The sequence below is a fragment of the Neomonachus schauinslandi genome, chromosome 12 (genome assembly GCF_002201575.2).
Source record: "Neomonachus schauinslandi chromosome 12, ASM220157v2, whole genome shotgun sequence".
In the NCBI taxonomy this organism is placed as follows: Eukaryota; Metazoa; Chordata; class Mammalia; order Carnivora; family Phocidae; genus Neomonachus; species Neomonachus schauinslandi.
This window is the reverse complement of record NC_058414.1, coordinates 98,325,282-98,593,806: the sequence shown is the minus strand read 5'-3', so window position 1 is coordinate 98,593,806 and position 268,525 is coordinate 98,325,282. Positions and strand designations below refer to the sequence as shown.

General features: G+C 43.0%; 2 protein-coding genes across 11 annotated transcripts; one reads left to right on the top strand and one right to left on the bottom strand.

Moving 5' to 3' along the window:
* Positions 1-26,653: 26,653 nt before the first annotated feature.
* On the top strand, positions 26,654-66,319 carry EZH2 (enhancer of zeste 2 polycomb repressive complex 2 subunit). Of its 5 annotated transcripts, none has more exons than XM_044920280.1 (19): positions 26,654-26,789; positions 27,395-27,496; positions 39,889-40,005; positions 42,841-42,961; positions 43,817-43,954; positions 44,913-45,015; positions 45,520-45,683; positions 54,564-54,655; positions 56,040-56,280; positions 57,113-57,282; positions 57,656-57,750; positions 58,898-58,938; positions 59,279-59,404; positions 60,044-60,222; positions 61,454-61,549; positions 62,216-62,297; positions 62,982-63,062; positions 63,215-63,299; positions 65,990-66,319. In XM_044920280.1, the coding sequence occupies exons 1-19, from the start codon at positions 26,673-26,675 to the stop codon at positions 66,048-66,050; spliced, it is 2,211 nt and encodes a 736-aa protein (XP_044776215.1). In that variant the 5' UTR covers positions 26,654-26,672; the 3' UTR covers positions 66,051-66,319. The 5 variants fall into 5 exon arrangements, with proteins under 5 accessions (XP_044776215.1, XP_021548725.2, XP_021548724.2 ...); XM_021693050.2 differs by having other exon boundaries at positions 27,395-27,523; XM_021693049.2 differs by having other exon boundaries at positions 27,395-27,523; positions 45,520-45,698.
* A 3,925-nt stretch (positions 66,320-70,244) lies between these two features.
* On the bottom strand, positions 70,245-172,902 carry CUL1 (cullin 1). 6 transcript variants are annotated; one of them, XM_021693024.1, is made up of 22 exons: positions 172,118-172,275; positions 136,345-136,645; positions 112,664-112,838; positions 109,953-110,120; positions 105,579-105,629; positions 105,281-105,371; positions 104,170-104,333; positions 99,073-99,235; positions 98,045-98,175; positions 83,662-83,769; positions 83,480-83,586; positions 81,024-81,072; positions 80,524-80,655; positions 79,286-79,403; positions 78,059-78,135; positions 77,549-77,680; positions 76,600-76,692; positions 73,041-73,088; positions 72,879-72,961; positions 72,313-72,418; positions 71,784-71,897; positions 70,245-70,778 (listed from the first exon to the last, which is right to left on the bottom strand). In XM_021693024.1, the coding sequence occupies exons 2-22, from the start codon at positions 136,482-136,484 to the stop codon at positions 70,698-70,700; spliced, it is 2,331 nt and encodes a 776-aa protein (XP_021548699.1). In that variant the 5' UTR covers positions 136,485-136,645; positions 172,118-172,275; the 3' UTR covers positions 70,245-70,697. The 6 variants fall into 6 exon arrangements, with proteins under 6 accessions (XP_021548699.1, XP_044776173.1, XP_021548697.1 ...); XM_044920238.1 differs by lacking the exon at positions 172,118-172,275 and adding an exon at positions 159,077-159,177; XM_021693022.2 differs by lacking the exon at positions 172,118-172,275 and adding an exon at positions 172,857-172,902 and having other exon boundaries at positions 83,480-83,769.
* Positions 172,903-268,525: the final 95,623 nt, after the last annotated feature.

The following is a 268,525-nucleotide window of genomic DNA, read 5'->3' as shown; positions in this document are numbered from 1 at the left end:
CGCCGCTGTCGGGCCGGCCGGCCGGCGGGGCTTTGGAGCCCGGCGAGGGGCGGCGGCGGCGGAGGCGGCGCCGGGACATCCCCGCCGCCGCGTTGCCCGTCCGGGTGTCGCCCAGAGCGGGCGCTCCCGGGCGCCGCTTTTGCAGGCGGGGTGAGAGGAGACCCCTCGGCAGGGGGCCGTGGGTCGCGGCTGACCCGCGCGCCCCCGCGGGCGGGCAGTGCCGGATCCCCAGACACCCGAGGCGGGAGCAGGGGCGGGTACCCGCGGGGGGCTTGCGGAGGGGTCCTCTCGCGTGCCCGCCCCTCCAGAGGCGCCGGGGCTGGGCTGGGGACGCTCCGGTGCCCGGGGCGGGCTGGCCGCCCGAACCCAAGTCTCCTTTGTGTAGAGCGCCGCGGCGGGAGCGCCCGGGTGGGACGGGACGCACACAAGTTGGTGGGACCTCGCCGCCGAGTGCGCACTCAGACAAAGGACGGACTGTGTCTCGGGGGAGCTCGGCGCGAGGAAGGGGCAGTGACACCGGGCCTGACAACAGGCGGGAGAGGGGCGTGGGGAGCCCGGGCTGCGGGCGCGGGTGGGCGGGCTCGGCCCCACGCCCCCTCCCCGCGCGCGCGCAGGCTCGGCGGGGCCGCGGCGGCCGGGACGGCGTGCGGAGACGGGACTCCGAGTGGCCGCACATCTGACGTTTCCCCCTCAGCAGTCGGGAACCTCGCGGCTCTAGCCGCTCGGACGAGGCAGTGCCGGGCTGCCTTCGCCTTGTCGTCCTCCTTTCTGTTAAGTTTTCGGGCAGGGTCGAGCTGTTCTCCCCCTTCTTGGTTTTGTTCGTTTGGAAGGCTTTCCGTCGAGTTCCCGCGTCATTGTGTACCCCCTTCCAACCACCAAAAAGTCTGTGCCACGGGGTCGCTTTTGGAAAATGGGAGGAATTGAGCACGGTATTTTGGAAAACTTGGTGAACTCGCGCCTAGTGAGTTCCCACTTTCCAAAGAATCAAAATCTTAACAAAAATTACAAGCTGTTTTGGCCAACTTGTGTGATGCGTCTGAGAATGGCGACAGGTGCTAACGAAATCAACTGTCATTTAGTAAGCGATCACTCCCCCAAATCCCTAGCGGGTTGAATGAGGATGAGATGGTAGAAATAGTTGACCAAAATAAAGTGCTTATGAAAAATGTGTGTTTAGATTATATGGTCAACTATTGCTTATTGATTGGTCTTAATTTTCCGTGAACCATAGTTTTGGGGAGTCAGAAAAGACTGGATGCAGAAATGTTTGTTGCCTAAGAAATTGAATGTGTGCTGTCCACAGTTAAGCTAAACTTTATTACACAGGATCTGTAAAACTTAAAATTCATTTGGAAATAAAAATCTGCCTTTGGAATTTAAATATATTTTATTACAAGGTTTACTTTCTTGGTTTCGAAGCTCATCAGTTTAATTTTACGGCGTTTTAAATTTACATAAAACATTTGAAAAAACCTTTAAAAAACTCTGTTTGTACGGTTGAATATAATCTATACTTTTATGGTAAGTTTTAGAGTTTATTTTCCATTACTCTTCGTTCATGAGCTTTGGGAACTACTTCACATTTAGGAATAAAGTGAACAAGTCTTCAAAACCTGACCAGTTTATCGATAATTTTACTTGCAAGAAAATGGAAATGCTTAAGATACATTTTAATTTTCATAGTCTCTGAGTTGGGGATAGATGGGATTCTAGTCCTAGATACAAAGATTCCTGTCTTTCTGGAGGTGGATTAGGGTATGTAATGTTTAAACTCTTGGAAACACTTAGGAAAATTGCATCTTCAGTTTTAATTTTTGTGGAAAGTGAATATATTCAAAGAAAAGGAATTTAGAAACACATAGGCACTCTTCTGATTTGCGTTCTGATAAAGAGCTAATGGGCATCTACTGTCTTATGGTTTCATAAAAATGGGGACAAATCCAGTGTAAAAGTCTTTATTACGTGTATTTTGCAGAGTGTTAGACACTATTGAACGGACATCCCAGGTGCTGCCCTAAGGGTTTGGATTCTTCAATAACGCTTACATTTAGTTACTGATAGCTGTATATTAAAAAGTCCTGGTAGTTCTTGCCCACTGTTAGGAGATGAGTTATGTAAATTTTGGCAGAAATTTGGATCTTTTAGAAATTCTGGTTTTTCCCTTGTGGATTTTGTGATTGATAATTACTGTTCCTACATTTGCCACAAGATTTTCTAAGAAGCCTTTTGGGGAGTTGGCTTAAAATTTCTGTTTTAATTTTTTTCTGGTTGAATTCTGAGTATATACAAGTCAGTTTTAAGTAGTGATTAAAAAAACACTTGTTGATTTAGGCAAAAAAAAAAGTTCTAATACTTTTATACCACTTTTGCCTTGCATACCTATGTATTAGTAATTGTATTGGCCATTTAAAAATTTTAAGCGGATTTCTCCAGGTCACAGTGAGGTGAGCTGGCATGCTCAAGGAGTGTGAATTAATTTCTGTTTTGGCCTAAATAGTGATTAAGAAAGTTGATCTGCTTTTTTAAAAGCTGACAGGGAAAGTTACCCCAGTGGTGTAATGAATTCACGGGTCAATTAGAAATGATTTATGGGTTTGCCTTGAAGTGTTTCTGTCAGTACAAAGGAGGAAAACATTTCCTGTGCATTATGGAGGGTTCTGTATACAGGTGAAATTTTTAGTTTGGAGGAGGGCATGTGAGTGGAGATGAACAGCTCATTAAATTCAGAGAAAGGTTCACAATCAATGATACCTTTACCTTCTAGAGGCCTGCCCTGAATTCCCAGGCACTCTTATGTTCCACAGGGCTTTGTTCATACTTTTATTATAGCATGTATCAAATTGTATTGTAATCACTTGTTTATGCATCTGGTTCCTTCACTACACTCTTAAGTGCTTTGAGGCAGAGGCTCTGTCTTGTTTTCTTTGTATACTTAGTAGTTGCTAGAGAATAGAGGGATTAATAGTTGAATGAAGGAAATATGAAAAATGTAGGGAGATAATTTGACAAAGGAACTTTGCAAAGCGTACCAGGGTATATTAATATTTATGTTGTGAGGAACTTTGGAAGGTGTTTTTCTCCTTTGAGAGGCGATCCTAAAGAAAAATAATCGTTAAGGTGGTTAACTTCCAAGGTTTCTCCTAGTATTATAACTAGTGAAAATTGTATATCCTTCAGGTATTCCATTGGTACTCATGTTTGGTATTAAGGCAGCTAGAGAGAAGCCTGATGAATCATCTGGATGCCTTGCATATAGTATCTGCTTAATTTGATTTGATGTCAGTATTGATGGTCCTTGTCCAAAAATAAAAGGAGGGGAAAGTGTTGGAGACAGTAGTAAATCTTTTAATTGAAAGGTGTCTAGTTAAAATTGATGAGTTCTTTATTGGAATAATTTGAGGTAGGTTTTGAAGCTAAAACTGAAGGAAGTAGTGCCAGTGTAATTATAGATCATTTATTGGGATGCTCTTCATTCTTTCAAAATACGATAAGTGTAGATTAGCAAGTCCAGTAACATCTCAAAAGGCATAGCTGATAAATTTCTAAGATGGTTCCGTATCTTGCCACTGTACTATGTGGTACAAAAATATGACAAAAACAAATAAAAAAAAGACAGTAAAGCACCTATTTGCCAGATGCTTTATTCATTTGTTTGGTTTGTTTCTTATTGTGGTAATATTTACATCAGATGTTTTATTTATTTTTTTAAGGTTTTATTTATTTATTTATTTGAGAGAGAGAGAACATGAGCAGAGGGAGGGGCAGACTCCCCACTGAGAGGGAGCCTGATACGCAGGGCTCGATCCCAGGATTCTGAGATCATGACCTGAGCCGAAGGCAGATGCTTAACCGACTGAGCCACCCAGGCGCCCCAGATGCTTTATTTCTAATTATTGTTAAAACCATCCTTCATCCATCAACAGGTGAATGGATGAACAAAGCATGGTGTACACATACAATGGAGTATTATTCAGCCATTAAAAGAATGAAATTCTGATATGTGCTATAATATGGATGAACCTTGAAAACATTATGCTAAGTGAAATAAGCCAGACACAAAAGGAGAAAATTGTATGATTCCATTTATAGGAGATTATGAGAGTAGGCAAACTCACAGAGATAGTAGAATGGATGTTTCCAGGGGCTGAGGGGAGTGGGGAATTAGTGTTTAATGGGTATACAGAGTTTCTGTTTGGGTTGATGACAAAATTCTGGGCATGGGTGGTGGTGATGGCTGAGCCACATTTTGAATGTGCTTAATGCTACTGAATTATATCCTTAAAATTGTTACAGTGTTACATTTTATGTATATTTTACAATAAAAAAAACTTCATGCCATATGATCACACTCTGCAAACCTTTACAGATTAAGGAAACCTTGGTCTAAAGGGTTAAGGGTTTAAGAATTTGTCTAGGATTATCCAGCTAGGAATTTGTAGTCAGTATCCAAATTTGAATTGTTTGGCTCCATATTATCTATTCCTTGTTCTCTGCTGGTTGGTTGATTAATGGCATGTTGGTCCCAAGAAGAGTTTATGTGACTCAATCAGAAAGTTATATTTAAAAGTAGGTAATTTGTAGTTTTATGGGAGGGATGGTCTGATGCCCTAGGCAAACTAAAAGATGTCTTTGCAGATTTCATTCTCAGCCGGAGCTGTAATGGTTGTGTCCTCTAAGGAGGAATACAGTTGAGTTTTAAGTGTGGTCTTTCGAGTCACTTTGCTTGGGTTCCAGTTCCTGAGCTGCCAGGTTGTACCCTGGGCAAATTATTCTTGATGCCTAAGTCCTCTATTTGTAACTTGGTGATCATAATGACAGTATTCATACCATAAGGTTCTTGAGGATTGAATGAATTAATACATGTGAAACGCTTAGAACTATACTTGGCACAAATTGTTTAATGAAAGATTTTTAGTTACTGTGCCAGTATTGTTTTCCAGAATTAATAATATACTTTCTCATGAATGGAACTAAACACTTCTAAGGTTTAAGTGTGTGCTTAGGACCTGTAAATAAAGAAAATCATGCTACATATGCTTTATGTTAGAAATGTCTATTGATTAAATACAAGTAATTCGTGTTCAGTTTAAAATACTGAAACAATTCAGACTTACAAAGTGAAAGCTTTTTTGATCTGTGTAATCTCATTCCCTACCCTTAACAGTTTGGTGTATATTTTTCTCAAACTTTTCAGTGTATTTATATGAATATGCATTTATACATACATTTTATAAAAATGAGATCAAGTTATTTTGTTCTAGAACAGTTTTTTTAGGTCACTACAGAGACATCTTTGTATTAAAAAACAACTGATACTTTTTTAGTGCTTGCTATGTCCTTGGCACTGTGCTCATTGCTTTCATTTATTTTATATAGATACTGCAATGACAAGAGATGGAGAGAGCGGGTAACAGCCAGGTAGTGGTAGAGTAAGGGTTTGGATTTGTGCACTGTTTTCAAAGCTATGGTCTCTCACTCTCAGCCTGGGTTTTGTTTTGTTTGTTTTGGTAGGGCCCACGAACTGCCAATGATTTCAGTATTTCTTAGAGTTGTAAAACAACAACAAAACTCCCAAAAAAGAATATGCAAGGAGAGTGGTTGTAGCCTGCCAAGCCTAAAATACTTAAAGATGTGGCCCTTTATAAAAACAATTTGCTGCTCCCAGCTCTGAGCTATTAGGCTGTTTTGTTAAGTAGAATACATAGTATTTCAGTTCATGAATGTGTCATCACACCGTAAACCAACTCTCTGTGATGGACGTTGTGTTCTCAAAAGAATAGAACATCCTTACATATCTTTGAACGGTTGTGGGACAACTTTCCATAAGGAGACATTGCTGCTTCAAGATTATGCACATTTCAAGTTTTAGTAGACATTGTCAAATTGCTTTCTAGAAACTAGGTATCAATTCTTCAGTTTAAAAATAACTTTATTGAAATATAACTTATATACAGTAGGATGCTCACATTTGAAGAGTTTGGTCTGAAGAGTTTTGCCACATGTATGTATCGGTGTCCCCACCACCTCGGTCAAGGTGTAACATTGCTGTCCTCAGAGTTCTTTTATGCTCTTTACAGTCATTCCCTCTCTACTGCTGATCAGATTGTTCTTGTTCGAGAATGTCCTATAAATGGAATTACACAGTATATACTCTTCCGTGACTGGTTTCTTTCACCCAGTGTGTTTTTGAGATTTATCTGTGTTGCTTGTTTCAGTAATTTCTTCTTATTTCTGAGTAGTAGTCCATTGTATGAATATACTATTTTTTTATTCATTTACCTGTTGATGGACACATGGGCTGTTTCCAGTTTTTGGCTATTAATAAAGCTGTTATGCGCCTTTGTCTAAGTCTTTTGTGGACATATCTTTTAATTTCTCTTGGGTGGGTAAATACCTTGTAGTTGGATTGCTGGGTCATAGGGTACATGATGATTGAACTTTATAAGAAACTGCCAGACTGTTTTCCCTTGTCCTTGCGCCATTTCAGTTCCTGCTCCCATCTCCTCTCACACTTGGTGCTGCCAGGCTTTTAAGTTTGGGCCGGCTCATGAGTGTTCAGTATCTCATTGTGGTTGTTCCCAGGTGATCAGTGATGTTGAATATCTTTTCGTGTGCTTCATTGGCCATTTGTATACATTTTTTTGATCAAATCCTTTATCCATTTAAAAAATTGGGTTTTTTGTCTAAATCAGTTGTAAGAGGTCTTTCTGTGTTCTTGGTACACATTCTCTGTCATATATTGCAAATGTTTTCCTTTAATTTTGTGTATTAATGACAGTGTATAGGTCAAGTTAAGTAATGTTAGGGTGGGAGGGACAGTTGCTTCAATTCAGTTAAATTGTGTGAAAATGAGTTTATTAATCCACGAGCCATTTAGTTCTTAGTATAACAAAGTGTCATGTGTTTACAGAAGCATGGAAGTGAAAAAGATAGTATTTATACAAATAGTATTAGGTGTGTGGCCTGGGAATTTTTATTTTATTTTATTTTATTATTATTTAAAGATTTCATTTATTTATTTGGAAGAGAGAGAGTGAGAGAGAGCATGAGAGGGGAGAGGGTCAGAGGGAGAAGCAGACTCCCCACTGAGCTGGGAGCCCAGTGTGGGACTCGATCCTGGAACTCCAGGATCATGGCCTGAGCTGAAGGCAGTCGCTTAACCAAATGAGCCACCCAGGTGCCCTGATTTTTTTTAATTTAAAGTTTTTATGAAGTTTTTTTGGAATTTATTTTTGTTTTTTAAAGATTTATTAGAGAGGGAGAGAGCATGACTAGGGGGAGGGGCACAAGAAGGGGATAAGTAGACTCCCTGCTGAGCACCCCCCCCCCCAGCAGGGAGCCCGATGTGGGACTCGATCCCAGGACCCCATGATCATGATCTGAGCCGAAGGCAGATGCTTAACTGACTGAGCCACCCCGGGACACCTGTTTTTTTTTTTTTTGAATTTTTAAATTAAGCTGTTTTCAAAGTAATAATATTAGTAATTCTTTAAATTTTCAGTTTTGGGTAATTCAGACCTTTTCATTTATTAGAGTTAAAGGATAAGTGAGAATATTAAAAGTAATCAAAAGTAACCTTGATCTTAGAATCTGGTATATAAAAGTGGTGAGATTGCAAGCTTGGTCTATCTATTTTACAGTTAAGTAAATTCTTTGTTATACAAACAGATGGTTTTTAAGAGGTTATATACTTGATTTCTTCATCCTGTTATTTTATTTCTGCAGTTATGGTTCTTTCTTTGCTTAGTACCCAATTTATCCTCACAATAACTTTTAGTTTTTCTTCATTATACAAGTAATACATGACTCTTCCTCCTCCTTAAGGGGGTGGAGAAAGCAAGCCTCTGGGTTTCTGTTGGGTGTGAGACACCTCACCTGTGATCATGCTGTTTCCCAACTCAGTCTTCCTCTGGCTGTCAGTTCAAGAAACTCGTGAAGCCAGGCCATCTACAGAGAACTCTAATTAGTCTGATCTCTGATCGTTTTCTTATACCTTTCCCCTATTGAACTCGATTGGTCTTTTTACTAGTTTCCAGGAAGTTTCACATGGCAAGTCTGTGCTCGGTCCTCTTTCTGGAATGTCTTCCCTACCACTTTAGCATCTCAAGATACTGGTTAGCTTGTTCGGCTCAAAACACCCTTGCCCTCTCCGAACCCAACTAGACAGCTTATCTCCTGCATAGAAAGAAATACCTCAGCATATCTCTTGTGTTTTTCTCTCCCCTTCATTTTAAGCTTTATTTTACTTATCTACATGGTGAAGGTAGAAAAGGGTTTTGTACACAGTGGATAGAAATAAAATTTTTGTGAAGTGGATTTAGGACCACAGCCGTGAAAACTTGGGAGATCACTTTTTTAGGAACAACTCAATACAGAATTATTTAAATAGCACCCTTGCCCCTAAAGCAGAGCCTTCGAGGTTCTACCCAAGTGAGTTTTGCATGGCTATATTGTGTATCACCCAGTGAGCTTTGCTACCTATTGTCAGGTACTATTGTAAAATTTTAATTTATACCCCTTATATACTGTTGGTTAAGGTCAAAAAGGTTGAGAAACTGTGGGAAAAAAGTGAGGAGTGTAAAATTGTAATTATGCAAATTTATCTCAGGATGATCTTTATCCCTCACTTGCATTCATGTGAGCTAAATTCATATATCAAAATGTCTAATAAGTTTTAAAATCATGTCAGAAGGACAAAACATCATGTCTGTTTTGTCTGTTTTAGTGCCTTGGTTTTTGATACTAAAGACCATCTCAGAAGTGCTTTGTAAGCAAACCCCCCAAATTTAAGAAATTAGATGATTTTTCTTTAAACAGTTGAAAGTTTCAACCATTAAAGGAGCTTTGTTTGTTTTCAGTGCCAAAGCCTAATAGTGAAATGTCATTGTATTTTATTTGTAGATGCATGAGTGCTACCCCGTGCCTGCAAATAATAGAGCTGACAATTCTTTATTGAGAAACCTGCCCTGTGCTTGATAAACATGGAGTCTCTAAACCAAACATTTTATTTTTGAAACGTTGAAAATCATGCATATTAATTATTTAAAAATAAGCACCATATATTATTTGCTAAATGGGAAAAATATCTGTCTTGTGAATATTTTAAAGATTCTTTTGAGATGAACTTTAATTTTTTTTACCATTATACTGATCTATCATATTATTAGATGGAAAAAGCTGCAATGTGAGTATCCTTATTTATAAAATCTTGATCTGAAATGATTCCATATTCAGATTCTTTAATAGTACAAACAAAATTTGCAAAATTGTTACAAAAAAAAAAAAAACACCTGGTGGGTACTGTGAGATGTTACCATGCGAAGTGTTTTTGGGTCAGAAAAGGTTGGGAAGTGCCCTTCTAGAGTAATCAAGAAGGACTTTCAAATGGTAGAAATGTTGCTTGAACAGGCTAGGAAGGAAATGAGTTGCTGTCCTACTTTGGCCTGTAAGTAATTTTGCCTTTGGAGGCTATTTGCCTGAAATAGAGCGCTCAAGTTAGGCGCTAAAGAAGATATTCTTTTTATTTTTTAAAAGATTTTATTTACTTATTCGATAGACACACAGCGAGAGAGGGAACACAAGCAGGGGGAGTGGGAGAGGGAGAAGCAGGCTTCCTGCTGAGCAGGGAGCCGGATGCAGGGCTTGATCCCAGGACCCTGGGACGCTTAACGACTGAGCCACCCAGGCCCCCCTAAAGAAGATATTCTTAAAGGGCACCTTCCACTGGCAGCTGGGTATCCTGCAAAGAGCCTAGGCTCTAGGCTAAACTCTGCCACTAAACTAATTGTATTTTCTTTCTTTTTTTTTTTTTAAAGATTTTATTTATTTATTTGAGAGAGAGAATGAGCTAGAGAGAGAGAGCACATGAGAGGGGGGAGGGTCAGAGGGAGAAGCAGACTCCCTGCCGAGCAGGGAGCCCGACGCGGGACTCGATCCCAGGACTCCAGGATCATGACCTGAGCCGAAGGCAGTCGCCCAACCACCTGAGCCACCCAGGCGCCCCACTAATTGTATTTTCATAGCAAGTAGCTTTTGTGGATTTCATCTTCATTGCAAAATGAATGATATGAACAAGTACACAACTTGTGATTATTGAGCATTTACCATGTGCCTTCAAAGAGATCTCTGTTCTGCAGATAAAGAAATAGGAACTTGATGAAGGTAATTAACTTGCCTAGGTTCACACAGCCAGTAGGACCCAAGTCCCTTAGAGGCTTTTGCTGCCTCTAGGGTCCTTTTTAGCTCAAATACTGGGATTCAGGGTGCTTGGTTTCTGTTACCCACTTAGAGCTATTCCTCTGGAGAGTTTGAGAAATATTGGACTGGAGTTCACATCACCACCACAGGTAATTGTGATCTCCCCTAGCTGGCATTTAATTGAGTTGTTACATTATATGCATTTCTCTGAAATTCTTTTTATCAATTAATCCATAAAACCTCTAATGCTGATTAAAAGCCTATTTTTTTTTTTCTTTTATGTCTCTGCATTATAGGCATAATAGCACCTAAAAGCTTTTTAGGACTATTGTGTATCTGACTAACTTTGTAAACAATTAGATTGGGATATTGTGATTTATAATAAGTTTATCCTGTTTCTGGCACAGAACCCCCAAAACCCTTGGACTTTCCTAAGTGATGAGTGATAAAGGTGTCTTGATATTCATAACACACCCCTTTGAACAGTACCTGAGTTTGTGCAAATGAGATGACTTGTGGAAAGCACCTAAAGATGGGACTGGTTGCCGGGGGAGCTAACCATGTGGTTAGAAAGATTGAAACGTTTAGACCCCCCCCTTTTTCCCACCCCTGGAGGGAGGGAGTGGGGCTGGAGGTTGAGTTCAGTCACCCAATAGCCAAAGATTGAATCATGCTTACGTGATGGAGCCTCCATAGAAACCCAAAGAGACAGGGCTGGGAGAGCTGGGTTGGTGGAGCTGTGGGGCTGCTGGGAAAGGTCCCGCCACTGAGAGTACCCTTTCCACGTACCTCACCCTGGGCATCTCTTCCATCTGGCTGCTCCCCAGTTAACGCCTTTTCTAACGGACTGCATGTTTAGTAAAGAAACTGTTTTCCTGAGTCCTGTGAGCTGTTCTAGCAAATTAATTGAACCCAAGAAGGGGCTCATGGGAACCTAATCTGGAGTTGGCTGGGAAGGAGCTCGACAACCTGGACTTGTAGTTGGCATCCAAAGCAGGGTGAGACAAGTCTTGTGGGACTGAGCCCTTAACCTGTGGAATCTGATGCTCTGTCCAGGTACATAGTGTCAGAAGTGAGTTAAATTGTAGGACACTTAGTTGGTGTTGCCACACATTTGGTGGCCAGAAGTATCAGAAGTGGAGTACTATTCAGAGAGTATTGTGTGTAATGTAAATGAAAATAGTTTCTCTTTACATGTATCTGCTTGGCAAGTTCAAAGTTACTTTAGATTTTTCTTATAGAATTTAGTCTTGTATTTAAAGAAATAAAATTGTTTTCTTTACCATTTATCACTTGTTACAGCTAACAGCATGCAACCAGCCAGCTAGCTGTAGCTAACGTTCACCTTGTCTGGAAAAGAAAGTGTTTTCAGACTGTTGGTTGCCTCAGTCTTCACCCATTAGGACTATTCAGAGAAAGGGTGAGATGTTCTTACCCTCTATAAGGAGACATTCTACACTAGAGAAAGTATCAGTGTTTTTAAAGCCGGACTATCAAACAAAGAGCCCTGTCTTTCCTAGCCCCAGAGTCTAAGAGTCCCAAATGCTGGGCACTCATCCTAGCCTTCTCATTCTCCTTTCCCACATGGAGGTGCTGGTATGAAGGCTTCTTTCCTGCCTAAAAGCCTTCATATTAGTGTGGAAATTTCAGAGCGATAACTGCAGGGATTATATAACTGGTTTCCCTGTGGTTGGTGAATGCTTTATAGCATTTCCATAGGTATTTGGAGGCTGAAAAGAGATTTTCCCAGGGCTTTATTTTTTATTTTTTTTAAAGATTTTATTTATTTATTTGACAGAGAGAGACATAGTGAGAGAGGGAACACAAGCAGGGAGAGTGGGAGAGGGAGAAGCAGGCTTCCCGCTGAGCAGGGATCCCGATGTGGGGCTCGATCCCAGGACTCTGAGATCATGACCTGAGCCGAAGGCAGAAGCTTAACGCCTGAGCCACCTAGGTGCCCTTCCCCGGGCTTTAACTATTAGTGATAAGTGATGTTATACTAATAAAAAATTCAGTAGACAATATATTCGGTAAAACAAATACTGAAAAGTATCATTGATTGTAAATAATACTGAAAGGTTTGAAGTTTTCCAGTACCTCAGCAGTGTATTTATAATCTTGATGAACCTTACGAATAGGAAAATCATGAAAACGCTTGCAGCTCATAACTGTCCCTACCTCCTTTACTTCATCTTGTCCCCAAACTATTATTATTTTTAGCAAGAAAATGAACTTTAGGGCCGAGATGAGCCAGAGGAGTTTTGAAGGGTCTCACTAGTGAAGGGTTCTGTTGGTGTCCATGGATTATAGAAATGGCCCTTGCAGACATGTTTACCCCCCTGTTGTGTACACTAAACTCAAATGCTGAAACTAGCTGATAACGGTCACTTGTAGAATGTCTGGAAATTCTGAGAGGTTCTATAAATGCTGTGGGTTTAGTAGTTTGAACTACCTAGTCCTTTAAAAAATTTATTTATTTTTTATTTTTTTAATTTCTGTCTTCAGAATACAGAGGGAACATCTTATTTGGGGGCTGACATAAGGACAGTGTGCAAGGCAACAATAGTATGTCAGCAGGATTACCCATGAAAAGTCTAGGAAGATTCCATATCATAAATATTTCTCTTCAGGCCCAAACCAGTCCATCTCTCCTCTAGTATGAGGAATACATCATTAGTTTTGTTTTGTTTTGTTTTGTTTTGTTTTTGAGTACAGAGTTGTTGGTTTGCACTTTAGGGCCAATGCTATCCGAAAAATACTTACCCTTGGGCACTAGATTCACTGAGCGGCCAAACACGTGGAGCGGGCTGTGGGAACAGCAGATTCCTATCACCTGTCTCCTGTACTTGTTGGCTGCAACGGTGGAATAAGGATCCCTTGCATTTACCTGAATTGAGTTTCTCTTAAAATTTTGCACAGTGTGTGTTATTAAATTTGTGTTAGATGTTGGCTTATCAGAGGTTTAAGATTTAGAATTGACTTCCTGGAGGGAAGAGCATCTGACATCAGATTTACCTCCATTTTTGCTTGTATTAACTAGTGGTGAAAAATATGTATCTTGTTGTCTTTGAATCATGAGTTGTGTATCATAGTTTTAGTTTCTGAGCTGTAATTTTGCCTTTCATTTCCCTCCAGCAGTATTTCAGTAAACTGAGTACATACATACCTGACGAAAGGAGAGGATTTAGCTCATAAAATAGATTTAGTATATTTTCAAAGAAAAATTTTATTTCTTTTTTTTTTTAAGATTTTGTTTATTTGACAGAGAGAGATACAGCGAGAGTGAACACAAGCAGGGGGAGTGGGAGAGGGAGAAGCAGGGAGCCTGATCCCAGGACCCTGGGATCATGACCTGAGCCGAAGGCAGACACTTAACGACTGAGCCACCCAGGCGCCCCAAAAACTTTTATTTCTAAATGCCAATTTAACCTGTTTTGTCTATTGCTGAAGCAATTTTTTATCTTTTTTAAAGATTTATTTATTTTAGAGAGAGAGAGCATGAGCAGGAGGGGGAGAGGGAGAGAGAATCTCAAGCCCAGCCTGGAGCCCCATGTGGGGCTGGATCTCACGACCCTGAGATCATGACCTGAGCCAAACCAAGAGTCAGAGGCTCAACCACCTGCGCCACCCAGGTACCCCTGTTGAAGCAAATTCTTGACAACATTTATGATAGTTTAATTCTCTAGTTGGTTTAAATTTGTGAAACTTTTTTTTAAAGATTTTATTTATTTTTTGTCAGAGAGAGACACAGCGAGAGAGGGAACACAAGCGGGGGAGTGGGAGAGGGAGAAGCAGGCTCCCCGTGGAGCAGGGAGCCCGATGCGGGGCTCGATCCCAGGACCCTGAGATCATGACCTGAGCCAAAGGCAGATGCTTAACGACTGAGCCACCCAAGTGCCCCTAAATTTGTGAAACTTTTTAAAAAGTAATCTCTACACCCAGCATGGGGCTCGAACTCAGGACTCCGAGATCAAGAGTTGCACACTCCATCAACGCAGCTAGCCAGGCGCCCCCTCCAATTGGTTTAAATTTAGATGGCCATTTCTTCTCTAAGACATGTCTTTGTAAACTGATAGTGTTTCAGATAAATACAGGAATGCTGGTCTGTAGACTCCATGTTGAACTTAGAGTTTAGTTTACTCTTCTGCTGGAAGGAGGAGAGTGATCTGATTTTTGTGGGAAATGTATTAGTGCAGAGTCTACTCACTTTCTCTGTGACAATCAAGTCAGTGTTTTCTGTTCAACTAAGATTGCCATGTCACTGTAATTTTCCTGTGCCTTTTAGTACTATTCAACTCAGGGCTACAAATAAGATCTGTATTTTCCCCCTTATTTCTTCCGATCACTAGTCACTGGCTCATCTGTTTCCTAAAGATTCTTTAGCACAGGGTGCCTGGGTGGCTCAGTTGGTTAAGCGACTGCCTTCGGCTCAGGTCATGATCCCAGGGTCCTGGGATCGAGTCCCACATCGGGCTCCCGGCTCAGTGGGGAGCCTGCTTCTCCCTCTGACCCTCTCCTCTCTCATGCTGTTTCTCTCTCGCTCGCTCTCTAATAAATAAATAAATAAAATCTTTAAAAAAAAAATTCTTTAGCACAAATGCTGTTCATGACACCTGTCAGCTGTAGTTGCACGTACAAGTGGTCTGCTAAAGTTTAGGCACCAAGATGCCTGTTGCATTACAGGATTTAGCATTTTCAGAATGCCCCATAAATTCTGGTTGATAATTACTCTCCTTTCTGGCTTTCCTATGTCCTTCAAACCAGAATTTCAGAAGTTTCTTCTACTAGCGTTTTGCAGGTTGTTAGGGTGGAATGCTTGGGTCTAGCAGTAGTGAGCTGGTCTATTTTTGTCCTTTTCCTCCTTTTTAAATACAAATAGAGGCATTCTAGAAATTGAAAAGGTCCCTAGAACAAGATTTTTATTTTATCTTTTTTTTAAAGATTTTTTATTGATTTGTTTGACAGAGAGAGAGAGAGTGCACAAGTAGGCAGAGCGGCAGGCAGAGGGAGAGGGAGAAGCAGGCTCCCTGCCGAGCAGGCAGCCGGATGCGGGGCTTGATTCCAGGACCCTGGGATCATGACCTGAGCCGAAGGCAGACGCTTAACCGACTGGGCCACCCAGGTGCCCGTATTTTGTCTTTCCTTTAAGGGGGTAGGGGTAAGTCTGAGTAAATGGGGCATTGGTTGGTAGGATGAGGTGGTTTTAGGTAGCTGGGGAGTCAGAGGAGTGACCATGACCACTGATGATACCTTCTTACAGTGGTGAAGGGTAGGACAGATGGGTGGAAACAAGCAATTTGTTTAAAATGCATTTTGTTAGACATTAGTTTCTTTTAATTTGGCATAGATGTATGGCATACTACCATTTAGATTCTATAGTTTGGCAGGGCAGAGTATTCCTCATTAAATATTCTTCACATGGATTTTTGGGTTTTTTGTTTTAGTTGCAGGAATGATGATTTCTAGGACTTCATTCTTATAAACATGTCTTTTAGAAGTATATTAGAAGTATATACTTTGAATATATTGCCCATTCTAGGTACTTTGCGAGGCAAATGATAAGGAGGGATTGTTAACCATTTGATTTATAAGGTGTCTGGATATACTGTGGTGGCTCTTCTCAAAGCCTGGTCTGTGGACCTCAGAGGGTCTGTGAGGTTATCTTTGTCATAATACTAAAATGTCATTTGCCACTTTCTTTTCTTCCTCGTGTCGACATATGCACCAGTGGTGGAAAAACAGCGGTAGGTAAAAACTATTGACACCTTAGCACTTGGAGTAAAAAAACAACAACAAAAAACAGAACACCAAGAACCACTTCTAGAGAATATCCTTGATGAAGTAATAAATATTGTTAATTTTATTTACTCGTGATCCTGAGTACACACTATTGAAATGTTCTGTGTGGCGAGATGGAACCGTGTAAAAATTGCTTCTGGGTACCAAAGCCCAAAGGATGCCTCTAGGAACGGCACTTACTTAGGTGATTGAGTTGCAAGCTGCCCTAGCTGCTTTTTTCATGGAGAACATTTTTACTTGAAAGAAGGGTTGACAGACAAACGAAGATTATTCAGACAGGTATTTTTTTCAGTGAAGGGAGCCTGTCCTTCAAGGAAAACCAACTGTATTTGTTGCTGATGAGAATGTTTGCGCTTACAAGCAAAAATTAGAATTTTTGGAAAACTTGTATCTGTCACTGTGAGCTTGACAGCTTCCCAGTAAATACTTAAAAGACTTTTCTGATGAGATCAGTGGATTTACCAAATATGAATTTTGGAAATATGTCAGTTTCTGGAAAATCTGCATAACCCAGTGGACCAATGTTTTTCAGATGAGGAATGGTGATGTTATAAAGTCATGCACAGGTTAAAGATCCATTTGAAATGAATAGACCAATGAATTTTAATGTAGCAGAGTTCAAAAAGTTTATTGATATAATTTCAGATTCTACATTGCAACTAATCTTAAGAAACCACCACTGCTTACTGAAGAATAGTGTTGTCTTGAGGAAAAGCAGGTTGAATTGCAACCTCAACTAGTCACTTTTTCATAGAACAGTTTTGGTTTAATATCAAAGCATGAGATCCACAATTACCTCAAAAGGCTGTTCAAATACTCTTCCATTTTCTAGCTAAATGCCTGTTTGGAAATGGATTTTCTTCATATTCTTTAACCAAAACAACATATTGGAACAGATTGAATGCAGAAGCAGATAAGATCCAGCTGTCTTCTATTAAGACATATTTTTAAAAAATTGGCAAAAATGTAAAACAATACCACTCACTAATTTTTTTTTTTAGAAAGGAAAATAGTTTTTAAATTAAAATGTGTTATTTCTATTAACATGTAAAGGTTTGCTATTACTATTTTTAAATGAGTTATGTTTTAAAAATTTCTCAGGTTGTAATTTCTAAGATGCTAAATACCCGTAGTTACAGCCCAGAGAAACTAAAGAGGTCCTGAGACCAGATGCTTGAGAAGAATGGTGTGTTTCCTCTAACTGCCCATCATTCTGCTTGTCTGTGCTAGGAATGGCCATGTGAGGAATTAACATCTCCGTTTGCATCCTAAGGTCCAAATTCTTCCTCTTTTGATCTTTTTTTTTTTTTCTCTTCGTATAAGTGCATCTGGATTCTTAATTTAGTTATTTATTTTTTTGGATTTAATTTTGGGGTTTTTAATTTTAGAGTGTCTCTTGGTATCTTTTTTCTTCATTCATATTGCTGTCAACCCAGTCAGAGCCCATCTCACTTTATTCCTGAATTACTTCAGTGCTCCAGTTTTTCCTAATATGTTTTTCAAATTTGAGTGTTAAATCTAATCTGAGGGTTGACTTGACTTTATATATTCCTTGAAAATGTACAGATAAAATCTTCTTATGGTAAAACCAAAGTGGAGTTGCTACAAATTAAACACTAGTCATATCAGCAGCACATATTTAATGATGCTATTTGGTTAAAGCTGAATAGCCAACAGGAGAGCTTGTAACAGAATGCCATAGCCTCAGGACCAGTTTTATAATAAATCTGTTTATTTAATTTGGCTTAATAATACTAACACAGCTCATGGCTGTTTGCATAAATATATTTTATAAAATGGCAAGTTAACTTTCAGGATAATCAGACCTAGTAGTTAACCTGAATGGTGGCACCTAGCAGTCCTTGAATGCCAGTTTTAATGCCAGTTGATATCCTGTGAAGCTGTGTTGATCACTGGAGCATTGTGGAGTGGTGAGATCTATAGTGAATCAATATTTAATCCAATTATTTTGGAATCCTTACTGGAAAATACTGTGCTGCATATTTCACTACTGGGTTTGCTGGTTGGTGGGATCTCTGTATCCCCTTGGCTTTGCAAAGGCGTAGGGTGCTGAGTGCCCTTGGCACAGGTTCGTTTGTTTGTCAACTTACCATACCTGCCTTCCCGTACTTACCTGTTTGGTGTCTTTCATAGCATTCAGCACTGTCTGTCTTGCATACTAACCGTTTTACTTTGTTTTTGATCATTTCCATCCAAGTAGGTTTTAAGTTCTCTGGGGTTACAGATTTTTGTCTGTTTTATTTACTGCTAAGTGTTCAGTTTCTTTAATAGTACCTGGTATGTGTGGGATGTTCACTAAATAGGTGTTGAATGAGTGAATGTATATTAACACTTCTCTCTATTCAGACTCTAAACTCAGAGGCTCTTTTCTGTGTAATGTGCTTGATGCTCTCTTGCCAGCTGGGGCAGAGACGTCTGACCATCTTAAGCACAGCTAAACTAGACTTGAATTGCGTGGAATCCTTTTGGTTCTTCTGATCAGTGCATGTGAAATCAGGGCATGATTACTTTCCTTGGTTCAGATTCTGTATTTCTATTAGTGTAGCCAAAATGTGCATTATCTTAAGTAGACACCATCTTAAAGCTTTTATGGAGTTTTTTTCCCTCTTTTTAAATTGTTCAAGTATAATGTTATCTGAGTTTTAAAATAGTACAATTATACGTGGGAATTTTCCCTCAATTTTGTTTGAAGTTAAGGTTTATAAAAGTACCAACTGCCTTAATTACTACCTGCTTTTAACCTTTTTTTTTTTTTTTTAAGATTTATTTATTTATTTTAGAGAGAGCAAGTACAGTGCTGGGACGGGGAGGGGCAGGGGGAGAGGGAGTCTTAAGCAGACTCTAGGCTGAGTGTGGAGCCCGACTTGGGGCTCAGTCTCACGACCCTGAGGTCACGACCTGAGCGGAAACCAAGAACTGCTTAACCAACTGTTCCAACTTAACCAACTGTTTTTAAATAGTTCTAATCATTGGTGCATTTTTTTTGTTTTTTTTTCCTCCTGTTTAACATTTTATATCACATTTTTTATGTGGTTTTGTTCTGTTGATAATTTTTAAAAGTGGATGTCATTTTTAAAATTTAAATGTATTTATTTATTTAAATGTATTTATTTATTTAAATGTATTTATTTAAATTAAAGATTTTGTTTTTAAGTAATCTCTACACTCAACTTGGGGCCCAAACTTATAACCCTGAGATTGGGAGTCACATGCTTCCACCAGTGGAACCAGCCAGGTGCCCCAAAAGTGGATGTCATTTTATATGTGCTGCCGAAGCGAGCACAGTGGATGTCATTTTAAAAGTGAATGTTTTTACATTGGGTTGTTGTATAATTTAATTCCCTCTCTGTTTTTTCTTTCAAACTTTATTTTGGAATAAGTTTAGATTTCTGTAACCCTGGTACATTTATCAAACGTAGAAACCAACGTCAATATGTTACTATTAATTAAACTGGAGACTTTATTTGGATTTTACCAGTTTTTCCACTGATATCCTTTTTCTGTCCCGGGATCCTGGCCAGGGCACCACACAGCATTTAGTTATCTCCTTAGGCCTTCAGATCTGTGATGGTTCTTCAGGCCTCTCATTGTTTTCATGATCTCTTGATAGTTTTGAGGAATACTGGTCAGGTATTTTGTAGAAATGTCCTTCAGTTTGGGTTTATCTGATGTTTTTGTGCGCTAAGACTGAGGTTATGGGTTATGAGGTTTTGGGGAAGAATACCACAAAGGTGAAATGTCCTTCTTATCACATCACGTTGAGGGGGTACACGATGGCAACATGGCTTGTCCCTGATCTTTTATCCATAATCGTTTGGGGTGAGGGTGGTGCCTTCCAGGCTTCTCTGCTGGGATATTACTGTTTCCCACACCACACTCTGCTGTGGAAGTGAGTGACTGAGTCCAGCCCCTGCTCACGGGGAAGGGACCTGAGTTCGACCTCCCAGGTTAGAGAAGGATACATGTGTTATTACTATTTGGAATTCCCTGTAAGGAAGATTTGTCCCTTCTTCCCCCATTTACTTGTTAATCACTTATTCATATCATGGACTCATGGATACTTATTTTGGTAATCGGTTATAACACAATAACATTGCGACTTTGCTACTCAAATTGTTCCAGCTTTGGCTGAGCTAGAACATAGCCCGGCCTCAGAATCCATACAGACCTAACACTTGATTGATGGCCTGAGGCGACCCCTAGCGCAGTGCCGAAGGGCTGGGCCACTGGACCCCTCACTCTCTGTCTTCCTTTTCACAGGCCACGTTGTCTTTATTTCCCCTTCGGCATAAGATCTGCTTCTCAGGTAATTAATTTTTAAAAATTTTTTTTATTGTTATGTTAATCCCCATACATTACATCATTAGATTTAGATGTAGTGTTCCATGAAGGTAATTAATTTTTATCTTTTACCAAGGGTAACATTTATATGTCTCTCTAAATTCTCTTTATATTTTTTCTTCCTTACCTACAAATCTTAATTACTGTTAATTTATTTTTTGTTTTTTTTAAAGCAGTGGATTTTAACTTAAAAAATAAATGAGGGGCGCCTGGGTGGCTCAGTTGTTTAAGGGACCAGCTCTTGATTTTGGCTCAGGTCATGATCTCAGGGTCCTGGGATTGAGCCCTGCCGCCATCGGGCTCCGTGCTCAGGGTTCAGTGGGTAGTCTGCTTGAGGATTCTTTTTCTCTCTCCCTCTCTCTCTAAAATAAATAAATTTTTAAAGAATTGGGGTGCCTGGCTGGCTGAGTCGGTAGAGCATGAGATTTGATCTAGGGGTCATGAGTTTGAGCCCCGTGTTGGGCACAGAGCTCAACTTAAAAAAAAATAAAAAAATGCAATTATTAAATGAGACGAACAGCTACCGTCAAAGCATTTGAAACAAACACTGTTGAAGACTGGCAGTTTTTCAGAGTCGGCAATTTGATGGCAGTCTCACTGGGAAGTAAAAAGACGTCTTAGTTAGGGAAGGACATCAAGAATATTGCAGTCGTATTACTTAAATTTTGGTAGGTTTGGATTTGACCTTACTGAGTCTGATAGTAAAGAGTCAGAGGTAATGCTATTAATTTAGTTAGGGAGGCTGAGTAGTACATCTAGTTTATTATTTAGTTTTCTTAAGTAGAAGCAGAACCCAGCAAGACTAAAAAAATGGCCAGTGCCTTGATTCAGCAAATCATTTAGGAATGAAGAACCTTTAAAGAAAGGCATCAGAGGAACTGAAAATGCCTAGGGAACTTTTTTTTTTTTTTAATTTTTTGTCATTGGTCACTCAGTAGGGAGGGGCAAGGATGCCACCTCAGGTAAAGGCCCTTCACCGGTTGGACCTGCGAGAGAAGAAAGCTGATTCTTGGGCTTTGTGTCCTGGTCCCTTAAGGGGTGGAGACTTGTGTCCTGGCACAAGACTGGGGCTGTCGAAACCCGAGAGGGCGGGGCTCCTTACCAGGTGTGCAGGAAGCAGAGCCACCCTATTGTAACTGGTCCCTCTGAGGAGGTGGTCACCAGAGCACATCTCTCTTACTTCAGGCATTGTTGTACATGTAATCCCAATACCAAGAATGTATCTCAGACCCCTCTGTATTTCACGTGGCAAGAACACCTAATCCAGACTGGTTTAAGAAAAAAAAAAAAAAAAGGATTTTCTTGGCTCGTAACTGAAGTTCTGGAGTTGGGTTTGGCAAAGCATGCCTGGTTCAGGGCTCGGGAGGTGATTAGAGTCCATTTCTTGGCTTTGGGTGTTTTTTCTTTTGCTGTTATTGACTGGTTTTTGCAGGCTCTTCTCATGTTTGTGAGTTGGATTCCAGCAGTTGTTTGGGCAATGTATATCCAGGTTTGAATCTAAGTGGAAAAGAGTGAGCATTCTTGTCCTCACTTTGCAGGGAGCCTCCTGAGATTTTCCCTGTGACCAGACCAGTCTGGTCCTGTATCCAGTGTGTACTGGTGACTGTCGGCAGGGAGCGGTGGCCCTGGTGCCATGTAGGTGGTAGTCCTCAGAGGAGGGTTGGTGGGAAGTTTCCAGAGAAGGTGAGCTGATGCGGGGTGGCACAGACGACACCATGTCTGCTCTGGTGGGGCAAAGCTGGCTTACAAGGGCATGGTGTGCAGGCTGTTAGAGCTTGGTTTGATTCATAAAATAGACTGTAGACTATGTAATTTTCCTTAATTTTATGTAAACTATATTTATGTTATTCTGTAAGGTTTTACTGCATTGTATGAAGGTTTTGATGGTTTCCTGCCATAATCTGGTTTGTCTTTTGAATTAAAACCTGTTGTTTTAGTTTTACTGTATGTGGGTAGAGTCTTGTTTTAGCGACTAGAGCTGTACTCTGTTTTGAATAAAAGAAGTCCTTTCCATATCCGGGACAAAAATCCTGCTAGTGCCATTTTACTTATGAAACTAAACAAGTCTTTTGAACGAGAAATCTGAAAATTGGACGTATTTACAGATCCTCATCCATTTTTAAAATTTATTTATTTATTTTTAAGTATTTTATTTATTTATTTGATAGAGAGAGCAGGACAGAGAGGGAGAGAGAATCTGAAGCTGGCTCCACACTCAGAGCCAGACGCGGGGCTCGATCCCATGATGATGAGATCGTGACCTGCGCCAAAACCAAGAGTCTGACGTTTAACTGATTAAGCCACCCAGCGCCCTAGTCCTCATCCATTTAATGGCACGTTATTTTATTTTTAAAGATTTTATTTATTTGATAGAGACACAGTGAGAGAAGGAACACAAGCAGGGGGAGTGGGAGAGGGAGAAGCAGGCTTCCCGCGGAGCAGGGAGCCCGATGCGGGGCTCGATCCCAGGACCCTGGGATCATGACCTGAGCCGAAGGCAGACGCTTAACGACTGAGCCACCCAGGCACCCCTGGCACGTTATTTTAATACGGGTTTCTTTCTGCCAGTATATGAATGTTTGGAACTTAATCCTTACTGGGCTGTGGTATGGTGGAAAGCAGAATCAGAAGACCTCGTTCGAGGCTGTCATTCATTGGGAAGGGTGAGGGGCTGGCTGACGTTTGGAGGCTTACTGCATGCTTAGAACTAGGTGATTCTGTGTTTGGTGTTTGCAACCAACTTGGAGGTATTGATGTCATCCCTGTAGTACTTCCTTAGTAAAAAGAAATTCCAGAAGCTCCAGGTTTTATATTCAGGATCTCTTGACCGTGGGGTCTGAATTGTCCTGAGACTCATCTCCTTGGCGGTTTCTTGGTGGTGGGGTACATTTCCCTCATTTTCCTTGCCCACGCCTGGGAGTCCCCACCCTTCCTTTTCATACCTTGTGGCACACCTAGACTTTGTGAGCAGTTCACCATTGGTATATGTTAGTAGACGTGTTTTGTTTTTGTTTGTTTTAAAATGTATTTGCCAGGGGCGCCTGGGTGGCTCCGTTGGTTAAGCCTTTGGCTCAGGTCCTGATCTCAGGGTCCTGAGATCCTGCTCAGTGGGGAGCCTATTTCTCCCTCTCTCTCTGCCCCTCCCCCCCGCTTGTGTGCGCACGCGCGAGCGCGCTCTCTTTTTCTCTCTCTCAAAAAAATAATGTATTTGCCAGGCACACAGCCAGGCTCTGAGATTTTAAAATGAATAAGAACGGTTCTTGCTACTGAAGAACTTCCAGTGCGGATGAACTGGAGTGAAAAACATGAAAATATGATTTTAATATGTTGTAAATGCTATGATAGTGGGAGGGGATTTATTGTAAAACATTCTTCTAAATGGTACCTTAAATTTCATTACTTTTTTAGTTGACTAGCCTGTTTATCCCTATGGGTTCAAAGAACAGTCTGCACACTTTTAGATTTATTTCTTAGATTGTTATTCAGAGGTCATGATCCTTGTATTTGGATAATTCCCATAGGTGAATTACCATAATTTTTCTTTTCTTTTTAAAAGATTTTTATTTGAGAGAGAGAGAAAGAGAGTATGAGAAGGGGGAGGGTCAGAGGGAGAAGCAGACTCTCCGCCAAGCAGGAGCCCGATATGGGACTCGATCCCCGGACTCCAGGATCATGACTTGAGCCAAAGGCAGCTGCTTAACCAACTGAGCCACCCAGGCGCCCCTACCGTAATTTTTTTTATTTCTCTCTATTGTGCATAGTTACCAGATCATCCTGTAGCGTAACACCTTCACTTATATACTTCTTTATTTGGAAGAGCTGTGTGAAATTTCTAAACATGGAAATCTTGCCATACATGCCATCTTACAGAGAGGTTGGTTCCAGAATCAATTTTGAAATGTTGTGTTCTTATCTTGCAACTTGTACAATTAATACTTTTGGTCAGAGAGACTTTTGTTGTGACATACTTCATCAGAGACGTTGTTACTAATGGTAGGAACACCATGGAAGGGACTCCACACTCTTCCACAGGGAGGTTCTATTATGAGAACACCGAATGCTAACTGATGTAACGCTATCTCTTCACCAGCGCAGATGTGCACCTTAAATGAACTGTGGTACCCCCGGGTACCGCATGCTGGGGGCAAGGTAGTGCCAGGACCCTGCTCCCAAGTTCCGTCAGGTGCAGGGGTATCACCTGCACAGGACCGAGAATTTGTCAAGGCTGCGGATGGACTAGTTGTGGGTTAGTCTGGGAGCTAATGAAGCAGGATAATCCCTTTTTATCTGATGGCTTTCCCTTCTAGTTCCTAGGCCTTTGAAGTGCTACAGGTCTGAAAATAATTTGTATAGACTTACTTGAGCTCATCTCTTAACTAGCAGATATGAAAGCATATGATTACCACAGTTATTTCTTAAATAAAGCCCATTTTTTTCCTGACTTCGGTGTCTTTTTGGCCTACCTCACCATCTTCTGTCATCCTCACTTGTACTTTGCCTCAAAGATGGGGTCATCTTCCTGAGTCCAGTCTTACTGGGTCTGCCTTTGCTCCCAAAGGCAAGGTCACGCTTGGAACCTTCTCAGTTATCTCTGTGGCCTCATCCAACTGACTTAGCTCAAGTTCTGAAATCTCTTCATTCTTCTCATTCCCTCAGTGCTTGTAATTTGGGGTCTTCAGCTGGTTTGGTGTCCGTCTTTGTTATCTTGGCAGAGCCCCACCAGCTGTTCCCTGCTCATACCTTAGGGTCCCTTCTGTTCTTTCTTGGCCTTTGGAAATCCAGCTCAACTTTGAAGGTTGAGTTGTCACCTTTCCTGCCACTCCCTCCCCTGGACTTTTTCCTGTATGTCTCATACTGTATTTTCTTCTCTTCAGCTTGTTGGGTGGGACCTAAGCTCCACGAGGGCAAGTTCTGTGTCATTTATCTTTGTATATTCAGGGCCGGGTTCCTAGTAGTCGGTTATCCTGTGCTTATCTCGCCCCTCTTTCAGCCTGAGTAATCCACGAGGCTGCTTTCTTTGTCATTGGTGGGTGGGTATTCTGACAGAAAGTTAGCCACTGACCTCCGGCCTGTTTTCTCTAAATCTTGTCTCCTTAGGTGATTTCTCTGTGCCCAAGGGTTTTATGTGGACAGGTAAATGAAGCCCTGCTTAGTTACTGGCTATTCAAGCCAGAACACCATCCACTCCCATATTTAAGTCATCACCAAGTTTTCTCTTAAGTGACTCTTGAATTCCTTTACTTTCCTCATCACCAGTGTGGTGGGAGGTGGGAGAAGCTACCCTCCTCTCTTGTGGGAAGACTACTTCAGCCCTGTCTAACCCCCTCTGCTGCTCAGCGGCTCTTTCCAGAATGTCAGTCTCCCCCTTCCCTTTTATTTAAAAAATTCTGGCTTCCCTTTGTTCCTAGATAAATGAAAGCAAACATCCCTAATGTGGCACCACCTTTGCACCGTCTGACAGAGAAATGTCCTAATCTTTTGAAGGCACAAGTGTGATTTTAATACTTTGAGAAGCAGATGTTCTAGAAGAGGACACTTGTTTAGACTTAAAATGGGGACTACTCTGTCGGTTGACTTAGGCATCTGGGGGACTATAGGCTGTCCCCACATTTAAACATAATTGGTTCCTAGAGCCTGCAACTGAAGATAAGGCTGAAGAATTTACTTGGCACTTGCTGCATTTCTGGTTTGCTAGCCGAGAAACCCCTCATGTGAGTAAAGGTGTACAAGAGGCAGAAATACAGACTTCTCAGTGTTGACGGCGAGAAGCACGGTTAAAAGTGTGTTCCGGGGGACCGCTTTCATTTGTACATTTGTTGTACGTTGTACTATATATTTTTTACTTTATTGCTGCGTGTACATTTTTCTTTTTCACATTTCTCTTTTTCAGTTATGTTATTCATTTATGCCTGTACCTGCTGACTTAATGATGAAAAACTTAGAGTAACGTGTCTACATTTTTTTTTCCTCCAGAAGTGTGGATCTCATAGACTAAAAACTAGCTTGTTGTAGTATGCTTCCTTTCTGTAATGGGATCACATTTCCGTAAGACGGCTGCTTTTTAGGAGTGGAGAGCCTTTGTCAATAAAAATATCTTTTAAAAGTTGTATTCAATCAAAACTTAGACGGTGAACGAACTGTTTTACGGATGTAACCCTGCAGCCTGAGTGAGCACTCTTCTCGCACGTGTCACCGGCATCATGTACTGTTTCTTTTGTTGACTGTTAGTTTGCTGGGGATGAAAGCACAAGTGATCATATTCAGGCTGGTTAGATTAGTGATTTTAATATGAAACCATTGCTTTTAGAATAATCATGGGCCAGACTGGGAAGAAATCTGAGAAGGGACCGGTTTGTTGGCGCAAGCGTGTAAAATCAGAGTACATGCGACTGCGGCAGCTCAAGCGGTTCAGGCGGGCTGACGAAGTGAAGGTACAGCTTTTATCTTCTGTGGAGCGCACCCATGGTTAAGGTTAAGGATCGTCCCCCCCCTCCCCCCAAGATAAGTTTCAATTTGCAAGATAAGTCCATTTTCAGCCAAGATCATATTTGTAGTAAGATAAATGAAGGCTGGGAAACCCAGGGCCTTGATCTGTCTTAATTAACCTAAAGATGGTCCCAGGCACGGTATCGAGAATGGAAAGATTGTAATCTAATGGCTAGTCACTCTGCTTTGAAATCACTATCTTTTTAGTGTATCCTTTGTGTTGCACATGCAGATTGGGGACCCAAATATAAAGGGATGTGTTTCAGGGTTTTATGTTTCTAAAGTCATTGTGATTTTGTTTTTATATGATGTTAACAAAGAAAGGATGGAATGATTTTCTGGTCCCCGCCCACTCTTAATAAAATAATCCGTGTGGTGCTTTTGTGTTATTCGAATGTGGGAAACTACAGTTTAGTTTAAAATCTGTATGTGTTTGAAGGAATGCTCCTGTTATTTTTGAGAAATCACTAGATTTTAACCTGCGTTAGAGATACTATGAATTTTCTAACAATGAACAATTTCTCTTCTCCTCTCCTTCATTTTTTTAAAGAGTATGTTTAGTTCCAATCGTCAGAAAATTTTGGAAAGAACGGAAATCTTAAACCAAGAATGGAAGCAGCGAAGGATACAGCCTGTGCACATCCTGACTTCTGTGAGCTCATTGCGCGGGACCAGGGAGGTTGGTTAACTCACGCACTGTAGTAATTATCAGTGCATTCTGGTTTTTGCTGTTGCAATGTTGGTTGGTTATTGATAGGAAGTCATTTACCTCAGGATGTCCATCTTTTTATTGTTCTTTCTTTTTCATGTGCAACTATGAGTGGCTGCCTTAGGTAACCTACTAGTTACTCCTATACGAGAGCTGTAGTGTTTAGCATATATTTTCACTGTTACCAGGTAGGTGTGTAGATTTTTATAGGATTGTTGATTAAAAAAAACTGTTAAGTTAAATGCTCTTTAACGGCCTCATCAGATCACTGTTTAGAGCAAGGCTTTCTGACTCACAGTTTTTTTTCCTGCCCCTTAATATAAATTAGCTATGCTATAAGAAATGTTTCCTTTTCATTCATGTTCATGGACTATGAAAGTTTTTTATTATTTGAACGTTTTGTTCAAATTCTAAGGCTCTAAGAATTTTTAAATTCAATGTTGAGAGATCAGAAGTCCTTTTCTATAGCATTTTCTGAAGGAAGGTGATAGATCTTAATCCTATTTTCAAAAGAAGGCAATAAATGTATGGCAGGTTTTATAATTAAAAGACACATAAAACACAGTGGCAGTAAAATGAAAAGAAAATGGCAGAAGCCTGGGGCACCTGGATGGCTCAGTTGGTTAAGTGTCTGAGTCTTGATCTCAGCTCAGGTCTTGATCTCAGGGTTGTGAGTTCAAGCCCCTGCCCCCCCCCCCCCCCCCCGTGGGGGGCCTGTTAAAAAAAAAAAAAGAAAGAAAAGAAAGAAAATGGCAGAATCTGAAAAACGTATCGAACTGATCAGTAGGGTTTTGGGTAAAGCACTGCAGTGTAAGTACCTGTCTATACAGGAAAACACGACATAGGAGGTGGGATGCTGGTGGAAAGGGCACCCAAACAAGAACAAGGAAGGAAGTGATTCGGAGTGTACATCATACCACACAGTGGATGGTTGTTTCTTTGAGTGTCTAAACACAGGAAGCATCTAGACAGTGGGATCTATTCTAAAATAAGTTTTCAGTGAGGATGTGATACTTAACAAAAAATTGTAATAAGCAGTAATTGGCTAGCACATGAGACACGCTGGCCTTGGACTTGTCAGTCCTGTCACAGTAGCTTGGTCCTGTGATGACTGTGATCATGCTCTGGTGGTCTTGGTGGTGACACATGACTTGGAATGATTCTTAGTCATTTATTCATTTTGTCAGGTGACAGCTCTTTAAAGCTTGGGCTTGCAGTTGTGTAAATATGTATTCTATGCTGCTGACACCTTCTGCATCGTCTGGGACAGGTCAGGCCTACCTGGTAGAGGTAAATGACATTTCTACGCAAGTCAGAATGTTCTCAAAAGGGAGAAGGATGGGGCTTCTAAGTAATTCTTTGGAAAGTTTTGTCTGGTGACCTTTTGGAAATTTTGAGGGTAAAGGAAAAAGAAACCTTGTTTGTTCTCCCCGGAAGGATAGATCTTAGGGATGTGGAGAAGTAAGTAGGCACCCATGGAATACTTACTTTTTGCCCCCCATTTCGACTCTCAAAATGCTACTGAAAGCCCATCTTATAAGTAAAAGTTCACAGCAATAATGATTTCTGGCAATGTGCTGGGTACTCTGCACACATGAACCTCCTTTAATCTTTGTGATAGTTGTATTAGGCCTTTTTCTCCCCCTGGACGAGGACACTGGGCCTTGGAAGACTAGTCAGTTTGCTTGCTCCAGTGATCTGATGCGGGCCCAGAAGAGCACACTTTGCTCAGACACATTAGGGAATGAGTACAGTTCATTGTTGATGTACATAAACTTGAGTTGTTCATAATACAATTTTAAGGACAGTTCATTCAAATGAGTACTACTTGAATTTTGCTTTTAGTTTTGTCAAATGGAGATAAATGTAAAGATATCTAACTTTTTAACGTGACTTTATATGAGAAATAGTAAGAAGAAATGAGCATTGTAATAAAACAGAATTGTTTTCTAAACTTAGTACCCCATACAGATTGAGAAAAATCATTTTCACAAAATAGGAGGAAAGGACGGCAATCACCCCCTGCCTCAGGAACTCAGTTTTTGTTGCATGGAACTCTGACCTGGTCAAGGCTGTTAGTTTTTGAGCTACTCTTGATAGCTGATTCTGCTTCAAATGATTCATCTTTTACTTCCCCCACCCCCAACCCCCTTTAAAACCATTATCACTGACTTTTGGAAGCTGAGCGTTTATGCAGTTTGTGATAAGCTTTTTGGTGTTCTCACAATAAAAATAATAAAATTTGAGGACTGAAAAGGACTTTAATGATCTCTGTCTAATCTCCTTATTTTGTAGATGAGACTGTATCCCGTTTTATTTTTCTTCAGTTTGAGCATTCCCAGCTGTATGTCAGTTTCTTTTATATGCTTTAAAAGTTGGAGTCTGAAGTAGGTCAGAAGCAGGAGGATAAATAAAAGTTAGTGTGTTTTTGCAAAGACTTTCCTAGTAGTAGGCTTGGCAGAAGTTCAGACTGCAGTGTTGGTCCAAACACCTAAAGTCTGTGGCTTTCAACATTGGGAAGTGCTGTTATAACATTGTTTTAATTAACTGCTTATTTTTATAAGCCGATCCTTTGTAAGTGCTGTCTTCAGTTTAAATCCTTTGCGGCATGAGGACCGTTCAACGACAATTTTCAGTTTTTCACTCAGGTCTTCTACTTTAATCCCTTCTGTGCGTGTAAAGTAGATGTGCTCAGTTTTAAAATGACTGGTTTTTATCTAGGTTATTTTAGTGAAGAACGTCTGACAAAGGTCACACTCCCTGATCTAACGAAGTGGCCGCTGTAGACGCTGACTTCAGATCAAGGAGCCCTGCACTTGAACTTAGAGACCCCGTCTTCAGTATAGTGTTTTCTTAATATGTATTTCTAAGATACTTGTGGGTACTTATTTTTTGGTGTTGAGGTTACAGAACCTAATCAGTGTTGCTCATATAATTTTTATACAGAATGTGTCAATATTTTTCTTTTTAAAAATACTCCTGAATTCTTGAAGACAGTGGTGGTATGTTTTACATTTATTTCCTTTGCTCTTTAATCTCTTTAAGGAGGAGTCACCTTAAAAATGTCACTAAATGATGAGCACAGACCAAGGGATGCATACCTTATTGATAGAGTATGTGGCTGTTTTTAAAAACCATTGCTTCAAAACAAAACAAAACAAAACCCCAAAAAACCGTTGCTTCTAGTTGACTTTTGTTACTTTGTCTTACCAGTAAAAAACTTGATCTTCTCTAAGGCTTCGCATCGGTAGTCCTGTTCTTCAATGTGTCTGTTTTTCCAGTTTTAATGAAGAAACTGGTTTAGGAGTTAACTCTTGTAGTTCTTATGAGTGCATTTCTTTTTGTACATTTGTTCATTTCTTGCTAAAAACCAAATGGCACTTATTTTCATTGATCTTCATACCAAGATTTTTATTACCTGTGTGTATTATGACTGAAAGAGAGGCTTGCTCAAATTATGTCTGTCTTCTGGGCAAGTGGTATGATTGGTTTAGTAATTTAAAAATATCCTGCCAGTATGCATTTGTAGATTCCCAGGAGAATTTATGTTCTTGTAGGAATTTTGTGTCTTGTTTACTAATGAAAATAGAATTTTTAGTGTATATTTACATGTGGGGCTTCTTCAGGATGCCTAACACAGCAGGATCATTAGAAAGACATCATAGTCCTCGCATTTATGAAGAAGTAAAACATTTTTAATACATACAGGTTTGATCCTCCTAGTAATACTTGAAATGACTATGAGTTCATGATCTATCGTTTGATATTTGCAAATTTTTTGTGGGGGTGGTGGAGAGTCTTCTATCAAAATAACAATGTAAGTTACATGTTTGCAGTTTGGACTTACTATTTTTATTGAAGGAGAAGGCTAACATTGTCTCATTTACATGTAAACACTTGATTGCATTATTTATTGACTGGTAATGCACTTTCCTCAGTTAATTGTAAATAGAAATTTTTGTTACTATTTACAAAGAAAAAATGATACACTAGTGTACCCAGTATATAATTTAGTGCTCTTAAGTACACTCTCAACTTTCAATATAGTAACATGCTTTCTTTCCTTTGTAAATTTCAGGATTGTAGAACCAGTAGGTCTAGGTTCTCATGAGCCATTTGAGCAAATACGGCAGGGAGCAAGGTCATTTTTCTCATGTCTTAGAAATAGATGGATGGTTCTTAGTCTGAACACAGCCATCCTTTTTTTTTTTTTTTTTTAAAGATTTTATTTATTTATTCATGAGAGACAGAGAGAGAGAGACAGAGGCAGAGGGAGAAGCAGGCTCCCCGCGAAGCAGGGAGCCCAATGCGGGACTCGATCCCAGGACCCCAGGATCATGACCTGAGCCGAAGGCAGACACTTAACCGACTGAGCCACCCAGGCGTCCCCACAACCATCCTTTCTTGGTGCCTCAAGGAACTAGTTTCCATGTTGCTTACTGTAGCTCTTTGCCTTTCTTTAGCCTTTTATTGGTATTTATTTGGAGAGTTGAGTCCTGTGATAACTCTGCCCGTCCTTCCCACCCATACAACTTTTCTGATCACTGTAGCCTTAGCTTCCTCTCTGGCTTTCCTTAGGCTGAAATAGATGGAACGATTCTTACATGACCATAAAGGAGGACTTCCTTTTTTTTTTTTTTTTTTGAAAGGAACTAATGTAAATGATTTATGCTATTCCAAGAGGTCATTTAAAAAAAAGAAAGGTCACTTATGATGTTTGCATTTATATATCACTATCATATTAAATATATATCATATACTTAATGTCTGAGTTTAACTTAAGATTCTGTATCTGACATTCGGAAGGTGAATTTTTCACAGATGTCAGGTGTTTATTTTGTACACCTAATAAACCAGCAGAAGTTGCTTTCAATTTGCTGTTTTTCTTCTAGAACATTGTGTATATAGTTGGTGTTTTATATACACACATAGTCAGCTGTTTAACTGACTACAAAGATTAAGATCATTGATCAAGATCAAAGATCACTGATCTACAAAGATCAGTTCTTTTCCCAAAATGCAAAACCAAATTTTGACAGCTACTTTTAAGAACAGATTGAAGCATGAGAAATGCTTGTCTAGCCTGCTTTGTTAAATTGTTTATTGCTCTGAAGAAATAAAATTTTACTAGACCTAGAACTTCTGGGATAACATGGATTGACTTAAATTTACTGCTTAGGATTCTGCTTTATCTTAATAGATTTCATAAAAGAATATTATTGGAGTACCATTTTGGGAGGGTTGGACAGATTTCATGAGCTACCTTGTATTGATTGAGGCAGTTTTATACCAGGTCATGTGAATATCTGTCGGGTTAATGAAACTTCAGTCGTTCTCTCTGACGAAAGGCCACTGCAGAATGACTCTTGAGAATTCAGATTACACTGAAATACATGAAACAGAAGGCAGAAGTTCCTGTAGTCCAACCTCTGTGATTTTTAATCTTCCTCATCTCTTTTTCTACATATAACGTATTAGTAATAATAAAATATATTGTATTTGAAAAGGTTACTGCCCAGATAAAATGTGCCTGCCAATTTGGGCCATCACTTAAAAAAAAATTTTTTTTTAAAGATTTCATTTATTTATTTGAGAGAGAGAGCACATTCGAGAGGGGGGGAGGGTCACAGGGAGAAGCAGACGTCCCTGCTGAGCAGGGAGCCGGATGCAGAACTCGATCCCGGGACTCCAGGATCATGACCTGAGCCGAAGGCAGTCGCTCAACCAACTGAGCCATCCAGGTGTCCCCCCCAATTTTTTTTTTTTTTTTTTTTGAGTATAGTTTACACACCCTGTTACATTAGTTTCAGGTGTAGGACATAGTGATTCAACTTCTCTGCACCTCATGCTGTGCTCACCACCAGTGTGGCCACCATCTGTCACCGTACACTGTACCCGTACAATTGGTAATGTTCCCTAGGCTGTGCCTTTTATTTTTTTTTAATTAGTTTATTTATTAGAGAGCACGTTGGGAGCAAGAGAGCGTGTGGGGGGAGGGGCAGAGAGAATCTCAAGAATATTCCCTGTTGAGTGCAGAGGTCAAAGGGGCTTGAGCCCTCGACCCTGAGATCATGACCCTAAGATCATGACCTGAGCCGAAACCAAGCGTCGGCTGCTCAACCAACTGAGCCACCCAGGTGCCCCTGCTGTGCCTTCTATTCCTGTGACTTAGTCATTCCCTAACTGGAAACTGTCTCACTGTCCTCCCCCATTTTGCCCATCTCCCCACCCTCTGCATTTTGGGCCATCACTCTACAATGTCTTTCCAGGTCCTCAGTCTCTAAGAATGCAGTGTTTGATACTGTGAATATACTACTGCCCTGTTCTTAATAGATGAACATTTAGGTTTTTATTTTTTTACTTTTGCAATTAGTATTTTGGTCAGTACCCTTCATCTACATCTTTGTATCTTTGAGTAATTTTGTAGGAGGAGTTCCTAGAAATAAAATAACTTGGTCAAGAGGATATGCATATTTAAATTTCTATGGCTGTCACCACGGTGTTGCCTGAAAAGATTTTCCATCTATACCCCACCACCTGTTTATAGTAGTGTCTGTCTGTCTCTGTTCCCAACGCATAATATCAGTCTTCTGGATCTTTGTCAGTGTGATAGGTAAAAAGTTATTAGTTTGTTTGCTTTTTATTACTTATTCAATGAGGTTAAGTTTCTGTTGTTTGTTTATATTTCATAATTGGCTGTTAGGGTGTTGGATCTGTTAAAATTAAGTTGGACTGTTTCTTAGGGTTTTTAAGGACTTTTGTATATTTATTAAATACTCCTTTTTAAATCATGTTTTACAGATTTCCCCCGCCTCCCCCCCCAACATTTTGATGTTATTTCTGGTATATTTTGATTTATAGAAGTTTTAAATGTTTATATAGTCAAATTAGAATTTCTTTTGATTTCTGTGTTTCTAAAGGCTTAAAATGTAAAGATTATATAAATTACCTCTCCATCTTTCCGTTTAGTTGTTTTCACTTACCAGGAATTTCCTTTGGTATAAACAATGAGTGGGGATTTGGTTTTTAGTATTTTTCTATTTAGCTTTCCATTGTTGCAACACTACTTAGTAGATAGTCCGTGAACAATCAAAAAGCAGTTATAAATCTTTATTGCAAAAATCAGCAGGCTTGGCTGACCTGATTGGTGGTCCCCGATCTACCCTCTGAGCAGATCTAGCCCCTGAGCCCGGACTTCGTGCTTCTCAGCGGCCATGGCCTGGTGCCAGTGTTGGCCCTCTCCACGGTAATTTGCTGCTGCCCCGTAGCTTTCAGCCCCACACCCACTCCTGGAAGCTTCAGAACGAGCGTGCTGCCGTGATTTATGGAAACCAGGGGCTTCAGTAGTACTCGGTCTGCCATTTCTTAGTGTGTGGTTTTTTTTTTTTAAGGGACAGAAATGATCTTATTTCCCACTCATAGGACTGTTCTTGAATTCGGTATTTGAGTTTGCACAGCTCCAGTTAGCTGCTTCATGTGCCTTTTGGGTGTTCTGTAGTTTTACCAAAACGTACGTATTGGCTATTGTTCAGTTTCTGGTTTCCAGTTACTTCAGCAAAACTGGAGTTTGTAGCAAAACTGCAGATTATGGGGAGTGATTTAATACAGCCCCTTCTGACCCCAGACTGCGTTGGGTTTTCCCTGTGCATTGGGTTTTAATAGGATTAACTAGGTTGATATATTTATGGTTGCTTTCATTCGGGATTAGGCTTTTCAAATTAGGATTCAGGGAAGAGTTTTAAGGGTCTAAACTTCCTGAAATTGCATTGCAAATGTTCTGTGTTCTATGTTAAATGCGTGTGAGCGCGCATTTCTTCTGAAAAGAGATGTAAGAACTGACACTTAGAGGATGCTATCTTTCTGTAATGCTTAAGTGAACTCAGAAGCAAGAGCCCTATGTTGCAGGTAGAGAGGTTCTTCCGCCAATCCGGGATGGCTCTATAACATATTTGACAACAAAAGTGGACATAATTTACAATCTGGTTATGAGCCACTCTTTGATTCCTTAGCCCCAGCACCCTTGATTAGCTGCTTGTAGGAATATGTCTGTGTCAAGATTGAGGAATTTTTCTTCCCGCTGCTTATTTCTGACCCTCTGCCACTGGAACCTCTCGTGTCTTGTACTCCCCCCTCCTCCCGATCAGCCTCCGAGACCTGGTTGGGGACTCATTCTGTCTAGCTTCTCTTGATCCAAAGTTGGTATTTACTCATCCCAGTTTTTTTCTTTAGGACTTCTTTGCATAAAAGCAGTCTGAAATTAAATTATACACACTATCATTTTCACCAGAAGGGCTAGCTTAAGATTTGGGTGTGTTATCTTTTCTGTGCTGTGATTTTGAAGAATAGAGGCAGTTTCAGAAATGATCCTCTGCTTTTCTCTAGAGTCCGGGTGGCAGTTGATGCCTTACCCCCTTAGATGTCAGATGGTTCCTTACTGTTTTTACTTGGAAAGGCTGAAGGATGTTAGACAATATCAACAGTTCATTGTGTCTCTGGCATGAATTAAATGGATCAACTAGTATCCAAGAATATTTTTAACTTGGCTAACTGACTGTATTTTTTTCCCCCCACTATACGGAAGTTGGACTTCACGCTTCTGATGTTTAAAGATTGTTCAGAGACCAGATAGCCATGGCTATTTTCCTTTGGGATGTCCCACTGTAAAATGGGGAGTCATATCGACCTCATAGGGTAGTGGTGGATTTTAAAGAAGTTAACTTTGGTAAAATCTCTAGCACAGTGCTTGGCACATAGTAGGGTGTCTTAATTTCTTTCCCTTCCCTGCAGGCCATTCACCTGCTCTTCCCTCTACGATTTTCCATAACACAGTTTTTACTTGGAACCAGCCTTCTGCCAAGAGTCTCAGTTTGGTTGTGTACTCCTCCAACTACTATTTTTGGCTTGACTTCCCTCTCCAGCTCCCAGTGGTCCAGCCACACAGTCGCCTATTGTACCAGCTGGTTGATGTAAGTCTATCCATCCTCAGAGGAACCTGGTCACTTACCAGTAAGCTGTGTTTCTCTGAAAATGTAGCATCCTTGATAACTAATAGTTTTTTTTTTTCCCTTCTTTACCATTGATGATGAATCACCTATGATAACTTCCTTGTGTGATCCTCAAGTAGGAACGAGAATTGGAGAATTCTGTTTGTTGATGTAGGTCTCCTAGTGAGTTCCTGAGTCCAGGACACTTGACCGATCAGGTAAAATGCTTTGGAGACCCATGAGGTCAAAACCCTTTTCAATATTCTGAATGATATGAGACTTAATTACATAAACTGTCAAGGATGATACATTTTCAAAGAAAAAAAAGTTACTGGTAAGTAACTGGAATTTTTTGAGTAATTTTCCTGTTAAGTCAATAAATAAGAATTCCCAAACTTGTTTTACCAACAAATGCTTTTGCATTTGAATATTATTTCATAAATGAAAGGAATATGGTTATTAGTTAAGGTTAATAGTTAAGGAATGGGTTAGGTTTCTAGAGATACTATATAGATAATGAGGTGGGTATAGGCCTGCGATTTTCTAAGTAGGTGCTCTCTTAGCTTAAAGAGAAATTGGAGTGAAATCTCCATTAGGCAAAATCAGCAAATGCAGTCTGTTCATTCCAGAAACATTTTTTGAGTGCCTACTCTTTTTTGAGACACTGTGCTGAGTATAATTGTGAGACAGAGAAAAACCACACTGTCTCAGCTGCTTTTGCCCTCAGAGAGCTGATTTCTGGCCCCTTGGTGACTCTCATAGGCTCAGGGTTGAGATGATGGGATCTGACGGAGGTGCCGGGTTGGGAGGTGGTACCTAGTGCTGCAGCCTTTGCTATCTTATTTTTGTGCTTCTCTAAGTTCTTTCTGTTGAGGGGAAAAATCAGCGGACCTCATTCAGTAGATTCAGAGCATTTTCTACATCCTTAGAGCAAACAGATGAAGCAAAGTCCCTCCTGTTTGGTAGTTGAATGGAATATTAAGCTGTCTAGCCTTAAGTATGACCTTGGGTTCAGATGTTAAGTAAAGCAGGTGGGTAAGTTAGAGTTGGAGAGGCAACATGCTGCCCTCACCCCCTCAAGCTCTAAAGGAGGCTAATCTTCAGAATTAAAGCCACAGTATTAATTTACTTCCCTCCAACTGTAAAACAAAACCCCAAAACTCTAATTTTTTTGGTAAGAAATTACAATTACTTTGAACTTAAAATTCCTGGACAGTGTATAATACTTGATTCAGTAATTAGGAGCACTCCTGGCCCCACAGTGAGGCAGTTAGGTAGGGAGGAGCAGAGGTGCCTTGGTAGTAGGAGGACTAAGAGGGGGCCTGGGGGAGAGGGCGTCTCCGGCAGGCGGCAGCCCGGGCCCGCTTGTGCTTGGTCTCTGACCCTGCGAGCATCTCGAGGGCAGGAGGGCAGCACAGAGAGGAGGCGCGTGGGTGCCGGAGTCAGACTTAGGCTTCCATCCTGGCTTGGTAACTTTCTACCTTTCTGACTAGGCAAGTTATTTAACTTCCGTGAGCCTCAGTCTCCTCCTCATTTGTGAGGTTGTGACGCTGGAGGCCGAGAGGAGCAGTGGCTAAGATGACGTATCCAAAGCACTTAGCACAGTGCCTGCAACATAGTACGTGCTCAATAAATGTTAACTGCTATTATGATTGGGTTATTGGACGGATGGATGAAGAACTGTATCAGAGACCAGAGCGCCGAATAGGGAGGGATGGTGGCTCTGGAGTATTAGTGAACTGTTCATACCTTCTCGTTTACTTGAGCTATGAGCTTTCTAGTAGTAGTATCTTTATCTCGACCCTTCTGGAAAGCAAATTAATGGATTAATCACTGTCACAGTTCTTTCTAACAACTCTTACCTTTAAACCTTCACTTCCACCAGGAAGGAACTATTTTGTGCTGCAGTGACTGTGACCATTGCAAGATTATCCCCCTGGCCTGATGAGACACTGAGGGCCAGGTGTGGCCTGTAAGCCAGAGATTCTTACTGTAATTTCACCAAATCTAGTCCTGCTATTTTTGAGACCTCTCAAATAAAAATTAAACATTTAATAAATATGCGTGTGTCTATATATGATTTTTTGTTTCATTTTACTCCTTCAATTCTTCTTTTTGCTCTATTTTCACTGATTGTAGATTAGGAATATATGTCCAAGGGTATTTTTGAGAAGGTTCTTGGAAGCCTGATAATTAGGTAATGGTCCTCTTTAAGAAAAGCTGGATTCCTAGATAAGATAGAAAGTGCTGTGGTCATTTGGGCACAGATTTTTACCGTATTTCATAGAATCAAAGATGCAAAATTTTGAACATTTTAACATCTGAAGCTGGAATGCATCTTTAGAATTGCTGTGATAAGAACACATTATGTTACAGTTTAACTGGCAACATTATTTTCTCACTGATACAGAAAGTAATGGAATGCCTTGAAATTGAGGTCATCACGGGTTGGATGAAATACGGTATTTCAAGAGAGTAGATGCACTTAAACATTCTAGAGATACGGTATCGTGGCCGTTTGTGTAGTGGGCAAGAGCAGAGGCTCCAGAGTCAGACTTTCTTTCTGGGTTTAAATTCTAGCCCTGTCTAATGTGTGACTTTGGGCCAGTTACTTACCTTTTTTTCACCTGAGTTTTTCTCACCTGTAAAATGGGGGCTAAGAATTAGTCCTCATCTTACAAGTGTTGTCATGGGGACAAAATATGGTAAGACATGTAATGTGTTTAAAATAGTGCCTCGCACATAGAAAGTGCTTAATAATATTAGCTATTATTATTAATTTAGAGATTATACTTTTGCAGAGTGGATATGAACTTCTTTTGTTGTGATTGAAACTCAGATCTGTTATTACCCTTCATCTTTGTTTATCATCTGGTAATATCAGCAAATGATGCTTGGGTTTTTTAAAAGGAAAGATAAAGATAAGAAAGTTGAACCTAACAGTTTCCATATTCTTACTAAGCGAGATTTAAGAGGCATATTTGTTATATATAATATTATTACATGTGGTTGAGATATAAAAAAATTAAGCATCGAGCTAGGAAATTTATAGTGAGTTAACCCGAGACTAGCAAATGCTGTTTTTGATTCTGATTGATACTGGTAAGTATGGGAAGGGTTCTTGGAAGCTTTTGAAAATTTGCAAAATCTGAAGCATTTTTTTCACCCTACTAAGTAAAAGAAAGTAAGAAGGAGAGAATCCCTCATGGTTTTTAGGTACCTTGTTGTGTCATTAGGTTAAGGAATTTCCTTTTCAAAATTATCTAAGTGGGCAGTGTCCCTTTATAATATGTTGACAGCTTAAGGTTGTCCTTTAATTCTTATGAGTCAATTTTATTTTTTCTGTTCTAGTGTTCAGTGACCAGTGACTTGGATTTTCCAACACAAGTCATCCCATTAAAGACTCTGAATGCTGTTGCTTCAGTACCCATAATGTATTCTTGGTCTCCCCTACAGCAGAATTTTATGGTATGTAACTCATGTGTCATCTGCTTACTTGATAATCACTTATTTTAAATAAAACACAATTTTCTTTTCAAGGTGAATCAAGAATAATATAAGTAAAAAACGTTACCAAAATGATAACACTCAGTGATTTTTTTTTTTTTTAACCGATATATATTTTTTCATAAGCCTTTGTGGTGTTGCTCTTTTTCTATTCTTTCCTAGTTAAAGTATTCTCTAAAGGAAAAGTGTTAAGCAGAAATCCTACCTGGGATTAAAAATATGTTTAAAAGATGAAACGTATAGTTCTTATGCTTGAAAAAGTCGGTCAGTATTCTGTAATTTCAGTTGATTTAGAGGTTTTGTTAATTGAGAACTTTTTACTGAAACGGTTTTAGGCAGCATGTTATTAAATGATAATGTACATTATGAAATATTCTAAGGGCTTATAAAACACAAACTTCATCATATTTCCACAGATAACACTAGCCCAATAGCTTTTGTAATGAAATGCTGGTATTTAATTCTTTATAGAGGTAGGATGAAGGAAGATAAAACGAGAGAAATTTGAGTGTGCATTCTTGGCCTGTGTTAAGTAAAAAATACACAGTTTTATTATTGATATGTAAAATAAGTAAAAATGTTGATAGAAGTCCTTGGTGAGTGTACTTTAGAGAATTGCTTACTAGATTTTTTTTTTTTTTTTTAAGTAGGCTCCATGCCCAGCATGGGGCTTGAACTCACAACCCTGAGATCAATAGTCATGTGCTCGACCAACTTGAGCCAGCCTAGGGTTTGTTTTTTTTTTTTTTTTAAGATTTTATTTACTTATTTGACAGAGAGAGAGATAGCGAGAGCAGGAACACAAGCAGGGGGAGTGGGAGGGAGCCCGATGCGGGACTCGATCCCAGGACCCTGGAATCATGACCTGAGCCGAAGGCAGACGCTTAACGACTGAGACACCCAGGTGCCCCCTAGATTTTTTTTTTTAAAGATGTTTCTTTCTTAAAAGATTTTATTTATTTGAGAGAGAGAGAGAGAGAGAGAGACCACGAGTGGGGAGGTTCAGGCGGAGAGGGAGAAACTGACTCCCTGCTGAGCAGGGAGCCCAACACAGGATTCGATCCCAACACCCTGAGATCATGACCTGAGCCGAAGACAGACAGACGTTTTACCTACTGAGCCACCCAGGCGCCCCTTAAAAGATGTTTCTAATGTCTTTAGTAACTTAAAGATTTTACAGTGGGAGATTAAAGATAAACTTCAGATGCTCTTCTGTAATTGCCTCGTGTATTTACGACTTCGTGCAAAAACATTTAGTTTAAGAATTATATTGCAAGAGCTTATGGGAGATTTCATTATTTTTGTAGACTAAAATTCTGAAAGGATATAGTGTTTAAAGTTGTCAGTATTATTTAGAATTACCCATGGGTTTTGCTGGTCACTGTCTTTATTATGGTTAGGATATGTTTTGGGGAGCAAAGCTTACATGATATAGTTAGGAAGACAGAGTAGCCAATTGTGACTTAATTTTGGCTTTTATCCAAAAAAATTAACACTCCTAGTTTAAATGGTATTAATGAAAGTGAGATGTGGTGCAAACTGGACTCTTTAGTTGTATGTAAGTTTGGTTCTGGATAGATCAGTGCATTAAAATTTTAATTTATATCCCTTATGTACTTTCTCTCCCAGTTTCCCTTTTCCCTGTTTGTCTGAGATTTTGTTGTCTTTCTGAACTTTGCAGTTGTCCTAAATTTGTTATCTGGGGATTAGTTGAGATTTTCTCCTTGTCTTCGTTTTTCCCGCCTGCTCTTATGTGGTGGTCCCCTGTGTGTCTCGTGGCCTTTTCCTGGTGTATTCTTCGCTGTTGCGCGTGCTTCCCACCTGAGGCTCCTACACTGGCTGCAGCTGCCATGTCCTCTCCTCTTAGCCAGGCCACTCTGTTTATCAGAATTATCCTTCTAAAATTCTCTCTTTAACCCAAAGGCAGACCTGTCCTCACTTTATTCTCTTTAAATATGGGCTTCAGAACTCTCTAGTCTTGATCTAGCATTCCTGTCTTTTTTATCCTTCGTTGAAGAGTCTCTCCCTCCCATGCGTGTCTGCTTCCAGTCCCTTGTGTTCTTAGGTTCTCCCTTCTCCTGAACTTTTCTTGGATTGGCTCTCCTTGCTAAGTTAGCGCCTTCTTTTTCCCCTATTGTCTTCCAAACCTTCATAAACTCATATCTCATCTTGCTTAGCGTGATCAATTTGGATAGGCATCTTGTTCCTCTCAGCATTGAAATACTGTATGTAATTGTAGAATGTTCTTATTTTATGTATAAGAGCAGATCTGTTTGGCATAAGCTTTACAATACTCTGTTTTACAACCCCTAGATTTTTATTAGATTGAAGGTCTCTGAAGAGCTAGACCATCAGGTGAAGTTTAGAAATCCTTATATTTATTATATTCTATTGTACGGCTGTTTTAAGTGGTTTCGATAAACCATATTTCATCAATTCTAAGACACTGGGTGTGTCTTAAAATTGATTGGTTCATGTGGTAATACGCAATACTTTTTCCTTTCTTGAGGTGCATAAAATAATGGTAAGTTTAAATGATTGATGACATGTTAGATTAGGTGAATAGGGTATTTTTTCTTAATTTTTTCCCCCTAGAAACAGTTTGATTTCTGAGATAATTCTTATTGGTGGGAGGGGTCTTTATATTTTAGAGTTTGCTGTCTATTTAGTTTAGATCTGGAGAACTGGGTAGAGACATCTACCTAGGAAAAAAATAGTATTTTATATTACATTGATTTAAAAAATATTTTGATATTTAGGATAAGCCTGCTTTTAAAATGTATTTTTTATTTTTAGGTGGAAGATGAAACTGTTTTACATAACATTCCTTACATGGGGGATGAAGTTTTAGACCAGGATGGGACTTTCATTGAAGAACTAATAAAAAATTATGATGGAAAAGTACATGGGGATAGAGGTGAGCCCTGTATTTATTCGCTTGGAAAAAAGTGCCAAAGAATTGAGAGATACTTTGAATTTTTTAAGCATAGGTATGAAAAAGATTTTTTTTTTTTAACATCAAAAGTAAGTTTTTTGCTGGACTGGCCTGGGCCTGTTTTCAAGCCTAAACATTTTAATGTTTTCCGTAACTACTTTTAAATTGAAGAATTCATTTTTGCTATTTGAAAATGATGCATAGTTGGTTATAACACATTATAATGCCAGTAACATGTAAATTAAATAGAGTTGTTTGGGTGTTTGTAGATTTTAAGATTCCTTCACAGTAAGATTAGGGTCAGGGCCCTGCCCTGTGATGCATGGGCCCCAGAAGGCCCTGTGCTCAGAAGGGCGCCCCACTTAGCTGCCAGAAGGCCCTGTGCTCAGAAGGACGCCCTACTTAGCTGCCACAGGACCTGCACTTCAGCCACTGCATCTGTGGCTTCTGTGTTTCCTGTCCCAGAGACCCCGACAAGGTGTCCGGCAGCACAGTGGCTTGTGTAACATCATCACTGTCCCTTCTCTTGGGAAGCGCTGTTGGGAGGAGGCTGAGGCCACAGTTAGTTTCTAGTGAATTAGGTTCGAGCAGTGGGCACTGGAAACTTATGGGCGAGGCTGTAATTAAAGAGAAAGTGACAGGTGTTGAAGATAAAGTCTTTCTAACTTTGCCTCAGGCCAGTCTTGAAAATGATCTCCCGCCTCATTTTAACCTTGATGTTCTAGTGCTCATTAATAGGCCCTGGCTGTTTCTTCCAGGTTAGAAAAGGCATATGTAAACTTTTGTCATCACCACTTCCCTCTGTGTATTTCTGATATTTGACTTGATGAATTTCAGAATGTGGGTTTATAAATGATGAAATTTTTGTGGAGTTGGTGAATGCTCTTGGTCAGTACAATGATGATGATGATGATGATGGAGATGATCCTGATGAAAGAGAAGAAAAACAGAAAGATCTAGAGGAGAACAGAGATGGTATGTCTGTTTATTAGGTTTGTGTGTAGTCACGACAGCATTTTTCAAAAACTAATAAAGTACAAACAGATATTAATTCCTCCTTTCTCTTTTCTTTTCTGAAATATCATATCGATAGTAATAGAATCAAAAATGAGAATATCTTTTGTAACATTTCATCCTCACTTGGGCGTCTTTATTTCCTTTGGCTTACAAAAGAACTGGTTCTGTTTTTGGGATTTTGCTGGGTAATCATCATAATCATCATAATATAACCTGTTGATCATTGACTACGTATAAGTGAATGGGCCCGTCACCCTCTGTGCTCCACAAGGTTTCTGTTAGCATCAGTCAGATCTATTTTATAGTTGAAGAGGCTGGCTTAGTGCAGTTAAGGAACTTAGGGTTACACTCTTGGGAAGAAACAGAACCCAGAACACTAGGATGGTAACCCTTCTGACTGACTTGAGAGCCCATGCTTTTAACCCCTTCGCTAGTGGTGGCTTATCGGAAAAGTAGAGGACCCCAAGCCAGAGCCCGTAGCTGGTGGAGACTTGGCAGAGCACATTATTAAACAGCATAGAAGAATGTGGGGAAAAACCTCAATCTGAAAGAAGTGTAATGGTTATGTAACAGGCCGTGATCACGTGCTTTCTCTCCTTGGTTTTACAGTGAAGAAACAGACCCCAGTGGATAGTGGCCAGTCAAGGTCACAGACCCAGTCAGTAGCAGATCCGGGATTAGAACCTGGGTCTTCTGCCTCCGGGTGGGCCTAAGACTTTCCATATTTGATTTTGAGTTTTTTGTTTGGCTCACCAGCACTCCATGGATACATGTGATGTACGTCAGAAATAAGTGAAACACAGAGTTGATAATTTCTTAGGAAATCGGCTGTGTTAGATGTAGTTGTGTGGAGAGAAGGAAGGATTGAAAACTTGTTTACTTTCATCTTTTTTCCCTTTCATATTTTCCCATTTAGATAAAGAAAGCCACCCACCTCGGAAATTTCCTTCTGATAAAATTTTTGAAGCCATTTCCTCAATGTTTCCAGATAAGGGCACAGCAGAAGAACTAAAGGAAAAGTAAGATTTTTCTTTTGAGGCAGTCTTGCATGTATGGTATGCAGCTCAGCATTTTGGTTTATCAGAAACAGAACTGATGTAGCTGATGAGCCCCTAGGCCTCCTCTGTTGACTGCGGCAGGGTTCTCAACCCTGTGTCTGGGGCGCTCTGCTCAGGACAGTTACCGTAGGCGCTGTGAACACACGACGTCATTGACGGTCGTACGTGGAGAGGAGAATTTCTCTGGACACTTGCAGAGACGTTAGTGTCATTGAAGTTTATTTTAATTAATATAGTAACATTTTTCATGATCTGAATCCTGCCCGTGAACTTGATTTTTGATATACCATGCATAATTTTTAATTGGCTCTTCATCTAAATAAAGATTGTCATGGGTTAGAGCTTTCCTTGTGTGTTTGGGCAAGATGAACATCACAAAGAATACACGGCACCGTTTAGAAACTGTATTTTCAGAGAGGAAGTTTTTGCTCTAGCTTCACTTGCGTTTTTCTTGGTTAATGTTAGGTATAAAGAGCTCACCGAACAGCAGCTCCCGGGCGCCCTTCCTCCTGAATGTACCCCGAACATAGACGGACCAAATGCTAAATCTGTTCAGAGGGAGCAAAGCCTGCATTCATTTCATACGCTTTTCTGTAGGCGATGTTTTAAATATGACTGCTTCCTACATCGTAAGTGCAGTTATTGTACGTTTTCATTTTCTATCTTTGTTGTGGAGTTATGTCTTAAAGCAACTTGGAAAGTGTTGTCACTTATTATAACTAGGATTTATCATTTAATCTGGCAGTTATGATTGAAAAATATGTTAGGATCAGAGTATCGTTCTTTTGTACTTTGTTGCTTGAGGGTTGCTGTGAAGTCATTTGCACGTATTTAATTTGAACCACCTGTCTTCCACTAATTTGGAATAGAGGTCAGTGGTTTTTCCATAAATGCTAACCAAGCAGTTACTTTGTAATAAAGCTATTACTGTGAATTAGCTGATAGCCTAGAGCAACACTGCGATATTGATGAACAGATTTTGTTGAATAAGAAATTGGCTGAAAAGATGCTTATATATGTTCTTGTCTATTTAGTGGGTTTTTGTTTTGTTTTGTTTTGGGTGCTCTGAGGAAATTACTTTTAAAAATATCTGCATTTGGGGGGCAGCCTGGGTGTCTCAGTTGGTTATGCATCTGACTCTTGATTTTGGCTCAGGTCATGGTCTCAGGGTCGTGAAATCCAGCCCTGAGTTGGGAATCTACACTCAGCGGGGAGTCTGCTGGAGATTCTCTCTCTCCCTCGGTCTGTGTCCCGTTCCTCGCCCTCCCCTCCCCCCACTCCGTGCAACTCACTCTCGCTCGCTCTCTCAAAAAAAAAAAAAAAAAAAAAAAAATCTGCATTTGGGTACAGGGAAAGCATAAAAATAAAATGTTGTTAATGAAATTTAAGTAGGTCCCGTATACTACTACTTTATTTTTCTGACGTTGCTGGGGAATGAGGTTTTGTAGGAAATTTTCCAGGTAACAGGAACATTTAAAACACAATTTAAAAATCACCAACTACTTTTGAGGCGCATATTTTGAAAACATATTTGATATCTCCTTGGTTTCCTAAGCAGAGTTTATTTAATAAAGGTTAGCTTCTTCCATATTCATTTTAGTGCAACCGTCTGTAGCCTGGTCACACCGTTAGGGGCTTCTGACCTGTGTGAAGGCGTTCTCCCCTTTGCTAAGTGGCCCTTTTGAGTTCCTCTGGCTGTCTTTTTACAGCAGTTTTCCCCTCATTATCCGGTGGTACCTCTTAATGTTAATTAGCCTGTCCAAGCGGCTATATCTTGTCTCATTTTGAGTTTTTGCTCTGTCTACTTACTTTTGCTGCATCTCATAATTTGTTGTGTGGTACGTATCTTGACCTGGAAATGATTTAAGAGTGTGTGTGTGTGTGTGGTATTAGTGGTGTAGTTACCTTCAATTAGAAAAATTTGAAGTAGATTTTTAGAATTATTATATTTTCCATGTCCTTGCTGTTGTTAACCACCTTCCTAATCTTGATGATTTCGTAGTTTTAGTAATCTCTGGTATGCCGGCCATGGTTTTTTTCAGCCATTGGACAAAGATCAAATATCCGGGCTTGGCAGTTGTTGTCTTCCTACAGCCCTTGACATAGTTGCCTTGAATTGCATTTAATTCACCTTTACACACAGTCATTAAACTATGTATAATTTTCATTAAAAATATTAGAAGTTGCCTTCAGATACCACTATAGCAAAACCAGTTAGGTGGGAGCTCTGAGAAATGGTCCCTCCAGTTTGTTCGTAGATGCAGCATTTCTTGAACCTTTTGTGTTGTACAAATGAATCAAAGGAAGTAAGATACTACTTTTAAACATTATTACATGAGTTATTTTATTGTGATCTTTAGATTTGAGTAATTTTGATGAACCTTGAACCTGATAATTATCTCCTTATTCAGGCTGGGAAGAAGATAGATAATTATTTCACTTTAGTGACGTTTGCTTCTGTGGAATGGCAGGCTGCTCGCTTGTAGCACTTGGGAGCAGTGGGTCCAGCAGCTGCTGTACCCCCCCTTTTCCTTCTTTGGACACTAGAGCCAATCTCTTCATAATTCATCCTTGATAGATTCCCTAGGTATTCATTGCTTTCCATTAATTTTGACAAAATATCACACACCAAAGGTTTTTCATAGGTAAAATGAGCCAGTAAAGACATTATTAAACAACCGTATTTAATTTTATTTTTGTGCTTTAATTTTGTTTTTGTCTATGTGAGAGGAGAATAACATAGTACTTCATAAGCTGTTGGTTGTGAGGATTAAATTTGTTACTCTGTGTAATTTACACAGTAAAATACTTAAAACAGTGCCTGGCTTGTTTTTAGTCATCATTGTTTAAACAGATCATCATTCACATGATACACATTTCAAAAATGTATTAAAAGGTGTCCAGTGAATTCTCCCTTCTACTTCTTCCCTCATCCATAGAGTTTGTACCTCATTCTTTACACCACTCATGTCAGTTTTTTCTGGCAAAATGCAAAGATACTCTTTTTCTGGCTGTCCTATTCAAAAGGTATCATACTCTTCAGGCTTTTCCCTGTTTTGACTTAGTGAATATTGGTAGGTATTATTCCTGTCTGGAGAGCCGCGTAGTCTTCCCACTGTGGGAGACGGGAGAACTTACTGACAGGTTCCTAGGGATTAGCATTTGGATTGTTTGTGACTCCTGCACTAACCGCGCACAGCGAACCACCTTGGCTGGACCTGTGCGTCATTTCCCACAAGTGCAAGTGAACCCGATCCACCGTGCTCAGATTAAGGCTTCGTTCTTTTGCATCTAACATTGAGTCACTGGAATTTATTCTCTTAGAATTTTGGGTCCACCCCTCCCCTCCACCTCCAAGGCCATCGAGTTACTTCCATACCATACCATTTCCCGGGAAGTTCCCGTTCGCCGCTGCACCCGCCGCCTTCATTTCCCGTCACCACGTGCCCTTGGGTCTCTTTCCTTTGCGTTTGTTCCTTGAGTCTTTCTGTCCAGGAGGCTTTATTCCGAGATCTTCTGGCTATTCTTGCTTGTTTTTTAATGTAACTTTTAGAATCTTTAGTTTGTCTAATTAAAAAAAAAAAGTCTAGGTAGTATGTTTATTGGAATCCCATTACATTTATTAATTACCTAAGGGAAAACTGACATTTTAAAATGAGGATTAAGTGTAACCATATGATCAAGTTTCCTTTTGTGTCCTTTAATAAACTCAAATTTTCTTCATGTAGCTCTTGTACGTTCTTTCTTAAAATGATTTCTAGGTATTAATGGGTTGTTGCCTGGCTTTTTCTCTTTAAATCCTGTGTGTTTTATACCTTGATACCTTATCAATTGTCCCTGTTTATATTAGTTTCTCAGTGGATTCTTATTAGAGCTTTTGAGCTATGTAAGTAAACTGTCTGCAGTTATTTCTGTCTTTCCAGTCTTTATGATTTTATTTTCTTGTCTAATTTCATTGGCTTGTATCTTCAGTACAGTGTTAAGTAATATTAGTACTAGTAGATACTTTTTTTTTTTGGCTTCTGGATCACTTTTGAAATATTATTTCAGGTTTTGAAATTTATTTGTATAAAGTTGATCTAAGTGTTCTAATTCTTTTCTTCTTAAATGTTTCATTCTCTCATTTTTCTTGATGAGCTTAAACGGTGGTTTATTTTGAGAATCTGTTTTGTGTATTTTCCCCTCAGAGAATCAGCTACTGTATTAGATTTACTATTTTTCTCTTTATGAATGTGATTTTTGCATTGTTTCCATTCTTCTCTCTTTTTTTTTGGATATATGCTTTTAACATGAAATGAATTGTCTCTAGAGTACTGTTTCAACCTCTCTTAGGTTCTTATGTTTGGTATTACTATTATTTATAAGGAATTTTAAGGAATATTTTATGTCTTCTTTTTAACTCACTGTTTAAGGGAGAATTTTTTAAACTTCTGGGTGAAAGGGCCTTTTTTGGTTGTTATATATTTCTTATTATTTCTGTGTGGTTGCCTTACTGATACTAGGTTATTTAGATGTTGGGTGTGTCTACCATTTTTATCTATAAAGAAGATGCTTTGATGGTAGGGGTTTGGCAGTTCATCTTAGCGAGAGCTCAGTATCTGACCATGGATCTTTTCCATTAGAGGGACCTGTGCGTTCTAATGAACCTTGAAGGATGAATGGCTTTAGTTTGGGAATGAATCCCACTTTGTATTCCAAATAAATTTTAGACCTTGATCCATTCTGTAAATTGGAAACGGGTTGTTCTGCAAACTTGGAATCATATAATTTCTTTATAAAAGCCTCAGCCTAAAATGGGCGGCCTGGTCTGTCTTTCACACTTGTTAGAGGAACCAGGGTCGGCTCCTGAATTGACTGTGGGTGGGTATAAAGAGGTAACACATTTCTGATAGGAAGGGAAGGAAGGCAGGCTGGGAAATTGAGGTTGGGAAATTTTATATGCTTAAATAGGATCAAAAGTAGAACCTTGGAATAAATGTTTTGCTAGGTTTCCTATTACCTGTATGCCCTACAGAGGAATCCATTTTAAGCATAAACCCCTGTTCTGTCTGTCATTTCTGGTATTATGTAAAAAAGTCTGTTCTTTTTGGAATTTGTATTAATGCTTATTGTAGAGCTTTTAACATTTAATGGTTAGAATTTCAGAAACAGTATTCCATAGTTTGTAGTTGATGGTTGACTTTTTTTTAGTATTTCAGATGTGTAATGATTAAAATTCAGACATACAGAGTTCATAGTTGCCATGTAATTAGAGTGACTTAAACCTCGGATTTTAAGTCACCCGGAGTGATTCCCTAAATCTCGGTTTTTCTCATCTGTAAAATGGGGATGAGAATCCTCATACTTGGGGGATTTTGTGGGGATTAAATGAGGTAATGCCTAAAGCCTCTTACTGTGTGCTTTGAAGACAGGAGCCTTGACCGGTAGCTGCCGGTGCGACCTGCTGTTACTACCGGCCCATGCTCCGAACATAGACCCAGTCATTTTGTAAGTGCTTAGTATTACAAGTCTGCCATCTGTGATACGCACAAGAATTTATGTGATTCCAACTATAAGTAGAGCAGTAAGAAGTTTGTTTTAAAGATTTATTTGTGAGGAGAGCATGCATGAGTGGGGAAACGGTCAGGGGGAAGAGTATCTTCAAGCAGACTTCCCTCTAAGCGGGGAGCCCCATATGGGGCTCGATCCCACTACCCTGAGATCATGACCTGAGCCAAAACCAAGTCGGACCCTCAACCGACTGAGCACCCAGGTGCCCCTCTTCAATAAGAATTTTTTTTTTTTTTTAAAGATTTAATTATTTATTTGACAGACACAGTGAGAGAGGGAACACAGCAGGCAGAGGGAGAGGGAGAAGCAGGCTTCCTGCTGAGCATGGAGCCCCATGTGGGACTCGATCCCAGGAGCCCAGGATCATGACCTGAGCCGAAGGCAGATGCTTAAGGACTGAGCTGCCCAGGCGCCCCTTCAATAAGAATTCTTAATACCAAGTTCTAATCAGAGCAGACAGGATCAGTACTTTGAGCAGAAGCTAATGTATAAAACTGACACTTTGTACTGATCTGTGTTCATTGATTCTGTCATATTTATCACTTGACAACCAGCTGAAGAAGTATTTAAGGGAAGTGTTGTATTACGGAGAGGGGCGGTTTCTCTTGCTCCATGGGCAAGCTTGCCGGATGAGGGTCTCGGCACACCTGCCATCTAACTAGCCACACAAACTATTCTCTTTGGTCCTGTTTCCTAACTTGTAAAATCACCACTGGAAATAGGTGATTGCTGAGGTTGTCCCAACTCTGAAATTCTCTGATTCCCCAGTTCGGTGTTTGAGGTGTCATTACTTGGTGAAACATTAGAAGGTCCTGAGGGTCTACTCTGTATTTTGGAGCCATTTTTTAGAATTGCCAGTTGACTCACTTACAGGGATAGGGAAGAGCTGGGACTGTCTATCCCAACGGTCTTTCTGCCTTTGAAAACCTTCACATTTTTCATCAAGGTTTTATAGGTTGCTTTTGAAATTACAAAAAAAAAAAAAAAACCACCCCAAAACCAAAAGCCAACATTCCATGTTCTCTCCTTTTTGTAAAGTTTTAAAGAAAGCAGCTTGCTTCAATTTTCTAATAATTTTCTTGATCAGGGAATTTTTTTTTTTTTTTAAAGATTTTATTTATTTATTTGAGAGAGAGAATGAGAGAGAGCACATGAGAGGGGGGAGGGGCAGAGGGAGAAGCAGACTCCCTGCCGAGCAGGGAGCCCGATGCGGGACTCGATCCCGGGACTCCAGGATCATGACCTGAGCCGAAGGCAGTCGCTTAACCAACTGAGCCACCCAGGCGCCCTTGATCAGGGAATTTTATATAATCTCCGCCCATATTATATTTAGCTTGAAAAATATTTTAATAACTTATTTGAAATACTAGCATTTCAAGATGCCTATGTGAAAATATTAAGTATTTTGAAATAGTCAAGACATTTCTAGAAGAGGGAATTCTTTATAATAAAGAACTAGTTTTCTTAATTGAAGTTTGAAATTCTGAGGGAAGCCTAGTAAGGAGAATAGTTCTCTTTCTTGAGCTAAATGCTATGTGAAATTAAGAATGTTTTTTACCTTTGATAATAAAGTACCTTTGATCATTTATTTATTTTTTTTTTAAAGATTTTATTTATTTATTTGAGACAGAGAGAATGAGAGACAGAGAGCATGAGAGGGAGGAGGGTCAGAGGGAGAAGCAGACTCCCTGCTGAGCAGGGAGCCCGATGCGGGACTCGATCCCGGGACTCCAGGATCATGACCTGAGCCGAAGGCAGTCGCTTAACCAACTGAGCCACCCAGGCGCCCAGTACCTTTGATTATTAGTGTGTTAACTTTTCCTTCATGGCCAGACCTTGGCTGCTGAGTGCTGTGTGACTGATGTCTCTGTGGCGTCTCCCCGCCCAGGACTGGTGGGGGCTGCCCCCTCCTCTGTGCATGTGTGTGCCTTCGTATGTCACTGGATCAGGTGAAATCGAGAACATCAGTCTTTATATAAATAGGGGAGACATCCACACTAAAAACAAATTTTACCAAAAATAGATCACTCCGTTTGTGCTGCTAACTGGTTAAGGAAGATCTTGTTTTTTGGATCAATGTAATTCCTTGCTGCTGCTGTGACTTTAACTTTTTATAGGCTCAGACTTTGTATTTTAGGGGTCCTCACCTGTTCAAAATGTAATCCAGTGCTAAATTAGTTGTGGTATCAGTCTGTCATTTCACAGGGAAATCTAACACACACTTGAAACAGAATTTGAACCTTGAATTTCTACTTCAAAAACATACCTTTGTCTTTTTTCCCTTATTTCCCTCATCAGTCTGTCTTTCCCATTTAAGTTCTGTGGATAGGAGTATGGCTTTTTAGAGACTTTTTTTTTTTTGTATTTGTTTTTGGGGGGAGAGAGCATGTGCTTGAGTTGGGGGAGGGGCAGAGGCAGAGGGAGAGAATCTCAAAACAGACTCCACGTTGAGTGCAGAGCCTGACTTGGGGCTCAATCCCATGACTCATGAGATCAGGACCTAAGCTGAAATCACAAGTTGGGCGCTTAACCGACTGAGCCACCCAGGTGCCCCTACAGATGTTTTTAAAATCGTTTGTTTCATGAATGTGTCACTTTTATCCAAATTAAGATAATTTTCATCTTGTGTAATTCTAAACAGGGCATTTCTAGCATTTGCCTTAATAACTGGAAGTAGGCTTTCTCAAGGGTTTCTGCAAGTTTTCACTGCTGTGTGTTCATGTTTAGTTTGCCCTTGTACTAGAATTTGAATCTTTGTTATCACATTTTTTGGGGATTTCAAGTTTCAAACACTTCTTTCTAGAACCTGTTTTATGTGACCATGTGTTTCCTGGAGAAGGGTGCTGACTACAAGCTCTCACTAGATTCCTGAATTGTGTCTGATCTGAAGAAACTGAATTTCAGTAGTCTGAGGCTGTCCTTTTATTTAAAAGTTTATTTATTTAATCCCTACACCTAACATGGGGTTTGAACGCTGCATGCTCTTCCAACTGAGCTAGCCAGACGCCCTTGTCCTCTTTATTTTTAAAGATTTATTTATTTTAGAGAGACAGCGTGCACAAGCAGGGGGGAAGGCAGAGGGCGAGGGAGGGAAGCAGACTCTCCGCTGAGCAGGGAGCCCGATGCGGGGCTCGATCTTATGACCCGGAGATCATGACCTGAGCCAAAACCAAGAGTCGGCTGCTTTATTATTTTTTAAATTTTATTTATTATTATTATTTTTAAAGATTTTATTTATTTATTTGACAGAGATAGAGAGAGCACAAGTAGGCAGAGAGGCAGGCAGAGGGAGAGGGAGAAGCAAGCTTCCTGCGGAGCAGGGAGCCCGATGCGGGGCCCGATCCCAGGACCCCGGGATCATGACCTGAGCCGAAGGCAGCCGCTTAACCAACTGAGCCACCCAGGCGCCCCAAGAGTCGGCTGCTTTAACCGACTGAGCCACCCAGGCATCCCATCCTCTTTATTTTAAAAAACTAGTTATTTAACAAGTGCTGTCCTATTTTTCTCCATTTTGACAAGCCGATTGTTGAACTTCATTTGGAAATCAAGAAATTGTAGATGTTGGAATTCTTTTGGTAAAAATAGGAAATCTGATTTCCTTGTAGAGGGGATGTATCAGTTTCTCTGGAAATATTAAAGACTAAATAAATGTTCATAATCAGACTTTAGAGTTATGTGCATCAATTATACTTGTAAGAAGAAAAATAGGGAATCACAAATTATTTCAGAATTTACTGTTTCCTCCCTGGTTAGGGGTTGGTGGGGAGGAGTGGCAGTGTTCCAGGGGAGAGTCGAGGAGAATATGTGGAGATGATTCAGTAAGAGCTTGAAGGAAAGTTCTGTCATGGAAATAATATTTTGGCAAGTTTGTAATGTATTAAGTGACTTTTTCCATTTGAAACGGTGGAAATGAAAAAGTAAATATAGTTATATTTGGATATTTTATGTTTATTTTGCAGCTTTTCATGCAACACCCAATACTTACAAGCGGAAGAACACAGAGACGGCTCTAGACAACAAACCGTGTGGCCCGCAGTGTTACCAGCACTTGGTAAGCTCACGCGCTGCCTGATCAGAGGGCACTGGAGGAGTCTTGCTGGCGGACTGAAGGCAGCGTGGTACTGTTGCTCCCGTACTTGGCTGTGTACTGGGCAGGGATGCTCACCCGTGCGGGTTCCTTCCCAGCCGCTACGTACTGCACGTTCTAGTCCTTCGTGAATCTCGTATTACTCTATGCCTGTCTGTGTTAATCCCTTCGGCAACCTTCTGAGGCCTTTAGGATCAAGGACTCTTACACCTGCCCCCACGTTTATGAGCGTGAGAAGCACAGGTAGCCCCCTAAGCCCCAGCAGCTCAGTGAGCCTTCCTTAGCGTAGCCCTTCTCAAGTCTTAGACCCATGGTAGTTTGAGTCAGGTGGTCGGTCCCACAGGTTTTGTTTTTTTAAATGATGGAGAAAAGGTAAGGGTTTAGGAGAATATGAGGTAGGAAAGTTGTTTTTTACGGGTACTATCTTATTTTTACCATTTCCCCTCTTTGAACCAAGCCACTCCTACCTAGGAACTAAATGGGTATATATTGCCTGTTGGATTTTGGACAGAAGATTCATTGAATGGCACCTGCAGAAGGTATCCTATTTTTAAGCAATTTGGTTTTTATAGAATGAAGTGTAAAACTGTTGGCTGCTCTCAAACTTCTCCCTTCTACTGCCACTAAAGATGGAATTCTTGAGCACTATTTTATAATACTCTGTAAAGGCAGAATTTTATTTGGCTCATCTAAGATGTTTCTGTGGTCTCTCTATAATCCATGATCTTACTGTTGTTTCATACTCTCTAAGACTGGATTATTGGACTTGCTGATGCAGAATGTAATGCTCACAGCCTTGCTCCTCAGGCTCCTTTCACATCTTCTGGGGGCTGTGCATCCCTCACTGGAAAAAAATGGGATGTTTTAATAGTAAGGCAGGAAGTGACAGAGTCTGGCATGTTTCTGTTTTATATTCTTCTTGTGTACTTTAAATATTATTGGAGAGAGGTATCTTAAGAAAGCCTGAAATAGGAAAGTATGACTCTGGATGCACATTAGGTATGATTCTTCGCATAAAAGTTCATACTTAAAGAGATTTATTTTTTATATTATTATTATATTATGTTTTAACTTATTACAATCACTTTATATAGTTCACAAGCTCATAGAATTGTCTTGTCTAATTTCATCCCCTGTAGCACAAAGAGAACATATATGTACCTTTCTGAAAGTTTTGAACTATCAAAAGCCGATAGAAAGCCAAGAGCATCTAGATATGGAAATGATTTGTAAAAATGGATATTGTGATATATTTATTGACTAACTTGCTTTATGCAATCCTTTTTTTCTCATCTAACAAAACGAGTTGTAGAACTTGACCTTGATGTGTACATTTTTCACTTTGTAGGAGGGAGCAAAGGAGTTTGCTGCCGCCCTCACCGCGGAGCGGATCAAGACCCCGCCGAAGCGGCCCGGCGGCCGCAGGAGAGGCAGGCTCCCCACCAACAGCAGCCGGCCCAGCACCCCCACCATCAACGTGCTGGAGTCCAAGGACACAGACAGTGACAGGGAAGCAGGGACCGAGACGGGCGGGGAGAACAACGATAAAGAGGAGGAGGAGAAAAAGGACGAGACTTCCAGCTCCTCCGGTAAGACCTGGGTGAAGGGTGTGGGATGGGTCGTGCGCTTTGCTCAGTGGGTTCGTTCTCGGCGTAAGGACAAATCTGAGAGAACGGAATTTCTGCCCGCACCCCAACCCGGGCCTGTGAGGACTGCCTGCCCGATTGTTGGAAGGTTGACGATCCCATGTGTTGTCAGGTGGGGTGTCGCTGTCCTTTCTCCATCCTTCTTGGACAGGACATCGTTTGCTTTAATCCGGTGGCTCTTCTGGGGGTCGTTTTGATTAGGAGAGCCCATGGGCACTCCCGACCAGTGTTCTACTGCTGGGCTTGTCCTTGTCCTTTCAGCCTGTGACTTACACCATGAGTAACAGCGGTAGACCCCCTCAATTTACATTGTTTTAAAGTAAGCTTACACCCAATGCGGGGCATGAACTCAAGACCCTGAGATGGAGAGCCACGTGCTTCTCTGAGCCAGGCTGCCACCCCTCAGCTTGTACTTTGGAAGGTTGTGTTAAAGGCAACCCAACCTTGTGTTCCATGGGAGGCTTGATTGTTTATTCTCAAGATGGTTCACTTCCTGCTTTTTTCTTAAGCACAACCTGAGTTTTACTTTCTTTTATTTTATTCATTTATTTGAGAAAGAAAGAGCATAAGTGGAGGGCAGGGACAGAGGGACAAGCAGACTCCCCACAGAGCAGGGAGCCCGACGCAGGGCTCGATCCAGGGACTCTGGGATCATGACCTGAGCTGAAGGCAGACATTCAACCGACTGAGCTACCCAGGCCCCGTGGTTTTACTTCTTAATACTGTTTTCCAATTGTCATTTTTTGACCAGTGCTTATTAACTTTGGTTTTCTAGAAGCAAATTCTCGGTGTCAAACGCCAATTAAGATGAAGCCTAACATTGAGCCTCCGGAGAACGTGGAGTGGAGTGGTGCTGAGGCCTCGATGTTCAGGGTCCTCATTGGCACATATTATGACAATTTCTGTGCCATTGCTAGGCTCATTGGGACCAAAACTTGTCGACAGGTAAGCACGTCTGATAAAATACTGTTCAGGAACTTGAGATAGAGGGAAACCAAGTCGTCACTGTCCAAACAGAAGACCATTCGTGGTTATCCTCCAGCTCCTGTTCATCTCGTTTTTCACTGAGAAAAACGATCCTTCCGACTTCAGGTATTTCGGGGAGTGGATCTACCAAGCCAGGAAGACTGGAGGCTAGCCTTGCGCCTCTTATCCAGAGCGTGGTGGCGGCCGCTCTCCCCGCACGAGGGTCGGGTCAGCGTGCGCTTCCCGCTGTGTCCCTGGCCCGTGGCAGCGCCTGCGCCGAGCCGGAGAGGTTTCTGGTGCGGGCGAGTCTCACGCATGGCGCTCAGGGCCCTGTGACTCTGCCTCTTGTCAGGTGTATGAGTTTCGCGTCAAAGAATCGAGTATCATAGCTCCGGCCCCGGCCGAGGATGTGGACACCCCGCCGAGGAAGAAGAAGAGGAAACACCGGTAAGCCTGTGTGCGGCCGGCCGAGGGTCACCGGGGCGCTTCTGCGGCGGGGTCGGGTCGGCGTAGGCGCTCGCTCAGCTTTCTCTCTTAAGAGCACAGCAGCGTGCAGTCGACTCAGGGTGTGGGGGGGGTCTTAAAAGTGACGGGCACCAGTGCTGCGTTTTCATTAAGGAAACCTAGTTAGTGGCTTCTGCAGGAAAGGCTCCCCTGCTCGGAGATGGACCGAGGATGTGGCGCTGGGCAGGAATCTCGACGGCTGACGGCGCGGAGCCGGCTTTAGTCTAGCAGCCTGACGGGTGTCCATGTGCAGGGGTGCTTGCGGCCTGGTGAAGGTCACCTTCCACAGAGGCTCGTGCCAGGGAGGAGCGCAGGGAGGGTTTTCAGGCGGACTGCCTTCGGAAGTGCAGAGCCCGAAACCGTGCGGGTCCGCTCTTTCCTCCTGCCCCCATGGTCTCGGGAGAGCAGCATAGTTGGGTAAGGGGTAGAGGACTACACTTCGACCGTGCACATGCTCACGTTCCCTTTATGAAAGGTGGGACTGACTTCATTTAGAACTGGAAGAAAGAACTTAGTTTTTGCCATAGGAATTTAGGCTTTAGTAGATGCAGCTGAGTTTCTTGGTTGAGTTCTGATCATCCAGCTCCGTGGAATGGCTACAGATGCCTGAAATTAGAGAAACGATACGACTGCAGGCTGAGCCCAGGTAGACGTGGGCCGCCACAGAAAGCCAGGGCCAGAGGGGAGGCGGCCGTGCTCCTGCGTGGTGACAGCTGACCCTCAGACGACATGGGGCCACCTCCATGTGTTTTCTGGCCCTGTAAATAGAGTTTCCCCATATTTTCTTCTCTCTAGCTTACTTTATTGTAAGAACACAGTATATAATATGGATGACATAGAAAATCTGTACTAATTAATCACTTACCAGTAAGGCTTTTGGTCCACAGGCTGAGTTTTTGGAGAGTCAGAACTTACATGCAGATTTTGGATGGTGTGGGATGTTTGCACCCCAAACCCCACGTTGTTCAAGGGTCATCTGTCCTTGGATTCAGAGCGCTGTCAGGTTCGGGGCACACGCAGACCCGTCTGAGTAGCTTCCGTTGATCTGCCCCTGGCTTCACAAACGTGACTTACGTCTTGTGTCTTGCAGGTTGTGGGCTGCCCACTGCAGAAAGATACAGCTGAAAAAGGGTTAGCATCTCTCTGTTCAACTTCATCATTAACTTAAAAATGTCTACTCATTTGTTTAAGAATAGTAATTGGATTAGTGTTTGGGATATTCGGATATAATTGACTTCTGTACATTAAAGTCCTGGAGACGGAGGATGTCTGCTGATTCACTTCCAGTCAGTCCTCTGGGATCGGGGGGACAGTGCTCGGGGCTCGCCAAGCACGTGGGGGGTGGGAGGTAGTATCTGCCGTCACTCTGTAAACAAGTACAGCGCGGAAGAGCTGCTGCATGCCAGGTGTAACGGGGAGAATATAGTCTTGGCCGTTGTGTTTGATCGCCTCTGGATCTGTCCTTACGCAGACGGCTCCTCCAACCACGTTTACAACTACCAGCCCTGTGACCATCCACGGCAGCCTTGTGACAGTTCGTGCCCTTGTGTGATAGCACAAAATTTTTGTGAAAAGTTTTGTCAATGTAGTTCAGAGTGTAAGTATTTGTTTTGTTTTGATGAATTGCATGAGAATTACAGAGGCTTTTGGTCAGCGGTTTAAACTAGTAAGCCAAAGAAGATTTTAGGAAATACATTTATCCTACAAAGATTTATGGGGCGCCGTAACGGGCTCTGCGCTAGTGGCCAGTGCGTCTGTGGGCAGGTTAGGCGGAATTGGATTGTTTAAATCATAGTAGAGTTGGCATAGAGTAAAGGGCATCTAGAAATGGCTGCCCAGGTCCTCTGGCTACTGGAAATGGTCGGTGCGCTGGGCTCAGAATTCAGCCTAACGGTGACTGGAGACGTTGAACGAAACAACGCAGGCCGCTTGGAAAGCAAGGAAGCGTCTAGAACTCTGGACCCTCAGAAGGGTCACGAACCATGGCTCTTATAAAATGGGTGTGAAGGAAGGGCTTAGACTAAATAAAACAGCTCTGAAGTACACGTACCACCTACCAAATACGAAGGGAAAGCCCGAAGCTCAGTGGTGACCGTTCTCAGAAGGGACAGCTCTCACTTCCTGTCCCTCCACGGGTTTCCTCTCAGTCTGGGCGGGCGGGGGTGGGGGGACGCGGTGGGCACCGGTGGTGAGGGTTCCGCAGGGTTTCCACGTGACGAGCAATGTCCTTCCGAAGGTCAGAACCGCTTCCCCGGTTGCCGCTGCAAAGCTCAGTGCAACACGAAGCAGTGTCCATGCTACCTGGCCGTGCGCGAGTGCGACCCCGACCTGTGCCTCACGTGTGGCGCCGCCGACCACTGGGACAGCAAGAACGTGTCCTGCAAGAACTGCAGCATCCAGCGCGGCTCCAAGAAGGTTACCCCCCCCCCCCCACCGGGGCTGCGCGCCGCTGCCCTTAGTGAAAGCCACGGGGCTTCCTGATGGGACGGCGGGAGGTGGGGGCGTTATGGGCCCTTAGGCAGTCTTCCATTTGCTACGGGACACCTTCCCCTGGTGTAAGGTGAACCAGCCCCAAATGGCACCAGGTTCTGGAGAGGGATTTTTCTAGCATGTAGAAGTCGTTCTCTAGTCTCCATGTGAGGACATGGTGTGCCCGTCAGAACACAGAGACCCGGTTTTTGCACACTTCTTTCCGTTTCTTTAATGACCTTGAGGACACAGCCGGGACCACCACGGAGCTGTGGCCTGCGAGGTACAGGCAGGGGACGGTAACTGGAGCCCCGGGAAGGTGATGACCGAGCAGAAGAACCTGCCAGCATCGTTTGGGGGAAGCTCACAGTCTGATTTTAGGGTAGACCCAGGGTTTCTTCTTCGGTTACTAAATGTTAGCTGTTAGAACAGGGCCTGCCCTGTATGACATCGTCCTTTCTCTAAGTGCTGTGTGTGTCCGCTTGCTAGTCCTCCTAACTATAACCATGAACCCCAACCCAGGCCTTCTGGCCCTGAACCCCCTGCTGCTGAGGTCATGGCCTGTGTTGCCCATGGGCTGGGGGGGAGATGGACGACGGACACACGGACGACATTCACATCTTAGGTTCCTGAGCCATCATAGGACGCAGCTGGGATCTCGTGCGGGGCAGTCGTGCCCTCCACCAGAAACTCTGGTCCTGGCAGCAGCTGTGTGTTGGCTGTGATGGGTTCAGGGGTCAGGTGGTTTTCTTATTCTAGGTTGTTAATTTCGCTCTCACGTCCTAGTGATGCTGGGACAGTCCCCGGGGCCCCCCCCCGCTCAGTCCTCACCATCCCCTTTCTCCCTCACCCCATACTTGTCCTTACACCATAAACTCCTCTCTGTTCAGAAACTGTTCATGTTGACACACCTTCTCCTGAAACAGAAGATAACATACTTTTTTACCAACTGGGTTTCATTTGTTTAACGGTAGGGTCAGATATTGCTTTAAAGCAAACCGTGGTTTTCCAATACCTGGGAGGCTGGCCCCTCGGTCAGGGTGCTCAGGGCTCTCCTGCCGACAGCGTCTGGTTGAATGGCTGCTTTCGAATGGGGCTGAGGCTGGACAGTGGGTCACCCTGCAGTTAACGTGTCAGCACGCCTTGCCGATGCGATTGAGTGCGCTTTCTTCTCTAGCATTTATTGCTGGCACCATCTGATGTGGCAGGCTGGGGGATTTTCATCAAAGATCCTGTACAGAAAAATGAATTCATCTCGGAGTACTGTGGAGAGGTAAGGCAAGAGTAACCGGTTTCAGGCAGTTTAGTGTATACTGGTCTCATGTATTCGTGTGGGATCGTAGGTAACTTTTGTTTTGGGTTGATGTCATTGGACGAGTCTATTGGGTTTGATTAGAAGTGAATTAATAAAAAATGCCTTTTCAGCTTGGACTTAACTCCTGCTTATGGGTTTGGCTTGCTTGGTAAATAGACTGCTTCAGTCCTTGTCACATTTGGCATTTATCATCTAGGGACAAAGTGGGGAACAAGAGCTTTGTGCTGTGGAGTCTGCCCTACTTAATCCACAGCCTAATTGATAAGGATCTAGAAATGACAGCATCATTAATCATATGCCTTTTTACTTGTAGAGTTAGGGAAAAACTATCAGGCTGGCTTCATTTTGCAATTAACCCAACCAGTTTGTATTTTTTCTTCAGTGAAAAGACTTTTTGTTAATCACTTTCTGCATCCTTTTGATGTGGAAATGTTATTTCAGTGAGTTGAAGTCCTTAAAAGATCCTGGTTCTAAATACCAGCACGCAGCCTGAGACCAGCTGCAGGGACGGTGGTTGGGGTTCCTCATGAAGGTCTCAGATTCTCCTGAGGAGCTTGTGTGTGTGCGCCTGCCGCTCTCGATCACCTAATCCAAAACAATCATATCCTCTGCCTTCCTTTTTAGATTATTTCTCAAGATGAAGCAGACAGAAGAGGGAAAGTGTATGATAAATACATGTGCAGCTTTCTGTTCAACTTAAACAATGGTATGTTTGACCTGAGGCCATCCGGGAGCCCTCCGCTGGTTGGAGTCTGGACGTGAAGGTGGCGGGGGAGGGGGGCTCCATCTTCACCTTACGGGCGCCGGGGATCCCTTACGCCTTGCCACAGGCTTCGGAACGGGCTGTGTGTTCGCAAGTCCACCAGGCTGGACCAGACGGCTCGGAGCTTGCTGCAGGTTTGCTGCCGACGACCTGGGCCTGGGGTCCGCTTGGCCCCCGCCTCTGTCATGAGTGCTCCAACTGACCGGGGAAGGGGCTGGAGCGCTGAATTGGGCAGCCTTTCCTGGACTTCCCTGGGTGTTCTCGAAGGCTGTGAGAGTAAGGAAGCGGGTTTTTAGATGATGTTCTCGGCTAGAGGACATCAGGTTGCAGTAGGTGTTGCTACGGGGGGAGGGTGTTGTGCTTGACCCCCAGCCTCAGAGTAACTCAGCTGGGACATGGAGCAGAAGGTCTTTTTGTGAATGTGTTCCACAGAGAGAAGAATGAAAAAAAAATAATTTTAAACGTGAAATGCTTACTCTTGAAGTTAGGAATTTCGATTCCGTGTTTTGTAAAGGCAAGCCCTGAAGAACGAGAGCCAGGAGCGTCTCCGGAACTGTAATGACTTCATGTGTGCAGAACTAGGCCTGAAACGGTTCACTTAATGATGCTTATTTTCTCTCTCTTTAGATTTTGTGGTGGATGCAACCCGCAAGGGTAACAAAATCCGTTTTGCAAATCATTCAGTAAATCCAAACTGCTATGCAAAAGGTAGGTGCTAATGGAGCCAGGATTCCCAGGAGAAGCTCTTGCACACCAGTGCTGGACTGGAGTGGCCCTGGGACACATGCTGGTGGCGCGGGTCGGGTGCTCCCAGGGCCTGTCTTCACGCGACTCACACCAGTGTGTGTTTCTCGTTCCAGTTATGATGGTGAACGGCGATCACAGGATAGGGATTTTTGCTAAGAGAGCCATCCAGACTGGTGAAGAGCTGTTTTTTGATTACAGGTTGGTAAGAGCATATTTCTGGTGTGACCTGAGGGCTTTATCTTCCTGAAGTCTGAGCTGTGGACAAGGGCTGTCTCTTCTCTGTTGGATCTTCTATTCTTAGAGGGATTTGCTCCTGGTCATTATTTGTCAGGGGCAGTGGTGGGCATTTAGGTGTACTTTCTTGGTAACGTAGTTCCCACCACACAAGTAATGGTGATTTTTGAAGGGCAGGCAGAGCTCGGATATTGCGGGTTCGGTTCCCGACCACTGCAGTAAAGTGAATGGTAATCTTCCTGCCGGTGGAGGGTGGGGGCTGCGCTGGCGGCCACTGAGCGCCCCCCCCCTCCGCCCCGGTTGCTGGGCCCCCGCCCCGGTTGCTGGGCGCTGGAGGCCAGCGGGGCTGCGCGGGTTCCCCGGACAACCGTGCAGTTCCCCGCACCGACGGCTCGCCCGGCAGCGCGCTTTCTCCGCGGCGGGCGCATTTCCCCCCCAGGACAGCTGCCTTCGGAATGGGAGTCGGTCCTCTCGGGCCCCGCCGCCGCCGCATCAGCTGAGCCTCTGTCACGCGCCGGATCCTTTGTCCCCCCGGGAGGGGACTCGGGAACCCCCGTGCTTGGCTCGTCCTGGAGCAGCACCTGCTCGGCCGGTCCCGTTTGCTCCTGAGCTTGCAGCACGTCGGTCCCCGCTTCAGGCCGCGCTCCTTGTCCTGTTCTCCTGCTGCCGCTTCGTCGTCCCGGTTCGAGAGCACGGGCAGAGCGGACTTAGCCTCGTTCTTGAGCACCCGAGGGTTTTCAGAACGGCCCTGAGCGCCGGCTTCATGTGCAGGTCACCGGCCGCGTTAGCCCCTCACGAGAGGGCGGCCTGTCCCGCGGAGCTTGGCCGCCGGCCGCTGCCTTCTCGGCGGCGGCGGGGGAAGGCCTGGCTGACGTCTTCTTCCGAGAGAGGGCCGCTCCGTCGGCGCTGAGCATCTGGGGTTTCACGCGGCCTCCTTCATCGCCTTAGCTCAGCGAGACCTTCTGGAAAACTGGCCGCTTCCCCGCGCTCTCCTGGTTACGGAGCCGGCCTCTTTCCCCGAGCCTCCTGCGCCGGCCTCTGCCCGCGTCAGGTTTCCTGGTGCGGGTCTCCCCTCTCGGCCGCCCTAGAGCGGAGGGGAGTGCGGGCCTCGCTCTGGTTTAGGCTTGGGCTTAAGGGAGTGTGTGGCCGGAGTGGTCTCCCGTCCAGACCACTGTCCCCAGGCCAGCAGTAAGGCTGTTTCGCTTTCTTACCATTCTCGTGTTCACCGAAGTAGCACTTTTTTAAATCAATCTTCTACACCCAACGTGGGGCTCCAACTAACGACTCCAAGACCAAGGGTCACACGCTTTTGCAACCGACCCAGCCGGGCGTCCTTGGAGTAGCACTTTTAATTTCCTTCGAGACCTTTTCCTTTGCATTGATGACTTGGCTCACTGGCGGAAGAGGTCCAGCTTCCGGCGTATTTGGCTTTTCAACATGCCTTCCTCCCTGAGCTTCATCAGTTCTCGTTTTTGATTTAAAGGGAGACCTGCGACTCCTCCTTCACTTGAACACCCAGAGGCCACTGTAGGGTTATTAACCGGGGACTAGGGAGGCAGGGGGGTGACAGCCGGTCGGTGGAGCAGTCAGAACGCACATGCCGTTTCTCCGTCACCTCCATCAGCCCCTGTGGATGTGGTTCATGCACCCCAATCACAGTAGTAACATCCACGGTCCCCGATCACAGATCACCGTAGCACATGTAATAATAATGGAAACATTGGAAATACTGTGAGAATTACCAAAATCTCACCTAGAAACACAAAGTGGGCAAATGCCGTTGGAAAAATGGCACCAGCGGACTCGCTGGAGGCAGGGCTGCTGCAAACCCTCGGTGGGTGGGTGGGGATGTATTTGCGAGGCAACACCATGCGGTCTGCCCGTGTGGGGAGGGAACGCAGGCAGCCCGCGTTTGAGCCCGCTGGTGATGGCGTTCCCGTCCGGCTCCGCAGCGAGCTTGCGGATTCCAGGCCGTACTGGGGTTCGGGCGGCAGTGTATTCTCTTTAACTGCTTAAGTACTTCCTACAGCCTGACCGTTTAGTACTTTCATGGCCAAGACACGGCTGGCTCATACCCTACCTGGTCGGCGTCTGGGTCCTTCCTGTGGGAAGCTGTGCTTGCTGTCAGGGTGCTGAGGACACGTGGCCCCCCTGGACCTCACAAGCGTCAGGCTGGCAGGGTAGTCTGGGGGGGGTGAGTTGACAAGAACGTATATTTAGATGCAAGAGGACTTTGTGGCTGACTAGTTGTCCCCTTAAGAAGCTTAAGTTTTGAGGATTGAGAACAAGGCCACGTGTAGCCACTCTTCATGGCACCTGCCGCACGATGGCAGGCGAGCTCGAGACCACCCCGCCCGGAGCCGAGGAAGCCCCCCTCTTGCAGGGTGAGGTCACGGCTTCCCCGTGCGCGGCGGCTGGGGTCATGGTCCCAGCCACATTGGCCGCCTTCCAAAGCAGCGTGTCGGGGCCCGAGGGGCGGAAGCTGGGGAAGGGTTGTGCGAACGGGCCTGTCCAGGTCTCAGCTGGCCTCGAGCGGGGGCCCCAGCTGCGGGCGGGCGGAGACGCGGGGCGCACTCACGACCCGAAGCAGGCCGGCCGGGGTGAACGCTCACCTGGGCTGGACGCCGGCTCATGCCTTTCTCGTGCCGTTTCAGATACAGCCAGGCTGACGCCCTCAAGTACGTGGGCATCGAAAGAGAAATGGAAATCCCTTGACGTCTGCTACCTCCTCCTTCCCCTCCTCCTTTCTGGAACAGCTGCCTTAGCTTCAGGAACCTCGAGTACTGTGGGCAATTTAGAGAAATAAAATGCAGTTTGAAATTCTGAATTTGCAAAGTACTGTAAGAATAATTTATAGTAATGAGTTTAAAAATCAACTTTTTATTGCCTTCTCACCAGCTGCAGAGTGTTTTGTACCAGTGAATTTTTGCAATAATGCAGTATGGTACATTTTTCAACTTTGAATAAAGAATACTTGAACTTCCTCCCGGTGTTGGGTCGTTGGTACCGGTCTGTCCATTCCCAGGACCGCGGCTCAGCACGGCGAGGAGAGCAGTCCCCTCCGGCTGCTGGGCGCTCGAACACCGCGGGGCAAAGTCCTTGTTCATAGGTAATAGCAACAAACATAGAATACATATTTATGGCACATATAGAAGATACATGATGTGTATAATTGATAATTTGTCAACACCAGTACTGCCTGGTAGTAAGTGAAAGCTGCCCGTCAGGGACGAAGGCTGTGAGCCTCGTTCTCCACGTGGCCAGTCGCAGCCGGACCCGCCGGCTACAGCTCTAAACTCCATGGAAGGTCTGGACTCAGACGCTCAGAAACCTTTCCCGCCTACGGAAGGGGATGGTAGGACCAAACTCGTTTTCTTTCTCGAAGAAAAGATTCAGACCCCCCCCTCCCCCAACTCGAGCGTCACGGCTGGATTGACAGCTTTCACCAGCCTGGGGTTACATAACGTGGTAATACTTAATGTGAAACGTATAAATAAAACCTACCTTTCCAGTTACACAAACACGGACAAGACTCTGGTCTCTGCTGCATTGATGCATCCGCCGTAGCAATGCCAGTCCTAAAATAAATTGCCATTTCGCTCTGGCAACGAGAAGACCTGGCCTCGGACGCCCATCTCGTGTGTGCTGCTCTGCTCTTCTCGGCTGTGTTTGGTCTTGGTAGGACATGGGGACAGACCGCTGTCTTCCCCGCCCCGAGACAGTGCCATATGCTCAGCGGGCCGCTGCTGACCCACGGAGGGCACCTATGGGGCTCACCCGCGCTGGTACGTCCCGCCCTCGGCATTCGACATGGTTGCAGCCCATTTATTCACTCTCAGGCAGTTGATGACCTACCTGCCCCACGGGATCTCCGGATGCGGAGCTGCTTCGAGCCCCGGTTTATCTACTGTTGACCGCTCCCAGCCTGTCCCCCGGTGTCAACAGCTGGGGGTGGATCCTTGAGTCCCGGAGGTCCTATTCGCTCAGGACACCAGAGACCCACATGCATCCTCCAGACAAAGTACAAATTTTCACGGAAAACAGTCATTTTGAGCACCTCACAGCAAGCTTTCTGTACCCGGATTTGAAGAGCACCTCTCCAGTGTCCTAGTCACGGTGAACACAGATTCTCCGACCCAATCACACATGACAAAGGGCATCCTGAATCACATCTGGCCTGCTTTCGATTTTCCTTTATTTATAAAGCGGCAGGGGTGGGCCACAGAGCTTGGCATACAAAGTATTCAAACACCCAATTAAAGCCAAAATGGGGGGAAAGGCTAAATTTAAAAATAGAGTGCCCCCCTTCCCCTCCACTGGGAGGTGACTGTGTGTGAGCCTGGTGCTTATTTCCCAACAGAAAATCTAGGGCTAAGGAGGACGAATCTAGGAGTCAAGTACTGCATCAGGATAAAGATGTGTTTCAATAGTTTAGGAATATCCTACCTTGTTCATTTTGGATGGATGACCACAGCCTGACAAGGTTGCCCTGCTGGCCAATTTCTGTGCTGCCACTGGCCATAAAGAACCACGGGCAGGTGACCCAGGGCTGTAATGACGGTCTCAACATCCACAGACCAACCCACAGGCAGATCTGAGGGCACAGAACTAACATTCTGCTTGGCAACATTATTTTCAATCGGTAGTTTCTTACAAAAACGCACACTGTAAGCATCCATCTAGAAGCTGCTTAATTATCTTCCAATATTTTCTTGGTGCATTCAATCTCCAACCTTCACAGTAGCCATTCAGTGACGCCAAGTCCTGGCTTCTGCGGACGCGCGGCAACTGCCCCTGTCCCCACAGCTGCGTGTGAACTCACACCTTGTGTAATTTAAACATGTATGCAGGTCATCACGGAAGGTTCCTGATGGTGAACATTTTCAAAGAACTTCAGTATTCTGTTGATCATTTTAGGAGCTTTGGGCTTTTACTGGAAAGAGCTGAAAATGCGTACACTTCAGCCCCCCGTTGGGACAGGATTCGAGAAGTGGTCCAACAGATCCGGTGGGCAGAGCCTTTGATGTGACCTGTCCCTCCAGGAAGGCGGCTTAAGAAACGTCCACACTCACCTGTGAGGGCAAGTCCGTTTGGTCTGCCACTGGACAGGTGCATGAGGTGAGGTTCAGGGAACAAAAGCAAGTCACCCAACCAGCGAAGTTACTGTGATTTCTAAAAAAAAAAAAAAGGGGGGGGGACTCAATTCAGGGATCGCAGAAATCCTGATTTCTTTCAAAGGAAAATTAGATACCAGTGTTCAGCAAGGAGACAGGCCAGTCAATGGGAATATTTTAAATTGCAGGTGCCCTTGTTCCTCTACCCACTGTTGTCCCCTTACCCGAGCCACCCGGGGCCTGAACGGTAGTGTTCCTGGCTGCTTTCCCGCAAAGCCACTGACAGGTGCTTGGGCACCTGTCTACACAGGCCCGTCGGACAGCGGCCCCGCGTGGAGAGCCTGTTACCTCAGAGACTGCTGACTAAGGTCCTACCGTGCAGGTGTCCTCCCTGGGTGAGAGGAACCCGGCCCCTCAGGCCCCGGCCTCCACGGCCTGCAGCCTGGTGGTGGTCTGTCAACCGGCAGCCCGCGCTCTCCCCCTCCGGCTTAGCCTCTGCACGGGGACCGCGCACCGCAGGCCCCTGGGAACCTCGGAAGAGACCTGTGGTTCGTCGGCCCGTGTGGGACCTCGGTTTTCGTGGCTGGCATTCGGAGGCACCTCATTTTGCCAGGCGTGGGCAGTTTGGGGAAGAAAGGCAAAACGCACGGAGTTTTTCTTTCTACACCCGTGCAGTGGCCCTTTACCGAGTGTGAGGGGGACGGGGACGGGGACGGGGTGAGCTCGTGGGAGGGCCGCCTGACTCACCCGCTCGCCGGCCGCGTGTCCTGCCGTGTACCCCGGGGTCCCTTCTCCATCCAGGACGGCTTCGAGACCCCGGCCTGGTCTCAGGAAGTCTCTCCCACCTTCGACAGAAGGACACAAGCGCTGAGAGGATGTGGGGGGGGCAAGGCCAGCATGCGTGGGGAGCCCCGGGCACCCCTGCTTTCTCTTTACGGTGGGAATCTTTGTAAAACTGGGAAAGATACATTATAGACACCGGAAGCTGTGACATGAACGCTATTACCGTTGTTTTTATCCGATTTAAACAAACCTGCAGGTGCCAAAGCTTCCAAGAAACGGGGGGAACTGCACTTCTGCGTCTTCCACGTGTCACTGATCAGGGCACGGGTGGAGGTGCAGGTGCTCCCGTCCCTGGAGGAAGCCGGGCCGCGGACAAGAGTCTCTGCCACCACCTCCGTTCCCTTCTGTCCCCTGGCCAGCAGGTGACTGCAAAAAGGGCTTGCTAGCACGTGGCCCAGCCTGTGCAGCGTGGCTTGGACCTCGGGCCCCCACGACCCCTGCCCCACCCCAGCTGCTGGCCTGTCAGCAGTGGGAGGCGGGGGTCTCGCCGCTGTCCTCGGGCCAGGGCCGGGGGGCTGTCTTACCAGGAGGAGTGGACGTGCTTGTCCTGAACTGTCGCCCGCGTGTGCGAACCACCGTCGGAAGCGGAGGCGGGCGTGAGCACGCACGGGGGCCCGTGGCCGTGGGGACAGGGCGGCGGAGAGGCAGGGAGCTGGCACCAAGCCCCCTCCTCTCCCCTTGGCCCCCACCCGGGAAAGGGGGCACTCCCCGCGAGAGGCCAGTCCTCCTGAGCGGCCAAAAGGAGCAACACGCTTCCAGCAAGTCCCAGAGAGACGCAGGAGCGTGTGGGGAGAGACGAGGGGGCTTACGGTTTTAAGATGCAAAAAACATTTTCAGTCTGAAGAATGCAGCCTTTTCTACAGGAAAACATGGGATTATAAATCTGCACAATCATTACAGCTTTTACTTACATGTAGGAATTAGTAAAACTTAAAACAACACCAAATGCGACTTGTACAGAAATCCTTTAATTTTCTTTATTTTCACACATTAAAAAATGAAACACACTATACAAATGGTTTTTCATAGCAGATTACACGTGGGTCCATTAGCCTTGCTCTCAAAGTGCTGCCAACGCTGTAAAGCTGCCAAGGACGACAGCGGTTAACCCCGTAGCCGATGGATTGATTTAAATGCAGTAGCATGCAGCCCTCAGCAGGGGAGCCTCGAGTCCCCTCTGTTCTTAAATTAGGTTAAATGGCGTTGGCGTCCATATTTACAGACTTGAAATGTATCAATCCTGAGCAGTTCTGATGTACACCTGAGACCAGCTGCTGGGGAGTCTCGGTCTCAGTTTTAAAAAGGGAGGTCCAGATGGTGGCAGGCTGGCTGCTATGAACTTGAGTTGTTCTCTCCACCAGGAATTATTTGCTGTGGGTCGCACAGTCAGACCCTTCTAGAAGGGTTAAGCCAAATAACTGTAGGTGTCCTTTTCACCGTCAACTCGCTCCAAATATTCTTTCTCGATCAGAATGTCAATGCATTTCTGGGCATTATTTTAAAAAAGGGAGAGGTAGTGAAAGGGGAAGAAAAACACGTTTGTTAGCAGAACAGAGCTGGCCACCCTCAGCAGGGACGCTCCCCCCCGCCCCCGAGAGCTCAGTCAGGGAGCGACTTCATCCCCTGCGCCCCTTCAGCACGCTGCTTTCCTTCCCAGGTGGCCAAGACCTTGCTTTCCAGAATGGGAAAGTGCCCATTCCATCAAAGTCCCCACTGAGAGGGGCCTGTGTCCCTCCAGGCTTCCCCACACCCCAGCCACTGGGCCAGGCGCTGCACCAGCCGCCAGCTCCTGGCTACACGCGACCCCAGGGGGTAGAGGGGGCCTCCCGCCTGCCGGGGAGTCACCGCTCAGCTGCCGCCCATGGGGGCTCCGCACCGGCTGCTGTTCAGCCACGTGGTCTCAGAGAGCCGCCGGGTTTCTATTTCCAACAGCCCACTAGACCGAGGCAGGTAGCCATCGCCCGGAGCTGCGGTCGGCTCACACGGGGGAGGACCATCCAGTAGCGAAGGTGCACACGCCGCGGACAAACTACGGCCCAGGCGATCACCCCCAAACGGGCCGAGGAGCGCATCCTCGGCGGACACAGCAGAGCGGGAACTCTCTAGAAGCCGGTTACACCGAGCTCCGAGGGAGGCAGCACTGCTGTGGGGGGCTACAGACAGGCCAGAGGGGATTCTACGGGAGCAGAGCTACTGGCTAGGAGGCAGCAAGGGGGAAGCTTCTGGAATGCTGGTCACCTTCTAACCTCTTGATTTGGGTCTTGGTTGTACAAGTGTATTTACTTTGGGAAAATCAGCAAACCGAACACTTAGGATTTGTGCACGGCTCTGTAGATGTAGAGGTCAATAAAAAGGTTTAAAAATTAAGCTTATTTTCTTATGTAGAAACCTGGTACGTATGAATAAGCCGAGTTCCTTCAATCTAGTTTTTGTTACACCTTTTCTCTTCTAACGTAAGAAACGGCGTGCTTCTGCTAGGTGATTCGTGTACCTTAATTACTGGGACCCGCGGTTTGAATCTCGAGGACAGCTGAGTGAGAACTTCTCCAAGCAGCTGCTGGTGCTTGAGGACCTTCCTCATCTTCATGATCCTCACGATGGCCGCCTGCGCCACCCAAGGGGGGAAACCAGGATGTCCCACTGTTAGAGCCGCCCTTCAACACCCAGGACCACTAGCCAACAGGCTGCTGTCCCTCCGCAGAGGACCGTGATTTCATAAACGCTAACAAGCACATGGCAGGATACGATGTTTCAACTCGAACGTAAGAAACATCAGTGTGTTTTGGTCTGATCTAATGATTTTGCCCAAGTACAGAGCACTTCAGAAACGAGAAAACACTCAGTCCTCAGAGCCACAGAGGCCACCTCACCGTGACCCCCTGGCCCCGGCTCGTCCATTTCCCTGCCCCAGTCAGAAGCCGCTGCCAGCCTGGCGGCCACCCCGACCCACACGCAATGTGAGCCCGGCTTCGATCGGCCACCTCCGTGAGGGGCACCACCCGACGCGGGCCCAGAGTCACCTGAATCAGCAGTTTGCGGTCTTCCTCAATATTTTTGTGTGTGGTTTCTTGTTCCTGCTTCTGTTCGGTTTTCATCGGGACGTTGATGTTAACCCTTAACTTCTTACTGTCAAGACATGAAGGAAACCAATCACTGTTGTTTCCAAAGACAGGCGCTGAAGGCTTCCTTCCGTTTTCACTCTGTAAGAGTGAAGGGCAGAGGGCACGCGGCCTCCCACCCAGCCAGGGACAGGACACGTGCATCACGGGAGACTCAGCGCCTTCCTCTGCTCTCCCAAATTTGGTCAAATGAAATAAAATCAAGTCACTCGGACACAGAAGTCCAGACTTTCTTGCGGAGCCGTTTAAGGAGCCGCCTGCCAAATGCAGAAACCACCAACACCTGAGATGGAGTTGAGTGGAGGAGAATCTAGGATCCTCAGACGGAACCCCGGCCGGGTGCTGGGGCCGCCCCACGCCACGCCCGGCCTCCGCCTGCAGCCCCGTTGCAGATGGGGGGCGGGGGGAACGGACACAGGAACAGGAGTCTGTGGTCTAGAACCACCTACTTAGTAGGTTTTCCTTACTTTTTATAACCGAGATATAATTTTATTAAGGTATCTGGCTTCAATTCCACCTCATCAACATTGGCATTTTCGTCTTCCAGGACCTGTCAAAAGACAAGTGTTACTACACGGTCTCAGGACAAGGCTTTGTTCTAGCTTAACACAGAAAAGGCCCAAACATACCAGTAACTTCGACTTCAATAAAATCTGTAGGACTTGTGCCAAAATGTCCTGCAATTAAAGAGGAAAAGATAAAGAAAAAAAATACATTTCTCTTTGTGATACAAACCACATGCGATGCCATCATTCGTTTTCCTCAGAAACACAGCAGTCACCCAAACAGAAGGATGTACCCAGGGAAAAAAAGAGGTGTGCTTAAGGGGTCCCCTAAATTCACTATTGCCACCACCAGCACCCACTTCAAAGTGGAGCCAACCCCCTTCTGGCCTTGACCACCTAGTAATAAAAACCGACGACTCACGTTCAAATACTGAAACCACACTGGATGTCCTCACTTAAACCTACAGGAACCTCTTCTCCCCTCAGCTGCCTGACAGCTCGTCTTGGACACAGATCACCGTGAAAGTAACGTTCAAGGGCTCCAGCAAGACCGGAGAGCACTCTGCTCCCGAAGATGATGGGGCTCAGGGGCAGCTGGGTGACCCCACTGTCGATTTCCTTCGCTGAACGCTAAGCACCACGTGGCACCTCTGGCCGTTTCCTAGCCTATAAACATGGGTGGTGGGTCACTTCCCGGCTCTCCTTTGGCTTTGGGATCCCATGACACCGGACAGTACCATTTGCCCCTTGTCCCCTGGATGCACACCCATCCCCACCTCCTACCCCGACGGACAGAGCGGGCCTGCCCTTGCCTCTAAGGAAACCCATTCTGGTCCGAGGGCACAAACCTAAAGCCACGGAAGCGAGGGGCCTCTGGTCTAGTGACCAGGCCAGACCCGCAGAGCAGGACTGGGACGCTGCCGGACACATCTAGAAGGACGCCGGCAGGTCTCACTCGTGAGCCAGATCTGATGGAGGAATGAGTGTGGAGCGGGGAGGGTGCTCCCTCCCCGCACGGAGTGCTACTCTTGGCTGCAGAGAAAACCCATGGACCTGTCAGCTCTGCGGAGCAGGTGCCAAGGGCAGCGCCCTCCCCACAGCCTGTGGCGGCCTGAGCCTCTCCCCCGATGCGAGTCCTCCTGATGTGAGGAGGAACAAGAAAGACTTACACACAAAGGGGCAAATCCAGTTTGTTATTAGAATTTGCAGATGTACTTTGGACTAACTTGAAGCACGATCAAACAATAAATGATTTTCCTGACATTCAATGAGGCCAGTATTACCCTGACAGCAAAACCAGGCAAAAACATCCCAAGAAAACAACAGACCAATATTCCTGTGAGTGCAGACGTAAAAATCCTCAAGCAAATACAAGCAAACCAAGCCCACCAGCATATAAAAAGTATTATATCCCATGCCCAGGTGGGGTTTACCCCAGGAATGCGAGGTTGCAACATAAGAAAAGCAATCAATCTACCACGTTAATAAACAAAAAGCACATTTTTATCTCAACAGAGAAGCAGTTTAACCCAATTCAACACTCTGTCATGATGAAAACACTAAAAAAAAAAAAAAAGAAAACAACAAAAAAAACCAAGAATAGAAGGGAACTCCTTTAATAAAGGGAATCTAAGAAAAACCTATAGCTAATATCATACTTAACAGTAACAAGCTGAAGCTTTCCTCTAAGATCAGGAATAAGACAAGGATGCCAACTCACACCATCTCTATTCACCACTGTACTGGAAATTCTAGCCAAAGCAATCAGGCGAGAAAAATAAAAGGCATCCAAATAGGAAAAGGAAGTAAAACTAGCTGTACTTGCAGATGACATGACTGTGTATAAGAAAAACCACTAAAGAATCTTCAAAAAAATTAAAAAATGAGTTCAGCCACATCTAGCAACGAACAAACAATTCCATTTACAAAAGCACCAAACACAGTACTTAGGAATAAATTTAACCAAAGTGCAAGACTTGTAGATATAAAACTATGAAACACAATTTAGAGAAATGAAAGACAACGTATGTGAATGGAAAGCTGCTCATGGTCATGAGTTGGAAGACTTACTACTCATAAGACAAAGATTACCACCCCCACCCCAAGCAATCCGCAGATTCGATGCAGCCTCTAACAATGGACAAGCGAATTCTGAAATTCATATGGGAATGCGAGGGACTCAGAACAGCCAACACAATTTTGAAAAAGGACAAAGCTGGAGGTCTCAGTTTCAAAACTTACTACAAAACAGCAACCAAGATAATGTGATATTGTCATAAAGACAGACATACAGATTACTGGAAAAGAATTGAGAATCCACAAATAAACCCATCCACCTATGGCCAACTGATTTTCAATAAGGCAGTACCAATCAACAGGGAAAGAAATCTTTGACCTTGAATCAGGCAATGGTTCCTTAGGACAACAAAAGCACAAGCAATAAAAGAAAAAGAAGCTCTATGTACAGAATATACAAAGAATTCTTACTACTCAACAATAAAAAAAACAACCCAAATAAAAAATGGGCATGGGCAGAGGATTCAAGTAGACATTTCCCTAAAGAATATATATATATAAATGGTCAATAAGAACCTGAGTAGACACTCAACATCATCAGTTGTTAGGGAAATGCAAATCAGAACCACAATGAAGGATTGTTTCATATCCACTAGGATGGCTATAATTAAAAAAAAAAAGAGAATGACAGATGTTGGCAAGGGTGTGGAGAAACTGGACCCTCCTACACGACTGGTGAGCCCCTGAACGGATGCAGCCATCGTGGGGCAGTTGGGCTGTTCCTCAATGAGTTAAATCCATCATGACTCGGATATTTCACGGCTAGGTATATACCCAAGAAAACTGAAAATATGTTCATATGACAACTTGCACACGAATGTTCATAGCAGCACTATTCCTAATAATTAAAATGTGGAAACAACCCAAATGTCCATCAACTGATGAATGGAGAAGCACAACGTGGTCCATCCATACACTAGAATGTATTTCAGCCATAAAACAGAATAAAAGAGATCTATACACTATCCCATGGAGAAACCTTGAAAATACAAGTGAAAGGCAGACAGAAAAGGCACATACTATGACACCATTAACACAAAATGCCCAGAGTAGGCAAATGCACAGACAGAAAGTAAGTTAATGGTTGTCAGGGGCTGAGGAGTAGAGGGTAGTTATTCCTACAGGCTAATGGGTTTCTTTTTGGGATGATGGAAATGTTCTGGAATTGGACGGTGGTGGTTGGCTGTACAACCTTGCGAAAACCCACTGAACTATTTACAAATGGTGAAATTTATGTATGTGAAATATGTCTCAATAAAGAACATGACTGATAGGAAGAATAGCATGATAATTAAGTGACATTTGAGCTTAGTAAGAAAAGCCTAGCTGTAAAGAGGGTTAAGAATGGGTTAAACGAACGGGAGAAAGCATGTTGCGCTCACATTTGTGTGTGCGTGTGTGCGTGCACATACGTACACATGGTGTAGGTTACACTGAGTTTAAAAATGAAGTTTTTAAAGAACATGCATCATTTATAGTCCTAAGGCAAGTAGCTATTTCCAATCAAAGACCCCCACGTCCTCTCCCCACTCCCTCCCTGCAGTGCTCACGAGACTAAGGAGACAGCGAGGTGACACATACAAGAGGCCAAGAAGCGCTAAGATACCATTTTGATTTGAGTGCTGTCAGTCAACTGCTGCACAGCGTAAGCGTCTTCCGTGTTGTACTGAAGCAGGATCGCCATCTGGAAGGTGGATGCCTTTGAGGCCCCACATATAAAAGAAAGAGAAGCAAAATTTAAATGCATGGAAAAACCTCCAGAAATCCAGAGCTTAAGTCTGACGAACTTATTTATGAAACAAATTCTTCTGATAGATGCAAAAAATCAAGCAGATTTATGTAAAAGAGAATACGAAGTGTCACAACTCCACCATAATGCAACGTTTTCCTGAAGGACATCATTTCCCACCTTTCAAACACTGAAATAATTTTGAACTTTCTTCTATGACGTTTTGTGTACGTAAATACACGCTATTTATGCATCCACGCTCACTGAAATTTTGGCTCTGGGATCCTGAGGAAGTCACTTAAATTACCCCGGGTCTCAGTTTCTCCTCTGTCAAACTGAAACAGTAACTACGCACTTCTTACTAGTCAGTACTCAGTCCTGCGGCAAGCACTGAGGGTTACTATTAATGTGAAACGAATGTTCTGCCAAGGGAAAAGGGCTATTATCATAATTAAGTACACTAAACTCCAGCTTCTGAAGCTACACACATAGTGTGCGTCAGGTGGGAGCTGTGCCAAACGCTTATTAAGCATGTTATTTCACTAAATTTTCATATCACTTCCAAAGCGTAAGCACTAGCACCCCCATTTTATGGAGAAGGAAACTGAGGCATCAGTAAGTCACCTGTCCGTCAGTGAGAAAGCATCAGGATTCAGCTCCTCTCACTCTCAAACCTGGGCTGTTTGAACCACTACAGGACTTTGCCAGAAGCTTAACTCTATAGACTCTGTGGCACCAATCACTGGATTCTGAGTTCTACGATTTGTCTTACCCTCATTTAGACTTAAAAATATATATATATTCCAGAACAGAAAGGTGACCTTACCTGCAGAGTGTATCTATTTTTGAAGCAGTTGGTTACCAGTTCTCCTTTGGACAGTTGATACAACCAAGTCAATTTCCTGCCGCTGTGACGGCTGGCGTAAAAAGCCGTGAATCGCTGGTAACTACGCTCCAACTGGACAAGAGGACAGACAGCACTGTGTGGAGTAGCTACCTCACCACATCCCACAGTCAGCATTTCTCAATAAATACACCTTGCCAAGTTTACAGGACAAAGTGCTTAGAACATAAAAGTAAAATACAAATGTAGGTGTTGGACTCACGTAGGCATTCGAGGGTCCTATCGAGAACCATTTCTAACCGTAAGGCACGTAGGTTACCGTCGGGGGGTTGCAGCATGGCCCCCAGCCGCCGCCCTGGGGCCCGCCACCCCCCTCCACCTTACTGCTGCATGGCCGGCCCACGGGAAGGCCTTCTGCAGGCACCCTGGGGGCCAAGGTCACCCTTCTCATCTGCTCAGCACTAACAGAACCCAAGACAAAGCCACCCTTACCTCCGATGGCAAGGCAAACGTGCAAGATTGCTGGAAGGGCCACGACCCGGAGCTCAGCACTTGAATACTGAAATCCACTGAGGCGGGGAATGAAATGCAGGAACACAGTTAGTCCCATGAACTGAACAAGACTGCCGTTCAAATAAACGTGGACTGCCTTGTATTAAAAGAAACATACTGAATGAAAAACTCTGTTTCAGTATAAAATGAAGAACTGACCATATCTCAGTTAAATTATTTCACTCAATTAAAATGAGTAAAAGGGGAAAGAGCCAGAAACTCTTTTCCTCTAGAGAGGGACAGTTTTTCATTTCACTTCTAGCTCAGACTTCTGACACCGTTGGCCTGCTCTGCCCTGGTTGCTTGGGTTTGCTGCCGGGCCTTGGGGCCACTCGAGCGCCCCTGAGCCCGCCCAGCACGGCCACCCCTGGAGGCCCCAACTCAGGAAACAAAAACCCCAAACGTAAACAGCTCACTTCAGGATGTTCTGTGTAGCCCTCGCGACCACCAACACTATATACAATATAAACTATAAATTAGAACAGTAATATCATCATCACAAAGAGCCGAGGAGTCCACTGGCCTCCCTGCCAAGTTTAACAATGGAAGGGTTTAGTTTTGAGGAAAAGTAAAGTTCCCATTTTTTATTTAAAAAGACAGCATTACCACGTGAGGATGTCCGCATCATCGGCCCACGACCACCCCCGTGGGCCTGACAAGAGGAGTATGGCCTGGCGCCCAGCCCACCCGCATCTGCACACCAATCCGGAGCCGTGAGATCTCTGCTTAGTTCGAGGCTGTCATCGATATGGCCAAGTCCGTTTCTCTTCATTTAAAAAAATAAATGCTAGATTGGATCCGAACTAAGGTGAAAGCAACTTAGGAAATATTAAACTGTGTGTGGAGCCCTGAGCTCGCAGGTGCCCAGGGTGGGGCGGCCAAGTCAGCAAGGGGGAGAGGGCAAGGCTCGGCGCCCCCAGCTCTCAACCGGCTGGGTCCCCTGGGAAAGGCTGACACGCTCTGTGCCCTGTCATCTAACGTCACCAGGTCGCAGGACTCCCCTAGCGCATGTGGGAGGCACTTCCTACTCGTCCGTCCCGGGATTTCTGAGAAGGCATCACGCAGCTCTACTTAGTATTTTGCCACCCCTCTCGTTTGCCACAAAGGGCACGAACTTCTCTAAGAACATGGCCTGTGAAAGCAGCCAATGCACACGTGGGTACTCACAGTCCAGCGGTTCTGAGTTCGTCAGGTGCTTTTTGAACTGTTCATTCAAATCTTTGCTCACGCCAATGTCTTGAAACATCCGCTGCAGTTTAGAGGTGTATTCAAACCCACAAGCTTGCTGAAATGGACCCAATAAGTGTCTTAGTAACTTCTATAAAAACGTAAGTGTACACAAGGGTATCTGATGGAAATCCTACAACTGTACCAAAACTGCCGCTAAAGCTGCTAACACTGGACATCTTGCACCATCGGTATGTCCCCATTCAAATGAACACACTCTCCAAAGTTACACAGCCGTAACCAAGCAGCTAAATCTTTACTCACATAGTAACTTTCCTTGGAGCATCGAAGAGAAAGGCTATCTGACAGAACACAAAGATGACATATTTTATGTCTCTTATCCCCTACTGTGGGCTGAACTGTGTGTCCCCTGAACTCGTCTGCTGAAGCCTGACCCCCAGTGTGATGGTATGGGGAGGTAGGGTCCTGGGGAAACGACTGTTCAGAGGAAGTCATGACGACAGGGCCCTCCTGACGGAACTAGCGCCCTTGTAAGAGGAGACCGGAGTCTGCTCGCTCCTCACCACGTGAGGACAGAACGGGGAGGTGGCCGTCACCAGACTGGGAGGACAGTCCTCACCAGAAAGTGGATCAGCCAGTACCTCGATCCTGGACTTCCAGCCTCCAGCACTGTGAGACTACATTTCTCCTGTTTAAGCCCCCAGCCTGTGGAATTTTGTCACGGCGGTCTGAGCAGAATCAGACAGCCATCGAACTATAATTTCAGGTCACAGTGAAGTATGTCCACCACACCTAACAGCAAGCACGGCGACCAGCGCGGGCTCAGCGCAGAGGGGGCCGGATGATGAGCCAACTGCTCCACAGCCCTCCGGCACATACAGCCGCAGACACTGAACTAACCTCAGAGAGAAAACACCCAGCACCTCAAAGCCCACCGAACCCAAGTGTGGGCTGAGCCCGCTGCGCGGTTCCGGTGCGTGAAGGCAGAGCGGAGGCCCAACACGCGGAGCCGGGAGGTGCTCGGGAGGCGAGCGCAGCACAGCCTGGCCTGACAGGACAGCGGGGGGCGGGGGGCTGGCCAGTCACAGCCCTCCCGTCGTGGGGCACTGGGGACCACACCACCCAAACTCGCGACGCTGCCCGAGGACACCTGCAACCACTAAGACCCCTCTCGGTGACTTAAACACGGGCCTTTTCCGGGACAGGGTTACATCTACCTTTAACTTCGAGATCATGCTTGCTTCGGCGTCGTCGCTGGCACTGTTCTGATGCACGAGTCTCTTGGCCAGCATCTTCGCATAGAATTTCTGAAACACGTCTTTATCCTCTATATACTTGAAGACCACCATCTAGCGAAGCCACCAAGAGAGCACACTCAATGCACGTGCAACCCGCCGTCCCGAGCCCACGCCCGCCGCCGCCCCAGCTGCTCTGCCTGGCCTGTGAGCCAACGTGTACGGGGCCCAAACTACCACCCGCAGCCTCGAAATAGCTGCGTCAACCCCTCAAATCACATTAAGTTGGTCTAGACTTAGTACTTGTGAGAAAAGTACAAATGCTAACATTAATGACTCAATTTAGGGAGTAACACCACAGATTCAAAGTAAAATAGATGATCCTATTAACTGTCACATTTCAGATGCCCTATACAAATAAGCTTAAAACTTGTAGATAAACGGCTGCTGGAACCCGGCGTGGTTACTGAGAAGCGCCTTACCACTTGGTTGAGCGTGTCTTCTAGCTCAGCTTCTTCTGGGTTCTTGGAACTGAGATTAAAAAAACAAACAAACAAAAAACGGCATACTGTTTTCAAACAAATCGGCAAACATTTAATCGGCAAGCGCCACTGAACCGAACTAATGTGACAGAATGCGGCCGTGAACGTCTGACCGATCGGCTCTCTTCAGATCAGTACACAGAGAGGCGGGCAAACTCTTCTTACCTCTGGCGGTGTGGCCATCTTATACTGACCCTATCACGGAAGAATCCATTTACGAAACAATCGTTTAGGATTTCCAAGGTGAAATTCAACAGGAGATACTTATTAAAGTTCCCCCAAACATTTAATTTTCCTTTCAGATAATCTACTTAAATACAAAATTAATGAACCTCACTTTGGCAACTGCTTTCTACCATATGCTTTACCTTACCGTTGAAAAAACCAAAAAGGCATATCGTTTTTGAATGGCCTAATCATTAAAGATAATGGAAGGGTTTAAACCATTCAAGTGCTGCCTTCCTCTGTGGTTCTGTGTATGTAACAGAGGGTTGTCTTTAACAACGGATTCTTTCTCTTCTATGAACAAGTATTAACTGAAAGGTGATTGCAGGGTAAACAACATTTCTAAGGTTTTATGAGTCCCTCATAGACAAGATCCCCATACATTCGTATAAAATGATCCAGCCACCAAACAAGCTCTGGAAAGGTGCTTCAACTTAAGAATAGCTGGCCCAGGAAATCTAGTCCTGTTCTTCACATGGGTAGGCCAGGGCGGTTTCTCTCTCCGAAGAGTTTTACTTCTTAGCTCCGTTCCCTAGCGCGTGCTCACTGAAGCAACACTCCCAAGTGCCTGCCATTCTGCCTGCTTGAGCAGCCTGAACTAAGAAATAACAGAGCAAGAGACTTGATGAGGGCCCCTTGTGAAAAGGCAATGGATAAAAAGGACAATAAGCGTTCTGCCAAACACAATGAAGGTCTACTAAAGCACACGATTAATATATTGAAAATGTTCACATAACCTAGCCTTAAAAAAAAAAAAAAAAGAAATCAGGTCAGAAGAGGCATCCCATTTTAAAGTCCATTTTTATTCCTGGAAGGTATACATGAAAGGATCTGACCAGAACTGCTAAACTACACACTGACCAGCTTTGCAATAAATAGAAAACAACCCCCAAACACTCCATTCTCACTGGACTTGGGAAGATGGCTTTCTGGCAAAGTCAGAGAGGGAGCCAGGGACCTTATCAAACGTCTTCCCATGTCTGTCAGGAAGACCACATACAGTTCTGTTAATACAGTAAATTACATTAAATTTGCTACCGCCAAGCCATCCCCACATTCCTAGGAAACTATACTATGTTCTGGAGAATTATTCTTTAGTTCCTAATCAATTGAGTCTGCTAATATTCGACTTAGGATTTCCCCAACTCTATTCTAGGTGAGACTTGTTTGCAGTGTTTTTCTTGGTCCGTATAGGTATTCTTAGTTTTTTATGCAATGGGGTTACACGAGCCTTCGAGAGGTGTCTATTCATCTCAAAACCAGGACAACATGGAGGCCTGGGAAATGACTGTGTTTGCTGATGGATCTCTGGAAAAGTGAAACCAGCCCTGAGCATTTCTGAGCTGAGAGAAGCTGGTAAAGTGAAAGAGAAGCTGTGAAAACCCAAACACACACATAAAACCTGGAATACCAGAAGCGCAACGCAGAGAGGAGAGGAGAGGAGAGGAGAGGAGAGCACCACAGGACACCAGGAGGCCGCTATCTCTTAATACACACACACTGAGGAGGAAGAAGAGCAGGTGAGAAACACGCTAAAATAGAGTATGAGGGGCGCCTGACTGGCTCAGTCGGTGTAGCGTGGGACTCGATCTCGGGTCGTGAGTTCAAGCCCCACGCTGGATGTAGAGTAATGACTTAAAAATAAACTTTAAAAAACTACATGACGAATTCGAAACAGCAGTGAACAAACTCCTCAGATGGAGGTAAGCGTGAGAGGTGCACACGATAATGCGACTGCCGCAGCACACGGGGACTCCTGTTTCAGGCCAGAGCTGGGGGAGCTCCCGCCGCAGATCTTCCCCGGGAACACGGCCGAGCGAGGCCTGCGCCAGCACCGGGAGGACGAGACGGACGCTTACTTCCTGCCTCCTTCCCACCCTCGTAAGCACCACCTGACCAACCCGTGGAACTTTATTTAGCGAAAGAGGTCACACTGCCTGCAATTCTCAAAGCCAACAGTAACATTAAAAAAAACAAACAACAAACTGGACCTAGAATACATAACATGAAGCACCTTTTCAGGAGACAAAGATGTATTAGGTGTAAAATATTTTCTCAAAAGGTACAAAGATTACAACTTTACGTCAAATGTAACAAAGTTGAATTCCTCATAGAGAAGCTGAGACTTTCAATAGGTTTACTAAGGAAAACACACACACAGTCACTAATACCTTTTCTTCAACAAGGAGTCGCAGTATCGAGCCAGCAACTCGGGAGATTTACTGGACGACTGGGCCATTTTGGTAACCGCGTTGTTGTTAATGAAGCGCCCACAGGCCTGCGGAACACAAAGCAGAGTCAGAGGAACGCGGGCCCCTGTGCCGCCGGACGGCTGCCGCGCCCACGCGCTCACCTTGTCGAGCGCGGCCACGAAACCAGCGTCGTTGTTGAACGCCGACATCACCAGGGCGTTGTATTTCTTATGAACATCCAACACCGTCTGTACGTACATTTTGGGGTCCTCAGTAGGGGAAAAACAGAAACAAAAGTTGGTTACTGGGGATTAAATGGTGTATTAATATGTTACTACAAAATATTTCAAAAGGCTTAGAGATTTCTTCAAAGATGTTAAATAAGATCAAGAAACAGTTTTGGTTCCATCATCAAAACACACAGGACATTTTGCTTATAGACATACTAACAGATTCTCCGTGCTTGAAATTAAATACTGATTTCCAGCTTGTACAAAAAAACAGTGATTCTTCAAATTATTCGAACATTCAAAGATCACAGGAAACACAATTTTTTCCAAGTGATAGTTTGCTTAGCCCATTTTTGCTGTTGTTAAAAATTCAAATTCTGGACTTTTCTGGGAAAACCAATCAGCCAGTAAGATCAGTAATCAGCTGGATATCTAGAACTTAGGTGGGCAGGTGGTGTAAAAATAGTGTAAGACTGGGATGCCTGGGTGGCTCAGTCCAGTAAGCGTCTGCCTTTGGTTCAGGTCATGATCTCGGGGGCCCTGTGATTGAGCCCCATGTCAGACTCCCTGCTCAGCAGGGATTCTGCTTCTCCCTCAGCCCTCCCCTCTGGATTGTGTGCACGCTCTCTCTCTCCCTCAAATAAATAAAATCTTAAAAAAAAAAAAAAACAGTGTAAGATTAAGGTTCGAGGAAGTGCGGGCAGGGGTGTGAGTGGGTCAGACAAGGCGGAGAGGGTCTGACTCGCACACCGGACCACGTTGCAAGACTGGATGAGACAGGCCAGGGCCTGGGAGACAGGCAGAGCACTGGTGGACTCGGCAGGGCGGGCAACTGGGAGCTCTGGATAAAGAAACAACATAAGAGGAATGCAATACAAAGATCAGCCACAGGAGAGGTCTGGCAGCGACGCACAAGGAAGATGGGAAGGACCAGGACGGTGGGGGTGCAAAGGAGACAGGTCTGAGTGATGAAAACCGAGCAGCTGACACTGGGGACGCACTGCATGTCAGCGTGCTAAGCCCCACACAAGGACGGTCACAAGCACACCAGGAGGTTGCTGCCATCTGCAGTCCCATTCGACAAGGGGAGAAACTAAGTCAGTTAGGCATCTGGCCAAGGGTTTCAGTGACGGCAGTCAGGCTTGACCCCAGGCCGCCTCACTCCCGGGCCAGCATCATCTCCACGGCTCTGAGAAGGGAAAAGTCCTGGAGGACAGGACCTGTCCACAGCGGCAGCAGCGGTGTGGACAGACGGCACCTGCCAGGAGGATGCCAGCGGCCGGCCCCTTTACGAGCAGGAGGCCCGAGTGCCGGGGGGGGCTTACGTGGCTGCCAGTGTCTGCAAAGTCCTGACTGATATGAATCCTCAGGTTCAGGAATGAGAAACCAGAATTCCCCAAATTCTAATTATTCTGCATCTTCTAATACTGTTTTTAAATAATGAGTAAGCACTGAGATTGAATTGTTTTCCTGTGATAGGGTTATACTAAGAGTTTCAGAGGTTTTCTGCTAAAAAAAAAATGCAAAGTTTATTATTATTATGAGTACACTGTGCAAGACTATAATTTCAACAGTATGTGAAGTGGTCTCTACCTGATACAGATATTTAATAAGGGAAAATGTTAAAAGGGAATGCAAAATGATTGCCAAAGAGAAATCACCTAAGATAATGGAAGCTAGTATCACATATATTTAATATCTAAAAATTATCTTAAAATGTTAAAACACATACAGCATTCATTGCCATCGGATAATCTTGTTGTTTCATGACAACTATTCCAGATGTAGAAATAGAACAACTCCTCCAATTTTGTACTTAAGAAAAAATATTTTAGCATTCTTTTTTTAAAAAATGTATTTATTTGAGAGAGAGAGAGAGAGAGCACGAGTCGTGGGGAGATGCAGAGGGAGAGGGAGAAGCAGAGTCCCACTGAGCAGGGAGCCCGAGGCAGGACTCGATCCCAGGACCTCAGGATCATGACCTGAGCCAAAGGCAGACACTTAACGGCCTGAGCCACCCAGGCGCCCCCCGCCCCGCGCCCCCGCACTGATGGTCTTAATTCACAAGTGCATCCAAAAGCATCTTCCAACTGGCATACATCTTATTTCATATAAACCAATTTCTTTAACAATGAAAATATTATCTGCTTGACTTAATTTTGGGTTTGCCACTGAAACTGATACTACTGTTTTTGCTAATTCAGGTTTTAGATTGCTTTCTGATCACATGTCAAATTATTTCACGAAATTCACATTTTCTTCCCTTTGCATTTCTTCTGTTAAAAGTATTTACAAAGAACTCTAGCTTATAGCGAATATCCAAGTATGGGAAAATGCCAGCAAACATTGTTGGGTAGTATTTGAATAAGGTAACATTCAAGGTTAAGGTCAGTACAAAGAATCACATGTCAAAATTGCCAGTTTAAGGACTTATTTTGCTTCCAACACATGCTATTTTTTGGAACGCCACTCAAAGGATTTACACGAAGTATATTATGTGCATAAACACACTAACATGTATTTTATTTGTAAGAAGGATGCCTTCGGCAGCAGAAAGGGCGCACCAACATTTGTAACCTGGCATTGTGAACGAGGAAGACTGATCAGAGGACACTGCGCTTCCAGAACGTGCACTCCGCGTGGTTCCAGAGATGGCCACCTTAACCTTCAACTGCGTGTGAGCGCCCCTACCCTTGCCGTCGGTGGGTTCTGTTAAACCAGGAATGTGTCTGTGTTGACCATCATGCTTGCAGGAGAATTATGCTTTTCTCTGTTTTCATGATTTCTTGAACAATTTTTCTCAGACTCAGAATTTGGAAAAACATAAATGTCCCAAGAAATGCCAGGAAGGAATTCCCTGTGGAAAGACCAATCAGACAGATCTTCCCCAAGGGCACAGAAGTCTTTGGACTCCGATTCCAAGATTCTTTCTACTACAGGAGGAGACCCAGCAGCACTGTGGCTGGTGAGAACGAAGGGTCTGAAAGGACCCCATGAAGGGAAATGTATGAAGTGTCAAGCCTCGGAAACCTGAAGTGAGAATCTGAGGTCGTGAGAGAGAGAAGCCGCTTAGGAACTTGGCAAGGGCAGACAAAGATAGGAGCGCATGGGAATAACAGAGAAGAGGAGGTGTTTCACAGAGCACCAGATTGCAGGGTTAAAAAAGCAACAGGGGTAATGAGAGAGGCGAGACTGGCTAGAACAAATGCATGTTTTCCATGAAACATGTCAATTTTTGGTGCTTAAGGAAATGAACAGAGTAGTAATTGCTTTGGTTCATGACCACCTGCTTATTCTATAGTACACGAGGACTTTCTGCTAAGAAACACGACACCTGTCAGGGCTCGTCCCTGAGGAATGTCACCCACTCCTACATGATTTCACTTGTTTGTATTATGCCAGTGACGGTCACATTTATCTCTAGCCCAGACCAGACTTCCCCGCTCAGCTCACATGACTTGCCCATGGTTGTTGCATGGAATTCCCAAACTGTACATCAGAGCTACCCTGGTCTCCTCCCTGAACCTGCCTCTCTGCCGGAACTCTCTCCATTTCCTTTCTTTCAGGGTTTTACTGTAGAAAAATTCAAATCTCTGCAAAATTCCGAAGAATGGTAAAATCCACTCCGTGGACCCATCATCCAGGGTCAACAATGATCGAGTACAAACACCTGTCCCTCACAAAGTCTAAGAACCGGATTCCTTCTTCTCCCCACCCCCCAACCTAACCAACCCGTGCTGTCTTCCGCCTGGCCACCAAAACAGACCATTCTCTCTTTTTTTTTTTAATTCTTTTTTTTTTTTTTTTAAGATTTTATTTATTTATTTGAGAGCCAGAGTGAGAGAGAGAAAGAGCACAAGAGGGGGGAGCGGGAGAGGGAGAAGCAGACTCCCTGCTGAGCAGATAGCCCGATGCGGGACTCGATCCTGGAACTCCGGGATCATGACCTGAGCCAAAGGCAGTCGCTTAACCAACTGAGCCACCCAGGCGCCCACAGACCATGCTCTTTAAATCTATTTTCTACATGGTACAGATGGTTTAAAAAATAAAAATCTGATTGTATCAATTTCATGTTTGTTACAACTATCCCTCGGTGTCCTCTTGCCCTTAGGACTAAAGCACTATCATTAACGTGGCTTTCGGGGTCTCCTGGCCTGGCCAGCCAGTGCCGACCCTGTCAGTTTCAGTCTGTGCCACTTCCCATCCTCTCAAGTCACACCGGGTTTCTGGGTTCTTGGAATGGGTCGTGTTTACACCCACCGAGGGGCCCTGCTCTGTCTAGGACCCCCTGCCTCGTCAGCTTCGGCTCTTCTACTGATCTCTAAGACTTTCTCAGGGAAGCTCTCTGGACTGGCAGGATGGGGCGGGCCTGTTACAGACAATGTCCAAACCCCCTGGGATGCTGACTGCACTTGTGGGTCGCTGTTACTGGCTGCCGCCCCGCCCCCGCCGGGCATGAGCCCCAAGAAGCCCGCCAGGACAGCGTCTCCCTTGCTTGCAAGCACGCAGTGTCGTGGCACTCACCAACTCCTTCTGAGACAGCTAATTCAGAAACACTGATAATCATGACTCAAATATTACCTTTTATTCCATACACGTCCACTAAGAAAACCCTAATTTTAAGGACCAATTTCACAAGAAGAAAAAAATGTACTTAGGAGCCTCACAAGACTTCCATCTCATCTTATCCTATCTTCCTTAAAACAGCTGCGCACATGTGGCCGAGGAAGAGGTCTGAGCATTAGTTCGTGGGGAGCTGGCGTACATTGAGACAGGATTTCTCAGGATCGCCTGTGATCCTAATATTGTAACCCTGCCCAAAGAGGGACACGGGGGTGTGACAGGTTCGAGGGGCCATCCTCACCATGTCACGAATGTAAGCGGGGGCTCCCCAAGCCGGCAGCGGATGGGACCATTGTCAGAAACGTGCCCTCACCCAGAGCTACTTCTTTTTTTTTTTTTTTTTTAAAGATTTTATTTATTTATTTGAGAGAGAGAATGAGAGAGAGCACATGAGAGGGGGGAGGGGCAGAGGGAGAAGCAGACTCCCCGCCGAGCAGGGAGCCCGATGCGGGACTCGATCCCGGGACTCCAGGATCATGACCTGAGCCAAAGGCAGTCGCTTAACCAACTGAGCCACCCAGGCGCCCCCCAGAGCTACTTCTGAGCACACCTGTTACCCATTCCTCTCATGCGGCCGGGACGACAGCGGCAGGTCTGTCACCGCCACACAGCACCCACGGGACATGCGGGGCCTTGTCAGACACTGTCCACGACCTTACCTTGAGATCATTATTCTTTGAGAAGAAGGAGAAGTGAAATCTCCACACCATACAGTTATTTGGGGACAGAGTAGTTCTTCCCCATAAGCATTAGCACTTGGTCCTTGGAGCAACATTCTCCCCACACGTAACACAGAGAAGCAAAAGTTTCAGGAAGGGAACCACCACAAACCACCAACTACAGAGAAGAGCAGGGAAGGGTCTGTGGGCACCCAGATTATCCGCTCTGACAACTGCCCCACTCAGGAAGTAAAATTAATTTTTGTATTAAATAACAGGCAAAAACCAAACCAAACCAAACCCCCAAACACTGGAGACAACAGCACAGAGAGGCCTCACGCACCATCCAGTGATGTGACAGTCTCGCATTTTCTTACTGGGTTTTTCCTGTTCCATCATCTTACCTCTTCTGATAAGCAGACATCACCTGTTTCTCTAAGTGAGGTTTAAAGTTGAAAATGCCAAGACAAAAAACCTACCAGTGTAACCAGGGCTCCATATTCTCATCACTACAACCTCGTCCGCCTGCTACTTTTGCTTCAGTCGTATGTATTTATCTTGTAATCAGGGCTCTGAGTCTCAGACCATAAATAACGAATCTTTAATCATTACCTTTGGGTCTGATAAACATCTACAAACTCGTGGTGGCAGTTATGTCCCTGGGCGGGCTTCCATCACTGACCCCGGCCCCTGCTCTGGCTCACGCCTGCACTCGTCTTCGCTCACCTGGCTGGAGGCTGGAGTCCCTGTCTGTGGCCCCTCCGTACGACCCAGTCAGTACCGAGGCTCCAAGTTGACTGGAGTCAGACACAGAGCGAAGACAAGTGAAGATATTCGATTTTGAAAGTGGAACTAAGCTGGACTTGCCTAGAAAAACTGTGACTCCTCTAAGAGAAAGAATGATGTTGCAGAAAGTAATTATTACATTAGTTCAGAAATAGAAGCAGTGCATCCAGGAGGTAAGTGGGTGGGGTAGGTGGTGAGAGTTCACAGGTGGTCTTGAACTCATCTGAAGCCTAGCAGGGGCCATTTCAGGACTTAAAAATACACAGCAAAGATGAAACCAAAATGCAGTTGGATGTGGGATGCAAACTCAGATCTGGGTAGCGAAGGGCTTCTGTAACTGGGCTGCCTCTGGAAAGATTATAGCTGTGCCCACAGGTGGAAGAAAGAAGGGTATATCCTAGATATGAAAATGAGTGAGTCTCCTCAGAGCCTGCTTATCCTAAACTGAAAATGAACACCTGTGTGATTTCTCCTTTAAAGAAAACGGTAATTCTTTTCAGCCCAGGGCAAGACAGAAAATAGGTTCACGAATTCAGCTATAGGCTTTCTGAACCAATTTCCATCATCAGCATATATCAGCTCTTTGTGTAATTAAATTTGTCAGTTTGACTTACTGTACGAGACTGCCTTCTTCTGTCCTAAAACACCTCCTTGATCCCCCCTCCTTCTCCTCTCCCACATCTACTACATCAAAACTGGTACATTTTGTTTTCCTCTTGCCTTTTTTTTTTTTTAAGGTTTTATTTATTTATTTGATAGAGAGGGCCAAGTAGTGATAGAGATAGCGAGAGAGAGAGCACAAGCAGGGGGAGAGGCAAAGGGAGAGGGAGAAAGCAGGTTTCCCGTGGAGCAGGGAACCCGACGTGGGGCTCGATCCCAGAACCCTGGGATCATGACCTGAGCCGAAGGCAGACACTTAATGACTGAGCCACCCAGGCGCCCCTTCCTCTTGCTTTTTAAAAAAGGTTTTATTAAAAAAAAATAATAAATAAAAAATAAAAAAGGTTTTATTATGGAAGAATTCCAAACCTCATCAAAATAAGAAAGAACAGTAAAATCAGCCCCCATAATCCATTGCTCGGCTTTAAGGGACAGCCGGAGGCTGGGATAGCCCAGGATTATCTCACCCTGCACTCCTGCTACCTAAGATTTTAGGGATGTGTATTCCCTCCCTTCTGACCACACAAAGCAGGCTAGACTCCAGATGTAAGGTTCCTTGGTCAATTTTATCACCGTGTACGTAATTTTCTTCTATTACCAGCACCCACAGAATGATTGAGTCAGGACCAAGTTATTTGAACATTTTACTCCAGAAGATAAAGGAAATCTTGGCTGTATGAACGAAACCCAAACCTGCCAGAAGCACCCTGCACCTTTCAAAGAAGGACAAAGCGAGCATTTGGTTCATTATGGTGCAAGTTCATCAAACAATTGGGTTCCTGTAATTATTTCTAACTCAACTTCTCAATCCCCAAACAGGGCTTTTCCCTAATTCTGATAAGGTCCTAGATTCATCACCCCTTAGTCTCTCACTGAAAAACATGCTGCCAGAGCCTCCCGATTTCATTTCTGCCTATATAATTCTCCGTTTCAAGCGCTCCCTTTTATAAGCACCATCATTCCTGGAGCCAGAGCCCTGGGCAGCTTCTGAAAATGCCTCCTCCCGTTTCAAGTAGATGATCTCTCTCTAAGCTGCAAATAAACCTTCATGACTTCATTCCCTAGTCCATCTCTGCAGCCCAACACCCCCACTGTTAGACCGGCGGCCCTGCTGGCCATCAAAGTACCTGCAAGCCCACTCTTGCTGGATTACACTTCAGTCCCAGTTAGACTGACGTTACTCAATCAAGACATGGTTTCAAAGAGGACTCTGCTTATCTGTCGCCATTTCTGCCCTAAAGACAGACAGTAATGAAATAGTCTCTTCTAACCTGATTTATGTGAAGGCCACTTTGTAGGAAGCACAACAGCAACCAGACTGCTGTGAAATCACGTGCTAATTAAAAATTCAACATGGAACCCACTGTATCATCAAGCATTTATTAGCAAGTACTTGTATGTCTGTATTGACTCTTTTCATGAACTTTCTTCTGGTATTTTGCTAGAAGTTACCATCAAGGGAAATTATAAAGCCATCCAAGGACTTGGGATCCCGTTTACTTGTAAGTGTAGGGTTGATGACTGTCCACGTTACTGATGTCTTCTTTAGGATGGGCCACTGGGGAGAGTATTCTCAGTTCTGTACTGAGTCATTCTCCTGAGTTACAGGCTTATTCTTTATGATCATGGGGAGTCCAGGAGCTGACTGTACTTCACAGTCTTGACACCTTTACTGGAGAGATCTCTGCACTGATGGCCAAGAACTGGAGGCACGTTTGTGAGCATCTCTAACCAGGATACTAGACTCCACTGCATGCAATGTGAGCACGATCTATCTCAACACTGAGCGTCGTTTGTATTTCCTATCCTTATTCTACTACTCTCTCCCTTATAGCCCGTTGTCTTTTATGCATTGTGTAAGCAGCCTTGAATCCTGCTGGCAACAATGAGGAGTACAATTAAAACGTAAGTAGGGTGACACCCTATTCTGCACAAGGCATTGTGCTAAATTCTGAACACATGAAGATGGATAAAGCCATTCCTGTAAAAGACATTTTCACAGATATCTAAAATATAAAGTAGAGTGAATGTCATATAAATAGTCCAACATGCTACTATTTCAAAGGGGTGACGGGGAAAGGCTTGTGGAAGAAATGGCATTTGAGCTGGGTTTTGAAAGATAAATAGGTGTTTAACACATAGGGACAAAAAGAGACGTGTCTAAGGAGAGAGAAGTAGGAAGGTACAACAAGGCATAGTCACGGAAAGGTGACCAGGTGATGGATACAATGAAGAGACAGAGAAACGGAGAATACAACCGGAAAGGGGATTCTGGCCACACGGCTGCTGGCTTTTCCTCCTTACCATCATTATCAAGGGACACTTGGTGCACAAGACACCAGCACTAAAACTATAAAGAGCTGCCAGCCGTACTCTCCAGGGATTACAATTGACAGCAGTGTGACAGGAAACACAGAGGTGACCCACAAATAGGGGGACAGGAGAGACTTTTTAAATAAATGCCACAGGGGTACAGGATGGGGAGACAGTCACTTAGGGCTCGAAGAGAGAGTGGAGAGTTCTTTTTAGAAAGGAGGATCTGAGCTAGCCTTCAAAGGACAAAGCGAGCAGAAAGCAGGGAGGCCCATGTTATGGGTGGAGACAAGAGCCTGAGTGCAAGCAGGGAAGTGATCTGGCAGGGAAGACAAAGTTCATGAGAGCAGGGGTAAATCAGAAGAGGATTCTGGTTCAACATAATATTGTAGATTTAATATACTACTATAGAGAAGAGGTTTCATTTCACTTTGCTTATTAAAAAAAGGATGAAGAATGTGGAGTAAAACTGTCACAGCATTCAGAGGTATTTCTGAAAGACGGAAGTGCCGGGCCCCATGAGGGATGAACAGGAAAGGAGAGCGGGAAGAACATCTGGAGAACGAAGTCATAGGGCCCAGATGAACAGGGTGTGGGGGTGAGAGCAGGGGCAGGGACCAGAGAGAAAACACTTGGAGGGGCAGGGAAGGGGGCTCGTCCTCACCCAACTCACTCATCAGAGAGGACAGAGCGGGGCCAGGGCTGGTAGGCAGGCGCCCTTACTGGTTCTAGAGGACGCTGAGGCCATACCCAGGCTCACTGGGAAACCCACCGTTTTAGCTTATGAATGTTGTCATGGGCAAAGGATAAGGGCAAAGTGGCATGTCCTACACAGCAGCTACCCTACCCCTAGCCCCGTGCTAAGGGACGGAGGAAGGAGAACGTGCATTCAAAATGAACCTGTAATACAGCAACTGGGCAGATGAGGTCACGGAGGCTGGATGAGAAGACAAAGGTGAGGCATTTCAATTTGGGATTCCTGCCATCAATCCCATCACAGGAGGGTCATAAATGCTTGTTGAATGAATGAAAACAAGGATTTCAATTTTATCTGCAATGTTTCTTCGCCCTTTGAGTGACAATACCAGCCAGTATCATGCAGCTAAGCTGCTCTGGCAGATAAATAACCCGAGAACCCAGCACAGGGCCACTGTGGGCTTCAACCTTGTGCAGAGAACACTTGAAGGTGTGGGCTCTACTTTCAAGATGCTCTGCTCACGACCGAAGTGTACAGGGCCCGTCCTCCTCCTATATTTTAATACAGATTCTTTTTATAGTTACTGTATTGCCAAACACTGAACACATTTCTTTGGCCCATCTAGGTAAGCACATAGGGTCTTTCAAATTTTGACTTCAGACAGTTTCAATACCATGTCAGTGTGCTAATTTACCATGCTGTCCCACTCTTTCCAGTCCAGAAGCCATGGCTGGGGAAACTTGCCTATACAACAAACTCACCTATTTAAAATGATTTGTCTGGTTCTTTGTTCGGCTCTAAACCAGTTATAAATCCCATCCTTGAATATTTTTTGTGTACAAGGTTCCCAAAGTCCTACTGGTACCCAATGCAATGTTAGCTACTCCTGCGTCCGTTATGCAGGACTCAGCACATCAGCAGAGCATCCAAGTCCCCACTCGTGAGGCCCTAGAAAGGCTGGCGGGAACTCTTCCAGGTGCACTGAAATCCTGCCCGGTGGGGGGTAAGATGGACCCACACTGGTCTGCTCCGGCCTGTGCGGTCTGACGCTCTCCATACTCTGAGGAGCCCCGAGCCCAACTGCCGGCCCGCGCAGGTCCAAGCAGCGGCACGCCTACACGTAGGCCGTGTGTTAAGGGCGCTCTTTCAGGGACACTTCACAAGGACGGCCAGTTCTTGCTTAGGTAAAGAGAGGGAGAGAGCATGAGGGAGATCCACCTTGGGCCAGGTCTTCAGGAAGAGCCTTTAATTTTAAAAATTTGTTTTTAACTATGAAAAAAAAAATGCCTTAGGAAAACGCTCAGGTAGGTTTTGAAGGTACCAATACATAAAATACTATTTTGAATCCCATTACAAGTTTGAAACCTGTAGTGATTTCAGTCTAGGCCAAACTAATCGGTAGCAAATCTAGTTTTCTAATCAATACCTTTTTGTGGCCAGTTAAAGCAGAAGTCCAGCTTCTAAGTAAAATCATTTCTCTACTTGTGGAAACTTTACCTGTTTTGTTTGGTATGAAGAGAATCATAGGACTACATAAGAAAACTTTTTAGTCCTTAAAGAATCATTTAAATAGTGCTTTCTATCACATTAAATATGCTCACTGTAAATGATTTTCATATACTATGATCCAACTCAATTGGGCAAAAATTTTCAAACTTTAAAAAAATTGTGTTCTCAAAGTAATTAAATCCCACTTAAAATTATGTATAATAATTTTTTTTATTAAGGCAAACAGTTTCTTTCCTCTGCTGCTTTTCCTCCAGCATGAGTGGGCTTTGGAAAACCATCATGGTTTGGGTTACAATGTATCTTTTACATTTGTCACATTTGTGATAAAAATACCTACTTAAAATTATTTAAGAGCTGTAATTATTCTTTCTTAAAGTATTTAAACACCTACTGTGTGCCAGGCTAATAAGCACTGGGTACACATGCTCTTTCTTGAGCTTCTTCAAGTTTCATGGGCTTTCCCATCACAGGTAAGTAAAGGAGGCAGGTATAACCCAGGCCCGGACGGTGGTGTAAGAAACTCACGAATCACTTAGACAGCACACTGCAAACTACGAGTCAACTGAAACTTTAAGATGGAAATTCAGGAAAAACTCTTGCAGAAAAGAGAAAAAGTATTTGCTTTCCCCAAAAAACATTTTTCTTCACAACAACTTAGAAAATCAGTTTCACGAATTCAATATAAAAATGGTTTTTATGGAAATAATTATCATTAATAATGTATTATTTTATGATCAATAATGTGCTTATTGCTGACAGATGAAGGTTCCACATATAAAGAAACAATTTTACTTAGAAACTAAACTTCTGCTTTAACTGGTCATGAAAAAGTAAATGTCAGATTTAAGATTCACCAAGTCAGGTGATCGTATCAAAAAGAAAGAGAATGGGCGCCTGGGTGGCTCAGTCGGTTAAGCGACTGCCTTCGGCTCAGGTCATGATCCTGGAGTCCCGGGATCGAGTCCCACATCGGGCTCCCTGCTCGGCAGGGAGTCTGCTTCTCCCTCTGACCCTCCCCCTCTCATGCTCTATCTCATTCTCTCTCTCAAATAAATAAATAAAATCTTTAAAAAAAAAAAAAAAAGAAAGAAAGAGAAAACAATAGTACTTGAGAATTACAGCGCGATTTATTTCTCCATCTAGGACCTTATTTTGGTTTGGAAAAGATGGGCATTAGAAGTAACACCCCATCATTCCCATGAAAATAACCTAACTGCGTTCATCTAGACCATGGACCCCCTGAGGCCACCTCCCAGCAGATATCATACACAACAGGTCACATAAAAAAGCAAACTCTGCTTCATGTAGTTACTTCTCCAACCCATGTCTGATGAAATAACAGACTCACCACTTAACTCATTTCAAGGAAAATAAGTCATTTACTTGGCTCTGTTGCTCATGTGGCTAAACGGGGTTTTGAATTAACTACCGTGAAAACACATTATTGAAAAGTTGGTCCTTCCTGAAGTACACATGCGCGCGCACGTCAGGCCCTTTAAAAAGGAACATTCAGTGTAGAAGTAAGAAAGGCCATCAAAATATAAGGATGATTTTTAAATGAGTTTTTAAAAGGAAAACTGTCATCACTGCTGAGCACTTAGCACTTACGCACCAGATTTAATAAGCACTTTACACGTATTGTTTACAAAAACCCTATGAGGTGGTCACCATCATTTTTCTTTTTTCTTTTTTTTAAAGATTTTATTTATTTATTTGACAGAAAGAGACACAGCGAGAGAGGAAACACAAGCGGGGGAGGGGGAGAGAGAGAGAAGCAGACTCCCTGCCGAGCAGGGAGCCCGATGCGGGGCTCGATCCCAGCACCCTGGGATCATGACCTGAGCTGAAGGCAGACGCTTAACCGACTGAGCCACCCAGGTGTCCCCACCGTCATTTTTCTATTAAAAAACCCTCCCAACTGACAGAGCGAGGAAAAGCAAGTTAGCAGCAAGGTCACACAGCTGGAGCAGGGATCTGAACCCAGACAGACTGTCGGGGGCCACACTCAACCGGGCCAGGGTAACAACAGCCCCACGATCCCAACCCCGTGTGTCCCAGTGCTGGGATTTCACATGCCAGCTTACACTGAAACCTGGACATCTCTTTCTCAACGCCCACTAAGCCAGGTCCCTTCCATCTGGGAAGTGCAAAATTAATTATTTTATCAACCCGGGAAGGAATGGGTTTACATTCACTCCATTAGTAATTCATAAATGTATCAAAAGGGAAGCAGCAACCCATAAAAAGAAATCTTCCAAAGTTAACAGAGAAATGAAGATTTTAAAAGATGTATTAAAGACAGTGTTGTCCAAAAAAAAAAAAAGACGGTATTGTAAAGAAAAATACAGTATCGTCAAAAATAATTAACATTAAACACAATAAAAATCAGAGATTAAAATGTTTTCTGAATCAGACGTAAGAGCCAACTGTGTTCTAGAAGCTTTTCTTTATCAGTTCTCCCAAACACTATCAAATTTAAAGTGCACAACAGGGACAAAACTGAAGACAATTCGCCCATCTTTTGGGAACACGTGGTACTCCCTACATAAAATTATCACCTGAATTACTGCTACACTAGCAGGAACATTCCCTGCGCCTCCTGGGGTGGTGGGGTTCATGAGCGATACTACACATTTCAGGGCCTATCAGGGGGAAATAGCTCTGTGACCTTCAACGGAAGGGCATCCTCAGATCAAAGTCCCCAAGAGGTGCAGCCTGTGACCCACGGGTACCAGAGGCAAGTGTCTAGGAGGCTTTAGGCTATTTGTTCTATGGAAGAATCTTCTCTCTTCTAGTGTAAGGAATGTAATTGTGAGAAGAAATGAAGGAAAAAAATATCAAGAGATGACATCCTTAATGCCTAAAAGGTGCCAGAGGAAAGTTTATGGAGGAATTTACTAAACAAAGAGGTTTCTGAACCTTCTACTTTAAAAAGGCCAAAACAAGGTTCCCCACTAGAGTTCTAGTGAAATCTTACCACTTGGATTCGTGAATGGAGGCACACGACACCTGCAGTTCCTGGTGGAAACAGTTAGGCCTGGCTGATTTCCAATTAAATAGTACTTACATTTAAAGCAGCTTCTCCACACTTTTCAATTGCTGCAAGACCCTGATTATGAATGTGTGTCTCTAGAAGTTTTTTCAATTCTCCTAGGCCATCCTGGATTCTAGACACAAGATTATACATGCGACCCAAATCTGAAAGAAGAAGGTGCCACCTTAATGCACTGAAACAAACTTTGCATATCCATCCCACTAAGTATGTACGTGTACTGTGATGACAGCCACTCTGAAATAAAACAACGGTGTTTTTAGATCTAAATAATCAAAAATGTTTTAATTATAACCAAATATTCTGTATTTAGTGTGTGTGTGTATATATATATTAAGCTGAAAGTAACAATGAAGTTGTTATTGTAAAAGTTTACTTTTTCCTTTACTATGAGAAACCAGCAATAGAACAGAGAAAAATTTTATCAGGAAGTATATCTGATGCTTCCTAAAATTCTCAAGATTGAGATATTAGCTATGCTAGATATATAATAGGCACTCAAATATTTATTTTAAAAAATGAATAAATTTAAGGAATACTTATGAATACCCATCTCAACTCTACAAACAAATGAGTCACAAAAGGGCCCCCAAATTCTTCATTTAATATATGTACGGCATATGGTTAATTTATGAAGGCCAAAGAGAAAACTTTTGAATTCGAACATCAATCTTTTATTGAGCTCCTAACATATCCCAGTAAAACCTAAAGGGTAAAAGAAAGACTTTTACAAAACACTAGCCTTCACATCTTGAAGAATTTTCAAAAAAAAAATCCTCAAGAACAAAATCAGGGGTAGTATCATTTAACACTAAAGTGTATGGAACAAGTTATATTCCAAATTGAACTGAAAAGATGTTCTTCCCCCAAAGTTACACCCAAAACCCTCTACAGAGGTCTGAAATCAATACACAAGGTACACACACATTAATCTTCTAAAAAATGACTGATATTGGTCATGTGCAGAGTCCAGAATTTCAAACAACTTCAAAACTGCAGATCATAACAGACATGCACACACGTCTTGAGTCTGAGAGGCTCACCTTCATTTTTGTCAGCATCCAACAAATTCTGGAATTCTGTGTGGAAAATTTCCAAGTGTTTTTCAATGAGCACTTGCTCACACTTCCTGGCCAGTTCATCCTGTGTGCTTTCATGAAGGTAGACCTGGACTCTCCGCTGTTCCTCAAGCAGACGAGCCTCTGCCTGCAGGAATTCATTCAAGTGAATGGTCTGGATTCCTTCTTAAAGAATTGTTCCATGAATAATGGCAAATTCAACTCACAAACCTGCTCTAATAAATTAAGAGAAAAGGGAAGGGGTCCTTTGATTCTGGGTGAATGCCAACCATATTTAAGTGGTCACAATTTTCTCTGCAATATATTTCTACCTCCAGCTCCTTTTAAATGACTTATCAAGGTTATCATTGTTAGCAGTCCAAATGTGTTTATGTCAGCTTTCTTCCTTCAGATATGTGGCATTTCACCTTTTGGGGGTACTATCCCTACTTGACTCTCTGAGAAACCTGTGATCCTCCCTCATACACAGACACCATGTTCAGGACCCCTGCTTCCCACTGAAAGCTGCTTGAAGTCAAGAGTCACATGAATATATTCCCTGAAATGACCACATGGAAATCGTTATTAGTAATCAGACTTTTAAAAAATTAAAAACAAAACAAACGACCATCATGGCCTTTCTCTTGCCAATCGCTGAGTACATGGCCCTGTAACTTTTGGATTATTTATGCATCTCAAGTTCTTACAATTCCCCTCAAGGAAGAGAGGAAAACAAAGATGTCATTTAACAGAGCAGCAAAATAAAAAGAAGTCCGTATATTTTACAAAGTATTACCAGAAATGTGTGTGGCATAAAGTATCACTAAGGAACCACTAAATTATCAAAGCAAGGACAAAATTTCATTGATAACCTCAAATTATTCAGGTGATCTGAATAAAAGAGAAAAACTATCTGGTATTGTAAAAGTGCTGTACTTTCTAAAATGACTTTAAATTTGGTGTAATTTTGGAGAAATCTAGAAAAATTCAACTGGAAGAATAAACACCCAAGAGCCAAGAAAAGAAAAACGCAGGCAGGATTTATGCTGTCAAGAATTACTAACAATGGGGGCGCCTGGGTGGCTCAGTTGGTTAAGCGACTGCCTTCGGCTCAGGTCATGATCCTGGAGTCCCAGGATCGAGTCCCGCATCGGGCTCCCTGCTCGGCAGGGAGTCTGCTTCTCCCTCTGACCCTCCTCCCTCTCATGCTCTCTGTATCTCATTCTCTCTGTCTCAAATCAATAAATAAAATCTTTAAAAAAAAAATAAATAAAAATTAAAAAAAAAAAAGAATTACTAACAATGGGACAGTTATTTAAACAACAGAAGTTAGAACCTTATTACACATTCCAAATAGTGAAATGTGAACAACAAAATAAACTTGGGAATTATCTGTAGTATACATCAACATGTCAATGTCCTTAATATAGCATGATCTCTGAAAAATCATAAGTATTACCAAATAAAAAATGTGAAAGGAATTTATAAAAGAAGAAATATAAAAAACCTAAAGTTTCTGGTAAGCGGGAACGAAAGCATAGCATATTTGGCTAATGGAATACTATTAACCAGTAAAATAAATAAATATAAAACATGTTAATGTAACAAGTGTGTGTGTGTGTGAAACAAGTTACATAAAAACCTACAGAATTATTCCAATTTGGTTTTATTTATTTATTTAAAGATTTTATTTATTTGAGAGCGAGAATGAGAGAGAGAGAGAGCATGAGAGGGGGGAGGGTCAGAGGGAGAAGCAGACTCCCTGCTGAGCAGGGAGCCTGATGTGGGACTCGATCCCGGGACTCCAGGATCATGACCTGAGCCGAAGGCAGTCGCTTAACCAACTGAGCCACCCAGGCGCCCCACCAATTTGGTTTAATATACATACTTAGCAATGGTGTCCCCTAAGCTTGAAGGTTTATGTTATGTTTACGTATTTTCCAAAAAGCCTACAACTAATGTATATATTTTTTCTGATTATGAAGTTATTGTGAATAGATACATTTTTTAAAAGATTATTTGTCAGAGAGAGAAAGAGCACAAGCGGGGGAAGCAGCAGACAGAGGGAGAAGCAGGCTCCTTGCCTCATTCCGTGACCCTGGGATCATGACCTCAGCCGAAGGCAGACACTTAACTGACTGAGCCACCCAGGCGCCCCAACAATAGGAGATCTTTATGTGCTTTAAGTCAGAAGTTCTAAGTTAAGCACATGGTGCTTCGACTCTAAAATTTCCCTAAGCCTGTTGTTACCTCAAGAATGCGAGCTGATGTAGTACAGGACACACAAACTGAAAAGCACCACTTTTCCTGTTTGAAGTTATACATGATCACCTCGGGCAGCAAAAAACTCAACTGTCATAAACATTGCTTTCTCCTAAAATTTTACCCCTCCCCAGATGAAAGATAAGGCTCTGGTGGCACTGCTGACTCCTTCTCTGGGGGAGCACCGTGGCTTTCCAACCCCTGCAGGACAGAGGGTAGCAGCATTCTACGGCAGTGCCCTTCCTGTGGGGCCGAGAGGGAAGGGAAGAGTAAACAGGCACATCAGTGATTCCAAAGACACTGAAGAACAGAGGGGCCTCAGTGATAGCTTATTTTATAGATAAAGAAACCAAGGTATGAGGTGTTGCATCATTAGGTTTTAGGAAGGACAGCCATTTACACTCTTTGTGGATTCTCAGTCAAGTAGGCTCTCGATCATCGCTGTCCGATAATTATCGTAGAACACCAGGATCAAATCAAATTCAAAATGACTCAAGAAAATCAAGCAATTAAAGACTGTCCCTATTAATTCTATTAGGATTGGTTCACAGTGAAAACAAAACGAAAAACAGACCACAAAAGGTAAGCAAATTAATGAAGTATATTTTATTTTTAAAGTTTGTGTGGATGAGAGACATTAGTAACCTAGAATAGTTGACAAACCTTTTGTAGTTCACATTAGTCTCAATCACATGAGACAGCAGGATAGCTTACAAGCCCTAATGTGGCTTAGGGCTGTTCATTTATCAAAGCCATCCCTATTGCAGAGAAGCCAAAGATTCCCAAATGTTTCCACTAAAACATCCCTGGACATCACAGAAAAGGGAACGCAGACCCGCAGGGAATTTGCACATCTAGCCCAAACCGGCAGCTAAAAGCAGAAAACTTGTCAAAGCCTCATTCTTTATCTCCATTTTGTTCATGAGTTTTAAATTCTATTTCCTGACATGATGCTTTAATATCATTCCTCCTCAAGTCATTAAATAAAATGTGTCCCCATTTATCCTGTGGTTTTGCATATTCTCAGGCATCTACCGGAGGCCGTGAATCACATATGCCTGTCCTAGCAAACACAACACGCTTGCTCTTTGCCCAGCACCAACCATATATATTACAAAATTATTATTCCCATTTACAGATGAGGGAATGGAGGACCAGAGGGTTAAGGTCAACTCCCCAGGAAATGGCTGAGTAGCGATTTAAAACTAGACTTGCAGCCTAAGGCTATAGGCAAGAGAACTGTTCACATGGTTAACTTCCAATTTTGTGCTTACAGATTCTCTGCTGGATTCTCCATATTATGGACTTCCAGAAGGTGACAGAAGTCATGTTTGGTAAGATCCAACTGGATTTGGGCCAAACCATTAACCCTGCTAGAAAGGAATCCTCTGTAAGAGCACCAGGACGCAGGAAGGCAGGGTCACACCGGGTTGGAAACATCCAGACCACGGTAAGTCTTTGCTCCTCAAGCTGCCTTTGGTTCCAGGCCTGACTGAAAAACCCTATCTGCCTGCTTTGGGAGTGCTCACGTAGCTCTGGTCTCACGCAGAGGACGGGAACTGAGACCCCACAGATGTGTGCCCTGACAAAAGACCCCACCCTTAAGAGCATCACCATATGCAGCAGAGTTCAAGCAGAGATGTGGGCATGAAAACTGCGCTGCCAAGCTAACACATGAAATAGGCAATTATGCTCGGGGTCAGAACACACAAAAGCTCATTTAACCCGCAGACATACACAAAGAACTGCTACTACTTCCAAGTTTGAGACTTCTGAAGACTTCCATTTTTGTTAGGCTTTGAGATCTCAGAAATTTGTTAGTCAAGGACTTTCAACTTCAAACTTCTAAGGCCCACTTATAAGCACGATCTCCTATGGGAAAATGCAGCCAGAACATCATGCACCAACGGGGTGGGACGCATGTGCTCAGAGGCCCCCACTGCTCCTATGGGGCTGACTTGCTAACTGCCCATCTCGGCACGTGGATACGTGGCTCCATACGCACTCCCTTCGCTCTCCCCGTGAAGAGAGAATAAAGGCAAGGCAGAGATCAGACACAGTTAGCTCGGCCTCCCTGGAAATCCTGTCCATCTTGGCCAGGGGTCAGCGAACGAGAGCCTACAGGCCACATCCTGCCTGTGGGTAAAATTTCACTGGAACACAGCGACACCCATTTGTTTGGATGCTGCCATGGCAGCACAGAGAGCGAGTGCTAAGTCAAAGACAGTTGCTCCCTGACCTTTCCCAGAATGGGTTTGCCAGTTCCTACCCTCAGTCACTCCTCACAGTGACAATCCAGGATACCTGTCTTCCCAAGAAAGAGAACCAAAAGAACTACTTCCCTGTAACATTGCTTAGCACAGAACTGATGATCCATCCCAGATTCTGTTGTTTCAGAAGCACCTCCTCTACTAGCAACTTGAAAGCTGTGCTGGAGACTGTCAGAGAGTATTTCAGACACAGAAAAGCAAACAGCTGAAGTTTGCCAACCTAGGAATTGTTTCTCACTGACACAGGACTGCGGCTCCCATCAGATGCACACAGACACGCTGCGAGACGGCTCAGACCAGGGAAGTCGCACGGCTAGGACGGTTCCGTCCTCAGAGCAGCAGAGAGAACACGGAGCCGTGATTCTCAGATGAATTTATAAAAGCTGCCTGGGGCACCGGGAGAAGCGTCTGCACCTGCCTGGACGCTACAGGACAACACGGCCTGAGAAATGACCTGTGCAAAAGCTGCCTACATGAAAAAGAAGAATTCACTGGAGCAGCAGTAACGGTTTTAACTTCAGTCTACTCCAGGTGCCATAGTTAAGCTTACCTTTTTCATATACTCAGTAACTGGGTTCTGCTGCAAGAATTCAGTGCTCTCCCTGGTATAGAATCTCTCCGTGTCAGCCAAAAACTGAGATTCAAAGGACTCTTTATACACGGTCAGCGTAGGGCCCTTGGCAAATGCATCGTCTTCATTCAGCCCCAACTCCACTAGAAATAAATAGGAACTATATTTCAATTACCCCAGTTTTTGTTATATTTTACACAATATACCTAGGTGTGTAGCATTCAGTTTACGTTTAAGAGGTAAATGGACAATGATAAGGCCTAAGGTAAATCTGTTATTCACTGGTATTCAAGTACACTGTTTCAATGAAAGAAAAGACACAGAATCCAAGACATGAAAGCAAGTAATTCTGACCCATGGCCAAGCATGCTTCAGAGTTATCATGCAGTTCATTTAAAAAACGCTTATATTTCCAAAAGCTTAAAAATAATAAACATGACATTTATTTTTAATTGAAGTATAACTGACAAACAGCCTCCTGGTTTCAGGGGTCCATCACAGCGATCTGGTATTTGTGTACAAGACGGTCCCCACAGTTAAGTCGAGTCCCCATCTGTCCCTTAAAAGAGTTATTATGATATTATTGCCTCCATTCCCAACGCTACACCTTATCCCCCCATGACTTATTTTATAACTAGAAGTTTATAGCTCCTAATCCCCTTCACCAATTTCACCTGCTCCCTAAAAATGACTAAATTTAAACTTTCAGAGAAATACGATGTCACCTAAGTTTTTAAAACACTGCATTAGCTTATCGGTTTCTCAATCTCAATTTTTCAAGCTGACAGAGACTTCTGGTTATCATCCATTAATGACACTCTATCTTATTATATATACAGTAACTCAATGAGACCAGAAGATAATTCAAATGTCTAATTCCTCAAAATTCCCTTCAGGTACAAAGATCAAACAATTTTTATGATGGGTAAAATCGAACAGAACCACATTAACTTAAAGAGAATTCCAAGCGCTCTTGTAAATGCAAACAATATTCTTAAATCTAAAATATCTGTAAATGAATCTGTCAGAACACTGTTACAACTGTCATTTGATATAAAAACTCTGAATAAATTAAAGGGAAACTGTTTACCATAAGACTGTACAACTCCACTTATCAGTCTTGTATTGATGGTTTCACCGTTTCTTTCCTTTTCAATTAGTTTTAAAACAGCATTCGTTACCTTTAGGAAGGATAAGGGAAAAAAAGACAGGTAGGTCATAGACTACAGTATGCGTATTACTACACATCTCTCAGACTGAGCTCATTAGACAATGCAAGATGAGAGATACTCGAAGGACATTCTAAAGGAAGGGGAGACAAGGCCCAAGGAACAAATCTGTGAGGGGTTTTGAAAGGAAAACATGGACACACTCACACAAGTTGGTACCTGTTTATTCAGTGGCCTGAACAGACAATCTCTCCAAGTCACCAATGCAAGCTGGATGAAAAGAAAAAGGAGAAGCATAAGATGTCTATACTTTTACTACGTTTTTCTAAGACTGAAGTCAGAGGAATCAGCCTGAATCTCATTGATCAATATTTCTAGATTATAACTGGGTAACAATCTATCATCATGATGAAATGAGAGACACTCTCTTAACAACTTCAGGAAGTATCAGAGTACAGATGTTTGTTAGCTCACATTTTAATAATTAAGATAAAAAGAAAATCTGGATTTTTAGGAGAAAATACACATCAGCTTACAGGACAACAGGGGATTCAACTTCTAACACTATTCCCTGGCCCAAATTTAATTTCTGACCTAACACACTTAATGAAGATAATTCCATTTATCATAGTTTCCTGATACTCAGTAAAATAAGTAACAGACAATAAAAAATTAGCAAGTTCTGTATCTTAATTGTGGTGATTTATGTTGCATGGATGCATACAACTGTAAATGCACCAAAATGGACACTTTTCATAGATGCAGTTTATTATACATGAATTACTCAGATTTCCCATTTTACCTGTATTCATGTGTGTGTTTGTGTGTGTGTGGGGGGGGTTCTCTGATACATTTTAAAAAGTTTTTAAAACTTCCCACAGAGGTAATACCAGAAAATCACTCTAAAAATGTCCCCCACAAGAGAAATGTTATAATTCATTCATGATTTTTAAGCTGTTTGTATTGAGTACTGAATTGTTACAAATTTGAATTTTACTCTGAGAAGTACCTCTCTTAACAAACAGCTTAGGAACTCACTTAAACATAAATGCTTTCAGTCTTATTTTCCCCAAATTTAACCACATATAGAGCTGGGTTTATGTAAGATCTACATTTCAGAAAAGATTATAATGTAATTTAATTTATATAATGAACTGAGTGATATTTCTACCACAGAAAAAAAGACAGCATGAAAGCAATATTTAAGAGAAAACTTTTTAAATTTATTACTTAAATTTTTAATTCCAGGATAGTTAACAGAGTTATATTGGTTTCAGGTGTCCAACAATTCTACATATCACTCACTGCTTGTCACGGTGAGTGTACGTCTTAACCCCCATCCCTTATTTTCCCTGTGCCCACCCACTTCCCCTCTAGTAACCATCAGCTTGTCCTCTATAGCTAAAAGTCTGTTTTTTTTCCCCCCCAGGCAAAGAACTTTAGTAACCTTGTTTCAAACTTTATTCCCAGGCTTCTTCAGCTTAATTAGCTGCAAAGAATGAATTGTGTATAAGCAAAAACTGAAAAGAGCTGCAGTGTCCAAGGGGCTTGGGCACTCTAAAAATATTAGAGATCTAGATTTTATCAGATCCGTGAACAAAATTTTAAAAAGCAGGCATAATATAAAATAGCAGCTCCCAGTAACTTCTTCAAGTTTTATCTTCTTCAGAAGTTGACTCAATTCAATTTGCTTCATTCTTGGAAGCTTCATCAAAATTCTCCACAACATCTGGAACTTCATCATCGTCATCCTCTCTGGTAGCAAGTGGTGCTTTTCTGTCCATGGATTGTGTGGGCAGAGCTTCAACCAGTCTTCTTCAACTAGTCAGACTGTCTGCACCAAGTTGGTTTAAGATCCTGGGTAGCATTTCTGTCAGCCGCTTTGTGCCAGCATGGACTGGAATGGTGAAAGTGTTCCCTGCCAGCGATGCCTGAACTTTGGGGTGGCTAGAGGGGATTCACTGTTCCTTGGTTTGTGAACATATTCACTTCTTCAATACCAGAGATATTGTTTACCCCTAACTTCTTCAAGGAGAACTGAAGTTTTTTATCATCTGCTGTAGCCATTCTATGAACCACCTTCTTTCGGTGAGCAGTTCCTTTCCCACCAATGCGCACTTGTACTTGCAGTTTGGTGAGTTTCTCCTGGTTCATGATAGTTTCTTTCATCTTGTTGGAGCGGAAATGGGACTGCGCAGGGGAAGAGGGTTGGTGCTCAGGGGGTCTCGGTGGGACCAGCTGAGATTAGGTGTACACACGGGGACACAAGGTGGCAGCTCAAAAGTCTGGTGTTTAGTTTGTCTCTTTTTCTTGGTTTGTTTCTGAAGTTCCGCATATGAGTGAGATCATATGGTGTTTTCTTTCTCTGACTTATTTTGCTTAGCATAATACTCTTCAGATCCATCTGTGTTGTTGCCAATGGCAAGATTTCATTCTAAGAGAAAACTATTTTTAATAAAGTATGAACAATACATACTCGGGTAATATTAGCATAAAAATAAGATTTCAGAATTAGAAACTATGATATCCAAAAAGATGCTGGAAAGGAAGAGCCTCATTTTTCTGGAGAAATGCAACCCTGGGGCAATTGTTTGGAAAATACATTTTCTCTGTGCAAATTCTCTGTTGCTGTTCGTTCTCAACTCTTCAGACTTCTTTAATGCAGGAGTGAGGCAGGAGGGAAAATGCGATGCCATGGCCATGAACTTCTAGTAAAGACATTCTACGCCTTCAAAAATAACTTTTTTCCAAACATTTTTCTAAATTAAAACAGCCTTAGACAGCTCTAATTTGACTCTAGATAATTTATCACTTTGAAGAAGAAAGGAAGAAGAGCTGGCAAGATAAGAAAGAAGGGCCAATGGTACACCAGAGAGAGTTCAGAGGAAGAGAGTCAGGGAAAAAAATCTTGCTCAATCACTTTAATGTATCAATAATGAAATTAACTTATGTTCTCTAGTGGACATGAAAGGAAAACAACAACTTTCTATAATTAAAAAAGGAAGAAAGAATTATCAGGAAAAAAGTAAAACTTATTATTTCTTGACAAATCACCCCCACCTTCTGGAACTTCGGGAAAATACAATGAGAGATCACTGTGCCCAACTATCCCACTGTGTCAACTGATGCTTGAACTTTAAACGAATTCATCAGGTTCACTGGAAGAGCACACAGAGCAAATTCTATTCCTAGATAGGGATATTAATCAGCCTCTGCTAAAATGTATGCTGCATATTATATTTCCAAATGGTAACTACGGGATTTAAGGATGTAGAAAGTATGAATTTTCAAAGTAAATAAAAAAATAAAAGCAGTTGAATCTTGAGGTATACTTGTACTTCTTTCTTTAACTGTTCTTGAATACAGCACACAAAAAGTTATAATGATTTTTAGGAGTCTGTGATGTTATTGTGGGGTACACGCGGTGTTTCAGGTGAAGGTGGCAACCAAGAGGAAATCAACCCAAATCACACGGATTCCCACACTGACAACTTTCAGTCTCAAGAAAGCATTTGTAAGTGGAAAAGAAAAGGGCAAGTACAAAAGGCTCAAACCAAAACACTAAATCTAGAAAGTTTTGTGAAAACTATACAACCAAGTACCTTTATGAAGTAACAGTTTGGCACAGAAACTGAACTATGTAAGTGATAAGAGTCTGTCACTCATCTATGATATATTATGTTTTTCTTTTATTAAATTTGCAAATAGTAAAGCAGCAAAGTACTGCTATTACACCAACATTCTTGGATATGGAGAGAATCTCATTATGCAGAACTTGACATTTTCCCCACCACCGGTTCCAGAAGAGTACAGTGTGCGCACCTGACAGCCCGTCCGTGCTCAGGTCCTCCCCTCCACTGCGTTACGACATCGGCACTCCCACATGAATGCACATCAGACCCAGCTCGAGGGCTTGCTACCACACACTGCTGGGTCCCAGTCATCTGCATTTCTAGCATGTTCCCAGGGGTCCAAGATGTGGTGGGTTTGGGGACCACACTTTGGAAACCTATGGGCCTAGAACAAGCTTCTTCCCTGACTGAAGAAACATATTAATGAAGATGATTTAATCACTCAAACTTTACCTTTTCAAAATCTATTTTCATGGGGTCTAAAAGAACCTCTCAATTTTCTGTCAGATTATTTTGTAAAGTGAGAGGGTAGGAGGACATCTCATGGCACAGTCCTCTCCTTGAACAGTTTCCCAAACCACAAGACCCTGAGGGCTGATCCGTGAGGCCTGGGTCTCAGGCCAGGGACTGCATTTGCCAGACACGGCCAGCGTGTGGGACGTCCAACGCTAAAACTGGGACAGTTCCAGGCTCAACTGGACGGCTGTGAAATAACTGCAGAAGAAACTTGCTATCAGTCAGTGCAGAAGTGTGGAGGCTGTACTTTAGAACTCCAGTTTATTCATCCTTCCCCTTTCCTGCCACAAGATATTTAAGGGTCATTTATTGATAATTAAAGCAAAAGAAATTAGCCTACTCTTCTGAAAATAGCTTCATATTTGCCTAGATCCCTCTACTGACAGGATGAGGTATCACTAAGAAAATACACATGTGAAAAGTGTTTAAAAAATATATATCTTACAGAATAGATCTCATAGATTCCTTTTCGTCCCTCATCACACTCACGGCGAACCCAATGTCTGTTGAGGTAGGCACAAATTCCATTCAGCACTTTGCTGGAAAATCGATAATCCTCCCATTGTTGAGTGTAGAACTTCAGTACACTCTCATCCATCAAATCTTCTCCGTCCTACAAACGAGTTAACTCAAGCTTTAAGGACTAATCACATGATAAAGATAAAAATTAACTAAAACAAATCTACTGCATTAAAATACATTGATGTGTTTGGTTTTAGATGAGCTTTTTATTTTGTACACAAAAACATACTCATTAATACCAATTCTCATCGGACTATAGCTTGTGAGAATCAGACTAAAGAGAATTCTAATAAAAATTTTTTCAAACTGCAACTTTTTCATTGGTATTAAATATGCACAAACAACCATACGAAGAACCTGGAACTTTTATTTATTTATTTTTAAAGAACCTGAACTTTTAGAATGAGAGTAATTCGTTTTTATTAACAAGAAAGGAATTTAGCTCAAAATCATCCCTATTTTTGTTTTTTAAAGATTTTATTTATTTATATGAGACAGAGAGAATGAGAGAGACAGAGAGCACATGAGAGGGGGGGAGGGTCAGAGGGAGAAGCAGGCTCCCCGCCGAGCAGGGAGCCCGATGCGGGACTTGATCCAGGGACTCCAGGATCATGACGTGAGCCGAAGGCAGTCGCTTAACCAACTGAGCCACCCAGGCGCCCAATCATCCCTATTTTTGATATTTTCTATTAAAAATTAAAATGTCCTATGACCACAGGGCCAATGCTATTCAATTTTTTAACGCATCTTTTTCATTCATTAAGTGTATCTAAAAATGATAAATGTATAGTTTTTGTGGTAATCTGTTACATTTCTGTACAAATAAAGTATAATGGTGCAATATTCCTTCTTCTTTAACAAGACCTCAAGGGGAAAATGTGCATCCATCAAAATTATTTTTACCAAGATTTCCACAACTTAAACCACAAATTTTTATGTGAAGGACCAACTTGACATTTTTTTCTCAGGTGTTAATGACATCCACAAAGCAAAGCCTACCCTTTAAAAACTGCAGGTTCCACTGCAGTGTCCCTGATAGAGCCTGCGGCAGAAAAGCACCAGACGTGAGGCAGAAGGGAGGCAGCCCCACCAGGAACTAAGGCAAGCCACCCCCTTCGCTCACCTCCGAGTCTTCAACCAGAGTAAGAAGCGAAGTTCCAAACATATGTGGTACACAAGTGATCCGGCAAGCTGCGTGAAAACCTGACCATATCTTGATACAACCACATTTTTGTTTATTGAAATTTAAATAAGGAATGAACTATAAAATGTAAAGCTAAGCCACTCTGGATTATAGTACATGACCTTTTTTTTTAAAAAAAAAAATGCGAAGATACCACTGATACAGCACGGCTACCAATACTTTCATACAGCACCAAATGCTACTGTTCCTCGCTTTAATGCTGAAGAATAATTAATTCCAGTGTTCACTTTACAAAGTGTTATGAATAAACATAAGGACACAGTGGGTTCTGCAAAACATTAGAAACACTGTTTAGGGGGCGCCTGGGTGGCTCAGTTGGTTAAGCGACTGCCTTCGGCTCGGGTCATGATCCTGGAGTCCTGGGATCGAGTCCCACATCGGGCTCCCTGCTCAGCGGGGGGTCTGCTTCTCCCTCTGACCCTCTCCCCTCTCGTGCTCTCTGTCTCTCATTCTCTCTCTCAAATAAATAAATAAAATCTTTAAAAAAAAAAAAAAAAAGGAAAAGAAACACTGTTTAGGGAACGTGAAAATTTTAGTCACAATTTGTGGTCAATCAACTATGGTCTGTTAGAATGATAGTAAGTTTCCAATTACCTTGTAAAATACATTAAGAAAACAATTTTGAAGCATGCTGGAATTTTTGCCTATTATCTGTGTAAATAAAAAGTCTTTAAAGGATATACACAGAGCACAGACTTCCCAGGGTAGAAGGTACAGATGTCTTCACTCACTCTATGTGATATGGGTAGCATGGGATGAAGGAGCCACTTGCCCATCCTGTGGCTGGACGGAAGGCATCACACTGCCTTTGTTCCCGAGGAGGGAGAAGGCAGAAGATGAAAGGGAAAAACTCCATCACTGCCCGAGCCACGGCTCGGGGCAGGAGGAACCCATATTTGAAGGCCAGGGATGTTCGTAGAGAAACCCATCCTAGCCAAGGGCACGATTTCATTGTCGTTCTGAAATATACTACATGACCGTGTGTAAAAGGCAAGGTCACACTGGAAAAATGCGATTGCCAAAGGTTAGATAACCTTATAATCATTTATACATTTGTATACAGAACAACATACTGGGTTCAATACACAACATCGGTATTCATAATTATACGCTTGAAATTAAAAGATTCATCAATTTCTAACAACCAAATATAAAATGGTTAGTAATTTAAGGGAAGTACTACTATGGTATAGCCATGAAAAACTTCTCATTAACAAATTAAAAAAGAGAAAAGGGCTTATGAAAGTTTCATCTTCACAATAGGTAAAAGACTAAGCAATAGCAAAGTATCTTCACGCACACATCAATGCCGGAAAAAATGAACACATAACAGTGAGAGATTTAGCATTCAATCAAGTTAGAATCATCATTTCACTACTACTTTTTTACATTCTATTATAAATGGTCAGCACATGTGTTAAACATCTTACCTTAAGAAGATTTGTCAAGTAATTCTTCAAAAATTCTTTAAGCCGTTTGTATAATTCCAAGCCAACAAACTGAGCTCCCCCAGGCGTCTGTCCCTTTTTCGATTTGGAAGGAGGGACGCCAGCCCCTCGGGCTTGGTTTGACTGGTGAACACTTGTGCAGTAGTTATAAACATGACTTGGAGAAAAGTTAAGGAAATCAACATGCATCATCAATGTCAACAAGTGATTAATACCGACATATTTTTAAAGAAAATATATTCATACCAATATTTTCCCACTCTATCAACAAAAATCTGTTAAAACTAGAGCGGAAAAAAGATTCCATTCAACACAATAAAGCTGAAGTCAACCAGCCCCAGGACTTACAAGCTTATCTGCAGGCCCAGGGAGCAGCCTGCTGAGAACGATGGAACGTTCTGAGGAAGGTCGCCTAAGAAACACAGGACCTTCTAAGATCATGTCATGTGACTGACCTTGTGGGATATTGTCCTGAGAGTGTATCAGAAGGCATGAGAACTGGCAACTGGTACAAAGGTTCCAAATGAGAGAAAAAAGCAATTACCTCCTTCAAGAAAAACAAAAAGCTATAACCATAGTCTATTATGATGCTTAGCTGTATTTCTAAAAGCATACATTATAAATATCAAAATAACTAAAACTTTATTTTAAACTTATTTATGAATGAATTTAAAGCTATGCTTTGCAGATGGAAGGGCAAAAAGCAGAAGAAATGGCAGTGCAAGCGAGCTCTTATTACCACAGAAAGTCACAGGTGTGTAAAATCAACCAACCACAAACAGCAGGGCTCGCGCACGGCTAAGAGGGCTGGAGATGGGTTGGAGATGCGGGAGTCACAGAAGACACAGACAGAAAGACAGCAGCTGTGGGGGCTGCCGCGCATGGGAGACAGGGCAGCTAAGGCAGAGAACCACTCAAGACTATTTCACTTTGCAGGCAGTATTTCTGGGCTAAAGCCAACTGAAAGACAACAACACTGATTCAGAAAGAAAAATCCCTAAGACAAAATATTCTGGCCTATTTGTTTCAAGTCAGTGGGTAAAGACAGAGGAGATTTCAAAAAATATTCCGTACTCCAAAATACATCACAAATGGATTAAGAATTAAAATATACAAACCGAAACCATAAAACAAATACACAGACATTTTCCTGATCTAAGGTTGGGGAAGGGTTTTCTTAGCAAAGTCGTCAAAGCACTTAATCTGAAATTTTGAAAATATTTCAGGAAAAGATACCTTCAATGAGTTACTATCTTTAAGCAATTAAAGTAATTAAAAACAATGTGAAAAAGTTAACCTCCACAGGAACATGGGCAGAGTGTACCAAGAGAAAATCCCAAAGCTGAAAAAAATACCTATTAATGGCCAAGTCTGAAAAAAAAAAAAAAAACAAACCTTTAACCTCAGCAGTAATCGAAGAACTATGCCCTAAAACAATGAATCATTTTATTAAATGTTTCAAATGTACAAGAATGGCAGATTTTAACACACGGTGAACTCTCATAAACTCAAGATCCAGTTTGGACAAATCTCATATTCCCATGCTTGTCTCATTCCACCTACATCCCACCTCAAATTTTTAGGAAATTAAGTAGGACAGATTTTGCAACAGACCTGCTTAGTGCTCTTCCCTAATGCCACTCCTCCTTCCACTTTCCCTGGGGGCAAACAGCCCCATGATTTGGTGCATAGCATTCCTGGGAATGTCTTCATAGCTTGCTGTGAAACTATGCACAAAATTACTATTCCGTCCGTACTCAAACGTTGGATACAGTACAGATCTACAAGAAATTATCCATCTTCCTGTCCACGGACCCTACCAATGATCACTTACTTGGTGGGTTCCAACTTGGAGCATTTACAAACAAAGCTGCAGAGAACAGTACTAGCAAGTTCCCTCACATACATGTTTGAGTTTCTCACAGTACAGAACTGGCAGGTGACAGGAGAGGGCCGCCATGCACTTGACACCTTGTCGGATGTGCACGAGTCACCAGCAGCCACCAGCGGTGCACGCATTTCACTGCCTACATCCGAATCATGGCTCGTCATGGTTTTCATCAGCATTTGTAGGATTACAAGGAGACTAAGCAGCTTAGGAATTTATCATTTTCATTTTCTCTCCCGTATATTCTCTGTCCTATCCTTCATAATCTTTTCAAAAACAGAGTTTGCTCAGACATTGATGATGAGAGTATAACATGATACAGTCACTCTGGAAAAATTTGGCAGTTTCTTACACAAATGGTGGAAGACGCATGGAGCAGACTACTACTCAGCAGTTTAAAAAATGAACTGCTGGGGCGCCTGGGTGGCTCAGTCGTTAAGTGTCTGCCTTCGGCTCAGGTCAGGATCCCAGGGGCCTGGGATAGAGCCCCACATCGGACTCCCTGCTCGGCGGGAAGCCTGCTTCTCCCTCTCCCACTCCCCCTGCTTGTGTTCCCTCTCTCGCTGTCTCTCTCTCTGTCAAATAAATAAATAAAATCTTTAAAAAAAAAAAAATGAACTGCTGATACATCTATCACAAATCAGTCTTAAAAACATGTCGAAGGGAAAAAGCCAGATATGTATGGTTCCATTCATAGGAGGTTCTCAAACAGGCAAAACTCATCTATTGATAGAAATGAGGAGTGATTTCTAGAAATGAGTGATTTCTTCTTCCTTGGAGGATGAAGACTGACCATCAGGGGCTCCAGGGAACTCTCTGTATCTTGAATAGGATACCGTTTACCTGGGCGTATATACCTGTCAAAAAATTCAAACTATCCCCTTAAGATCTCTGCATTTTGCAGTAGGTGAATTTTGCCTGAAAAACATCTTTAAAAATGTAAGCACGTAATAAGTATTACAGACTGACAAATACTGAGCTTTGACTTGGCAGTTTACTGTGAAAATCCCTGCTGTTTCAATTATATTGTCCAGTTATTATCTTCTTGTAGTCGGTAGCCTAACTTTTTTTTATGGAAAGCACCATATAGAGAAATTCTTAATCTGTCATCATCAAATTTTCACAGATTTTCTCCTATGGCTTACACTTTCTTAGGAAATCCTCTTCCTAAAACAATGTAGAAGGCACCACTGCCTTCCACATCTGATTTTGCACTGAGATTTCTTATCTCCCTAAAGTAAAATCGTATAAGAATATAATTTTATATTTCTCTGCATGGATATGCAATGATTCACAAACCACGTATGACATGATCTATCCTTTCTCCCCTCCAGGTATTGCTGCTTCTAGAAAACTGTCCGTTTCAGTGAAGTTTTCAACTACACAGTCCAGTCTCTTCTAAAAAACCTGTTCTGTGATGTATTTAAATATTTTTATGATTAATCGTGCACAGAACCAGTTTAGGGTTTATTTTTATTACTCTATTTTTTTTGTTCCTTTTTAATATACTTTATTCTCTAGAAATCCTTGGTCTGTTAGCTTTGTAATCTTTGTTCCTTTTAATGTAAGCATTTAAAACTACAGATTTTTTTCTTCACATCAACTGGTCTGATATGTATGGGTTTTCCTTACTGTTCAGTTGTATTTTCTCTTTTCCATTATTAGTTCGCTTAAGAGTTATTTAGGATTTTTTAGATTTCCAAAGGGACTTTTTTTTTTTACCTTTTAAAAACCGCGTAATTTCATTTTAGAATTAATCAGAGAATGTTATTTCTTTGACAGTTTCTTTCTTTCTATTTATTTTATTGAGAGAGAGAGAATGAGATAGAGCATGAGAGGGGGGAGGGTCAGAGGGAGAAGCAGACTCCCTGCTGAGCAGGGAGCCCAATGCGGGACTCGATCCCGGGACTCCAGGATCATGACCTCAGCCGAAAGCAGTCGCCCAACCGAGCCACCCAGGCGCTCACTTTGGCAGTTTCTTTAAAATGGGATAAGACCTATAGCTGAATGTGTTTTCTTTACATGTGCTTGAAAAGAATGTCCATTCTCTAACTGTTGGATACAGGGAACCATTAGAGCAAGCTGGTCAATTCTGTTTTTCAAATCTTAGTGATTTATTACTGAGAATTTTTTTTATGGAAATCTCCCTAATTATAGATTTGCCAGTTTCTCTTATGTCTCTAAAATGTCATATATTTTGAGGCCGTTAACAAGTGTATAAACTTTGAATAATATCACTGATTACTTGTTCTTTTTATCACTAGGAGGTAACTGTGTTTACTCTTCACAATAGTGCCTTAGAAAATCCACTGGATCAGATGTCAGTATGGTTACTCCTATCTGGTTAGAATTTACCTCAAATATATTTGTTCCATTTCTTTATTTGCAACTTTTACATCTCTGTGCCTTGGTGTGTCTATTGCAAACCACAGCAAAATGCACTCTTGGAAAAAAAAATGTTGGGAGTCTGACGGTCGATAAGTTTGGTTTTATCATAAAACCAAAATATAAATATACTGTTACATACTGTTCTATACGTTGCTATTTGGATTAATTTTTACCGTCTTTTGTTTTTTTTGTTTGTACTTTCTGTTTTCTTTTCTTTCTATTGGATTGATGGATTCCTTATTCTGCTGTAGTTTTTACATCATTCTGGAGTTAATGCACTTTATTTGGTTATCTTGAAATTTGACATGCATACTTTGCCTTTCACCAGTTCTGGAAAATTCTCGGGTTGCCATCTCTTCAAATATTTCTGTTCCCATATTTTCTAATACATGTATGTCAAACATTTTCATGTCACCTTCCATACCTCAATTCATGTCTTCAGTTCTGCTGCATCACTTTATCTTTTCCCAAACTTTCTAGTTTTTCTTGATTTTCCATCTAGTTAAGTGATTCTGAAAGAGTCTGTGTCAAATTTGCTGTTCACTTTTAAACATTTTATTTTACATCTATAGAATTTTCTGGGTTTTTTTTTCTCCCTCCCCTAGTTTCTAGTTTCTTTTTAAAGTCTGTCTTATTTCTCCTGTCTTATACCTTTGTATTTTTGATTCTTTTTGTACCCGGTTTTCATATACTCAGAGGCACCCTCTAAAGATCCTTTTGTTTGACGTTCTTGGGGTCCCATTCTGCCGTTCATCCTATGTGACTTGTTCTCGCGGAATCTCTCCTCCGCTCTGTAACTTTAATTTCCCAGCTTGGGGAAATCCCCTCCAAAAGCTGGTAATACAAACTCAAACCCAAGGTAACAAATTCTCAAGACAGATGTTCTCCACTCCCCTCACATCCAGAACTTGGCTCAAACTACTTTCTAGTTGCCTCCATGGCAGAGAGAGTCCATACTTCTCCAGTTCACCTTGTCACTGAAGATTCCCATGGAAACAGCAGCTTCACCCCCCATTCCCCAAATACAAGGTTTTTCTATTTTTCCTTTCTTTCCTTTTTTTCTTTCTTTCTTTTTTTTTTTTTTTAAGATTCCATCCATTCACCTGACAGAGAGAGAGAGAGCGCACAAGCAGGGAGAGCGGCAGGCAGAGGGAGAGGGAGAAGCAGGCTCCTGGCTGAGCAGGGAGCCTGCCGTGGGGCTCGATCCCAGGACCCTGGGATCATGACCCGAGCTGAAGGCAGATGCTTAACTGACTGAGCCACCTAGGCGCCCCTCCAAGAAATTTCTTAGGATACCTTGTTCAGACTTTTTTTTATATATATATATATATTTTTAAGATTTTATTTATTTATTTGACAGAGAGAGGGGGAACACAAGCAGGGGGAGTGGGAGAGGGAGAAGCAGGCTTTCCGCTGAGCAGTGAGCCCGATGCGGGGCTCGATCCCGGGACCCTGGGATCAGGACCTGAGCCGAAGGCAGATGCTTAATGACTGAGCCACCCAGGCGCCCCCAGACTGACTTCTATTTCACGGCAATATATGCATCTCCAGCTATTAAATTAACAAAGGTCTTAAAAAAAAAAATTAAGCCCAATGACAGCTGAAGTGCAGGAAAATGGGAGCTTCAGAGCATACACAATTACGATTTTTCTGGAATAAAATTTGGAAATATTCGAAAGCCTTCAAGTGCATTCCTTTTGATACAGCAATTATACTCTTAAGCATTTATCATGGGGAAATTATCACAGAAGTATAAAAATACTCAGTAAACTATCACAGCATTGTTCACAATCGCAAAAACCTTGTAACAATCTACTTGGCAAACATAGGGAATTAGTTAAATACACTGTTGGATTCACCTGATTCACAACTGCAATGTATTTACCAAATTTCATCTAAGACACCAATCATAATATATCATTACTTTAAGTACCACTAAGAAAATGCTGTCCATTAAAATATGACATTCTTAGATGGAATTTTTATATTTACTTACTTAAAGATTAGCTGTTTAGACTTAAACAGATTTATCCTAACACTCTTTGTAAGTAAAGTTAAATGAATTGTTTGAGACATTCCTAAAAGATTTCACACACTTTCACTCTGCTGAGTCTTTAATGACCCTTGTTAAGGAGGTGTTTTCCCCCTACCACCATCCTCTGGCTCACTAAGCGTGTCAGCACTGCCCAAGAGATGTCCACAGAGGAACCAAGGATTTCCTTCTCATCTGGCTCCCACCCATTTTATAAGTTTTGGTCCTAAGCTTGCATGATATTGAAAGTTTTTTTCAGGGGCACCTGGGTAGCTCAGTTGGTTGACTGTCTTTGGCTTAGGTCATGATCCTGGGGTCCTGGGATCGAGCCTCATGTTGGGCTCCCTGCTCAGTGGGCAGTCTGCTTTTCCCTCTCTCCCCTCTCTCTCAAATAAATAAATAAAATTCTTAAAAGGTTTTTTCAGGGCAGATTCTTCAGAAGGTCCATAATGGTTTGCTGACAGAACAGGGTGCAGCCAAGTCCTCAGGTGCAGGTAATGACCACTGTGTCATGACTGACATCTGACTAACTATGGTACCATGCCACCCACACAAGGATGCACTTGAAACCTACCCTCCCAAACCTAGAATCAATGAACTGTGGTACATTCACAGACCGATATTAAAATATATTAAAAAGACACCAATAAATGAAAGGGCAACTTAGAATAATTGCATCTTAGTCTGGTCCCTTTGGGCATGGAGATAAAAGATGACGTACCTGTCTGGACTTTATTTTTTTTTAAGTTTTTATTTAAATAATCTCTCCACCCAATGTGGGGCCTGATCTCACAACCCTGCGATCAAGAGTCGCATGCTCTTCCAACTGAGCCAGCCAGGCATCTCTCTGGACTTTAATAGCTGTTCCTTCTGAAGAGCAGGCCTGGGGTTTAAAAAAACCTTTTAGGCACAGAATTCTTTCTTATTCACCAAGTACTCTTTCCAGAGGAAAGGCCAGTGCACTGAGAACACACTCTCGCCCCACCATTCTTTTCTCCCCGCCCCACCTCCTCAAAGAGGACCTGGACACAAGGCAAGGAACCCAGGCTTCACAGGACAAACCAAAAGGCACAACTGTAGTGGGAAGGAAACCTCTTAAAAGCTGTTTTAAAGTTTCTACCCCGAGTTTAACTCCACATATGTTCCCAAATTAGGATGACCCTCCCCACTGCTCCGTCAGGCGTGGAAAGCAGTCAGCAGAGGCTACGGATGGCAGTGGTTAGGCTCCTGCTTGCTAAAACTTGAGTTTTCTTCTAACAACTTACATCTAAGTTAGGGAAGGAATGCAGAAAAAGTTATAATAAAAAGCAAGAGGGCTATGGTTCACCCTCCCCCACCCACAGTAGCAACCACTCTTAACTGTTTTTTGATTTAGAGGGTGACTTGTCCGGGCGGATATGTACATATCTTCAAATCATATGCCTGTAATGTTCTTTGACCAATCAACCTTTGCATAAGTTACTGAAATTCTGCTGACAGAAAACAAAGCTCAATGCAACCCCTACCTCTGATCTGCCTTCCACCCGATACTCACATCACTGTGGAGCCTGTATTAGTCGACATGGAAACTTTAAGTTACACTTTAACCTTGGTTCTGCGGCTGGTACCAGTATATCTAACTGCATTTCAGGCAGACAGCAACTACAAACTGGAAGAAATATAAAACCAATTGTCTGAAGACACCAGAGAACCACCAAAAGAAGTTTATACTGAAGGGTATTCTAGTCATGGAAGAAGGCAATGGCATAATCCAATTTTGTTGATATAAACAAAACAAAACAAGAAAATAAGACCCACTCTCAAGAGGAGAGATCATCAAAAGACCAACCTGGAGATAACCCAAATGTTGGAATTAGGAGACAATGTAGAGCACCCACAACAGCTATAATCAAGAAGATAAGGGGAAACATGTATATAATAAATGAACATCAACTGCAGTAAAAAATAGGAACTACAAAAAAAATTCTAGAACTGAATGTTATATTATCTAGAATAAATTACTGGATGGGCTTGAGAGAAGAATGGCGATAAGACTCATGCAGAGACACCAACAAAAATGATCAATTCTGAAGAGAGAAAGAAAATGAAAATAAACTGCTGAAAACCAAAGGGGAGAAAAAAATCTTGAAGGCAGACAGGGAAAAGCTACTTGTAACATACGAAAAAAGAATTCAAATTACCACTAAATTTTCATCAAAAATGAAAGGCCAGAAGACAGAGTAGTTAACATCATCTTTCAATGTTGAAAGAAAGAAAAAAGAAATGCCTATCAATCCAAATTCTTTTTCCAGTAAAAACATTCTCCAAAAATGAAGGCGAAATAAAGGTGTTTTCCAATAAAGTAAAACTAAGAGACTTCACATAGTACACACTTGCATTTCAGGGGGAAGATAATACGACATGGAACCTTAGATCTTCAGAAAGGAATGAAAAGCATTAGAAACAGTAAATATCTGGTAAGTATAAAAGATTTTTTTTTCTTAATTCTTTAAAATACAAAGGATGGGGCGCCTGGGTGGCTCAGTTGGTTAAGCGACTGCCTTCGGCTCAGGTCATGATCCTGGAGTCCCTAGATCGAGTCCCGCATCGGGCTCCCTGCTTTAGCGGGGAGCCTGCTTCTCCCTCTAACCCTCCCCCCTCTCATGTACTCTCTCATTCTCGCTCTCTCAAATAAATAAATAAATCTTTAAAAAAAAATAAAGAAAATACAAAGGATGGTTTAAAACAAAAACTTGTAATATTGTCTTGTGGGTTTTAAAGCATATGTAGATATAATAATAAAGATGTAACTCTACAGTTAAAAGGTTTCTACATTCTCTGACCTCCTACAATATTAACTCAAAATATAGTTCACCCTTGGACAATGAGAGGGTTGAGGGTGTTGACCCTCCATGTAGTCAAAAATCCACATATAACTTCTGACTCCCCTCAAACGTAACTACTAACAGTCTAGTATTGACGGGAAGCCTTACTGAAAACATAAACAGTCAATTAGCACACATTTTGCATGTTACATGTATTATATGCTGTATTCTTACAATAAGTAAGCTAGAGAAAAGAAAACCATAAAGAGAAACTACACTGAAATACCGTATTTATTGAAAAAATCTGAGTGTAAGTTGACCCACATAGTGCAAACCCATGTTACTGAAGAGTCTACTGTGGTTAAAAAAGAAAAAAAAAGTATGTTGCAATCCCTAAAGCAGTAACACATACACACAACCTCAGAGGAATAGCTAACAAGCCAACAGACACATTAAAATGTAATTCTAAGCAATTTCAAATAACCTGAAGGGAGGAAAGTAGGAACAAAGAAATTTTTTTAAAGAGCAGAAAAAAATAAAATGGTAGACCTAAAAATCAACCTATTAATACTTAAAATAGACTAAAACCTACAATCAAAAGACAGGGATGATTGGAAGGGACAAATAGCAGGACCACTCTGTATGCTGTTACCAGAGAAACAATTTAAGACACAGAGAGGTTGAAGTAAACAGACCGGAAAATATTATCACGCAAACTCTAGGCATAAAAAGGCTAAAGAGACTGAAGCAGTACCAGACAAAAGAGACTTCAAGGAAATACTAGCAGGGAGAAGAGGGACATTTCATAATAATAAAAGGGTCAATTTATCAGAAAGATAATCATAAATGTATATTCTCCTCATAGAGCTTCAAAATACATGAAACAAAATCTGGCCTAACACTTCCACCACAGCCGATTTCAAGCTACTAACATGACACGCATGAGCACGGACTTGGGGAGAGAAGCGCACAACCCTCCCCCACAAGCTGACACAATCGTGCTCCAGCACACCATGGTCTACACCCAATGAATCCATATCCTTTTCAACAGTCCATGATAATGCTCATCAAATAGGCTATTTTCTGGGCCATTAAAATGGCCCTTGATACATTTTTTTTTTAAGATTTTATTTATTTGACAGAGAGAGACACAGCGAGAGAGGGAACACGAGCAGGGGGAGTGGGAGAGGGAGAAGCAGGCTTCCTGCGGAGCAGGGAGCCCGATGCAGGGCTCGATCCCAGGATCCTGGGATCATGACCTGAGCCGAAGGCAGACGCTTAACGACTGAGCCACCCAGGCGCCCCGGCCCTTGATACATTTTAAAGGACTGATATCATACAGAGTTTGTTCTCTGACCAAAATGGAATTAAATTCGACATCAGTAACAATGAGCTGCCCTGGAAATCCCCAACTATTTCCCACTAAACAACATTTCTCTATAATTTAAGAGTCAAAAAAGAAGTAACAGGAAAATTATAAAATGTTTTGAACTAAATAATAATGAAAATAAAATATACCAAAATTTGTGGAACAAAGGTAAAAATTCTTTCGAGAAATTTATACCTTCAAATACTTACACTAGAAAAGGTAGGAGGACACTATGGTAACACTCCCTGAATTGATAGACATATCCAATGCAATCCCCATCAGCATCCCAGTTGGTTTCTCTGTAGGAAGTGACAAGGTGATTCTAAAATTCGTATGCAATTCCAAGGAAACCCAAAACAATCTTGAAAAAACACAGTTGGGAGTACTCATACTTCAAGATTTCAAAACTTTCTACAAACCGTACTCATCAAGACAGAGAGGTACTGGAAACGATAGGCATTTTGATCAGTGGAACAGAACAGAGAATCCAGAAATAAATCCACGTGTGTGTGGACAATGATTTTCGACAAAGGTGCCAACACCTGTCAATGGGGGAAAACGGCCTTTCAAAGACTTGTGCTGGGACAACTAAGACAGGCACACACAAATGAGTGAATTTTCAACCTTGCACCTCACACCACAGAAACTCAAAATGGATCAAAGACCTAAATGTGTACACTAAAACTATAAACCACATAGAAGAAAGCATAAGACTAAATTATGACCTTGGATTTAACAAGGGATTCTTAGACATAACAACAAAAGGATAAGCAACCAAAGGGGGAAAAAAAAAAATCAATGAATTGGACTTCATCAACATTTAAAACTTTTGCATCAAAGTCCAATCAAGAAAAAGAAAAGTCAATCCACAAAATGGGAGAAAATATTTGTAAATCATATATCTGATAAATATTTGTTTAGTATAAAAGAACCCTTACAATTCAATAAAAAGACAACCCAATTAAAAAAATGGGCAAAGAATCTTAACTGACATTTTTTTAAGCAAGGTATAAAAACCGCCAATTGACACATCATTAGTCATCAGGGAAATATAAGTCAAAACCACAATGATAACACTTCATACCCATTAGGAAGGCTAGACTCAAAAAGACAATACCAAATGTTGGTCAGGACGTCGATAAACTGGAGCCCTCACATGCAGCTGGTGGGAAAGTAAAACGGTACGGCCACTTTGGAAAAGTCATGCACAATGCTTAAACACAGAGCTCCCATGTGACCCAGAAATTCCGCTTCTGGGTATCTACCCAAGAGTATGAAAACATTATGTCCATACAAACACTTGTTCACAGATATTTAGAGCAGCACTATTCGCAATAGCAAAGAGGCAGAAATAACCCAAATGTCCATCAACTAATGGGTGAACAAAATGTGTATCCATCTGGCACAGTATCGTACGGTCATAAACATGAATGAAATATTGATATATGTTATAACATGGGGGAAACTTGAAAACATTATGGTAAATGGAAGATGGCAGTCACAGGAGACCACAGGGATTAGTCTGCTCAGGCTGCTATAACCAAATACGACAGACTGGGGGGCTTAAACAACAGAAATTTAATTTCTCACAGTTCTGGAGGCTGGAAGTCCAAGATCAAGGTGCCATCAGGGTTGGTTCCTGGTGAGGTCGCTCTTCCTGGCCTGCAGATGGCTGCCTCTCCCTGTCTCCTCACATGCCTTTCCTCTGTTCCTGCTTGGAGATAGCACTCTCTGGGGTCTCTTCCTCTTGAGGACACCAACCTTATACTTATAGGCTTAGGGCCCACCTTAGGATCTCATTTAACCTTAATTATTCCCCCAAAGGCCCAAACTTTGAGGTTAGGGCTTAAACATATAAATTTGGGGGATACACAATTCTGCCCATAAAACCACATATAATAGGATTACATTTACCCAAAATGTTCAGAATAGACAAATCTATTAAGACAGATTTACAGGGGCACCTGGTGCCTCAGTCGTTAAGCGTCTGCCTTCGGCTCGGGTCGTGGTCCCGGGGTCCTAGGATAGAGCCCCGCATTGGGCTACCTGCTCTGCCAGGAGCCTGCTTCTCCCTCTTCCACTCCCCCTGCTTGTGTTCCCTCTCTGTGTCTCTCTCTGTCAAATAAATAAATTAAAAAAAAAAAAATCTAAAAAAAAAAAAAAGATTTACAGAAAGATTACTAAGGGTGGAGAGAGTAAGGGATGGTAACTAAAGGGTATAGGGTTTGTGAGGTAATGAAAATGGTTCTCAAATTTTCTGTAGTTGACAGTTGAGCACATCTGAATATATTAAAAACCACTGAAAAACCACTTAAATGGATGAATTGTTAGGCATGTGACTTATTATCTCAATAAAATCATTATTAAAAAATTCAATGCAATCCTAATTTTTTTTTTAAAGATTTTATTTATTTATTTGACAGAGAGAGAGATAGAGCAGGAACACAAGCAGGGGGAGTGGGAGAGGGAGAAGCAGGCTTCCTGCTGAGCAGAGAGCCCGATGTGGGATTCGATCCCAGGACACTGGGATCATGACCTGAGCCGAAGGCAGACGCTTAACGACTGAACCACCCAGGTCCTCCAATGCAATCCTAATCTTAATCCTGGCAGTTTTTAGAGTAGAAGTCAACAAACTACATATAAAATTTATAGAGAAATGCAAAGGACCTCCAATAATTGGTGGAGCGGAGACAAAGTTGGAAGACATACTACGTGACTTCCCAAGAATTTTCATCATGTGATGGTAATCAAGAAAAAATGAAAATAGCAGTCAATATCCCACATGAACACAGATGCAAAAATATTTCACAAAACACAAACCAAGTAGTAAGATAGCATTCCTTTAAGATGGATATATAGATCAACGAAACAAAAATCTAGAAATAGAACCATACTTATACTCTCACTTAATTTTAACAAAGGCCCCAAAGCAATCTATTGGGGATAAGTCTTTTCAACAAATGAGGCTGATTTAAAAATGGATGTCCATATGGTGGAAAAATTAACCTCAAGCCTATCTCACACCATATACAAAAGTTAATTCAGGACGGATTCTAGGTCTAAATGTAAAAGCCCAAACCATGAAACTTTATGAGGAAAACACATTATCTTTGTGACCTAGGGAAAGGCTTCGTATAGGTCCCAGAAAGCAATAACGGTCAAAAAAAAAAAAAAAAATTAAATTTGGTTTCCTCAAAATAAAAAACACCTGTTCATCCAAAGACACCATTAAGAAAAGGAACAGCAAGCCTTGGACTGGGAGAAACATTAGCAAAACCTATGTGACAAAATACTGGTGCCCTAAATACAGAAAGAACCCCTACAACTCTATGATACTGTACAAAGGAAGAAGATGCTAGATTATGTGGCTCTTCCATAACTGTGCCTCTGTGAAGGACAGCTGAGGGCTTTTGGTGTGTCCCATATGCTGCTCTTGGTAATTTAAAGTGTGTTTCTTCACTCATGGTACCCATGGTTTTAATCCTGGCAACATTCACGATGGGTCCCTGGTCTTTCAGCTCCAATACAGACTGGCTGCTCTCTAGACCAACTGGACAATACTAATTCTGGAACTTTATCCTGCTCCCTTAAATTTCAACCACAGGTTAGTGGTTATCTCTTAATTCTCTGTACACAGAGATTTCCTAAATTTGTTCCTGGTATTGATCTTCTCATTATCGCATCTTCAGTTCTGAGAAATGATTTTATATTCTCTTTATAGAAAGATATTACAAATTAAAAAAAATATATATCACCTCTTCTGTTTTTCTCCAGAATTTCTAACAGTCAGACATTAGGCCTCTTGGGTAGTTCTCAGTCTCCAAAGCTTCGTGCCCTTTTATTTCACTTTCTGCTATTCTTCCAGCTCTATTACTTTTCTTTTTAAAACCTGAGTTATCATTTGAACCATGAGGTCTTTCTTTATGGCATCCTGTTCCTAATTTACTACTGTAATAAGAAGCTTCTTCTATCTGACAATGCTAACTTCTAAACGTTTTTCTTCTGTTCCATGTATCATCAGCTTCTCTTGTTCGCTTTTGTTCTGTTTGTTGATCCTGTTATTTCACACGACTACTACTCCTTAGTACTCATCACGGTAAGGTACTGAAATACCCACTGGAAATGCCACTGGCCTGTGTGAGACTGGTGGGCCCCAGCGGGTGAGCTGACCACTTCACTGCTGCCTCCTCTCCGGCTGATAAATGGATTGGCTTTTCAGGGCCATTCATTCTTCCAGAGAACTGTTTGGTCTCCAGCATCGCCACCAGGATTTTGATAGGTAACTGGGGACTCATCACTCTAGATGCTTTCTATTGTAGCCAGTGTTGATAGTTCCTACTTACGCCGACCTCTAAGCCTCCTGTCTTCTGACACGGTCCCATTCGACGTATTCTAAATACAAGCAACAAGTTGTATGCCAGGGACATTCGCTCTTGGCTGCCAACTGTTCTGTACTTGGGAGTAGAGGCAGATGATGGGCTTTTAATTTTACAGATTTGGGATCTATTCCTCATCTCCCCAGCACTGGCCCGTCTCACACTACCTCCTGCCACACCGGAGGCTTCAGATCCTGAGCCTCTCCAGCCCTGCAGGAACAGTGGCTTTCCTGCCACGTCTGCCTCTGAGCACCTCTGAACCAAGGTTCCCATGTCCTGGTAATCAGTACGCTGCCTCCTCTGCCTTTCAACTTCCAAAACTTTTTTTTCCTTTTTCAAGTTTTTATTTAAATTCCAATTAGTTAACATACAGTGAAATAGTTTCAAGTGTAGAATTTAGTGATTCACTTATATTACAACACCCAGGGCTCATCAGAGTTAAGTATACTCTTTTTTTTTTTCTCTCAAAAGAAATTTGTTGAATTCTCACCTACGGTGTTTATTCTCTTCCATCCTTTGTCTTTGTTGATCTTAAAGTTCTTTTACTATCATTTTAGTGATGTAACAAATGGGAAAGTCAAAATGTAATTTTCATCTGTAACCAGAAGCCCAGAAATTGGCTCCTTTTGTTTCCTATTTCTATTGCCACTGCCCTAGTTCAGAACTTAGGCACTATCCCGCATGGATTATTGCTATTAAGAACAAGCTGGTCTCTTGCTGTCTTTGACTTCTTCTTGTTTTAGTCCCATATGGTTTCCAGATTAAGCCTCCTAAAATTTGTTGATATCAAGTCATTAATTCTCAAGTCATATATCTAAACTCTATAGAACCTACACTTCCAAAATCAAAACAGTACAACATGTACAAACTCACCTGGTTTTCAAGGTTCACTAAAATGTGGCATCATCCATTTATCCAAGCCAGTTAAACTAACCAATTCATCAGTTATTTTTATATTACAATACAAGCTAGCCAAGGCCATGTCCAAGTGCTATTTCCTGCTTTCTCATTCATCTTTCTCCCTCCAACCAAACTCGGCAAGACTTTTATCCCTTCTTTTCTCCGTATCTATAGTCATCCTTTGAAGTCCACTTAAATTGTACTGGTTCATGAAACTGTCCAACTTTGCCAGGGTCAAAATCTTTCCGCCTCCTATCTCCTATGCAACATTACCTGTCTGCACTACTCATTATAGATTTTGTAATTAACAAAATGAGACCATCAAAATATCCCATCATAAATATTCCATCACACACACCCCATGTGCACCATCATCTTCCATTTCATTAGGCATTTGAAATAACATATAAGAATACCTGAAACATAACAGAAAAATAAAAAAAAATAAGCCAGAATACATATCTACAGAACAGGAAAATAAAACAGGGTACAAAATCATAACATCTGAGCCAGAATCCTACAATTTACCTAAACAAAGTGACCTACATATGAATTACAGAAAAAAATATACTACACATTTGGAGGACTATCTGCCAAAAGTAATTTTGATTTCAGAGTATTATCTTCAACATTTCTAACAGTATTCGGGTAACTCAACCAACTGTTCGGCTGATTCCTAATTCTGACTAAAGTACAAATATTATCAGAGTAACAGAGGAAAAGGAAAATAAATTTTTCCGTTGTCTCTAACGAAGATGCTTGTCTCCAGATGACACAGGAACAGCTACAAGTGGTTAGCTGTAAGCTCAAATGGGGTGCACTCAGACCATCCCTGTCCCCTCACGGGGATGGCTTAGAGCAAGTTCTCTGTAAGGATCAATAACCAGCGAACCATTTGCACAAAAAACACAGATACACGTTTACTTACAATTGAGGATTTGTGTTAAAGGTGATTTTTAGGTTAATATAAACATCCGTTTTGTGTGTGTGTGGGGGGTGTCCATGCATGTGCACAGGTAACAGAGAGATGTGCCCAAGAAAGCAGCTACAGGGACCCCTGGTGTGCCCAGACTCAAATGGAAGATGGAAGGAAAGGAGGTGGACTTTTCACCATGCGTTTTGGACTTCTAAATTTTACAAAAGGATTATTGATCTGAAAAAAAAATCCCATTTTAAAAACCTCCCAAATAGATCTACTCTTGGGTTCACATAGTTTTTCCTACAGGTAGTTGTAATCCACAGAGAGAGTGGTTGTGTCCAATTGTGGAAGACTTCAGCCTAAAGCCCGGCTACTCTTCATGGAAACTGCTGGCCTAGGGAATCCCTACTTGGCTGTATTCATGAAGAGGAAACAGACACAACGCTGATACGGAAGATAATAATAGGTGTATTTCTTTTTTTTTTTAAGAGAGGGAAGGAAAGGCGGGTGCAGAGGATGGAGAGAGAATCCTCAAGCAAACTCCCAGCTGAGAGCAGAGTCTGATGCGGGGCTCCATCTCATGACCCTGAGATCATGACCTGAGCAGAAGCCAAGAGTTGGACGTTTAACCAACTACACCATCCAGGTGCCGCTAGGTGTATACTTTTGAGGGAGCAGCAAACCACCTCTTACCAAAAAAATGGCATGGATGGTGCTTTGAATCAAGGCTGAGTCTGCAGAAAGACAACCATAGCCCACCCCCCTAGACAGACTTTATGTAGCTCTGACAACACACAATCTTCAGTTTGCATTTTTTTTTTTTTTATCGTAGCTTTGAATCAACTGTAATATGTGGGGAAATGTTATCAGAAAAGGAAAAAGCAGATTCTTCGTGTGTATCAGAAGCTGCTGGAGAGAAGTCTTCTATCCAGGGGAGCTAGTCCTTCCGTGAGTCACCCTGGAATCAGACGTGAGGAAAGACACTGCTGGAGTATTTCGAGTGCAGCATCTGGAAGGGAGAATAATCCATATCGAAAGAAGGACTCTAAAATGGATGCACTCACTCCTCAATGACTGGGTGTGTTTTTTCCTGCTGTGGGGAAACCACAGCCCTCAGGCTTCCAGATGCTTTCTTGCTTCATGAAGTGGGGCTCCTTCTGTCGCTTCGCTTCCAGGAGACCACACTTACCACTTGCTGTTCTAACACATGCATAACTTCGTATTAATCATCACTTACTTTAGATGAAGAGTATAAAAACAAAAGATGACCAGTATTTAGAAGAAAATGGGTCACATCTAAAATTATTTTTAAACCAAAACCAACTAAAATAGACTATGAGGATAAACTAAATATAGGAATTAAGAGGAAACCATCAAGAGGTAAAAATAAACTAAAAATCTAAAAGGTAACAAAATAGAAGCTCCATATAGGAGTCAGTTGGTAAGTTGTTTTATACTAAGGCAGCCAGAGTCTAACAAACACACATATTTGGCTTTTATAACTTTTGAGTCTTTTCAAAAAGCTCTCTGGAGTTTCTTTGGCAACACAGCCTTTGGGCAGAAAATAGCTGAGGACCCGAGCAGACACGGGGCCTCTCACTCGGTCGTCTGTCCAGGCCTCTCGGCGCCGGCAGGCCGGTAAGTGGTAGGTGGTGTGGCAGTTTGTGTTAAAGAGCCAAGCCTGGTTCTGTCTCCCAAATAGGCCGTACAACTCTTCCGTCGCCCCAGATCTGTTCAATCATCTGCCAAGGCATACTTTTGCAGGACTGGTAGGGAAGAGTCACTGAAAGGGGTCACATCGGATGCAAAGGGGTCTGAGGCAAAGCTCCCCACGTGCGCACTTTCCTGCAGATGTTTCCAGCCCTTGCCTGCTGCAGGGACTGTAGGGATGGCTCGTCTCCCCCTGCAGGAGTGGTCCGCACACATCCAGCTGCAAGACAAGGGGAGGACTGCTGGCGCTTCGGGGAAAGGTGGGCGACTCCACTGACTCCCCCCCACCCAGCACCACGCCTTCCACTTAAAGCAAACACATCTGGGGGACCACTCCACGACTTTTAGTTCCCACCAAACTCAAACCACTTTCATTTTCTAAAAGAGAAGTCAATTCAACTAAAGAAGCAAAACTAAACAGAACTCTTTTCCACCACTTCTCACCCAGCTGGAACTTACAAAGGAATTTTAAACAATTAACTTGTATTAAAATCATTTGGAAAGACTACACTAAAAGTTGCATTAAAAATACTTTCTGGGGCGCCTGGGTGGCTCAGTCGGTTAAGCGACTGCCTTCGGCTCAGGTCATGATCCTGGAGTCCCGGGATCGAGTCCCGCATCGGGCTCCCTGCTCGGCGGGGAGTCTGCTTCTCCCTGACCCTCCTCCCTCTCATGCTCTCTGTCTCCCATTCTCTCAGATAAATAAATAAAAAATCTTAAAAAAAAAAAAAAAGACTGATCCAATCTCGGGCACCTGGGTGGCTCAGTAGGTTAAGCATCTGCCTTCGGCTCAGTCCGGAACCCAGGGTCCTGGGATCAAGTCCAGCATCAGGCTCCCTGCTTGGCAGGGAGTCTACTTCTCCCTCTGACCCTTCCCCTCTCATGCTCTCTCTCATTCTCTCTCAAATAAATAAATAAAAATTTTTAAAAATATCTTTAAAAAAAAAGAAAGAAAGAAAGAAAATGCTCGAGGTGTACTATGAATCAAATTTAGGAGAGGCGCCTGAGTGGCTCGGTCGGTTTAGTGTCTGACTCTTGATTTTGGCTCGTCCTGAGACCAAGCTTGGCGTCAGGCTCCATGCTCAGCGGGGAGTCTGCTTCAAGATTCTCTCTGCCCCTCCCCCTGCTCATGCGCAAGCTATCTGTCTCTCAAAATAATAAATAAATCTTCAAAATTTAGAAGGAAAAAACCTGAACATATCATGTTTATACTAATAAACAAAAAAATTGCTTCTAGGGGCAACTATATGCAATATAATTTCTGTGGGTTCTCTCTCAAAGATAAATACAATTTGTCAATCCTAAAAACTATTTTTATAAGGTCAGTAATGAGAGGCAGCATTTCACAAGTAAGTATACCTAGGACCTATATTTGCATAATGAAAACAAATAATAAACTGTATTTTATTTTTTTTTAAAGATTTTACTTATTTATTTGACAGAGAGAAACCACTAGAGAGTGAACACAAGCACGGGGAGCGGGAGAGGGAGAAGCAGGCTCCCGGCCTAGCAGGGAGCCCGATGCGGGGCTCGATCGCAGGACCCCGGGATCATGACCTGAGCTGAAGGCAGATGCTTAACGACTGAGCCACCCAGGCGCCCCATATTTTAATATGTATTTTCTTTTTCTTTTTTTAAAAAGATTTTATTTATTTAAGAGAGAGAGAGTGAGAGAGAGAGCCCAAGAGGGGGTAGGGTCAGAGGGAGCAGACTCCCTGCTGAGCAGGGAGCCCGACGTGGGACTCGATCCCAGGACTCCAGGATCATGACCTGAGCCGAAGGCAGTCGCTTAACCAACTGAGCCACCCAGGCACCCTAATATGTATTTTCTATACCGAAAATCTAAAAAGCACAGAAGAGCATTTTAAAACTTATCTATAAAAAAAAATATCGGGACACCTTGATGGCTCAGTCAGTTAAGCATCCAACTCTTGGTTTTGGCTCAGGTCATGATCTAAGGGTCATGGGATCGAGCCCTGTGTCCAGCTCCTCACTCAACATGAAGTCTGCTTGAGATTCTCTCCCTCTTCCTCCCGCCCCGTGTGCAAGCATGTGTGAGCTCTCTCAATAAATAAATTTTTTTTTTTTTTTAAAAGATTTTATTTGACAGAGAGATAGAGAGCACAAGTAGGCAGAGTGGTAGGCAGAGGGAGAGGGAGAAGCAGGCTCTCTGCCGAGCAGGGAGCCAGACGTGGGGCTCAATCCCAGGACCCCAGGATCATGACCTGAGCCGAAGGCAGCTGCTTAAGCGACTGAGCCACCCAGGCGCCCCTCAATAAATAAATTTTTAAAAAAACATATCACCGGGCGCCTGGGTGGCTCAGTTGGTTAGGTGACTGCCTTCGGCTCAGGTCATGATCCTGGAGTCCCGGGATCGAGTCCCGCATCGGGCTCCCTGCTCGGCAGGGAGTCTGCTTCTCCCTCTCCCACTCCCCCTGCTTGTGTTCCCTCTCTCGCTGTGTCTTTCTCTGTCAAATAAATAAATAAAATTAAAAAAAAAAAAAACAACAAAAAAAAACATATCACCTATAAGTCCAATACCTATGGAGAGCTACTTTCAATACGGTGCTATGTTGTTTTTCAGAAGCAGAGAGGGTGTGCTGAGGGTTCACGGGACACGTACCACTTTGTATCCTGCTTCTCCCTTGTTACAGACATTATTACATGTCAATGAATACTCTTCAGTGTATTTTTATTGGCTATTTATAACCTTTAAATGCCACGTCATCCTTAGTGATGAATACTAAGGTTGGTTTCCACTGTTTCCTATTATTAAAATATTTCTAACAGCCTTGCACATACAATTTGAATATCACTATTTCCTTAGAACAGAATTAAAAATTAAAACAAAATGAAACATTGGGCCAAAGTACATTTGGGTCTTTGTATTTCTAAATTTCTCTCAAGAAAGCTCACAGCAAACAACATTTCCATCTAACTATAGGAACTCATCTCCCCTCACTCTTTGCCAACACTGGCTATAATCATTTCTTTTTAAAACTTTCCAGTTTTGGGGCGCCTGGGTGGCTCAGTTGGTTAAGCGACTGCCTTCGGCTCAGGTCATGATCCTGGAGTCCCGGGATCGAGTCCCGCGTCGGGCTCCCTGCTCGTCAGGGAGTCTGCTTCTCCCTCTGACCCTCCCCCCTCTCATGTGCTCTCTCTCTTTCAAATAAATAAATAAAATCTTTAAAAAACAACAACAACAACAAAAAAAAAACTTTCCAGTTTTGGTATAAAAAATTTATTTAAGATTTTATTTATTTGAGAGAGAGAGAGAGGGAGAGAAAGCACAAGCAGGGGGAGGGGCAGGAGAAGCAGGCTCCCTGCTGAGCAGGGAGCCCAACACGGGGCTTGGTCCCAGGACCCTGGGATCATGACCTGAACCTAAGGCAGACGCTTAGCTGACTGAGCCACCCAGGCACCTCTAATTCTTCATTTCTTCCATAATTATGAGGTGGGATATTTTGTCATTTGCATTTCTTCTGTGAATCAGTTATGTCCTTTAGAGCCTTACTTTCAAAGCACGGAAAAATATATATGAGAATAGTAGCTTACATTTGGAAAAATTAGAAAATACCTTTATGCTTAAGTTTATTTGATATAAACCATGTTCATTAGGTATCAAAGATTACTAAAAAAAAAAAAAAAAAAAAAAAGTACAAGATGAAAATGTCCAGGGGTGCCTGGGTGGTTCAGGTCATGATCTCAGGGTCCTGGGATCCAGTCCCACATGGGGCTCCCTGCTCAGCAGGGAGCCTGCTTCTCCCTCTGCCTCTGCCCCTCCCCCACCCCCGCTGGTGCTCTCTCCGTCTCTCAGATAAATAAATCAATAACATCTTAAAACAAACAAACACGAAAATGTCCAAATACATTCGTTGGGTTAGACGGTTATTTCAAAGTAGACCTGGATCATCATGAATGTATTGTGAAAAGAATTTATTTTTTTTGGCTTGATCTGCTTTTCTGTGAGATTCTGAGTTTCTATAAAAGAGAAGTCTGCAGCAGGCCGGTGAAGGGGGTAGAAAGGCCACCACCTGGACTAGTCCCCTCATGCCCACAGCTCCCATGGGAGAGCTGGCGGGGGGCTAAGCGTGTCCAGCTGAGGAGAGTGACGGCAGCAGCTGAGCTGAGACCTGACTGCGCAACTGGCAGGGACTGAGCAGCAGCAGGACCAGCATGTCCTGGCATGTTATCCCTGCAGAGCGTCTGCTGCAGGCGGCCCACGGCTCAGATTTACTCCCGGGTGAAAAAGGGCCCGTAACTCCAGGGATCGTGAACTGTGTCACAGAACATCAGGATGGAGATTAAATATGAATCCTGAGTATGCTTATGTTGTAACCTCCTGCGAGGTAGATAGCCAAGACTAGGAAACAGGAATGTGATTCCTAGTGTACTGGTTGGGGAAAAAGAAGACTTCAAAAAAAAAAAACCAGAATAAACTATTTCAGCCCACAGTACTACAGGGTTTAAAAAAACAGAAACTTCAACGTTGATGAGAACTTGTAGGCGTAAGGAAAAAAAAGAAAGACATCAACGCACAGGTTTCTTTTGATTCCAAGGCAAAAATCATGACTTGAGGTGTATGTTGACCCAAATAAAAAAGGATCCTGACCTAGAAACGAGGGGCAGGTAGATCTGGGGTCTGGCAAAAACAGAAACTTCAACCACATGGCCCAGCGGGCAGACTCGATCACATGGGCTGCTCTCAGTTATGCCACAAGGACCCGCACATCATCCTGCATTCCCGAAATATAATGGTGTCGATAAACGGAATAAGAAATTACATTACCTATCAAGTTCAAAAGAAAGAACACCTACTATTATTTACCCACTTGACTGTTACATACCCACCTGCAAAGAATGCACTCTATTTTACTACCAAAAAAAAAAAAAGTTACTGTATTGTAACTACAGTTGACCCTTGCAGAACTTTCTGCAATGACAGAAGTTGTCTGCCACCTACTAAGCACCTGAAATACAGAAACCATGACTTAGGAACGGTTCATTTTAAGTGACTGCGAATGTAAACAGCCACATGGAGCGAGTAACTACTACACTGAACAGCATTGTTTTAGACTAACCAACTAGCCAATTTCACCTCTGGTCAAAAAACTTAAAGAGTGAGTTCATTTTTAAAGCTATAAAAAGAACTCTGATTATATCACAGGGTGAGCTGGAAAGAGAAAACACGATGTAAAACTTCTAACAATTCACAGATCGTACTAGTGAATAATCAAAATTCTAAGCAAATTAATTTCAGCTCAAGCAGTAGGATACGTGTAGAGTTCCATGTATCTGGATTTTGCCATACTTTGTCTGGTATATACTTGCTGGATTCCAGCTCTGAGGTCGTCCCATATCTGGTCAAGGCCAATCTGCTTCAGTCCATGGGGATTCTGACTCCTGTTTGATGACATTGTGAGTAATATTCTGAAGTCGTCCAGTGTAGCAATCCTTATGCAAGGTACAGCTAATTCTCCATTAGATGAAAATATACAGTATCATTCCAAATTTATTCACAGCAGCTCAGAAGGGATGTCCTTTAAATGTAGAGAATGAAATCTCATTGCAGGCAAACCTGAAGAAAAAATAAAGCAAGTTAATGAATTTTTTCTTGACATCCTGGGGTGGGTAATAGGGTGCCTGCCACACAGATAGAAACATTGTCTGTAGGCATTAGAGGGTACCACGCTAATCTAGAGAATATTTCTCTTTCTCTGTGGAGACAAACTCATATGATCTACGTACAGAAATATGCTTACTTAAGAGATTTAGTTCGGAATCCTATGAACTCAAGAAAAGTGCTCACAAGAGAAGCTGGGTGAAACTGCGTAAGTACAACTAACACTGTAGCCTTTCTTTGCCTTCTGAGGTAAAACTTAAACTATACGACTTGACCCACATAACAATTACAAAGATAAACCCAAAGGAAACTCCCAGACCGAGAAAATCAAATACCTAAAAAGTAGGAAAAACCAGCCTCACTGGTTATCTGTGAATTTTAAGAATTTTTCACTTAGCACTTTGCAAAAATGCAGATGTTGGTGAGGCTGAGGTGCAGGGAAATGGTCACTCACCTTTCAGAAGGGAATCTGGCAAGAATCATCAAAAAAAAAAAATTTTTTTTTTAAAGACTTTATTTATTTATTTGACAGAGAGATAGAGAGCACAAGTAGGCAGAGCGGCAGGCAGAGGGAGAAGCAGATTCCCCGCTGAGCAGGGAGCCCGATGCGGGGCTCGATCCCAGGACCCTGGGATCATGACCTGAGCCGAAGGCAGACACCCAACCGACCGAGCCACCCAGGCGCCCCGAGAATCATCAAAATTTAAGATGTTCCTTAAATTCAGAGACTGGGGTTTGAAGCTCGGCTCCACACCTACTGGGTATAAGGACTTGGCTAAGGTACTTCACACTTCTCTAAGCCTCAATTTCTGAATCTACAAAAGGGGGGGGGGTCAATCATTTTCTTCAGACAGTTACTGTGAAACTTAAGTAAGACAACGTATATACAATATTTAACACAGAGTAAATGCTCAACAAATAATACTGGCTATTATTTCCAAGTGTATAAGGCTACTACAAAATATAACTTATAATGCTTTAGGATCTCGGGATCCACAGATAAAGCACCTCACTATTCAGTATCATGTTAACTCAGTATTCCTCCATATGCAATACTACAGTCACACCTTACGGATCGTCTGTGTCTATCACATCAAAATGTGGAGCTTGTTAAATGAGTACTCCTGTAAAATTCAGAAACAATGAATTATTTTAATGGCTCCATAAAATAAATGTTGGGAGGTGAACGGTGTCTGGAGGAATAAGGATGGGTTGTCAAAGCCTGCCAATTCAGGTTTGAGCTCCGCAAGGAACTGGGGGCATCCTGCATCTTCGATGGCATCATAGAGCTCTCCCTAGGCTAAGGCACATTTAAGGAGAATGCAGTTCATGCTTGTGGATCAAGTCTGAACTACCGAAAACTAAATAATCTCTAATACTTATAATCTAAGCTTTGGGATCTAATATTTTATGAAACCACAATCCCGTTCTTGATCCTGAAAGTATTTTACATCATCCATTCAAAGAAGTATGTTCAAATGCAGAATACAAAGATCGCTAACACAAGAATTCCCTCAAGTTTTAAAGGAAACCAACAACTCAGCAACCGCTTTGCAAATGTTCCCTAAATGTAAGTGCAATCTGCCTTTCCTTCCGTCTACCTTGGGGGGGGGGATCAGGCCAACACCCGACTCGATGGTACGGCTGGGACTCGTGGTACTGCCTGGTATCATTACCTAGTTAAGCCTGCACTCCTTCCTCACGCTTAATTTTCCCCTAAGGGGAAATTATCACTTAAATTCCCCAGACTCACACAGTTAATTCTATCTTAGATAAGCCTTCTCTAGATACTCTTTTACTCCTTTTTCTCCTCTTCTAATTTCTAGCAGCAACTGAGAAAAATGTTCCATTCCTCCCATTTTCACCTTTCCCTCACCCTATCATTTCCACTGGGCACCCTAAAAGTAACTTCAAGTAAATGGATTCCTATGGAGCCACCATCAACCTTCCTTCTTCAAACCTCCACATGCCAGCAATTCACGAAGTGTATCTCCAGCCCAGCTGGCTTCTCTCAAGTCCAGGCTCGGCTCTACATCCGAGTGTCTAGTTCAGTCCCCTCCCGGATGTCGCACACCCCCCAGGTCTACGGCTGAACTCAGGGACTGTCCTAGCTCCACTGTTCACCGCGGCTGCCCATCTCCGTAAGTGGCAGCTCCACGTATCCACGTGTCAGAAATTGGGGAATAATTCTAATGTCTCCTTCCTACTCTTTCACAGTCTAGGGCTACTGATTTTACCCTCTGGGGTCATGTCACATCCACTCACTCACTGCCTCCGTTTCCCATCCCAGTGGACGATGAGGATGACGACATCATCATCACTGTCATCGTCGTCGTCGTCGTCATACACCGGGCTGCCGTCTGAGCCGTCTACACTGGACTCCCAGAGCGCCCCTCCCCTTGACTCACCCCCTCGAGGCTTCACACAGCAGCTGAGTCGAAAACTAGAAATCTGATTAGGCGTCACCCCAAGAGCAACAGGGAGTCAAACTGGTGTCGGAGGCAGGGAAATCCTGAACAAGGCACTCCCAGATCTTCTCTTCTCTTTGGGAAAACTTGAAACAATTTACTGAGTTGTTTTATAGGAGATTAATCATTTCCACACCACCCCCCAACACCAATACAGTCAAGCACAAAAGCCACAGCCCCTCCCTCGCGCACCTGACAAAGGACCGCAGCCTGGCCCAGGAGCCAGCCCTGCCCAGACCCTGCCCTGCCCGGACCCTGCCCTGCCCAGAGCCCTGCCCTTCCTGGAGCCCTGGCAGCCACACCGTGCAAGCCATTCGCTCTCTACGACGGGACCCTTCTGTCTCTTCGTGTATCTCTTACAAAACTCCCCTTCGTCCCCTTGGGCACAGCCGTGCAGGCTTTCCCCTCCTTTCCTGGCTGTGCCAGTCCGCTCCCCACTCCTGAGGATCACTGCATCTGCTGCTGCTTGTGCCAGAGAGCCCCTGTGCTCATTCTCCGCCCAGTCAGACTCACTACAAGTCCCAGACAAGGTTCGCCCCCTTCATGGGACTTTCCCTTCTTATGCTTATTCCTGGTTAATTCCCTGTCGGGGTTCCTCCCTTTTCTAGTGAGAACGATCCATGGCACGGAGACCATCTCTTTTGGCTCACCATAGTATCCTGAGAACCTAGTTCAGAGCCTGGTGCATAGGTCAGTGTTTTGTATGAATAAATGAAATAATAAACCAAGGAATTAAAAAGCTGGATGTTTTTAAAGGATTTAAAAATAAGGAAATACCACTATTAGAAAGCATCTGAACTTGCCCCCAAGTCCCCCTTTAGAATCTCCATTAAATTCTATCTTGTTTCTTCTACACTCTTTCCTTCAAACACTAGATTTTAGGCTAAAATTTATTTCTTGCTGTCTCATTTAGTAATGTTGTGTATTATTCTGGTCATTGCAAATGTATACATATTTTAACATGGTGTTTAAACAGACTTAGAAGAGTTCTAGAAATTCAGTGATCATTAATATTTTATTTAACAAATATATAGTAGGAAACTATCATGTGCCAGGCACTACCACAGGAAGTCTTATGTACTATTTATAGTAAATCAGAGCAGGCACAGCACTACTGTGGAATAAAGCCCCTTCCTGAAAAGCTAACCCATTAACTTCTGGTAGGTGACAGACTTGTACACTGGAAAATTTATGTACCACACATTTCTGTACCAGAAATATTTGCTCATAAGAGCCAATTACAATAGGATTAGAGGTTAACCTTAAACATACTTCTGGCCCTTCCTTTTACAGATAAAAAAAAAAAAAAACCTGAGTCAGAGAAGCAATCAAACCTGACCAAGGTTATAATGCTATAAAGTGGCAGGACCACAAGCAGACCCCTGGATTCTCAAAAGCCAGGATTCCCCAGTACTCTAGTCTGAATTTTAGGTTCTTTCATTTGTAAGGTGTCAATAAATAGGGAAACTAATTTCAGTATTTGCAAATCAACCAACGTGATACATCACATCAATGAGAAAGAAGATAAAAGCCGTATTATCATTTCAGTAGATGCAGAAAAAGCATTTCACAAAGTACAACATCCATTCATGATAAAAATCCTTAACAAAGTAGATCTCAATGTAATAATGACTGTCTATGAAAAACCCACAGCTAACATCATCTTCAAAGGGGAAATACTGAGAGTCTTTCCCCTACAGTCAGGAACAAGACAAGAATGTCCACTCTCACCACTTTTATTCAACATAGTACTGGAAGTCCTAGTCACAACTATCAGACAAGAAAAAGAAATAAAAAGCATCCAAGTTGGCAAGGTAGAAGTAAAACACTCGGTATTTGCAGATGGCATGATAACTATAGGTAGAAAACCCTAAAAACTCCATGAGAAAACTACTAGAACTGATAAATGAACGCGGTAAATTTAGCAAATCAATATACAGAAATCTGTTGTATGTCTATATACTAATAATGAAGCAGCAGAAAGAGAAATTAAGAAAAGAAGCCCATTTACAACTGCACCAAAAATAATAAAAATACCTAGGAATAAACAGCCAAAGAGGTGAAAGACCTGTACGCTGAACACCATAAAACACTGATGAAAGAAAATGAAGATAACACAAACGGAAAGACATCTCACGCTCATGGATTGGAAGAACAAATATTGTTAAAATAAATACCTGTAACCACCTAAGCAATCTACAGATTTAATGCAATCCCTATCAAAATACCAATGCATTTTTCACAGAACTAGAACAATCAATCCTAAAATTTGTATGGAACCACAACAGACCCCCCCCCGCCAAGTAGCCAAAATAGTCTTGAAAAAGAAAAACAAAACTGGAGGTATCACAATTCCAGACTTCAAGTTATATGACAAAGTTATACAAAGTGATCAAAACAGTACGGTACTGGCACAGAAACAGACAGATCAGCGGCCTAAAATGGAAAACCCAGAAATAAACCCACAATTATATGGCTGATTAATCTTCAACAAAGGAGGCAAGAATATACAATGGGAAGACAGTTTCTTCAACAAATGGTGTTGGGAAACAGGACAGCTACGTGCAAAAGAAGGAAACTGGACTACTTTCTTACACCATACACAAAAATAAACTCAAAATGGATTAAAGGCCTAAATGTGAGACCTGAAAGCATAAAAATCCTTGAAGAGAACACAGGCAGTCATTTCTCTGACATCAGCCGTAGCAACATTTTTCTCGATAAGCCTCCTGAGGCAAGGGAAATAAAAGTAAAAAACCCAAACCAAACAAAAACAAAACAAAACAAAAACCCACCAAAAATATTGGAACATAAAAATAAAAAGCTGCTTCTACATGCAAAGAAAACAATCAACAAAACTGAAGGACAATCTACTGAATGGAAGATTTTCTGCAAATGACACATCCAATAATGGGTTAGTATCCAAAATATATGAAGAACTGATACAACTCAACACCAAAAAACCCCAAATATTCCAACTAAAAAATGGGCAGAAGACATGAAGAAACATTTCTCCAAAGGAGACATCCAGATGGCAAACAGACACATGAAAAGATGCTCAACATCATTCATCATCAGGGAAATACAAATCGAAACTACAATGAGATTTCATCTCCTACCAATCAGAATGGCTAAAATCAAAAACACAAGAAACAACAGGTGTTGGCAAGGATGGGGTGAAAAAGGAACCCTCTTGCACCGTTGTTGGGAATGCAAACTGGTAACAGTATGGAAGTTCCTCAAAAAGTTACAAAATGAACTACCCTATAATCCAGTAATCGAGCTACTGAGTATTTACCCAAAAAAATACAAAAACGCTAATTCAAAGGGATTCACGCACTCTTATGTCTACTGCAGCATTATTTACAATAGCCAAATTATGGAAGCAGCCCAAGTGCCCATTAACTGATGAATAAAGTAGATGTGGCACATAGAGTAGAATGTTACTACTGAGTAGAATATTAGCCACAAAAAAGAAAAAAAAAATCTTACCATTTGCAACAACATGGATGGAGCTAGAGAGTATGATGCTAAGCAAAATAAGCCAGAGAAAGACAAACACCATACAGTATCATTCATAAGTGGAATTTAAGAAACAAAACAAGCAAAGAAAAAAAGAGAGAGAGAGAAACCAAGAAACACACTTAACTACAGAGAAGAAACTGATGGTCACCAGATGGGAGGTGGGTAGGGAGATGGGTGAGACTGGTGATGGGGATTACAGAGCACACTTATTATGATGAGCACTGAGTAAAGTATAGAATTGTAAATCACTATATTGTATACCTGAAGCTAACAAAACACTATATCTGGAATTAAAATAAAAAACTTTTTAAAAAAGGTTTTAAAAAAAACCAAAAAACCCCCCAAAAAGCAAAAAAAAAACAAAAACCAAAATAAAACAACCCCCCCGCTCCCCACCAGGGAAACCACTAAAAGAGCCAAAAGAAAAACCCAGATTCACCAATTTTCTACTTATTAATCTTAGGAACCCAAACAGCTCTAATTAAAACAGCCAACGGTTTGAAAGAACTAACAAATCAGTCCTAGCTGTATCAAAATTAAATCCATTCAAATATTTTAAAATTTAAGAAAGCCAACTTTTAAAAAAATGCCTGACATTTTTTAAACTAAGAAAACCACTGAACAGCAGAAAGGATAAAGTCAAGACACCACTTATCCTCTGGCAAAATTAAAACACACCAAATAAAATGGTCAGTATGAGTTTTCTCTAGAACACCTCCACTCTCCTAGCTCAGCAGCAGCGTCCAAATATGTGCTTTACAAGCTCTTCCTTCCTCTACTGCACTTCTGATTCTAGTAACGAATCTTACTCTACACCAAGACTTGCTGATACTCTCTACAAGATCAAATACAACCTTTTCATGTTAAAATGTCAAGTTTACTGTATTACACATGCTTTATGTCTAGTTGTACACATGTAACTTTGTGCAACAGCACACCTCAGTTTATATGCAGAATATGCTGGAAAATAAGCAAAATATTCTATTTCAAACTACCCGTTCCAGTTTTCTAATTGTCCCCACTGGGTACCCCCAAATTCATACACAGTTGATCTGAGGTTCTCAAAAACTCACATGTCCTCATCTATTTAACTCAGAAGTTTGTTTACTTATTTATTTTTGAGAGGGGGAGGGGGGAGGGAGGGAGAGAACTCACACACGCATGCAGGGGAGGGGTAGGGCAGGGGAGGAGCTGAGGGAGAGGGAGAGAGAGAATCTTAAGCAGGCTCCACATCCAGCATGGAGCCCAGGCAAGGGGCTCCATCCCACGACCCTGAGATCAGGACCTGGGCCAAAATCAAGGATCTGATGCTTAACCGACGGAGCCACCCAGGAGCCCTGTGTTTAACCCAGAAGTTTAAAGAGGATATCTTTACCTTGTATTTTCAATATCCCCTAGGGAGCCTCACACCGATATACTTAAACATTTATTATTAATATTACAGCAAAGAAGTCTAAAACTAAGTTTAAAAGGAAACATTACAAGCAAGCATATCGAAACAAGTTTTAAAGGTCAGACCACATGCTGACAGCAGGAGCCGACCTGCTGGTATCTGGGTGGCCTTTCCGGAGCAGATGTGGGGACAGAGTTTGGGCGGGAGATGCTTCTTAGGCACGAAGCATCCATGCGATGAGGGAAGCAGGATCAGGCAGAGAGTGAGCTGTGACCAAGCCCCTACGAAGCTGGCACCCGGCCCACAGGGAGCTCTGTGGGAAGCACCCACCGTCAGAGTGTCACACACAAGGGCGCAGTCGCCGAAAGTGGGCCAGGCCAGGCCGCTCTCTGCAGCTGAGGCAGGCCCTGAAAGAGCTGAAAGTTGGGGCACCTGCTGACCAGACTGCCCACGCTGGCAGCCAACGCCCTTCCTGAAGGGGCCCCCAGGCGGGGCACCTCGTATCCACCAGGCTGTCCGAACGGACACACAATGCTCTAGTAATAGTTTTCCACTTGGGTGTGGTGGTGGTGGGGCGGGGCAAGGGGGTTAATCTGCTCATGCACCACTCAAGTGTTTGATGAATAAACTGTAAGATCGCTTGGAGTAATAACATATGACATAGGTGCCCATAAAAGATGGGCTTATCTGTCAATGTTGAAATTTCAGAAATACACCACTATACAAACTCTCTGGCCTCCATCTCTGGACCAGTCCATCAAAACTGTCAATAGCCTTAAGCAGACTTAATAAGAAGTCAGTTTCAAATGGTTTTTAGGTAAGGGGTAAAAATACTTTCCCAATAAATCATATTACATAGCCAAAAAAACTTTGGAGGTCCAAAAAGGCAATCGCTATAAAAAACAAAGACAAAACTAAAAATCTATACTTAGGAAGTTAGGTCGTTTTCAAAAGTCCTCTGGTAGGGGCGCCTGGGTGGCTCAGATGGTTAAGCCACTGCCTTCGGCTCAGGTCATGATCCTGGAGTCCTGGGATCGAGTCCCACATCAGGCTCCCTGCTCAGCAGGGAGTCTGCTTCTCCCTCTGACCCTCCTCCCTCTCATGCTCTCGGTCTCTCATTCTCTCTCTCGCAAATAAATAAAACCTTAAAAAAAAAAAAGTCCTCTGGTAGAGTAGACCCTTGACATTACTGGGTTTACCATCTGCGGTCATGAACATCCAGGAGTACCACTGAAGTTTTCAGACACAGAATCTGCAGATTTGTAGAGGAAACCAAGGCACAAAACACAACCCATCACAGGCAGGGACCAGAAGCAGTGCCCACTGGATCCAGTGAAGCCCCAACAAATCACAACACAAGCACACGCACTACTCCACTTCACTTTCATCTCTGCCTAGGAAAATAAGATAGTGGGATGGAACACAGAGTCAAAACAAACACATAATAAAGGAAAAGGGAGGCTGTACATTTAAGGACTTCTCTCAAAGACTATGTTGTTCCAAAGGGGTATGAAAGGCAACAGAATCCACATTAAACAAGCTTTCTAACAATTCAAACTGTGAACTAACCAAACAGCCCATTTCTCAAGATTAATGGTGCACAAGATTCCTTCACTGATTAGATGTGCAAACTAAATAAACCACCTCCAAGAATCCTGAAAAATATATCCTCTTTGATATTAGTAATTCAGAGTCTCATTAGTAATAAAAGGGCTTTTTTAAAAATGAGCACTTATAACAGTCTTCCACCGAACACTCACTGGAACATCAACTCAACAGAAAGAATATCAAAGGTTACGGGAAACGCTAACTTTCGTGAAGTTAAATAGTTTTGTTTGCTACAAGACTTTGGAGGCCTTATTAAGTGGACATATCTTATGAGTCTCCATCCACTCAAGCTGACTTGGCCCTAGAGTATTTTTTCTTGGACATACCTCAGGACAGGTTTTTCAAAAAAACTAATGTTTCAAGGAACAACAGAGCTTATTATTTATTTTTTTTTTTTAAAGGTAACTCTGCACTGATCCCTACTTATTTCTAACCTTCTTGGGATCAACCACACAGTTTTGCAACTTTTTCTTTAATAATGAAATATACCTCACTTCACTTAATGAAATACACCTCCTTGTTTCTGGAGCTAAAAGTCTATTGTTCATCAAACTAGTCCCCTGTTAAAGAGCTTGTAGGTGTTTATTTTTCAATAGTTGTAAGTGATACTAGAACAAGCAGTCTTCTAAGGATTTCTCTCCTGCTGACTTGACTGCACGATAAATGCCTGTATGTATCTATATGATAAATGGACTATGGAACCATCTACCAGGTTAGAACACAGTAGAGGAGGAACAGCAAGAACAGACTGGTGGGAGGCAGGCTACTCAGTGCTTGTGAATCATCCTAGGAGGCCGGGCTGTGGAGAGATCATCTCTGACAGGCACTACTGGAGTCTGGGAACCAGAGTCAGTCAGAGAAATGACAGAAGCAGATGGGCCCAAACTGAGTCCGGAGGACATTTAGAAACTGACTAGATGATGGGGAACCAGAGTTTGTATCTGTAAAGTTACAGGCCAAACAATGAGAGGACCCCTATCCTGGAGGCCACAGGAAGAAAGGGCCATGGTCGGCGGGGCCTCATCAGAGTCATATAAAAGGCTCTGCCCTTTACTTCTTGTATGATCTTGGGTAAATCACTTAATATATCTCCTGGGGGTCAGGAAGAGTGAGACAACACAGAGAATAAATGATAGCTATTATTTTCATCATCATGAGGAAATGCAGCTTCTGGCTTTAGTTTGTAGTCACTGGTGACACCTCACTGTGGTTTTAAGGATAGAAATCAAACTGGAATGGGTTGGGAGGGCCAGAGTTGCAGACTATTTTGGCCATGAAGAAGTAAGAAAAGCTGGAAGGGGGATGTGACGTCTGAGAAAGAGAGCGAGGGTCAGGAGGACAGAAGGCTGTGGTTGGCAGCGGGAGGTCAGATCAATGACCTGGGAAATAATGCAGTCTGGGTGGTAAGGCCCAGGCTGAGGGGCCAGGCCTGAGAAGGACTAGAACAGAATGGAGCTCAAGGAAGTGACGGCCAAGGCACAGGGAGCAATGTGCACACAGGTGGTGAACCACCTGAGATGGTGGGTGCTGAGAAAGGAGAGGAGGACTAGGCTGGATGCCAGACTGTCCAACGAACTTCTGAAGTCGATGGTGAGCAGGTGACCACCACAGGGAGGGGAACCCGCAGCACCTCCAGAAAGTCAGTCTCTGATTGTGCGGCACTGATCCACCTTCACCCTGGAGGCTTACGGAATGTGGGAGAACATAAACAGCCACAGGTTGGCTTTGAGGAGGCTTAACGACTGAGGATAAGCAAGGAAGTTTAAGGAATGTGGACAGAGGCTACAGAGGAGTTTCCTATTCACAGGGTAGGACTCCAGGGAGCTCCATGAAGTGAGGTCGGGGAGGAAGTGAGGGGAGGGGGTAAGGTTTGGGCAGAGACGATGTGCAATGCAGCTCCGGGAGTGCTAGTTCAGAAGACAGAAAGATGGCCAGCAACCTAAAATTTGTCAAACAGGGCTTGCAACCGTGACCACTGGGAGGCACAAAGGGGACTGAAGCCTCTAAGTGCAGGAAGGAGGATGGCTTCCCCTTTGTAAGACTCGGCCATGGCCCTCGAACTGGCCTACAGGGCCAAGCATTTCTTAACCACACATCTAACCAATTAAGCTTCCTGTATTCTAATGTTTTATTCCCCTCCCAATTCCTCAGCGTAGAACAGACAGGAATATAAATTCTTAAGACCTTGAAGGAACATAACTACATCTCTACTCAAGGGGACAAACCCACATATTTTAAAGTAACAAGAGAATCATAACCCATCCTCAATTTCACCTCAACTACTCCAAAAGTCCAGATACCACTTCTACGTATTAATAAAGTCCTGATATTGGCCTCTCTTTCTGTAAGACTAAACACACTGAGCAGATGCTGCTGCAGAAGCGAAAGCTGAGGAGTGTTAAAGATAGATTCAAGGGCGCCTGGGTGGCTCAGATGGTTAAGCGTCTGCCTTCGGCTCGGGTCATGATCTCGGGGTCCTGGGATCGAGTCCCGCATCGGGCTCCCTGCTCCTTGGGAGCCTGCTTCTCCCTCTGCCTTTCTCTCTCGCTCTGTCTCTCATGAATAAAAAAAAAAAAAAAAAAAAGATAGATTCAAATCAGAGTTGTACCAGAAACAAGGTTTTTCAAAAAAAGACTATAGTGCTTCAGTTAGGCTGACTGGCTTTTGAAAATATAAAAAGATAAAAAAGCACTGACTTAAAATGTTAGTTTCTTCTAAAAATAAAGAGTTTGTGAAAACACAATTAACATTCACTGTTAAAAAAACAAAACAAGCTCTTCCCGTAAGTGTTATGAGGTGATCTATGAAAATGATCCACTATCCTCCTCACCCAGAAAACCCCACAAAATCATGCAAATCAAGTGATTAAAATCTCGTGTTCACTTTAAGAAACTGCCCAGGCATCAGCGGTATGCACATCTGAAAAGCCACCAATATCTGAAGGATGTTACTCTTCAGAAGCGATATTGCCATCTTGTCCTGAGAATGGCGGAGCTGGGTAGGTGTGCCAGGCCAAACTGGGGGGCTGGATGCAGAGCTGGTGACCCAAAGAGAGTGAAGTTTTTTCTGCACATGCTTAAAAACAGAGTTGCTGAACTTAAGGGTTTAGGTTCTCTGGTCACTGAGCACATCCAGCTGAAGGAAATCTGAGCTCCTGGTCGGATTAACCCCCTCAGGGGCATTCCCTGCCACTCTTGAGATAATCCTGACTGAAAACGAGCAGATTGTTCCTAAACCAGAAGAGGAGGCTGCACAGAACAAAAAGGGTTTCCTAAAAGAAACGGAAGAAATAAAAACAACAAGGCTAAATTTTGCTTTTCTAGTTTGGTGACATTTTAAATCTGATTAAAATTTAAATGATCCTGGGTATTACTCAATAAAGTAATGACTTATTTTCTAACACTTGGTTAAAAGAATGCCTAAAACCCTGGCTTTGATTTGCAGCACGGCACCTAAGACATGAACTGTCCTGCAGAACAAACGATTTACACCTAGGGAAACTTCTGTTTATGGACACCAACAAACGTGCAAACACAGGCACTCACTGCACTGTTTATATGAGCAACAAAAAACCCAAACCTGGAAACAACTCACACGTCCGCTAACAGGAGAATTCACAGATAAACTGTAGGACAGTCACACAATAGGCCACAAACAAATTCAGTCAACTTTAGCCACACGCTTCAACATGGATGAATCTTAGAAAGACTGAGTGAAAAAGGTGATGGAGAATACACCTGGTATGATAATGTTTTATACAGAATATTGATTTTTTTAAAGAGTACTTCTATGAGAGGAGAGATGGCTGGCAAGCCCCACCAAGAATGAGAAGACCTGCATCTGGCGACGGCAAGGGCCACCGTGGTCTTACCGTGCTTATGTGTTGTTTAAAAACAACAACAAAGTACCATCCTTGGTAGAGATCCATTCTCTCCTGCATGAAATGATGTGATGCCTGGGATTTGCTCTAAAATACTGCAGGAAAAAAGCTGAGTAACAGATATGTACATTGTAGTTCCTATTTTCTAGAATAAAAAGCTAACAAAAATCGGAGCAAAGCTACACAACATACGAAGTAAAACTAGAAAGAAAGGCAAGAGGATGGGAGGGGAGGGCAATTCAAGATGGTTGCAGGGAAGGGCACACAGGGAGCTCCCAGGGGGCGGGAGGTGCGGCCCTGGCGACAGTTCATTCAGGGAGGTGCCAAGTGGGTTCACCGGCGTTCCCTGCAGTAGTATGTCCTACCTCACATGCCTGGAACGTACTGTGATGTTCTAGCAACATCTAGTTGATACATAAGACATAAGAAAACGATTCGGCAGGTGAAAGGGTACTCAATGCCATTCAGAACTGAGATCGCAAAGTTGCCAGGCTGAGAAATTCTGAAGTCTTATCAGAAATTCTTAAATGCCACTGAAGTTTCAAATGTACGCAGTACCTGGGCAAGAGGCGGATTCAGGCAACCTGGGTTGAAGTGCACGGCAAGACGGCTACAGCTTCCGGCTGTGAACTCTGCAGGCAGTTCTGTTGGGGACGGTGATGATACATGGCTACAGTGTCACTCTGATGATTTCAGGAGGAGGACTGGCCCCCGCGCAGGGTGGTGTGGCGCTCCTACTTTGCCCTGATAACAGATGGCCACACAACCCTCTGCACACCTGCAGCTCCAAGCCTCTGCTCAACCCAGCTCCCCGTCCTCCATTCCTCCCCCCCCGCCCCCCGATCGTAGTGTCCAAAACTGAACGCCTCCCTCTCGGCCTTTCTTCCCACCTCGGTTAACAGGAGCCTCAGGTGGCAATGCAAGCACCGCCTGCCCCCTAACAGCCGGCGCCCCACCTTCCCCCTGTCCTCCCCGGGCCTTCTGCGGACACGTGACATGAGGGCCGTGCTGAGCCCCCGACTGCCCTCTCGACGTTCAAACCAACCACCCCCCCTTCTGTATTTCCCAGCTTAGAAAGACAAGTTGGCTCCGACTCCCCATGTCCTCACCCGTTGTGCATCACTTCCATCAACGCTCCCCTCGTAGTTCCTGAATCGGCAAGGCTCTCTGTACACACCACAACTCCAGTCCAAGCTCCGTCATCTCACCTGGGTCACTAACACAACCCTGTTCACCGGCCTCGCTGTCACCGGTCCTGCCCCCCTCCAATGCACCCTCCACACTGCTGCCCGAGTTACTTTCTAAAACACAGAGAGCCATTCATTCTGTTAAGTGAATTAACTCCAGTGACCTTTGTCTACACTCCACCACATCCATGACCACCCCCAGTGTGTACCAAGTGCAACCGCTGCAGGTCAGTTTATTAACTGTGTAAGGAGAGGACCTGGTATTTACTGCAAGCTAGGATGCTAGACTGTGCCAACAGCAGCCTTAGTACTCTCATTTAATCCTTACAGTAACTATATTCCGGGCATGGTACCATCTCTTACAAGTGAGGAAAGTCAAGCTCAAAGATATTAAGTAATCTGCCCAAAGTCACGGCAAGTAAGTAGCAAGGACTCAGACCCAAGTGTTTAGAGTCTAAGGCCATGTTCTTTCCATCACCCCATCCCACAATGCTTCTTTAGAGAGGTAGAAATTTCTTACTCCGCTTCCTTAAGAAGCATGCCACCAAGAGATTACAACCTGGCTTGCAAAGGAACCATGCAAAACGACAAGTGACTTCATGATATGAATGTGTATTGACAAGTCCAGTTGACTGCAAACAAAAAGATTGAGGAAGAGCTAGCAAATTCATGAAATGGACATTTATACTTACACCCCCGAATCTATTTAAAACTATTTTATTTGAATATTCATTAATTAGTGCTTGAATGTTAACTATTTAAATGTTTAACCTTTTTAATCAAGAAGGAATCTTGGGGCACCTGGGTGTCTCAGTCGGTTAAGCCTCCAACTCTTGATTTTGGCTCAGGTCCTGATCTCAGGATCATGAGATCGAGCCCTGCATCTGTGCCGTGCACGGCTGGGCATGGAGCCTGCTTAAGATTCTCTTTCTCCCTCTCCCTCAGCGCACCCCACCCCCCCAAATAAAAGAGTAATCTTAAAGATGCTAGAACAGGGGCTAATACCTTATAAATGTAGGCAAACAATTTGCACATTCCAGAATCAGGGTTCTACTTGTACATCTATCAGGAAGGACACTTATCACCTTAGATAAGTCCACACGATTTCATTACTGAATTTCAAGGCTTGCAAACTTTACACTTACTGTATTATTCCATTTCTATATAGAACTAAGGGAACAACTGCAATTAAGTTCAAACAATTACAGTTGACAAGAAGCATAAAAAATTTCAATTAGTATCCTAATAGATGGCTTTCAGAGACATTGCCTAATTATCTACTTATTTAAAGTCATTCAAAACCTTTAAATCCATAGCTATAAAGAAAGAGAAGCAACAGAAACACATGGCCACATGGGAAGTGGGTTCTGCTAGTTCTCAAACCAAAATTCCTAAGACCTGAATGTATCTTAAGTGCTTGAATTGCCTTGTTTATGTCTTTACTCAAAGCTAGTAATTAAACATTTGGGGCATTACAAGACCGGTTTAGTTAACATAAACTTACCACACGACCCATCAATTCCAGTGCTAGGTATCCACCCAAAACACAAGAAAACTTATGTCTACCCAAAGACCTGCGTACAAATATTCATAGCACATTTTTATAATAGCCCCAAAGTGGAACAACCCAAATGTCCAGGAACAGGTGAATGGATAAGCACAATGTCATATAGTCATACAAAAGAACGAACACGATTTGGCAATAAAGACCGAAGTACTGATATGTGCTACGGTACAGCACAGATGAACCTCAAACACATCGTGCTGCGAAAACCAGATGCAAAATACCACACATTATGTGATTCCCTTTATTACAGGAAATGTCCAGACCAGGCAAGCCCTAGGGACAGGCAATAGAGTGGTGCTTGCCTGGGGCTGGGGATGGAGAGTGACCGCAAATAGGTATACGGGATCTTTCCTAGGTGACGGAAAGGTTCTAAAATTGATCATGTGGTGGCTGCACAACCCAGTAGCTTTTACTAAAAATCACTGAATTATACATTAAAAACAACGGAACTTTATGGCATGTGAATTATACCTCAATAAAGCTGTTAAGAAAAAAAAAGGCATCTTTAAAGCATGCTAGCTATAAATTTTTATGGGTCAAATTCAGTTCATTCACAAAAAAGGAATGGATCTCTCTACAGGATGACCAGGTTCCGCACAAGTAGGCCCCTCAGCACAAAGAGCAGTATCATCGAGTGTTCTACCCAAGAGTACTTTCAGAACTGCTATTTAAGATGTTTCCAATAGAGGGGCTTATATTCCCCTGCAACATATATGAACAAGTGAAAATGTAACTTAAAAGGCTTAGCTGAGCTGAAGGTACTAGAGGAGATGTCCCATGGCATACATGATTTACTGCCACATGAAAGACAAAGACAAAAACTGCAATATGAGCTCAGCGGGTCTGAAAGATATCATCCTGGCTGCAAGGATCAAGGTGGCTTCACAAGATGTGGGCTTTGAACCATTTCTCGGGGATGAACAGGATTTGAACAGCAGGAGAGAACAGGAAGGGTGTTTCACAAGGGATGAAGGGCACGAAGCAGAAAAACGAATGGCGTGAGGATGGGTGAGGGGTGTGCAGAGGCAGAGAGTGGGTGTGCAGGCACAGGACTCCAGGCCTTTGTTCTGTGGGGGCAGCAGGGCTCTGGAAGGTTTCTGAGCAGGGAAGCCACACGTGTGATGGGACTCTGGAGATGTCAGCCGGACAGCTCTGTGGACCTGGGATCAAAAAGGACTTACAGGCAGAGAAACAAACCCGGAGGTGATCCGAGCTGAGAGGGCGGCTGGACCTCAACTCCCTGCAATGGGGAAAGACAGGCCAGCCGCCGAAGCCCCCCACCGTCAGCAGGTACTGCGGAAGCGGAGGCACCGCAAATGGGTGCACAGGGAGGAACGAACAGGGCCTGGCAAGGCCTGCCTCTCAATCTTGTACATTCCAACCTCCCAAAATTGATCTCTGGATTCCAGAATTGGCAGACCTTGCACTGAAGATTCAGAACAACTTAGCTGTTGCTGATGGGACACTCCGTGACCCAAACAGTCACTCGGCTGTGTCTGACCACCTCACAGATGCTGTTACCCTTTGAGCCGCAACTGCACTTCTAGCACTTTATCCCCGGAATAAACTGGCCCGAACCCACAAGAGGTTGTAAACTCGAGTTCAGTCACTGCAAGAGCCTGAAAATCCACCTAAAATCCCTCACCAGGGGACCGGGCTGAAGGATGGCATGTCCACGCAGTGGAGCACTGTGCCGTGACGAAGGCAGGCGGCGACCTCCGCTGGCTGGAGGGTAACACAGGGAGGTCTCAGCGTACGCATTAACTGAAAAAAGCACGGCTCCTTTTGTGCATGAGGGGAGTAAATACCAACGTGCACTTACAGATACATTTTTCTTTTTCAAATAGAAAAAAAAAGGGGGAGGATAAACCAAAAACTAATGAAAATGTTCCTTATGGGGGAGGGTGGAGGTGAGACTTCAGTGCGGGTCATGGACAGAATTCAGGGGCATTGTGATTACAGATGGGAAAAAATTACATTTATTTTTCACTTAACTCTAGCTGAAACTGGGCAATTCCTCCAATCATGAATGTAGGCAACAGATCACAGTAATTTTAGGAATATCTCTGAATGTACCAAGAAATGCAGATATTTTCATTATTCTTTGCCAGTTATTGACAGTATGTTCATCAATACTTCGGAATTACAGTAGTTATAAAACTCAGATCTCAAGTAGGAAATAATGTTAAATACACTAACGTGTTATGTTAACAAATTCTCGGTGGTAGACATGTTTGCTATACTTTATTTGACATCTTTCATGATTAAAAAAGTTATCAAAACATTACACCCTCTGCTTTAGGTAATCACCTGACAACAATATAATTGTAAAGTACTTCTTTTTTAAGTATGCTCCACACCTAGCGTGGGGCTCAAACTCATGACCCCAAGATCAAGAGTCGCGTGCTCAACCGACTGAGCCAGCCAGAGGCTCAACACTATAATTGTAAATAAATACGAACTTATAAGCACAAAGTCTCACGGCAGTTCTAGGTGAAATGGTGATCATCCAGACACTCGTGAATCTGTCTACATGAAATTTTTAATATCACTAAATTCAACACTCACTGAAAAAGTTCTCATGCTGGCAAAACCCCAGGGGTTAAAGGGAGTTAAAGAGAAACCACCTCATGAGAGAAAGGTGATGTTATTAAGAGAGATGTTATGTTAAGAAGCCTAAATCTAGAGGGAAAATGAATGTGAATGTGATTTTAAAAAATAACACCAGAATGAAAATACCCAAGGCGATTTAAAAATACAGAACTGTAGCCCAAAGGAAATCACACCTGAAAAAATGAATTCAGTAATTCATAAAAAAGTAAGTTGTTTGCATCGACACAGATAAAATCTTCAAAGCATAAGAACTTAATAAAGATGAGGACTGAAGCTTCTATTTAAAGAGCACAGGGAAAATGAGTCCCCCCCCCCAAAAAGTGCTGCAAGAGGCAGGGAACCCCCAGGTAAGGAGGACCAGAAAGCCAGAAAACAGAAGCCAGAGGAGGACAGTTTTATGAAACATCTCGTCCTTGACTGTGTCAAAGCCTTGGGATAAATCAAGGAAAAGGTCTATGGTGAGGAAGTCACTGATGGTGGCAGTTCCAGGAAATGGTGGTCTTCATAAATGAAGAGTAGAAGCCAAGCTACAGCCAGGTGGAAGCGATGTGAGACAATGCTGGACTCCATGCTGCTACGAGATCCAACAGCAGCCTGCTTCTCGCAGTATCTGGCGTCACACGAGGGTTCCTGCACTAGCTGGGATATGTGCTCACTTATGACCCCCATTCACCATGACAGAATCAAAGTGTGAGCAAGGCATGAACTTTCCTTTTAAATTCTAAAGCCAGCATACAGGCATAAATATTACAAACTTATCATTGAAAATGGACATGATAACTATCATGCTTCAGCTTCCAAAACAAACCACATACCTTATTAAAAAATAAAGTACAACCGACAATAATTATTTACAACAGTGGTCTCCTAGTAAAACTTCTTTGCGGGTCTTACAGTTGAACTTAATGTAACCCTGAATTCAAAGTCTGATATAAAGTTGACTATATTCTGCCTGCATTCATGCTTCCTACTGCCCTCTACCACGGGTTCCTCTGGCAATCTCATCAAGATGACTCCCCAACTCAGATCACCCCCAGCTGGGACTGAGAAAATATTATGCCAACCACTAAAAGAGACACTACAGAGAACCAAAATCCAGTGGGCATCGCTAATCAGATTCACTGAGAAGCCAACAGTTGGTTCCTTCAATAATGACAGTTCTAATTCTGTTAACTCATTTTAAATTAAAGGCCCAAATACCAACTGGAGATTTAGAGACATCAGATGTCAAAATGCCTAGTTCTATGCCTGGTACACAGTAGAACTTCCCCAAATGATAGCTTGCTTTCTTCCCTCTAAAATATAGTAAAGGTGGTAGATCTTTTTTTTTTTTTAAAGATTTTATTTATTTGACAGAGACACAGCGAGAGAGGGAACACAAGCAGAGGGAATGGGAAAAGGAGAAGCAGGCTTCCCGCGGAGCAGGGAGCCCCATGCGGGGCTCGATCCCTGGACCCTGGGATCATGACCTGAGCCGAAAGCAGATGCTTAACGACTGAGCCACCCAGGCACCCCAGGGGTAGGTCATCTTTAAAGACACATCTAATTCAACTGATTTTAGCCAGAAAATGATTAAAACCCATTAAATACATAAATACAAGGACATCTTTAATATGATGAACATTATTCATGTAGTATTTGTAAAACCTTCCTTAAAAATAAAAGTGGAGTGGGACACCTGAATGTCGAGAGGATGAGAAGACAAGCCACAGGTGAGAGAAGTATCTGTAAAAGACACATTTTATAGAGGACTGCTAACCAACATATATAAAAACCTCTTAAAACTCAGTAAGAGAACCACTTGGTTAAAAAAATGGGCCAAAGACCTTACCAAAGAAGATATACAGATGGCAAACAAACAGATGAAAGAATGTTCCACATTATGTGTCATCAGGGAAATGCAAATTGAAATGAGATACCACCACACACCTATTAGAACAGCCAAAATCTGGAACATGGACACCACCAAATGCTGGCAAAAATATGGAGCAACAAGAACCCTCAAACATTGCTGGTAGGAATGCAAAATGGTACAGCCATCTTGGAAGACAGTTTGGTGGTTTCTTAGAAAACTAAACATACTTTACCGTAAGATCCACTGCTGGGTATTTACCTAAAGGAGTTGAAAACTCACATCCACAAAAAAATCTGTGCTAGGATGTTTACAGCAACTTTATTCATAACTGCCAAAAGTTGGAAGCAACCAAGATGTCCTTCAGTAGACGAATGCATGAATAAATTGTGGTCCACCCAGATAATGCAGTATTACTCTTCAATAAAAACAAGACAAGACACAGAGGAACTTTAAAGGCATATCATAAAGTCAAAGAAGCCAATCTCAAGAGGCTACATGCTGTATGATTCCAATCATATGACATTCTGGAAAAGGCAAAACTACAGAGACCGTTTAAAGGTCAGAGTGGTTGCCAGGGATTTGGGGTTGGGGGGAGATAAACAGGCAGAACACAGAGGATTTTTAGGGCAGTGAAAATACCCTGCATCATACTATAATGGTGGATGCATGTCATTATAAATTTGTCCAAACCCATAGAATGTACTTCACAAGTGTGAACCCTAATGTCCTAAACTACAGACTTTGGGTGATTATGATGTGTCAGTGTAGGTTCGTAGATTTTAACAAATGTACCACCCTGGTGCAAAATGCTGATAACAGGGTGAGGGGCTGGATGTGGGGGGCAGGGGTACATGGGGAATCTTTGTACCTTTCTCTTTAATTTTGCTGTGAACCTATAACTGCTCTAAAAAAAATAAGTCTTTGGGGGAAAAAAAACGAAGTAGAGGCTCATTTTTTTTTATATTTCACTCATGAAATACACCTGTATTTTATAATCTGGAAAACATGAGTAAACCAAAAGCATATATCAAATATTATATTTGCTTATTTTCCTGAACTCAAAATAAAGCTATTTTGCTCATTATTGTTATTTGAGTAATGGAGGTTTCAATGAATGAATTTTACACTTCTGTTACTATAAAAACAGAAAAGGTAACGATAACGAAAGGTCCTTCTTTGTCAACAGAACATCTCTCCCAGGACTATTCTGTGGCTGGAGGGCAGGCACCCTGTTCACAGTTGAATCCTCAGCACCAAGCACAAGGCTGTGGCGCATTCCAAGTACTCCAGAAATACTGGTCAACTTACTACTCCAAGGATTTTAAGAACACATGTGAATCCCCGATGGTACTTAAACAAAAACCGACACAGAAGCCCACTCGGCCAATCAGCACACAGAACTACTACATAGTAGAGAGAGAGGCTGCAGCATGATTGTTGACATGCCCTTTCATTTTCTCCTAGCGCAGAAACTGTGTGTGTGTGTGCGTGTAGAGGATACAACATTTGTATGATGGATGGAATTTATGCAGGATTACGAAAACAATTATTGAAACAAGCCATAAAAAATGTAAAACTGATGGCTTTAAAAAGCTGAGAAACAAGGCCAGAACCCACCAGCGTGGGGCAAAGGGATTTCAAGTTTCCCGGTTGGTTCTCTCTGCCTTCTCTCACTCTCTAAACACCAGCAGAGGTTTGAAATTAGCAGGCTCTCAACCTCATACTAAATGAATTAATATAGTTGCCTTCTCGTGTTCAATCTTTGTCTTTCTAATTATATAAATATATGCACATGCTAATTCAATTCATTCCCCAACACATCCACACACATGATTTTGTAATTATGAGAAATTTCAGATGTCAGTAAGTACAGAATTTTCTCCCATGAACATCTTCAGAATTAAACAATTTTTGCTCTTAGGCTTGGGTACTTGAACAATTAACACGAGAGTCCTTTTAAATCCTAAAAATCCACGTAACGGAACCTCAATTCAGTCAGCATATAGACCCTTCCTACTTTAATTACCATGTGACCTCCAAGCAGGGCACCCTGAGCTTCACTAGGGTAGTGCTTTAGAAAACCTGGAAACCTGCAGAAGACCAGACACTGATTACTTAACAGGTGCAGTACAGACTGATGGGTTTGTCCACAGAAACTAGCTTCCACTGCTAAAGACCGAATTTCAGCTTTGGCACAAAGCACATTTATTCAAGGCTCTCACTTGGCAGTGGCATGTATTTTGTTTCCAAGCATTTTCACTCACTTTAAAACAAAGAAAAATGGTATTACATTTGGTCAGGATTATCTACATATATGTTTTTCAAATTGAGGGCTGCAATTCCATAATGTGTGAATCGTGACATCAACTTAGTAAACGGCAATTGGAACTTTTTAAAAAAGTGAAATAGAAAAAAAGAGCTCATAGAACACAACAAGTAGTATTACTCAGTGTATCTTTTTTTTTTAAGATTTTATTTGACAGAGAGAGAGACAGCGAGAGAGGGAACACAAGCAGGGGGAGTGGGAGAGGGAGAAGCAGGCTTCCCATGGAGCAGGGAGCCTGAGGTGGGGCTCGATCCCAGAACCCTGGGATCATGACCTGAGCCGAAGGCAGATGCTTAACGACTGAGCCACCCAGGTGCCCCTGCTCAGTGTATCTTTTATTTCAGTTATGCCTGTGGGTGTCTGGGGTTCTCCCACAAAATGTGTTTCTTATTGTAGAAACAATTCAGGAAGCATGGATCAACATTACACACGGACAGGACTTTTTCAAATACTGTACTTAATATAAAAATATATAAATGTATGTGGATGTTTGTGGGACCTCAACATTCTAGCTTCGCAACTCACTAGCTCTGTGGGCTTGGGAAGATTCCTTACCTTCTGTGCCTATAATTATCTGTAATGGGGATAATAACAGTACCTATAATGACAAGGTTGTTGAAAGGACCAGGCGAGTTATGTAAATAAAATATTTAGAAGAGCACCTGGCACATAGTAAGCACTCACTACTATTCGTAGTAACACTTCTACAAAGGTTATCACGTGTCCTGATAATCCTAACAGTGGTACTTAAATTTAAAACACAACAAAAACTTCTCAGGGGAGAAATGTCAAAGTTAGCATGCTTATCTTTTAAGTCAAAAAGAGGTAAATTAATGTTGCCTGAAAATTTCTGAATATCCTTGATAACGGATAATACCAAGGGTGGTACTTTCCAAAGATTCCCACGAAAGTGTATCTGTCATCAGAAGGTGGGAGCTTTGTATTCTGATGGACCTGGGGATAAGGCCAGAAGCAGTTGCCAGAGGTTCATATTTTCTTTGAAATCTCATTCTTAAGACTCATCTGAATCTTTCATTTTACCACCAAATAGGCTTGTTTTAACAGAATGCTTTAAAATACTGGCTTGAAAAATCTTTCTTATCTATCTTACTAGTTAATGGGTGAGCTTCCGTCATATTGAATCCACTAAGTTTGGAAAAACCCACTACTAAAGAGCTTTCACTGCTCACCAGCACCCAAGAAATTTCTGTCTCGGTGCCACAGCATTTTCAGGACCCAGACTAACACAGATACACAAACACAAACCACAAGGCACGATTCCCTCCTGAAATGACCAGGATACTGGTGGTACAGGAAACATGTTCAGGCCACTGAGGGGGTGTATGTAGACACAAACTGTCAGCTGGGGAGGCATGATCACGTGCCGCCCGCTCCTGGAAAGGTTCATGCACGAGGGCTGCTTTGGTGAAGGGTGCATTATTTTACCACAACAGCCGTAACTTTCATTTAAATGAAGTTTCAACTCATAGTTCCCACAATGCCGTTCAACTAATTTCCAAATTCTCCGCGTGTGTGAACAGTTTGCCCTCTAGTTGGTGAGTGCTAAACCTTGAAATAATACCTGCTAAATGAGCAGACTGAAAGCCACCCCGTCTCTAAGGGAACAAGACAGTCACCTAATCTGGGTTTTTTCAATCATCACTTCTCTTGCCACTAATACTAAAAAATCAACTCTGAGAGCGCCTGGCTGGCTCAATCTGTAGCGCATGCAACTCTTGATCTCAGGGTCATGAGTTCAAGTCCCATGCTGGGGGGGTTGAGATTACTTAAAAAAAAATCTTAAAAAAAAATAATTCAACCCTGAGTCAAAAATTCCGGTCAGCAATTTTCCCTGGCTAAGTGAACTTTCAAAGACACTTCCCATTTCACGACAAATTGGTTCAAAAAAGGGTAATAAACAGGGGTGCCTGGGTGGCTCAGTCAAGCGCCCAACTCTTGATTTCAGCTCAGGTCAGGATCTCAGTCTTGAGATTGAGCTCATGCTGGCGGGCAGTGGGGGTGTGTGTGTGGGGGGGTGGAGCCTGCTTAAGATTCTCTCTCTCCCTCCCCCACTCCTCAATAAAAAAAAAAAAAAAGGATAAACAGTCCTACCTCAACACTCTGGTTTACAGCTTTTATATTCTGATTTGTTTTGAATACATTCTTTTTTTTTATTTATTTTTTTAAATCTTTTTTTTTTTTTAAATTTTATTTATTTATTTGAGAGAGAGAACACATGAGAGGGGATAGGGTCAGAGGACGAAGCAGACTCCCTGCCGAGCAGGGAGCCCGATGCGGGACTGGATCCCGGGACTCCAGGATCATGACCTGAGCCGAAGGCAGTCGCTTAACCAACTGAGCCACCCAGGCGCCCTGTTTTGAATACATTCTAACACAGTTTATTCACCTTCCTGAAGATACCAAGAGAAATCAAGAATCCTCCTTTAGGTGAACCGCTCCCAGTGCGTGAACAATGGTCTTGATTACTAGGGTTACTAGGAGCTTAATACCAGCTATTGCTCTTGTGGGTCCGCCTGCCGGAGATCTGCACCCCCTTCTGTGCACATGTTCAGTTGCTGCACCAGATAAAAAGCTTGCTGAAAAAGTCCTTGGTAGCTACTACAACATCAAGTACTTATATTTTCTGACATTATAAATATTGGGGAAAAGGTATGGTGAGGATACATAATACACAACTATGTGTATTTAAACCAGGGCGTTGAGTCAATCAAATGTAAAATTAAATTCAGTCTGTCAATTATTTGAGTACATCTTCTAACCTCATGAAAACATGCCATTTGATGATAAATTCAGTAACAGAGGGTTGGGTTTTTTTGGAGGCAGGTGAGAGGGGGCTTTTTTTCTTTTTCTTTTAAATCTTGCTCCCCACCCTGACTCAAAACAATCTGGCCATATCCATAACAAAGGGAAAAATGTGGTAAACCCAAAATACCAGCTTCCCCTAAGAGGATTCTGAAACAGGTTTAAGCTCCTAGCATTTTCACTTTAAAAAAAACAAAACAAAAAAAACACAACTGCTCAGAGTCAAGATATTTCTTTCTAGTTGCAAAAATTTGTAATGAGTTTCTCTATAGGGTGTACAACTGGTTTTTGTAGTCAACATAAAACTGGTGATTTTGTAGGTGGTTATTTAGGGGCAAAAGAAATATCAAAGTGCTTCTCTTGCACTTCTACAATAATTAAAACCCACACATAAATATGAAAAAAGGGGGCACCTGGGTGGCTCAGTTGGTTAAGCATCCGATTCTTGGTTCCTGCTCAGGTCATGATCTCAGGTGAGATGGAGCCCCATGTCAGGCTCTGTGCTGAGCATGAAGCCTCCTTAAGATTCTCTTTCTCTCCCTCTCCCCCCCCCCCCATGCGCACGCTCTCTCAAATAAATCTTAAAAAAAAAAAAAAAAGGACACTTCAGAGGGCTTGGGTTTCACAAACAACTCAATTTTCTAAAATAAAACTTACACATCAACACTTTGCAAAGAAACCAACTTATGCAAGGTATAAGTAAAACGAATTATAGAAAGCAGCACATTTTAGGATTAATCTTTTTTCAGACCACACACAGTATGTACGTATTCACTTAGTCTACACTAACACCTTCAATAAAACAAAACCCTCTCCTCCACATTTTGAAAAAAAAAAATCCTCTTTTTAATGTGAAACTGTAGTTCACTGCTGCCAAAGGAGTCATCTGAATATGTTTTAAAATTACTTTTCACTACACAACTATTAAGGGAATCTACTGTCCTAGTTACAAACACACACCCCCCTAATATATCTACCAAAAAAAAAGCAATGTGGATGTTTACCTTACACCACATCTAGACGTTCAAAAGGAAATTTTACTGTAACATGGCTTGTTGATTAGTCTGAATTCTTTCACCATTGACGTTTTTCAAAAATCAGCCTTACCAAAAGAAAATTTCTACATTGCAGGTAAAATCTCAAAGTTAAAAGAAGTCCCCCAAATTGGTTTGGTTTATTGAAATTCCATTAAGTTTTATTATAGAAATCATACTCCCAGTTTGAAGAACCAGGGCAGGACAAACAGCCAGAAACCCACCCAAGCAGCCTGCTGTCAAGTGCGCCAGGCAGCGAGCTAGTTTGTGCCCGGGGCTGGACTGGCAGTACTGTTCTGAGCTTCTGCGGAGGGGATGGGATTGCGAGGTAAAGGGCCGTCAAGAACCAAAAGCAGAGCCCGCTCTACCAAATCACGGTGACTCAAATACCCACCGGGTCAGGCTCTAGTCACCAAACCCTCAGCAGATCCTGAATACAGGTGAAGCAGCACGAGGAGGTAAAGGCAATAGGAAGCTGGTGCTAGAACCAAAAAAGGTGGGAGTACAGAGCATTTTGAAGAAAGAACTGGTAAGACTGGGGGTGCATTGAATATGGACACGAGAGGAACATACTGAAGTCTCAGATACAATGCTATCAAGAGAGAAGTTGGACTCAGCTTACCGAGCAAGAGAGGAGCCTGGGGCAAGCGGAGACGGAAGTCAGGGCAGGGCAGCCAGACAGAAAGCCCCAAAGACAGTCAGGAGGATGACCAAGGGAAGCTCAGCAGGAGGCCAGTGAGCCAACAGTTAGAACCATCACAACTGCTTCAAGCCAAACAAAACTGGAAGGCCCAAGAGCAGAATCAACTAGAACAGAGAATCAAGTCAAAGAGGGATCTCCTAAATGTCCATTGGGAGAAGAAAAGATAGAACTAGGAGAGCAGGGCGCCTGGGTGGCTCAGTTGGTTAAGCGACTGCCTTCGGCTCAGGTCATGATCCTGGAGTCCCTGGATCGAGTCCCGCATCGGGCTCCCTGCTTGTCAGGGGGTCTGCTTCTCCCTCTGACCCTCCCCCCTCTCATGTGCTCTCTCATTCTCTCTCTCAAATAAATAAATAAATAAATCTTAAAAAAAAAAACAAACTAGGAGAGCAAAGTAGTCTCTAATATCAAGAGATCTTTCAAGAAGAAAAAGGGTGACCCCGCCGAGAACTTTGGGAATCACTGCATGTTGCATCCCCCTCCTTAAAGAGGCCGAAATGCTCCAGAAAATGGACCTTCCCAAACGAATCTGATGTTTCCTGGAACATTGTTCACGCTCTGGAAACCACGGAGCTGGAAATGCAGGAGAACCAATGTCACACACCAGGGAAAAATCTAGGAGAATAAAGAGACATGAAGTCTGGTTTTCAGTGGACTGAAATGTTTTTCTAGTCCAGAGAGTTAAGAGTTTTAAAGAAAAAAAATTTTTTTTGAAATATCTTTGTAGTTAATGTCATAAACCATTATTTTCCAGGTTTTAAAGTACTTTTAATACGACACCACCAAGAAAATGTGAGTGATACACTTTGATTTGTTGGTGTTCCTCAGCAGTGATTATAGATTAATGCTAATCCATGCACTTAAAAAGTTTTTTTCAGCTACTTCGGTAACAGCGTTTAGGATTCAGACACGGAATAAAGTGAAGCAGAAATCGTTTCTAGACAACTACACATCTAACTGTATTCATTAGGATTGCAGTCTCTACGTCACTTCCCACATTGCTCCAAACACAAGCATTTCCAGACTCAATCAGAGTGCTTCACCAAAGACAGAACAAAAATGAACCCGTCGATTTACTACTACTTGCTACTGCAAGGCACATATTCTTCATTCTATGGTTCTAAAATCAGTATGTGTTCTACAAAACAAAATGCGTTCCTTAATATGGTAATAGGGTTCTCTTCCCTCTAAGGCTATGTTAAATTAAGGGTACACCTCATATGTATACAGACATACACACCCTGTAAGACATAAATCCCCTGTAAGATCTAGATGTCCCTGTAACGGCAACATATATTAACATATTAAAGGTCCCTCAATATGCAACCCAGCATTTCCTAAATTTATTTATTCACAGATCTTCCCTCCCACCCTCATACCTTGCAGGAGGGTGGAGCGCTGGTAACTTTGGAGCTGCTCCCCCTCAGCTCCAAACAGCGAACACAGACGGGCAAATATTGTTCTAAACAAACAAAAATACTGAAAATGCAGTAACATGTGGAGTAGTAAATGTGTAGTAAAGCTGAGCATCTTCATTATAAAAATAGTGACCAAAAAATGAACAAAAAAAAGCATAGGAAGCTTCACCATATAAGAGTGATTATATGTGCGATATGCCTCACCAGAGAACGCCCCAGCTAAACTGTCGACATGACAAAACAACCCGTACACGGCAAAGTCCCCTACACACAGAACATTTACGAAGGTACCGCCAAAGGGAGGGCTCTGGGCAAAGTGCTCAACAGCCTGAGTATCTTCAGCATCACTAAGCCCTTCCTGGCTTTGTGTTTTCTGGGTCCCCCTGTTGGGAGTCTTCACCATATCAAACAGGAGAGACACTGACTGGGGGAGTCCCTGAGCACTCGTAAAACGTTCCGGCACCGTGTCCTTGGCTATCATCAACCAGGAACATAGAAAAAAGGCTTCTGTCCAAAGTGAGGCAAGAAGCAGAAAGCTGAGGGGGAGCAGCTCCAAAGTTACCAGCGTGGGTTTGGCCTGATTTCTGGCACATACTAAGTGCTGAGTAAATAGTGGTATTATTACATGTAAGATGGACCTGCAAGGAAATTTTTCATGGATTTTAAATCTTTAACATGGTGGAAGTTAGAAGAAACCACTCCTGGACTTTCTCTTCTCCACCCTCCCGCAAGCCAAACGTCCCCCCCCCCATCTGGCCAAAGCAGGCCTCCTTCCACCCTGCAGGGGTGGTTGAGCCCCGGCCTTTCGGCAGCTCCTCGGGCACACTTAACTATTTCACTCAGTATATGGTTAACTAATTTCTACATAGTAAAAGGCCATTTTATTCCTGGCATCTGGTGCCGTACTTCTGTGCACCACTTTCCGCATCATTCCAACGGCATTCCTCATTTGTCATTTAGAATACATTTCTTAAGTCAATGGTAACGTTTCAATTTTCCAAGCTACAGCACAAGGTGTGCCAAAAAATTTTTCTTCCAATTTTTAGCAAATTTATTATATGTGCTGCCGAAGCAAGCACAGTTTTTAGCAAATTTATATGAAGCATAACGACAATAGGTTTACACATTCAATCTAAAAATGCACCTACTATTACTAGGAGTTAGCAAGTAAGCAAAAAAAGGATAGGAAGTTCACAGTGTCACTAAGAAAAGGAAGCTTCCATACTCAAGACAATCGGTCAGTATGGAATTCGGTGTTACAATAAAATATCAAAACATAAATGAGTTTCATGAGATTAAGAGGGTTTCAGGAAGAGCATGAAATCTGAGGGGACCTGAAGAACGCGGCGGGGGGGGAGGGCCGGGGGGGACAATCAGGCGGCCCTGCCCTCACACACCGAACGGTCCAGGCCAGCACGCGTGCGCAGGGATGGCTCTCAAAGCCAACACCGAGGCCCTTTCAGCATGACACCAAGCAGAAACCCCTCACTGGCAAGGAGTCCCACTGGCTCTACTGGCCTTTTTTGGGTTGTTTCTATCAATTACTTCACTGTACTATAAATACATGTGCACTGTAGAAAACTGGAGAAAAAATGAAAACAAGACTAAACTAAAATAACCCATAAATCCACTGCTCAGAGATAATCACTATTAACTTTTTGGTTTAGGATCCCCGCCCTTTTTTTAAATGTATATACTCACATACCAACAACCTAAAATTTTAGACATTACATTTATTGCTTTATGTTTCTGTGATTTAATATTCACTGAATAATCATTAAATACAGTATTACAGAAATGCAAATTTATCTAAAAATGAGGAAATAATTACCGTTAGTAGCAAAAAACTGAAAACACATGCTCAAAGGTGTTAAATAAGTATTCTCATGACAAAGTATTAATCTACTAATCAGTTTCTCTTATACTAAACTTTAGCAGATTAGCTATTTCAAAGGACACACATATTTTGTAAGCGTTTGTCACATATTTCTCTCAGAAAGGTCATACTAAATTACTCTTTCTAGCAACGTATGAGTGGGCTCATTTCTCCATACCCTCACCAGAAGTGGTTTATTTTTTAATCTAGGCCAAAAATTTTAAGACCAGTATCTCACCGATTGGCATTTCTAGGAGTACTGCTGGTGAAGCTGAAACTTTCTTCATGTTTCCTGCTCCTTCTTTTATCCCCTTGGTTTACAAGCCCTCTTTTTATAGTAAGGAAAGTTAAACTGCTTCTAAGTCACAATATTTCTCTCAGTGTGCCACTTGCCCTTATTCTCTTTATGGCATTTTAGCATACAGGAGCTTAATAATTCTGATTTTTTTTCCTTTACAGTTCCCACTTCTGGTGTTGTGCTGGGAGAGGCCTTCACCAACCTAAGATTATTTGTATTATCTTTTGTTTCTTAAAAAATTTTTAAAGAAGACATTAAAAAGCACACAAGTTCACCACCCTAAAATTACAACATTTTTGTACTACTTTAAATGTCTTCATGAGTGCATACACACTTTATGCACACAGATTTTAAATGGTTGCACACATTTCATACAACCTGTTTTCCAAAATATTTTCTCACACAGGCCTTTTTAAAAATTGCAACTTGTTAGATCTGAATAGTCTTAAAATGGTTTTATAAATTTTTGCAAGGCCAATGAATCACATCACACCCAATTCAATGACAGTTCGAAGTTCCAGAACTGTTCATTTCTATCCCACCAGTGTCCAATTACTCTCCTTCAGTGTACACCAGTTACTGAAAGACCAAGAAGAATAAGTTCAGGCTTGGTGGTCAACAGAGTTCTGCATAATGAATTATCATTAATGATCAATTATCAGTTATCAATCATTAAAGCATTTTCATTCTGATCTCCTCTTCCATTTTCATATAAAACGCTTCCTAAGTGTCTGGCTGTAAGCTGGAGCTCTGGAGTCCCTCTGTCCTGTTTAAGGCTCACCACCTACTAGGAGGCCTGACCTTAACCACTCACAGCCTCAGCTTCTCCACCTACACGCTGCAAGGTAAGAGCAGACAACAGTACTTACACTTCATGAAGTCTGGTAAAGATTGCAGGTGGGTGTTTGTTCTTGAACACAGCAGGAGTTAAATGAATGCTGATGCAGGCAGGGTGCTAGGCACAGGGGGCAGATGTATATCATACGTTCCCAGCCCTAATGGAGGTCTGTCTAGTGGGAGAAGCCAACAAGTCCAATCACAGGGTAAAGTGCTAGGACAGTGACCCAGGCAGGGCCTCATGGGATCCCAGGGATGGGATGGGACAAGAAGTCAGGGCCTAAGCGGAGCCCTTTGGAAGAAGCAGGAGTCTGTCAGGTGACAGAAGGGGTTATGGTACTCTAGACAGAGGGGAAGCTGGAGCAGAAGCAGACAAAAGAGCACGGGAAACCACCACAGTGATGCTGAAGCAAGTAGTGGAAGCCAGTGAGGGGACTCTGCTTACTTGATCCAGGTTTCCCAAGGGGAAAAAAATTTAAATGACTATCAAACTTAGGCTTCACAAGTCAGCTTTTCCAACATGAGTAAGATTATGCTTTAGAAGAGGACAGTTTTTCAAATGCTGCTAAAAGCGATGACATTCCCACAGAATCCACACACACTGAAGGCCTAAAGAAATCTTAAAATAGTATCATTTAAAAACCATCTTATTTTACAAATGAGGAAACAGAGGCCCAGCAAAGTTAAGCTCAAATTAGACCCCAGCCAGGTCTTCTCTACCAAGCAAAATGTCCTAAGCAAAAATAAATGAATAACTAACATACATATGGCTGGAAAATATCTGTATGAATAAAAATTGTAACGTCATTAAGTATCATAATTCTGATTATTGCATGCATTATTGAATGTACATGTTATAAACAGGAAGCTGAAAGTCCTTAGAAACAGAATAAAGTTAAGGGTTTTACTCACATCTGATTCCTCATTTAATGTTTACTTCTCAGTTTTGAAAAGCAACCGACACACTTTACTGAAAAAGTACCAGGTATCAGAAAAAAGAGCAAAGTGAACCTAGAATTGGCCCTTAAAAATGGTATACTCTCTTCTCTAGGCATATGTAAAAGACAAAGTTCAAAACAAGCCCATGGTCCCCCAAAGCCATCCTATCTATTCCAGATTGACTCAGCTGCTGAAGATACAAGGGCTGTGGTTTTGGGAACTCTGCAGGGCTGAAACAGCAAAGAAAAATACAAACACACTCCTAAGTGTTTTGGGGCCCTCATTTTTAATTTGAAGAATGGCAAGTAACAACTCCTCAATTTAAAGTACATTCATTTTGGGTCGCCTGGCTGGCTGAGTCGGAGGAGCATGCAACTCGATCTCGGGGTTCAAGCTCCACACTGGATGGATTATAAAAAAATAAAAATCTTTAAAAAAATAAAGTACATTCATTTTAATTTTCCACACTGAAAGAAAGGCACAGCATGTCTGCTGGGTATACTGGGAGTCAATTTCTGAACAAAGGCCCTCAAGGACCCAAGAAGTCTCTCCTTCAAGGGAGGCCACATCCAACCCCAGTAGCACCACCGGGTGGGCGCCAGCTCTTCAATAGGGAAGAAAGAGCCTCAGCTACCAAGACTGCATTTCAAAAGCAAGGCTGCAATACTTAACCCAGGGGAAAATACGTCATTCTTTTGCTAAATAAATAAATAAATAGCTGCACCTTAAAACTAGTTCTGAAGGAAGAAGAGCTAATTAAAGTTTCGCTACTTGTTTTCTTACCACTTTCCTGGATTTCCGTAGCTAAAGAAAACCCGAGTTTTTTGTTGGGGCACAGTATTCGATCCTGGGGTCTGTAACAGCAATTATAATAAAACTTGCATTCTTACCAGCATAAGACGTTTTCTGCAGCCCACATCAGAAGTGGTCAAACGCTGGGGGAAATATTCCAGATTTATTCATTCAAAAAAACAACTCAGGTACCAAGTTCTATGCCTCTTTGGGGATGCAAAAATAAGGCATATCCCCTACCTTCAAGGAATTCATAGTCTGAAATGTATAAAGGCTGTAATGACAACACTAAGTTAATTACCCCTAGAAGACAATATTCAGCAAGAAGCAAAGGAGTCTTAGGGCTTATAATATGGAAGCAAACAGCAGAATCAGCCCAGCCATTCATGTGTCCCTTAGGCCTCTTGATGTGGCCTCCCAGACATCAGGACTGGGACACATGGCTGCAAGGACCTGAGCATGTGGCTGACAGAGGAAGAGTATTATTAAGTTAAAATCCTAGTGTATCTACAGTGTTTCGTTTTCTTTTTAGCACAGTCGTTTTTAAAAGATGGTGCCAACGAGGAAAAAAAGCTTAATATTTTCAGAGAGTAATTCAGCCATCCCTCTCAAACTTAAAGAGCAGTCTCCTGAAACCTCCAAAAATGGGCATAGTAGGGTTAAAGCTTGCGGATTTCGGAATTGGAAATGCGATGCGACTATTTGACTTACCATGGAAAGCAACAAAGAGCACTTCCAAGTAAAAAAAAAAAATTTTCTAGTATCCAAGAACCCTTTTTAAACAAAGAAAGTCCAAATTTATTTTAAAACAAAACAACTGGTTTTGCTTTTCAAACACTATTTCTGACCTTGCTACACAAGCCATAAACTCCCCAGGATTTCAGAAAATCAGGTAAACACGGTGGCCACAAAATGAAGTGTTAAACTTAAAACTGCACACACTGCTGCGGAGTGTTAGGATAGGTTTAGGTCCTAGGAACTCAGAGCTCAAAGTAAAAGTGAATTTAGTTCCCTTTCTGTCACTCCGATAAGCGCATTTCAAAACAGCGCGACCATATACTCCACTAACTTTGTCTTAAATGCCATTTCAGGGAAGGACAATTACACACAGCAAATAAATAACTTGAGTAAGTTAACTGCAATTCCGTATTTGCACACTTACCACTAACCCCGAGTATGAACTAAAAGCAACACCAGTGATCCAATCGGAAAAGAGAATCCGGTTTTTGGCAAAGAGCTTGCTAAAGACAGAAAACCCTTAACTTTGGGGATCAGTCTCAAGGGATGTTCATAAAGCACTTCCCTCTCGCTTAACCATTTCATCCACAGAACACAGCGCGGCACAGGTGGCGGAGAGAGGCTCGCGGCGACCCCGCCCCACGCCGGCCGCCGGCCGCCCGCGCCCGGGTTACCTGCGGGGTCAGCGCGCGCTCCCGCCGGGCGCAGGGCCGGGGGCGCGCCAAGGCCCGGCCCGACTCGCGGGCACCGGGGGTCTACGTCCCGTTCGGCCGCAGCACTCGCATCCCTGCGCGCCTTCCCGGTCCGCTCCCCCGAGAGAACGGGGCAAAGGGGCGACTGTTACCCAATAATAGCGACCTGCACAGTCGCAACAATGCAGGCGGGGACCCCGAGAGCCGCGGGCAGGGAACCGGAAAGCAGAGCCCGGCTCCGCGGCTCCTCCTGCGCGCGAACCCAGTACTTTCTTGAGAGCACGAGTCGGGGAGAAAAAGCGACGCACAGGGGACTAGCGGTCCCGAGGGGGTGGGGGAGAAAGGGCACGAGCCCGGGCGCCCCGAGGGGTCGCCGCACGAGAGGGGCCAAGGGGAGGCGAGGCGCGAACGCCCGGGCTGCCCGGGGCCGCTCGCCCGCCCGCCAGCCCAGCCCCGCAGCCCGAGCCCGGTCGCGGCCGGGAGAGAGGCCGGCGCCACAAGGCCGCCGCCTCGGGCGCGATGAACCGGGCTTTTTTTTTTTTTTCCCCCCCAGTGCGTAGTCCAGGCCTGGCCGCTCGGAGCCCGCGTCCGGGGCTGCGGCCCGGCCAGGCCAGGCCCGAGTCGGCCGGGGTGACTCAGGGCCCGGCCCCGCTCGCTCCCCTCCCGCCCCAGCGTCCTCCGCCCACGAGTCCCCCGGCCCGGCCGCCATTCCGCCCCGCTGCGGCTCGGCTCGGCGGCTCAGGCCTCGCCGGGCGCCTGGGCTCGGCCGCCGCGGCCCCAGTCACTGCGACACCGCGGCTCCGGCCCGGGCCTGCGCCGCCGCCGCCTGCCCTTGGCCCCCGCGCCGCCGCCACTCACCCGCATTTCCCTGGTGCCTAAAGGGCTCGGGCGACGTCTCCACCTGATCGCTGAGCCCGGGCCCCGGTTAAATCCCCGTCCCGCCAAGGTCTGGCTGCGTCCCTCAGCCGCCGGGGCTGCCCCTCCTGGAGCTGCGTGCGACACGGCTCCCGCCTCCTCCTCCCCTGCCTGCCCGCCCGCCGGCCCTCCTCCCGCCGCCGCCGCCGCCGCCGCCTGCACCACGCAACCTCCGCCCTCTCGCCTTTCCTCCTCGGCTCCCCGCCCTCCCGGCCTCACCGGCTCCGGCTACCGAAGGGGAGAAGCTGGTGGGGGAGGGCCGGAACGCACCGCCATCGGCGTCCGGGGCGGGGGAGCGGGGAAACCGTCGCCGCCATCTCCACACAAGCCCGAGGCGCGGGAGGGGCCCGGAAACCTCCCGCCCGGCGCGGCCACTGCCCCGGGGTCGCCCCCCGCGCCGGCCGAGGATCCGCGAGCGGGGCGTGTTTCTACCTGAAAGCCCGTGGCCCCTTCCCCGAGCGCCCGCGCCATTGGCGGCCGGGCGCACCGGATCCTCCTCCAGGTTTTAGAGCCTCCCTCGCCTTTGGGAGCCTCAGAAGACCCGGCTTCCCGCCACTTCGGACCTAACGAGGAGGGGTCACCTTTTGAGGTTGGGGGCAGCAGCCTCTGGAGAAACTGCCCCAAAACACCCTGAAAGAGAGGGTCTTGCACCTCCCCCCGCCCCTCTCCTGTGCGCACATACCACACACAGCCCGAGCCAACGTGGAACACAACCACAAGTACAACCGGTTAATATGCCTCCCGCAACATCCCCGACGGGCCCGAGGAGCGAGTCAGAGATGGGCAAGTGGCCCTGAAAATCAGGCACAGACTTCCAAGAAACGTGTGGCGGGTTCTCGAGCCTCTACACTTGCAGGCCTTAGCCATCAGTCCCTGGAAGCCTGAGCTTATCTGTGTGTGTCTCTCTCTTTAAAATCGTTTCCCAAGGAAAACCCAGCGAGGCTTCCCTGTGTAAACTCTTGAACCAACTCTTTTTTTTTGTTAAATGACAAAGAATCACTTTACCATTAATCTTTGTAGAGACAAATCAAGAAGAGAATAAGGATTTACATGTGTGGATGGTAGGGGATGACTAAAAATGTTTTCACCTGTAACCTGAAGTAGTTAATGACATTCACTTGAAATTAACCGTCACTTGGGTACTCGAAATATTCTAAATTCTAGAATTGGCAGCACAAGGGGCACCTGGGTGGCTCAGATGGTTAAGCGTCTGCCTTCAGCTCGGTCATGATCCCAGGGTGCTGGGATCGAGCCCCGCATCAGGCTCCTGGCTCAGCGAGGAGCCTGTTTCTCCCTCTCCCTCTGCCTCTCTCCCTGCTCATGCTTTCTCTCTCTCTCTCTGTATCTCTGTGTCTCAAATGAATAAATTAAAAAAAAAATTGGCAGCACAAATAGCCACTGGGCTTCCCATGGTGACAGAGGGTGGACAAAGCATGGACTTGCCCCACATTTAGTGAGGGGCTCCTGCTTTAATACCAAGGTTCCCAACATACCAGAGGGCTGGCTGATTCCATGAACAAGCAAGGAAGGATTCCCAATGATGCTATCCGGGCAAAAGATGTGGTGAATAACCTCCTGTTTTGCTTCAAACTAAAACAGGACAGAGATTCTAGTATGACGTTGGGGTAGAAATCCTAGGCCGAGTTCATCCCAGAGTCCACAGTTCATCCTGAGTAACATGGGTTTTTCTTAGAAGAAACATCCCATGCCCCATTTACATATATTTAACAACTTTTTGTGGGCACAGGGTAAGACTAAAGGTAAGAATGGAAGGCTTGTCCCTGTGGATGATGCTTTCCACTATACATATATGGCTTCATTTATATCTTCATTTCTTCCCCTTTACTGGAACCTGAGCTTTCCTCAGACAACGGTCTGTCTCATCTTCCCTAACCTGTGTTCTTCAATGTTATCATTCAATATGGTCTCCTTGTCTGTGACCTCCCACAGCTAATATACCAGCTGAGTGGGCCAACTTTCCCTTTACTGTTTGTTTATCCCATTCTCTGTTTTTCTTTGATAGAAGTATTTCATCCACCTATACTACCCTCTCCCTGCCTCGGTCCTGGTTGTTAATTTCCTTCTGTCCTTTTCTCTCTACCCATCTGCACTATCCTTCTTAGCAGCTAGACTATTCCATTGGCCTTCCCGCCACTTCATAACCAGGCTGCATCTCTACCACTTCTACTCTGGGCAGGTAACCTTGCCTTAGACCTAACAGATCAAGGGCATCTACTCTCTTTCCGCTCCAAAAAAATCCTTTCTCCTTCTTTCTCCTCCACCTCGGCAAAATGGATGTCCCTCTTTCAGATGACACAAAATTTGGAGGGATGATTACCTGGATAGAGGTCAGAATCAAAATTCAAAATGGTCTCAGACTAGAATATTAGGACAAAACCAGTGAAATAAAATAGAACTTTATAAGTCTAAAGCAATATGATGAAGTTCAAAAAGCCCCAGTTTTAGATTTAGGCAGACTCTCGTTTATATTCAGACTCAAACTATATTTTCCTCTAGTTAAGTCAACTGTTAAATGGGGATAAAAATACCTACCTCTTAAGGTTGTTGGGAAGGATAATTCCTTTATAATCCCAGCATAATTCCTGAAACACTAAGTATTAGTTAGCCTTTCTTTCCTTGTCTTCCATAAAGCGTCTTCCATTTTCCAAGTCACAGGGGCCTGAAAATGAAAAATTCTGACCCGTTTACCTTGTACCCCAGAGCTGGTCACCATCTTAGAGAAATCCTCTGTCTATTTTGGCTTAGTCTGTGAGGGCAGACATTATCATTATCATACCCATCTTCCAATGAAGAATCCCAGGACTCAGAGAGATAGTAGGCAATGTGCTCCAAGTCACTCAGCTTGGTCAGTGGCATAACCTGATCCAGTGACTCCCAGATCCACAGATATCCACTACTTCACTAAGATAGATTCCCACACCTATCTTGTTCCTTTAACCTTCTAAATGGTTTTCCTGGTTCTCCTCTCTTGTCGATCCTTCCAGTCTACACAGTGACTGACTGCAGAGGGTTCTTTCCCAGGGGATACTTTCATCATTGTATCTTTGTCCTTTCAAACTTTTTAATGCCCCCCCCCCCCATTGTTCATAGGGTTCAGTCCAAGTTCTGACTGGGCACTTAAGGTTTACCGTAATCTTGTCCTAACTTACTTTTCCAAATTTATTTCCAGCCACCTCCCAAAAGGAAGTCCCAGCTTCACCCAGTCTGGTTGGGCCTACTGTTGGCTCACAAATACCAGTCTTAAATCACTATTTATGAGTGCTCGCTTCCTCCCTTAACAGAAATAGTTCCCTCTTCCTTTCATACATTTGCAAACCCTGCTCTCTTTTTGAGATCCAGCTCACATCCCCTTCCAGGAAGCCTACTGTGCACCTTCTACCCAGGCTTTTGTGATGTCTTCCTAATTGCCAACTTATGACATATGCCTTTACACTAGATGGTCTGTGCGTTGGGTCATGCAGTAATTTCTAAAGTTCACCAGGCCCCTCAGCATTGTGCCTGAAGAACGCTGAAGAGTATTCAAACATATTTGTTTACTGATCAGATGAAAGAGTACTGTGTCACTTGACTAGCCATAGGAACTATTACTTCTAAGAAACAAGTAAGGAATATAGCCATCCAGTGCAAAGTAAATTCATTTAATGGGATAGTTCCCAAACCCGTTCTTTGCTTCAGAATCACCCGGGGACTTGAATACTGATTTCAGGGCTCATTCCAGATCGACTGAGTCAAAATCGGGTGGGCAGGGGCAGGGAGGGAACTTGAAACTGCCAGAGTTTATATCCTAGCTTTACTAATTACTAGGTAACATGAAGCAAGTTACTTAACCTCTCTGTGTTTCAGTGTTTCTTCATCCAGGAAAAGGGGGTGATAATTGTACTTTATATGAAGTTGTTGTGAATTAAATACTAAATAAACATAACCTATGATGATGATGATGATGATGATGAAAGAATTACCCAGGGTCAGTCTGGTGGCCTGAGTTTGGGAAACACTGATTTAATAATGAACCACTCCTTCCTCTGCTGAAGTTTCAAATGTTATGACCTTAAAACTTCTGGTATTAGCATTATGACATATTACAATAAGTCTTATTTGTCTTGAAAAGGTGTATTTTAAGGAAGAGGAGCCAAATAAACAGTTTTCAATTAAACTTGTTTATTGAATCCAAGTCATGCAATGTACATTATGTGTGATTTTTTGAAAAGCTAGCTCCTCTTAGAAAAACAGCTACACTACTGTAACTACACAGATAATTCAACCAGCTTAGTATTCAAAAGGAAGATGGATAAAGATGAAATAATATCATGATTTCTTCCACTTAGGACAATGAGTCAGAAGTTCTTTTTGAAGAAGCAGATTTTTAAATCCTCTGCTTTAATTCATTAGAAAAAAATTTTCAAAACTCGTTTTGGTCCATCAGATGCCAAATCAACAATATTTTAATGATACTAAAGGTAAGTGTATATAAATTGGGAAGCAGAGATTTTCTTCCTGAAGTGGCAAACTAACACTGGATGGGTAGACCCATCTTCTCAACTCTTGACTTAAAAATGGCCTATATCAACTAACACACAAAGGCCTTGTTTTTATTACCTATAATTCACCAAAGATTTGTAGTATCCTCTCTCTCTCTCTTTTTTTAAGATTTTATTGATTTATTTGACAGAGAGTGACACAGCAAGAGAGGGAACACAAGCAGAGGGAGTGGGAGTGGGAGAGGGAGAAGCAGGCCTCCCACTGAGCAGGGAGCCCGACGTGGGCCTCCATCCCAGGACCCTGGGATCATGACCTGAGCTGAAGGCAGGGGCTTAACCAACTGAGCCACCCAGGCGTGCCTGTAGTAACCTCTCTTAAAAGACTTAAATAGCTCTGGGAGGGTAACAGGGTTTGAGAGTCATTCGAAGGTCAGGATTAACTAGTTCAATCAGATTGCTTTCTTTCTAACACAGGTCCATAGCATCTAAAGAATGGAAAGTTTGGGGCAAATCCGGTTTGGGAGAAACACAGAGCGCCTTGTGGCAGGCTGAAGGACTTGGGTCCAGAGCTTCTGGGGAGAGTTGCTGTAAGCAAAAGAATAGAATGAGGGAAGAAGATGGAAGTGTTTAAATATCTTATCCGTCCTATTTCAGATTTTACATATTAAGAAGTCCTAGGCCTCTTGCTTTGGGGACCCATAAGATAGGAAATACTGTTGTAAGATAGTCATGAGTTATGAAAGTCTTTGAGGTCTGACCTGGGAGACCTGACCATCATTGTAACATTTTATTAGATTGGATCATATTAAATGACAACTCCTTTTCAAATGATCTGACCTAATCTCTACAAGACAATTATTCGGGGTTCCAAAAAACTGTCCCAGATCACTTCTTCCAGGAAGCTTTCTGTGACAACCCAGCCCCATATCCACATGTGGATTAGGTGCCTCTCTTTTGTGACCCTTTTTACACCATACACTGTTACTAAAGAGTTAATCAATATTGCATTATAATATTTCCCTTCTCCATCTCCCACTCCCTCACAGGCTGTGAGCTCCTTGAATTCAGACACTGTGTCTTTTATTACCATATCTATAATACTTATCATAGTGCCTGGCACACAATATATGAAAGAATGGTTGGAACTTAACTCATGGGTTAGTCAGGATGCTTTCTACTCTGAAACCCAATCGTGTGACTTCCTGCTCAAAGAAATAATTCTGTTTCCTACAAAAGAATGACAAACACCTCATTCCTAATATTAAAACACCCTCTACACTTTGGCTTCCATGGATCAATGGATACTTGTCCATTCCAATTTCTTATACATATCACACTAAATCCAAACTGGGCTCCCGTGAATGCTCAAAAGGCTCCATGCATTTCTTTATGTAACTATACCTTCCCATTCAATTGTGTTTCCCCAGTCACTGCTTACCCAAATACAATCTGTCCCCCTGGGCCTACCTTAAACACAATCTCTTAAGTGAAACTTTTCCTGCTCCTCTGCCTGACATGAATTCCAAACCCCCTCACACTGGGTAAGCTTCTTGAGGACATTCTTAAACAAATTTGTATCCCTATAGGACTGTATCAGTCAAGATTCTTCAGAGAAACAGAACGAACAGCATGTATATATAGAAAGGTCTCTATACCAGTGGGAGAAATGGAAGAGAGAGATTATAAAGAATTGGCTCATATGATTATGGAGGCTGACAAGTCCAAAATCCGCAGGGTGGACCAGCACGCTGGAGACCTAGGGAAGAACAGATACTTCAGTCCAGGTCTGAAGGCCTCTGCTGGCTGAATTGCCTCTTGTTCAGGGAAGGTCAGTCTTGGTTCTAGGCAGGCCTTCAACTGATCAGATGAGGCCCACCCACACTCCAGAGGGCAATCTGCTTTATTCAAAGACCATTGATTGAAGTGTTCATTTCATCCAAAAAACATACCTCACAGAAACAGCCAGAGTAATGTTTGACTAAATATCAGGGCACCATGGCCCAGCCAAGTTGACAAATGAAAGTAACATTTATAAGCACTGAGCACGATATCTTGGACATAGCAAATGGCACTTAATTTCTTTAGAAAGTAGCTTATCCTCCTTGCCTCTAGTTTCTTGCCTCCTGGACACTTCTCAGGCCATTTCGACCCACCTATTTAGTTGAACAGTTTCTCCTCTGCACATGATACTCCTCCAGCCTGTTGTCCCATCTTGAAACTAGCCATTCTTTGGCTCCCAACCCCCAACACTCTCATGTTCTTCCAACCTATCTGATAACTCTTTCTTCGTCCAGCTCTCTTCCACCTAGCATGTGAGTTCCTGAAGGTTTTATTCTTGGGGATCTTTTCTTGCTACATTCTCTTTTTTTGTGAGATTTTTGTCATTCCCATGGCTTCAGTTGTCACCTATAATAAATTATCACCTCCAACTCAATCCAGGGATACTTCTAGGTTTATGATACCTGATGTTTATATAAGTTGGGGGAAGGGCATTCTCTCTCTCTCTTTTTTAAAGATTTTATTTATTTATTTGAGAGAGAGAGAAAGAGAGCACACAGAGGGAGAGGGAGAAGCAGACATCCCACTGAGCAGGGAGCCCAACATGGGACTGGATCCTTGGACCCTGAGATTATGACCTGCGCTGAAGGCAGATGCTTAACTGACTGAGCCACCAGGTGCCCCAGAAGGGCGTTCTTTAATGAAATCTCTATACTGAGTTGGCTAGCAATAACTTAACTCTATATGGAAGCCATACAGATATATCCCATTATTCCGAGGTGTTCCTAACTCAGATTTCTCCTACACAGGTTCCCCCAAATGTCCAAAGCACTCCAACGCCCTTGGATCTGAGGGGAAGGTAAGAGGAAGATGGGGTGGAAGAAAGTCAACAGCCATAGTGTTAATCAATGTCAGCTACAACCACCCACTTCTGAAATGTTCGCAAACAATACGATGACAGAAGTATAGAGTTGGGGGGCCCCCTGCCAGGAGCGTGGAAGCTCTCGTGCATGGGAGGAGCCCTGAAGCTAAACACGACCTTCAAGAGTATCCACCCCCACCTCTGTGTCCAGCCTTGACCTCTCCAGTTCAGTTACTCTACCTGTTTGCTGATGCCTCTACCTGAATGTCCCTCCTATGTGAAATCATCTGGCCTCAAACAAAGCCCACTATTCTTTCTTCTCCCCCTGACCCATCCTGTCTCTCCTTTGTTTTTTGTCTCTGGGATTGGCAGCACCACCCACCCAGCCTTTCAATGGAGATGACTCAGTCTTTTTCTTTTTTCTTTTTTTACATCTGCCCTCTTTTTCACCTCCATATCCACTTGTTCATTAAATCCTATCAACTTGAGCCCTGGGTCAGCTTTCATTTGGACCAATGCAGTGGCCTCCTTGCTGGCCTCCCTGCCTCCTGTCTCTCTTCTCATTCATCCTCCATATAGCCATGGAATTATTATTTTTTTTAAAGATTTATTTTTGGAGAAAGAGAGAGAGAGAGTGGGGGAGGGGGAGAGGGAGAGAGAATCCCAAGCAGACTCTGCACCAAGTGCCGAACCTGACGCATGGCTCAGTCTCTTGACCCCGAGATCACGACGTGAGCTGAAACCAAGAGTCGGTGCTTAACCGACTGAGCCAGCCAGGCGCCCCTGGAATTATCTTTCTAAAATAGGTAATGACTCCCTCAAGAAGCAAGACAGAATGGGCTCTGGACCTAGGCGCCCTAGGTTTAAATCTTGGCCCTACCACTTATTTGCTGTTTGATCTTGCAAAAATAATTTCATCAGTCTGCGCCTCCATTTCTTCCCACCTGTAAAATGGGAACAGTTCACACTTCACAGGGATGGTTTTAGCCATGGTGTCGGATATCTGACACCTAGCAAACATTTGCTATATTACAGTCATTATTGTGTAGCGCTCCGGTGAAAAACGTTCAATGATTTCACATTCCGTAAGAAGACAACTCGATAATAATCTTCACAGCGTGACCTCCGTCTCCCTTCCCTGCTCCCCCTCCCACCCCCCAGCCACGCGTCTCCTCCTGGATCTTGTGCTACCGCTACATTTGAGGACCAGGCGGATCTGCCCAGGAAGCTTAGGGACCGCTGTCAGCGATCTTTGTCAGGAACGTCCTCTTTCCTTTTCTTTCCTGAAGAAAGCTGAATCACTCCCTAGGTCCCTGATTTCCTGCCATCTTCTCTATGAAGCTTCCTCAGCCTCTTCTCTACCTTGTCTGTGTCCTGATGTTTTTGCATGAACATTGGCCAAAAGTCCTCTGAGAAAGTCTCTCTCACCCTGAACTTTCTTTTTTGATCGCCAACAATGGGGTTTAAGTTTCTGAGCCACTATTCTTGTATTCTCGTATTCTTGTATGTAATGTCAGATGTATAAAGTGTATCTTGGATTATTACAAGTTTTTATTGGCATACATTGGAGAGAACATTCTAGTCATGAATGATGAAGTGTGTTTTCCAGGTCATACTATACTTGTGCCAGGAAAAACTTTATAGCCCATCAACACCATTTGTTGATAATATATTTTAAAGAACAGCTGTAGTATTTAGATAACATGTACAGAGAATTTAAGAAATTCCAGTGACCTGAGAGCTTGGTTTTCTTGATCTGTGAGGTCAGTTGCTTTTTGACTCAATATTCACTTTGGGGAGAAAGAAAAGATTCCACAGAGGCTGCAGGCTAGCGTCCTCAAAAAACAGATAACCAACAAAGATACGATACTGCTATTTTCTGGGGGAAATTACCCCCTGCCTATTAATTTTTTTTCTGGGGAATGGCAAGTGAAGAGACCTTTTTTAAAGGTGCATGATCTCTCTGACCATTTTTTAAGACCATGTGTTTAATTTAGACTTGCAGTTTGGATAAAGAGTTCCTGGCTAGTTCTGCTGGCAGAATAAGCCAGAAACCAAACTCTTCTTGTACAGGGAATGCTACAGTTTAGTTTTGCTGAGAATGTCCCAGAAACTTATTGTCAGTCCCATCAGCCACTGTCCTATCTCAGCAGCGACAAGACAATCGACAGGCTTTTGGCTTTTCTGTGGACGCCATCAGCGTTTAAGTGCGCCTCTGTAGATTCAGCGGTTAGTCAAGGGGAAATTCCATGATGGAACAAGAATTACAAACATCCCCCTGGAATAACTTGGTAGGGGAGCAAGGAACACAGGGAGGTGGGAAACCAGCAGCTAAATACCCAAAATAGACCCTCAAACTTTCCTCCCGTTCAGGAAGCCCCGTCTCTCTCTCCCATTCTTTGTCAATAATATTTTCGTTCATTTGTCCTTTCTTCCAACAGCCTTAACCTTTCACTAAAAGATTAGAACTCGGTGAATATCCAGCGATCTGTCCCCCTAGTTGTGAAAAGATCGCTGATTTGTGTGCCTTTAAATTAGGAAATGCTACTCGGATTGTGCGAATGGACTTACAACCCCCAGCTACCAGCAAGATCACCTGGAAGAAACTGACAGTGGGATAAAATAGACTTGGAACCACAGTGCTTAAGTTTTCCTGATAGAATTAGGTCAGTAGATGTAAAGAGCGGATGTAAAACTCTGATGGTCAAAATAAACTGAGTTTTTTTAAAATCCCAGGGTATCCACAGTTTTGAAAACTAGAGTAGATCATTGACTGCGATGTGTTTCTTGAGTAAGCACTTCCTAAACCACTTGCTAACTGACCTACTTTCTCCCTGCAGCTAAAATACACCGCTGTAGTTGTGACCTGGGAAGTAGGGGTGGCTCTTACCTTGCACAGAGCGGGATCAGAGTGGGATCCATCCACCGTAATGCTGCTACAGGTGAGCTTTTCCACCTCCGCCCTCAGTCTGAGCATGGCCATGGGAAGAAGCGAGGAGGAGATACCCATGGCAAGGTGACAGACTCAGGCGTCCCTGCCTGTGCCTAAGACAGGGGACCCCATAGCTCCTCCCTCCTGTTTCCCCTCCAGCAATGCCCCCAGGAGCAGATGGGCATCTCGCATCACACTCCTGGCCAAATAATCCTCTTCATCCCCATGCCCGGAGTTCCCACCTGCCAGGATTCTCTGCACCTCTTAACCGTATTTAACATTTTATAGCCTTATGCTGTCTGGGAACCAGGCTATATCCACACTGCACTCAGTTACATAATTTGTGCCTCACCCACCTCTCCATCTCCAGGCTCACTTCCCACTCTGCTCCTCCCAGACACCCGTAAGCTGCATGGGGCTACGCACTGTGTAAACATTCTTGTACTTTTCTTCCTTCTGGCCTTTGCTCATTCTGCCTTGGATGCTCTTCCTAGTTCTGGGTCCATCTGTTGCAATCCCACTTGTCTCTCAAATCCCAGTTTACTTATCACCTCCTCAGACTTCTCAGATCCCCTTGGCTGAAATTAATCTTTCTCCTTTGTGTTCTAGCACTTTGCTTACGCCTCTAAGATAGACATGGATTCTTGCAGTTTGTATTCTTGCCGCACTAGACTCCAGTTCATCTGGTCTTCCTCTTTCATCCTCTTAATTCGGTCTTCCAAGTTTTTAATTTTGATTATACCCAGTTCACCAGACTTTCCTCTTATGAGCCATGCTTTTTGGTGTCAAGTCTAAGACCCATGCACCTAACCCTTGATCCTGAACATTTTCTAAATGTTTTGTGGTTTTATGTTTTTCATTTAACTATGGAATCCATTTAGAGTTACTTTTTGTATGAGGTGTGAGGTTTAGGTTTATTTTTTGGCCTATGCATATCCAATGCTTCAGGACCATTTGTTGTACATCTATTTTTCCTCCATTAGACTGTTTTGGTAACTTTGTCAAAAATTAGTTGAGCTGGGGCACCTGGGTGGCTCAGTTGGTTAAGCTTCTGCCTTCGGCTCAGGTCATGATCCCAGGGTCCTGGGGATTGAGCCCCACGTAGGGCTCTCTGCTCAGCAGGGAGTCTGCTTCTCCCTCTCCTTCTGCCGCTCCCCTTGCTTGTGCTTGTGCTCTCTCTCTCGGTCTCTGTGTCAAATGAATACATAAAATCTTAAAAAAAAATAGTTGAACTATTTGTGCGCTTGCATTTCTCGGTTCTCTACTGTGTTCTATTGATCTATATGTCTAGATTCTAGGTGCCTTGAGGGCTCAGTATAGGTCTTCTTTTTTATGCTGGCTTTTATCTATCATCTTGCAAACAATAGCAGCTAACTCAGTGCCTGACACAGAGTAGATGTGCAATACATTTTTGTTGAAAGAGTCAACAATAAGTGCTTTATAAGTGTGAGTTAAAGTACTGCTGAATTAATTCTTAAAATTTTGAGAATCAAAAGAGGTCAGACTTCCTTTAGAACCTTGTGATAACCTGGTGATAACCTTTTGGAAGGCCTCTTGACATAGAAATTAGAGTCCCCATACATCCTGCACACTCGAGAGGCCTCTTGCCCTTGCTAGCACCTAGACTCCCTCTGCATGTTCTCCCTCTCCCACCCCTCTACATGCGAACGGCACAGAGCTGCCTATGACCTGGAGGGTCACACACTCAGCAGCAGCCTCCTCTGCAAGCCCCCCTCCCCACAACACACACACACACACACACACACACACGCTGCACCCTGAAGTCTTTCTGCCCTTCCCTGCAGGCTCTCAGACTCTTACCCCATGCCCACACCACCAGTTGCTAATCACCTGCTCCCTGCTCTCCCAGGTGCAGTCTGGAGGATGGCCAATTGCCTGCCCAGCAACCAGACCAGCTCCGGCCTGGCCGAACTGGTAAACCTCCCTGCTATCCAGCGGGCTGAACCACACCTTCTCCAGTAAGATCTGAATGCCTTCCAAGTTTGTCTTTCCTTGGGTCCTCTCCCTTCCGCTGGGACACCAGAGTTTCCTTCTGTCTTATAGCCTCCCTTTCATTGTGATTAATAATTCTTCATATTGAGCTTCCCCGGTTAGCCGTGTGGCTTCTGTCTCCGGCTGTTTGAGGGGACCTGGACTGCATCCTCGGCCAGCCACCACCCTTGTCCATCAGCGCCCCTTCTCTATCTGTGCAACAATGCTCCAAGGCACAAGGCTGGGAGCTGTCACTTACATATTGGTATGAATTCAGTCAGCCTGTTATGGTGGAAAGCTCCAGGACTTTGACATAAAAAGCCCAGAGTTGAAATTTGGCCACTACTATGTACTCGTTGAGCAATATCCAATGTGACAGAGGCCATTTTGGTCAAGTCACCTTATCCACTGCACCTTACCAGGAGAGACTGGGATGATCACATGTCACAGTTTGGCTGTGCTGATGAGATGTGGACGACAGGGTTCGTTTCTTGTGATGTTCCAGACAACTAGTCTTCATTTTCATTTAACCTTAAGACAAATCATGGAGTGAAAGACTCTGACTTCTGCTGAGTAAATTTCAAACCCAGGAACAGTGGAGGATTTCTTCTGAAATCACAGCACAGCAGTCACTCTGGGATAACATCCATCTAAAATGCTGCCTCCCCACCAAGGACCTTCACAGGTACACCCCCAATAACGGGTAAAATGACGACTCTTGACTTTATTTTAAAGACAAGGAAAAGGAAGTAAATATAATGGAAATATTAGAGAAGAAACGCTGCTGTTTCTGTACGGGGAACTTTGTATAATATTTTATCTGCTTGCATGTCACTCCTCTCCACCCAAAAAGATATCAACCTCCGAACTGTAGTGGTCCTCAGAGTTAGTGTTCCTTATGGTGGCTTGAACACATGTCCACAAAGTGTTTTACACTCCTCCCTTTAAGAGGTGGAGCCAAATTCCCCTCCCTTTGAGTGTGTGCTGAACTTAGCGACTCGCTTCTAATAAACTGAATAAAGTGGAAGCAACAATGTGAGCCTCAGGAAATTGGGTCACAAAAGGCATCTTCCTCGCTCCCTTGGATTGCTTGCTCTGGGGGAATTTGGCTGCCATTTTGTGAGGAGATCTCCATCTGGGGAGAAGCTGAGGCTTCCTGCCAGTAGCCACGTGAGGGCACTGTCTCAGAAGGGATCCCCAGCCCCAGCCAAAAGACATGATCTCTGCCTTCTTGGAGCTAACAAGAGAGGGTCAGCTGAGGAACCACGTAAGTATATTTGTAAACTTGGCCTGTGATGATGGAGAGGGAGGAGAAGGACATGGTGCTATGAGGGATTGTCACTGGGCAGGGTCAAGAGATGGGAGGGATGTAGGGGAGTTAGCTGAGGGAGGTAGGGAGGAGGCTGTTTGTAGAGGAAACAATGTTTGGGGGCTCCACAGTGGGAGTGTGGTATGGTCGAGGCACTCAGAGAAGACCAGTGTGGCTGCAGCAGCGAGGGCAGGAGATAAAGCTGGAAAAGTGGAGAGATGCCAGACCACAGAAGGCCTTGGAAGCAGGCCCAATGGTGAGCCAGTCTGCACCAATATGGCCATGCTGTCATTAAGACAGTAACATACTTCTGCACAGTTGATAAATGGCTGCTACATGGAGCTACCCTAGAGCTCCCCCACCCCCTCCACCAGTCCAGTGGCCCAGCCCATCTTTTGGACTTCCCCACAATCTAGTAATTAAAGGAGTAATGCCTGGCATAATGGGGCAGGGAGTGCAGGTTCTTAAAATGCTGCCCCAAGATGCTGGCATCTATTCTGATGATCAGTACTCATGTAGTGTTGCTTATTCAATGCTCTTTGACTATTTTAAAAAAGATTTATTTTTATTTATTTGAGAGGTGGGGAAGGGCAGATGGAGAGGGAGAGAGAGTCCCAAGCAGTCTCCCAGCTGAGCACAGAGCCTGACGTGGGGCTCGATCTCACCACCCGAGATCACGACCTGAGCCAAAGTCAAGAGTCAGAGGCCCAACCGACTGAGCCACCCAGGCACCCCTGTTTTGACTATTTTTAATATGCTCCCTGCTTATAGGCCATGTAAGGAGTTTAGTGGTTAATCTAAGAATGACAAGATACCTTTGAAGAGGAGGACATGATCATGTCTTTTTTTGTTTACCATCATGTATCCACAGTGCCAACCCAGTGACTGGCACATACTAGGTGGCCAATAAATATTTGTTGAAGAAATGAATGAAAAACCAAATTCAATGCCTTTCCTTCTCAAGCCCATTCTCTCTAAATTTTCCATTTCAGCGAATGGCATCATCCCTTAGTTGCTGTAGCAAGAGACTTAGAACTCATCCTGGATTCTTCTTTATTCCACCATGAAGATAGACACCAGGTCCTATTGGTTTCATCTCCTTGAGCTGTTACTGCCTCTGATGCTCAGGTTGCATCATTTCCTGTTTGGACTAGAGCAGACTTCTCCACACTCATCTCGTCTTCATTTTTCCATCTGCTTTCTTCCTTCTTCATACTGTCCAAGTTCAAACTCCTTCACGATCTGGTTCCTGCTCACCTGAAAGGCCAGTTGTCTGTGACCATTCATTGTACATCTTCTGGACTCTCATGTTCCCTGAGTGAAAATGAACAACCCTGGATACAGGACCAGATTTCGTCTGTCTCTATTCTTAGAATTCAGCATCATCTCCCATGTGGAGAAGGCAAACACATGGATGTTTGTGGTACTGAATGGAAATGAATAAGAATTATTTTTGTCCTGGTGCTCTATCTGTCACAACAGTGTGGCACTGTGAAGAATGTTCGTAAGGATTACTGCAAGTCATTAAGAAGTGGGCGAGATTATATTTATAAACTTAATATGTCTCGCAAAGTACCAAAATGAGAGTGGTTATGATCTTAAAGTTTTGATTTTTTTTTAAGATTTTATTTATTTATTTATTTATTTATTTATTTATTTTATTTTTTATTTTTAAATTTTTTAAATTTTATTTATTTATTTGACAGAGAGAGAGATAGCGAGAGAGGGAATGCAAGCAGGGGGAGAGGGAGAGGGAGAAGCAGGCCTCCCACTGAGCAGGGAGCCCGATGCGGGGCCCGATCCCAGGACCCTGGGATCACGACCCGAGCCGAAGGCAGACGCCTAACCGACTGAGCCACCCAGGCACCCCTTAAAGTTTTGATTCTTAAAGGCATCATCGTTCAACTGTTTTGGAAAGTCAACTATGCAAAATCGCATTCTGTAAGTCCTTTGGATATTGGGGTACTTTGACAGTGGTTTAATAATAATACGTTTCCTGGGGGGGTGTGTTTGTGTGTGGGGGGGGCGTTAAGCAACTTTGGTGAGTTTCACATATTCTTTCTTAAATTCCACACTTACACCATTTTTCTGTTTCTTCAAATTGTTGTCGTATTGGAAACTTGCAAACCTCGAATGACTGGTTTTTATTTGCTGCTCTGAGAGATTGTGTTTGGAGTTGAAAATTAAATTTAGGTATAATTTAAAGTGTGGCTAGGGCGGGCCATAGGCAAAAACGTATGTGATTCAACATGAAATGGGAAGAAATGATACCAGCAGGTACCATGACAGATGCAGCCTTCAAAAGGGACCACGTTTCCATCTGTTGAAGGCAGCTGGCCCAACAAGGCTGAGAAATAAAAATCAAAAGAAGAGGGCTTCAAAGAGATGGTATAAATCTTCTTTAAACTAGGGAACTCTAACCAGAAGCTGAACAGCATTGTTTTAAGAAGCAGTTTTAGTTAGGGGTGGGCCAATGTCTGGGGCACAGCTATAGTCGGAAGGCTGAATAAGAAACTGTAATTATAGCATTTGAAACCCTACAACTTTTCTAATATGTGGTGTGAACAATTAAGATGATTAAGTGATAATTGTCTCCATTTTCTTACCAGAAAAATGACTTGGCCTCTAAAGGTGAGTCAAATGGTGTCAACCGTGTTAGTACCAAGCAATGTGCCTCCTTAGGCTCAGTCCTAAGAAATGGGTAATTTCTGGGGCGCCTGGTGGCTCAGTCTGGTTGAGCGTCTGCCTTCAGCTCGGGTCGTGATGCTAGGGTGCTGGGATCGGGCCCCGCGTCGGGCTCCTTGCTTGGCGGGGAGTCTGCTTCTCCCCCTCCCTCTGCCTGCCGCTCACCCTGCTTGTGCCCCCTCTCTCTCGAATAAATAAATAAAATAAAAATCTTAAAAAAAAAAGAAATAGGTAATTTGTCTTCCAATAATCAACATAAGGCATTGGCTCATTGAGACCATCTAATCTAATTTGAAGTTACCTTTGCAAAGTTCTGGGAATTCCTCAAGTTTGGCCAGCCTCCACACTGTGGACAGTGGGCTTAGGGTAGAGAGACAGTTGTCACTGTGAATTTTATATACAGAGCATCTCATGTTTTGGACCTGATTAATTTGAACAGGGCCTAACTTGCGTTTTACCATGATACCATCTTTGTGAAAACCAAGTGAGCGTTTTTGATCAAATTTCAAAGTGAATAAATGATTTGCAGGCACCCTGAAGGGCTTAGAAGCACCATTTACACACCACTTACTGTCCTGGTTACCAAATCACCATCATCTTTTCATAAAACAAGTTTTTTTAGTAGCTAGTAATTTGTCGCTCTACGTCAGTTTTCATATCGATACACTTTTATTAAACACATTCTGTGTGCTTAATGTTATGCTCAGCATTGTTGGGGAGAAAAAATAAACACGAAGGAGGCAATAATGTGTTTGGCAGGATAAAGCTGTCTCCCATGAATATTTTTATAACAAAATGAGAGAGTATATAATCTCAGCGTATGTAAATGGTGTCATGGTGATGGATGGCAGGAGTTCAAGAGGTAGACATCCATGTGCTCTGGGGTAGTGAGGACAGGCTTTATGGAGGATGCTTGCCATGAAGATGGAAACACAACTTCAGTTCTTTAAAAAAAATTACAATCCAGACTTCCATCAGTTTACAAAGGACTTCCCTGCATTTCATTTTAACAACGAATATCGGCTTTATGGAGGACATAGGTGGGAGCAGTGTCCTGAGAAGCCCTTTATCCAGCCCCCATCCCTGCAACTCCTCAGGGTTCTTCAGGATGTCCCCTGGACTGTCCTGTTGTAAACCACCAACCCTTAGGACCGAGGCTGTAGAAGTACTCAGGAGCTATTTCCTTCTGGTACTATGAGATGTAAACAAACACACAAGATTTTTGTGTCTCCCAATTCTCTAAGATTTTCTCTTAAAATATGTTTTTGGCAAGAATAGAACTTTTCTTTTGCATATCTTCAGCCATAATATAACCAATTTTCAATTTTCTTTTTTTTTTTTTTAAAGATTTTATTTATTTGAGAGAGAGAGAGAGAGCAAGAGACCACAAGCAGGGGGAGCAGCAGAGGGAGGGGAGCAGGGAGCCTGACAGGGGGTTCAATTCCAGGACCCTGGGATCATGACCTGAGCCTAAGGCAGACACTTAACTGACTGAGCCACCCAAGTGCCCCTTATTTTCTTTCTTTTGTTTTTTTTTTTTTTAAAGACTTTATTTATTTGACACAGAGACAGCAAGAGTGAGAGAGGGAACACAAGCAGGGGGAGGGGGAGACGGAGAAGCAGGGAGCGCAATGCGGGCTCGATCCCAGGACTCTGGGATCATGACCTGAGCTGATGGCAGATGCTTAATGACTGAGCCACCCAGGCGCCCCCCCAATTTTCAGTTTGCACTGAAATCTTATCTCTCACCTATAAGAGACATCAATTGTTTTTGCCTGCTCAGCATCCATTCTCCCTAATTCTGAGCACAGAAAACTCCTTTTGGAGCATTTTCCATTGGTGGGCCACAGCTGGCTCATACCGGCTCATGAGAGCCAAATATTAAAATATCAAGGGGCACCTGGGTGGCTCAGTCGGTTGAGCATCTGCCTTCAGCTCAGGTCGTGATCCTGGAGTCCTGGGATTAAGTCCCACATAGGGCTCCCTGCTCCATGGGGAGCCTGTTTCTCCCTCTGCCTCTGCCACTCCCTGTCTCTCATGAATCAATAAATTAAATCTTAAAAAAAAAAACCCATCAGAAATCTGGTCAGCTTGTTATACACAGTCATTATTTAACATTAAATTCTATAAACTTGCAATTAAATAAATTATATTTAAAATAAAGTCAGTACATGTTCAAAACTCATCATTTACTAATTATTTACTACATTTTATTATTGTTGATCTTGAGGTTATTTACATTTATTTTGTCTGCATGGTAGAAATATTATGTAATGGGTGCTTCTGCACATCTCTTCCCAACTCTGTGCTCAGGGACCACTTTGGGAGCTTGAGATCTACCACGGAAATGGGTAGACTCTACAAATGAAGCCTCTGCTCCCACACCCCCCACCCCAGAGCTGGTTGTTAAACACTTACCAGCACACCACTGGGTATGCCCCACCATGCTGTCTCAGTTCCTGGGGCTCAAGTAGCGTGACCACAAGCTCTAGCCCCAGGAGTGGGGAGCAAGCAGGAGCTACTCCTTTGGAGTCACTAAGTTAGTAGGGTTTAAGTGAGGAGCTGGTGATAGTTTGTTTGTCATCGTGGAGAGACTGCCTGAGAAGGGAGTCAACACAGAAGAAAGCAAAGTGGAAAGATGGGAAACCGATTCTTAATGACTCCATTTTACATCAAAATCTAGCCTTGTCTGCAGCTACGGTAGCTTAGACCTCCCACTTACAAGAGTTCATCAGTTTTCCCCTATTTTGGGCCTGGGTCAGTTTGAATGGACTTTCTATCACTTTAAACTAAGGAGCAAATTTCCACAATAAAAATACTTTAAAAAAAAATCACTCTAGGGTTGCTACAACGAGAGAATAACAAAGCTATGTGTGTTTGGAGTGGCGGTAGGCTCACTCTTAAGAGATTTTTGTGGCAAGGCACATGATTCAAATTCCTGTGTAGCAAAATCACTGAACATATAGACCAAACTAAACAGCCCTTCTGTGGCTGAATCTTTGAAAGTTAGATTTGTGGATCTCAAAGTCCACTTTATTGGTGACCATACTTTGTGGTATCCTAACGCTGTCCACGTGCTATAAAAGGAGGAGGTCCGTATTCTCTGGGAAACATTCCCTGTGGTATGAAAACCCATTATACAAACCTAGTCAAATTCCATGTCATATTTTCTCAAAAAGCTTTAAGACCTGAGACTAAAAGAATGTGCCCAATTTGTGGAAAGAGCCCCGGATTGGAAATCAATGGATTTGTTTTCCAATTCAGATTTTCTCACACTTTTGGACAAAACACCTTCACTTCTCTGGACCTCAGTTTCCTTTTCCGGACTGAGAAGCTGAGGCTAACTGATTTCAGCAGGATCTCCCAGTCTCCCAAATTCTATGATTGTACTTTAAACATTTATATCACTGAGTACTTGTTTTCTGATTCTCAAATATTTTCTCACCAAAGAAAACAAAATACTTGGATAAATTGCCCCAGTCCAGAAAGGCTCATGTTTTCATTTTTTTAATCCAAGAGGAAGTGGTAAGAGGTGAAAACAGGAATAAACGACAAGAGCCTTCACCCTGAAAGAAGCTGGAAGAGGAGAGCCTGAGAGATGGTTGCCATCCGGGAGGGAAGGTTTTGTAGGGTTCATGCTTCAGCTTCTGGCTCTTCCATCAGCCGCCTGTGAGCCCAGGTGCTAATTAAATTAATAAAAAGGCATTTTGTGAAAACCTGTGTCCCCACACCTGCTGCGTCAACAGGCGCAGGTTTCTTGCTTGTTGTGGTGGAACAGTTTTACCATTTAACACTGAAGGCAAAGATAAAATAACAGTGAGAGGGAAAAGTCGAGTCGCAGCCAATATGTCCCTGATTTCCCCAACAAATGCCTATTAATTTGTGATGACACATTAGGAAAGCACTCATTTTGAATTTGACATTCTCAATGATTTAGGGCGTGACAACTTTGTTTAATAGTTATTATAATTACTAGAAATAACATCCTGTCCTCACCCAATTAAGGAGGATGATACACTGAGAAATTATAGCTTATAAAAATAAAGCTTTAGATACAAACAAGGAACACATCCATCTCTCCGTGGCGATGCTTGTTACTGAATGGTCTGGGGGTCATTTATCTGAAATCATTTAAGAAGTTCTAGTAACGTCTCATCTTTGATGTGAATGCAGATACATGTGTTTTTTGTTCAAGGAAGAAAAATTTTAAAAATCTTTTTAGCTGTAGCTACATTTCATGGTAAACATGGCCATAGCCCAACATATTAGGATTAGATTTGTGAGAGACAAAAAAAATTCCAAAATAAGAATTGATTTCCCTTTCATCTAGAAATCAGGGCAGAATGTCCAAGTCCAGAAGAGTGCTCTGCGGTGTGGGGACCAGGCCCTCCCCAGTTCACTGCTCTGCTGCACGTGGCCTCTGTGCTCAGGCTAATCTCACGGTTCAAGATAAAGTTGTACCCAACTTCCTCTTATATCTTACTGGCAGCTCTTAGCCACATGACATAATTGCCAGCAGGTGGGGAAATGAGGCTCTATTCCAGGCAGCCATGCACATAGCTAAGAGTTGCGTGTTCTATTAATACAGAGCAAGGGTTGGCCGACTGTTTCTGCAAAGGGCCAGATAGTAAATATTTTAGGCTTTCAGAGCCCATGGCCTCTATCTTAACGACTTAACTCTGCTGTTGCGTGAGAAAGCAGCCACAGATGATACACAAATGGGCATTTGGGGCTGTGTTCTAATGACACGTTATTTACAAGAACAGGTGGTTGGCTGAACTGGGCCAACAGGCTGATCCTTCTTAAAGAAGGTGGGCCAACAGGCTGATCCTTCTTAAAGAAGATGGGCAAGACAGATACTGGGGATAACTAGTGCTTTTCCTACACCAGGTAACAAACAAGATATTAGCAATATCAACTTCGGTAAGTGCCTTCCCCACCCCCCTCCTTTTATTTTAGTATGGGTAAGTGCCAAGCCAGATTGCCAATAATTAATTAAAATCAGCAAAATGTCGCAGTGGAGGGCAAATTTGTTTAAGGCTCTCTTTGAAAGATTAGTTAGTGAATTTCAGTTACGGTTTTGTTTGTCACACTGACTGTTCTTTTACTAGGCACAACCTCCTGCCTAGTTTCTCACCTTGGTGGGAGAATGGACGTTTTCTCAACCCCCGGGTCCTGGGAGATGCAAGATTCCACGAAGCAAGCGAAGCAAGCGAGAGCTCTAGAGAGAATGTAGAGGAGACACTGAGGGAACCCTCTGAGAAAGTGATTGTGGCTTTGCCCTTCTCCTTGGTGGATTGGGACAAGTGTGTGATCGTTCACTTAATCACATGTCCCTTTAAGATACCTAAGTCTTCCCCGTGGACAGGGAGGAAAGGCCGGATTACCCTGCAGAGCTCTCACTTGCGCAAAGGAAACCCTGTAGGAACTTGATAAAAAATCATTGTGGTGATTAATTTTATCAGTACTTTTTTACTTTTTATTTCATAAATTTTGTCTTTTTTTCCTCTGGATTCAAGGAGAGCACGTGGTTTAACTCGTCAAATATAAATATATAAATCCAGGACTGAGAGTCTGCCATAACGCACCTCTCCCAGTCTCTTCCAGAGGTCTTTTTTTAAAATTTTATTTTTTTTAAAGTAATCTCTACACCCAGCCTGGGGCTCAAACTTAACAACCTGGAGATCAAGTCTCATGCTCTACCGACTGAGCCAGCCAGGTGCCCCCCAGATGTTTTTACATGTCTGTCCTAACAATCAGACTGTGTGGCAGGAAGGCGAAGTCTCAGTAATCTCTGCTGCTTCTAGAACTCTCTAAAGTGAGGTAGGCTATTCTGTGAATGGCCCTCCTAGTTCCTTTTTCTTCATTTAAGATCTTGGTAGTAGAGGGATATTAACTTTCAAGATCTTCCTTCTTCCTAGTACTGACTACTTTTAAGTCCACTTTTAGAACCTTCCAAACTCTCAGTTTTATATTCAGTACAAAAGATACTTAACTTTAATTCAACTGGTCAACATTTTTGCCACATAGATTTGAGACTAGAGGGACAGTAGCCTTCCTACATTTATGTAAGGCAACTTAGAAAGTTGGATCAGGAGACCTAAAAGGAACTTTAGAGATAATTTAGTCCAAATTCCTTAATGACAGAGGGGAAGTGAGGCCCAGAGAAGGAAGGCGATGTGCCCTGGACTGCACAGCTAATTAATAATCAAATTCAGTAGAAACTCAGCTCTTCTGGTTCACAGAAACACTCCAAGATCCACCCTGGCTCCGGGCAAGCCAGACTCTCCGTGGACGTGTAGCCCTCACCACAGATGGGGAGCAGGGGCGGGGGACCGCTGCCGGCCCCCTGTCAGGCATTGAGATGTCTGGCTTCTCTATTTCTTCCTGCCCCAGAGGTATAGAAGGAGGGCCTTAGCTTCTTCTGGAAAGACCCTCTGTTCTCTGGGACGAGGACACAGTATGGTGGCTGTATGGAGACCTGTCTGGGACAAGTGGACAGTATACAAGGTAAGAAGCACAAGGTGGTCCTCACTAGGATGTCTGGGCCTGCTTCTGGAACATTCTTGGGTGTCTCTAGGTTTTTCATGTGGCCTCACAGAATTATCCCTGAATCCAGAGTGCATTTAATTTACTTTGGCTTAATACAACCGTTTTTGGAGGAAAGGAAATGAATCAAATTTAGACCAAACAAAAAGGTTACCAACATTTCCCAAAAGGTTGGCAATTACCAAGCATTAAAATTTCAGATTAATATGTATGGTAGTGTAGCTTTTTCAGGGACATAAATACTTAGTACATTCTAACATGTTTATTAATTTCTAGGGTCATCTTCATAAATGGATAAAGCTTCCATAGATTCATAGGAACAGGGGCACCTGGGTGGCTCAGTCGTTAAGCGTCTGCCTTCGGCTCAGGTCATGATCCCAGGGTCCTGGGATCGAGCCCGGCATCGGGCTCCCTGCTCAGTGGGAAGCCTGTTTCTCCCTCTCCCACTCCCCCTGCTTGTGTTCCCTCTCTTGCTGTATCTCTCTCTGTCAAATAAATAAATAAAATCTTAAAAAAAATTCATAGAATATATATTCATATTATGTATACATTATACACTCATGTAATATATACATACATTATGCATATACACATAATATAAACATATATATATACCTATATATGTATATATATATGCATTCACACATACAGGACATATATATTAATATATATATGTTATATATATATAGAAGTAGTGCATGCATATATTACATAATATATATGTTATGCATACATAATATGCATATATGTGTGTATACATATATACACACAACCATATATTCATACGCATCTACAGAAATTGTACCCATTTATGAAGATGAGCTCAGAAATTAATTAATAAACATGTTGTGACATACTAAGTATTTATATACATACACATACACATATAAATACAAACATGCACAAATGCATGAATATATAGTAATAGATTATATATGCATATATGTAAACCTTTCTTTCTCAATATATGAATATACGGTGAGATCCCTCTCCCTCCACATACATATATATGTGTATATATTGTATACTTTACTATACTTTATTGTATACTTATTTTTTTCTTTTCTTTTTCCTCAAGAAGAGGGAAGGTAGGGGAAAGGGAGAGAACAGAAAAGATGGGGTGACCAAAAAATGTTCAAACATTAATAGGAGAAGAATAAATGCTTGATCATAATCATTAATGACACACACCCTTTTTGAATCTCATCTGTTTTAGCCTAGAGGAAAGATATTTTAAGAGAACATTCTAAAATGAAGGAAACTGCCCTTTTTCTATTTTCTAAAAAGAACAAAGCCTACCTTGTATTGCAAGTCATTGTAGCAAAGGCATTAGGAAGGACCATTTAAAGTTAAATTTGTGATTAATTTACTAACTACTCACTTGAATCTCATAAATAATTTTAAGTAGAAAGGGTTGTCCAGTGTGATTAAGGTCATTATTTCCTGTTAAAGTAGCCCACAGGCTTTTCTAATGTAAAAATCTTTCCATAAAAAGAAGAACTAAGGTTTCTTCAAGGTTAAGGGTCTCCGGAGCCTATTCCATGAAGATATATTACTGTAGGGATGATGGAGTGTGTAGAAGTCATCTGAGAAGATTATACAAGGCTTCTCAAGGTGAGAGGTATCCGAACGAAAACAGATTAGATTATTTTAAGAAGATTTGCTGGGTGTTTGATTTCCAAAACGAATTGTAATGTTCTCTGCTACCTAAAAACCTGACTTCCGTATTGAGAAAATGATAACCTTGGTGTCATTTAGTCCATTCAACAAATATTTATTGAGTGCGTCCTATGTGCCAGACAGTCTTCTAGGTTCTTGGTATCCAGTGGTGAACCAGATGAAGTCTCTGCTCTCAAAGACCTCATAATCTAATGTGGAGGCAATAAAAAAATAAAGCAGTACATGTAAAAGCTAGCAGAACTCATATTCCATCAAGAAACAGGTAAGTATGCAATGGCAAGCTCAGTGGCGAGGTTGTTGGACAAAGAGAGGATGGAGAGTTCTCAGGCCTGGGAGGAGAACGCCTGTCTTCCCAGAGCAAGCGATGTCGAGCTGAGACCTGAAGGCTGAAGAAGAGCTGGCACAGCCAATGTAGGGGAGGGTTTGAGGTGGAGGGAAGGAAGTAGCGTCCTGGCCAGATCATGTAGGACCTTGTAAGCCATGTTCAGAAATTGGAAATTTATTTTAAGAGTGATGGGAAGGCACCGTGAAGTTTTTAGAAGTGACCTGATCAACTTTTGTTTCATAAGATCCGTTTGATGGTAGTTGGAGGAGGGATAAGATCCCTGACAGGAGGGGCATCAGGGCATAGACAAGAGTGCATGGCTGGCTCTGGAGAGTGGCAGCGAGAACAAAGATGAGAGCCAATGCCTTCCTTGTGCCAAATATTCTTCTAAGTGCTCACATGCACCATCTCATTTGATCTTCATAGCGTCCCCATGAGGAAGGTCTATTATTACCCCCTACATTTTATAAATGAGAGAGGCTAAGTTACTTGCATAACCAAGGGGTACATCTGGGATTTGAACCTACTTCATCTGGCTGCAAGTTTAACCACTTCCCTACAGCTCTCTCTCAAGAGGAGGCTGAGTAGAGGGATATTGAGAGAGTGGACTTGAGAGTGTTCAGTGACTAAATTTGGGAGTCATGAGGAAGGAGGAGTTCAGGATGATGACTTGGTGGGGGAGGGAGATAGTATCACGTTTCACTGGGAGGAGAATGGAGGGGGAGGAGGAGATGTCCAGTTGAATTACAGATTGAAATGTAGATTTGGGAGTCCTCAACCTCATTGTAACTGGAGTCAAGGAAGTAGGCGAAATTGCCTAGTGATAGTATTTAGGGTGACCAGAGAAGATAGCCTAGCACCTCCAAAGGAACTCCAACTTGAAAAAGAGACTGACAGGATGTGTCTAGAGAAGATGAGAAAATGAGAGGAATTAGTCATCACAGAAATCGAGATGATGTTTCCAGAAGGGGAGGACTGCTGAACAGGATCAGATGCTGTCTAGTAAGGTGAGGACTCCAGTGGGCTTAACAACAATGAGGTCCCTGGTGAGAACATTGTTGTGGATCCAAGGTAGCAGGCAGACTGTGGTGGGAAATGAAGATAATGAGTGTACAAGTGGGGTGGTTGGGGAAGAGGACACAGGGAAAAGGGGGAGAAAGTTTGATTTTTAAATATAGGAGCCACCTATGTTCTTCTTCTCAAGTGCTGATGATAAGGAAGTAGCTCAGAAAAAATGAAGGATGGAGCAGAGGGGGCACAAGGCAACAAATGAGCTCTTTGAGAGGAGGTGGAGTTCGGAGCACAGGTGGAAAGGGAGGGTGTGGATGCAGATGTATATACAGGCTTGGTGGTGGGAGGTCAAGGGCTTTCCTGATAGAGGAATTCACTTTAGTAGGATGGAGCATAAAGGGGAGATGTAGTGAGGTCTGAAGTGTGAGGGGGGGAGAAAAGTGGTGAATTAGCTAGGGCAGAGACCCTGTGAGAGAGTGGATTGCTGGCAACATCAAGGGCTGTCGTGAATTTGTGGGGGCAACCATCTGTGAGGTCATCCGATGTTCCCAAGCACCGCTCAGCAGCCCAAGTGTACAATGAGCTCAGAAACTGTGGCATGACCCAAGCTGAGGTTTTCCCCAGTGGTTGGGGAGCATGGGCAATGGAGACAATGGAGCAAGAGAGTTGGGCCTGCAAGGCACTGGCTGAAGGGGCAGGTCATGAAATCTCAGCTGGTTGGGGAAAATAGGGAGCTCGGGGACAGATTCTTGCTCTGACTTTCTCATCGACTCTCTTACCTTGGGCAAATTGCCACATATCTCTGGGCTTCAGTTTTTTCCCACTTGTAAGTGAGGGTGTTGGCTCATTTGGTTAACGTCGCTTCCAGTTCTAAAATTCTGTGGTTCAATTTTGCAAAAAATGCAAGCACTCTTTGACTGTGAGTGAGAAACACTGCCAGCTCCTAATCACTGGGGTCAAGCAACCTGCACTACGCTGGAGAAGCAAATTCCATTAATATTTCTAGACTACTGATGCAACTCTTTAATTTTCTCATGAAAATATGAAAAATGTTCAGGGCCCTTCCCATAAATCCAGAATAATTGTCTATGGACATTGGTAATCCAACCCTGCTATACACTTCCCAATCTGAACTTGATTCAATTAGTTTCAACTTAAAAACATATTGAGTGTCTACTTTGGTAAGTTACTAAGACAGCAGTTGCAGAGGATACAAAGATAAGGGAGCTACGGTCCTTGCTCTGTTATAGTCTAACAGGAAGGATAAGACCAGTGCAGAAATAAATGTGTTGGGGATATAAATCTTAGTGTTCAACTCAGGAAACAATTTCTATATTTCTCTTTAACAACTTAATTTATGTTTTGAGCCTACTTTTTACCAGGTTGGAATAAACTCAGTGGGGGTCCCCACCATTTTGGGGGTCATGACTAATTCTCAGGACTTACATAATTTTAAGACATCAGTTATGGGGTGCCTTTATATTCCTCAATATCATCTGTCAGCACTATCTGTTGAAACATCCACTGTCCCTGTGGATCAGCATTATCAGACTATGCAGGTGTCCGCGGGGACATACTCCTTTGCTCTGCATGGTCCCTTTAGGACTTTCTGATTCTCTCTGCTCCTTCTAGGCCTTTCTGGGTTGCATAGTAATCACTATGACTCTTCCCAGCATGCTTAAACACAACACTATGGTCTGAATGTTTGTGTCCCCCCAATTCCTATGTAGAAATCCTAACCCCCAAAATGGTGGCATTGGGAGGTGGGGCCTTTGGGAGGTGATGAGGTCATGAGGGAGTGGGATTAATGCACTTATAAAAGAGACCCCAGAGAGCTCCCTCACCCCTTCTGCTATGTGAGGATGATTGAGAAGACAGCCTTCTAGGAACAAGGAAGTTGGGCTTTTACCATACACCAAATCTGCTAGTGCTTTGGTCTTGGGCTTCCAACTTCTAAAACCATGAACAATACATTTCTGTTGTTTATAAGCCATCCAGTCTATGACTTTGTTATAACAGCCCGAACAGACTAAGACAGACACATTTCATTAATTTTCCTCATAGGATCTTACTACCTCTCCCAAAGTTCTATGTAGAACATGAGATAAAATGTCTCTTCCCTCCAGAACTAATGGACATTTTGGCTCTCCCCACTTGCCTGCCTTCTTTCCTTCTCACTTCTAGCCCTAGCCCTGAGGATCCTCTGGTCTGGGAAGACTGGGCAGGTGGGGTGGGAATCCTGCTCTTACAAATCATATTTGCTTCCAAATTTTTTGTCTTTTGCTCTGAGCCATTTGTCCATCAAGGAAACTTCTCTCTCTCTTCTGTTCCATCACATCCCTCTAAGGCAATGAACACAGAATGTGGATAAGAGCAAGGGGGAAAAAGAAATGTGGGGAAACAGTGGATGCTATTTTATACAAGGCAGTAATAGGGTGTGTTACGAGATGTACAAGTATTGTGCTCTGGGGTTCAAAGCATATCAATGGAGATATTTGGTTGCACGTGAATGAAATAAACATTGGCTAACTTAAGAAAGAAAACTAATGGGCTTAAACTATGCAAAGAGCCCAGATGTCCACTGACAGATGAATGGATAAAGAAGATGTGGTATATATATACAATGGAATATTACACAGCCATCAAAAAATTGAAATCTTGCCATTTGCAACAACGTGGATAGAACTAGAGGGTATTATGCTAAGTGAAATCAGTTAGTCAGAGAAAGACAGTTATCATATGATCTCACTGATATGTGGAATTTAAGAAACAAAACAGATGATCATCGGGGAATAGAGGAAAAAATAAAACAAGATGAAACCAGAGAGGGAGACAAGCCATAAGAGACTCTTAATCATGGGAAATAAACGGAGGATTGCTGGAGGGGAGGGGGGTGAAGGGATGAGGTAACTGGGGGAGGGACATTAAGGAGGGCATGTGATGTAATGAGCACTGGGTATTATACAAGACTGATGAATCACAGACCTGTACCTCTGAAACCAATACGACATTATATGTTAATTAATTGAATTAAAATAACTAAAAGAAAAGAAAACTAATGGGCTTATTAGAAGGATTCTGGGTAGCTCACTGAAGAGAAAAAAAAGAGCTTAACAGATGCTTTAGGAATGACAGGAACCAGAGCAGCAGTGCTAGGTGCAACAGGAGGAAATCAAGAACCATCAGCTTGCCATGATCAAACGAGTCAGCTCCCACCACCCTCTGTCTGCTGTATGACCACTCAGGAGAAAAACCCCAGGAGATCGGATCTGATTGGCTGAGTTTGGGTCCCATGACTACACCCATGGCCGACGGCTCTCTGCCTGGAAGCTCCACCAGCCCTGATGGAATGGGGGAGAAACCCTGCTCCTGACACAGGGAGGAGGTAAAGGAACGTAGGGTGGGAGGTGAACAAAACAGCTAATACCTACTCAGGACGAATGAGACAGCACCCTCCTTGAAGAAAACAGGTAAGTTTAGAAGAAATGGCATTCGTGAAGGACTTGGAAGGATGGGGAGGGTTCTGATGGACAGAGATAAGAGATGGAGGTAGGAGTGAGCTCAGTGGCCCAGAGACAGGTAATATGAGACTCAGGAACTGAGAACAGTTTTGCTCGAGCTTAGTATATGAGTAGGGGTAGGAGATAAGGTTGATAGGGTTAAAAATGTTGATTTTGGAGCCATATAAAGAAATCTGAATGAGGAATTATTAGGGACTGCATTACATCCCCCACAAAAATTCGTATGTCAAAGACCTAACTCCCAATAGCCCAGAAAGGACTGAGGATTTTTAAAGAGGTAATTAATTAAAACGAGGTCCTTAAGGTGGGCCCTAATTCAATATGACTGGTGTCGTTATAAGAAGAGGAGCTGAGGACACAGACATGTGCCAACGGAGCACCATGTGAAGATACAGGACGAAGATGGCCATCTACAAGCCAAGAAGAGGCCTCAGAAGAAACCAATCCTGCCAGCACTTTGATTTCAGATTTCTGGGCTCCACAAACATGAGAAAATAAATTTCTGCTCTTTAAGCCCCCCAGTTTGTTATGGCAGCCCTTGCAAACCAATATGGGACTTTTTTTTTTTCTTATTTTGGAAGCAATATGCATCCACAGAAACTTTTTAAAGAGGAGACTTACAAAGTTGGATTTATGGTTCAGGAAAATTGGGGTAGCTCTGGTATATAAGTGGGGGAAAGAGATAAAGCCCGGAGGCCAGGAGATAAGTTAGAAGGCTATTACAATAGCCTTTAGAAGGGTAGGGAAGGGCATGAGCTTGGAGAAGAGATTAGGGATATGGCGATGTCATGAAGTGGGATTCACAAGGTTTGGTAACAAACCAAATGCTGGAGGAGAAGGAAACAGAGTTAAAGATGTTTTAGATTTTTCTAACATGTTGACCAGGAGAATGGGGTAATAAAAGGGGACTCTTTTTTTTTTTTTTTTTTTTTGAGAGAGGGAGAGAGAGAATCTTAAGCAGGCTCCATGCTGAGTGCAAAGCCCGACCTGGGGCTCAATCTCACTACCCTGAGATCATGACCTGAGCTGAAATCAAGAGTCAGATGCTCAACCAAATGAGCCATCCAGGTGCCACCTAAGAGGGGACTCTTGATAATGAGTGACAAAAATACACAATTCAAATCAACTTAAGGAAAAATGGAATTTATTAGCTGATGTAATCATGAAATCCAGGGGGAGCAGCTGATTTTCCACACCCCTTGTTTCAAGTGCTCGGATGCTGTTTTCAATATCTACCCCGGCCTCTGTTTTGGCTTTGCTTTCCTTTGTGTGTCTTGTCTTTCTGCTATATTGTCTATGTGGCCAGGAAAAGGGATTATACCCTCTTTACAGTTGGTGATCTAAGAAGAGACCCTGTTGCTCCTGCCCCATGTCCATATGTTAAATCCTGTATAGGTCAGGTCCTTACTCTTTAGACCCATCACTGTGAATAAGAAGATGCAGCACTGCCAATGGCTGAAGGCTTGGTCATGTTCTCTCCCATTCGGGCTACGTAAGAAACCAACCAACAGTCTCGCTAGATGAAGAGTGGTAGTTCTCCAGTGAAAACAGAGATGCATGGCAGACAGAAACAGGAGATATCCACCCCAGTGAGTCTGGATTTGGATATTTTAGTTTTGGACTTGCCAATATTGAATCATGGCTGGGGCGCAGGGAAGGTGCGGTGAGGGCTCAGCGATAATGTGGGTTTGGCACACAGGAGAGAGAGGTCACCCACGTGGAGCTGCCGTGAAGGCCACCATAGCTGATCTGTTTTCTGAAAGAGAGAGTAGCCGTGGGAAACAAGGTCTGAGGGAATGACTACAATGTGAGGGAATTTCTATATTTGGTAAAAGAGAAAAGGAAGAAAATGCAGGAGCAGTTGGAGAGGACAGACCGTGCAGAGCATGTAAATTTATGGAAGTCAAGTGAGCAGAATGTTTCAAGGGGGGAGTGTTAATAGTCTTCAGAGGTAGAGGCAGGTGAGGACTGAAAAGACAGATTAGTAGGTACTTAGGGGCTGACTGTGCCTCCCTAATGCCTTTGGGGATAATGAACAGTGTCATTGAAGAGTGGTTACTTTTTTAAAACTGACATTTTTAGGGGCAATCGTCAGTGATAAAACTCGTGGACAGGGCAAGGTATTGGGATGTGGACTCAGAACTTTCCATTCTAGCGGCATCTTAGTAATAATATATGTGAACTCTTCTAGGCACCCTCAGCTGGCTTAAGGGAATTGAGGCCCAGAGGTGGCCATGTCTTGCACGAGTTCCTTATGTGGTCTGGTAGAAGAATGAGGATGGCCAACCAAAGCCTTGAACCTGGGTGGGGTATACCACCCTAGGTTTGCCCCACTGGGGTCTGCTTCTATAGCAGGAGGCACATGCTCAGATGCTTCTGGAAGGTAAAGCAAATCTGTGAAGCTGGCAGCCGTGGCCCTGGAGAGACAATGCCCCGGTAGTGGTGACCCTATCCCATTAGAGGTGACTCCTATTCCTCAGCTCAGCTGATCACTGCCACATGAGAGAGAGGGGTCTAGTATTGTCCAGATTTGATTTTCCAGGAGAAGCTGTTCATCTGCATTTTCAAATGAAACTGTCCACTCTTTACATATTGGCAGCTAACTTAAAAACATAAAAATACTGTGTGAACAAAACAAGTTTGTGGTTGGGCTGCCAGTTTATGTCCTTGGCTCTAAACCTGTAGGGGGTGGGTGGGGGGTGGGGAGGAAGAGGCTAAGATGTGGAGAAAAGATAGTATAAGCAGGCTTCAGCTCCTGCTTACTTTTGCTAGAGACTTCGGGGGGCAAATGGTTCCTGCGGTTCCTGAAAACCAGGACAATCCAGTATGATAGGACAGATTTTTTCCAGTAAATCTGGAAAATTCTTTAGTGGTTGCGGTTCTTTCCTATTTGGAGTGAAAGATACTATATAATCTGGATTAAAGTAGTAGAGGAGAAGTTGGGGGGGAAAAGGTTTCACCGATTTTGTAGCTAACGATTAATGCCATGAGATCTCCTTCATCCGGCTCTTTATTATTGCCAACTACATGCAAGACAATGAGTTACACTCTGTCAGGGTGTGTGAGATGAGTAAGAAGAGCCTGTGTCTATGCTCTTGAAGTTCATAATTGAGGATTCAGGGTATCATTGATCCATATAGCCTCCCACCCTTCATGTCTTCTATGCACCAGCTATAGGGGACAAAATAATAAATCACACCCATTTGTGGATCACAGTTTAGTGTAGAGAAAGACATGGACACAAATAATTACAGTGTTGTGTATGCACTGCAAGTCCCATTTCCCAGGGCTCCAACCCACGTGATAATTCTGCCCGTCAGAACTCATCACTGCCCAGCTGGGGTACAGAGGAGCACTGTGTGTTCTTACGCTGGCTCCTGGAGCTCAGTGTCCGGTTGGAGCAGAGCTGGACGTGACACACAGATCTCCTGAGAAAGCAAATGACCCAGGATTGTGACAAGTGAAAAAAATATTAAGGTTGTATCAATCGCATATCTGACTATGAGTGGTAGAGAATACGAGAAAGGCAAGATGTAGGTAGGAAGGAGGGGACTAGAAGGGGAACTTGGAAAAATTTGGTTCACACCACGGAACGTTCTTTCTCTCTTCACTGTCCTACATTCAGGGAAAATTCCAGTTAAAAATCCTCACGCACTGATGCTTAGTCGTCGTCTTCTTCTTCTTCCTCTTCCTCTTCCTCTCCTTCTTCTTCCTCTTCCTCTTCCTCTCCTTCTTCTTCCTCTTCCTCTTCCTCTCCTTCTTCTTCTCCTCCTCCTCCTTCTTCTCCTCCTCCTTCTTCTCCTTCTCCTCCTCCTCCTTCTCCTCCTCCTCCTTCTCCTCCTCCTCCTTCTCCTCCTCCTCCTTCTCCTCCTCCTCCTTCTTCTCCTTCTTCTTCTATGTACTGTATCCTTTAGTGAGTTTTCTTCAAAATACTTTAATGAAAAAATTTAAGTATGCAGAAAAGTCGAAAGAACTTTATTGTGAACACCCATATACCCACCACCCTGTCCAATTAATATTTTACTATATTTGCTTTCACATATATCTTCTGTCTCTCCATTCATCAATTCATCTTATTTTTTTGGATACATGTCAAAGTAAATTGCCATATTCTTATTTAGGGTTTAGTATTTCTTAGTTTTTTTTTTTTTCCTCTGGAGATAAAGTTTGCACCGAATGAAATGCCAAATGCCAATTTGTACCCAAATCCTTAACAAGACATAGAGCATTACTATTATACTAGAAAGTTCCCCTCGTGCCTCTTCCCAGTTAATCCCTGCCACTGTCATCTGCCCCTTCCCAAGCAATCACTGTTCTGTTTCCACTACTGATCAGTTTCATCTGTCCTAGAGCTTCGTAAAAGGGAATCAAAGAGTATATGCTCTTCTGTCTGGCTTCCTTCACTCAGCATAATGTCTGTGAGAGCCACCGATGTTCATGTGAATATCAGTAGTATTTCTGACCAATATTCCATTGTCTGGATAGATCATATTTTGTTTATTCATCCTCCTGTTAATGGGCACCTGGCCTGTTTCTAATTTTTGAATATTATATGTAAAGCTGCTAGGGACATTCTTGTACAAATTTTTTTTTTGTGGATATGTTTTCATTTCTCCTGGGTAAATACCTAGGAATAGAGTCCACAGCATGATTTTAAATGGTTTAGTTTAGCACTAGATGGTGATGTCACTGTAGCTCAGAACATTCCATGCCTCTACCCCTCCATCCCTCTTATTTTTTCTATTTTCTTCTTCTTACTCTACTGATTACCTTCTTCCACATCCCTTTGTTTTCTATAAGCTGCCCGTTCTCTCTCCTCTTGTCTGTCCTGATAGGGTATAATGTTTTATTACTGTTTTCTCACTTCCCGAAAAATTCTTCCAGAGAAGGGCAGCATGGTGTTGACGAAAAAACCCCGATTCTTGGGCTACATTCAAGATGTGCAACTGCTACTTCTTAGCAGGGCAAGTCACTGTTCCTCTCTGGGCACCAGGCTCATCCATTGTTTATTCAGGGGATTGGAAGAGATGGCTGGAAGTCCCTTTGCCCGTTCTATTGTTCTGTGAATCTGTGACTACTTTTTCCAAGACACAAATCTGGCAGAGAGCCAAGAGAAAACGAGGGGCAGAAGGTGAGGATGTTGGGGTAGAGATGGAGAGGGAAAATAGAAAAACAAGTAAACATCTTTCCTGCTTCTTGGCCCAGGAAAACAACAACATGTTTTCTGGGACCAAGTCAGTCCTGTCCTATAGCTAGATTTCTTTACTCACTCCTGGTTTTGGGGTTAGGTACCCCATTCGGTTTCACCTTTTTCTCTGCTGCTGGATACCCCCTATCTTTTCGGTTCTCCCATTAATATGTATTAATTCTGTGCTCCAGAGGTGCTCATTGTATCTTTCAAGACAGCGTCATATGCCACTTTATGCCAGAGAACCAACATGGAGATCAAAAGGGGTTCTTTCTTGCCCAGATAAATATGTGCAATTTCATAAAGGCTTTGTGGATATGATGCACTAATTTTTATTGTATAATCCAGGGTTGGGACATGAATGTTAGGAGATTTAGGTCCAAGAAGTGAGAAGGCACCATGTCAGCCTGGAGGGGGCTTTCCCTTGAGCACATGAGGCTGTGCGATTGAGGTCCCCTCTCTACAGGATCCATAACTATGTGATCTGAACTTTACTGAATAGGTTCAATTCCAAAAATATTATCTGCCTGCTCTCAAAGGCACCCCCATACTTATCAGAACCCATATCCCAATTTTTGGCTCAGAAAATGTGGTCCCTGGGTGTGTTGACTCATACCATTTCCAGCATGTGTGCTCTTGGGTTTTCCCTCCCTGACAATACTTAGCATTTATGCCATTTCAGTCCTCAGTACTGGGCTTAAGAGAGACAAGTTGTATGAAGAGAGAAGCTACTAAAAAAAGAGGGAGAGAAATATTTTAAAAAGTGGTGTAGAATGAGGGGGAAATGAAGAGGAGATTAAAAAAGAACAAAATGGGATGTGTGCAAAGAAAAGATAATGCCCTACGTGATGATATTTTATGTTAAAAAAACAAAAACAAACTTCAGACTAATCTCATGCAAAACCCGCTTTGCCCCAAACTGGAAGATTTAAGAGTAAGACGCAAGTGTTGGGCCAGAGCGTCCCCTGGCATACATCCCTGCAACCGTGGTATACATCTTCAGGTCTCTAATATATTTTGATGTACTCAAAACAAACTCCTATTTCACAACAAACACAAATTAATTATAGTTCAAAAGGAGCAGAGCAAGGCTTTCAATTCAAGCTCTAAGCAATCACATTAGTGATTATTTTTTGTCTAATCCACCAATTAAGCTCACTGAATTCCAGCTAATTAAGTGACTCAACTCAAAGATAAGGGAATCATAGCATCTACTAAAGATGGCATATGGGCTCTAGCTTTTTTTTTTTTTTTTTAAAGGAAACACATTTTTTTTTTTTTTAATTTTATTTATTTATTTGAGAGAGAGAGAATGAGAGACAGAGAGCATGAGAGGGAGGAGAGTCAGAGGGAGAAGCAGACTCCCTGCCGAGCAGGGAGCCCGATGCGGGACTCGATCCCGGGACTCCAGGATCATGACCTGAGCCGAAGGCAGTCGCTTAACCAACTGAGCCACCCAGGCGCCCTGGGCTCTAGCTTTTAAATAATTATCTCTCTGAGGTCTGGGCTCTTCAGTTTCCTATGTTATGCCAGTAGATTGAATCTCAAGAGTCGCTGGCCCAAAACCAAAAAGGCATTTGGACAGTTCCGAGGCTGTCAGTCCTCTTGTTGGATGCAGAGGTTATGAGCACTGTGACTTTAAGACCCGGGGGTGGGAAGTGGACCACACATGGCTTTGAAAGGACTCCCAGCACAGCTGAAGGCTCTGCTGTGCCCCTTATCTCCGTCATCTAAAACCCTCCTCCAGGAAGAGAGGGAGGACTCCACGCTCCAGATATATTTAGGAGCCGCTAAACAGTTAACCCCCAAGAAGAAAGGCTTCAGAAGATGGACCAAGCAAGCAGAAATTCTCATTTTGCAAACTGAAGAAGTCATAAGGTTTGAGGTGAGGAGGATGATCGAATAAATGAGGTCAGGATCAAGACCCTCAGAACCAGGATTTGGGTAGGAAAGGAGGGAGGGGAAGAGGACAGAGCGCCTTGTTCTGAGAATCCCAACCAGCAAGGCTGGTGGACTGGGGCGGAGCGTACGCAGCTGCAAACGTGGATTGAGAGAATCTTAAAAAGCTGGAAACATCTGCCCAGCATGGTCTTTCAACTTAAGCTTGCCTGCAGGCAACCACTTCCCCCTATATTTAGTTAGCCCCATTTCCTCGCTGAAGCCTGAGAATGTCTATCCAGAAATCTATTTGAACAAGAGCCCTTTTAATTTATTTAAAAGAGAGAGAGAGAAACTTTCCGTTTTTAAGACTGAAAGCTACAAGCCAGTCGTGTTTTTGGCATGGGCTACCCCTTGGGAAGAGACGGCCGCCTGTGCAGGGCATAGTTCTAAGCCTTCAGCAGTTGGCCTTTCCAGCACTGGAGGATAGACGCATTGGCTCTGAAGAGGGACCCTGAGTGAGGGCCACAGTATCCATTACAGTCCACCCCTTGAGCTGCTCTGCTCGCCTCACAACCTACGGCAAGTTTGTCCTATGTGGGAACAGCTCCTCTAGAATTCTGGTTGGTCTTATTTCCTGGGAACTTATAAGGAAAGAGTTAGTAGGATGACGTACAGCCCCGGAGGTTATAACTGATGTTCCGAACCCCTCTCCCCTAAAACCCATTCTAGATTTCTCTGTCCCTGGGCTAGTACTGCTGCTGATCTAGTGGCTTGTCCAGTTAAGTGATTCTGACCCTCATCCCTGAGGTGTGGAAGCCTCTGGTTACCTTGCTCTTCTCGGGCTGCGTCTACTGTACTTGTCCCTTTACCTTTAAAACTCAGCGTAGAGGGCACCTGGGTGGCTCAGTTGGTTAAGCGACTGCCTTCAGCTCAGGTCATGATCCTGGAGTCCCGGGATCGAGTCCCGCCTCGGGCTCCCTGCTCGGCAGGGAGTCTGCTCCTCCCTCTGACCCTCCCCCCCCCATGCTCTCTCTCTCTCTATCTCATTCTCTCTCTCAAATAAATAAATAAAATCTTAAAAAAATAAAATAAAACTCAGCGTGGAACTAAGAGATGTTCCGGTGGGTCATCTGAGTGTCAGACATATAGTACGTATGTACAGCAACAGACCTCCCTCCCTACCTACTTCCTACGGATATCAGAGGCAAGGTTCTTTTCTTTGCTTTCTTTTTTAAAAAATATTTTATTTATTTATTTGAGAGAGCAGAGGGAGTGCAAGCTGGGGGGAGGGCAGCGGGAGAGGGGGAAGCAGACTCCCCACTGAGCAGGGAACCCAACACGGGGCTCCATCCCAGGACCCTGCGATAATGACCAGAGCCAAAGGCAGATGCTTAACCGACTGAGCCACCCAGGCGCCCCCCAGAGGCAACTTTCCACGAATATATCAGTTTATCTCTTCATCTGTTGATGGACATTTAGGTTGTTTTAAAATTTTTTTGGTTATTATGAACATTCATGTCCAAATCTTTTTGTGGGGATGAGGCTCAGGAATCTATATTTTTAATGAGTAACACCAGGTGATGCTTAGGCACACTTGAGTTTGATCATCTGTCTGTTAGAATGAATCCTGACTTTTTGCTGAGGTGATTGAAAGAGATCTAGCTCCACGTGCTGGGTCTGACTCAGTAGCCAAATATATATATACATGTATATATATATATATATTTAAAGATTTTCTTTATTTATTTGAGAGAGACAGGGAGCACGAGATACCACAAGCAGGGGAGAGGGAGAAGTAGACTCCCCACTGATCAGGGAGACCAACATGGGACCCTGGGATCATGACCTGAGCTGAAGGCAGACGCTTAACCAGCTGAGCCACCCAGGTGCCCTCAATAGCCATATTTTGATGTGGACTTGGACCCCAATTTAACTAACTTCCAGTTTGTGCCTGAAATTGAGTGTCTACCTTGAGACCAGAATGTGGGAGTTAGGTTCTGGATTTGACTCCGAGTTTCTTGGTAATTAAGATGAAAAGCAGTTATGTTCTGGTACAGAATTCTCATTGTTCTGGAAGAAAACAAACCATGCCAGTGTCTTGGGAGAAGCAAAGCGGGTCCCCTCCCTTAACTCTAAAGGAATTTTCTCATCGACAGATGTGGTAGACCAACTCTCAGTAAGATCCCTGTGTAAAAGCAGGCATGGGTGATCGATGAGGTGAATAATGATTTGCAAAGCCTACAGCTTTTAGGTCAGCCAGACCTGAGTTTGAGTTGTAACTTAAATTCCTTTTATCAGTTGGGTAATCCTTCCTTAACCAGTACCATTTTTTGTTAAAAAAAAAATTGTGTAAGTAATCAATTTCCATTGTAAGTGGTTCCAGGAATGGATAAGTATAGAGAGAAATAGAAAATTCTCCTTTTACCACCTTCATCTTCCTTCACTTCCCTGAGCCTACTCCCCTTGCCCAGGAAATCACCATTGACAAGTGAGGTGTGTCCTTTACAGCCTTTTATAAACACGTTCTATTTTACATAAATGCATTATTCTGCAAATTGTTCTTTTTGCTGAACAATGTATCTTGAAGGTCAGTGTGGCTCGACCTCATTCATTTTTAAGATAGCTTAATATTCCACAATATGGATATATCCTAATTTATTTAATTAACTACTTCCCTTTTGATGACTCATAGAGTTGTCTTTCTTCTCTTTTTCCCTCTCTTCCCTGTCCTCCCTCCCTCCCTTTTCCCTTGCTAATGTAAACATTGCTGTACCAAGCAGCAAACATTTCTTTAGAATAGATTCTAAAGGAGAATTAACTGGGTCAAAGGATATGTATATTTTATTTTCTTTTTATTTTATTTTTTTAAAGATTTTATTTATTTATTTGAGAGAGAGAGAATGAGAGACAGAGAGCATGAGAGGGAGGAGGGTCAGAGGGAGAAGCAGACTCCCTGCTGAGCAGGGAGCCCGAGGCGGGACTCGATCCCGGGACTCCAGGATCATGACCTGAGCCGAAGGCAGTAGGTTAACCAACTGAGCCACCCAGGTGCCCCAGGATATGTATATTTTAAATTTGGATTGATACTGTGCAATTGCCCTCCTGAACAGCTTTACTAATTTATACTTGGGGCAAGTTATTTAATTTCTGGCTCCTTTCTTTCCTCCACTACAGAAATTAAATACAGTAAAACTTATTACATGGGATGGGCAAGGTGATTAAATGAGAAAACCAATGTAAAAACAATGCTTGCAATGTAGACGGTTATCATCTATAGGTTTTAGGATCAAGTAGAAAAAAGTTTTTTTCTATAACTTTTAAGTTTTAGCATTTGTTGAGACTGCGGATGGTCACAACTCTCTTTGTGGGATGTCTTCAGATTTGGTAAATTGCAATTATTTAAATAATTAAAATATTTAAGTTATTGTTCAAATTCATTATTTAAATGAATTTAAATTAACTAAATAATTTACAATTATTTAAAAAGTTATCCAAAACATGGTGGTGTGGTTTTAATTGTTGTGCTAGGGCATCACTTAGCAAGCCTGTCTTAGGATCATTTGACTCTCAGCAAATGTAACTTTATTTAAATGACTATTTACTAATGAATAGGGCCCAGACATTTTACAACAAAAGTTAGAAGTTAATATGTAAGAAATGACTAAGATAAAAATCATTTTTGTCCAAGAGCAATGCAAGTGATTTCTCCTCGTTATTGAAAGTAACCATGAAGATGATAGTTTATTGCCTTGTGGGATATTAATGAATTTTATATTTAATTCAATACTTATATTCTAGTTTTTTGGTTTTGTTTTTTTGTTTTTTGTTTTTTTTTTAGAGAGGGAAAGAGAGAGAGGCGGGGGAGCAGTGGGGGGGCGGAGAGAGAGACTCTTAAGCAGTCTCCATGTCTAGCTCAGAGCTGACTCGGGTCTTGAGGTCATGACCTAAGCCCAAATCAAGAGTCAGACACTTAACTGACTGAGCCACCCAGGTGCCCCAATTAGTCTTCTTTTCTTTAATAGACTATATATACATCCATTTCTTGTGTCTGCCTTGGTATTCTGTTGGCTCCCTCATGAATGAGCTAAATGAAACTTTGACATATGCTTCCTGTCTCTGTCTTTTAGCATCTTGAGAATTACACTTTTTTTTTTTAAAGATTTTATTTATTTATTTGAGAGAGAGAGTGAGAGAGAGAAAGAGCACAAGAGGGGGGAGCGGGAGAGGGAGAAGCAGACTCCCTGCTGAGCAGGGAGCCCGATGCGGGACTCGATCCCGGGACTCCAGGATCATGACCTGAGCCGAAGGCAGTCGCTTAACCAACTGAGCCACCCAGGCGCCCGAGAATTAGACTTTTGACAGTACTCAAGATCCCACCACGCTACTACCTTCACTTTTGGTAGCTGGGTCACGTCTTTTGGGCTTCCATTCATTCGTCTTCTTTTGAGTCCTCTCCAAATTCTCCATGGCTCTGGAGAGGAATGACACACAATGCTCCAGTAAGGAGAGAGCTTCCCCTCCCGCTGGTTCTCTCGGATCACTGCTCCGATCCCCAGCTTTGGAAACCGTCCATTATCCTTCTATCTTATCTTCTCCACACTTCCCCTTGCAATGTATTCACCAACTGTATTGAAATTGCTCATTTACTTGTCTTTCTCAGTGCTTTCTGTGGGAGCACAGACTATATTTTGTTTAACCTTTTATCACCAGCTTTCAGCACAGGGTCCAGCTGTTAGTTACTCAACCAATATTTTAATGAATGACTCATGGGATGAATATTACCCCAGCCTTTTTATTTCAAGGGTGTTACTGCTTCGTTACATATAATTTATTGTTCTAACAACAGTGATGCCAATCTTTAGCTTGTGTATTTCTGGTAGCTCTTCCTTTGGGGGTTGTGGTTGTGTATACATTAGTGCCTAATGAAGTCTCCACCTTACGTTCTTTGCTTTTGGTTTCTCCTCTACTCTTTTCAGAGCACGGCTCCTTTAAGACCAGTAGAAGCTGGTTTGAAGAGGAAGAAGTCCGACCAGACACTAAACAGAATGATCTAGCCATACCTATTTCATATGTTTCTTAGTGTCTTTTAGCTTGCCTGTTCATCTGTCCCTGCCTGATTTGTTCTTAGATTTGCCCCCAAGATGCTGATCTTAGCTTGTCCTAGTTTGAACTTGGTGTCTCTGGCTATTGACTCATGCTCTGACCTCCACCCATCCCCAATTATGCTTTTCTACTCTTTGGCGTCTCCAAGCACCCGACCTCAGCTCAACCTGCCTTTGGCCTTGTTTCTCCTGCCCGACACTAACAACTGGAAGGAACCCTGCCCTTCTATGGGGCTGAGTGTGGCTTCCCCGAAGTGAAGCTTGCATTATGGGAGGGAACAAACAGGCACACAGTGTTTTAGAAAGGCTCATGTGAACTGAGCATAGGCGTTGTTTTCACAATACCTTTCTTCTGTTTCTGCTTTTGTTATGAAATATGTGTTTTGCCAATATGGAATGGAATATTCCAGAAGGAAAAAAAAAACCAAAAAAGCCCCAAACCCCGGTTGCGTGTCAGTCATTAAAGTAAAACTGCTTTGGTTTTAGTTTCTTTTCTAACTTCCTGCACAAAGGAGGGAAAACTTTACGGTTTGGAAAAAATTTTAGACCTAGCCTGTTGAACTGGTCCCGCGGAACTTTTATTCTGTTAACTGTAGAAGTTCCTTCCATGTATCATTCCATAATATTTTAACAAACACTGCAGAAGAATGTGTTCAGAAATTACAGCAACTCTGGCTTTGGACAATTGGAAAATGGCCATTTTTAAACCGTCAAAGCTAATTTGTAGCTTCTTATTCACATGGTGTTTAGCCCAGTTTGGTTCTTAAAAAGGAAGCCTCCAGAAGATGCATTTTGCAGCATGAAATCTGCTAATGTGACAGGAAAGCCTCCTCAAGCTTGTTTACAACTTCTTAAAGTGGCTCTTTTCAAATGTCTGGGTTTTGTTTTTGTTTTTGTTTTCTGTCTCCAGGTGAAAAATTATAGGAACCGTCACACCAGATCCGCTGGTCACCCTCATGTCATGGGATCCAGACCAGGAGAAGGCGGCTGGCCCTCCGGAGTGCATGTGATCAGCACGTGACGGGCTGGGCAGGTTGGTGGCATTTAGATGCTGATGGCCCAGTGCTGGCAAGGAGCCTGGCCCAATGGACCACGAAAAAGGAACAGGTTTCAGACAGGCAGTTTTACTGTGTCCCAGTGGTTATTTTGCTAACTTCCAGCCACTTCTTTCTCTAGCCCTGAGCAAAAGAGACACATAATCATTATTAAAATGTTCTGAATATATAGGTCACTCTGATTCTTTTAGTTATCTTTAATCTGAGGTGTATCGATTTCCCTCTCTACACCGATCCACTCAATTTACATTTAGATAAAGCTTTCAGATTAATTGCATCCTGGAAAAAAAAAAAAAAGATTTCAGAAGATGAAGGCTGTTAAAAAAAGTGTTGCCTTTTTTCTCTATCGCTGGGAAGATTGAGATGGCTGGCTTTTACAAAAAGCCTTTAAAAGGTTTTTCGTTCTAGCCATGGCTGGTTGTGATATTTTCCATAAGCCCTCGTATGTAGCGCACCTGCTATAAATATTTCATTTTGTATGGTTTTTATTTAAAATTTCTCAATCTTGTTTACTAGAATCGAAAGGAATCTGTTTGGAGAGAGTGTTTCGGTCGTCCTTTTCATTGATTTTTTTTTTTCCTCTCCCGTGAGGCTGTTTTTTCATTGCTACACCATCTGTCAGTAAATCAACAGCTCCACAGGAGTAGTAAAAACCAAAGAGATCGGTGTTACCACAGGAGTGAGCTTGCTCATCAAGGGACACAGCTTTTGGAGATGCAGACTTTCCAATGCAGATAACCAAGTCCACAGGCTTTGGCAAGGAATGCATTTTGAAAATCTGAGGACCCAGAGGCAGGGCCAAAATGACAAAATATTGAGGTGTGACTCTAAACGTTTTTCTTGAGTCTGTGAATTTATTTCACTTATTATTTTAAAGATAGAGGCTTCCTATAGTAAGCAGTAATATATTACACACTCCAAAATTTGTTAAGAGGGTAGCTCTTGTTAAATGCTCCTACCACAATAAAGTTTAAAAGTCTTTAAAATTTTTTTATCAAGTTGTTTTCATTTTTATTAAATATTGGATCTATTCTGAATATTCTAGACAAACAATATTGGGATAAATAAACTTAATTATTGGATTAAATAAACTTCCTAATCACTTCATACTAAGGTGAAAATATTCATAAAATAAGTTCATAGAAGGGGCACCTGTCTGGCTCAGTCAGTGGAGCACACGACTCTTGATCTTGGGGTTGTGAGTTCGAACTCCACATCAAGTGTAGAGATTACTTAAAAATAAAATCTTTTAAAAAACACGGAAGTTCCTAGAAGTAGAACATCTGGAATAAAATGTACATGCATTTATAATTTTGATAGAGACCACCAAATTACCCTCCATTGAGGTTTTACCAGTTTACACTTGTACCTACAATGCATGAGAGGGTCTGTTTGCTGGTGACCTTGGCAACGGAGTGTGTTACTAAACTCTTCGATTTTTGCCAAACTGATTGGTAGGAGTGATGTTTCAGTGTAGTTTTAACTGGCATTTGTATATTACGGCTGAGGTCGAATATCTTTTATATGTCTTAAAGCCATTTGCATTTTGTTTTTTTTTTTGTAAACGGTCTATTCTTACATTTTGTCAATTCTCTCATTGGGTTGTTGATTTTTTAAAAATTAATTTGTAGCACCTCTTTTTATATTCATGAGCTTAGCCTTGGCCTGCAGTATTAGCAGAAAGCGGTTTTGCCTCAGTTTCTTGTTTGTATTTTGACTTTGCTTGTTTTTTTAATGCTAAAATGTTTATGTTTTATAAAGATAATTTATAAGTATTTTATTTTATGATGTCTGGATTTTGTGTCACAGTTAGAAAGGTCTTCCCCAATCTGAAGTTATAAAAAAATGCTAAGTTTTCTTCTACTACTTTTATAGTTCTCTCTCTCCCCATTTGTGTCCTTCTTCCTACTTTCCCTCCCTCCTTCCTTCCTTCTTTTCTTCCTTTTTTCCTCTTATCTTTGTTTTTCTTTCCACTTTTAAATCTTTGATCTTTTTAGGGTCGGGATTTGTTTTAATTTTTATTTACTTTTATTATTATTTTTTTAAACTTGAATCCTTTTTTTCAAGATTTATTTATTTATTTGATACAGAGAGAGAGAGAGAGAGCACAAGCAGGGGAGCTCCAGGCAGAGGGAGAAGCAGGCTCCCTGCTGAGCAGAGAGCCTGATGCAGGGACTCGATCCCGGGACCCTGGGATCATGACCTGAGCTGAAGGCAGACGCTTAACTGACTGAACCCCCCAGGTGCCCCATATTTTAATTTTTTAAAAAATGTAGTTGGCATTTTTATTGTTTAACCAATAGTTTTAGGTTAGATTGTTTTTGTTTGCTGGAGTGAGCATCACAAAAATGCTGCCAAACAAAGTTCTAGAAGTGAGTTAAATCCATAGTGGGTGTTCAGCCAAGCTGGGAACTGGAATCACAGGGGCGAAGCTTGGAGATCACTACTAGAGAAATAGTGGAAAGCATTAAGTCTAATCATTGGGGTGAGGACAAAAATGGGAGCAGTATCAGCCAAGTGAAGCAGCTGCGAAAGGTGTAAGCGGGACCAGGTGCAAGGTGAAGGCCAAGGAGAGTGATTCAGAACCGAATTTGCGAATGCTGAGTTTGTTCAAAAGCCTAGTGCACGTTACCAGCATAATGATGCTTTCAGTGAGCTATCCAGGGCTGGATAATGGGTTAATGCCAAGTCTGAAGTAACTGGAGAGAGGCTGGATACACACAGTCTAGGAGGTGCTTGAAGTACACCAGACCCAAAGAAATACCTAGTGTCATGGCCAGTGATCTAAGTAATATCAGGAATATATGCATGGCTCGAGGGAGTGAAATCAGGCAGATGGAAAACAGCAGGTTAACCAAGGACGGCAGTAGGTCAAAGACAGATAGCAGTCGGGAGCCAGAAACTCTCCAGGAGCCCCAGGGCAAGTTCACCTGAGGCCAGGCGAGACGTCAGCTGTAAGTTGAGTGAGCAGCTAGCAGACCGGACCACAGCCTGCACAACCGTGCTGTGGATGCAGACAAGGAGATGGGGCAGCTCCAGAGGGAAAGCTAAATCAATGCTTAGTTACTCCAACCAGGAAGCTCCTGGAAGAACCTGACGTGTTCTGCAAGAGTAGAAGCCACCTGTATGGCTCTGGTGATAGCGGGGATTTCACGGGACACAGCAAGTAGTTGTAGTGTTTGGGTGGAGGGGGCAGCTGGTGGGGCAGCTGCTGACCCACCACATCCATGAGATATGCTTCCCTTTCCTGCAGTGTCTGTTTCCACACAGGGAGGTTCTGGGGCCGAGTGACTTTGGTTCAGCCCTGAGTGCCAGTGATAGATCCAAGGAATGTCTCTTTCTCCTTTTTTTAATCTTTCTCCTTGATAGGTGCCAGGGGTCTTCATCAGGGGCACAGTGCCCCAAGCTGATTCAGTTTAGAAAAGGGTTTGGGCTGATTCTTGGATTACTCATTTATTGCATTTTTATCCTGAAAAATGTCAAACCTACAGAAAAGTTTCAAGAATAGTACGCCAAATTCCTTTAGGCCCATCAACAGACACTTAGAACGTGTCCTAGACAAAAGCTCTTGCAAGGTTGTCATACCCGGGGGCGGGGGGGACCGATGTGCTGAAATCTAGGACTCTGGGAAATCAATAATGGCAGATTCCTGAGAAACAAGAGCTCTCACTGGGCTCTGAGGACAGACTAGGAGCTGCTTGTCAGGATGCAGGATGTAGGTTTGGAGGAGGCAGGTAGCTCAGGAAGGGGTTTGGGGAGCCCAGTGTACCTGCTTCCTGAGGCTCTAGGGAATTGGACACAGGCTCTCAAGCCCGTTGGACAGAAGGAGTAGACTTTGTAGGCCTCTGAGGCCCCGGGGGCCCCAGAGGGCATGGGTCTTTTCAACCAAAAGTCATTGGTTTTCAGGGCTCCGATAAGCATGCGTTAAGAGAGAATGCAGCCGCAGGTGACTTGGCCTCCTGTTCCAAAGGGAAAACCGAGAACTCTAAACAGCCCTGCATTTCTGCACAGTTAAAATGAAAGAGGTGTTGCCTTTTACTAAGGCTCTAGTCCCATCCTCAGAAGAATCTAACACCTCGATCTCAGACTTCCAGCCTCCAGAACTGTGAAAAAATGAATTTCTTCCATTTTAGCCACCCAGTCTGTGGTACTTTGTTATGGCCGCCCAAGCACACTGATACAATTTTATTATCATAGAGTAAAGCAGTGGTCAACTTCTCCATTTCCAACGGATAGATGTTTCCTTCCTTTATACTCAGTATAATGGCTTCCAAATGGTTTTGGAGAGACACTGGAGATACCTATGAGACATCTAATCTATTTAGGGTCAGAGGCCAGGTATAGGACAGAGCCGGGCTTCTCATAAGGATGTTTACGAGAAAAAGCCCCATGGCCAAGTCAGTGGAGAGTGACCACAGGTCGGTTCAAAGGTGCTGAGTCAAAGGGGAGAACACAAGCCATGTGATGAAGTGGACAGCATGGGGGACGAGGTGTAAGCTGGAGGCTCGGGTGTGACGAGGTGAGGCCTAGGAAGGGGCAGTGCAGGCCAGAGTTCATGCCACAGTGTCCTTTTCCACAGGTGCTCCCTCACCTGGCTGACAGCAGGACCTCAGGGGGCAGGTCCCAGCCAGTTCTAACCACAGTTGAGTGATTCTCTTTTCCAGCTGGACATGTGCCCAGTTCAACGCCAAGAAATGTAATGAGGAGTTTATTCCTACGAGTCGATGTCCTTCCAAGAGCAGAAGGAGTGTCAGGGAGAGGGCTTATTAATTGAGTGTTTTCCAAGAAATGAGCCATCAAGACCGTGCTGAAACAAAAATGAAAATAGTTCTTAGTGTGATGGGATTGTGGGTCAACGTCATGATCATTCTTTCGCATTTTGGTTTAATCTCATTACTATTTTCGACAAACTAATTTTAGATGTACGCAGGGCCACTGCACCCAGAGCTAGGTTTGGGCTCTGACTCTGTAGCCATTCACATTCAGACTGCTGTTGCCAGGGTGACCTGTGACCTTCCTGCTACCTCCTTCTTCCCCCCACTTTTATTTACTTAAAAAAAAAAGTAATTTATGTTTTGCTGCAGTGATAGTCTTGTGACATAAAATCAACTTTTTTTTTTTTTTTTAAAGCAAACAATTCAATGGTACTTAGCACATTCATCTTACTGTGCCCCCACCACCTCCATCTAGTTCCAAAACACTTTCCACACTCCTGGAAGGAGAACCCAGAGCCATTAAGCAGTTGCTCCTTTTTCCTTTCTCCTACCCACCCTTGGCAGTCACCGGTCTGTGTTCTGTCTCTGCGGATTTACCTATCCTGTATATTAAAGGTAAATGGAATCACATAGTATGGGATCTTTTGTGACTGGCTTCTCTCACATAGCGTGCTTTCAAGGTTTGTCTCTGTTGTAGCGTGTGTTTGTGGCTCATTCCTTTTTATGGCTGTGTAATATTCCATTGTGTGGTTAGACTTCATTTTGTTCATCATTCATCCACTGATGGACATTTGGATTGTTTTACTTGCTGGCTCTTGTGGATAGTGCTGCTATGACCACGTGTGCACAAGTATTTGGGCCCTTGATTTCAATCTTTTGAGTATGCACCTTGCAGTGGAATTGTTGGGTCTTCTGGCAATTCTAGTTATTTACTCAATTTTTAAATTTTCGAATGCTTATTCATTTTCCTTTTTCATTGAAGAAGTAATACACATGCATAAGAATTCATATAGAACAAAAAGGGGCACAGGAAAAAGAAGGCTCTCTCCCGCTCTGACCCCTAGCCTTTCTCCTTAGAATAATTTCTGGCTCCCAGGGGTTAACAGCTTCCTGTGTATCCATCGAGGCAGTTTCTACATGTATATGGATTATATCTCCTTCCCTGTCTTACATAATGGGACCAATGAGGTTCTCCACTGCACAAGCCACTCTCCTTTTGGGGACAGTTTCGGGTGGTCTGTAGCCATAACTGGTGCACCCCCAAGCATGGGGATGCCATGTTGCTGGTGCTGGGTCTGTCTCTTCTCCCATCCCTCCCTTCATCTGTTGCTCAGTCTGGGCTGGATGACGCTTGCTCGGCCGGTCTGCATAGCCCTGCCCTGAACGTCAGCTCTCATGGTCCTCCATGCTGCTCTCTGGGCATGCAGCAGCAGGCTCGGGAGTATGTAATTATGCCGTGGAACGCCAGGACCCAAGAAGCACTATATTCATTTATAAGTCACTAAACACACTGTTCTTGTTTGACCTACTTTGTAGTTGAAGAGTTACCAAGTAAATGAGAGAGGTGGTTTGCAGTTTGAAAAGCTGCCTTTCCCAAAGAGTCTCAAAAGAGTTCGTCAAAACATCTATCAGCTTGTTAACCGTTTGAGGGCAGGACTATGTTTTTATGCATGTATGTGAAATCCACATCTCCTGGATGATACCTTGAGGCAGAGCAGATGATCAGCACACGTCTGTTGGAGGACTGGAATGAGTTTTACTTTGAATACAAAAAAGCCTCTTGAGGACACATTTAGATTTAAGATGTCAAGGAAAAGGTCCATGTAGACTAATACCAATGAACAATAGGGGGGTAGATCAGGCGTAGAATACAGAGCCACACAGTTAAACCTTCTCCCAGGTTAATGTCGGGACATCTTTATTCACAAAAATGGTGAAAGTCACATATTACAATGGGACATGAATTGGGTGGGAGAAACAGACAGGCCAGAGCCTCTCGTTAATCTACGGGTTCAAAACTGAATTAATTTCCTCCCTGCTGAAAACTGGTCCTGTACCTTTATCTTCCTCTTTGGTTAAGGGTATCAACATCCTCACACTGTGAGGAACCAGGAATCTTGGAGATCTCCCAGAGTCTTCTGTTCTTACCCATATCCAATTGGTCACTAAGTCACTCTTGTTGAGTATCTTCAACATCCTTGAACTAACCTGGCAATTGCCCCAGCCTTGGTTTATGATAATACCATTTTTTCCTTTTCTTTAGACTATGGGCAAATTTCTGGAAAAGTCTCATCCTGCCTCTGGTTTTGCTCTCATCTCGCTTAGTCTGTCTTAAAACTCTGATAAAACTACCCCCCCGCCCCACAACCTTACACTATTCCCTGGCTTTCAACATGGCAGGATGGGTGCAGAGCGTGTTTTATTGGACAGTGAACTTAGACATACCAGATGTGACAAATAACATGAGGTGAATGACAGTGTGGTTCAGGTGTAAACTCAAGGGTTCCATCACTGGGGACATGCTTGGAAGACAGTGGTCAGGGAAATGTGTCTGTCCCGGTCCCGTGGGACCTTTCTGTCCCTTACAGCCTGGTTCCTCATCAGTCAGTGGCACTCTTCTGGGCCATGTACACTCAGCACTCCGATTTCTGTGGGTCCACATGGATCTAGGGTTCATAACAGAGAATTCTCAGGGTCTCTGCTATTGTTCAAAGTCAGACATCAGCTGACTGACTTTTCAGCTGCTGTTCTTTCCATAACTCCAGCTATGACTCTTTCTTCTCACAAGAGAATAATCCATAAGCCAGGCACATTTGGAGGCGTGACTTTTCAATTCCACAAAATTCTTACTCATGCTGCCAGCTCTGGGAGCACTTAAAGCCTCACCTGGGGTTCTGGATTTTACATACTTCATGCCCACTTTCCTACACATGGATTATAAGGATTAAGATCATCTCAGACTGATTTACCTTTTCCCCAGATCATCAGGAGCATAGTTTAAAACAGCATTGCCACCAGCTCCCATTAGAATCAGACAAAATCAATTTCAATTAGGTCATCTAAATGTTAATATTCAGCCCATTTGACCTGCTTAGAGCTTTAGAATTTTCCATAAAAGATTTCATGGAACTCTCTCATCTTGAAGATGTAGAGTGATGTAGGCAACAATAATTTTAGAGCAATCTTGCTGCTTTATTACCTACCACCAACAGTGCTTATGAGTTTTAGGTTAAGGTAGATGATATGAATGCTCAAGTTGATAGATTATTTTTTTGAGTTGGGAGTTCCCCAGAGATACTCTAGTTGGAGGCTGTAATTTGATGGAGCCAGATATTTGTGCTGAGTGGTTTCCCCAAGGTCACATAACTACTGAGGCCCCTGGCTTCCCCTAGTGTCCTCTTTCTACAGCACGAAGCTGGCTCAGGAATGCTGTTTGCATAAACGAGTTTAGATATATATGATCTCTGTTACTGAACTCCTCTTTTGTTAAAGTTGCCATAAGTTCTCTTAATAACAGTAGTGATCATGAATATAAAGAGGAGGGGCGGGGTGTTAATGAGATGCTCTGGGAGGTTGGTAAAAAAGTGTTTTCTTTTATCCTAACATAAAACACTCTGGCAAAAAAGCTTGTGATCCGTTCTGTTTCATCCTGGATCTTTGGAGAATTCAGAAACATCAGGCATGCTAGAAAGAAGCAAGGCCTCCAAGTCTTAATTTTTTGGAAAGTTTCAGAGGATTGTTGAGGTTTTCTTAAGCTTGTAAGTTCCAACACCCTTCAGAATTTTTGTTTAGGGGCGCCTGGGTAGCTCAGTTGGTTGAGCATCTGCCTTTGGCTCAGATCATGATCCCAGGGTCCTGGGATTGAGTCCCACATCGGGCTCCTTGCTCAGGGGGGAGCCTGCTGCTCCCCCTGCTTGTGCTTTCTCTTTCTCTGACAAATAAATAAAATCTTAAAAAAAAAAAAAGAATTTTTGCCTAGGTATGAATCATCTGCTCTCCTCCCAGGCTCCCAGGAGATACTTAGAAGAGGCAAGTAATTGGAGGACAGAGTATATTCACAGAAATGTGCAACTATCATCCCAATTTTAGAACTTTTCATCACCCCCCCCCAAAGAAAGCCTGTAACCATTAGCAATCACTCCCTATTGACCCCCGAATCTCCCTATGTAACCACGAATCTACTTTCTAGCTCTATGGATTAGCCTCTTCTGGACATTCCATATAAGTGGGATCACAGGTTATGTGGTCTTTTGTGACTGAATCCTTTCGCTCAACCTGTCTTCAAGGTTCATCCATGTTGCTCCGTGTACTTCATTCCTTTCTGTGCCCGATAATAGTCCATCGTACTGACAAACAACATTTTGTGTATCCATTCATCAGCTGGTGGACATTTGTGTTACTTCTACTTTTTGGCTATTGTGACTAATGCTTCTATGAACATTTGTGAACAAGCTTTTGTGTGGACACGTATTTTCATTCCCCTTGGATATATACCAAGAAGTGGAATTGCTGGGTTATATGGTAACTATGTTTAACATTTTGCAGAAGTGTCCAATGACTGACACCATTCTGCATTCCCACTGGCAGTGCATGAGGGCTCCAATTTCTCCCCATCCTCCCTAACACTTGTTATCTTTTTATTATCACTATCTTAGTGCGTATGAAGTGGTACCTCATTGTGGCTTCAATTTGCATATTCCAAAGGCTAATGATGTTGAGTATATTTTCATGTACTTATTAGCCATTTGTGTATCTCTTTGGAGAAATGTCTGTTCATATCCTTTCCCCATTTTTTTAATAATATTTTATTTATTTGAGAGAGAGATGGGGGTGCGGAAGAGCACAGAGGAAGAGTGAGAAGGAGAAGCAGACTCCCTGCTGAGCTGAGAGCCGGTCTCTGGACTCGATCCCGGGACCCTGAGATCATGACCCAAGCTGAATGCAGATGCTTAACCAACTGAGCCACCCAGGTACCCTCCCTTTCTCCATTTTAAAACTGGGTTATTTATCTTTTCTTAACGAGTTGTAAGAATTCTTCATATATTCTGGATACAAGTCCCTTATCAGATATATAATTTGCAGATATTTTTTCTCCAATTCTGTGGGTTCTTACCGAAACATTTTGCAGGACAAGAGATTTTAACTTTGATGACATCTAATTTTTAATCTATTTTTTCTTTTGTCTCTTGTGCATTTCCAACATTTTGAAAGATATATCTAGTTCCTCGGGGTAGAGGTGAAAGAGTTACAATTTATAGGTCTGCTGGGAAGTTTACTAATATTATTTTTTAAGATTTTATTTTTAAGTAATCTCTACACCCAATGTAGGGCTTGAACTTACAACCCCAAGATCAGGAGTCACGTGCTCTACTGACTGAGTCAGTCAGGCGCCCCGGGAAGTTTATTGTTGACGTGACACTTTGGAAATGAGGAAACAAGATACTTAGAACCAAGACAAAAGAAAACAGTAGACAAAGGAGATTTAAAAAAAAAAATCATTGGCTAACTTCAGTTGACTATGAAGTTCTATTATTCACAGTCTTGGCAGGAAGCAGACGGGATACTAAAAAGAAGGGACTCGGGGGAGTTTTATGAAAGGACTTTCGTATAAAGGTGTTAACAGTGTTAAGGGAAACCAACAAAAGATGACAAAGCATCCATACCTGGTAATGCTGGGAAGCTGCTATCTCAACTTGGTGAACAGGGAGGGAGCATTTACTGGAAGCTAGTTGTAGGGAAGGGCTGCTCATGGGAAGCCATGACTTTTAGTGAAGGAATGTGGCCACAGCCAATCTATGGAGGCCAAGGAGGGAGCTGGAGGGATAATGCCTCCGAGTCTCTTTCCTCCCGCTCTATGGTCTCCAGCCCATGCCTTCTTTTGGCTGAACCCCAACTAAGAGCCCGAAGCAAGGGGACCTGGTCAATGCAGTTCATCAAAGCCAGCCATTGGGGCCACAGAATAAGATGGAGAGCAGTGGCAGATGGAGATGGTGTGAAGGAGAATAACTGGTATTGTCACGAGAATGGCAAGATGGATGTTTTGCTCCTTTTCATGGTGGGTGGGAGAGAAATCTACAGGAAGAAAGGAAGAATGAAAGAGAGAAAAGAGAAGTGATCCCTTCAGCATGTCTTTTAACTTCCCCCCTGCTTCTGTCCCTTCACCCAGGAATACCTGCTCCCCAGACCTGACCATTGCAGGTAAAATTTCTCACTCACAAGCCTCAACTCAGATGCCACTTCTATGTTTTTTAAAAAATTGAATTGCTGTACAATGTTACATTAGTTTCATGTACCACATGGTGATTCGACAATTCCATATATTGTGCAGTGCTCACCATGATAAGTGTAGTCCCCACCTGTTACCATATAATGTTATTACGATATTATTTATGCTCCTACTCACTGAAGACTCTGTCTCTAGGTAGGGGACCCTGGGGGTGGCCTAATTGGCATTACTCCCTTCTTCCTCTAACAGGGCCCTGATTTTGTTCAAAGCCTCCTCTATCCCCCACACAGCCAAATATCAAAGGGGAAACCTGCCGTGGGCTAAAATAATTTAAGGGAAACGCGTTTCCTCTTGCCAGGAACTGGTTTAGGAACGGACAGGTGACCAAGTTCTGGCTACAGAACCTTGAAGAAGGGTTGCGTGTGACATCCAAGAGAGGCCTTCCTCCCGCTTTAGAGAGAAGCTCCAGTTGGTACTGGAAGCCACTTTACAACGAGGAGGAGAAGAACTGGCTTCAAGATGAAGAGGTCAGTGTGGCCTGCAAAGCAGGGATTTGAAAAGATCTGGGTCCTTGCTAACATCATTGAGGGCAACCTGAAGCCTGCTTTGTCTCTGAACTTCTTCTGTGAATGAATATATTTCCTTGTTTGGAAAGGTCTTTGAGCTGGATTTTCTGTTACTCTGTATCCACAAACAGGCACATACATGATCTCTTCAGCCAAAATAGGACAGGATAGCCCTCTGAATGTTTAGACTCACTCTGTGCCCAGAAATGTAAGAATGGTTTATACCAGAGAGACCCCGTCAAGCCTGAACATCATATATCAGCTACGGCAGCTAGTCTCTGGGGGCTGGGGTTTGTTCTCTATTCATTCTAGGGTCCCGTTTATGTGCTGCATCTTGCTCATTACACTGGACCTGCCCTTTTTTTTTTTTTTTAATAGTGTCTCCAAAATTCTAAAGATGTTTTCTTTTCCATACAAAAAACCGTTTGCTCGTTCAAGGTAAGAATGAGTGTTAAGCCCTTAAGCTCTGAACCCAGGGTAGATCAACAACAGCATTTGCCAAAGCAAAGGCCTGTTTATCTAAGGGGCCTTCTATCCAGGACGCTTAGCAGGACCTGACGCTCATAATAGGCAGGAAACAGAGTGATTTATGTCGTAAATTGACAGGCCAACTTCACAGTGAAATTTATTTTGCCTTTCTTTGCAATCTAGATGGGAAGTCAAACCAGCTCTTGTGTAAATTTAAATCCACATGGAGTGATTAGCAGAGGCATTCAGTAGGCAAGGGGAGAGAGCTAGTTATGGACACATTTTCTGGTTACTTTATTCATAATTTCCAAGTACCTGTCATTCTGGCTAGGAAGATCTCCTATTCTTCCACCTCTCTCCCTAAGTAGGAATGGATAAAAACTTTTCACGGGAGTTTGAGGAATGGAAGATAACGCACTGGAAATAGAGGCAGGAACTGAAGGGCATATTATGGGGGGAAATCTATGGCTGAAGAATTGAAAAAAATCATCAATAATTTATTAGGAGAGGGGAATGAAGGGGTTTGGAGCCAGGAAAAGAGGGAGAGAAACAATGGGTTAAGAAGAGGAAAGATTATAGGAATAGGACCAGAAGACTGAGGTTCACCAGGGCATGATTAAAGAAACATATTCACGCCCGATTCACTTTTACATGTCCATGGACGAAAGGTACAGTTATGGGTGGTTGCTAAGTGGAAATATCCTGCAGGAATTTTTTTTTTTTTAAAGGCTGGTCAAAAACTGAAGAAAAGCAGATTTCTCTAAGTTATATTTATCTGTAGGCTGTGGTGTCCTGGTCAATCAGACAATGAGCATATGCTGCCTAAAATCAAGCAGGAAGGATCTGATCTCTTTCTGAAGTCCTACAGTTCCATAGAACTGTTTTCTCATGCATTTCTTCCCTTTTTTTTTTTTTTTGAGAGGGAGAGAGAGAGGGGTGGAGGTGGAGCAGAGGAAGAGGGAGAGAGAGAATCCCAAGCAGGTTCCATGCCCAGTGTGGAGCCCAACCCGGGGCTCGATCCCACGACCCTGAGATCATGACCTGAGCCGAAATCAAGAGTCAGTGCTTAACCAACTAAGCCACCCAGGTGCCCCCCTCTCCCTCTTTTTTATCAATAAATACACATTTTTGAGAATTTGACCATTTCTTCCAGATACAGTTTGTCTATCTGCTATGTAGTTCCTTTATTTTTGTCATATCTAGAACAGTGTTTCTTAATGTGGCCTCTGGGACATCTACTGACGTTAGAATCACCTGAGAGGTTTGTTAAAAAGCACATGTCATGAGGCTCCCCACCAGCCTGAATGACCCAGAATTTTGGGGGGTAGTCTATATTTAACCAGCACCCCATATAATTTTCACAAATTCTGATCTTGAGAAACACTGGTCCAGATTTTAAGTTTCTTGAAACAGGATCCCTGTCATTTATTTTTCTTTCTTTCTAATGCCTAGCACATTGAAGGTGCTTGAAAAATCGTTTTTGGAGGCATGGATCTAGGACAAGTGACAGGTCCAAAACTTGGCCTTGAAGCCCCTTACTGACTGCACTGTCCCTGCCTATCTCCAGAGTAAACCTTAGCTGCCTGTTCATAACCTTCTGTCTCTTGGGGTCTGCAGGGGTGTGGTGGGTGCAGCAGGAGCTCGTCCAAATGACTACTGCAGAGCCAACGAGGCCGGCTTCCTGCCCTGACAAGCCTGCTTCTCCAGCCATCTTGCTCCTTTGACAAGTCACCCAGTATGATCTCAACAAGTCCCTTCTCTACTTAAGTTTGCCAGTGTAGTCAAGGTCCAGCCTGGAGACAGTATACACACGGGTTATTTGAACAGGAAGAATTTCATATAAGAATGTGTTAATCATAAAAGGGTAAAAAGAGAACTCTAAGGCATCATGGCAGCTCCTAGAGTTGATGGAAAAAGAAGGAAGGGGAAATGTAGGAATTTAGGAGTGGAGCCTGACACGGGGTTCGATCTCACCACCCTGAGATCATGACCAGAGCCGAAATAAAGAGCTGGTCACTTAACCGACTGGCACCACCCAAGTGCCCCTCTTTTGGATATTTTCACCTCACTATTCTGCTTTGAACACCTTGAAATTTAGTGCCCTTTTAGGAGTTGAGTTTTCACTTTTTTTTCTGAGTTTAATTTTTCACCTACCTTTTTTGTCTATCTCTCTGTCCAGAGTTTCTCATTCACCGTGTTTTGTCATAGTTGCTGCCACTTATTTAGTTATATTTAATTCATGAAGCGTGTTACCGTTTTTTTTTTTTTTGAAATTTTGTATCGGTAGTTAGTTTGGATCCTCATTATGTTCTTCTCATGGTAGCTTTGTGCAGAGTTTGCCTATGTCTGTTCATGTAAGTGTCTTGGGTTTTCCTTCTTCTCTTTTTTTAGATTTTATTTTTAAATAGTCTCTATGCACAACATGGGGTGTGAACCCACAACCCGAAGATCAAGAGTTGCATGCTCCACTGACTGAGCCAGCCAGGCACCACTTGGGTTTAACGTGATCAGCAGTAGCACACGGGCCCATGCTCTGAGTGAGGGGTTGAGTAGCTTAGTAGGTCCTTAGTCCAGGAACACTCTCTCTCAGTGCAGCAAAGTACAGGCTTTTTAAGAAATGACTCCTGGTTTTTGGTGCTGGGGAAGGTCAGCATATCTTCGATTGTAGGACTCCTTTGTTTCTGCTGGACCTTTAATTTTCACTGCTTGTTTTCTTTTTTCACTGTTCAAGAGATGCCTCTTCCTTCCAAGTCCTCCTTGAAGAAGCTAAATTCTTCTAGGAATTTTCTAGGTCATGTGATAAGCTCTAAAGAAAGCCAAACTACATTTCAAAGGATCAATATCCAACGTAATATTTTCTAACCGCATTGCAGTAAAATGAAAAAGGAATAACAAGTGGATTGCTTAAAGAGGCCCACCTACTCGGAAAACAAGTAACATGCTACCGAAGAATCATGGGTTTTGAAAAGGACTTGGAAATCATAAAAAGTAAGAAATACGTAGAATTAGGCTATGATGAAAACATGACATGTCAGAGTTTATGGGAAACTGCCAAAGTAGAATTTAGAGGCAAATTTTTAGCTCAAAATCAGTTTATCAGGCAACATGGAAGTTTAAATAAAATGAACCTAAAAAGTGATATTTTTAGGCTTTTAGAAGTCAATGCAGTGGAAGAAACAGCAACATGGAGGAGATTAACAAAACCAAAAGCTGGTCCTTTGAAAAGATTAAGATAGAACTCTGGCAAGACTGATCAAGAAAACACAAAATATGAAAATAAAGAATTAAAAAGGGGACATGAAGGCAGGCGTATCAGAGATATTTTTCCTAATGAGTACTATAAACCACAGAACACCGAATATTTAAAGACCTATTGAAAGTAGCAAATTCCCACTACTGCCCTCATATCCTAGCAAGAGGGGCCCCAGCCCTGGGCCTGCTTTAGAAGACCCAACTCTGACCCTCCTCTGGCCCTGTCTCTCCCCAGATGGCCAGGGGTACCCAGAGCCAAGAGGATGTGCCCACTGGAGCCTGTCCCCTCTCACTAGACCAAGGAGGAAGGCTGTGGGGTTTTCTGTCCAAGCAGTCATGAATTTACTTCTAGGTCTAGAGTGGGCTCTTGACTGCACACAGGCCTGTTCTCCCAAGGCAGCCAAGGGACGGCTGTTTGTGGGAGTGCAGACAGAGCATCCATAAACATGAATAGGAGGCCCTTTGAGGTACAAGATGGAGGGGATGGGGAGAGAGGAGAGGAGAGCTGCAGGTCAGGAGCCAGGCGGACAGCCCCCCCAGCCACCCACACTACAGAGTGAACCTTAAGGACTTCAAGAATTCTAAATTTGAGAGGTGACTGGGTGGCTTAGTTGGTTAAGTGCCCAACTCTTGATTTCAGCTCAGGTCATGATCTCGGAGTCTAGGACTGAGCCCAGCATCGGGCTCTGTGCTCAGTGGAGAGTCTGCTTGAAGATTCTCTCCCTCTGCCTCTGCCTCTCCCCGCTGCTCATGCATGCATGCACGTCTACACTCTCTCAAATAAATAAATAAATACATCTTTAAAGAAAAAGAAATGAATTCTAAATTTGAATCGGATCTTCTAGTTTGCTAGGAAGGTATAATTGTCAAGGTAGGGTGATAGGACTTGTTTAACAATTTGTTAACATAACTTATAACTTTAAATATTTAGACATATGGTATGTGGATTTCCATTTGCATTTTGCCCTAGGCCCTGCAATGTTTGAGGTAGACATATTTTAGTATTTCAGAGTTATGGGAATTCATACTTTGCTGTTAGGTGTTAAGCTCTGGGGAGCAGCTTGCCATTATTAGAAAGTAGACCATTCACCACCAATAATTCCATTCCTAGATATATCCCCAAGAGCAATGCTATTCAGAGAGCCAATTCTGCAGTAAGAAAGAAGAGCTTGCACCAGAACATCGCAAATCAACTTTATCACAAAGCACACTATTTAGTGAAGCTTCAATTTGTTTCACAGTAAGACTTTCTTGATGAAGGAAGCAAAGCATTGATGTACCAGAACAAACCGTTCTTGAACCATGCTTTGCAAAAGCAGTGCTGTCCCAGAGAAAGTCTTGCCAATGTGCCCAAAAAGTCATGTACCAGAATGTTTATAACAAGGTTGTTTGTAATAGCAAAAATCTGGGAGTGACCTTAATGTTCAACAACAAGAGAATGGAAAACCAGATGGTGGTATGTTTAAAGGATGGAACACAACATAGCAATGAAAAGCAATGACTCAGAATCGCACATTTCAATATGGATGAGTTTTATAAGCCTGGTATTGGTGGGGAAGTGGGGAGGAGGAGAAGGAAGACAGGTTGGGAAAGAATACACACATATATAACACCCCTTATAAAAGTGAAAAACATGCAGAAAATACTGTGTGTTGTTAGGGAAAACATATATAAGTAGTAAAAGTACAAGAAATACCAGGGAAGGATTAATGAGAAATTTAACATAACAGTTACTTCTTGGGGAGGGAGATTAGGAAGAACCAGTCAAATATGCTGGATTGTGAGTATAAAGATTCTTGTTTTGTTATTTTTTGTCTGAAACATTTAAAAGTACATTTAGAAACTATTTCAATTTTAATTTTGGTTTGACGCTTTTTGTAGAACAAATATTTTATTTTCATTCATACAATCCAGCACTTATGCTCCTTGTTTACCCAAGTGAGTTGAAAATTTATGTCCATAGAAAAACCTGCACATGGATCTTTATAGCAGCTTTATTCATAATTGCCAAAAGTTGGAAGCAACCAAGGTGTCTTTCAGTAAGTGAATGGCTAAATTACTGTGGTATCTCAGCCAATGGAATATTACTCAGTACTGAAAAGAAATGAGCTTATCAAGCCATGAAGAGACATGGAGGAAAAGTAAATGTGGATTACTAAGTGAAATAAGCCAATCTGAAAAGGCTACACATTGTATACTTTCAATGATACGACATTCAGGAAAAGGCAAAACTATGGAGACAGTAAAAAGATCAGTGGCTGCCAGGGGTGAGTGTGATTGGCAGAACACAGAGGAATTTTAGGGCAGTAAGACAATTCTGTATGATACTATAATGGTGGTTACATGTCACTATACGTTTGTCCAAACCAAAGAATGTATAACATCAAGCATGAATCCTAATGTAGACTATGGACTCTGGGTGATTATGATGTGTCAGCATAGATTCATAGACTGGAACAAATGTCCCACTCTGGTGGGGGATGTTGATGGTGGGGGCGGGGGTGGTTTGCATGTGTAGGGACAGGGGTGTACGGAAACTCTCTGAACTTTCCACTCTGTTTTGCTGTGAACCTAAAACTGCTCTAAAATACAAAGTTTGTTAATTAAAAATATATTTTAAAAAATCCACATTCCTGGGACACCTGGGTGGCTCGGTAGGTTAAGTGTCCAACTCCGGATTTCAGCTCAGGTCATGATCTCAGGGTCGTGGGATCGAGCCCTGCAATGGGCTCCACGCTCAGCACGCAGTCTGCTTGCCCCTCTCCCTCTGCTCCTCCCCCTGCTCACTCTCTCAAATAAATAAAATCTTAAAAAAAAAAATCCACATTCCCATGAAGAAGTTCACTCTTTTCTCAAACTCAAATGCCTCAACCACAGACTTGAGATTATAACTCTGAAATGTTTATTGTTTTTTTTTTTTTAAAGATTTTATTTATTTATTCATGAGAGACAGAGAGAGAGAGACAGAGGCAGAGGGAGAAGCAGGCTCTCCGCGGAGCAGGGACCCCGACGCGGGACTCGATCCCAGGACCCTGGGATCATGACCTGAGCCGAAGGCAGACGCTTAACCGACTGAGCCACCCAGGCGTCCCTGAAATGTTTGTTGTTAACATAAAATCTATTTGGGAAAAAACTTTAAGTTGCACATGGCTATTGTAATTTTGTAGTTGCTAATTCTTGCCAGTATTTTCAGTAATTTGCGATAAGATAAAATGTGAATGGTCAGGACCTGGGTAAGCCAAAGCATCCTTTCATCATACTGAATCTAACCAGCTTTAAGGCTAAAGAAGGTAATGAAGTCAAAAATATTGAAAAAAAAAAAAAATAGCAAGCAAGCAAGCAAGCAACCAAGCAAACAAACAAAAGTGACCTGTTGAATGTCCAGAAATGAAAGTCTGAAAACCTGGCTGGTCCTTGTTCTGTGCCTGGGACTTCCCTGGCCTCATGCTGCTGGGGTCCCTGCTCCTGGGGGCAGGCAGCCTTTGGACCCGGAAGTGTCCTTTCTTCCTCCCTGTCGTGTCACACAGACGGGAATGGCCGTGCGTGGACGCTGCCCTTGCATTTAGGTTCCCTGAACCACAACACCCACATCGATGTCATCCTTCGCTTGAGTAGAAGACAAATGATCCACCATGATCACACCAAATCTTAATCTCTAAAGACTTATCAAATATCATTACATTTTCTCTAAACCACGTGGATGGATTATAAGCAGGTCTCCCTACAAATTCTTCCCCACTTTCTGCCACGCAAATTGAGCCGTAACTCTACTGCTTCGCACTTAGGTGTCACCTCATCTCACCCTTACCAGTAAGCGGGCACAGTCTTTCCTCTTACTTATTTTCCAACCAACATCTCTCTTTGCGCTGTCCCTTTCTACTTGGTCCCGGCTTGGACTTTCCTTTTTTATCTCCCCTCCCAAATAGATTCTTCCTCCTGACACCAGCTTCATGCGCAGCCTTCTCCAAAGGTGTTACACACCAAGTCAGAGGAGAAGCACTTTGAATTATCTTGACTTTAAATTAACATTTTAAATAAAAGATAATTTAAAAAGTCTTATTTTGCATGCAACACACACACACATACACACACACACAGAGTTGACCCTTGAACAACACGGGGGTTGGGGGCACTGATGTGCCTGTGCAGTCAAAAATCTGCGTTTAACTTTTTTTTTTTAAAAAGATTTTATTTATTTATTTACTTGAGAGAGAGAGAGAGAGAGAAACAGCATGAGAGGGGAGAGGTTCAGAGGGAGAAGCAGGCTCCCCGCTGAGCCGGGAGCCCGATGTGGGACTCGATCCCAGGACTCTGGGATCATGACCTGAGCTGAAGGCAGTCGCTTAACCAACTGAGCCACCCAGGCCCCCTGCGTTTAACTTTTGACACCCCAAAACTTTACTGCTCTTAGCCTCCTGTTGACTGGAAGCTTTGCCCATAGTATAAACAGTCAATTAATATATATTTTGTAAATGTTTTATATATGTATTCTTATAATAAAATAAGCTAAAGAAAATGTTATTAAGAAAATCGTAAGGAACAAAAAATACATTTACAATACTGTACTGTATTTATTGAAAAAAATCGCATATAAGTGGACCCAAGCAGTTTAAACCCAGGTTGCCCGAAGGTCAACTATATTTATATTCTTTTACTCTAAAAATTCAGAATGATCTGAATTTTGGAAAAGCCATACAGAATCCATAGTGCCATCTAGAGACAACTACTGATAAGGTTGTGGTGTATATTCCAGTGATTTAAATAGATTTAAATCAGATCGACCCCATCCACTCTACACATCCACTTGTTGGCCTCTTTCAAAAGGTGGGATTGAGCAGTGATAATCTTTTCTCATCTTTTTTAAACATACATATGCCATTTAATTAGCATTCATATTCATAGTTCAAAGACTAATTTCATTGGTTCACATCAAAATATCCCTGGCCTTTTTTTTTTTTCTTTCCTCGTTTGATGCTAAATGGGCCTTCCCTGACATTGGGAGCAGACCAATCACAGCCACCTGCAGATGAGCCCTTCCTGATGGGCAGATGTCACTCTCTTGTTGACCCTTTAGTTCATGCAGCTGTTTTCAAGGAAGATCTCTGAGCCCTATCCTGCCTTCTAATGACTGGCCCAGAAGATACTCCGAGCCTGTGGTATGTGTCAGTTTTGGGCACTATGCCACAGAGTGTGGGCAATTTGGAAAGAGACAGTATCTGGAAAATGGGAACAAAGCAAGTTAGTGGCAGGAAGCTAGATGAGAAGGCCTGTGGTCGCAGTGGAACTGGACACCTGAGGCCAAGACAGATCCAAAGAGGGGGCTCATACTTGCTCCAAAAATGCATGCCTCGCTGCAGGGAGAGGTCTGGGGAGTCAGGCATGGCAATGCCTGAGAGATGAAGAGGTATCAAAGGTCCGGGTCTTTACAGAGAGGGACTAAGGCACCCAGGCAAGGAAACTGGGAACAGGTGCAGGGCCTGTGTATGGAAGGCGCTTGGCCCTGTGCCAAATGGTGAACAAGATGGAGGCTTCCTACTGACTTCTCTCCAGGGCAGGACCTCGTCTGGGAGTCAAGGCCAGGTTCCTAGACAGAGAAGAACACAGCGCAGGACTACTCCTACTCCTTCTACCTTACTGGGTAGAAATATAGTTTTTATGCTGAAAAATGTCAAGTCACCATGACTCGGGGGTTAAGCAAAAGACAACTGAGTGGGTGGCTTTGTGAGGACTGTTTTACAAAAGGAGATTCCCAGTCTCTTTAGGGCAGCGAATGGGTCTCTGTCTGTCTTAAATGTCCTTTAACCCAGTGCCCAGACACACAGTTGACAGCCACAAACCTTTGCCGGATGAATACACGAATGGATTCACGAGAGGATCCTGACTAAAACAGCAGTTGGTCCATCTTAGAATCATAAGCCTACCTTATGTCTTCCCGTGGCTGTGTGAAACGCACCTCGCTCACCACTGGACTAGACCCAAACAGCGACTGCCCTCTCGCCCAGACGGAGCTCCCTTCAGGGTCTTTCTCTGCCGGGGCAAGAGCTCTTCCTGTTCTCATGAAGGCCCTGGAAATTCCCAGGGACACTCTTCTAGGCCGAGGCTTGTGAACTCCCGCTTGCATTTTGGGAAAGTCATGACCTTTCCCAGATGCTGTCAAGGAGGGCAACAATTCACCACCAGTAACTGAAATCAAGTCATGCCGATGCCCAGAGGCAGCTGGAGGATTCAGAAATAGGATGGGCACCTCTCTCCTGACCACCAGATTGGCATGACTGTGAGTGAGTTCACAGCTAAGTATAAAACACCGGCAGCGAATTGGAGGTGAAAGAGGGGCCAGTTGGGCAGGATAATGGGCGGCCTCCTCCTCCCGCCCTCGTTATCCCCACCTGCTCTTGTCTTCTCAGATTAGAACCCTAATGTGAATTTACAGAAAGTCAGCTGGAGCTCGTCCTCTATGTAATTCCGATCACGTTGCCTGCAGCTCTTCGAAACTCAAACAGAAGGACTAATATTACTACTGAAAATGTAATTAAGGGCACTCATTGTAAAGTAATAATGAATTACCTCACCCTCACCATATGGCCAGAACTGATTAACACCTAGAGGAAATGATCCAAAACCTCTAAAATCAGAATTAATGTCTCAGATCATAATGAGAAACTTCTTTTGAAAGAAAAAGTGGTTGAGAGTTTACTACACCAAGAGGCAAAGATAAAATATTGGGGCTACCATCCTGAAAAACCTCATTTAGATTCAGTGAGTTACGTTTTCAGTGTGGAATCACATCACAGATGCAAAGATACTCGAAGATTTACAAATTGGAATTGTTATTTAAGCGAATGGGGTTTTCCCTCTATTGTTGCTCTTGTGATTATGAGGAATTAATGGAAAAATCTCCACGCAGACTGACCATTTCATAAATCACCAGGGATGGGCTTAGCCCATTGATTGAAAATCTTTTTTTCATAAGTTACCGGTTAAAATGCTGTTCGTTGGCAGGAAGATCATATAGTGTGAATTAATCCCTTAGGATTAGTCAAAATGGTAGAAATGTTAGGATTTCTGGGCAATGCCAAAAAGGTTAGCGTTACAAGAGATGCCTAGAAAGGTGCAGACCCATGTAGAAGGCGGCATTGCTCCTGAAGTGAGCTTGCAGGTGCGCCTTGGGGAATTATGGGATACCTTAGGCTCTGCCTGGTACCTGATTAGCATTTGTGCCCTAGGGCCATCTGGGGAAACATAAAGAAGCAGAATTTGGGATTTTTTTTTTTTTTTCTCACCAGAATCCCTTAGTTTACTTGGTATACTAGCGGAGGGGAGGGGATGGTTTAAAGGGCTCAACGTTGCCCTGGGGGAAAGTGAGAGGAGAACATTTTTTTCTGTAAACGCTTCCGTGGGTGGCGGGGATAATGATCACCTGCAGCTTGTCGAGCTGGTAGGGCTGGAGTTCCAAGAACTTTCTGTGGAAGCTTGAACCTGCGGCCAGCAACACTTGACTCCAGCACCGTCTGCAGGTTACTCGGTCTTAGGCCACCAGAGTCATGGGCCGAGCTCACAGCATTATTTCCTAAGCTGTTTCTAAAAAGGTTAACACCTTAGGTTAGGAACACCTTAACAGCTAGTCAAGATCAGTGGACCCAGATGAGAGTGAGTCAGAGAATTCCAGGGTAAAAGAAATTATTCCTAAAGCCTCCTGGATTTGAGCCCAGAAGTGAGACATCTGGTCACCTCGTGGTGCAGAGAGCCAAAGTACAAGCCTAACTTGTTTTAATGGCCCATGCTGGATTCGCGAGATATCTGTGTGTTTCCGTGATTGGTACATCGGCACTGAGATGTCCTCAGGTCATAACTGAGAGATGAACTCCTAAGAAGATGACCTGTTAGGGAAAAACAAAAATCTCTGCTTCTAGAACAGAGAACTGGATTTCTCTTCCACCGCCAAATCTGTGCTCTGGGACAGTTTTTATACTTGATGATCTTCTCATTGCTGTGACATGCGGTCCCATCAGCCAGGGCCCCATCTGGGCACATTATGACGAACTCAACCCTGGTTCAGTCACAGAGCCCTATCGGAGGACTTTACCCTGCAATCCACAAAGAGATCCCGCCACCCTGTCATCTAACATGCCTGAAAACGTCAGTGTTGTGACAGATGGCCCAGCTCTCCGCAAAAGCAACAATGCCCTCACCAGGCCATTGATTCTGTTTGTGAAATTTAAATATCTGAACAATGCTTGATGGGGGGGGGCGGAATGCACCTTCACTCCAGTGCATTAATCAGATCGGTCGTCCTGGTAGAAACTGGAAGTCAATCGCCTTCTTCATGGCGTATGCTTGGGCTCCTGGTGTTGTGGTGCCCTGAACATGCATGGACCTGGAGGTGTAGGCAGGGCAGGGTGGGAAGTAACTCTTCTAGCAGAAAACCAGGTACTCCGCACTCACCAGATGCAGAAGGCACTGAGGGAGCAGAGAGACCAAGACAGCTCACTGGAGGAGTCGAAAAGGGCAATCAATGCTTGTTCTCTCCCAGAAAGTTTCAAAAGCTTTTTACTCTAAGAAAAGTGAAAACTGCAGTTTAATTTTAAGGAACACAGTTGTTGTAAAATTCTGGACTCTTTCAAATTGCAGAGTTTTGCTGATGAAAGGGAGAGTTTGAGGTTGCCCTTTAAAGTAGAATGGGGAAAACCAGAGTTTTATTAAGTGTTGTCACCAACAGTAAATGACTCTGTGACAGTGAGCCATACTTTTACTCTAAAATATATTTTTCTTTGCCTACATTAGTAACTAGTTGATATGAATGCTGTATTAGCTTACTGACACATTTATTAAAAGAGCTTATTTTTGCAGAAAAGCCCTAACTGTCTGGTATTGTATGCTGTAAGGAGAAATGCCATTATTTCCATTGGTGGCTAGTTCTCTTGCGCCCCCTAAGCAGGTGCCAGAGTTCACATGGTGTTCAAAATCCAAATTATAAGCACCATGCTGAGGACCCTAAGGACTCCTGTAAACCTCAACTGTCCTAAAAAGGATGGAGAGAATGAGTGCCCAGCCAGGACACACATGGTGGGCGGGGGTTGGGCATGAAGATCCTCTACTGTGAAGTGTCTCTGGTACTTTTGAGGACTTGGATCTGTTTGCAGAAGATACACAGATGAACTCAGAGTATCATAGCTGAGCTATTAAAAATAAAATCAAAACCAAGGTATACTTAGGAATGACCCTTAGTTTTTATCCCCTGAAACACTTCCTTTTCTCATTGATTATATATGCCTTTGATCTTTGGCGTGAAAGACTAAACATGTTTATGGTTACTTGCTATACTGATGAACTTCGTTTTAAAAGATTTATTTATTTATTTGAGAGAGAGAGAGAAAGCATGAGGAGGAGGGTCAGAGGGAGAGGGAGACAGAATCTCAAGCAGACTCCGCACTGAACGTGGAACCCGACATGGGGCTTGATCTCACGACCCTGAGATCACGACACCAGCTGAAATCAAGTCAGACGCCTAACCAACTGTGCCACTCAGGTGCCCTGAAAGATTTTATTTTTTCATTTATTTTTTAAAAAGATTTTATTTATTTATTTGACAGAGAGATATGCAGTGAGAGAGGGAACACAAGCAGGGGGAGTTGGAGAGGGAGAAGCAGGTTTCCTGCGGAGTAGGGAGCCCAATGAGGGGCTCGATCCCAGGACCCTGGGACCATGACCTGAGCCGAAGGCAGACGCTTAACAACTGAGCCACCCAGGCACTCCTGAAAGATTTTATTTTTAAGTAATCTCTACAGCCAACGTGGGGCTCAAACTTATGACCTTGAGATCAAGAGTTGTGCACTCTACCAACTGAGCCAGCCAGGAGCCCCTCTGATAAATTTAAAGATTCTAGGACACAATTTCAGAAACAAGTTATAGCAGTCCCTAGGATAGTGACACCTGGATCAGAAACCCCCAAATATAAGTTCAAGGGTACAACCCCCAAATATTAGTACAGGGTACAAGGTACAATCAATCCCTTTCTTTATGGGATTGATAGTTGTACCGGAGGGCAGTGGCACTGTGGACTGATCCATGGGTTCTGCAGTCATAGGGTTACAGTCCTCAGTGGGTTAGACTGCCCCCAAGCAGCTCTGCTTCTATTCTGGGCTTTGGCCGTGGGGGCCTCCTGGGGGCTGACGCAGCTGCCTGGGGCTCTGGTGGGAGGGACCCCCAAGGAGCAGCTGAGTATCTGCTGTGCTGAATCTCTCTCTTGCCATCCTTGAGGGCCTCTTCCTCCCCTTCTCCCCACTGGAGGCCTTTTCCACCCTCAACATTGCACGAGTCGGCCTCTGCCAGAGCAGAAACCCTGCCCAGAACATTTTCATTGTCACTGAAAAACCAGTATCTAATATTTCTTGAGCTCTTAAATGCTAAGTGATTCAAGTGAATTATCCCGCCAACCACCTCATCTGGACAATTCCAGGCCAATAACTTACTGCTTGTTCTTCGGGTGATATGACTTACTAGCAGAGGAGCTGTTCACATCGCTCTGGAGAAATGGAAAGACATCTAGGCCTCATCTTCATCTGGAGAGAAGGAGCTAGACTTGCCTTGGCTAAGCCCGATGTGGCCTGAAATGCTGTGTCCCACTCATGGTGTTATTTCAGGCTGAATAAGTCAGACATTGGGGAAGCTAGTGTTTGTGGATGAATGTCTTATTGGAATCCCATGGCCAGATCACACTGTCAGCAGGAACCGAATTTTCCCTGAATGGAGTGGACAGTCCCACCACCAGTGATTCTGGGAAGGGGTTAATCCTGGGACATGGAGTGGGCCCTGACCTGGAAGAAGGCACGGAGAAGGCCTTTCTCTGGGCCTCATGGGGCTGCGTCTAGTGAATGTTGAGTGATCTGTGCCTATGAATTCTGAAAGCAGCCATTTGTAGAACAAAGTTTTAAAGGCTTTCCCTAATGCAGTCCCTTCTATGATCCCCAAGGGTAGCGGACATCTGTTGTTTCACCTTCTGGAAATTCGTTTTACCCTTTTCTGGAAATAGCACCTTCCATTTTCTTTAGGCAGTTGGATCCCACATATACCATGGGTTCCAGACAGGGCTGGCCCCCTCCCGCGGCTTCAGGGGTGTGCTGGTGAAGCGGACCTGGCCCAAGAGAGGGCGATGCATCCCTGACCACACTGATTGGCTCATGGCTGAGCATATGACCCAAGCTGGGCCAATCAGAGCCAGCCTTAGAATTTGCCAAGACTATTGTGAAAACGTCATCCTCTTAAAACTGGGATGAACAACTCTGGAGATGCTGGGGGCCTCCAGCTGGAGAATGAAGTACAGGGAGCAAAACAGAGTCAAGAAGGGAAGTTTGCATCCTGAGGACATTTTTGAGCTTCTGAATCCCGCCATGCCCAAACTAAGAATATGCCTGCAGGTTTTCAGTTAGGTGAGGCAATGAACTCCCTTTTTGGACTGTCACTTTTAATTGGAGTTTCTGTCATTTGTTCCTGAAGCTATCTTGTTAAATGTACAAGCCATGTGTCCTCTATCACTGTGGGATATTCAGGAAGGGTCTATGCCCAACTTTGGAGTAAAGCGCATTGTGGGAGAACACAACAGCTTAAGGAAGCAGATCCAGATTTGACAGGAAAGAATCTGCAGGGGAGGAAGAGGACAACAGGAATCCAGAGCCAGATGGCCGGTCAAGGCGGCAAGCTTCAAACTGGATAGATTTGTGGGGCATGTTATTATTCTTTACACATTTTCAAAATACCTGGGGAAGGAAACCTAGTAAAAGGCCCTAGGTATTACAATAATTTGGACATTAGAAGCTAATGTTATCTCATTGCTATTGTGGATGCCCAAGCAGAGAGGCCAGGCAACATTTGCATTACACAGCCAAGTGTTGCATTTTGTCAGGGAGGAACAAACTGGGGAGAGGCAGGTAAATAAAAGTCCCAAGCTTCCTCAAGGAGTTTCAGATTGGAGACAAGTCCTGAATCCATAAAAAAAATTTCGTAGGAACAATCCATAAATTCAAACCACCTAGGAGGGCTAGAAGGAGGGCTAAGAGCATTTGCAATACTTGGAGGCAAGATCTGGCCATGTTGGGGCTCTAGCTCTTCTGGACCACCTCAGGATGATCAAGGCGGAGAGGCAGTGGGACAGGTGAGCCTTGGTGTCATGGTAGGGCGCTTTGGGTACGATGCGGTCCCTGCTAGATGGAGAAATGTAGCTAAAGACATGGGGGTTTCTTGGTCTTCCTTTCTGCCTTTATCTGTTCCCTTCTTTTGTCTAGGCATCATTTCTGCTCAGTATAAAAATTGCAGTGAAAGAAGTTTTTAAAATGCTTCCCTTTGACGTATAGGGGATCAAGGTGAATGAGCCTCGCTGGCCTTGAGCATAGGATGCAACCAACAATCAGGGCCCAGGGTCAAGAGGCTTTCCGTGCACCACAAAAGTGGCACTTAGCAGCCTGGGCCCCAGGGGCTTTGGCAAGATGGACCTGGTACTCTACAGAGGAATAGAGGGATAGAGAAGAAAGAGGAAGGGAGACAAGGAAGTGAGAACCTCCAGGTGCCTCCACCCAAGGGAGGCGGCCATTTTATATACGCAAAGTATTCCTAACCAGAACTGTTAACATCGTATTTTGACTATGTTCCATGTATGATAGCCTATGTGATAGACATACTCCTGTAGGGAGTATGAGGCATAATAGTGGAATTACATTTATACTTTCTATTTCTTTGTGTCAGCAAAATCAGCGAAGAATGGTGGCCAATGAAATGCATAAAAATAAAAAAAGGGAAAGAGGGTAGAATAAGGACTGATTAAGTTCAAAACTCATTAGCACACACCAAGCCTTCATTCAGGAGGTTACACAATAAGGTTTTATCAGCAAGATGAAGTGAAACCTGGGGACTGTAGAAAGTCCCCATTATCTAAAAACAATGGGTCATTTGGGGAAAGGAATTGAGTTTCAAGAAATTGAAACTTACGTGATTGCTTAAAACCCAGCTGAAGGACATGAGTCTCGAAAGGTCTGTTGCCCTGTTAAATAAATGGTGGCTTCAGTGGGTTCCATGTCGAGAGTGCATTTTGTTAGGTTCTCTTCTGAGCTGTGCCCCTGATGGTCTAGGGTTCTTTTGGTCCTGAGTTTCCAATGAACCCTAGCTGCTCAAAGTCATCGTTCCCCTAGGAAGGTATTTAAAAAGAGAGAGAGAAAGAGATGATAAGGAAATAATTCACATTTTAAAGATACGTTGACACAGGTGTGCTAACAGTCTTTGAATTTTTTGAGGATTTTCTGATTTTAACATGATTGGAACATTTAAGAACATTTGACCTACTAAATTGATCATTATGAGTTATTAGAATTACAAAAGTGATTTAAGAACTTAGGGCACACTTATCTGCTCTAGGAGGTGCTATTGGTGTGCATTCTGAATATCCTCTCAGATCCCTTTACCATTTTCAGGCACACAGCTCCCAGTGATTTTCTCTCTGGCAGGCAGTGCCGGCATCCTGGAGAGCTACCAGCCAGCTAATCAGTTTTGCATGGGTTCCAGAGCAAGAGAGGGCCTTGCAGCAGATAGAGACATCACCTCTGGTGAGGCCCAGTAAGAAAGTCTCGATGCAGGCACCTTTGGTCCTGAAGCCGGGCCAGGCCACCTGGAGAAAAAAATCATCCACCATTGGAAGAAGATCTTCCTGTGCTGCAGAGCACTGAATATTTGACAGAGATATCAACTGATATGTGGTCAGAGCTGCCCATCATGAATGAGGTGCTGGGGTGCTTGGTCAGACCCACCAAGTCATAAAGTTGAGGAAGCACAACAGCAATCCGTGATAAAATGAGAGTGGTACCCAGGACTGAGCCGAAGCATGTGTAGGGGGCACAAGTTACACAAAAAGGGGTCCAGATCCTGTCACTTACCCACCACTACTGCATTCATTCTTCTCCCAAGCTTATCCCTATGGCCTCATCAGGGGCTCCCCAGGACTGGCTAATGGAGGAAAAAAATGTGGGGATTGTTCGTGGAAGGTTGTCTTTCTATCTTGGGATAAGCCAAAAATGGACTCTGGCTGCAGTACGACCTCACTCAGAAATGGCCCCGGAATTAGTGGTGAGTGGAAAACCCTTCCACACAGAGCTCCCACTTTATGTGGAGAGACAAGTAAGGATATACACGGACTCCTGAGCAGCAGCTGAGGGCCGTCTTGTTTGTCAGGACCCTGGAAGAAACTCTCTGCACAGAGGTTTGGGGAAGAGACTTGTGGATGGGAGGGATCCAAAGTGTGAGGACCTTTGTGTCATACATGGATACTCAGCAGAGAGCATCCACTCCAGAGGAGGCACAAATGACCAGGTAAATTACTTGACTCATGGCACAGATGTCAGCCAGCCTCAGTCCTCAGTCACCCATGTGTCCAGGGCTGAGGAAAGGAATAGCTTTGGTGGCAGAGACTGAGGCCATATCTATGGGTCCCACGTAGAACTGCATATCTCTCACCGAGGCTAATTTAGCTACTACTCCGCCTGTTAGCAGCAGAGGCCAATACCAGGCTCCAGGTGTGGTAAAATCCCTTGAAGAGACCCATCAGCCACTTGGTGGCAAGTTGATTATCTTAGACACTCTCCACCCTGGAAAAATGTGGCAGTGGTTTCTTTGTGACTAGGACTGGCATATTCACCAGGTGTAATTTCCTGCCCAGTCAATACCACTATCCAAGGACACACAAAAATGCCCAATTTACTGATATCGGCTCTTGTGAAAGATTGCCTTGCACCAACAGTCCACTTTACAGCTACAGAGGTGCAACAGTGTCCACACGGACTCCATGGTATGCTCTACTGTGTCACAAGACTCTCTCCCAACCTCTTGTCCCCAGTTCTCCAATCCTGGTCCTTCCAGGGTCCGGACCACCCCACCAATCCATGTACAGTCTTATCCTCCTCTTGGAGCACTTTTCTGGAAGCTCTGTCTGCTGGGAAGATTTCTCCACACCACTGATTTTCAAGGTCACTCCTCAGTTGGGTTGTAGAGCAGTTGGGTTGTAGACCAATCTATGTATCAGGTCCAGCTCCTGACCTGAAAGAGCAGTGGAGCATCCTCTGAAAAACACAGTTAGGGCATCTGCTCAGAGATGACATCTGGGCAGTTGGAATGCCTTAGGATGCAGTATCTACCTTGGAACCAACACCCAGTATACGTGTTCTGTCCCTGGGAACCCAGGGCAAGAGTCACCCTTCTCGTCATCACTCTTGGTGACTCACTTGGGGTAATCTGTGCTTCTTGTACTTGCAACTTTGTGCCCAGTGGGAAGGCGAGGGCCTGCAGAGAGGACACTCCCGTCAGGGATGCAATAACATTTCCAGTCTATCTGAAGCTGTGAGTGCCACCTGGTCAGGTCTTTTGGTCTCCTCCTGACAGTGGACCAGCAGACAAAGAGGGAGTTAATATACTGACAGGTTATCGTGAGGAGGTATGCTTATTGCCACAGAGTGGGGGCAGAACCCACTAGGACATCTCTTACTGTTCTAGAATTTTAATTGCCAATAAGCAACTATGGTGTGACCAGGGCATGGTAACCAGGGGTGCAGGCTCCTCAGCGATGATGGTCTGGGGCACCTCATCAGACAAATGGCGACCCAGGATGAGGGGAACCTCAAATGGAGAGGAGAGGAGGGAGATGAAAATCATTTACAGCTGGAGGACCAATCTGCCATAGTGCCTTCCACTAACCCTTCTTTTGAACTTGTGACCAGCTACCACCCTGAAAGAGTAGTGGAGCGAACTCGGGAGAGGCATGGAGGGATCTGAGTGGTGTTCCACCCATGTGCCCTCACATCCCTTTTCCATTGTGGTGTACTCTGGCTCCTGGCTGGCTTTCACTCTCAACGGCTAGGACCGAATCTCTGTCAGAGGGCTGCCCTCACGCTGCCAAAGCTGGAAGTGTCTGAGAACTTCCATTTCACTTGGTGCAGCCCTGGATATGATACTCTGGCTTTTCTGGCTGCTAATTAGGACAATTTAAAAGTGTAACCTGCAGAACTTCTGTGCGGGACTGAGTCAAAGTCACCATACCTGGTGGTCTGCTTGATATCACACTGTTGTGTGGCCTCCTCTTTCTGTCCCTAATTCCTCAGTCCCCTACCAATTTTTTTCCTAATAAATCACTTTTACGTGAATTTTTGTCTGAGTGTGCTATTGGTGAGCCTAACCTAAGATATTTTCTTAGGTGCTTGAAGTACTTGAGAGAACCAGATACATTAAATTTATTAGACTTTGAAATGTCTAAGGGAATTTGATTAATTTTCTAAGTAATATTAAATAAATGCGTAAGGATGATTTGGTCAGTAGAGTTCACTGAAATGCTAATAAAGGAACAACTCAAAACAATTGTTATTTTCCACATAAAATTTGTTAGATTTATAAGTAAAATAGCAAGATTTAGAAATTGAGCTTGAAGCTTTAAAAGCTACTAGGTTTCTACTTTATAACTTCAATAAATTTAACTTGAGAAAACCAAAATATTTTTAGGAAATCCTTTCCAGGCTGGAGAGTCCTTTTTGGGCAGTAGAGGCTCACTATCCTTTAAAGAAACTAAGCATTGAATGGATAAATTCAAGGCTTACCTTTATGTTTATAAATATCTCCTCCACTGTAAATGTGAGTTATCAAATGTATCCAGCTAGGTATGTAAAATACTCAAGTCAATATCAAAATGTCAACTCCAAACTAAGAATTAGAAACACTCATAAATTATCTCAGATACTCATTTACCAAGCTAGACAACTAATTACAATTATGCTCATCAATGCATATAAAATCAGTAGTTCCACATAAAAATGAATCTATAAAAAGGTACATCAATAATCATAAATGCAAGGTATCATTACACCCCCATTTTGGGTAATGATTTGAGGTAACTACAATTTTAAAATCCGAAATTTCACCTTGAAACTACAAGGTAGGATAAATAGAGTCTAGTTAAATATATTTTTAAGTGTGTCTGCTTTCCTAAGTGCAGTGTTCAGTCTTGTTGAAGAGAATGAGGACAGAATTCAGCAAATGAAATGGGGCAATATTTATTACAATAACAGGTAGTGGAAATTCTATCCGCATTTTCCTAACTGTAGGAAATACGGAATAAAACATTGCTTTCAGAGACACAAGGCTGTTGACATGAATTTAGAGCTTAACTGCTTATCGTTGGTAAATTTGTTTTGCCCTCTGATGCTGATGACAGTTCTCTCAGCTTAGAGCAGAACTCCGCTCTATTTACTCAGGTCTTTGATTTTACCACAAAGTGGGGGCTGGATATGAATGTTCTCACTGGTTCCTCTTTCTCTGGGGAGCAAAAGAGAATGAATTACAGGGAGAAACGTTGAAAACACTGAAAGTACAAATTTTATTTAAATTATTTGATAGTTATACTACTCAAGATTCAAAGAAACCTAAAAAAAAAAAAAATTCAAGCTTGTTCCTCAGTCCCTCGATTGTTAAGCAAAGTGTGCCAACGGTTTTTTCTACACAAAACCATGTGTGTTGTATCTGTTAAATCTTTTTACGTAGTCATTCAGAAACATTGGAAAAATAGGCCAAGTAAGTGAATGAATATAATCATAATTATAATGTAATCCTACATATTAAGCCATATTTGAGAGATTTCAGGGGCGCCTTGGTGGCTCAGTCGAGTAAGTATCTGCCTTCGGCTCAGGTCATGATCCTGGGGTCCTGGGATCGGGCCCTGCATTGGGCTCCCTGCTCAGTGGGGAGCCTGCTTCTCCCTCTCCCTCTGCTCCCCCTGCTTGTGCTCTCTCTCTCTCTCTGACAGATAAATAAATAAAATCTTAAAAAAAAAAGATTTCAGAAACAAATGATCTTTCACTTCAAAAAAATATTTCTGTGAGCCTAACGTATGCTTTAAAAACAGAATAAGCCTCAGTCTTATTTTAAGGAAGTTTATTTTATATACTTCTTTTGGCAAGTAGTGAAAAAGGAAATATTAGAGTGGGTTAGAATGAAAAGAACCAGAAGCCAAGTGTGGAAAAGTGATCTTCCACCAAGAGAGGCGAAAAACAGAATCTGCATGAGAGGAGTCCCAGGCAAGTTTCCAAATGTATTTAGCAGACCTTGCTAAAATAAAAAAGTAATAATATGAATATACTATGAATTCATTTTCAGAAATGTTTTTATGCCCTTTTGCAATGCCTAGGATGCTTATAGTTAAACTGGTCGCTGTTCTTCACATCGTGACTTGTTTTCCTGGTTCAGACACGGATGCAATGAAGACTTATCCCCAGTTGCTTTGGTTTTGTGGTTGCTTTTCTTTTAGCTTAACCTCACCCACTAGTCTTGGAGACATTATTTTATTTTATTTTTTAAAGATTTATTTATTTATTTGATGGGGGGGGCACAAGAAAGGGGAGGGGCAGAGGGAGAGGGAGAATGTCAAGCAGACCCCGCGCTGAGCGCAGAACCTGACATGGGGCTTGATCCCATGACTCTGAGATCATGACCTCAGCCAAAACCAAGAGCTGGACGCTCAGCTGACTGAGCCCCCCAGGCACCCCTGTGAATCAGTTTTGATAAGTTACATTTTTTCTAGAAATATTCATTTCTGAAAAGGTTTATTGGCATAAAATTGTTTAGAGTCGTTTCTCCTCTCTGTTTTGTCTTTATCTTCTCCCCTTTTGTGCATCTTCAGCATTATCTTAAATGCACATAAGCTAAATTTTTTTTTTAAGATTTTATTTATTTATTTGACAGAGAGAGACAGCGAGAGAGGGAACACAAGCAGGGGGAGCGGGAGAGGGAGAAGCAGGCTTCCCGCTGAGCAGAGAGCCCGATGCTGGGCTCGATCCCAGGACCCTGGGATCATGACCCGAGCCGAAGGCAGACGCTTAACGACTGAGCCACCCAGACGCCCCCATAAGCTAAATTTTTAAAAGTCCTCTAGTAAGTTGAATCTTTTGTCTTTATGATACGGCTCTTTTCCTATCCTGTTGCTTTTTTGCCTTATTTTGTTTTTATAGTAACACCTTCTATCTTTTCTATAGTATCTGCATGGTATATCATTTTCCACCTTTTACTTTCAACTTTTCTCTATTATTACGTATTGGATGTGTCTTTTATAAATAGCATGGGGTTGGATTTAATTCTTAAAATCCAGTCTGACAATATTTTTCTTTTATCTGGAGAATTTAATCCATTTCCATTTAATATGATTACTGATGTGTTTAGGTTTAAATATATCATTTTATTTTGTGCTTTCCATCTGTCCTGCTTTTTCTCTTTCTTTTTCTCTTCTTTCTTCCTTTATTTTGGAATGAAATAGTGTTCTTTCCATATTCATTTATTTCTTAATCCCAGCTTTGAAATTATTCTTTCTGTTTCTATTCTCTTACTGCTTACCTGAGATATTTTCACTTGCATACTTATTTTACCAGATTCTAAATCAATCGGTATTTTTACTCTGATTTTGGACAGTATGAGAATTTAGAACAGTTTAAACTCATTAATCTTCTTGACTTACATATTGTCATGTACTTCAGTTGTTTTTAAAACTTCACTAGACATTGTCATTACTAATTTACATAGAGTTATTTAGTCCATATTCACGTACATTAGTCTACAGATTTCTCTCTTTCTTTGTTCTTCACATCTTCTTGTATTTCAGACCATCCGTCTTGAATCCCTTTACCTCTGCCTGACTTACATCTTTTAGTAATCCACTTAGTGAGTCTGAAGAGAGGTAAATCTTGATGATTGAGTTAATTAGGATACACCACCACATATGGGAACTGAAGAAGGACCCTGAGTTCTAGATGTGCTACTTCTTACTCCACCCAAGGCTGGAATAACAGTCTCTACAGTTTGCGTTTTTCCAGAATCTCCAACAGCATGGCCCTGGGATAGCTGATGAGTAGGACAGTAGCTCGGACTGGCTTCTTGTTGTAGCTATAGTCATTCATTCGGGAGAACAACACATATATGTATTTCTGCTCCTCTGAGATGGATCCATCACTGACTATTGAGCTTGTTTTCTCATTGGCTCGACTGGAGAAGTTTCTAGAGATGAAGTGAGAGCATACAAATTCACTGGTCTTAATGATGTTCGTTTCTGAGATATGCTTTTATTTTGCAGAATGGTACACATGTTCAGTTTCTATTTTTGGCATAGAAAAAATGTATACTGTAGTTTTTGTCCCACTTATTAGATACATGGTAAGATGCACCACGTTCCCAGCTAAGTCTGAAAAAAAGAATCGAAGTAAAATTGACTTCATCAGAAAGGATCAGGAAAACTTCCCAGGACTGTGTAGAATCAGGAGACGAAGCAGCAAAAGCCAACTGCCGCTGGAGACCAGTTGTCAGTAAGTACTGGGAGGTAAGCTGCAAAGAACTTTGAATTAGGTCGGTATAAACAATAGGGGGTTATTCAAGTCCTTGCCTCGGGAAGGTCAGGAACAAAGTGAGTGTTTGTGATCACGTTTGTCTCACCAAGAGCCAAACCCCAGGTGTTGTCAGGCCACAAAGCTGTCTCACTGTCTCCCTGTACGATCTAACCCTGGGATTCTCTGACATTTTAAATTGCTCATTTTAGAGCAAACCAAATGGAGTACAGTATTCAAACACACAGTGTATTTGTAGAACATGATTAGCGGGAAATATGAATTATGAAGGGATTCAAAATGCACTTAGAAAAAAAAACGTGTGTATCATATTCATGATTTGTTGTTAAGGGGATATTTTTATAGAATATTAGAACTGGCAGGGCCCAAAGAAATAATAATGTGTACGTATGCAATATATGGGACCTACTTATACACCAAAAATTATTGTTTATGTGTTTACTATACTTACATTATAGCAAAAAGCATCCGTTGCTTATCTGTTCATCAGAAATTCACATTTAACTGAGTGTCTGGTATTTTTTTTGCTAAACCTGCAACCCTACCCTAAAGACTTTTCCCACGCGTCAGCACCTTCTCACTACGTAGAAACACTTACTGTGTAGGTTGCTGTCAAAAAGTCCATTTGTCTGCTATTTTAGACTATTTAAATATATTCAGAAAGAAATTTTGAGAGATTTTTTTTAAAGTGAATTTTGTATTCGAAACTTGGAAGTAAGGCAAAAAGAGGAGAGCATGTCTTTTTGATGTCATCTTAAAGCATTATTTAACAAGTCTACCCCAGCATTATTGAAATATTTAGGGCAATGTTCTTGTTTGTCTTGCTATCTATTAATGATTAAAGGGCCAGAGTCTATGAAGTTACATGTTATCTTGAGATATTTGTCTGGAAAAGATGCAAATAATTTCTGAGCGGTAGAAAAGATAACGGAAAGGTTACTGCTTTATTGGTCTGTGGGACATTAACCAGTGTTGCATAACCTAGAACTCTAACTTTTTTTTTTTTTTTTTTTTGTCAAATGCCCATAAATACTCACTTCTTGAAAAGCTCCTTGAACCATCCTGCTGGTTCTTTCATTAAGAATAGAATAAATCTTTGGCAAGCTTTCATCCTCTATTTGTGCATGGATCATGTTTTTAACTTTTGAAAATTAGCTTTGATGCTTTTGTAGAAGAAAGGGCAGTCATGAGGCTTATGGATGTGCCCTGTGACTTTTCCTGCAGAAGTCAAGCTGCGTGAAGAGAGCCATAATTGTGGAGCTGAAATCCAGTTTCTCTCTCTTGCAGAAAAATGCAGCGGACTAGGAAGTAGTTAAGAACTAAGCACACATATCGCGTGGGGATGTCTGATTGTTAAAGTCAACAGCAATGCAGGACTTGAATCTTCCTTCTATTTTCCCATCTTTCCCAAATTTATACAATGACTATATATTTATGATAAAAAATCTTTAATTTTTAAAAATTTGTAATTGAAGAAATCCTTCTAGGAAGTGTTTTCAAGGCTCAGATTTTTAAACCATGACACATTAGTAATTAAGAAGTAGAGAGAGATAAAGGCTTATCTTTATAATTGTAGGGGAAACAGGAGTATAATAATCTGTGATCCAGAATTCAAGCCCAGGCAGTTAATCAGGAAGTGCTCAGTCTCCTAAATATAACCCAAATACCTGATCTTTAGGTAGAGCTCGGACTATCCATGTGATGTTGGCTTGTTTTGTAATTGGTGATCATTTTGCTCACTTGGTTTAAGGCGCTTCCACTAGGATTCTCTATTCATTACTGCTTGCAATATCTTCTTGTATTTTGTTTTATAATTTTTTTCTCCTTCTGATCCTATTAGTAAATACAAACAGAATTACTGACTCGTGCACTAGCAGGCAAGAATCTCAAATGCACTGAGCTAAAGAAAAGAAGACAGACCCAAAGGGCCATGTGATTTTATTTATATGACATTCTGGAAAAGGCAAAACTATCAGGAGGACAAACAGATCAGTGACTTGATGAGGAGGCTAAAGAGGGGGAAGGTGAGGTCTGACTTCTGGACTGACTCTGGGCCAAATTTTGCCATAATCTGAGATGAGGCAGCAGCACCAGGAGGAGAGACTGAAGCGGGTGTGGTTCCTGAAATCTGGTGGGTAGCAATGAAATTGTGGCATTATTTTATACCCAACGCTGTAGGGCCTGAGTATGCTCGCTGCATGTGCAGAAAAATCATACATAAACATTCATTTCTGCAGGAGGAATTTATTTACCTCTGGCCGCTCAGAAAGTGCATTCTTCTTATGGGTCAAATGCTATTGTGTTTTGGCAAAGCCCAGGGCTGCTTGGTTTTGTTTCTCTTCGCCTGTGTCTTATGTGGAGGGCGGGGTCTGATGCTCTGACCCCGGGCTTATATTGTTGCCATGTTAGCTTACCCTCCAATATACCACATTTGACAAGTTAGAAGCAGAGAACAGAATGTTGCTTTATCACTGAGAGTCCATAATCATTGGGATGTAATTTACTTTCACTCCCCCCAAGGAAAGCCCTCTGACAATTAGTTTTAAATTTTCTTTGGTTTACACCATTGGTAAAATATCTCCTCTTCTGCTTCCCCCAAGTCAATAGGGGTCATGTGACAAGTTTTTAAGTAAATCTTTTTTTTTTCCTCCCAAAGATCTGGGACTTTAGTATGAGATTCATAATGGACTCAAGGTATCAGCTACCCAGGAGCAACCTTTCGCCCCAAGAGAAAATTCTGACTTTATGGCTTGTTTTGTGGCCAACACCATTCTTTCTAGTTTTGTCTGTGGCCTAAACTGTGAGAAAAAATAATTGGAAATGTCACAGTGAAAATAATAGAGTGATTCTTCTTGTTGCTATGGTGACAAGAATAAATGGAATCCATGGCTCTCTGAAAAATTGCCCGAAAGTATACTTTAGCATTCCACAGTGGGTGTATTTGTTAAGAATTTTAATGTCAGCTTCCATCAAAATGGCATGGCACTCAGAGAAATAGTTTACATCTGTACTTTTAGCTGGTTTTGATTATTTTAAAAGAAAGCAGTGGAAAATAAATACTCATCATTATATTGGAAATTTAAGTAATTTTCTAAAAGTATCTTGCCGGGCACAAACCTAAAAGCACATTAGTTTTGTTTCCACCATCATAGAACATGTCGTTGTCAGCACCAGCTGAGCTCTGGATGATTTTCCAGGTCGTCGATAAGTGTTGGTATGAAATAGGACTCACAGGTCAGTCTAGAAATCAGAGGATGTGGATTCCAAATTTCATTCAGTGTAAGACGGTTGTATCGGCTTAAGAGAGTCAGTGAATCCCAGTGCTTCCTGAAATCTTTGGTTGTGAGCAAAAGGTCATCATCTCCTAATTATCTTACTTCCTATTCTCCGTTCTTGAGGTCATTTACGTCTATTGCAACCACATGATGGAAATCCCGAATAATGGTGGCCTTGTACACATCTCTTTCCAACCTGCGTTCTGGGACCATTTTCTGGCAGCTTAAAATCAGCGGTGGTGACTCTCTGCACCACATATTGACAAATGCTGCAGATCAACGCTTGATTCAATGTTTTGTTGATGGTCGGGCTTAAGACCACAATGGAGAAAATGCTAATAATGAGATTAAGCCTAAAAGTGTATCAGGTCTGCAGCTGTTTGCATTGAGAAGAGCACAAAAATTGAGGACATCTCCTCCCAGTGCTGAAAACCCTTATTAGAGTTAACAAAGAATTCACTAGTTATTGACCAACAAGCAAAGTTCTGATACTCATTTTTCTTGTTTCACTTTCACCTTATTCATTTACCTAAACAAGGCCTCAACCAACACTAATCATTGTGCAGACCAGCACAATTTATAATAAAGTCATGTGGTTGGGGAACATTTACCTCAAACATCCCTGGAGCTGGGGAAGTTGGGTGGAAGCATCTAGATTGTCAGGAAAGTCTTAGGGCCCCTGACACTCGGTCACTGACTGACAGCAGCCCATGGTGGGGTGGCCTGGGCGCAAACGTGCAACGGGTTTCAAAGTGTCGCATCTGCTCCCTTGGCCAATCACACCCCCAGTGGCTGGAGTTCTGCGAGGTACACTCTCCTGCCTGCCATGCTGATTCCCAGTGTAGTTGGCACCGAGGCCTCATCCTGTCCTATGGAGATTTCTGGGGCTAGGATGGCCTCTCAGAGTGCTTCCAATGAGGTAAGAGGGCCAGGCCGTTGTCCTCCCCATCAGCCAATCCCAGGCTGAGGGCATCCCCCTCAGAGGACGCAGATCCATGGACAAGGCTGTTCTCCAAGGCTGAGGGTCATCCTGTGAGGGGCAGAGCTGGGAGGGCAGCTGTGTGACCCAGCTGTGTGACTCTGTGGCCCAGAGTCCCAGAAGCTGGGGGATGGGTCATTCACCCCAAAGAGGGGATTTGGCCAGAGCACCACAGTATTTACTGGACCCCCTTGGAAGTCTGCAATGTTTATTAGCATTTAAAAGGCTCTGAGAAATCCTGGGGCTAACTCTGTCTAATCCAGCATTTCCTGCCCTTATTTAACCAAGAAGCCATTTTGTGTGGGTGTGCCCATCAATATCCCTCAGTTTCGGTCAGTCGTCTGCAGAACACGGTCTGGAGAGAGAAGGGCAGGATCAGGTCAGAAGGGTCCGTGTATGTCATGCCGAGCAAGTTGGATTCTCTGCTATAGGCACTGGGAAGCTGTTTTGGTTTGACCCTCATTTTGGAAAGAGCACTTTTGAGGTGTATGGAGGGTTGACTGGGGCGGGAGAGATGGAGGCTGGGGATTTTTTTAGGAGGCTGTCATATTTTCCAAGAGAAAGATGATATGGGCCTGTATGTGGATAGGAGTGTCAGAGAGAAGCGGCAACCAGAGAAGGTTTAAGAGATGGAAACAATAGGGTCTAGTGATACGTTGTCCTCACATTGCTCTGTCATCTAGCTCCGCGTCCTGCTAGCTCACTCCTTGTTCCCATTTCCAAACTGGGAAACCCTCTCCCACTTCTCCCTGACCCCCTCCCTCCTTCCCTCTCTCTTCCCGCACCACCCCCCCTTCTCCTTCCAGGTATGAATCTCTGAAATGGCATGTTTAACAAGCTCACCCGACAGAAAAGCGTTTATATGTTCATTCTTTCAGGCTCCAGTTGGTTTGTACCCATTTCATTTTCTTGTGTTCTCTGCTGAAAGATGAGAATTAATTAGGCAGCATCCTCTGACAGCGTCACACTTGTTGTGTTGACACTTCATGTTTCGATGGCTTTTCCAGGGACCTGTGTCTACGACACAGAGAAGCAGGAAGCCAGAGTGCGAACATATTCTCAAGCATTTACCTCAGAATTTATTTGTTCCCATGCTCCATAGTTTTTAGTGCTATTGGGAGACTATTATTTCTCGTCAAGAAGAAGATCTTGCTTCATCAACTCTATAGGAGAGTGGGTTTTTCCTCAGCTTCTGGATTCTGTCTCTCCTTCCTCTTCAGTGTGTATTTTATTGGCAAAGAGTACCTCCATTTAGGTGATTTAAAAAATGAAGTCAACTCTGATGCTCTTTTACACTTTTCCCATGCCAAGAAGTCTAAATCAATAACTGAAAAATATTTTTGTGGTACTCTCAAATGTATTTACTTACAATTGGTCTCAGGGAAATTCGTGTAGCTACCAGAAGGGAGTCCTGGTGGAGAGATGAGGAATGCATTTCCAGGAAGGGAGCTTCCCCTTTGGAGGATGAAGGGTACAAATTATTCACCTCTAGAATTTGTAAATAGCTGAATCAGAGAAGAAGCATGTTTTCAAACTTGCCCACAGAATTCAATTTTTGAATTTTAATTGGGGGAACTTTTCTCAGATCTGGAAAACGTATTGAAAATCAAGGGTGAAGTAAACCAGTTTACACATTTTACACACACACACTTATCTTTTGAAGAATACCACTTCAGCTTTTATTTTCATGTTTTTTCTTAGTTGAGGAGAGAAACATTTGACAAAGGGGCCGTTTCTGTTACCTGCATACCACAGGGCCTTTGCTGGGCCCTAGGAGAACACCTACAGGGAGCTGGTAAGCTGAGCTGCAGAGCAGGACGCTGGCTGGCTTTCTCCAGGCGAACAAGAGGGATCCCAGTTGCTTCCTAGACCTGCTCAGCCTTGAAAGAGCCTGGCCGGCTGTGGGAGGGCCCAGCTGAGACCTTGCTGGGGAGGGCACTCCTGGTCAGCCAAAGGCCATTGCTGAGCACAGGGCTTTTGGATGCTGACAGCCCAGGAGCAATCATCAGGCTCCTCAGCTCCCCTGGACCAACTCTGGAAGAGCTTGTAGGGAGATGGTTTTAGGAACTCACTCCCAGGATGCTGAAGAAGGGCCATCTGGATGTGGGCACTTGATTCTGAGGATGCTGTAGTTAAGCTACCATACCTCAAACACTGTCTGGAGCCCTACAATTGTAGTTTTGGATGATGAGTGTCGTGGATGGAATTGCCACAGGCCTGTGACCCATTGTGGCCGGTAGGAAAAGCAAGATTGGGTCCGAGTGAGCGTTCCCGGCTTATGAGACTCTGATACTCTGAACCAAGTTCTGGGGGCATGAACCTCCATGGACAGGTTCCCCACACAGGGACCCCCCCCCCCCAGATTTCCAGAGAGATTCTTTGCCACACATGTACCAGACAACAGGTTAGGATCCAGAGTACATAGAAAAACTCCTCCAGGGGCGTCTGGCTGGCTCAGTTGGTAGAGCTTGTGACTCATGATCTTGTGAGTTTGAGCCCCATGTTGGGTTAGAGATGACTTAAAAAGAAAATATTAAAAAAAAAACAAAACAAAAACAACAAGCCTCCTACAAATTAGTAATAAAGAGATAATAGAAAGTCAATGAGGGGCGCCTGGGTGGCTCAGTTGGTTAAGTGACTGCCTTCGGCTCAGGTCATGATCCTGGAGTCCCTGGATCGAGTCCCGCGTCGGGCTCCCTGCTCGTCGGGGAGTCTGCTTCTCCCTCTGACCCTCCTCCCTCTCATGCTCTCTGTCTCTCATTGTCTCTGTCTCAAATAAATAAATAAAATCTTAAAAAAAAAAAGAAAGTCAATGAAAAAAATCATTCACTAAGAGAAAGTCCTAAGAAAAATGGGCAAGAGGCCATGAAAGAACATTTCACAGAAGAGAAAACATAGGCAATAAGCTCGTGAAAAATGTGCACCTTCAGTAGCAAGCGGGGAAATGCAAAATGTAAAACCACTGTGGGGTATCCATGTACACCCCTTCATTGGCAGAAAATAAAGGAAAACAATACCAAGCATTGGTGAGGCTAGGAAGCAAGACCTTGTCTTCATACAGCACTGTTTGGAGTCTAGACCGGCGCGACAAGAGCAGAAAACAAGTTAGCAGCAATTAGTGAAGGTGAGCACTCCTGCAACTCAGCAATGACCCTGCAAGGAATGTAATGTGCAGAAGTATGTTTAGCATCAATATTTATAGTCCTAAAAACTCAAAACAACCAATGTATCCATCAACAGAAGACTGGATAAAGTTTAGTTTACTCCTACAAAGGAATACTATGTAGCAATGACAATAAAGAAAGTACAGTTCCATGGATCAAGATCAGGAATTTTTTTTTAAAGATTTTATTTATTGGGGCGCCTGGGTGGCTCAGTCGTTAAGCGTCTGCCTTCGGCTCAGGTCATGATCCCAGGGTCCTGGGATCGAGCCCCGCATGGGGCTCCCCACTCTGCAGGAAGCCTGCTTCTCCCTCTCCCATTCCCCTGCTTGTGTTCTCTCTCTCGCTGTCTCTCTCTGTCAAATAAATAAATAAAATCTTAAAAAAAAAAAAGGATTTTATTTATTTATTTGAGAGAAAGAGAGAGAGAGAGAGAGCATGAGCTGGGGGAGGGGCAGACGGAGAGGGAGAAGCAGGCTCCCCACTGAGCAAGGAGCCTGATGTGGGACTCGATTCCAGGCCCCTGGCATCATGACCTGAGCCGAAGGCAGACGCTCAACCGACTGAGCCACCCAGGCGCCCCAATATCAGGAATTTTTAAAAACAGAGTAAAAAAAAAGCAAAACAGCAAGACACAGAGGAATGCATCCAGTATGGTCTCATTTCTATAAAGTTGAACAACAGGCAACAGTCGATGATATATATTGTTTAGAGATTTGCACACATGGGGTGGAACTGAAAGGGAGGTTAGAAACTAAGAGACATGGAAATCAGGGGAGTGGCCATCCGTAGTGGAGGTTGTGGGGTGTGGGGGTGTGATAGGGATGGTCAAGCTCATTTGCTTTACTATTTATATGTTAAACCAGATGTTATTTAAATTATTTATTTGCATGTATGTATATGTACGTGTAATTACTCTATGATGTTATTTCACAATCAAAAAAAAAAAAAAAAAAGAGAAGAAGGGGGAGGAGAAGGAGGAGGAGAGACACCAAGTGGTGTTTTGGGCCCCAGATGAGGTGCATTTAGCCCAGTGTGAATGGATACCTTTGGGGAGTAATAAAGAAATGTCTGCATCATTTCTGCAATGTCTGCTCTGGACTCCATGTGTATACCCTGCTCAGACTGGGTCTTTGTGGTGCTGGACTGAGACTACTCATCCCTCCAATGGTGGGCTTCAGGAACGGCTTCCTGTAGAAGATGGTGCTTGAGCTGGACCCTGAAGGGTAGAGGCCAGGATCTCCATGAGCATAGAAATGTATATTATGACGTAGTGAGATTGTCATTTATTCAGCAAGTATTTATTGAGGGCCTGTTGAAAAAATAAAGGAATAGGGACATATACAGCTGCATCTGAAAAGTGTTGTAAGTCTGCACGAACGAAGTATTCTAGCAATAGTTGCAAAGAAGATACTGCTTTCAGTTGTAATAGAATCTTAATAGAGCCTTAGAGTCGTAATATTTCAGAGCCGGGAAGAGAGAGAAGAGCATTTCCTGAGCCCTACCCGAGTCAGACATTGTGTTAGATGTTTTATATGCCCAGGTGGGTGGAAAGGGCATTCCAGGAGAAGAGAGTGACTGAGCAAAGGCCAGAGGAGGAAATCACAGCGTTCATCCAAGGAATGGTGAGTGGTACGGTTTGAGTAGAATAAAATAATAAGTTACTGTTTGTTGCAGAGGTTGGATGATTTCTCTGTAAAGGGCCCGACAGCAAATATTTTAGGCTTTGTGGACAACAGGGTCTCAACCTTGCTGTTGTACATGAGAGCAATCAGAGGCAATGTGGGTGTGGCTGAGTTCCAGTAACATCTTATTTACAAAAATAGGCAGGGGGCTGGATTTGGCCCACAGGCCAGAGTTTGCCAACCCTGATTTATTGACTAGTTACTATGTGACAAATGAACTCTGTGCTAAGCACTCTATATGCATGATCTCAATTCTCAAAACAATCTCAGGAGTAGGGCACTATTACTACCATTCTTTCCCATTTACAGACTCGGAAACCATGGAAATCTCAAGAGATTAAGGTTGCCTAGTAACAAGTAATGGATGTAGGGTTTGAATCAGAGAGTTAGCCTCCAGTGTTCGCTCTTAATCACTATGCTGCCCAATAAATAGAGGGATAGTTGGGGGGATGTGGCTCTCATGGAGATCCTTGTTGCCAGGCTGAGTCATCTTGGTTAGACAATAGGGAGCCATGGCAGGTTCTAAGTGGAGTCTGATATAATCAGAGCTGTTGCATACCCTGTTCTCCCCAGCCTTGTTCTCTTCCATTGAGGCGTAAGCTGTTGAGCTGTCTTTCACTTGGGTTTTCACAAGCAGGGCATCAAAGACAACTTTAAGATCGTTTGGCATCAGCCCTGCATATTTGGGGGTGGTCCAGTGCGGCGGGGAGAGGGTGACCGTCCAGCTCAGGAGGGGCCTCTTCCTTGACAGACTAGGAGCAGATAGCCTGCAGGAACAGCTGAAATAGTTTCAGATAAATGACACTAGTGGCAGCTTTTCTGGACTTGCGACAATAGCAAAACCCTCATTGGTTCCTGGTGGCCTGTTTGAGTCGGGGGACCCGTATCCACACTGTCCCCACTGCCACCATGAGCAACCAGTCCCATGGCAGCCCTCTCGCTTCAGAGAGCAGTTTGGTAAGGTCTGTTTTTCCATTTTGTAAGCATTCCCAGACATAAGTATCATGTTGCGTCCTTGTGAAAGGCTGACACTATTTTCATTTCACAGGGGCAGTCACTTGATAATCACGTCTCCATCCAGAAGACAAGAACTTATGAGAAAGGGTCCCTATTACCAGGTTTGAGAAGGGGCTGGATCAAGGATAAGAACCAACCACTGGTCATTTATATCCTCATTCATGTCATCATGGTTGGCAAGGGAGGTATGGGGCCACGTCTTGAAGATTGTTATGTCACGCCAAGGAGTGAGGATTTCCCCTCTAGGTCAGTGTCTCCTGAAGGGTGCTCCAAAGAACCACACTCCTACGAGATATTCTCCAAAAAGAGTTCCAGAACTGATTTGTTTGCAGGAGCCCCACTCCTGCATCTTGGAGCTTCATGATACACAACAGCACTTTAAAGGCTCTGGGTAGTTTTATGGTAAAGAATAGCAAACACATCTTTTAACTTGGCCTTCCCAAAGTTAGTTGGCCATGTACAGCCCTCACTTCAGATAATACCTATTAAAATTCTTAAAGTGCTGGTGCTCCCCGGGCCTCATTGAGAGAAATATTGTTGCAGGTGATTAGGGTCAATGGGGCATTTTAGGAAAAGTAGGATCACCAGATAAGTGCTTTAGAAAAATAACTCAGTCAGCAGATTGAAAGTTGAGTTAAAGAGAGTTAGACTCAAGTTAGGCAAAAGAATCTAACCAAAATCATGAAAATATCCTAAGAGTCCAGGAAAAATGGGAGCCCAAAGTATTGGCAGGGATCATGGAGATAGAGGCAGATCTTGTCCAGACGGTTTTCTGAGATGGGATTCAGAACACATGTGATGGATTGAATATGGATGGGGAAGGAGAAGGAGAGACAAAGGTTGCCCCAAATTATCTAGCTTGGTTGACCAGATGGATGGTTATACTGTGAACCAAGACTGGAAATGCAGAAGGAGAATTTCCAACATGGCTGCCTTTTAAAACAATGTTAGTTCATTGCTTTCTGGATCCACACAGTTGATGTCACAGGGTAAGTACAGGCAAGGTGAACATGAAAGCCTCAGGCTCTGGGCTCTGGCAGAGATGTATAGTTTATATGTCCCACAGATGTCTCTCCTTCTTTTATGCTTCTCTGTTCGGTTTCAGTCTTCAGGGTATGAAACCTAGCAGGGCATGTTGGTTGGGAACATAAACACGTCTCTTTCCTGTCAAGATGCTTAATTACAGCACTACATTATGACATAATTAGCCAGCCTGGTCTGTCGGAAAGGCTCAGAAACAAGAATGATTGTTTAGAATGGGAGTTTCCAAGCTAATTTGTCAGAGAATTTTGGGAAGTCACAATGGGTAAAGTTTATCAGAGGCAGCAATGAACAGTTGTCTCTGGATGCATCTCAGATGGGAGAATATTTAAAAGCAGCATAAATACTGGACTGTTATCCTTCTATTTCTGGAAGACATTGTAACAAAAACCATCATAATATTGTCTCTAGGTTCCCTATTGCAAAAAAAGTAACAACTGAAAATTATGCAGAAGGGTACAAGCTTGACATAAAGTACCAAAATATGAAAACTCTGGTTTTCTGGAAATATCACGAGAGAGGTCAATTTATTAGCACTATGTCCATATATTTTATTGCCAGGAATTTTAGGTGCATTTTTAAAACCACCATTCTGTGATTCATAAATTTACTTCTATAGAGTTCTCTTGTATATATCCAAATTCTATCATGCCAACCTGACACCTTTACTAAGTTATATGTTCATATTTCAGCTTTAACATTTACTGAGAGTCAATATTAGAAAGAGCTACATAAAGAACATTTCTGTACCTTTTGTAAAACTCTTGAAGATACTGTTTGTTTTTCTGCCTTGTTTTTTCATGGAAGGATCACACAACCACTTCTTTTAAGTATTTAGCACAAGAAAAAGAAAAATGGTTGTTTCCTTTCCTGAGCTCTGACCGGTTGTATTTTCTTTTTTGTTTTAGCTGTCAAGAAAAAAATGACAGGGACGCCTGGGTGGCTCAGTCGGTTAAGCGTCTGCCTTCGGCTCAGGTCATGATCCCAGGGTCCTGGGATCGAGTCCCTCATTGGGCTCCCTGCTTGGCAGAGAGCCTGCTTCTCTCTCTACCTGCTCTGCCTGCCGCTACCCCTGCTTGCGCTCGCTTTCTCTCTGACAAAAAAATAAATAAAATCTTAAAAAAAAAAAAAAGAAAAAATGACAGTAAATTTTTTTTTAAATTTTTATTTATTTATTTGAAGAGAGAGACACAGTGAGAGAGGGAACACAAGCAGGGGGAGTGGCAGAGGGAGAAGCAGGCTTCCTGCCGGGCAGGGAGCCCGATGCGGGGCTCGATCCCAGGACCCTGGGATCATGACCTGAGCCGAAGGCACACACTTAACGACTGAGCCACCCAGGCACCCCAAAATGACAGTAAATTTAACAATCAATCATAGTAGATATCCTATTTCCTATGCCAGCATTGCCTTGAGTGGGTTCCATGAAAGAGAGGCTCACAAGATATTCTATGCTTACATACAACTGGGAATTATGGGATACCATATGTCATGATACATATTAATCTACAAAAGGCTCAGAGAAGTCTGTGGAAAAGGAAACTATGTTACTTTCATCCAATTTCCCCCCAGTTTATTTGAGGAGAGGACCCTTTTTTTTTTTTCATATAACATGTATTAACACTTCTTGGTATTAGTGTTCCATAAAAAAAAAATATATATATAATATATATTTTAAGGATTTCATTTATTTGAGAGAGACCCAGCGAGAGAGGGAACACAAGCAGGGGGAGTGGGAGAGGGAGAAGCAGGCTTCCCGCGGAGCAGGGAGCCCGATGTGGGGCTCGATCCCAGGACCCTGGGATCATGACCTGAGCCGAAGGCAGACGCTTAACGACTGAGCCACCCAGGCACCTCTAAAATACATATATTCTCATTGTGATAAAATATATACATAAGATTTACCATAGTAACAATTATAAGTGTACCCTTCAATGGCATTAAGTACATTAACGTTGTGCAACTACCTCCCCATCTATCCCCAGAACATTTTTCTCATTTTCCTAAACTTTCCATAAATAGTGACTACTGATTTCCGTCACCCCCAGCTACTGGCAACCACCATTTTACTTCCACAGAATATACTCTGGGGACATACACATCCAAATGATTGATATATTTGCTGGCCTCTTTTAACGTGGTTTTGATTTACAATTTTTACTTTAATTATCTTCTTATATTTTTACTGTTTTATTAGCTACCTGGAACCCTGTAACTCCTCTTAAAGACAAATAGCTTATAAATTATAAGCAAAGATTTCATAATTAGAGATTGACAATGTATGTTAGCAGAGGAAGACTCTAAGAAAAGAAGCTTAATAAGAAATTTGGAATGCAACACCCTATGAATTTGTATAACAGTGAATAATATATATATTAACATTAATAATATTTATATTAACTGTAGATAATATAATCTCAGGATTTCAAGGGAACTCCAAGGTTATATGCTCCAGTCACGCCTAAACATTGTAGCTAGCCATGAACATGTTCTATTATGACCCTGACATTGCATATGCTGTGTCTTATTCTTGGGAATGCCATCCTCATTCCCTCATATGAGCAGAGGTAACTACTTGCTTCTCTTTTCACATCTGTGTATAACCCTGTTTAAACCACTCTGATACCACAATTCACATTACTATAATTAATTTGTCTATATGACTGTGTCTCCCACTAGATTCTGAAACCATGAAGGGCAGAGAATGTTCTATTTACCTCTCTTGTAACTAGCAGATGATAGATGCTTAATAAATGCTTGTTAAATTAAACAATCTAGCCCAATCATCCATCCAATGCTGGAATGGTTTCTAAGACTTTCTTGCCTAGGTGTCTTTTCTATGGGTGAGTACTTCTAGAAAGCCCCACTACATGAGACAATCCATTAATCTATGGATAATTCTGGATGTTCAAAAATTCTTTTTAATTTTTTTAAAGATTTTTATTTATTTATTTGAGAGAGAGAGCGAGAGCACAGAGGGAGAGTGAGAGGGAGAAGCAAACTCCCTGCTGAGCAAAGAGTCCGACATGGGACTTCATCCCAGGACCCTGAGATCATGACTTGAGCCAAAGGCAGATGCTTAACTGACTGAGCCACCCAGGCATCCTCAAAAATTCTTTCAATAAAGAATGACCTATATTAAAATAAGTATAAATACTATTAGAATTGTAAACATATGAAAGCTCATTTTTTTTTTCTTACTGTTGTCTACTACTGTATTCCCAGCACCTAGAAGAGTCCTTGGCACATAACAGGGAGTCAATAAATATTCGTTAAATGAATAAATGGTATCATATTTTATATTAAAATCAGAAATGAGATGGCCTATTATAATTATTACTTAATCCTTTAATAATGTTTTAATGAATGTATAAAACAATAAAAAGGACTTTCACAATTATTAGACAAGAAGAAACAAAAATTTTCATTATTTTAAACTGATATCTGATATAATTTTATATCTAGAAAATCCAAGACAACTAACTGATACACAATTCAAAATTAGAAAGTTTAGTAGGGTTGCTTGTTACAAAATTAGTGTCTGAAAAAAAATAATAGCTTCTTATATTATAAAAAATAAAGGCAACTAGTAAATAGAAATAAAAAATCTTACTTGCAATAGCAGCGAAGTATCTGGAAATAATCTTCTAAACATGAAGCACCTATATGAAGCAAATGAGAAAGGTGGTGGATAATTGGTGAAATATTTGCATATAAATTAAGCTGGCTCTCTACCTTATACCCTATACCGAAACAGATTTCATATTCATTAAAGAGGTAAATGTAAATGATGAAACTAGTAAAGACCCAGAAGGAAATGTGTGCAAATATTTATCAGACCTTGCCAGATGTGGATGAAAGGAAGACTGTTCTAAGTATATGTGCTTTCCCCATAAGAAGAAAGACCAGTGGATTTGATTACATTAAAATGAAACACTTCTGTATACCAAAAAGCACCATAGGCCAAATTAAAGGTAAATGAAGAACTAGGGAAAACATTTTCAATATAAATGACATAGGAATTAAGTCCTGATTACATAATACACTCATGCAAACTGAAATTAGGTAAATACTCCAGTGAAGAGGATGAATAAAAACTTGAATAAGTCACAAATGGTTACAAGACATACAGCGGTCAATAATCTAATGAAAACACCTCCAACCTCATTAGTAATCAAAAGAAATGCAAATTAAAACAATGAGATGCTATTCTTTCCTAGAAAATTGATCAATTTTTTAAAAAAGTAGCATCCAGGGCTGGTGAGGATGAGGTGGCATGGGCCCTTCTCCACTGTGGCAGGCATATAAACTGCTGCAATCTTTCAGTAAGGCAAAGGGGCAGCAGGTGTCCCAAATCTTAAAAATGTTTAATCCTTTGACCTAGTACCTATTCCTAGTAATTTGTCTTAAGGACGTTGTTAGTGATGCTTGAACAAAGACATTTATCCTAAAGTTATTTATAATAATGAGAAATTAAAAACAATAGTAGAATATGGGCACATTCATAAGTGTTTTGCAGCCATTTAAAATAATATTTTATTTTATTTTAACATGTATTTTTTATTTATTTATTTTATTATTATGTTATGTTAATCACCATACATTACATCATTAGTTTTAGATGAAGTGTTCCATGATTCATTATTTGCGTATAACACCCAGTGCTCCATGCAGAACGTGCCCTCTTTAATACCCACCACCAGGCTAACCCATCCTCCCAACCCCCTCCCCTCTAGAATCCTCAGTTTGTTTTTCAGAGTCCATCGTCTCTCATGGTTCACCTCCCCCTCTGATTTCCCCCCTTCATTCTTCCCCTCCTGCTATCTTCTTCTTCTTCTTCTTCTTTTTTTTTTTAACATATAATGTATTATTTGTTTCAGAGATACAGGTCTGTGATTCAACAGCTTTGCACAATTCACAGCGCTCACCACAGCACATACCCTCCCCAATGTCTGTCACCCAGCCGCCCCATCCCTCCCACCCCCCACCACTCTAGCAACCCTCAGTTTGTTTCCTGAGATTAAGAATTCCTCATATCAGTGAGGTCATATGATACATGTCTTTCTCTGATTGACTTATTTCGCTCAGCATAACACTAAAAGAATAAAGTATAGAAATATTAGTATATATTGCTTAAGTGAATAAAGTGGGGTAAATGTCTAGGTGTACCATATGATCCCAGTTTTGCAATACATACACATATCACATACATATGTATATGTGTGTGTGTATGCATGTAGAAATACAGACTGGAAGGAAGTACTAACGGTTACCTCCAGGTGATAGGATGATGGATAATGGCTGGATGATTTTTTAAAAAAGATTTTATTTATTTATTTGAGAGAGAGACAGGAGCAGGGGGGAGAGGCAGAGGGAGAGGGAGAAGCAGACTCCCCGCTGAGCAGGGAGCCCGATGCGGGGCTTTAGCCCAGCCCCTTGGGATCATGACCTGAGCTGAAGGCAGACGCTTAACCAACTGAGCCACCAGGCAACCTGGATGACTTTTTAAAATTATTATTATCAAGTTTGTATTTCCAAATTTCCTACAATAAACATACATTGCTTCTATAATTATAAATAGATATATTAAAAGGAAACACACGCTTCTTGCTGATATGAAACAAATGACCTCGGAACTTGCAAACAGAACAAAAATCGAATTCCTTGGACGCTGCTGTCCATCTTCCGTCACTTCCACTTTCACCCACATGAATCATCATCATCACATCATCCCATCCTTCTGGTTGTGCTCCTGAAAAAGTGCTCCACGTTGTTTAAACTGCGCTTGGAACGGGCACTCCACGCTGCACGGTGTTCCACAATGCTCTGACCGGCGCAGACTGGAGGGGCTCCTTGTTCTACATCCCACACTAACATCAGTGCCCCACATCCGAGGGGCTTTCACCTTCGTGCACCCGCAGTGCGTGCGGAGCCCTGGGGGGTGCGGCCCCGTGGCCGCGTGGGACTGCGCCTGCGTCCTGAAACGGGGCGCGCGGGCTCTGCATCTCACACACGCACCCGCGCGCACCTGCTCATGCACCTGCTCCCGCACCTGCACCCGAAACCCCGCTTCAGTTAGTGCCGGTGTCCTCTCCACCGTGGAGGCTCTGGGCCCAGCCTGCACACCGCTGTCCCTTTCTCTGGATGCTTCTTAAGTCAGACAACTATTGTACCCAGAGATCAGTTAACCATACCGCCGCCACTCATTTCAGAACAGAGATGTTGGTCACATCTCGCTCAGCATGACGGGACCCCCGTAGGGTCTAGCAGCTTGTCCGGCACGCCCCAAGGTTCTAGCAGCTTGTCCAGCACGCCCCATCTTTGCACATCTAAGAAGGAAGTCAGGCTCTATCTGATCTGATAATACACAGAATGTCCTCCCTGCCTCCTCTTAGCTTGCTGTGGCTTCCTTTCTGTGCAAACAAGCCGTTGTTCCCCATCCTTTAGGGCACACTGTTGCGGCTTGTGAATCGTGCTGTGGGCCAGATTCCTCAGTAAGATTCCTATTTTCCATATCTACTTAAATATTGAAGGGGAAGGACACATGTACATGGTGCAGACTCTCAATAAGGTTTTTGGGTACCCAAAATCTTAAAAATGTTAATATCCACTTAGTGAGAATGGGCATTCCTAGCCATAAGAAATTTTTATTTGTAAGTATTAATTCCTTCCCTGGTGGAAGGAAGTAGGAGAGGTGAGAAGAGGAAGTTACCTGAATGAGGTGAAGAACTTCTGGTGGAATGGGTGGGATGGGGCTGGGAGGGGCTGCAAAACCTAAGCTGGGATGGGTTTGGGATTCATTGGTTTACTTGTCTAATGAAATTGGACAAGAACCTGAAGTTCCTTTCTAACTGAAAAGGGTGTCCGAGTGACAAGTTCGAGCAGCATGAAATAGGCTTCTGAAATGGAACAGAGCACATTAGCTCCCACCTAGGCATAGGACCTGCTAATGGTAGAGAGGGTCTGTAGGTCATGGTG

What these genes read in the sequence shown, in the direction of transcription:
- CUL1 (XM_021693022.2), bottom strand. Translation starts at nt 136,484, where the DNA reads ATGTCATCAAACAGGAGTCAGAATCCCCATGGACTGAAGCAGATTGGC. An exon ending in AAGACACGCTCAACCAAGTG is followed by an intron (nt 80,656 to 81,023) that starts GTAAGGCGCTTC and finishes TGGCTTCGCTAG; the next exon opens with ATGGTGGTCTTCAAGTATAT. An exon ending in TTATATCTCGGTTATAAAAA is followed by an intron (nt 72,419 to 72,878) that starts GTAAGGAAAACC and finishes ATGTCTTGACAG; the next exon opens with TAAGAAGTTAAGGGTTAACA.
- EZH2 (XM_021693049.2), top strand. Translation starts at nt 26,673, where the DNA reads ATGGGCCAGACTGGGAAGAAATCTGAGAAGGGACCGGTTTGTTGGCGC. An exon ending in TCCAGCGCGGCTCCAAGAAG is followed by an intron (nt 60,223 to 61,453) that starts GTTACCCCCCCC and finishes TTTCTTCTCTAG; the next exon opens with CATTTATTGCTGGCACCATC. An exon ending in GAGCTGTTTTTTGATTACAG is followed by an intron (nt 63,300 to 65,989) that starts GTTGGTAAGAGC and finishes GTGCCGTTTCAG; the next exon opens with ATACAGCCAGGCTGACGCCC.